The sequence below is a fragment of the Microtus oregoni genome, unplaced genomic scaffold, assembly GCF_018167655.1.
Source record: "Microtus oregoni isolate MIOR12 unplaced genomic scaffold, Mior012 000033F_ref0000390, whole genome shotgun sequence".
NCBI lineage: Eukaryota > Metazoa > Chordata > Mammalia > Rodentia > Cricetidae > Microtus > Microtus oregoni.
This window is the reverse complement of record NW_024543092.1, coordinates 13,253,211-13,497,003: the sequence shown is the minus strand read 5'-3', so window position 1 is coordinate 13,497,003 and position 243,793 is coordinate 13,253,211. Positions and strand designations below refer to the sequence as shown.

At 40.5% G+C, this 243,793-nt stretch overlaps 2 protein-coding genes and 1 long non-coding RNA gene across 6 annotated transcripts; 1 reads left to right on the top strand and 2 right to left on the bottom strand.

Annotated features, from left to right (window-relative positions):
* Window positions 1-3,073: 3,073 nt before the first annotated feature.
* LOC121466477 lies at window positions 3,074-31,436 on the bottom strand. The gene is made up of 3 exons (XR_005976774.1): window positions 31,343-31,436; window positions 31,117-31,205; window positions 3,074-3,271 (listed from the first exon to the last, which is right to left on the bottom strand). It is a non-coding gene; the product is annotated as an uncharacterized LOC121466477 (long non-coding RNA).
* Window positions 30,328-101,257, top strand: Ipcef1 (interaction protein for cytohesin exchange factors 1). Of its 3 annotated transcripts, none has more exons than XM_041680214.1 (9): window positions 30,328-30,455; window positions 31,138-31,307; window positions 54,358-54,431; window positions 55,678-55,749; window positions 57,666-57,724; window positions 58,988-59,076; window positions 70,887-71,253; window positions 89,331-89,524; window positions 96,420-101,257. In XM_041680214.1, exons 2-9 carry the CDS (start codon window positions 31,149-31,151, stop codon window positions 96,621-96,623), a joined length of 1,218 nt encoding a protein of 405 aa, XP_041536148.1. In that variant the 5' UTR covers window positions 30,328-30,455; window positions 31,138-31,148; the 3' UTR covers window positions 96,624-101,257. The 3 variants fall into 3 exon arrangements, with proteins under 3 accessions (XP_041536148.1, XP_041536146.1, XP_041536147.1); XM_041680212.1 differs by having other exon boundaries at window positions 58,988-59,088; XM_041680213.1 differs by lacking the exon at window positions 30,328-30,455 and adding an exon at window positions 30,796-30,921 and having other exon boundaries at window positions 58,988-59,088.
* Window positions 101,258-128,846: 27,589 nt separating this feature from the next.
* Oprm1 (opioid receptor mu 1) lies at window positions 128,847-191,117 on the bottom strand. Of its 2 annotated transcripts, none has more exons than XM_041680216.1 (4): window positions 190,696-191,117; window positions 157,425-157,777; window positions 156,101-156,621; window positions 128,847-136,130 (listed from the first exon to the last, which is right to left on the bottom strand). In XM_041680216.1, exons 1-4 carry the CDS (start codon window positions 190,977-190,979, stop codon window positions 136,092-136,094), a joined length of 1,197 nt encoding a protein of 398 aa, XP_041536150.1. In that variant the 5' UTR covers window positions 190,980-191,117; the 3' UTR covers window positions 128,847-136,091. The 2 variants fall into 2 exon arrangements, with proteins under 2 accessions (XP_041536150.1, XP_041536149.1); XM_041680215.1 differs by lacking the exon at window positions 128,847-136,130 and adding an exon at window positions 153,065-153,162.
* Window positions 191,118-243,793: the final 52,676 nt, after the last annotated feature.

Below are 243,793 nucleotides of genomic sequence, written 5' to 3'. Positions count from 1 at the left end.
AGTAAGAGGCTTTGCCTGTTGTGCGAGGCATCCTTAAGCCCCAAACATTGTGCTTGGCACATGGTTCATCGTATGATGACGAATGAACGAATGAGGGATGAGTTCCAACTTAAGCTCACTCTTGTGTCAGATTGACATAGGATTGACAGCGTCATGGAGATGGAAAGAGACACTTCTTGAAGTAAATGGAGCCGGTCTGAAAGGAAACTGGGTGTCCAAAACCAAGGTACTTCTAATGAGCATTAAGAGAGATAGGTTTGGGGTTGGAAGTGGAGAAAGGCTTCAGGCTCTGAAACCTGATTGATTTTCCTATTTGCTTGATGCTGAGTTTTAAACATACAATTTATGTACTTATCATACTTTTAAGTGCTGCACAATTATCCCTGGGAAGGTTACAGGGTCAAACATTTCTCCTGATTTTTGAATATTTTTTTTTAATTTCAATCAGAAGTTTGTCTTTTACTGACCAATAGATAGAAAAATAAGATTTGAAATACACACACACACACACACACACACGTTTCAGAATAGATTCTCAGATGGTAAATTTGTCAGTGTGTCTATAGTAGGTTAAACAGTACATATATTATTTGGTTTATCTTTGTTGTTTTTTTCAAGACAAGGTTTCTCGATGGCTTTGGTTCCTGTCCTGGAACTAGCTCTTGTAGACCAGGCTGGCCTCGAACTCACAGAGATCCACTTGCCTCTGCCTCCCGAGTGCTGGGATTAAAGGAATGCACCACTACCACCTGGTGGTTTATCTTTACATCTGACCCACATCCGAATACACTTTTTGCAGTTATGATTCTAGGTTGGCTAATTGTATGAGTTGTAACTGGAAAGTTTTTGTTTATATTTGATTTTTCCCTTTTTGTTTTGCTTGAGTTTTAGTTCATTACCTTTCCTCAGAACAACAGCTTTTGTTGTCATTAATTTTTCTCCATAGCTTTCTTTATTGTTTTCTGCCTTTATTATAGACATTTTTTTGACTTGGGTTTGATGTTTTGCTATTATTTTAATCTAATATACTGAATCGTATTTGCCTTATTCTTTCTAGAGTTTTCATTAGATACTTATGAAGCATAAATTGTCTACTAAAATATATTAATCATGTCTCAAATTTTTACATTTATTTCAGTGAAGATAAGTTCTAAATATTTCCCATTTCAGTTACTTTTCAGTCCAAATGACTAAAGATCAGTGAGACTGTTTCCAGGGACACAGGCACTCATACTGTCGGGCCCAAGGAGATGGTTCAGTTTGGGAGGTGCCTGCCATGCAAACATGAGGACCCAAGTTCTCTCCCCATATCTCATGTACAAGTCAGACATGGTGACATCCTGTAAACCCAGCCCTAGGGATGGAGATGATGCCGAGACAGGACAGCCATGGGGCTCTTCAGCCAATGTAGCCAGAAGCAGAGCTCCAGGTCCAATGAGACATCCTATCTCAGAAAAGGAGGCGAGGACAAACACATGCACAGGTATATGTCCTGGCATACATATATGTACACACATGCATATACTCCATATACCATACAAATTAAGATGTATAAAACTAAGCTTTCATTGTTATTTTATATAATTAATGGATTTTAGTCAGAGAAAATATTCTGAGGAACGTGTTTAAAAACTTACATCTATGCTGGACAGGAGTATGTATTCTGCTTTATAACTGTGAAATTCTATCTTAAGGGTCTGGATTCACTAACTGCCATACACATCACTGGTCCCTGTTGTCCTCTTAAGCTATTCATTTGAACAGTAGTTATGCTGTCAGTATTGAGTTCCTTGAAGCACAATCAATAAAAACTTAAAGAAATTTGGCTTCAACCTGAAGATCCAAAAAGCAAAGTAGCCAGCTCTTACCTTGGCCTCACTCTGAAATGGCGATCCTGCCTCCATGAATCTCAGAATGAGACTGAGTCTAAGAGATGTCTCCTCCCATTTTATAATCTTCTCTCGGCCTGGGAATAAAGGCATGCACCATCCACTTTCTATGGCAACTAGTCTGGCTACTGGATTAAAGGTGTGTGTTACCACTGTTTGGTCTATAAGGCTGACCAATGGGGCTGTTTTAATCTCTGATCTTCAGAAAAGCTTTATTTATTAAAATACAAATGAAATGCCACTACAGTTCTTTATATCTGTCTCCAGTTCTGAGTCATGACTGCTTAACAGACTTTATTTGTGTGTGTGTGCATGAGTACGGGAGGTGGAGGGCGGGATCTCACTGTGTAGCCCTGGCTTAAGTTGGGTAGGTTGCAACATATCAATCTATAAATGATATTGGGATAATTATTACTAACTTCAAACATGAAGTTTGACTCTTATTTGAAACTAAGTTTATAAATCAAGTGCTTTTTGATCATAGATATAATATGGAAGGGTAAACAAAAAGGGTTCTAGAAGACAAGATAGACATCCTGTTGACATCAGGGTAATAGGATGTTTGCAGTAGTTATTATTAATAGTCTCAGTTAATAGGTGGTCCTTTCATTTAGTTATGTATTCTTTAGTTGTTCCCAATGATGGTAGATAGAACAATAGATTTCGTTATAGAAATCTAATATATTTTCTCAGATATGTGTTTTCTTAGGTATTTTATTTTAATATTCCTTACATGAGGAACTGTTATTCAATTTAATATAATGGCCATGTATTTGGTAACTTTCTATGTTTGCATGTTAATTTTAATACTTCATGTATAGATTCTACATGTTAAATTCTATACTCTGAAAATATTTGAAGTCTTAATTTCTTTTTTAACCACCATATCTTTACTAACTCTTTTACCAGTGTCTCTGAAACTATGCCATTGGATGGTAGTAATAAACACCTTTGGCTTATTCCTAATATCAAAGGAAAAGGGCCTGATGTGGCTCCATCATCTGTGACAAAGGGGAAATAGCAATCCCCTTCCTGAAAATGGCCCGTGTTAAGAATCCTGGGAAGGCCTGCTTGACAGTTAACTTCCGATCTCTCTCTGTGGTTGAGTTTGGCTGGGCGACTGGATCTGGGAGGTTGACCAGAGATCATGACGTGAGATCACGTTTGCAGTTGTGTGCCTGAAGCCGGAGGTCCCTGGGCTTCTTCCCTGCAGGGTGTGTCCACTTCCCAGATCCATACCGAAGCTTGGGTCTGTTTGCAGAGCACTCCTAGAATATGTGGACTTTGAAGTGAAGCTCAGCTTTCATTAAAGGACACGGTCTCTTTCAGATGTGAAATCTGATGAGCGTCACGTGGAAGGGAGCTTAGTGGTAGGCTTGAACCTGAGATTCATACACACAAGCAAAGGGAGGAAGGAAACAAGAAAGGGAGAAGGAAAGAAAGAAAAAAAAAACAAGAGCAAGAAATTAAGTCTTTTGAGCCTAAAGGAGCTTAGCAGTGGCCTTTACCTATAGCTGACTTAGGAGAATTCCTTGAGGCTTTGAGTTCAAAACCAGTCTAAACAACATACAGAGACTCTCAAATACATAAAGTCAGTAAAATAAAAATCCCACTAGTTTGAGCCTATAAGATCACACAAATTGCAATTAAACAGCTATTTCATTTTAATCAATTAGTAATGTAAACTTTCGACAAAATCATACTTTAACGCTATGGTCATAGAGGAAAAAATAGACTTTTTAAAAAATACTTTATGATGATAGACTTTTAATTTTGAGACTAAATGAAATTAAGGAGGGCATGGAAAAAGAGCGAGCTGTTATGTTAAAGGGTGGGGGTGGGCACAGCGAGAAAGTGAGGGTGGGGGCCAGTGAGTGATAGAGCAGAGCCAGTGGGTGGACCACAGGAAGCTGCAGGGACCACAGGAAGCCAGGTGGAAAATAAGACCAGGCTTGGCTTTATCTAATTTTAAACCAGAATACAACAACCCATAGACAAATGGAAAATCTCACACACCAAGTCTGTGAAGAGGTAAAAACAAAAATCAGCACGCACGCATACAGGAAAGGGAGGGGAAGGCAGGTGTCCAGTTATTACCTGCTCTGTACTGTTGGCTTTGCAATGTCTCCATGACTCTGAGACTCAATAAGGTAGTCAAACTCAGAAGGTAAAGGAACACACACTTTCTTCAGAAATAGACACAGAATGCACTTTTGAAAGACATATTTTTTGGGTCTATGGTTCTAGTAGTTTGGAAGGTGCTGAACCCAAACGCATGTGGACTCACAAAACTCACGGGGAACTTCTCTTAGTTCAGTAATAAATTTAGTACTTACGAGTGTTTCCACTAGGTGTCTCTTTTCATACACCACACGACTGCAGAGAGAGAGCTGTTCCTGAAGGCTTAGCTTATGTGCACTGTAGTTTTTTAAGTACGAATTTTGAATTATGTGAAGAATGTCTTTAGTTTATTGGACTAGTTCATCTGGAAGAACAAAAATGGTCTCTAAACTCGTATTTTAGCACGTAGGAAGCACTAGCACACACTTGACAGCAAATACAAAAGTCAGGTCCCTGCACTCGTGATGGCGACAGAGTAGGGGAAGGGAAACATTAGACTTTGTAACCCAGCTTAGGAATTCAGCTAGGACTTAAGGTCCACTGCTCTTAAATGAAGCCCCTGAAAGGATATGTGATATCAGAATAATCCATGTTCTCTTGACCAAATCCCCTATTGTACCCTGTGATCCCACTTATAGCCCTCTGGATGTCTACATGATAACTGTGGGTCATGTTGGGCACCTAATCCTGTCTGCTTTTACATATTCCAAATCTGAGGTAAGGCCTATGTAAATGAACACATATTTATTCTCCTCCTGCTGTGTCTGGGCTGGCCCCGTGGTGAAGTCGCCTGTCTTGAAGAGTCTAAGATTTACTGTTCTCAGAGAACTCAAGCGAACTGTAAAGGAGAAAGAGCAGAGGCATCACAGCTGACAACTGATGGGCTCTGGGCTGGAGTCGGGAGACCAGAGTGTGAATTCTGGCTTTCTAACCTGTTAACTCTGAGAACTGGTTAGTGTACCATGTCCTCACTTCCACAGCATAGGGAATAACACTATACAGACTTGCTGTGAACTCTGGGCAAAGACTGTGAGAGCATGGTTGTCTGCCATCCTAAGGACCTCCCAGACAAATGGCCCCATTCTTGGCAAAGGCAGCTGTTTCTCTGAGTGTGCACAGGCGTTGCTCTTCATGGGCTCTTCCTTTCCCACTAACAGGCCTTGGGCGCTGGCTTTGCAAATCCACAGAGCTCATTAAGGTAAGAAAAGAGCCAGACAAAGGAGGAATTTTGGTTCCAACTCCAGAGCAATATGTGCAAGATACTAGTAGATTTTATGTTGGTTTTCTTTCTGTTGCTGATGCCCCAGCTACACAGGAAATACCTGTTCATGTGGTGAAAGACTGTAGAGTCAAAAGATAGTAAGCGAGACTGAGCTAAAGTGATTGGCTACCTCAGAGCATTGGCTACCTCACACACTGTCCAGATTTCATCACAAAGAAAAATGAACTCCTCTGTGGAGAGAAAATAGGATGATTACTCCTGTGGGGAGAGTGGGGAGGGTCTGTCAAGAGGTACAAAGAGAAAAGTCATTAGGCACTATGGCTCACCTTATGGTCTGTCATCTCTTCTTGTCCCCAAGGGCTCAGTGAATGGGAGTCTGTCGTGGGCCTAAGAACTGGTCACTTGTCTGTGGACTAGCAATGCCTTCTGTGAGCTCTGAACTCTATTTCTTATGTGATTCTGAGTATAGGCACAGTACTAACCTGTGAAGATACTCCTTGGGTTTCCAGCCCTTCATATTGAACTTAGGCACACAGCAAGTTTGGATCTTAGAGCAACAAGTTCTGAGTCCCTTGAATTTGGAACCAGAGTAAGAGAGAGAATGAAGTTACCTACAGGGTGTATGCATTGGTGAACAAGGGCTCCCTGTAGGGTATATTTGTGTGCACTGGAGTGTGTATGTGTGTGTGCTCTAGGAGTAGAATATGCATATACTTTGGAGGGATTCTATTCATGGAGCAAGTGTAGAATGGTTATGCTCATCAAGGTACTGGTCTGCAATGACTTCTTGAATTTTGCATGCAAATGGACGAAAATAGAAAACACTATCCTGAGTGAGGTAAGCCAGACCCAAAAAGAGGAACATGGGATGTACTCACTCATAATTGGTTTCTAGCCATAAAAAAAGGACATTGAGCCTATAATTCGTGATCCTAGAGAAGCTAAATAAGAAGGTGTACCCAAAGAAAAACATATAGTCATCCTCCTGGATATTAACCTTCATCAGGCGATGAAAGGAGACAGAGACAGAGTCCCACATTGGAGCACCGGACTGAAATCCCAAGGTCCAAATCAGGAGCAGAAGGAGAGAGAGCACGAGCAAGGAACTCAGGAACGCGAGGGGTACACCCACACACTGAGACAATGGGGATGTTCTATGGGAAACTCCCCAAGGCCAGCTGGACTGGGTCTGAAAAAACATGGGACAAAACCAGACTCACTGAACATAGCGGACAATGAGGACTACTGAGAAGTCAAGAACAATGGCACTGGGTTTTGATCCTACTGCATGTACTGGCTTTGTGGGAGCCTAGGCTGTTTGGATGCTCACCTTACTAGACCTGGAAAGAGGTGGGAGGTCCTTGGACTTCCCACAGGGCAGGGAACCCTGACTGCTCTTCAGGCTGAGGAGGGAGGGGGAGTTGATTGGGGGAGGAGGAGGGAAATGGGAGGTGGGGGCGGGGAGGAGGCAGAAATCTTTAATAAATAAATAAATTAATTAATTAAAAAAAAAGGTACTGGTCTGCCCCACGTACCATGAAGGGAGTGGTCAGGCTCCAGCTCTGGGGACTAGGAGAAGCTTCTTCTAAGGTGCAACCTGTGGTAGGTACCCTGTTGCTCCAGCCTAATGGTGTGCTGTGGGGATAGACTTTAACCTTTTGAGTTTAGAGTTCTGAAAGCCTGCAGAAGAACAAGGAACTCAAGAAGATGAGGAACTCAGAGAAGCCTCATACCTCTCAGAGCATGGCCACCATGCTGCTTGGTGGTCCCTTTCAGGGTACAATGGAGGAGGCTTTTATGGAATCCCTTGCAGCTACCTTGTTGTTACTCTGGTGATGTGGTTTGCAGAGAGCAAAATTTGACACTGAATGCAAGGAGGGTTTTCTCTTAGTCAGATCAGAGTATATGAGATCTGTGTGTTTGAGCCTTGATTGTCAGGGCTCATGATGCCTGTGAGAGTACATGGGGAAGGCTGTAAGGAGCCTGGCCATCTCCCCAGATGATGTTTCCAGGATTTTAATGGTGTTGAAAATAAAGTAATTTTAAACATCACAGTTTTCCTGTTTTTATAAAAAAAAACTTGTGATTCTTATAGCCATCTGTCAATTCCGCACCACAGCGGAGAAAGCAGAAAGATATTCTGCAACATGGGTGGAGAAAAGAAAGTCCCGAAGGAGAATTTCCTGAAGTAAAAAAAAAAAAAAATAGGGGGTTGAAGTCAGCATGATAGAACTGAAATTAAAAACCAAAACAGGGGAAATAGTTTGTATAAAACCCCTTTCCTTTCCATCAGTTTCCCAGAGAAATAACCCACCCTACAACCCACACCCCCTGTCACCATTCATACCCTAGTGCAGGCCACTACATGTTTGCTTTCTGCACACCTGCTCTGCTGTGTGACAGGAGAAACTTCACATTAATTGCTAAAACGAATGGATTATTTCCTGTCTCATGCTTTTACACAAGAGTCAAGATGAGTGTCCTCTTTGCTTTCTATGGTGCCAGTGTGATGGCCCATCAGCACCACATGCCTGCTGAACAAATGTTTCCAGTGTCAGTCAAGGGGGGGTGTTCTCTGTTCTATGTACTGCTTGGTTTTTATGACTGGGTCTTAGGCCGCGAGAAGGGTGCGTCACTGCCCTGTTTCCTTTGGTTCCCAGGTTAGCAAGGATGCCCAGTTTGCCCATGTTCCTGGGCTTTCTATAAGTCTCCTGGTTGCTCTTCTGATCCCTCATCAATGCTAGCCATTGATATCAGAGAGTAAATGGGTTACAGGTTACTTTCTGCTTTCAGAAGTTTAGTTTAGCATTTTAGTGTTTTTGCTTAAGGCCCAGGAAAAGGAGAATGAACCTAGCCTATACTGTATTTAAATTAGAAAATAATTTCTAAGTCACAGTTATGTTCCTTTTACAATTTATTTATTGTTAGTATTGTGTGTATGTGTATGTGCATATGTGGGCACGTGTGTGCGTGTGTGTGTATGCATATCGTATGTGTGTGTGCACCATGTGTGAGTATGGGCACTCAAGTGCAGCAGCAATCATGTGGAGATCAAAGAACAGCTTTTAGGTGTCTGTTCTCTGTTCCCACTGTGGGATATAATGGTTGAACTGTGTTACCAGGTTCATGCAGCAAATGATTTTTACCTGTTGAGCCATGTCACCAGCCTTGGTCTCCTCCTTAAGACACTTTAAAATTCTAGGCCTTTAATGTTAAACTTGATCATCATAAAGAGTATCGTGTCCAGAGGGTCCTAATCAAACAGCTGCTGCTAGGTCTCATGAGCCTACAAATGCATGTTGTTGTAATAGGAGCAGCGTGGCTGCATCCCCGCCATCCGGCTAGCTTTATACCCAAAATAATTACACGGAAACTGTATTCTTTTAAACACTGCCTGGCCCATTAGTTTTAGCCTCTTATTTGCTAGCTCTTACATATTGATCTAACCAATTTTTAATATTTTGTGTAGCACCATGAGCTGGCTTACCAGGAAAGATCTTAACCTGCCTCTGTCTGGAGTGGGAGAATCATGGCTACTCCTGACTCAGCTTCTTTTTTTCACTATTTTGTTCTGTTTACTCCACCCACCTAAGGGTTGGCCTATCAAATGGGCCTAGGCAGTTTTTTTTATTAATTAACCAATGAAACAACAGATAGAAAGATGACCCTCCTCCATCAGCATGTAGTGAAGCTTTCATCATTAGTTCTGAAAACATATTGTACATACCAGCCTTCTTTATTAATTGTTTGCTACACACTCATATTCTTGGTCTGGTTTCTGGTTTCAAAATGACACGGGACCAGAGTAGGCATTTCCAACTTAACTTGCCCAACAGTTTCTAAAGCAGCTAGAGTGTGCTTGGTATAAGGAGGATGCCTGTGTTTAACAGAGAATGGGAGGAGTCTTCATCCGTCCATGTCAGTAAAGCCTCTTCGTGACTCAAAGATTCATTTGACAGTGACCTGAGTTTTCTACTCTCCAGGTGCAGACCTGTCAGGAAGCAATGTGTTTCACATCTCAAACTTAAAAAAAAAAGATGTAGATGACATCATCCATTTGGCTATGCCACGTGTTGTTGGGTCTTAAGGTGTTCACTATTGAGATGACTGTCATGTGCAGAACTGAGAAAAGCGTACTCTGGAGATTGGAAATCAGGTTCCAATAGTGTTGTGGGGAGATCCCGCTGGGGGTTTTAATCAGCCTCGGAGTGTGAGAGCGGTTCTATTGGATGAAACCCATTATCACACCTGCCTAAACCTCCTAGGTGTGTGCTCATTCCAATTGGAAGAATGGTTTTGTATAATAAACCTATTTCTAGATAACTGCTCCCACCCACTGAGTAGTCACTGCACCTGAGTGCTTACATGAGCTGTTTCATTTGGTTTTCACAAACCCTATGAGCTGGTTGTTGTTATTTCTGTCTAACTGGTTAGGTGTCCTCTGATCAGATGACTTAAGTGACAAATTTGTGTCTGTAGAACGGGATGGAGTTGAGATTCAAACACAAATCTGTTTGCCTCTAATCCACATGCTTTAGTGGACTACGTTAAGATTTAGATACAGTTTTGCTTTTGCACCTATAAAATAGCCTGAAAGACTTGTGGATACTCTGACATCTTATAATTGTTGCACAAAGTTTATATCATATGATGTGGGAGTGTCATTTGTCTATCTGTTGCTTTCATTGGTTAATAAAGAAAACTGCTCGGCCTGATAGGGCAGAATTTAGGTAGGCAGAGTAGACAGAACAGAATGCTGGGAGAAAGAAGCCGAGTCAGGGAGTCGCCAAGATTCTCCCACCTGACACAGACGCAGGTTAAGATCTTCCCTGGATCATACATGTAAAAATGTGGTTTTTAGACCACTGTAATCTCTACAATTGTTTATAAATAATAAATAGCACAAAGATTTCATGAGTTCCATCATTAAAAAAATCTTCAGGACTTGTAAAATTTCATGTTTTTCTTTTCTCCTGAAACTTGAGTAGTTATTCTTTTAACTTCTGGAATTTTATCCTAGTACATAGTATGTTTAACTGTTGATTATCTGTTGGTAGTTCTCACATCTGTGCTACAGCCTAAAAGTTTAAATAAATAAAAATTAATCAACATTTTTAGTGGAATAATTATTTATACAAACTAATTTTGAGTGAGCTATTGTTCCAATTATTATAATATTATAACATATAACATAATATTAAAATTTTATTAATAATTCATACATAATTTAGCAAGCAACTTGAACATATTACATACCTGCTCAATAGGCATAAGTTCAATGGATAAATATCTTTGTTGAGTCTAAGCTACTGAAAGACATAGATGCAACTTTTCCTCTCTGACTGCAGAACACAACCTTGAATGAATGTTGAAAGAATTCAAAACTGATTATAACTTATTGTTGGTCTTCATCTATGTGAAAAGTAAAATTTTTTTTCACATAAATAAAATGCATTGGGTACTTTAAAAATATTGTATTAGCATATAATACTTATAATACTCAATTTCATTATGACATTTTCATATGTGTGTGATTGATCACATTCACCCATTACCTTCTCTGTCCTCTTCTCTCTGTCACTTTCACTTAACCTTTTGGTTTCATGTTGCACGAGGAGGGGTCCCTTTGTTTGTCCCAGCTGCCCAACTAGCTTACACCCGAAGTAATCACACAGAAATTGTATTCATTTAAACACTGCCTGGCCCATTAGCTCTAACTTCTTATTCGCTAACTCTTCTATATTAGTTTAACTTATCTCCATTAATGTGTATCGCCACGTGACTGTGGCTTCCCAGCAAGATTCTAACCAGCATCTGTCTCAGGCAGGAGAACCATGGCATCTGCCACTCTGCCCTTCTTTCCAGCATTCAGTTCTATTTATTCTGCCTACCTAATTTCTGCCCTATCAAAAGGCCAAGGCAGTTTCTTTATTCAATCAATAAAAGCCACACATAAACAGAAGGACCTCCTACACCAGTTCCACTTCTACTTGTGTATTTTTCTGGTTTGGAATTGGTAAACCACTGGTTAACTAGGGATATTTGCAGGAACATGGGTGAGAGTGATTATAGGAGGTTAGGCAACTTGCCAGTGCCTACACTGCTCAAGAAACTCTCCCAGCAACCATTAGTTGCCCATAGCTCTTCATGGAGAGGCGAAGGCTCTCTCTAGCAATTGGTAAATGGCTGCAAGACCTCAAAGAGAAGGTTGTCCTTGTGAACACCTTCCCTCTTCATGCTGGAAGATTGATGAGCCCAATCTTGTGCCTCTTTTGTGCTGGGAATCCCAGCTATGGAGCTCAACCCTGTCCTATCTAGAAGGCAACTCTCTGCAGCACTCTCTGCCTTCCTTGAGTGCTTACATTCTCGGAGCTTTCTCATAATAGGTTCTATTAATTACTTTTGAAACGTTGCCAGCATGTGCCAGCTATCATATGATGACTGGTCATGCTTACTTTTGATGGTCAGCACACTGCACAAGTAGAGTCTTTATTTATTTTTGTTGAACGAAAATAATTGAAAATATTTTAAAAAATTTATTCTTTTTAAGTTATGCTTTTTTGTGGGGGTGAATTATGTGTTTGTGTACAGGAGTTCAGGGATTTGCATAGGCCACATAAGAGTGTCAGATCCCTTGAAACTGTAGTTACCAATGGTCGTGAACTGATTGATCTGGGTGCTGGGAACTGAACTCCTCTGAAAGAGTAGTATGTGCTTTTAAACCCGGAGAGACATCTCTCTACCTTTAAAATACTATTACTACTACTGCTAAACCCACAAAAGTGTCTTGTGACATTTTAATTAGGGTCTTAATCATTTTTAAAATATTTCATAATGCAGGATTTATTTATCAAGGCATACCAAATAAATAGTGTTTCTTCTTTTAACTCTTTTATCAAATAGTTTGCTTAGACTGTGTCCTTCACTAGGGTGGGCAGCGGGGCACAGAGAAGACCGGGCCTTGGCCATTGAATTTAATAGTCTCTTGATCAACTCAGGGTACAGGTATACCCACAGAATGATGGTATAATACTGTGACCATTATGAGCAATGCTCTGTGGGGACACGGAGTGCCTGGGATAAGTGCAGGGCTTAGTGGTGCAAGCCTCAGCTACTTGGGAGGCTAAGGTAGAAGGATCAAGGCTAGCATGGAATATAGAGTGAGTTTTAGAAAAACCTAGTAACTTAGTGAAGTTCTGTGTGTTGGGGGGAGGGGAAGAAAGAAGAAGAAGAAGAAGAAGAAGAAGAAGAAGAAGAAGAAGAAGAAGAAGAAGAAGAAGAAGAAGAAGGAAGAGGAGGAAGAGGAAGAAGAAAGAGAGAGAGAGAGAGAGAGAGAGAGAGAGAGAGAGAGAGGAGACCTAGACTGACTGAATGAACAGGAAGTCTAGATACAAGTTCAGATACAACTTTTCTCATCAGCTGCCTAAATTTCCTCATCTAAGAAGGGAGTAATAATAGTACTTTTAAAATAAGAAACTCTGATAATTATATAGAATGATACAGAAAAATTCCAGTGAGTTTGACACTTAGCACATATTTAAGAAACAGAAAAAAGTAGGCTGTTGTATTATGATAAAGAAGAGGCCAATTAGCTTTCAGGATAAGTAAGGACAGCTTTCAAAGGGCTGTATTATATATTATTAAACAATTTACACAGTTGGCCATCAATTCATGCTTCCTTGAGTAATGAATATATTTTACAATGCAAGGGTTTATGAGATTTTATTATGCATTAGGTCATGTCTTCAGCCTTATGAAAACCTGTCATAATTTAATTTTCATCCAGCCCCAAGAAAGAAATATGAATTATGTAACTCCATCTCACAGATGGGTGTTCTGAGGCCTCAACCTCAAATCAGTTACTTACCCATGATTTCATACAGTCAGCAAGTTGCCAAACTACATTTACTTCTCTTTTAGCCTAGTTCAAAATATCCTCTTATTCTTCATTATTTTTGACTCTTTACCTAAAAGTGCTGCTGACTTCAAACTATCTTTAGCGTATGATGCAGTTTCTCAATCAATGGATGCTAAAAACGGATTGCCTTAATCAATAAAATATTCATAGGAGTCTCTTTCAGCATTATTATTTTACACATAAAAGCTTATTATAGAAAATAAATGAAGGTAATAAAAATAAATGATTGGCTATTCCAGTTCTCATGGATAATCTCTGCAGCCACATTTTTTTTTCTGGGAATATATTCAGACGACTACATTGATGTTTGGGTGGCTCTGCATAAAATCGTACACATTTATTTTTATTTATTTGTGTGTGGGGTGTTGGGTGGCCAATGTGTGTAGTTGATTGCAGAGGTCAGGGAGGGCTTCAGACTCCCTGGAGCTGGAGGTACAGGTGGTTGTGAATCCGCCCTATATGGGTGCTGGGAAATGAACTTGGGTCCTCTGAAAGAGCTGCAAGCATCCTAATCACTGATCCACCTCTTTAAGCTCTAAGGTTATATTTTTCTTAATAATTATCATATACACATATTGTAAAGACACAATCTGACTATGCAGCCCAGACTATCCTTTAAATTGTAGCCTTTTCATTTCAGCCCCCAGAGTGCTGGGTCTGCAGGTGTTCAAGTATTACTAGTGATAGATAATTCTGTATGTAGTTCAACCCAGTGAGTGGTGGGGCACACGACTTTAATCCCAGCACTCAGGAGGTTGAGGCTGAGGCAGGTGGATCTCTGTGAGTTGGAGGCCAGCTGGTCTATAAGGCAAGTGTCAGGACAGTCAAGGGTACACAAAAAAGCCCTTTCTGGAAAAACCAAAACCCAACCAAACAGAAACCCAAATTCGTTTCAACCCATCTTTTAATTAGCAATATATTTGCAAAATTCTTTTCCTACTAGGTGTTGTAGTGCTGAGGATACTTCATGTCATGTGTCAAAGGTTCAGTTGTTACACAATTACAATTATTACTGCTGGTCTCTCAAGTTGCTCTCCAGCACAGCTGCAATGGCAATCTTCTAGCCCTCTTCTTCCTCCAAAGCCGGCTTTCACTGCTTAATCTTAATGGAATCGTATTGTTTTGTTTTATACTTATTTTAGTTATTTGACTTTTCCTTCACTCTTGTTTGTTATTTTCCTATTAGAGCGTGGTAAATGCATTGCAAATTTCTCTAGTTTGTGGCTTTTGATGTGAATAAATAACAAATTAAGTGCTTAAAATGTCAGTCTTTCAATTGTGTTTCCTTTGTATTTTTATAAATAAATGTCTTATATGCATCTATGTAGATGTGACAGTTTTTATATTAAAAGTAATCAGGTATGTACTACGTGCATATCTAAGACGTGCATATCTGTGCCTAATTGTGGCTTTATTCACAGTAACTAAAAAATGAACCAGTTTAGATATCTATCAGCAGATAAATGGATAAGGAAAGCTCGATCAATATACACAATGGAATTTTATTCAATCATAAGGAAAATGAAACTATGGTATTTGTAGAAAATAATAAGTGCAGCTAGGCCTGGGGAGAGAAAATACTTGCCACAAAAATGTGATGACCCCAGTTCCATCCTCAGAATCTGTATGAATGTCCCAGGGGTGGTGGCATGTGCTTGTAATCCCTGTGCTGGAGAGGTAGAGACTGGGGGATCCCTGGGCCCAGGGAAAGCATTTAAAAAGCAAGCTATAATGGCATATTTGCATATATAATGACATATTTGCATAAACATACCCAAAAGAAATCTATTACCTTGTTACCAATAAATTAAAGAATTATAGGTACAAGTTGCAAAAAAAGTGGTGTCTTCAGATTTGGGGAACCCAAGTAGTAAGAGGTCAAGCCTATAGGAATGGGTGTGTATTGGTGTCATTGGGCAGGGTAGGAAGTGGTCTGCTTCCAGGCCTTTAGGTGGCTTCTGGGACTTCACAGGTCAGGTTCCCAGGTCCCTTTTTTTGCTTTTATTTGCTTTTCTTGAAGCCATGGCGTGTATTGTTTTTTAGGTAATCCACTACAAAGTAGGCAACATCCAAAAAAGTCTTCTCTTGGTATTGTAGCTGGGACTTTCGGAGTGGTTTGGTTGCATTTATGAGATATTATAACAGCAATAGTCAAATAATTCCATATCATCCACATGTCCATATTGATATTCACCAACAGCAAAATATTTTGCTATCTCAAAAAAACCCCAAACCCCCACATGCAACCAAGTGAGTAAGTCATGCATATCATGTTTGTTACCTTGTAAATACTGATGTTTAAATAAAATGGGTTTATTTTATGAATTCAATTTTAAGACATCGATGTACTGAATTTGAGATAAAATGAATTAATAAATTGTACTTATTATGAAATTTTTTCCATCATAATGTCAGTATCTTTGCCCTTTACATAAAAAGGGATATTTTTTTCACTTAACTGAAGCTATATTTCTTTGCCATATTTTTCTTTTCTAGCTTTTGTTTCTGGCAGTCTGAATCCAGTTATGGCTACGGAAGGCAATGTAAGTACCAGTATGAGTTCCCCTCTGAACACCCAGGCTTTAGCTATTTCCAGCTTGATGAATAAGTAAAACAATAGACAAGTTGATTTTAAGTCCCTGTTTGTCCTCCATTTCATTAGCTTCAATGGCATCAAATGACTCTATTGACAGGTTTCAAGTTTTATGGCCTCTAAGTATTTAAAACCTCTGGCTATTCAGAGATCAAGGAGTAGCAACAGGCCCTGAACAAATGATATTGTGAAACCTTTTATCAACTCTTATGGGACAATTTCTATTAAAAATTGCTTTGCAATTGTGGATTGTTTAAAAACATTAGAGCTGTGGGTTAGCCTGAAATGGATGAGTATATCGAGCAAGTGTATTATTGGTGTGGGTAAACTTACACACAGAAAAATGAGTAAGTTTATCATCGTGATATGGCAGTGTAATAGGAGAGGGTGTGGAGTGTACAGGAGGTTGTGCATCCTTTGATGCATCGAATGACCACTTCATAGATGCAGTAAGTGATTACAGGGACTGGATCCACAGTCCACTTGGTAAGGCACTTGCCTAGGTTCGAATCCAAATATCCTACAAACTGGGTATTGTGTATATCTATAACCTCAGCACTCATGAGGGGGGGGCAGTAGGATAAGAAACTTAAGTTAAATAGTGAATTCCAGGTAAGCCTGGACTATATGTAACTCTGCCTGAAAAAAAAAAAAAAGAATTATCAGAAGAAGGGAACATTGACTTGGTAACCAAATTGAGCATGTGAGTGTGCTTTTCTGATGCAAATTAGACAGCAGGTGTCAGGGCAAGTTGGCCCAATAGTGATGGAGACAGGAGTTCCCAGGACAGCTCTTAGAAGGTACATCTCCCTAAAAGGCAGGGCATCTGGTAAATCCTCTCTTTGGCTTTCTGAGCCCTTCATTTCCCAGGCATACAACAGTGAGCATACTTTAAATCTGATCTAATTCTAAATGATAGGAAAAGCTTCCCGGTCATAAGAAATAGCACAAACTTTAACAGACAGGGCAGAAAACCAAAAATGAAAACACAGAGTATAGTCAAGGTATGTACCATCAGGTTTGTAGAATCACCGTTGAAAATGAAGGCCAGAGAGAGTCAGTCACTTGGGTGTAAGAAGGGAGGTTTTTAATGTCAGAGATGTGAGTTGTCACAGTGGAGGTAACAAGAAAAGAAGGAAAATAAGTAGAGTACTATTGGGAGGGTTTCTGCTGGAAGCCGAGAGAGCATGAGACGTACAGGGTATTACCAAAAATGTTCTGCAGTCAAAGGGCAAAAAGAAATGAGTATCATAGGTGTGTGGAGGAAGAGTCAGGAGGTCAGTATGTGTGTGTGTGTGTGTGTGTGTGTGTGTGTGTGTTTATGTGCACATTTGAGTAGTTACACACACGCTGGTGGGTCAGAGGACAACTTGAGGACATCAGTTCTTACCTCTCATTTTGTGCATTCTGGGGATAGAATTCAGATCACCAGACTTTGTTGCAAATATATTTCCCGGCTGTTCCATCCATCAGCACTTAAATACTCTTCTAGTCTTGAATGTATTTATTCATTTGTGTGTGTGTGGGTGCACCCATGCACACTGGCACGCACCAAGGTGTGAGTATGGGAGCCAGAGGACAGCTTGTTTAAGTTCGTTCTCTCCTTTGACCATGTGGGTCCTGGAGATTAGTGGTCAGGCTTGCTGGAAACTGCCTGTGGTTGCCGAACCATCCTTCCATCCCTCGAAGTTCAAAAAAATAAAAAAGAAAATGTGTGTGCTTACAGGCATATGTGTATGTGTTATATGGACAGAGAAACAGAAAACAGAATGAAACAATAACGGTTTTGCTAGGTCCTTGAATAATAACATGACCCTTATATTACTTCAATTTTTGCACTGAAAGGATATAATTTTCCAACTGGGAGAAATTAATTTTACGTGTGGAGAGAAATGGAAAGCTAAGCTAATATAAACCCATCTAACACGGAAATATTCATGGAAGTCTAGAAAGAAGAAAAAATAAAGATTACATGTTCTCTCTCATACATGAGCTTGCCTATGAGGTTTGTATGTATTTGTGGGTGTAAGTGTCGAGTAGATATAGGCTCTGAGACCAGAAATGAAATGAAAAGTGAAAAGGTGTTGAAGTGGGGGAGGATGATAAGACACATGGGACATGAAAATAGAAAAGGAAGTTAGGTAGGAGGTGAGAGGAAGAGTTCAAAGTAGGGAGGGGATGGGGAAGAGAGAGTAGACAGGAATGGCAATAAGAAACAAGTTTTGTTTGAAAATGCCACAATGAAACTTAATCGTGACGAACAATGAGGGCTGATGAGACACCAAGGACAATGGCAGGGGGTTTTGATCCTACTTAATGTGCTGGCTTTGTGGGAGCCTAGCCAGTTTGGATGTTCACCTTCCTAGATATGGATGGAGGGGGGAGGACCTAGGACTTAACACAGGGCAGGGAACCCGGACTGCTCTGTGGACTGGAGAGGGAGGGGGAGAGGAGTGGGGGGAGGGGGAGAAGGGTGGGAGGAGGGGGAGAAGGATGGGAGGAGGGGAAGGGAAATGGGAGGCTGGAAGGAGGTGGAAACTTGTTTTTTGTTTATGTTTTTTTTTCTTCTTTTCGCAATAAAAAAAAAAGAGTAGTAGAAGCTGGATGGCATTGGAAAAAAAAATAAAAAAAAATAAAAATAAAAATATTCATTTAATATGCATCCAGAATCTATTATCTGTTGGTGTTTGTCTTAGATAAGAACTAGAAATAACTGACTTCAGATAATGCGACGGTTTGAATGAGAATGGACCCTATAGGTTTATAGAGAGCAGTATTAGTTGAAAGGATTAGGACATGTGGCCTTGCTGTACTGAAGTGGCCTTGTTGGAGGAAGTGTGTCTCTGGGGGTGGGCTTTGAGGTTTCAGAATCTCAAACCCAGGCCCAGTGGCTCTCTCTCTCTTTCTGCTGCCTGCCAACCCAGATTTAGAACTCTTGGCTCTTTCTCCAGCACTATGTCTGCCTGCACGCTGCCATGCTTCCTGCTGGGATGATAATGGACTAAACCTCTGAGCTGTCAGCCAGCTCCAATGAAATATTTTCCTTTATAGGAGTTGCCATGGTCATGGTGCCTCTCCACAGCAACTGAAACCCTACCTAAGACAGATCAATTAAGATGTTCACATCTTTAGAAAATAGGACTAGAAGAAAATGGCTGATGGGATTACCAGAGGTCTACTGGGTCATCATGCACCTAGAGCAATCATCACTATGGCATGTGTCCCACTTCCCTTGGTCCTGGACACCAGTGAATTCTGTTCTTTAGTGGAAACTGGCTATTTACTGAATTTCTCATTCTCTGAGCCCCACTGCGCTGCTGCCCACCTCGGCCCAGCTTCCTCTCTGGCTCTATTTTCCTCTCATTTCTCCCAGTGCCACAGGCACTGGGGAGCTCTATTAGCACTGCTCTTAAGCATTTTTCCCAGCAGCCTTGGCTTTTATCCTCCTCTATCCATTCAGAAAATTCGTTCAATTTTCTGCTATCATTTGTTCCTGAAGTCAGAGGTGACCTATTTTTGTCTCACTCATTTCACAAGGTTTATTTGATACATTTGACCTAATCAGATCCCGGATTACTCTTCATTTCCCCTAAACTAATGTTTGCTGAGCCTTCACGGGCTGAACACTCTGCCTGGGGCGGGAGTGCAAAGATGAACAGCTTACCATCTCCTGGAGAAAAAGAAGACAGGTGCCCCTAGCCAGACGGTTCATCACTGGGACTTGTACAATAAACGGTGTCCACAACTTAAAACTAGATTTAAGTGTTTGAAATTTAGTTATGTGTAAATGTTACTCACTTTGGCTAAACTGGGTTGTTTGTAACCTGACAGTATTCTGTTTTCTCTTCTGAACAAAAGAGTGGATTTTTTTTTTTTTTAAGCAAAAGCTGGGGTTAGAACCTGGAATAATCAACTCACCAAGTTCTAAGACTTCCCTCTTGGTAACGCTCCTTCTGTAGAGTGACCCTTGCCCTTCCCTCTTCTGATTGGGCTTTCCCAGTGGCCCCTCTTCCTCTCAGTCTACCAGGCACCTAAATACCAGAGTAGGTTTTCTTTTTTCTTTTTCTTCCCAATAATCTTTTTATTGATTGTTTGGTAGTTGCTTCCTGAACACATTCCCTTCCCAGTCTTTCCAGGTTCACCCCTCTTCCCTTGTGACCTCCACCAAAGAAAAACAGGAGAAAATAAAAATTAAAAGAAAATACAAAGGTCAATTTGTGTTGCCCATATACTCTCAAACACTGATCAAACTCTCAGTGGCCAGCCCCTGAAAGAAAAGTGAGTTCTTTCCCTAAAGAACTCACCCCTAAAGCCATCAACTACATAGAGCTACTCTCCAGAATTCCATCACAATTTTTATGAGTCCTCGTCAGTGACTTCCTGTCTAGACTGTTTCTTTTTGGGGAGATGTGGGTGGTAGTGGTGGTTTATGTTGTCACCTGAGTCCATACCTCTACTGTTATGACCTCTAGAGATCTAGAGTCTATGACCTCTATTGCTGCTAAGGGCCATGATGGTGTCCACGGTTCTTGCTGCAATCAAGGGCCATATTGATATCTTTGGTTTGTACTGCTACCAAAGACCATGCTGGGGTCCGTGGCTGATACCGGAGGCCATGTAGATGTCCGTGGTCCATACTGTCACCAGAAACTAAGTGGAAGTTCATGATCCATGCTGCTACTGACTGTAGAGGGGCAAGGGAGCTTCTTTGGCAGTGGTATTGATGACTTCAGACTCATCATGGAGAATGACAGACAGAGTGGATTATCTTAACTGCAGTTCTCATGGTGCTACGTACTAGCATACATTTGATTGGTGGCTACACATTGGACTTCCTGTAAGCCTGACAGTTTAGAAGACAATTTACAAGGCCCTGTGTGATATGGCTTTGCCACTCAAGGTGGTTGTCTGTCACTCTGGGTTGATGCTCACTGGATCAGCCACACCTACACTGTTGTTGTACATCCTCTTAGGCCTGGGTCTTTCTTTTTCCAAGCATTTGATGTGAGCTCACAGGCTGTCTTCCTTGATGGCATTCTTCTGGTGAATTCACCTCCATTAACTCAGTTCAAAGCTGTATGACTGTGTTTTCTAAAGGATTATTAACTGTCTTTCCTTCGCTGAAGACTGCCAGAAGACAAAATGTCAGGTACTGTCGTTGTGGTGTTCCTTTGTTCCAGCGGTCATTGTGTCTGACTCTGCGGTTGTGTTCCTTGATGCTGTCTGGACCGAGTGGTCTGGTGTGTGGGGAGTTCATCTCTTCTGCTACTTCCTGTGTTGACTTCATGGAAGGCTCTGTATTGGCCCGCTACGCATAAAGCATTTATTGCCTAGTTTTTACATGATTATGACAGTCACTGTCTTAGACCCCTGTCTTTAAGAAGCCTATGTTACCTTTCCTTTCTCTGGGCTGTGAAATGAGCCCAGGGATGTGGTCATAGTTACGGTGAAGTGAGAAACTTAGTTCTCATGTTAGATCATGTGAAAGGATGCGAAACCGAATTGGCAGTTTCGTGTTGTAGGTGACATCAGCATGAACCTAAGCTGAAGCGATGGAGCCAGCACTGCTCTCTACGAGTCTGATACACAGACCAGGCCCTGGAGACTGGGTTACACATCTACTCCCACAGGGAGGGCCTCAGTTAGGAAGACTCCATGGGCCACTAGAGATAGGTTAATGGGCAGGGTGGGAGGTGCTTGCTACTTACCATTAGAAAACATCTGTTCCTTTGGCATCTGTCACAGGAGACCATCTCGGGTCCCAAATTCTCAGTACTTAGATGGGACAGTTGAGATGTGCTGAAAAGGACATTGTGATTTTTGAGGAAAAAGAATGTTAGGTACAGCTGGAGGTGTGCCTAGAGCAAGCCCATTTTATATTCAAAAGAGAACTGAGGCCACTCTCTAGGTAGGCTGAAGTTCAGTGCCAGTTAATCTCAGAGGAGTTTTTACCTAAAAATGTACCAATTTCAGAGCAATAATTGCACTGGGGTAGCTTTTAGATTGCTGAGCATCACCAATCTCCTTTTCCAGTGGAAGTATTTTGCAGTTGAGAGAAATCCAGCAGCAGGAGCCCTTCCAGATGTTTGTCAGCTCACCCTTCTTACTACAACCATCACAGGAAGCAAAAATAGATATGCGGCATAATGTTTTGATTGCTTTGTGCCAGACGCTAGGCTAGGTACTAGACTTTGAGTGTAATATGTCTACAAGAACAGTGGTTCTGCCTTGAAGTCTTGGGCAGAGACTCAGCCTGACTGCGAGGAGCCAATTATGAGCTGACGTATTTTTAGTAGGGCCATCATGGTTTACTCAGGCTGTCCAAGGTCTACGCTGTAGGTGGTGAGGTTGAGTGTGATGTACTATTAGTTTCAGACAGAACAAAATGAGGCTTTGACAAAGGCAGCAGTAGTAGAATTGTATACGGATGGGAGGCTCACCAGAACCTGGGAGGCAACCTGGCCAGGGCAGTGAGTAGGCACATGTGTGGGCTGGAAGAAAGGCCGCAGAAGTGACTCACAGTTCTGGGTTGAATCTCGGGTGTGCAGACTTACTATAAAACACATCCTTGTGAGCCACACAGAGTGATAAACCTTTACATCATGTTTCCAATTTCAGAGGCCTCAGTAGCACATGCCGACAAGATTGGAGACTGAAGCAAAGTAGCACACAGATGAGCAAAAGACCTTGCCTGACCCACTAGTTCTAAGTGATCTGTAAGTTAGCCACAGAGGTGAGGTTCCTCATCTGTGAAACAGAGAGCAGAACAGGACATGCCAAAAAGGACCATTCCAATGACGACAAAGAAAGAACACTGAACGAAGTTAAGATACGTACAAGAGCTTATTAACTGCCTTCTGAAGCTAGAGAAGTCTTCACGTAGAAGTGGTGCTTGACAGGGTCTCAAAGGATTAGCTTAACCAGGAGAGGCAGTGGAAGGAAAGGCATTTCAGCATAACAAAGCTGAGTTGTTAAAGTGCTTAAGAGTCTTCAGGATATAGAAACAATTAGGGTTTTAAGACAGAAAGGAGGGATTTGGTGGTATAACTAGAAAAGTCAGTAGGTTGGCATTTCAATTGTAATTTAAAGATAGATTACTATAAATGAAATCTGTGACTTCCATACAAGCACGTGGCTCTGAGTTCTCACCCAGCAACACTCTAGTTTCCTTCAGACAAATATCAACGGTAGACAAGAGAAACAGAAAGACTAGGAGTTACCATTAGAACCAAAGACTGGTTAATCAGGTCTGAAAATCAAACTCGAAAAGTAGTAGGTATTACTGAAGCCAAGGGCCTGATGGGTACCTGGGTGGTGATCTAAAAGAAGCTTGTGTCTATGGCAAGTTCAGAAGGGGTGAAAAACAGCCAGTAAGTGTGGGGCAAGCGGGGTTCACTGACTGGTGACAGCGGCAAACAGAGGTTCCCTCTGTATGAACAGGGCTGTGGATGGAGGAAAAACAAAAAAGAGAGACTACATTTGGCCATCTTAGGAAGGAAGGAAATGCTCAAAACCAGGAACCAAAGAGGTTTGGATGAGGAGCTGGGTATGCAAGATTCCTAACCAGGATTTCAAGTGACTGTAGGGCTAGCTTTCATTAAGGAGAGGCAATCTGAAGTTACCTGGAAGGAAGGAGAGAGATGCGGACAGGAAGGAGGAGAAGGGGGAGGGGAATTTTACAAACGTACATTTTTTTTTTAATGGACAATATGTGTATATCCTCTCTCTGCCACATTTTCATGCCAAAGTCCCAATCTAGTTCAAGTTGGGATGCTGTTAAGAGATGTGTTGAAAGATTATAGGTCCTGAGACTGGTGCCCTCATGAATGACAGTTGTGCCCTTATTAGCCCTTATCTGAGAAAGATGAATTTCTTATTGGCCATGTGAGGATATATTAAGATCATGGCTGTCTGTAAGTCAGGGAGAGGTCATCACCATTGTTAACAACTCGACCTTACCTATCCCAGGTTCTAGAACTAAGATAACATTTTGTTTTATTTTTTTAAGTCAACCAGTCTGTGGTTTTCTGTTATAACAGTCCATGCTGAGTAAAGAAAAATTTCAAAACACATTTAAAATAATGCCAAGAAAGATAGGATCTGCAATAAAAATAGGAGATATAATTTTGAATTAAGAATCCTTTTTTTTTTTTTCCTTTTTTCCTTTTTGATTTCTGAGATAGGGTTTCTCTGTGTAGCCTTGGCTTTCTTGGAATTTACTCTGTAGACCAGGCTGGCCTCAAACTCAGAGATCTGCCTGCCTCTGCCTCCCAAGTGCTGGGGTTAAAGGTGTGTGCCACCACCACCCAGTGAGTTAGGAATTTTAAACTCTAATGAACAAATCAAGGATGGGGTACTAAGAGTATTTTTTAAAGTTTTGTAGTCTTTCAAAATGTTGATCCAAATGGAAAAGTAAATGGATCTTGAAATTATTTAGTAATATTAAAAAAGAAGATAGAATTCTTGAAATAGAAAGCTTAATATGTGAGATAAAATCAACAGTGAACTGTATGTGTGTATGTGTGTGTTTTGTGTGTGTGTGCGTGTGGAAGCCATCCTTGAACATTCGACCTTAGAAATTATTCAGAATCTCCCACTGGCCTGGAGCTTACCAAGTAGGCCTGCCTCATTATCAACAAGCCTCAGATACCTTTCTGTCTCCCTCTCCACAAGGCTGAGATTATAGGCACATGCTACCCTTGCCAGAGTTTTACATGGGTGGTGGGAATCAAGCTGAGAGTCCCATGCTTAGGAAGGAGACTTTTCATAGGCTGACTTCTCTCCTCAGCCAAGCATCAGACGCCACCAAACCCGACAATCAGAGTTTCACTCCTGGAACCCACGTGGTGAAGAAGAAAACTGACTCCTGCAAGTTGTCCTCGTTCACACACACACACACACACACACACACACACACTAAACATAATAAGAAGTTTAAAAAAATTGTACGTTTCACGAGGTATTATAAATGGGCACCGAAAGCACTTTGAAAATAGCTAAATACTTGAAGAGACACCTGTCCTGTCACCATGCGATTCCTGTTCAGATTGATACCAAGCCTAGAGTAACATGCATGTATACCAACAATGTTTATTTACACAGAATTGTTAACTGTCTATTTATAGCTGATAGCGCAAACTGTCAAAGCATAAACACTCATTATTAAGCAATTGGATAAAGAAATCACAGAACGTTTTTAATTGTTACACTGTAAATGAGCTATGGCTACATCCGTCAACATGGAAAAGGCATTAAAAGAGAAGTAAGGGGAAATGTCCACACCAGTGCTATTGTGTAACTATCACAGTCACTAATATGTAACATGAAAACATGCTCGTGTTAGAGTAATCTGCTGCGACTGAGAGAGAAATCCATTAGGGGAGGGACTTGGAGAGACTGCAGTATTTATATTTTATTTTCTTCAAAATGGTCCAAAATAAGAAAAGGATAAAGAATAATATGACATTCGATACTTCAGGATATGGTGTAGGCAAAGCACCTTGCACTGTCCTGCCAATCTGCTGTCGAGTGTGCATCGTTCCCCGAGCACAATGAGTTTAGCTAGAAAGTTTGGCTTGAGAGAAAGCAGGTAGCTTTATCCGTCACAGCCTTCAGCTCACCTGGTACTGTCCTGTCTCCTCTTTTCAGTAGTCATCAATGCTGTGTATCCTTCCTTGGTTCACACTCATCCCGGAACCTGCTGGAATGTGTCTTGTAGCTCTGAACAGTATTAGGACTATGTAGCCAATATTTCCATGCTGGTCTAAATCTGAAAAGTCCCACACAGACTTGTATGCTTGAACACATGGTCCCCATCTGGTCACAGTTTGGTGAGGTTGTAGAATTCTTGAGGCCCAAGACCTCCCCAGTCTCAGTAGGCCGCTAGGGGTTAACCCCGAGGGTGATGGGCTGCTTCCTGTCACAGATCTTTGTTTCCTGGCCTGCAGTGACAGCCTTCAGCTCCTGTTGCCTAAGACCTAACTGTTGTACTCTATGTTCTCCCTCATGATGTATTTCCTGAAACTGTGTGAGCCCAAATAACCCCTCCCGGTTAAGTTCCTCTTATCAGATAGTGTGTCACGGTGGCGAGAAAAATAATAACACAGAAAAGCTCCAACAAACCTTCCCCTTTAAAACAACACAATTTGGTGGCTTGGACCAACGTTTCTCTGGAGTTTCTCCCTCCTTTTCATGATACTCTTTTCTTGAGTTTGACCCTGGGTATTCCCATGGTATTTCTCTGGGTTCTTTTTTTTTTTTTTTTTTTTTTTTTTTTTTGGTTTTTTTGAGACAGGGTTTCCCTGTAGCTTTTGGAGCCTGTCCTGAACTAGCTCTTGTAGACCAGGCTGGCCTCAAACTCAAACAGATCCGCCTGCCTCTGTCTCCCGAGTACTGGGATTAAAGGCTTGCACCACTGCTGCCCAGCTTCTCTGAGTTCTTATCTAATGTTAAGTCTTTTGCCATTCTTTAGCTTTTCCAAGAAATCATACCCCAGCTAAAACAACCACTACCCATCTCCATTGTTCCCTACCAGAGAGAGCTTTTCATCCATGTTTTGCTATTGCATGATGTCTAAGTGGTTAGTGTTCTGAAAAAGCTAAGCACAGTTTTAAGTGTATTATCACAGGTTTTTGCTGATCAAGTGCCTTACAATTCCTTCTAAAAAGTTGAGTTTAGTTTTCCAACAATATAGAAAAATACTTGTGGAAATGTCAAGTATTTGTGCAGAACCCGAAACTCCAAGGTTTTGGTCACTTAGTTAGTAAGTAATGGTAGTTTATATTGTCAGGCAGGTAAGGAATATACCACCCAAACTGGCAGATGCTGAAAGCCAGTGTGCCTGCAAATGAAGAACCACATGTCTACTTCATTGCTTAGCTTTAACTGCCAACTTAATACAATCTGTAATTATCTGGGAAGAGAATCTCAATCAGGGATTGTCTACTTAGGGCTGGCCTGGAGCATGTATGTGGGGGATTGCCTTAAGTAAACTGATGTGGAAAAACCCAGCCCACCGTGGACAGCACCATTCTCTAGGCTGGGTTCCTGATCTGTAGAAGAGTGTGCTGAGCACAAGGAAGCAAGTGAGCATGTCTGCACTTATTTCTTTCTACTCTTGGCTGTAGATGTGATGCAACCAACTGCTTTATGCTCCTGCAACTGCGACCTCCTCCACGGTGATGGCTTACACTTGAATTACAAGTTCAAACACACCCCTCTCCCTGAAGCTCCTTTTGACCATGTTGTTTTTACCACAATAGCAGACATGAAACTAGAATATCAATGTATCACTATATAATTTTATATAATTCAGTGACCAGGATCACTGAACATGCATGTGTGTGTATGCATGTATATGTGCATAGATGTGTAGGTAGAGGTCAGAGGTCAACCTCAGGTAGTATTCCTCCGGAAGAATACATCTTGTTATTTGAGTCTTGCATTGGACTGAAACTCGCTGAGTAGTCTTAACCTGACTGCTTAGCAAGTTCCAGAGATCTGCCTGTTTCTGCCTCCCTATAGTTGACATTATAAATACACCACCATACCTGGTTAACCTGGTTTCTGGGCATCTAACTGAGGTCCTTATGCTTGTATGGCAAGCACTTTATTGATTGAGCCTTCTACTTGGCCCTCAAATGAAACATTTGAGCCATCTTCCCAAAGCCAAAGTACACTTTTCTTTAATAAAAATTATCTATGCATTTCCAATGAGAATCTCTCTGCCACCCTCCTCCCCAATTTTAGATCTATTTTAGGGAAAATTTAGAGTTTTAAAGTAAGTGGTCAGTTTTATCTGTAACATTCAAACAGGAAAAAAATAAGTTGGGAGGAATATCTAAGTTAACTCTAAATGTCCGTGACGGTCGGAATCGTCCCATAAAACACTCAAGCGGCTGTTCATGTTTTCACCTACTCAGTGAGAAAGCCACATGAAGGTCTTGAAACTGACTAGTTCATGGGTTCCACTTCCTGTTGTGAGGAGGAAAATGTGTCTTAGACTCAGTAATCTTTTCAGAGGTTGTTTTTATTCCTTCTTGTAGAGCAGTTGGGGTTTCAAACGCACATCTATCAAGTGAAACCGAAACCCTTGGTAATTTGTTATTTCTCTAATGTGCAGCCTGCTTCTGGCTAGGGGAAAACACTTGAACAGCCAGTTTGCTTTGTGGGAGGACTATCAGGGCAGGCTTGAATCACAAGGAGCTTGCTGGGAGGGATGGAACACTTTGCTGGGTGGAGGCTGTTTTGACCTGATATGGATTCCTAACTCTCAACCCATGCTAGGTGCAAGAATCCAGCTGGTGTTTGGAGAAATAAAGACACATTTTGACTTGGGGATTTATTTACCTGGAAGCCACTGTAGGCTTGATGGCTTGATGGCAGAGACGAAGAGCTAGCAGTGTGTGTGTGTGTGTGTGGGGGGGGACACAGATAACAACTTCCCAGTGGAGAGGCTCAGTTCCCTGTTCCATGATTGAGGAGCCACGGAATGGAAGTTGCTTCTGCTCTTCCCTTCTACAACTGCATAGCTGACCCCTAGGCATTGGTTCCCATTTTGTTGTTCTTTTTTAAGAGCTGTTGTTTGAAGTGATGCAGTTTCATCTTGTTTACCTGGGGCTCCAGCCTTCTAGGAATAAGCTTGGACACCTCTGCTTTCTTCCCTCCCTGGTCCTCAGTTACAGCATTGCTCTTTGGGACCCTAGATTTCCCAAACCTTACCATATAACCTTTACTCACTTTATCTTAACCCTAGCTCTCAATTTGACTGGCATTACATAGCCAGTAGGTGCTAATTGGGTTTACTGATCTCAGGATTTTGGCATACAAAGAAAAAAAAAAAGCCCAGAGACTAAAGAACAGCCTGGATCTTAGACCAAGGAGCTGGCAGTGTGGAAAATATTTGGGAAATGGAGGGAGATGAGCCCCTTAATATGATAATGTTGAGACTTAACTAGCGTGTCATGATTGACACATATTGAGTTTGCTTAAACATTATCCTGAAAGAGATCAATCAATGATCCAAGGATAGAAAAGTTGATCATAAAATAAAAAGCCAGGTCAGGATTTCACTGGTTTTGTATCCCTGAAGAAACACAATTTAACCTTAACTCTATCCTCTCCGCTGAGGGAAACACAAGTCATGCTTACTCTACAATGGGGAGTTTTCGTCATTGAATGTTTGCTTATCTTTTCATATTTCCAAGATGCACTGATATGTGATTATTCAAAGAAATATGATTTTCTCCCCAAATAAATCTTGGCAGCTCTCCTTGAGCCTTATGGAATTAGAATTCCATATATACACATATATATACATATACACACACACATATATGTATATATCCACATATGTGCACACATGCACACACACATATTGCTCTATAGTCCATTCTGCCCTTAGTCAAGCGAGAATCCTCCGGTCTCAGCCTCCTGAGGATTTTCTGTAAGTCTCTTGATTTTGCAAATGAAGAGGTAGGTCTAGAGTGACTTTTTTGGGTATATAGCTCCTTGTTAATTCTGGACCTGTGGCTTTAAAAATTCTATCCTACTGTAGATCGTATTCTCTGACCAAACATACGGCAGAATTACATATACATCAGTAGTTAGAGATGTGGACTACTAGCGGGCTGCATCTAGAGTACCATAGAATTCCTGAGATTACCTACCAGCTGTTAGGGCTACTTTCATTGCATGTTCAAATGTTAAAGTCTCTGCTTGCTAACAATAAATGAAAGTGATCTAAACCTTAGATGCTGTAGAGAAAAATAAAAATTTTTAAAGCTAAAGTTCTCTGTAATATTTGCAGCAGAGAGAGAGACAGGAGAAAGAGAGAGAGAGAGAGAGAGAGAGAGAGAGAGAGAAGAGAGAGGAGAGAAAACAGAGAGAGACATTTGTAAGCATATTTTTTCTTTGAGTTTTCCAGTTTTGTCTGGGAATCTGATTTTACATGACGGTGAAAATATGTTGTGGAAAATGTGTGTATTTTATATATATCATCATGTCTGATTTGAATATTTGAATATTTATTGTCTATAAAACATGAGAAATATTCAGAGATAAAGATAGAATGAGATATGGCTACAAATAAGAAATTCCCCATCAGGAGGCTTAGAATCCCTGAGGTCACACAAGAAGAGATAAGGAATTTCTTTTCCCAGGCTGTTTAATTTTCATGGTGTAGCTAGAACCCTCCATGAAATTAGTCTGATGTGAGCATTTAACAGCTTGAGATAGAAACAATTATTTAGAAATCAAGAGAGAAAAGAAATATTGTTTCTTCTTTCACAAAAATGTATAGGTAAAGTATTTCATGATTTTCTAAAACTTCATCAAGCACGGTGCGTGCCCTCACTAACCCAAGTAGTAGCGAGAATTGCTTGTGGGAGGAAACAGGAAGCTTGACAGATAAATGCCCTGTTACCTTTTTCCAGGTTCACTCAATGCACATCGATTCTAATTAGCACATTCTGTGCCTCAGCTCCTAGCTCCCCTTGAGCTCTGCTTGGAGAGTTTCTTTCTTTCTTTCTTTTCTTTTTCTTTTTTTTTTTTTTTTTTTTTTTTTTAGAATCCACCCAGCTCATAAACACTGCCACCCCCTCCCTCCTTCTCTCTTTACAAATGTTACAACACAATCAGAAATTGCCTCTGTTCTTTCCTTCCTGCATCTCCAGCAGGTTCCCTTGCGTCAGAAGCCGAGGAAGAAAACTCAAGGTAATTAGATCCCTTTTGTTCCTTTATCCCTTTCTCCTGCCTGTGAGTGTGAATTTTTTATTTTTTCTTCCTTTCTACTGGATGCCTTCTTCGGGGGGGGGGGGGGGAGTGATCAGAGTCTTGTCTGTCTGAATTTAATATCAGGAGATGGACGGCAGATTAAAATTTTTGGCTGCTTTGGGATTGATTTTAAGAAAGAATGACATGCTGTTCATTTGGACCGGTCCCTCGTGCTTTGTCCTCAGAGCTTAGAGAAACTGACAGAGCCAGGAAGTCCCTGGTGTCCTAAGTGGGTTTTAACCCTTCCGTGTCTGTTGCATAACTGCCGCTGTTACTATGGGAAGGACCCGTGTGTCTGCCACAATGTGCCAGCAAGCCCAGAGAGTCTCCCGTTTTCAACTTACTCTTTTTGACTAAGGTTTTCCGACCCATGCTTGCATAGAAGTCTCACTGCTTCTTTGCCTGGGTATTCTAGGCACTAAATGAATGTTTAAAAATAAAACAGATACATAGGAGTCTTTCCTTCTTTCTTTCTTCCTTCCTTCCTTCCTTCCTTTCTTCTTTTACACTTACTTTGCATGAATGTAAACATGCAACCATTGCCGTGCAAACAACTAACCATTGCCTTTTGTTTTGTCCCCTGAGCTCGGGTCACACTTACCTGTTCGTATCACCTTTGCAGGTTTTTTCACCATGAGTCGGAGGAGGATATCGTGTAAAGATCTGGGCCATGCTGACTGCCAGGGTTGGCTGTACAAGAAAAAGGAAAAGGGAACTTTTCTAAGCAACAAATGGAAAAAGTTCTGGGTGGTACTGAAGGGGTCGTCGCTGTACTGGTACAGCAACCAAATGGTGAGTGGTCCCTCCTCCTGCCCCAGCCTCTTTACCAGAGTGGCCTCTAGCGCACAGGGCAGGCGATCCTTCTGGGGAAGTTGATCCTGATCTCCGGGAGTTGGAGCAGAGCAAACCAGCAGATTTGATTGAGGGCTCATTTCTGCTCCAGGAGCTATGCAGGTTAGCGAGCTGAGCTGCTCGGAGAAGCAGCCATCTGGCTTTACTATTCTGATTGGAGAGGAAGAAAAGGGACCCCAATTATATCCTTGCTTAAGGAAGAAGCTGTTTGGGTTCTTCTGATGTCATTTGTTCTGTGAGATCCTAGTTGTTTCAGGATCTGTCTGGATAGTGATCGCTATGGGAATTTTGCCTAGCTAAGGTCCTATTAAAAGTTGCCCTCTACCGAGGGCCCAAATCCATCAGTTCAGAGACATGCTATTTATCCCTTCTCCCACTGCCTCCTCTCCTCCTGAACTTTGCCAGGTGGGTTGGTTTGGGATTGCTAACCCTGTATACCAGCCTCGTGTGGGACTGGTGACATTGGTCCATGATGACATTAAATAGACACTGTGAGGACAACACTCACTGAGGTAGTTGGTGATGTTGTCCTTTGATGGGCACACTCTGCTGTGGTCAGCTCCATGGTTTGACTGTGGAAAAAAGAGCTGGAAATTAAATTATCGTATTGTCTTTTGTGGCTGGAGATACTTTGAGAGGGACATCGGTGTTGTTGAAAATAATCTGTAGAGCTTTGCAGATAGAAGTCTGTTGCTAACTCTGGGGAAATGGAAATCCACTGCAGGTTTGGGGAGAACTGGGGTCCCTTTGTGCTGGAAAAAGGACCAATAGAGACGATTTGTTTAATCATTTAAAGGAATAGTACTAAATTAAGCCAACCTGGGGCTGGGTGGTTTCCCAAACAAACACAGCTTCCTTAAGGGGAGTTAATGCTGATTTAAGTACTTCGTGTTTTCTGTTATTTTATTTTTAATTATTGAATTACATTTATTTATCCATTGTATGTGTGTGTGTTTGGGTATATATGTGTCACCACTCATGTGTGGAAGTCAGAGTACAACTTACAAGAGGAATTGCTTCTTTTATTTCATCGTGTGGGTTCCTGTGTTCTAATTCAAGTGGTCAGCCATGGCAACAAGCACCTCATCAGCTGAGCCACCTCACCAGCTTCCATTTTTTATTGTTGTAGGCTATGGCATGTTGGCAGTTATCACTGGTAATTGTTACCTGTATCTTTCTTAAGTTGAGCTGGTCTGAGTTACCCTATAAACAGTCCTGAGGAATTTCTTGATCCTGTAGGATAGACTGGGTATTGTTGGACATGATACATCTACGGGATGCAACAGGGCTCACAATTAAGCAGTCACTCATCTCCTCATTTGGCCAGAAGGTGCTGTCCCTGTCTTGGTATAATGGGAAAGAAGTTCCTGGAGTCACACAATTGCCATTTGGCTCATTTGGCTTCTCCAGCTTCTCTTCCCCTTAGGAGAATGGATCCGGTTACTTTTAGGCATCAGATCTTCCTAGTTTTAGGCATCAGGAATCTCCCTCCTCTGGATGGAGCGGCCATGTTGACTTGGCCTAGAGAGAGGAAAGGGTGGAGTCTTAGATGCCTGTAGGCTCCCCATCCCTGTGTGCTTTCATCAGAGACAGACAGTTAGCTTCAGGATGCTGGTCGTGTATTTTAGAAGAGTAAATTAGTAGCATCAGTCTGAGAATAAGCTTGGTTGGGCAGGGAAGTAGAGGATAACTTTTGTCCACAAAAGGAAGAGTCTCCCACAGATGACTTCTCATGTCTTTTTCTTTGCTTTCTCTTTCCCACCCTCATTCCTGACATCCTAATTGTATGTTTGTTGTGGGTAGACCTCAAGGAAGATTTATTTAGCAGTCATATTCCTTCTATCTGTGTTAATACCAACTGCAAAGTAACAGTCAAACACGCCCTCACAGAAAAATATGCACTTACTGTCTCTACTTCAAGAATTTAGATTTAAGAGCTAAGGTGCCTAAGGGTTGACTGATTTCTTCTCCTTTCTCCATCCCTTGTTCTTCCTGATTTGTGTATAGCAAGATGGCCTATCTCATAGAACATAGAACATTTGTTGTATGCTAAGGAATGTTCTAGGTACTCTGCACACAGGTTCTTACCTATTCTTCAAAACAACCTCTAGCTGGGTATGTCGGCACAGGCTTATAGTCTTAGCCACTCAGGAGGCTGAGGCCGAAGATTGCAGTTTCAAAACCTTCCTGGGCTATAGAGTGAGTTCAAAGACAGTCTTGTCAACTTAGTGAATCACTGTCTCAAAAAGAAAAAGAAACATAAAAAGTTGGAGGGCATAGCTTGGTGGTAGAGTGCTTGCCTAGCATGTATGAGGTTCAGGATTCAATCTCTGGAGGGAGCTAGAGACAGAGACAGACAGAGACAATAGACAGAGACAGAGGGCCTCAGACCTTTGAAGCATGCTTTAAAAGCTGGAAAGATTGAGACTCACAGTAAGCCTCCCAAGTCATACATGAAGGACGAAAAGTGCTTCACACTCAGGCTGCTTTGATTCCTAAGTCCATACTGATTGACATGCCATCCTGAAACTTCCTGAGGATCAGATAAATGATACCATTGCATTCCATTGCTTCCAGAAGGAGACTGAGAGAACCTCTCCAGAAGGGGCAATTCCTCTGTGAATGTACTAGCTATCATCTTAGACCCCTTTGCTCATCCCTGTTGCCCTCAGTATTGCCTGAGGACTTTGCCATCCTCTCCTCTTTGCCTGCCTGTTGTTGATACCCGGTAAATGGCTCGCCTCATTTCTGCTCAAGTTGCTTCTCCCAGCACCACTACCGAGACTTCCTTAGGAAGTAATTTCTCACGTAGCATTTCCTTGGTTTGGAAGGTTCCAGCACAAGCAGCTTCATGCCGCTTCTTACAGGACCATACATAAGCCATGAAATCTCAGCAAGTGAAAAATCTGGACTAGGATACTACCCTCTCACTTTCCTGTGCCCTGTGGATAATGCTCAAACCCACCCCCTGGCACAGGGCATCATCTTCACTGGTACTCTCTCTTTCTTCTCACTACTCCCCATCTTAACCCAACCTAAGCTTGGTGATGGAGATTTGATTCCTATTGATGTGTTCCACCTCTCTGTGCACCTTTGTCTAGACAGATTCCCTGCTCAGAAAGGCTGTCCCTGTTCCCAGGAGTCTTTTCTCCTGCCCATTGCAGCAAGCCTCCCCCTCTTCGTAAGGTCACATTTGAATTTGATAGCACATTTTCTGATTTACCATATCCCCTGAGCTAAACTTACCTACTCAGTCTTCTTCCTTTTATATTATTTTATAGTAGTTTGATTGTCACACACATCCTTCTTTTTGAATGTATGTCAGACTCCTGTCTTTCATAATTATTTCATCATTATGTCTACATAGCAAGATCATAGGTTTTTTATTTTTAGTATTTTAATGTCTGGCGTTTAATAAGTGCTTGATTAATATTTGTTGATTTCTCAAGTGAATGAGAAGGATGAATCATTGATACTTGCTATGCTTAGGGGATTCTGAGAATTGAGATCTTATTCAAGTATTTCTCTTGACAGGAAATAATTTCTCAGGAATAGGATTTCCACTTCTATGCTAAAAAAATGCAATTAAATTTGGGGTTTTCTAGAAAGGATCCCTGTACTGTAATATATCCCACACAGCTGTTTCCAACCTTGCTTAACACCTTCTTTGACGCTTTTGGGAGTAGAAGATGGGGATTGGGTCAGCATCTGAGTCAGAGGTCAAATGTGAATGAAGGCTGGATAGTATGAGTGAGAGGAACCAGCATGGTACTGTAGAGATGATGTCTAATTTTCATATAACCACCCAACATTGATTTTATTCCTCCCATTCTTCAAATGAGTTTACTGAAAACCAAGAGCTGAAGGAACAGGCTCAGAGCCTCTGAAGAAGTAAATGGCAGAGCTGGGATTAACCCTGAGATAGTCCAACACCAGAACCAGGCTCTTTTCTGTAGACGGTGTGACTCCTCTGAGAGGTGGCCTGGGCCCAGTAAATAGGGAACTCAGACACACTGTTCACAAATGGGTAGGACTAGCAGACAGGAGGGGACTAAAGAAGAGTCTCAGGTTGGCAGGGAGATGGACATGTGATGATATGAACATAGCAGCGGTCAACTGTGAAGGAGTGTGTTGCGGAAGCCTGATTGAGAGATGGTCCGAGAACGCAAGGGTTCAGATGTGGCCCCTGGCAGTGAGAACACATCACACTGATGAAGAGGAGCAGCACACAGAGAGAATATGGGACATGGTAGTTGAGGCTAACGTGAGACTGACCTCCAAGTCTTAGTGCCTGGGTAAAGACCATGAAAACTGAGAAAGAATTTGTGGGTAAAATGTAGAGTTTTGTATCGATTCTTTGTCAGCTACGTATTTGGTTTATTTTTGTGTTATCCATTATTTGTCTAAAATTACTAGAGACTCGAGGGAGTTTGCTGCATAAATGAACCGATATTGATGCCATTTGTGTTGCTGCAGCAACAGCTCAGGAGAGCTGCGGGGCTGCTGGGTAAACCGTCTGACCTTGTTTCATGGAAATTTCAGGTCAGCTCATGCCTTCTGCAGGGCAGTGTCTGACTTAACGCGCACCTTGCAGAGTTCTCGGTCCTTTGAGGCTCCTCCTTATCTGTGCAAACGTGATTGTGCTTCCTTTCATTGTCAACACAGTTGCATGACAATGCCTCGTGGGAACTGTGTCACTTGTGAACAAAATGTGCCTCTCAGAGGAGCTTAAACGTGGACGGTGCTTTTCTTGGAAGCAGTTTGATGAGCATCTTTTCTATTTAAGCTTCAATCACTTGGTAGAACAGAATTGACCCTTCCAGAAAATCTTACTTGAAAGCCAGAATTTCTCTATTTATAAGAGAACTGTCTTGAGTGTTTTGGCAAAAATGGGGAGCCTTTCTTTCAGCTAAAGAAAAACGAGGAGGGGTTAGTTTCTCACCGGAAAGAAGACGACTTCCTGGTCTTGAGTCCTGCACCTTTCAGAGCAATCGCTCTAAACCTGAATTGTGAGAAAATAGCTTAGGGAATTTGCCATGGCTTGGGAATTTTTTTTTTTTTATTGACACACTCTTTACTTATGTGGATTGGTTTTTAAAAAATATTTTTATTTGTTATTGTGTGCATATGAATGTGTGTGTGTTTATATGTGTGTGTATGTGTGTGTGTGTAGTTTGGGTGCATGACACAGGGGACATGTGAAAGTTAGATGACAGTTATGTGGAATTGGTTCTCTGCTTTTTTCTAGGCTCCAGAGTTTGAACTCAAATTGCCAGGATTTTTTGGCAAGAACCTTTACTGGGTGAACCATCTTCTTTGTCCGTTTCTGTAATTTAAACTGTCTCGTTACACTCTGATATAAGATACAGAGTAGATATCAATATTTTTTTTTTGGTGGGGAGAAATCATTTAGTTTTAATTTTATGTCACTTATCAATGAGTCATAAATTTTTCTCACATCTTCACTGACAATATTTCATCTCAAGGAAAATTATATGTGTCTCATCTAGCAGAATGCTGTATATACTGTCTTAGCTGAAATCCCATTTCTGAGTTCATCTCAAAGAGAACTCCAGTGTATGGAAGAGTTTCTAAAGGAAAGTAAGCTAGTGACATGAACCTGGTGGATTGTAGGCCAGCCTAGAATTTGTGTTTGAGTAGAGAAGAGGTAATGTCGATGGTCCGTGAAGGTGACATAGGACATGGTAGTGACCAGGTGACCTTACAATAATATATATGTATATATATATCACTTATATATACACGCAGTATACATATTTATAAATATTAATGTATACTAATGTATGCATCAGATTTATCAGCAGGGAGATCATTGAAGTAACTCTATGTGCATCCATTTTTCTGTTAATAACACTATCTGTACTTTGAGCTAATTGGGATCTTTGAATGCAGATAAAAAGCACTGCACAGACACAAAAGGGGCACACACAAAGAATGACACTTTGTGCATTCCTTAGCAGAAATACACTTGCTTGGGGATGATGGGCATTGAAGAGGCTCCTCTGGAGTTCATTAGCCATTTGGGCAAGAAACTGCTCTTGCTTGGACTGCTTAATGGTATGCTGTATGAACTGCATGTAGGACTCACAGAAAAATGACTGCTAAACTTGCCTAAAGGTGAGATGGTCCTTCTTGGGGTTCCTAATTCATGAAAGAGTCTGGCAGACATTCTGCAGGACACAGAAAAGGGTAACTGACAAACTGCCAATATAGACAAAACTGTCTTTAAAATTTCCTGCTCATGAAAAAGTCTGCTGAATACTATGGGCCTGTAGGCTAAAGATGCCCCAATGTTACAAAAAAACTTTGGGTGACTGTCCAGGCAGCAAGGTGTCTCTGTCAATTCTAGAGGTTTCAAAGCTGGTTACAATGCACTTCCAGTTTACTTAGGTAATATTATATTATTCTGGAGTCTTTAATGGAGTTAAAAAATAGTTATAGGTTTCCTTAGTTATAACAAAAGATTAAGTAGGTATAAATATTGTAGCTGTAATTCTTGCTTATAACTTGTTTTGTTATATGTAATTTTACTATGTTAAAACCTTCCTTTTCATTTAGACAGAGAGGGGAAATAGTGTGGGGAATCCGTCTGTCTATGTGTTGCTTCTATTGGTTAATTAATAAAGCTTTTTCAGCCAGTGGCTTAGCAGACTATAGCAAGGCAGGAATTCGAAGCAGATAGAGAAGGAAAGAAGGCAGAGTCAGGGAGAAGCCATGTAGCCGCCACATGAGACTGGCGCACCAGAACCCTGCTGGTAAATCATGAGCCTCATGGTGATGCACACATTTATAGAAATGGGTTAATTTAAGATATAAGAGCACGCCAATAAAAAACTAGAGCTAATAGGCCAAGCAGCGATTTAATTAATACAGTTTCTGTGTGGTTAATTCAGGTTTGTCTGGCTGGGAATGAACGAACAGCCTCTGCCTACATAAAATAGTGGGTGTAAATCTTTAAAGTTATTGTTTTAAAAATATTGACTATACATATACCTATATACGTACAAACACAGCCATAAAAGTTTCTTGAGCATTTTAAAGGGTGCATTTCTGTGGCATTAAATATATTCCCATTATTGTACAGCCGTCCCCACTTTTCACCTCCCGATCTCTTTTCATCTTACCAAATTAAAACTCTCCCCACTACCTCACTCTGTGAATCCCTTCTCTGATTGTCCCTTGCAGCTACCAAAGATTTTCTGTGTGTGTGAATTTGACTACTGCATGTCTACCTACTAAGTATAATTATATTATATTTATTCTTCTGTGGCTGGCTTGTTTCACAGTGGACAACATCTTCAAGTTTCAATTTCCATTCTTCTTGGGGACATCCTAGTGTATTCACATGTTGCATTTGGTTATCCAGTTATGTCCATTGATGAACACTCATGCAATGTTCCTAGTATAAGGACCTGCAAAGATGTCTTTGATGGTCTGCTTTGAATTCTGGGTATAGGTGCAGAATTGCAATTACAGGGTAATCATAGTTTTAGTTATTTCAGGAATGGTTTCCTATAGCAACTGCTCTCTTCCCTTCCTCTTGATGGTGCACAGGGCTTACAGCTTTTCTAGAACTCTCTCAGGATTTGCTTTCTGGTTTATTTTTGGCACTCACCCTCTTAATGAGTGTGAGGTGATAAGCATCTCATTGTGGTTAAGTTCCATTTCCTTAATGCCCAGTGACTATGAGCACCCTTCCCTTGCACTTATTGGCCATTTGTGTATTGTCTTTAAAAAATGTTTATTCCACTTTCATTTAAAGCAGAGCTATTGTTCCTACTGCTTGGCCTCCAATAGCATCTTAATGATATCTTAATGATGTTCATTCATGGAGTTCCTGTAACAGTCTAGAGAAATTGGAAAGCTACTTGAAGACTTAATATACATTGGATTATGGCAGATTATGTGCTATCTCCTAACTGTGCTATCTCAAGGATTACCATTTATTATTATTACTTATTTTTTATTTCTGCTAAATCTCTAGTATTGATATACATCATTTAAATCTTATATGTTGTTCCCTTTCTTCTTCTGCTATTCTTTTTAATGTGAATATGAATTCATTTAGATTTTATCTTTAGGTAATATTTTAATTAATTATTTGAGAATTGCATATATGCAAATAATATATATTGACCACATTTGCTCTCATCCTCCTTCTAAATCCTTTCATCTCTCATGCTCCCTTTCCTAACTTTGTCTTAAATATATAATTTAATTGTACATATATTTATAATTTATAAATCTATAATGAATTAAATAAATTATAAATACATACATTATTAAATATATACACCAATCCCACCCAGTCCAATTTATATTAGCCACAGACTCACCCATCAGAGGCCACACCCTTAAAGAAAGCAGATTCTCCCTCCCCTAGAAGCCACCAACTGTCAATAACTCCTTATCTTGAAGTGAGGTCTTCTGACTTTCTCTCTTGCCCAAGCTGCCGTAGTGACTGGATTGCTCTCTGGTGGGCAACTATGTCTCTCTTCTTGCGTTAACTATGGATGGCACATCCAGTTTATTAGCTATCATGATATATTATCCATTCGATAATAATGAAAGTCAATCAGATTTTTCTAAGACTTCCCTTTCATCTTTATTTCTTTGCTTTTGTTGGGCTCTCCTGGTGAAGAAGTTGGGCAGCACTGCTGAAAAGGAAAAGCCTCCCTGGGCTTAGAGGCTTCCAAGAGAGCGTGTGAGGCTGACCAGGGGGTAACTCATTGCAGGACCCATGTGCTGAGGTTGTTTTCATTGTAGAGAACAGTCACCAAGCTTTTAAATAATGAAGGCTCCATCTTAACTGTTTTTGGAAATAATGCTTTAAAATGACTTTCTTTGTAACATACTTTCATGATTAAACTATTCCTTGGGCGAGAGAGAGCATGAGTCTAAGAGTAGCCAAGAAAGCTGATTTATAGACATAGGATAGTACACCAGATGCCTCATGGTCTCCTCTCCAAAAGGACCTACTGTGGCAGTGAAGTGTCTATATCCCTGGGTGTTTCTCAGGAGGTGATAATGAGGAAGGATTATAAGGATAATTGTGTTGTCACAATTGGTTACTATGAGCAGGAATTTTTTTTTTCTCTCTGGGTAAAGATAGATTGGCTTTTTCGGTCATAGTCCAGCTGGCCTTGGTGAGCTCCCCGTAGATCAGCTCCACTGTCTCAGTGGGTGGATGCACGCCTCGTGGTCCCGAATTCTTTGCTCATGTTCTCCCTCCTTCCGCTCCTCCTTGGGACCTTGGGAGCTCAGTCCAGTGCTCCTGTGTGGGTCTCTGTCTCCATCTCTATCCATCACCAGATGAAGATTTTATGATGATATGCAAGATATTCGTCAGTATTGCTCTAGGATAGGGTCATTTCAGGTTCCCAATCCTCAGCTGCCCAAGGAACCAACTGGGAACCTCATCTTGGGCACTAGGGAGCCCCTCTAGGGTCAAGTCTCTTGCCCACCCTAAACTGGCTCCCTTAACCAAGAATTGTGGTTCCGTGCTCCCCTATCCACCTTTCCTTTATCCCAATTCTCCTGTTTCCCAGGTCCCCCCTCCTTCCCTTCTACCTTTTCTCTCCCCATCTCCCTTTACCCCCATCCCACCCCATCCCCAAGATCCCATTTTCTCCCCGGAAATTTGGTCTACTTCCCTTAGCCAAGAGGACAACTATATGTTTTTCCTTGGGTTCACCTTCTTACTTAGCTTCTTTAGGTTCACCTCTTGTAGACTCCGTGGTCCTTCTTTATGGCTAGAAACCAATTATGAGTGAGTACATCCCATATTCATCTTTTTGGGTCTGGGACACCTCACTCAGGATAGTGTTTTCTATTTCCATCCATTTGCATGCAAAATTCGAGAAGTCATTGTTTTTTACCGCAGCGTAGTACTCTAGCGTGTATATATTCCATACTTTCTTCATCCATTCTTCCATTGAAGGGCATCTAGGTTGTTTCCAGGTTCTGGCTATTACAAATAATACTGCTATGAACATAGTTGAACAAATGCTTTTGTCATTTGATAAAGCATCTCTTGGGTATATTCCCAAGAGTGGTATTGCTGGGTCCAGGGGTAAGTTGATCCCGAATTTCCTGAGAAACCGAAACACTGACTTCCACAGTGGTTGCACAAGATTGCATTCCCACCAGCAATGGATGAGGGTACCCGTTCTTTCACAGCCTCTCCAGCAAAGGTTATCCTTGGTGTTTTTGACTTTAGCCATTCTGACAGGTGTAAGATGATATCTCAAAGTTGTTTTGATTTGCATTTCCCTGATTGCTAAGGAAGTTGAACACGATAAAACCGGACTCTCTGAACATGGCGAACAATGAGGGCTGATGAGACACCAAGGACAATGGCAGGGGGTTTTGATCCTACTTAATGTGCTGGCTTTGTGGGAGCCTGGCCAGTTTGGATGTTCACCTTCCTAGATATGGACGGAGGGGGGAGGACCTGGGACTTGCCACAGGGCAGGGAACCCGGACTCCTCTGTGGACTGGAGAGGGAGGGGGGGGAGAGGAGAGGGGGGAGGGGGAGAGGGGTGGGAGGAGGGGGAGAGGGGTGGGAGGAGGGGGAGAAGGGTGGGAGGAGGGGAGGGGAGGTGGGGAGCTGGGAGGAGGTGGAAACTTGTTTTTTTGTTTATGTTTTTTTTCTTCTTTTCGCAATAAAAAAAATGGGTATGGCTGTGAACAGTGTTCTCAAGAGAAGAAATAAACATGGTTATGAAATATCTTAAAAAAAAAAGATAGATTGGCTTAGGTTTCTCAAAAGGAGACTCCCAGAAGAAGATTTGTCTATGAGTGGTTTATTTGAGAAGGTGATCAGGTCCAGGACTCTCCATTTGAATGTAATCTATAGACACCTTCCTTTATTCCTTAAATCATCTCTGCTTTACTTACAATACCAAATACAATATGAACGTTAAGTATATTATTGCTACTGCATTGTCTTGAGAACGATGACATGAACATTTTGTGTTTGCTTGGTAGAGACACCTTTGTGTGCATTTATCATTGGTGCTCTGTTCAATCTGTGCATGCAGCCCTTCAGAACTAGAGCTGCAACTCTCTTGGAAAGATAATGACAGATGAGAAGGCAGAGAGAAGCCAAGGATAGCTGCAGGTAACCCAAGCTTAGGCAACCTGGGGAACTCAGTACTCTTGTAAAATACAAAATCCAGAGTGAGTATGCCAAGGGTCAACGGCTGGATTATTTATGTACCAAGCCCTCTCAGGTATGTGCAGGAGCCCATTCTAGGGGCTTGATTTGCGAATCTCTTGCAAGGCAGAAGTGTAGAATCAGGGCCCAGAAGACCTTCCCAGTGAAGAGATGCAGCTGCTGGCAGTAGGAAGGCTGGCTAGGGTTCCCTGCGTCACCAGCAGCACCAACTGCACGTTATCTGCCCACCCCAGAGCCCTTGATCCTCTCTCTTGTTGGGGCCTCAGCATCCCAGGACTATGGAGGCTTTCTGATACCACCTCAGTCCACATTTAAAATTATAATACATTGAGAATCTCTGGATTCTGTAAGAAATTGTGGCTTTTGTTTATTAGCCAAGACATCTACCAATTGTTTTCTGTATAGAATACATATTTCTAAACACCTGTAAAAAGAAGCCCTCTAGGGATCAAAATCTAATTATATTTATAAGACAATATCATATAAACTGAAATGCAATAATACTTTTAATAAAACACACCCCAAATAATATACAGACAGATTATTAAGCTTGCAACCATAATTATGCTCTCAGTAATTTAATTTTCTCTTCACAGCCACTAATCTGATGCAAAAATGACAAGGGGAAACTGGGACAGTCACAGCTGCTCCAGGTATCAGCAAAGGAGATGGAGTCGAGAAGCTTGCTTGACATCAGTGTTCTCCTTCCAAGTTATTCTTTCTCCTTTCTTATGGATGTATGACAACAATTTCTTAGCGCTCTATGTCCTGTACTGTCTTACTGTATTAGACATGCACATTGATCTTATTTCACTTGAAGACACTGGTTCTGTCTGCTTTTTCATTGGGAAACACTGGTTTCAGGGTACTCCTCTGCCTAAGATGAGCCAGTAAGTGGCTTGCAGGCAGGTGTCCTGTTCAAGTCGGGATTCTTTCTCCTGGGCCATGTGTTAACTAGAGTCTTCTCCTCTTTCTTTTAGCTCTCTTTGTAAGGCAAAGGAAAACCATCTGTCTCCTGTTAGAATGACTCGCTTCTGGGTCCTGTTCTTTGTTCTGGAAATTTATGAATGCTGTGCAATTTCTTCATGGGACAACAGCAACAGTTGGGTGGTGTGTGGGTTAAAAATCACCTGCCTCATCAGTTCTGATACTGAGAATAGGATTAATTTTACCCCAAAGGTAGAGAATGGTACCTTTCTTATGCTCAGTGCTCAGTCAATGATAGCCTTAGCTGCTTCTGTCAAGCACATTCTGAGGTATCCCAGCCACACCCCCTGTGAGAACTGCTTCTTATAACTAGAAGAACAAGGAGGGAGGATGGGGAAGAAAGGATAAAGGGGGAGGAGGTAGAAAGAAGGACGACCAAGCCAAACACACTTTTTCTTGCATCCTGAAGTGCTTGCTGTCCCCCATGACTGGTGGATGCAGCTCTCTGTTCACCGACCCAGGTGAAGCTTGCCGAATGGAAGGTGCTTGGTGTGTCCATTTCTGTGTTCCTTTCTGAAAGAGAGGAGAGGATGAGTTACTCATCAGAACCAAACACTGTCATCAATTTCATTGCAGGGAAAGAAGAGGGAGGCTATAGATTCTGTGCATTTGCAGGCATGGGTTCTATGTAAATACCTGAAATGTGACAGCCACATCATTGTGAAAAATGCTAGCAATGTCTCTTCTTCGACTAGGTTTCACTATCAATAAATAAACTTCTGTGTTACAGGTCTGGGGTTCCAACCTTGGGCTTAGGCTTAATGGGTGATGGAGTGGAGCAGGAGCCAAGAGATAAGCAAAAGGAAGCAATCCTGAAGGAAGCCTGGTCTGCTCATCATTGTCCCCCCTGTCTGCTTCTGCTTGTGGCCCCAAGAAGTCTTTCTGACTGTCATAGCTGGAGAGGATTAATGTAGGTCTCAGGATATGGTCACCCATCATGGAGAGTCCTCCTCATGGGAGAGGTGTGTATGCCAGGGGGCAGATCTTTCCCGTAAAGATCTACTGTTTCTGGTATCTGAAGTCCCTGAAACTTAGGTCAACTTTATCTCGGTGCCTTCAGCCTTGAAGGGGGATGAGATTAGGTTAGGTGGACACTCCTTCAGCGATGAATATTCCAACCTGAAGAGGTAAGCAAAATGAAGGTAGTGAAGGCAAGCTTTCAGTGCATTTCGGTTGTAGGCTTAAGTGAGGAGTCAGTGCTTTGTGGAAAAGAAGCTTCCAGGTGCCTGTTCCGTGTGTGTTCTTTAAAGTCACATGTGAATATAAATTGTGCCACATGTTATCATATGAAGCCTCAGAGATGCATGTAGGACAGGCCCCAGAATTAAGGTTTCTGGTGAGAGGACACACTTCTATAGTTCTGTTCTTTGGTCTGAATTTGATTTCCACTTTTGCATGAGAAGGCCTCTGCACAGTTTGAATGTGCCAGGGCATCTTGTCTCACCTCTCCTCCAATCTTCATATCCCTCTAGCTTATATTTTAGAAAAAGGGGTTCAGATTATAGTACTGGTCTCAAGTTAGTGTGCTCTTTGAGATTCAGCCTCCATGTGTGCAAGGAGAATTTAACCTCCATGTATGAGTGCTGTAGGAGAATCCAATCTCTGTGTGTGCTCTAGAATTTGGCCTCTGTGTGCTCTAGGAGAATCTGGCCTTCGGGTGTAGTCTAGGAGAATCAGCCTCCACGTGTGTACTCACATGTTCAGCTTATTTGAGATGTGTTTATTCTAACATAATACCACTTCATTTACATCCACTCACTGATGCAACCATTATAACAACCTGGCTTTAGGTCAGTTGTTTAGGACCAGAGTGACTCCTTGTGTCCATTTACCCTTAATTCTACATTCTCACCTCAAGCCTTGCTTTGCATTCTACCTTCATGAACTTGATAGAAATGGAGACATAGTGTAACATATTGTCTCTTGTATTGTCAGTAAGTGCGATGCTGCCAAGGCTTATGTACAGTTTAGCAGGAGGTGCTTGTTCCTTTCTAGTGATGATAGTGTTCTATCATGCGAGCATGAATACATTATGCTCTTTAGTTACCCGCCAATGGACATTTAGGTTGTTTCCTGCTTAAGATACTATGACTAATGTACCTATAAATATTTGCTTGCAACTCTTTTCATGGGTATGAGTTTTCCATGGCGGGGGTAGGTAGGTACCCAGGAGCGGAATTGCTGGGTTGTGCAGAAATTTCATGCTTGTGATTTTCAGAAAATGCTGAAATATTTTTCAAAATAGTTTCCACATCTTATTTTAATATTTTCTTTATTGTCAAAGGGAAAAAATGTTTCATCACTCAGTCATTCATAACACATGTATAGCTTTTCCACACAGAATGGACAATTGCCTTATAAATCAAAAATATATTAAATGAAACAGTTGCTTCCTTCAAAATACGCTGGTCTGTAGGAGAGTCAGACCAACAACCAGGACACACCACCATGAGAGGACTGTGAAGGTAGCCCATTTCTTGCTCTGAAGACAAACAGGAGGGAGCCTGTCCCAGACTTGTAGAAACAGATTGCACCCATCATGACTCTTGGAAACTCACATAAGAGGGCCACAGGGAGAGGGGTTTAGTGTCACCAGGGAGCTGCAGGCATCCTGCCCTGCTTGTATTCTCTAGCTCCATTATGGTGCTCTCTTACTCAGCCTCGAATTACATGTCCACAAGTCCACAAGATGCTGCCTAAGTCCTTGGGTCATATTGAGTTCATTGTCTCCTTTCTCTCAAGAGATGAGGTCTCCATGTCACTACGATATTCTCACACCTGGGACACAGTGAGGACTTGACTGAATGTATGGAAGCTTTTCATGAGAGAGAAAAGAGAGTTTAAGGGAGAGATGAACACAGCTGATTGACACGGGAGGAGCTTCACTCCTGTCCTTGATGTTTGAACTCTGCCAGTTTTGATATAAGTAAGACTTTGGTTCTACCTAATAGTAAGTTCTGCTGGGGGTGGGGGCAGGGAGTCAGAGGTGCCTGGGAAAGTGGGTGGGCTAACTTGAAAGGAGGTTTGGTTTGTAGTTACAGAACACCCTATGGCTGAGGGCCCAGTGCTGTGTGCTACTGCACGTAAGATTGATAAGTTTGTACAGTGGCTGGAGGATACTTTTAAAGATCATGTTAGAGATCTGGGGAAATTATCAAGTACATAACTGTCAAGTGACGTTTTAGAAAGTTAGGAATCCTTAAAGGGAAGGATACCATCTGAGTCAGTTATTTTAGTTAATGGATCAGGCAGGGGCAGATATGAAAAGGTAGGAGGAGGAGGAGAAGAAAACTGTCTTTCCATGAGAAGCTGCCCATTGTGATCGCCACTTCTGGGGCTTTTTTTTTTTTTTTTTTTGCTGGTTAAATAAGCAAGGGACATTTTTGACACAGCTGATGTGACTTTGAATACAGCTCAGATGTCTTTAGAATAATGACAAGAGCTGCTGTGTATGAGAAGGAGGGTTCCTAGGGAAACTTTATGCAATGGCTCCACTCAGGTTTCTTTGGATCTCTAGTTGAAAGAGCTTCAGCCTTTTCAGTTTTGTGGAAAGGAAACCAGTGTCTCCTGTGACTTTAACAGTGACTCCCACTTTTCCACCTTTGATGCTGGGGCTGGCATTGCTCTCAATGACAACTTTGTAAAGCTCATTTCCTGGTACGACAATGAATTCGGCTACAGCAACAGAGTGGTGGACCTCATGGCCTACATGGCCTCCAAGGAGTAAGAAGCCTGCCCTGGACCACCCATCCCAGCAAGGACACAGCAAGAGAGGGGTCCTCGACTGCTGAGCAGTCCCTGGCCTAACTAACCCTTAACACTGAGCATCTCCCTCAGTTTCCATCCCAGACCCCCAGAATAGCAGGAGGGGGCTTAGGGAGCCCTACTCTCTTGAATAACATCAATAAAGTTCATTGCACCCCTCAAAAAAAAATAAACCCAGTGAACCAAAGATATGTAATTTATCTTTCATTCGTTTAATAATCTGTATTGTTTATTGGGAGCATATCACAGTGTGCTTGTGGAGGTCAGAGGGCAAATTTTAGGCATCCATTCTTATCTTGCACCACATTTTTGATCCAGGGGATAGAGTTCAGTTTGTCAGCCTTGGTGGCAAGCACCTTTACCTCCTGAACCAGCTGACCAAATCAATATTTCTAAATGCATGCAAACACTGGTAAAAGCAACACTTGTATGTTCTGTTTTTGTGTGGTGGTGGTGGTGGTGTGCATGCACGCATGTGTGTGTGTGTGTGTGTGTGTGTGTGTGTGTGTGTGTACATGCCTATGGAAGCTAGAGGTCAATGCTGGGCATCCTCCTCAATTGCTCCTCATATTACTTTTTCTGACAGGGCCTCCCAATAAACCCGGAGTTCCCTGACCATGTTAGATATGCCGGTCTGCAAGGCCCAGGGATCCTCCTGTCTCTGCTTTCCCAGTGCTTGGGTTATAGGTGTGGATCATTTTGGTCAGCTCTTTTCATGGGTTCTTGGCATTGAACTTGAATCCCTATGCTTATGTGGCAAGATTTTTACCAACTGAACCATTTTCTCAGTCTGTATATGTTCCATTTTAAATTAATTTTTATGTTATTACCACATGAATGAGATTATGATATTGCATAGAGGTGTATGTCCATGACATGAATTGGGTGTCTTACTTAGCTCCAGAAGAACACAGCTTTCTTTGTTTTACAATTTTTTCAGTTTGTTTTTGGTTGAACAGAAGGCAGGGATACTGGAGAAGGTGAAATTGTGGAATTCATTAGGGCTCACCCATGAAGGGTGTTCTGCTGAGCAACTAAAGCTTCATCCAGTGAGCACCTGGGAACCATGCAGGGTGTCAATTAGAGGAGTGACATGAAACATGTTCCTGATGGACAGAACTGCTATGGGATGTCATTTGGATGCTATATTGGGTTAAAGGAGAGAATTAGAAAGAGGGGAACTGGCTTTGGGGGATTTGTCAGTAATTTAACAAAAAGCTAATGGTGATGGACAGGACATGACATGGTAGGATAGATGAATGAACCATTTGTTAAAGATGCAATCACAACACAACTTTGTGTTTACCTCATGAATTTTGGGAAGGGCTGTCTTAGTTCATTTTCTATAATAAAATACTGAAGGCTGGATGGCTCAAAAAGAAGGTGGATGCTTATTTAGTTCAAATTCTGAAGGCTGCTTCTGGGACCTGCTTAGCTTTTAGCAAGGACCACGTATGGCTTATATGATGGAGAAGCAGGAGGCAGAGTGACTGTGTGCAAAGGGATCCCAGTATGTGAGGTGCCTTTTTGCAACAACCTATTCTCTCAGCAGGCAAATCAGCCTCCAGAAAATAAGAATTCACTCTCATGAGAAAAACTTTAGATTCCCAGTGACCTATTTAACATATTCATTCAATTGTTCATCATGTGTTTGTGGTATGTGGAGTCCCATATGAGTGCATGGAGCCTGAAAGCATCATCTCTGCTGCCCTACTTAGTCATTCTCCAGCGTATTCTCCTGAGTCAGGGTCTCTTCCAGAACCTAGGGCTGGGCTGACTGCCAGATAGCCCCAGAGTACTAGTGTATAGGTATGCATGGCACTATGCTTAGCATTTTATGTGCGTGTTTGAGATTTGAAATTATGTGGTCATGTTTGCATAGCAAATGTTCTTATCTGTTAAACCATCTCTAACCACGACATACTTAGCATTTACTTAATTTTTTTAAAAAAAGATCTGATTTTCTTTGAGAATACCGTAAAATTTATTTTGATTATATTTACCTATACTCCTTCCCTATCTCCTCTAAGATACATCCCCTATTTCGCCATCCCCACACACTTCCTGTTCTTTTTTACTTATTCTTAATAACCCAATTTTTACAGTGCATATACCGGGGTGAGAGACAATTTACTGGGGGAGTGATTAACTGACTAGGGGACATACCCTTAAAGAAGACTGACTTTCCTTCCCAGAGAAGCCATCAGTAATAAAAACTTTCCCGGTTAGGGGTGGGGGCTCACATGGCCATCTCATCTCCATGCTATAGTGCTGACTGGCTTGATCTTGTACTGGTCTTGTGTAGGCAACCACAGCTCTGGGTTCATGAGTAAAGTTGATCTGTCATGTTTGGAAGACACTTTTGCTACAATCCATGACCTCTGACTCTTACAGTCTTTCTCTTCATTTTCTATGATGATCTCTGAGTCATCTGTGTATGTATGCATGTACGTGCATGTGTGTGTGTGTGTGTGTGCGTATGATATAGATGTTTCATTTGTGATGCTTATTCACTTACTCTAACTTGGTCAATTGTAAATTTCTATTACATGTAGAAGTTTCTCTGATGAGGTTTGAGGGCTGTATTAGCATGTGGGTATAGAGGTTGTCTTAGTTAGGGTGTCTATTACTGTAACAGCATGGCCAAAAACAACTTATAAAAATAGACATTTTATTGGGCTTCCAATTTTAGAATCTATTATGGTAGAGTATAGTGGCAAGAATAGCTGAGCACTCACATCTTGAGTGACAAGCAGAAGGCAGAGGGAGAGAGAAGCCTGGCACAGGGAATCCAGTCTTTTAAAACTGCAAAGCTCACCCCTAGTGACAAATCTACTCTAACAAAGCCACACATCCCAATCCCTCCAAATAGTTCCAGCAGTTGGAAATCAAGCATTCAAAACTGTGAGACTGTTTGGGCCATTTTCTTCCAGGCCACCCAGAGGTATTAATTTAGAGGTAGATTTGACACTGTTCATTTAGCAGAGCAATTCACTTAAGTTTTAAAGACTTCAGTCTTTCTCATCATGGACTAAGACTCAGCATGTATTTTTATGGTGACAGACAGTATCCACATAGGGATAGCTGGAACAGGAGAGCTAGAAATGTCTCTTTTGTTCATCTTTCTCTCTTTCTTTCTTCTTCTCTCTCTCCTTCTCTACCCTCCTTTTCTCTTATGAAGTCTTGATAGATGGTGTCATCTTATTCACTGAAGCAGAGAACACAGAAGAGGAGAAGGCATGGAGTAAGATGGTCTTGGTTTGGGCCATTCTCCAGGAGCTCATCATTTATCCATGTGAATAAAGATACTGGGCCATTATACATCTAGACGAGGAGCTCTCCAGGGATGAACCTCAATTCAAGTTGTGGATTTTGAATGTGTGTGTGTGTGTGTGTGTGTATGGTGATGATATGTGAATTCATGGAGATGTCACAAGTCAGTCAGCCATAATGCTGGAATGGAGAGAGTAAAGGTTTATGGATTGAACTCTGAGGTACCCTGATATCGAAGAGATAGCAGAAGACCTTGTGAAAACTTTAAAAGAGGAGGTAATTAGAAGGAAGGTGAGCAGCAGTGTTGCTAGGAGGCACAGGGGTGGATCGGATTGGGTTAATGTTCACTAGAGTCCAACTTAGGACATATGGAAGAGATGGATGGGACTTCGCATTGGAAGTGTTTAGGCTTCTTAGAATCTGGAACAGATGGCATTGAAGTGGCAACAAATGCTTGATATAATGAGAGTTTTCCTCAAAACTAGTTATGGGGATTTATATGAAAATGTCTTAATATAACAGTGATGTTACATATATATTACATATATGTTATATGGCATGATCAATATGGCCATATTACATAAGATCAACCATTTTGAAGTGAGTACTTGAGTAAAAATCTCGTACATTCACAAAGATGTACACCCATCTGTATCTAGTTTCAAAACATTTCCAAGACAAAACTTCACTTCCTTCAAGTAGTTATGCCCAATTTTTTCCCCAGGACCTGGAATATATATATAAATATCTGTGTTTTTTCTTTATGTATTTCTTATTCTGAATATTTCATATACATGTAACCAAATAATGCATGATATTTTGTGACTAAAATCTTTCATTTAGCATAATATTTGCAAGGTTTATCTATTTAGCATATGGCAATCTTTCATGCAGTTTGTGACTATACATAAAAATCTGTATGGATTTATCACAGTTTGTTTATTGATGATCAGTTTGTGTGTTGGTCTGTTTCTGGTTGTGAACAATGTGTACTGTTACCGTACATATACACCTGAACATCCGTATTTGCTTTGGGTAGGTTTTTAGCCATGGACCTAGGTTTTCCAAAATTACATTTCTGCATATAGTTGTAATTGAAAATCACAGGAAACATTGTGTGGTATATAAAATATCAACTCATGTTGTAGGAGGCTTCTTGTTCATTCCTGGCTGCCCAGACTCAAAATAACTACACAGAAACAGTATTGATTAAACCACTGCTTTGCCTATTAGTGCTAGCTTCTTATTGGCTAGCTCTTACATCTTAATTTAACCCATTTCTATTAATCTGTGTATCACCACATGGCTGTGGCTTACTGGCAAGGTTCCATCCAGTGTCTGTCTATAGCTGGGCTCCATGGCTTCTCCTTGACTCTGCCTTCTTTCCCCCAGCATTCAATCTAGTTTTCCCCACTTACCTCTATTCTGCCCTACCAGGACCAAGACAGATTCTTTATTAACCAACGGTATTTAGAGCATGCAGAAGAGAATCCCACATCAAACTCCTGTATTATACGTTCCTTGAATGTATACTTTATTTGTTTTTTTTTGTGTTTAAAGATGAGATTGATGAAGCCACTGTGTGGTAACTAAAAAGCCTATAAATAAATGAGGTATCTATGTGTGCACTCAGTGTATACGTGTGTGTGTGTGTGTGTGTGTGTGTGTGTGTGTGTGTGTGTATTTTAGAAGGAGAAGTTCTCACTAGAATTGAGTTTTAATTCTTCCAAGGGAGAGCATGCAGGCACATACTTGTATAAACAGAGATATCTAGGAGACAGAGGCTGGGAATGGAGTTGACTAATTTTTTTCTGAAGAAAAGGTGAGTTGCTCTCTCAATGATATGAAAAAGAGACAGAATAATGAAGTCAACTAAGATCATTCTGGCACAAATTTAACAGCTAGCTGATTTTAAAATTAAGATTGTGTTTTCAAAATCAAATTTTAATTAATCTTTTAATATCTGACAATTCATTTACATTTTTAAAAAATTGCATTTCTCTACTGAGGGACATTAGTGTGCCTGAAAGGAGATGTGAGCTCTGTTTATGACAAATGACCCAACTTCTCTGTAGATCATCTTAGCTTTTATTTATATGTTATAGATCAACTGGTTCATAGAGAGGGAGCTCCTTGATTCTATTTCTTGTGAAGCTTTTATTGATTTAAAGCAAAACTCATCCTATGCTATCCACAGCATCATTCTTTTTGGGGGACTTTCTTCTATAAGAGTCAACCATGGCAGTAGGATTTTGCAAGATATGACTCTGAGCAAACACTCCAAACACTTCCTACAGCCTCAGGAAAGAAGTGGTTCTTGCTGAATGTCTGTTAAAGGCTATGTTTATCTGGGCTCTCTCCAGTCCTAACAGACAGCAAGATATGTATCTGTGGGTTTGCCAACTTCAAGGCCTGGGCTCTGTCTACCATCTCTAGGCTGCTAATGAGGTTTGTCTCCTGTGCTTGTGGCTCGCCACAGTTGTTGGGGGAGAATGATGATGAGCATGCCTCTGGGTTCAGCAGGAAGCAGGACATAGATGGGTTAAGTCTGTGGGTTTCATGAGGACAGAAGGAGAACAGGGGCAGGCCCAGAGCCTGCTGTACTCTGATCATCCCTAAGCTGCATTATATCACATCTCTTTCTGTTGGGGGAAGGGTTCCTTGTTAGTTCCCAGCTACCTGGCTAGTTTAGACCCAAAATAATCACACAGAAACTGTATTAATTAAATTACTGTTTGACCCATTAGCTCTAGCTTCTTATTGGCTGACTCTTACATATTAATTTAACCCATTTCTATTAATCTGTGGCTTACTGATTAAAGACCCAGTGTCTGTCTCCAGCGGGGCTACATGGCATCTCTCTGAGTCTGCCTCCTTTCTTCCAGCATGCCATTTAGTTTTCCCTGCCTAGCTAAGCTCTGCCCTGCTGTCCAAATCAGTTTCTTTATTCATTAATAGTAATCACAGCATACAGAGGTAAATCCCATATCGCCTCCCCCTTTCTGTTTAAATAAAAATAATGATGTGGGAGGTCCCTCTGACTATTTGTTTATTGGTTAATGAATAAAGAAAACTGTCTTGGCCTATAGCATGAAAGGAGGAAGGTGGAGTTAGAGAGATACCATGGAACCCCTGCCAGAGTCAGACATGCCGAAATTTTGCAGGTAAGTCACTACCACATGGTGATACATAGATTGGTAGAAATGGGTTAAATTAATTTGTAAGAGATTAGCCAATAAGAAGCTAGAGCTAATGGGCCAAGCAGTGATTTAACTGGTATGGTTTCTATGTGATTATTTTGGGTCTAAACTAGCTGGGCAGCCAGGAACCAACAAGTGGCCCTTCTTCAACATCTTTCTTTCTTTTTCTTCCTTCCTTCCTTCCTTCCTTCCTTCCTTCCTTCCTTCCTTTTTTAAGAAGGGGTTTCTCTGTGTAGCCCAGGCTGTCCTGGAACTCACTATAGAGACCAGGCTGGCCTTGAACTCACAGAGGTTCTCCTGCCTCTGGCCCCCGAGAGCTGGGGTTAAAGGCATGAGCCACCACTGCCACTCTGTTCTCATGTCACTTCTTATGAAATGTTTTTGTTTCTACTTTTAAGAATACTAATATCTTTTAAAAACAGTGTATCTAAGTCCATGGCTAGTTAATGCTGCTTCATGGATATTCCTGTGGTTCCGCCTCATTTAACGAATGTCTTTTCTAGTTCATGTTGTCAGTGTGTCAAAGCCTGGCAGCAGAGCATTTATGACTATGTGTTTGTTTCAGGCAGAAAAAGCTGATGGATTTGTCAACCTGCCAGATTTCACAGTGGAAAGAGCCTCTGAATGCAAGAAAAAACAGTGAGTCCTTTTTTCATCCCCCAAATCCATTTTCAATGTTCACCTAGTGATGGGGTGATTTGGAAGTGGAGGAAGGTATGATTAAAATGTCTGGGAATTTTGAGTGTTATGAATTGTCACTGTACAAACATACACTCATAGGGAATGGACATAGAAACTTCTCATTTTCTGGCATGTCAACCCATGGGGTAGATGGGTATTAACTGCCCCCTTACCTGTGCCAAACATACACTAAGGCAAGGGAATCAATGTCAAGGTTTTGACCTTGTAAAGAATAAATAGCAAAGCAGGGGTCGCCACCCAGAGTTGTAGACCTAACAGCAAGACCAAGTCATCTTAGTTCATGGTATTATTAGTACTGGCCTTGCCATTCCATACTCTGATGCATTTCGGTTGGGACTGTATTCTGTCTGCTATAGAATAAGAATGAACAGTGATGGGGGTGAAGTAGGTTCTGCTAAGAAGGACAGAGCCTGGAGGGTCTGGGAACAGTCAAGAGCTCCCTAGAGAGCTGAGTATATACTTTGGTCACATGATCATTTCAAGAGAACACCCTACTATGACTTACTTTTATGTCATCTTTGTTCTTTTTCTTATTCTTTCTTCAACATCTTTTCCTTTATTTTTTGAAAGGAACATCTTTTTTTCATTGATAAGCAATGAATTGCTTTCTTGGGAACCAGTGTTAGCTTTTGTTCTTTGCTATACTAGTATAATAGCTGTGTCTTGTTCTGTATTGATGCTTGTGATTTTTGATTGGTTATTAAAAGATAACTCTGTCCTGTTCTGGTGTGATTGGTAAGTGGAAACATTTTACTTGCTATCACTGATGGGCAATAAACTTCCTTTAACTAATACCTAATTTGTTTTTTTTTCTTTACCAATACAGAGCCCCTTCTGAAGAGTTATGTGGTGTTGAAGTGGCATACCTGATTATTTTCATATAACTAAAACTCTACTGTATAGTTGACTGAATTTAAATAATACCTTTCTTTAATGAGTTGATCTGAATCCTGTAAAGTGACAACCCAGGGACTCTCAACTTGAATGTATTGTTTCTAAACCTTTAAATAGTTAGCAGGTGACAAAGGTACACCTTTAGATATTTAAATGGAAGCTAAGGAGTGGCTAAGATGCAGTTCTGACAGGATAAAATGACCCCTGCTAACTGGAATAGGGACCAGATAACAGGTGTTTAACCAAGTTACTTTAAAAACTCTAACACATGTGCTTTTCTCCTTTCTAGTGCATTTAAGATCAACCACCCAGAGATCAAAACCTTCTACTTTGCGGCAGAGAATTTACAGGAAATGAACATGTAAGTAGAGACGGCTGCATCCAGTCCGTAAGAGAATGAACTTATTTCAGTCAGGCATCAGAGTTTTACGCCAATGGTCATGTTTCTCATTGTCCTATTTATTTTTGTTACTTAAGTTTGTTCTGTTAATTCTTCTAGGCATTATAAAATCATCTTGCTTTCTTCTCTAGCATGTGTAGTCATTTGTGGACGTAAACTTGTCTTAATGACTGATTTAGGGAGTAGTTGTAAGATTCTCCTGAAGGAACCACTGAGAGGAGAGAGTAGACAGAAGATGTGACGTGATGAGAATTCACACCACAAGGAGAAAGACCATCGCTACTCAGGCTCTGCAGCCTCTAGTGTGTGCTGTGTGATTATCACAAAGGCTCACGGACTTATCGCCTGCTTCTCCTTGCATCACCCCGAACATTTACTTCTGGTTCACCTGACTTTAAAATATATGCTAGTTCTGTTTTCGGGTTGCTCTGTTAGGTCACTGCACTCAATTCCCACTTGGCTCCTGGTTTAGACAAAGATGCACAGCACTGGCTATAATTTGAATGAAGCGGTCTGTGAGGTGCTGCCTTGAGGCACCAGAAGACAGCCTATCAACTTAAAAAGACTATTCCTGTTGATTTAAGACCATCATATAATAATTTAATGTTTGTGGATCATGTATAGTATGCCCCATTGACAAATATGGTGGGTAGTAACAATCAAACCCTCCCACCCCACCCTGTAATTCTTCCATTCATAGAGTTTAACCTGAAATGCTGCTATCTATTGTACATGGTAAGCATTTCATTGCTTATCTTCCATACATAATCCATCTTTGCCTTCTTGTTTCAGAAAACTAAATAAAATAGATGCTATCTTCCCTCATACACTTCCACCCCCTTCAGGTCACCTCTTCTGCAGCACGGTCTAGCTAGGAGCCTTCTCATTTGTTATACATGCTTAGCCTACCCTCACCTCGCTCTCCAGATGAGGACAAATCACTCACAGGGAGTTGGGAAACCATGGGTTAGCTGTCAGAGAAGAAACTGACAACAGTGTCTTTCAAACATGTCTTTGATAGACAAAGAGAGTGTCTGCTTCACACACTTTCTCATTGTAGCTTTCGCCCCCTCCCTTGCCTTTCTCAAGCACCTGAAGGGGAAATATAGTACAGACACCTCAGAAGACAGGGCACATGCCCTTCAAAGGTCAAAACTTGTCTCTGTATGGCACTGGTGACACAATCCAGCCCATCTGCAGTCACATGTTCTGCAAGTGTTCAGAAGAAGGTAGTGTTCTTGCCTAGAGGTAGTTAGAACCCAGAGATGGTGACTGCCAGTCTGCTGCTGAGCCACCACTGAGGTCCACAGGGCTGCCTCTGGTCTGTAGTGGCAGGGAGGCAGGGCTGCCCAGCATCCCACTCTGATACCTTCTCCAGCAGCATCGCGGACATCACATGGTTTTGGCTTTATCCCTGTTACCGTCTTTCCCACCCATGTTGGGACTGATCTTTTCAAAATAGTTTTCATCTTGCCAACAAGGGTTTAGTGAAAGAAACAGTTCTCTTGAGGGCCATGTAACTTAGTGAGTGTCTCCTATGCAGAAAATCACATTTTCAGTCAAGAGGAGGTTAGACTTTTATGAAATTATTGGACTGGATGTGTGGATTAGAGTGCCAGAAGTACAATGGGGTCAGTTACTCTCAACTCAGCTCTCCATTATCTTTTTATTTCTTTGATATTTTACTTTTAGATCTTTTGGTTTGTAGGAAGGGAAGGGCCAGCATTATATACTTATAAAATCAGGTATAAACTGAAAACTATTAGTCTTTTTAAAGTGAACGATGACATAAATTTTATTTTATCTGATTTAGAAAAAAGTGAGTAGAAGAGGGCCCAGCTGTGTGGTCAGACATTGACTTTCTGTTTGGACCTTAGGTGGTTAAGCAAACTTGGATTTGCAGTAATCCACCAGGAGTCCACTACAAAGGACGAAGGTATGTTCTGCTTTCCGTTTCTGAAACTTTAGCAAGAGTCAGGAGGAAGAAAGAGACAATTCAGCTTCTATGTATAGGCTGATCCTGGGGAAACGTGGTTTGACATTTGAAGTGATCTAAAAGGTACAGACAGCCATCTTCACACAGCCTCACCACGGAGCCGAGCCTCCCTGCCAACTGAAGCGATTTCACACTTCTCCCACTCGTGAGCAGCTGCGGGCCCCACCGATACTCAAACAATTGCCAATGCAAATGTTTTAGTGCCCTCCTTACAGAGTTCTTACGGGCCTGAATGTGTCGCGATCTAGACAGATAACTTACATCCCACCATTTCCTCTGACTGTTTCATCTCTCTGCCAGGTGTGTGTTGGCATTCATTACCTTAAAATTGTTCTTGGAACCTAAAGATCGGGTTGGAGACACAGCGTGTTCAGGCCTCACAAAGTCATATTCATATCTTTATAATATTACTAGCCTTTAGAGTGGGGAGCAGAGAACTGAATCAGACTGGTGCTGCAATGCTTAGATTATAGGATGCTTGGGCACTGTAAGGAGTAAGTTTTAAAATCTTAAGGTTAGAAATGGAAAAGTGTCAAGTGTGAACCCACAAGGGAATTCATTACAATGCTATGAAGTCAGCATCTAGCTACCGCGCTGGTCCTCCTTTCTGTATGATAAGCATCCATTGGTTATACACTGGGGAAAAGAAACATTTGTAGACGGACTTATCCTGGTGTTTAAGACCTTTTGTGATATTGCTCCAAACTTCTAAAGCCGGTCTTCCAGGATCTCCCTTGGGGACCTCCAGTTTTGTGGCTTGGCTCATTTTTTCAGCCTGGTTCCCTTCTTGCTGTTTTGGGGTACCAGCCATGGCTGAGTTATCAGTCAGATGTAGCTCCCACAGCTCATTCTGATTCCATCTCCACTGCTGATGATGCCATAACTATCACAGGTTTTAAGGAATTCTTTTCTTTTCTTTTTTTTTTTTTTGCCCTGAGTCACAATAGCCTCATCTTGCATCTTGGATGCTCTCTGGCAGGAGAAACTGCCATGTGGGAAAGCTTGTTTCTCCCATTCTTGGGTCTCTTTTCATTAGGCAGTGCCATAGGTTTCTTGTTGTCTAATTCCCCCCCAACTTGGATGCTTCCTTTTTGAATGATACTGAAATCACAATGCGCAGATGGAGAAAAACCTTTGCTCACACATTATGGAATAACTGATGAGAGCCTGGAAACCTGAAGCATCTTTTTCTTCCGGTTACAGAATGTTACAGTGAGAGTGAGCAGGAAGATCCTGAAATAGCCTCGGAGACGCCACCCCCTCCGTATGCTTCCGCAACTTCCTCTCCTGTGGTACGTGTCGATGTGAGTAGTCTGTTGGTCACTAATCCTTTGTGAGTATGTCATTCCTTCTGATTATACATAGACTATCATGGCTAATACACTTTTAGAATTGACTGAGTTAAGGTGCTTCCCAAAGAGCAAGTGAAATTCTCAGGGTACTGACTCAGAATGCTGACTTTGAGCCTTCTCCATAGCAACCCACAGGGATGACACTCTTGATGTATTTGTTTATAACCCACAGATGGACTGTATCACGATCTGAGGTTGTATGGAGATGCAAAGGCCTTTTGAGTGGCAGGCCAATGTCTGCAGAGGCTCATTTTGCAGTGTGGCATCTTATGCCCTACTTATTTTCTGAAGCAATGTCAAGTGCCTTGCTTAGGTGCATGTGATACAGCAACACAAAATGAATTTAAAAACGATATAAGAAAGGGAGCATGAAAAGAGAGGCAGAGACAGCAGCTGGGGGTCATCCCATTAAGATTGCATATGGGCCAGCGTGGTGTGTTCCCAAGGAAGGGTCCAAGTTGCATGCTAAGCTTTGGAAGTCCAGGTCTTCATGGATGCCAAAACTTTGGAGAATTACTTCACGTTTGGATGTGGTCCCTAGGAAGGGTCACACTGAGGTCAGTGAGGACATAATTTTTTTAAAAAAATTAATAGATCATTATTATTATTTTTATTATTGTTTTGTGGTATGTGGTTTAAACTCAAGACCTCCTACATGCTAACACATGACCCACGCCACTATCCAGATTTACTTCTTTTATGTTTATCATGTTCCCAGGTGCTGTAAATGCATAATCAATCAATCTTCCAACAACCCTGAAAAACAGTAGTATTTTATTTGCCCTTTACTGATCACACAAGGCCAAGCCCCTTTCTATGGTTAGAGCCATTTGTATTTTCTCTTGTGTCTGTTGGATGTTTTTAGCCTCTGCCCCCATTCCTATTCCTCTTTCTCACTCTTTTTGACTGATGGGATGTCTCAGCTTGTTCCACTCTGTATTTGAAATAACATGTGTTTGTCGCGCGAGGCTGTCAGCTGTAAGTGAGCCATTCTCACTTATTATTTTTCTTAAACACTTTCATGGCTTCTTTTTTATAAATGTCTGCGAGTTTAATGGCTCAGATTTATCCATCACTTTTATTGAACTTAGTGTCCTTTAATTTTTCTGGTTTTAAAAAATCGCTTCCTCTCCCAAGGCCATGAGCACAGCTGAGCAGCTGATCCAGTCCTTAAATGTTTCTTAAGTAGTTGTAAATCAGGTGGCGGTGGTGGCGCACGCCTTTAATCCCAGTACTCTAGAGACAGAGGCAGGGGGATCTCTGAGTTCAAGGCTAGCCTGGTCTACAAAGCTAGTTCCAGAATAACAAGGGCTACATAGAGAAACACTATCCGGTAGAACAAAAACAAAACAAACAAACAAAAAAAGTTATAACTCACTTTTAACAGATATTTTCTAAAGTGATACAAGATAAAATTGTCAGATAAATGTCTTGTCAGTGTTTTGTCAATTTAAGACAAACTCCTCTGTGAAGAGGATCCTCAAATCAGGAAAATACATCATAGATTGTTTGAAGGCAATTTGGGGGGGACATTTTGTTGATTAATGGTTGATGTGGGAGGGCCCAGCCCACTGTGGGTGGTACCATCCCTAGGAAGGTAGTCTAGCTGGTATAAGAAAGCAGGCTGAGCAAGCCACAAGGAGAGCAAGCCAGTAAACAGTGCTCCTTTGTGGACTCTGCTTCAGTTTCCACTACGAGGTTCTTGCCTTGAGTTTCTGCCTTGGTTTCCCCTGATGATAGGCTCTGACCTGTAAAGCAAGCAATCCCCCCAACCAGTTGGGTTTGGTCATGGTGTTCATTACAGCAACAAAAGCAAACAAGGACAAATGTTGAATACTTAGATTTTTTTTTCTTTTAGTAATAGAGTATGCTCCTTCTGCTCACATATTTCCCAGGCAGATTTTGTTTTTGTTTTCTCTTGTTTCTGGAAAAAAAAAAAAGAAAAAAAAACAGACATGTAAGACACTTGGTTAAAATAGCATTAGGCTTACTATTTAAACAGATGAAATGAAAGAAAAAAAATCTGGGTAACTTTTATCCAGGGCATGAATCAAATTATTGTTTCACTCAATATGAGATAGCCTAGCCATGAATCATATATTCAAGCCTAGGGTGAAAATAAATTTTTTCCAATTTTTTTTCTTTAGTAGTTGGGGGATGACTTCATTTCATGAAGCTGAACCCAAAAGAATAACATATTGTTCTGGAAAATTGTCTCAAAAACTTTCAAGGTTTGGAATAACTAACTCAAAGCCTAGCCTTTTTTATTGCTGGAGAGTAGAGATAATCTCAGTTTTCATTGCTCGAGAGTTTGGACTTCTGCTTCTAGTGGGCTGAATTCCACAAGAGAATGTAGTGTCCTGTAGGGGTGAAGCCAAGTTCCTGGTTCTGGTCTTTCAAACTGCAAGACCTCATATGAAGGAAAGCGGGGGGACAGCCACTTTGAGTGCATATGTGTAGCACATGTCCATGTATATACTAAGGTCAACCCCAAATGTCATTCTTGAGGAGCCAGCCTCAAGATCCCTCATGAGAATCTAGGACCCTCTGATACCCTAGACTGGCTAACCAGGGAGCTTACCAGTCTCCCAGTGCTGGTGATATATGCGTTTGCTTGCCACTGTGCCCAGAATTTTATGTGGGTGCTAAATTTTGGATTCAGATCCTGGAGCTTGAATGGCAAGCACTTTGTTCATCAAACCATCTCAGCAGCCCCAACATGACCTGATTCTTAAAGAAACGGTAGAGAGTTTTGTTTTTCCCAGGCTTATTATAAAAGTTTAAAATAGATGAGGGTTCTGTCCTTTTCATTTTGAAAGATAATTTGTAGATCTCATTGTTCAGATTTCTTCAAAGAGTATAAAAGGAACCAACTTCTCAAGTCTCAGAATGTCCTGAGTTACTAAGTGTTTTTAAGAACTATTAATAGCTTTCGACACATATTTTCTACTTCCAAGTTTAATTTTAAAGGCACTGTCTGATAACCTGGTCTGTTATACTGATTCACTTAAATTATGAACCCTCTTCCTGTTTGAAGAGATGAATGCAGATGACCATCCTAGGCAGGAGGTCTACTATGGCAGAAGTAGAGAAGGATGGATGAGGAGACCAGAAGAGATGGGGACAGAGAGTAGGCTCTGGCAACAATAGGCATGGATGGTCAGAATGGTCCCGCACAGCTTAGATCTGAGCTTAGGTCTGTGGAGGCCCTATGAGTCAGCTGGGAGACCCACTGCAAAGGAATTTTTCACCAGAGAAAACAGAGTCAAGGTCTCATTGATGAGAAGTGATGCCAAAATGTCACTGGGAGCTCATGAACCTGAATGAGACAGGATGTAAAGCCAGGATACCAGTAGTCATCCTATACGGGGCTTGTGGGCCAGCCAAGGCTTTCGATGCTCCATTCTGAGTGATTTGGGGAGCACTTAGAAGATATGAGCGGAAGGATTGTGATGTCAATTTTGAATTTAGAAGGAGACCCAGCCTGGTATATGGAAGCAGTCCCATGCATCAGGGAGAAGCACATTTCCACAGAGGGCATCAAAGTGTGCATTGTTCTCTGGTGTGATGTAGTGGTGGGTCTTTCTGGACAGCTCTCAGGCCCTTCAGGAAGGGAGATGGCAGGGACTTGAGTGTGCTTGAGCAGAGACCACTAAGAGCTGGATCAGATAGGAGAAGGGGGATGAATATTTACAACCCCAGCTTCGTGCAGCTCAGCTCATCATTCAGAGTATTGTAACGAAAAGGTTCAGGCATCCTCACATCTCGATTCTTTTCGGGAGAACACTGCCTTTTTGTCTCTGAGAATGTTGAAAAAAGCCTTCTAAAGCAAACCAAAGCAGGAGGAAGTAAAAATAAACCCTGAAAAGAGGCCCACTGGCCGGGGATAGAGGAGGAATTCGGAAATTGAAGAAACAAGGATAATTTTAGAAATATAGATTCATTTTAATAGGCTATGTCTTTGAATAGCTGTCTCCCAAATGTCACTCGGTCATTCAATATCCATTCTACAAAGCGGTATGGATGCTTGCAAGTGGGTTATTGTAGGAAGACTTCCCAGTGAACTTAGCGCATGATTCTGAACCTAGAAAATATATACATGCAAGAAATAGAGATAAGGAAAACTGCCTTTCTACTCAGGATATAAGAAATAATAAGCGTTGTGTTTGGAAATTGAACTGATTTCCAAACTTTGCTATAACTTGGTGTTATGTATTTTTGTCTCTTGCTTTAACAGTTTCTTTCCACAGCCAGCTAGCATGGCGGCTGTCCCACCATCCCTTCCTGCCTTCTGCTTCCGCTGGCCAACTCCCACCCCCTCATTAGTTCCTGCCTGAGTCATTGGAACAACAGGCTCTTTCTTTCCCTGCTTCTAGTCTATCTTTCTTTTCAAAAGTCCCCCAAAAGGTGCTTTTAATAAGCCTGATTTACCTAGAACTCACCACACCAGGTTGGCCTTGAACTCACAGAGCTCTGCCTACCTCTGCCTCCCAAGTGCTAAAATTAAAGACAGGCACCACCATACCTGGCCCTACACTTTACCCTTTTATTTAAGGCCATTGAGATTTCACATTTGTTGCTACCTTCTTTTCACTAACCCCTCCTTTGTCATCAGCCCTGAAAAATGCCTGCTTTGCCCTGAGTCTTCCAAGCTCGCCTTCTGCATATGCAAGGAGAGTTTCTTAATCTGTAGGAAGCTCTAGTTAGGACACCACCCCAATTCTCCTTCATGGTGTCTTTTAGTCTGCTTCAAGCATAAATTCCTCTGCTGAAGCCATTCCCGGCCTTCTAAGCCAGGACAAATTTGTTCTTTTAGTTTTTTGTTTTTTCTATTAATCCCTTTAGTTGGCATTCATGTATTCATAGTAATGGGTTTCACTGTTCTATTTTCTTTCTTTTATTAATATTTTATTTTATTTTTTAAATTCATTTTACATATGAACCACAGTTTCCCCTCCTTCCCCTTTTCCTCTTTCTTTCCTCTTCCTTCAACCCAGCTCCATCCATTCCTCAGAAAGGGTAAGGCGTCCCATGGGGAGTCAACAAAGTCTGGCACATTCAGTTGAGGCAGGACCAAGCCCACACCCCCCCACACACACCATCAAGCCTGAACAATGCATTTCACCATATGGAATGGATTTCAAAGAGCCAGCTCATGCACTATGAATATAGATCCTGATCCCACTGCCAGAGTAGGCTATAAAACTGTCACCCACATGCTGAGGGCCTGGTTTGGTCCCATGCAGGATCCCCAGCTGTTGGTCTAGAATCCGTAAACTCTTCCAAGTTTGGGTCAACTTGTCTCTGAGTTTCCCTGTCATGATCTTGACTCCCCTTGCACATGTAATTTTTCCTCCTTCTCTTTGAGTGGATTCCCACAGCTTGGCCTCGTCTTGGATTTGAATCTCTGCATCTGCTTCCATCAGTTACTGGGTGAAGAAGGTTCTATGATGACACTTAGGGCAGTCACCAATCTGATTACAGGGGAAGGCCAGTTTAGGCGTCCTCTTCACTGTTGCTAGGTTCTTGGTTTGAATCATCCTTGTGGGTTTCTGGGAACTTTCCTCGTGTCAGGTTTCTCCCTAACCCCACAATGGCTCCCTTTATCAAGATATCTCTTTCTTTGCTGTCCCACCTCATCCCTCCCCCGACTTGATCCTGTTCCCTCATGTCCTCATCCCCATCCTTTCCCATTTACTGCCCCCACCATCAGTTTGCCCAGGAGATCTCATCTATTTCCCCTTCCCGGAGTGATCCTGTGTCCCTCTTAGGGTCCTCCTTGTTAATCTATTCTGGTCTGGTTATCCTTTGCTTTACATCTAGTATCCACTTATGAGTGAGTACATACTGTGTTTGTCTTTCTGGGTCTGGGTTACCTCACTCAGAATGATTTTTTTTCTAGTTCCATCCATTTGCCTGCAAATTTCATGATTTTTTCAATCTGAGTAATATTGCATTGTGTAAATGTACCACATTTTCTTTATCTATTCTTCAGGTGAGGGACATCTAGGTTTTTTCCAGGTTCTGTCTATTATGAATAATGCTGCTATGAACATAGCTTAGTAAGTGTTCTTGTGGTATAGTTGAGGATCCTTTGGGTATATGGGTATTGCTGGGTGTTGAGGTAGATTGATTCCCAATTTTCTGAGAAACTACCATACTGATTTCCAAAGTGGCTGAGTAAGTTTGCACTCCCACCAGCAGAGGAGGGGTGTTCCCTTTACTCCACATCCTCTCCAAAATGAGCTGTCATCATGTTTTTGATCTTAGCCATTCTGACAAGTGTAAGATGATATCTTAGGGTTGTTTTGATTTGCATATACTTGATGACTAAGAATGTTGAGAAATTCCTTAAAAATTGAGATTTAAGAAATTTGAGATTTCAGCCATTTGAGGCTCTTCTGTTGATAATTATCTGTTTAGATCTGTAACCACCCCCCATATTGGATTATTTGGTATTTCGATGTCTAGTTTCTTGAGTTCTTTATAAATTTTGGAGATCAACCCCATATCAGATGTAGGGTTACTGAAGACCTTTTCCCATTCTGTAGGCTGTTATTTCACCGTTTTTACTGTGTACTTTGCTTTACAGAAGCTATTCAGCTTCAGGAGGTCTCATTTATTAATTGTTGCTCTCAGTGTTTGTGCTGCTAGTGTTGATTTAGAAAGTTGTCTCCTATGCCTCATTGTGGGATTTTCATACATGTATATCATTCTACTTTGTTCTTCTTCTGAATTCTCTCTGCATTTCTGGAACACTTCTTAAAATGCCTTTTCATGCTGTTACTGTAATTGACCTTGTACTTGGAACTTTGTATGTCTGTGTTATTTATATAATTACAACATTCATTTAAAAGTACATTTAAAATTTTTATGTGTATGTGTGGTTTCCTGAGTATGTGTATGCATACACATACTGAAGTACCTTATAGAGGTCATATGGGTGCTGGCAACCAAACCTGGGCTCTCTGTAAGAGTTGTTTAAACTCTCAACCTCTGAGCCATCTCTCTAGACCCCAGTTACCAAATTATTTAAGTCAAAAGCCCCATTCAATGTGTTTTTTGTTTATTGCTGATGTTTATAAGTGTCAAACTCATGTTTTAGCTCGAGTGCATGGATAGATGGAAAAGTAGGTGGCTATTATGGCCTCATGAATACTCTCTGAGAATATTTCCTTAGGCACCCATTTAGAAAGTTATGGGCCAGGCATGGTGGCGCACACCTTTAATCCCAGTACTTAGGAGGCAGAGGCAAGTGGATCTCTATGAGTTCAAGCCCAGCCTGGTCTTCAGAGTGAGTTCCAGGACAGCCAGAGCTACATAATAAAGAGACCCATTACCAAGAAAAAAAATTTTAAAAAGAGATTTAGTTGTATTTTTAATTATGTGTAGGTGGGTTTGTACACATAAGTCTTGTAGACTGGAAGAGGTCATCTGATCTTTTGGAACTAGAGTTATAAGAGGTTGTGAGCCACCTGATCTGAGTGTTGGGAACCAAAGTCCATTCCTCTGCAAGACCAATGCCTTCTCTTTCCTGCTGAGTCACTTCTCCACCATGGGGAAGGATGTTTCCTCCAGCACATGGAATGATCTCCCTCGTGCACCATTCTACACATCCCTTAAGAAGGATAATTTCATCTGACTCCCAGAAAACCATTTTAGTTTCACAGACAAGGAAACCAGGTTCCAAAGAAGTAAACCTGACTATATTTTAGGTAGAAATGTTCAGATGTTTATATTTTACCAAGAATATTGTTTCAGTCTAAGCACGGTGTCTCATACCTGTAATCCCAGCTCTCAGGTACAGAGGCAAGAGGACTCCAAGATTGAGGCCAACCTAGGCTACACAGAGAGATCATATCTCAGAAAAAACGAATCAGCAGAAGGATATTCCGTCATGTTGTATGGTTTGCTCCCATTGATGCTCCTGCCAGTTGGGTGGCTGATGACATAATGTTGTGTACCTGCTACCTGCTAGGTCTTGTTGAGGACACTGTCCTGCTTCTTTGATCACCAGTGTTATCAAGTAGTTTAAGAGGGACAGCAAATCAATAATTCAAACAATTGTATTCAAGTAGTGATAAATATTGTGAAGAAGATAAAACTGTGATGTGACCAGGAAAGTTGATGAGATTGGGGTAGCTGGGCTTGGGTTCTGAACACATTCTCCCCCCCCCCCAAAGGACTGTAGTGGTATAGTGGTATTCTCTTTAAAGTTTCCAGCAATAAAAATATCCTACAAAGAAAATAAGAAAATCTATTTTAATATTTGAAATTAGCATTTAGTATTTGAATTCAGTCATGTCAGTTAATTAAAACTATAATCATGTGACCAGTGAAATATCTCAGTAGGTAAAGGTGCTTGTCACCAAGCTTGATAACTTGAGCTTAATCCCAAAGACTCATATGGGAGGAAGATGGAGTCATTTTCCCCTGAGTGCTGCTCTCTAACCTCTTCGTGTGTGTGTGTGTGTGTGTGTGTGTGTCCACTTAGTCCCACAGAGACACAAATAGGTATGTGTAATAAGCAAAAGCTACAATCATTAATATGATTTCAATTTTCTCATTGAAAATATTTCCAACTCAAACATCTAGAAATGACTTAAATCACCTGCGGTCAACAATTCTCTCACTAAAGGAAGCCATGTTGTTTGGGATTGTCCATGCTCCATGGGTCTATCCCTTCTCTAGTAATTCTTTTCTATCCTGAAGTTAGCAGTTCTAGCCAGCAAGTTGCTGGAGATCCGAGGAAGCTCCTCAATAAGAGACCAAACTACTGTGCTGAGATTTTCTTTCAGAGAGCTGGTTCTCTGCTCCATCCTTCCCAGGCAGTAATTTATTATCAACTCTCTTTTGGGCACAGATGCAAGAAAAAAATGGAAGTGTAAAAATGACTAAAAACAGCCTGTTCTCAAGTAGCTCACCAAAAAAGACTTAGCAGTCAATCAGCACTAGCAATATAAGTTGTCAAATAAAATGTTATTCATCTAGTATGGTAGAAGAAGGCATATCAGGTATTATACCCTCACAGCCTGATGCTACTGGGGAGACTTCACACAGTACCAAGCATGTGAACTGGCTTTAAAGGAGCGAGGCTTTAGTCAGACAGAACTGGGGAGGAGAGAAGGGGACCTATACCCTGCCACCTTCATTTCCTTTGCTGTTTTGTGAGTATATGATAAAGACAGTTCGCAGAAGGCTAGGATTTTATGCCTGGTGTTGGCTACTGGCAGCTACAGAATCTTAGAAATAATAAACCACGTTTCATTATTTGGCACTATGTCATTTACAAAAAATAGTCCCAGATGGAATCTTCTGAAATGAACCCCAGTTCAATTTGTTCCACATGACTCACTTTCTAGTTCATTGATCTCCAGCATCTAACACCCTTGCTTTTTTTTCCCTCCTCATTTTTTCCACTTTCCCTAATTATTTTTATTTATTTCCTTTCTGCTTCATTAGTCACTTCCATTTTATTTTTATTTTTAAAATAAAGTCCAGGGCAGGGGAGATGGCTCTGTTGGTAAAATGCTTGGTTTGTTTACATAAAGGCCTGAGTCTGATCCTCAGAATCCATTTAAAAATCCCAGTGTAGCCGTGGTGGCACGTGCCTTTAATCTCAACACTTGGGACGCAGACAGGCAGGTGTCTGTGAGTTCAAAGCCAGCCTAGTCTACAAATTGAGTTCCAGGACAGGCTCGAAAGCTAAGAAGAACCATGTTCTGAAAAACAAACAAACAAACAAACAAAAAACCCAACAAAATAAAACAAAACAAAAATAAAAATCCTGGTGTGGCAATGTGTTTATAATCCTGGCACTGGGAAGGCAGAGATGGGATTATCCGAGGGACTCCTGGGCAGCCAGTCTATCCTCATTAGCTAGCTATAGCTCCAGGACAATGGCAGATCTTGTCCCTAAAAACAAGGTGGTCTGTGTTTCGGGGAAAGATACTAGAGGTCATCAGCCAGTGCCCACCAACACACACACACACACACACACACACACACACACACACACACACACATTGAAGAGAAAAAGATACGCAAAAAATCAATTCTACAAATGTTATGTAGTGTCTTGAGAACATGGACTAAGAACATTTTTGCTAAATAAAAACCAACAAGAAAATACACTTCACAGATATGACCGGCGCTTAGTTAAGAAGCCCCTCCCAAGTCCTTTAAGAAGAGTTTGGAGGATCAATAAATACAGGAAGTATAGCTCCTACTAAGTATACAGTCTTTTTCTCAAATATTACATTTTCTCTAACCCAATTAAAGCCCATGGCAGGAGTGACAGAACTCAGGCTCCGTCTCTGTAACAAAGGCAAGTTTCACCAGAATAATTCACAATAGGAGACTGTGCTAGGATTGGAGCAGCATGCGTGTTTTTGTTAACAGTTATTTCATAGATACGTCTAATGAATAAAATATCCCCGCATTTATTTGGATACTGTGGAGCCTGTATATTCTTCTCCTGGAGAAGAACAACTTACAGATCTTGGATCTCTTAGTTGTTAATTGATCTAGGTGACTTAAAGTGTCAAGCTATTTGACAGTTTGCTGAATGAAGTGTTTTCATGCCTGGGGTCATTTCCTATCTTACTAGGCATGTTAGTGTCATGCTAATATTCAAAGTAGGTTTGTTTCTGGGCTGAAGAGATGGATCCATGGCTAATATGTTTGCCATGAAAGTATGAAGAGAAGAGTTTAGATCCCAGATCTCGAGTAAATGCTGGGTGGCCCTGGTGACTTGCTTGTAATTCCAGCTTTAGAAGGTGGAGACTCGTTATGTAATGGGGACTGACTGAGAGATCCTGTCCCAAAGATAAGGTGGAGGAGTGATTGAAGTAATTCCCAACATCACCCTTGGGCTTCCAGGAGGAGTACATGTGGAAACACACATTACATGCATACACAACACATACATATGAAAATGGGATTCAGTAAATTTATTAATAATTTCACAGCCTATATTCACTGAGCATCCAAGAGACACATGTTAGTTAATTTCAGGTTTTCCCATTAAAAGTTCAGAACACAGGCCTTTAAAATTCATAGTGATGTATTGAGTTTGCACATAGGTAAGCATTCTGACTTGGGTTGCCATGTTTCTGAGGTTTTGAAGAGAATTCAAATGTTTTCTTCAGTTTTCTATTTTTAATAATCTCCGTCATGCCACTTTCCTAATCAAAGGATTAATCAAAAGGATGATGACATGAAATTGAACCATAATCTCCCTTCTTAGTCTTACACCATGGGAGATACAGGCTAACCCAGAGAACAATAAGTCTACATATTGGGATTTTTTTGATGAGTCATGTTAAAAATGGAAGACATTGCTAGATCTTTAATTTGATGTGAACTGCATTCAAAATCTTAAACTCAATAAATTCAGTAAGAGATGACAAGGTATCATTGTGCCATAAGCATTCTAAAACAATTACTCTAAGAGAGTCTTTAAATGGTTGGAGAGGTTTAAGTTTTTGAGTCAAAATTTTTGATATGGAGATTTTTCAGATCTTATTTGGCAAATTCAAAATTACCCAAATCCATTCTAGAGAATGGTCCCTGGTGGCTGCCATACAATAATAAGTATCATACATTTGCCCTTTGACATTTTTTTATTCCTATTCACTTTTTCAAATAATTCTGGGAGAATTTTAATAAAGACAAAGTGAAGAGAATGATGATTTATTCATAATGTTTCCCCTCCTCCTCTTCCTCCTGATTTTATTTGTGGAATACAGGTTGCACGGCGGGCATCGTCTTCTTCACCTAAATTGAGAGGATCCTCATGCTCTTTCTCCTCTCTGGAGACTACAGGAAAGGTACCCAGCCGGGTTTCTTCCTCGGGATCTAAAGAAAGACAGTCCTGGCTCGACATAGTCAACAACGCGCCTGCTGCTGAAGATGCGGGGCATCCCCTGACACTCACTGTACAGGTCCACACATCTTCCGAGGCAAGCAATTGCCTGGCCTCAGAGAACAGCTCCGTCACTGCAGAAAGTGGTTTTTTGAACTCTTTATCTAGTGACGACACTTCTTCCTTGAGCAACAATCAAAACCATCTGACAGTTCCAGACAGAGCTGCTGGCTCAAGAATGGTGGACAGAGGTAAACCAGGAAACTGCTTGCCCTTCTTTACATGGTGAATATGATATAAATTTGTAACTAAAATGTTTAAACAAGTGAACGGCGATTTGATAATTAGTTACATGGAGCTTAGCCTCCAGCTCCTTCTGTAGAGTTTGCCTGTGGCAGCTCCTCTTGCTAGGTCATAATTACCTGCTATGAGGTCAGTAACCAAATGCTTTAGACCAGTGGTTCTCAACCTCCCTAATGTTCCTATCCTATAATACAGTTTCGGATGTTGTGGAGATCTTAACCATAAAGTTTTTCCCGTTGCGACTTCACAACTGTAATTTTTCTGCTGTTATGAATCATAATGGAAACATCTTTGTTTTCCAGTGTCTTAGGAGACCCCTGTGAAAGGGTCCTTTGACCCACAAAGGGGTCATGACCCATGGGTTGAGAACCATTGCTTTAGACTGTTAGGCAGGTAGGTATGTGACCATAATGCAACACTTCTCCATCAATTTGAGAATGACCTCCTCCTTTTTTGTTGGATCCGTAGTCTGTGCTCTGTGGGTTTGTGGTAATTAACCAGGGATCTGTGGGATGGATTTATACTGCTTGGATATTGTTAAATGGGTTTAGAGCAGTCATTGCAGAGGGCCAATGAGTTGTTTCCTAAGGGTATCTGTGTGGCTAATAGAAGGTGAAATCTTCACATGCGTTTTGGAGGGCAGCACCTTAATACAGAGGAGGCAGCAGCTTTTATTCCTGGATAGAAACTTTCTCTTAACAAAGGAAATGGCTGTGTGTAGAAATCAATAATGTTTCTTTAAATATTCTGTGATAATGCTCATATTTGATTCACGACATTCATGACAAGTCTTTTCTAATTATGCATCATTCATTTTGGTGTAAAACAAGCTTACCTGGTATGTCCTTGAATTAGTGGAGAATGATGGATTTGCACCATAAATTTTCAGTGTACTGCTGAAAGTTAGCTTGCTAAATTCCAGCATGAACTTGCAGGAGTTGCCCAATGATATGAACAACAGCTCTTTCTCCCCTACTCTAAGGAGGGGGATTGTCCTTAAGTTCTCAACTTTGGGGGCTGGAGCAATGGCTCAGTAGTTTAGAGCACTTGTTGTTCTTTTGGGACAAGAGTTCAGTTCCTACCACCTATATTTGGTGGCTCACAATCACCTGCACCTCCAGCCCAAGGGGTCTTATATCCTCCCCTGGCATTCCTGCACATGCATGCACACACACACACACACACACACACACACACACAGATGAATAGATAATAAAATCCATTCTTTAATGAAGTATCCATTTTTCAGATATACTCTACTAATTTAATTTTTCAAAGACAATAATTTAGGCCAGGGATCATAGCTGTAGTCCAGGGTATAAGTGTGTGTGTATGTGTGTGTGTGTGTATTGTTTGAATATATGTGAATTTGAACATCCAGGCTAGTAGCTCATTCTCAAAGTCACCCCAGTTGTCTTTGCTCTCTAGATCTTTTTCTGTGGGTGCTTTACATTAAATAATATTTTATATTGATAACTCCAATCTTGGCCAACTACTCACTTTTCATTAGAAAACCTTCACTGAAGAATGAACTGATTGGCAAGCCAAACAATTTCTAGAGGTGAAAGAGTAGGTAGGATGGGTAAGAGAGAGGAAGCATTACCATTGAAGAAGAAGGCGGAGATGAGGATTGTTCTCTGAGGGATGGAAGGAATGTACTCCATCTGGCCACAAATACACGATGGGATGGTGTGCAAACAAAGTATTGGGCTTGATGGCTTCTCCCCAAGCTTATACAACTGATGCCAGCAGTATAAGTAAATGGGAGGTGTAAACATGAGTTAAAACATATTTTTTTTGAAATTATGAGCTGTTCAAAGTTAAGGTGACTTGTACCTGTGTGTCCTCATCATGTGAAGATGGCCATTTTCATTGAGAGTAGAGTGTGTATTATGTAGTGATAGTATTTTTGTTCTTGTGACAACACAAGGAATTTCCAAGTGTTGATCTTAAGTGACCTTCGGTTTGGTGCTTACAAGGTGCAGATATGGCCTTGCACATAGCCAAGAATAAATGGGCAGCACAAATTAGATTAAAGGTTTATTTGTTTGTTTTTAAAGGACATGAAGTTGGGAGGGTAGGGATGAGGATGTGGAGCTTCATAGAGCTGTGGAAGAGGAAGTGAACATGATCAAAGCATGGTAAAAAGGTCTCATAAAAATAAACAAATGAAAATAACTATAAAAAAGAAGATACTGATGCTAAGAATGGGGAAACCAAGCCAATTATTGTTTCCCCTTTAAGAACTTTCTTACTTATTTGATTAGAAAAAGAAGTTTAAAAAAGGGGGGGGGTTGACAAGATGGCTCAGCAGGTAAAGCTATATAAGCCTAAGAACCCAAGTTTAAGCCCCTGGCCAAACATAAAGGTAGAAGAAGAGAGTTGACTCTAAAAAGTTGTTCTTTTAATCCGCGCATATATGTGGCATATATGTGCACACCCACACCTCCTACGTATGCAATAATAGTAAATAAATAAGTTTAAAAAGAGGTAGAAATAGCCCTCTCCTCTTTGTGACAATAAAGACTTCCAAAACATCAGAGATGCTAAAATTCCATTTATGTTCTTTCCCAAGAGATAACCCTACAGACTGAGTTTCCCTTTAGTATTAACAAACAGAGTCACGAGAAGATGCTTGTGTTTCTCTTCCCTGCCTTAGTGCCATCCTGGGAATTCATGTGCTGAGAAATCCAGCTGGGAGCCAACAGCTCTTTTAATCTAAGAATAAAGAGACCTGGTAGTAATCAGTTTTGAATCACACACAGAATTACCAACAAAATCTAGGTGATTTTTCAAACAGCTTGATGGAAAGGTATTTCTCCTGGTAGAGAGGAAGAGAAAATGAAGGTATTTTTCCTTACTAGTTTGATGGCAGTTGCCATATGTTAGAGAATTCTTGCTGCTGATTTTCTCATACTGCTAGGGATTTGGTTTCATTCCCAGAAGAGCTGAACCACATCAAGTCGTCTCCATGGAAACGGCAGCCCAATCTTCCCTTGTGATTGCTGTGACTTGATGTTGAGTAATCAAATTGGGTGTTGCGCATGTATGTGTTTGCCCCTTGGAGAAGAAGGTAGCTTTTTTGTGTGACTTCGAAAAATTGTTGTTTTAACTTTCCAATGTGGGGAGAAATCTCTGAAATTCCAGTGTCCAAAATGCTATGCGGAGTAAAACGGTTTTTGATCAGGCTTGAAGTTTCAGTGTCATCCATGAGAGGAGTTAAAGTGTTTCAAGACCAAGATCTAGTCTCGAGACACATTTTCTGGGAAAGAGGCTTTTATCCTAGAAAAGAATCTTAAAGGTTAATAACTGAGTTCTGAAAAGAGCAGACAGCGTGTATTATAGCCTTTCTTTTATCTAGACAATGGAAGAAATATTTTGCAGTTGGTATGCAATTAAAACTGTGGTTGCTAGAATTTTATTCTGAATTCAGATATCCTTTTAGACACGTCTCTCTGTAGTGTAAGCCATTAGGGACAGGGGAGGGGATGTTAATGGCATGGGCTTGCCTTTCTCTACTGCAGCTTTCAGACTGCAGCGACTCTAGGGATTCTTCATCAAGCCGTTCAACAAAGCGTAGCTGGAGAAGAGGTGGTGGGGTTAATGGCATGCTCATCTCATCTCTGTTTTCCTATAGGCTCTTCCTTTCTTTGGGGGGTGACTTTCTGACCATTGCTGTGAAATGTAAGATTTACAAGTCAATTAAAAAGAAACTAAGTCTGCTGCTGAACTCAACTGAATTTAGCATTGCCATTATGATTATGAAGATGATTCTGACATGTACTCACGTACCAGCACAACTCGAAAGTGGAAAGATGAGTGTGCTAAAACTCCTTCACATCTAGTGGGGGGGGGGAGTGGGAGGATAAGACATGATTAACAAAAGAAAGCCAGGCAGAAAAGTGTCACAGAGGAGATATACAAGGCTTTACCAAAGTAGGTACAGAGAATACCATCCCACCTAAGGGAGTCCTGGGCATGGAGGTAGAACATGGGAAAGAAAGGTAGGAAGAAAATTGGGTCAATATTGAATGATGGGCAAGGCATCTTTATTCAACAGATAATACATTTGTAACCTCAGTTGAGGTTATGATACATAGGGACCTGTGGTTTCAAACACTTCTTTAGTCTTAGTACACAGGCTTTCATAAAATAAAGGGAAACCGGAACTAAGGGGTTTAGGAAGGCTCTGGGGTACTCAGGGTAAAGAAAGAGATTGGAAACAAAGGAGAGATGGAGGAGCCTGTGTCCTGCCTCATCTCAGTCACTGTGTGCTCGGAATTTCATTTAGTTCAGAGAGTATTTCCCAGCGATCTTATTTTGGAGTAGAATGAGAAATGATTTTAACGTGGTGATAAATATTTACTAATAGGAACATCTTGTATATGTGACAGTGGACTGTCATGGCTTAGATATCAGACATGGATGGCTGACTCACTGTGTCTTTCATTGCTCCCCATTAAGCACCAAAGATCTCTCTCAATTACCATAAGATAAACTGACTAGGTTGTCTGCAAATCCGCCATACCCTATAACTAGGTCATTCACGGTACTTATATTTTGATCGCCTTTTTTAATCCCTTCTTAGTTTTATACTTTCTACTGGGACTGAGGAAGTAGGAGTGGGAAGCTGTGCCAACTCACTGGAGCAGGAGTTCTGGAGCTGGTGACAAGCGGAATCTAGATTCCAGAAGTAGGAATGGGTGACAGCTGGAAAGAAGTAGAAACCAGAGTTAGAGGTTGTAGCTCTTGGTGGAAGACAGGCGTGCACAGCAGAAAGCACGTATTTGGCGAAGGTGCAGGAGAATGCTCTGTGTTGAGAAGGGCATCTTCAGACAAAGGTTTTTATGTAAACACATTCATGAATTGAAAAAGTGCGTTGAGAGAAGTCTGCTCTGGGGACCAACTACACCAGATACACCCCTCCGCAAGGCTGTGACTCCTCAGATTAGAACACCCAGTTTGTTCTCGAGAGAAGAGAGGCCCCTGATGTGCATGTGTTGGAAACGCCTCTGAAGGCCCTGCTACCAGGATTGAGCTTTATCAACTAGTCTTGAGCATTTCCTGTTTTCTTTTATATGCATAGAGTTTAGAAGAACACATTGAAAGGAAAGTTAGGGGGCATTTTGCTATCTGATGGTAGAGTCATTTCTGTGTTCCCCGTTAGACTATCAATTATGCAGAAGTTCGTACTGGCTCATCGTGAGGTCTAGTGGGTGTGAGTGAATTTGAGAATCACCACAATGCTCTTCAGTCATTTCTGTTTCTTTCTTATAACTCCTTTCTGTTTATAGATACATGTTTGGTTTTTCTAGTTCTTTCCATGTCTGTCTGCACGTTTCGATCTTTAGTGTTTCTTTATGGAGGATAATTTGTTGGGGTGAAAAGCATCATTTGCATGGGCTAACATCACACGCAGACCCACCCACCCACCCACCCCCCTCCCCCACACACCCACACACACAGAGTAGCCAACATCCTAGCTTTCCTCTCCGTTGTTGCTGAAATTTGTTCCTTTCCATTGCTTTCTGGCACTCCATTGTTTGAAAACACCACGAGAAGCCTTATCTGTTGGTGAACACAGTTCTCACAGCTTTGGGCTACTGCGTGATATGTTGATGGAAGCAAACACTGCAAATTCACAGGCTTAGCTTTAAAACAAGGCTGGACTTGCAGAGAGCCTGAGCAGCAAGCACACTCTCCTCCCTGCCCCATTGTCTAACATTTTACATGCATGTGGTTCACTTCTCACAGCCCGAAACAGATATGGAGGTATTCCTTCTGTGGACCCTACACTCCATCTCAAATTCATGGCCTCTTCCCTTTTAGTTATTACTGTTGCACTTTATATATCCACACATATGTATATACACAGCATGTAAATACACACACACACACACACACACACACTTATATACAACCTACTGAGTCCCTGGAGAAAACAGATTCTTTCTACCTTAGCAGCTATTGACTGTCTTCATCTAGGTGTAGGGCCTGAAGTCATCCATGTTGTGTTGTCAATTGATGTCATCTGTGCAAATCTTGTTTGGGCAACCATGTTGTTAAGATCTCATAGATGCAGTTCCCTCCCCTATGTAAAGGACACTGTCTCGCCATAGACATCTTGGATCTCTCCTGCTTGCAATCTTTGTCTTCCTTTTCTGGAGTGTGCTTTGAGCCTCAGGCATGGGGGTTGCATTGTAGATGTATCAACTGGGACTGTGAACTCCACAGAAATACATATACGTTCTTATGAACTGAAGCCTGTAGTTGAGCATTCACTTTTTGCTGGGAAGCTTTGTGCATCTGATTATGTGATGTCGTGTTTCCCCACAACATTCTCACAGAAGTCTGCCATATTAGGCGTCCCCTATGCTTCTCTTCCTACTCCTCTCCAAGCATCAGACAACTACTAATCTTTTGGGGGTTGCTTTTAGTTTTACAGAAACAGTATCTCACTCTATAGCCCAGGCTTTTGTGAAACACACTAGGTGGTCCAGTCAGTCTCAAACTTGTGTGAATCCTTCTGTCTCAGCTTCCAAGAATGCTGGAATTACAGGCATGTGCCACAATTCCTGGCCAATCTTTTTACTATCTCTTTGGTGTTATCTTTTCTGATGTCATGCGTTTAAAGCCATAGAGACATAGCCTTTTCAGATGGACATTTTCTCCATCTGATATAGAAACAATATTTTGCCATGTCTTTCCTTGGCTCGATGCATTTATTTTATTTTATTTTTTGGTTTTTTGAGACAGGGTTTTCCTGTAGCTTTGGAACCTGTCCTGGAACTAGCTCTTAGACGAGGTTGGCCTCAAACTCACAGAGATCTACCTGCCTCTGCCTCCCGAGTGTTGGGATTAAAGGTGTGTGTCACCACCGCCCAGCACAATGCATAGTTTTTAAACAATTACTGAACAATATTAGATTGGCTAGATTGATCTCATTTTTGTCTGTTCAACTATGAATGAACCTCAGAGCTATTTCTATGTTTTTAGAATGAGAGTTAAGCCTTCAGGTGACCTCTGTATGCAGCTGTGTATAGCTGCAAGTTGCCAACTCTTCTGGGTAAACACTAAGGCGGGCCATTGCTGAGTTGTATAAGAATGCGTTTGACTGTAGGAAATGCTAGGCTATTTTGCAGCATCTCTGATGTTCTACACTCCCACTAGCAATGGATTTGAGTTCCCATTGCTCCTCAGGCTCAGTACTGTTTGCTGTTGTCAGGAGTCACGGTTTGGGATAATTTTTTTCTAGAAAACTATGTACTAAAACTTAGTCTCCAGCCTGTGACAATACTGTGAGGTGTGGAACCTTGGAGATGAGGGTAGCTGGTGGGAGGAAATTGCTTACTGGGGGCCTATAGCACCTTAAAGGGACTTTTGATTAATACCACTTTTACATCTTAAGTAAGAAACTCCTTCCCACACTGGTTTTATGTGTTGGTGATATTTGTATGTGGTTTTATTATTCTCTCTCTCTCTCTCTCTCTCTCTCTCATTTTTTTTTCTGTGTGCATGTGCACATGCACTCATGTGTGCACATGCATGAGGAAGCCAGAGTTTTACGTTCAGTTTCTCTTTTGAACTTTTGAAACAGAGCCCTTTGTTGAACCTGGATCTCTACTTTCCTAGGCTTCCCCCTGATCAATGATCTTCATTGATTCCCCCTCTCTCTACCCCATGCTGGGGTTACAGATGCTTGTCTTGCACTGCAGACCTAGCTTTTCATGTGGGTTCTGCCAGTCTACTCTCGGGTCCTCAGACTTGTTCACCTGGCACTTTACCTTCTGAACCGTCTCCACGGCTCCTGCACTGATCTTATGAGGCTATTGTTTCCTGTTGTATGAATAGTTTGAAATCACTTCTCCATGCGCCATCGACAAGATGCAATCATGCCTGGCTTTATCCACAAGTGTAACCCCTTCCCCCGCCCCATATCTTCTATTTTATTTTAAATTTATTTATTTATTAAAGATTTCTTCCTTTTCCCCACCACCGCCTCCCATTTCCCTCCCCCTCCCCCAATCAAGTCCCCCTCCCTCCTCAGCCCAAAGAGCAATCACGGTTCCCTGCCCTGTGGGAAGTCCAAGGAACCCCCACCTCCATCCAGGTCAAGTAAGTTGAGCATCCAAACTGCCTAGGCTCCTACAAAGCCAGTACGTGCAGTAGGATCCACTGCACTGCAATTGTTCTTGAGTTCTCAGTAGTCCTCATTGTCGGCTATGTTCAGAGAGTCCGGTTTCATCCCATGCTTTTTCAGACCCAGGCCAGCTGGCCTTGGTGAATTCCCAATAGAACATCCCCATTGTCTCAGTGTGTGGATGCACCCCTTGCGGTCCTGAGTTCCTTGCTCGTGCTCTCTCTCCTTCTGCTCCTGATTTGGACCTTGAGATTTATGTCCGGTGCTCCAATGTGGGTCTCTGTCTATTTTAAACACACTCTTTCTCCTAGATGCTCTCCTAAGTCCTCAGGGGCTTCTTATCAGTCTGTTTCTCTCATCAGTAGACATCCATCTAGTCAATAGTCTCTTGTTTTTCTTCCCTGCCTCACGCTACTCTTTTAGTTTTTATTGAAACCTTATTATCTAGGAAAGTATTTTTTTTTTTACCTTGTTCTTTTAAAAGGGTGTTTGGTATGCTGTTGATCATTTTAATATCCAGATACTTTCTATACTTGTTTGTGGTCTCCAACACACACACACAGATACATAAACACAATCTTGGGTTTGGATTTATCGTATCTTTAGAATCAACTGGAGGAAAGTATAAATAGTTATGATTTAATATTTTTTCAATTTATAAAATTATTCTTCTAATCTTTTACAGTTTATCTGTTTTTATTACATTTTGTAATAAAATTTTATGATTTCTAGTCTTCTTTATAGAAGATCTATTTTGTTAATTTCTGCAAGTTATATTTTAAATGCTATTTTAAGATGTATTTTTATTTTATTTGTAACATTTCATCACTGGTATATATATATATGTATATATATATAATTTCTCTTTATGAATGAAGAAAGCAGAATTTAAAATGATAGGATAAATTGCTTTAAATAGTAATGTAAGTATTTAAGGTGGGAATCCCCCCCCCCGGGGAATGTAGTTCTGCATATATATATATATATATATATATATATATATATATATGCAGAATCGAGCTTTTGGTTTCCCTTGCTCATGTGCTGTCCTGCTAGTGACTGAATGCAGAGTCTTTCATATTCTGACCAGGTGGCTGTCACTGAACCACACTCATTTGTGATTATGTAAGTGCATTTGAAATGAAGCATATTTGTAAAAATTTTAACTTTTTTCTTTAAAAACGTATATATATTAATATATATTTATGGCTATATATATTTATAAATATATATCACATATATTTATATCTTATATTAATTATATTTCATTATATTAATTAGTATATTTTATTATGTGACTATATAATATATATATAATAAAATATATATATATATATATTCATGCCTCAGTTTTTTTGATGACAGTTTTGTTTTTTTATCTCTAGACAGTATATGTCTTACTTATTTTTCATGTTTTGGAAGGCTATGCAGACCATATGTCTATGAATGGTATAACGGGCACTTTGTAGTATGGTTGGTATCATAAACAATGTTTCTCCATCACCACAAACTTAGAGAGAGATTTTTATTTTCACTTTCTCTTTATGAATGAAGAAAGCAGAATTTGAAATGATAGGATAAATTGCTTTAAATAGTAATGTAAGTATTTAAGGTGGGAATCCCCCCCCCCCCCGGGGAATGTGGTTCTGCTTCAGTCTTTTTCTGAGCTCTGGGGTGTCCCCAGCAGTGTTTAGACTGCATAGGACCCCAGGACCTTTGGAAGAAATGAAAGGTCACAAGCTACAGGATGAATAAAGAAAGGCGTTAGTGTGTCTAGCTAGACAGACAAAGGGTTAGGAAGAGGTGTAATAAGGAACTTGATTTTCTGTGTCTGTAAAAAGCACCTGAAATATTCTGGATCAAAATACCAAGCCAATCTGTAACAATTTTATGTCCATATTTATTGAGCCACATGACTCTACCCTGACCAGGCATTCAGTGCTTGGGGCTGAGTGGCACGGGGGATGTGCTGCAATCCAGACCTTCACGTTTGGGCCTGAAAATGCAAAGTGACCGTTGGGATTATTCTCAGACATTTGAAAGGGGCCTACACCTTCCTGTGTGGGAATAAGCACAGTGGGAATAAACACTAGAAACTTGAACATCCGTGTTACCATCCATCCCAGGACTGCACCTGCGGGAAGGCCTGAGCCACTGCCACCAGCTTCTGTTACCAGGAGAGCATGTACCCCCACGGCTCTCCTTTTCACATGGTCTCAGGACCGACCTCAGGTCCTCTCACTTGTGAGAAATCACTTGCTCAGCACTCTCATTCCTATTTCTAACCACTCACGCCTTTATTATATCCCTATCTCCTGCTCACACACACAGGCTGTGTACACAACTCTCCCGACGCTGAATGGAAGGGCTTCTGTTATCTGTCTAGTTCAGACTGAGTGGTCCTAGGTCTCTGGTCATTCTCTGAATTTCCCATCCTTTAAGCAGGAAACGTGGGCACCTCGGCACACAAAGCTCTGAGTAGACCCTTTGCAGGAGGAGTAGCAAAAGCAGGGATCTGAATAGTCAGCTAGTTGTTGCTGCTTCAGTATCTGCAGATTGTCGGGTTCAAGGGTCTCCATTGAGCTTTATGAAGATTGAACTACACCGCCCAGACTGTATTCACAGGATATCATAATACAAAACCCATGTTTGTACCATGCTGTGTTTGTAGGATGTCGTAGCATAGGGAATGATAGCCTTTGGTTTATAACCTGTTTTTCTCCTCATGCCTTTGTCAAGCTCTGTGATCTTTATTATGTTGACATTCTTTTCTTGAAGCCAGTGCTGCCGAAGCTCCCTTCCAGGGCTGTGAGAAGATACTGAGGGGATGTTGGTAGGTGCAGTGCCCGTCAGAGAAGGAAAACAGCGCGTGGCATCTGCTCTGCTTGCAGTGGCAGAGTCTGGAGACTTGTCCCTTGGCATGATGCTCTCCTTATGTGCTTGGTCAGAAGCACTTTTAGATTCAAATTAGCTGTCTAGATTTGTTCTTTTTTGAGGAATTGAAGTCTGCATAATTCAAGCCTTGCTGTGTTATTGGATTGCCTACTTACCACATAAAGAATGAGTATAAGAGCCTTTTGATCTCTAGGCATCAGGTGTTATTTATTAAATAATCAGGTGTCATTTATTATTTTTAGGATATTCAGTGTGTACATATCACCATCTTCTTGTTGGCCTTGTTGGTGACAGGTGTCTTCCGTGGCTTTTCTTTTCTTGAGCACTACAACATTGCATGTGAAACTTTAAGTGCTTTCCCCCCCTAGTACTTTCCAAATGTTTTAAATCTGAAGATTAAAATGATCTTCTTTAGGATATTATTTGGACTTTTTGACTCTCTAAGAGGTTTCTTTTTCAAACCCGGGTATAAAATCTGGTGCATGAATTTATCTCCCGTCTTCTAAAGCCAGCTTTTATGTTTTAAATAGAAAACAAACAGCCACATTCTAGAAAGCACAAGCAAGACCAAAAATAAGATAGTGGGGGAGGCAGAGTTGAAAATACAGCATTTCAAGAGATAATCTGCATACAGTGTTCTCGACAGGCAAATTCTGGGCCTCCGGGAGCTGTCCTGTCCTGCCAGGAGCAGACAATAGGATAGCACGTAGGAGGAGGAAGCCACACATTCATTGTGCACAGTCTTAGGAAGGAGAGAACTTCTAAGCATTAGTTAAAATGCTGGTATGTTTCCAATCTTGCTATAAGGGACCTATGTTGTAGTTACCTTTTCTTTAGATCTATATATTTCATTTCATATGTATGAGTGTTTTGCGTGCACATATGTGTGTGTGCCACATGTACCTGGTGCTGCAGAGATCAGAAGGTTTTCTGGTGCAGGAGAGCCTGTAAGTGGAGTTTCAGATGGCTGTGAGCCACCTTGTGGGTGCTGGGAATTGAATCTAGGTTCCCTCTAAAAGCAACAAGTGCTCTTAACCACTGAGCAAACCTCCAGCCCCAAAGACCTTGGAGATATGCATTCCATCCCTTTTTGATTCTAACTGGCTCAAATCTGGAGAAAGTTTACTAGTCTTTGACACATTCTGAGTTAGTCTAGCTGACATCTAGTAACAACAGTTATTTCAGGTTCCTTTCTATTCACCCTGTGGTGTAGTGGTGCTTACCAGCCCTGAGTTGAGGTGTACTTCATTTGAACGAAGCTGGATTGCTTTTCTATTCTCTTTGATTAGGATATGCCCCAGAGACAGCCAGTGAGGCTTTGTGACTAGTCTGTTTTCTAGTTGTCATCCAAGTCCTTTTGTTCTCCTGAGAATCCAGTCCGCTTAATTTTACCCATAGGGGGGTCCAACCCTGCTACTGAAAGTATAGTCAGTGGACCTATGAACTCGCCACAAATCTAGAAGGTCTAGAAGTGCTGGGGAAATAAGTGTACAAATACAAAGACCTGGACTTGATCCCTAGTGTCCATGTGAACATCCATTTGTAGTAGTTTGTTTGTAGTCCCGATGCTGAAGAGGTAGAGAGGTGTCCTGGAACTCACCAGCCATCCTAGGCTACCCCATGGGTCTCAGATCCCTATGAGAGACTTGGAATCCAAAACCAAAATGGATGTGGCCTAAGGAATGACAATCAAGATTGACACCTGGCCTCTATATGCAGGCATGCAAATGTGCATGTGCACCAGTTTATGCAGGAACATGTACATGTGCATGCACACACAATACACATATACACATGCATTCATCTACACACACGTGCACATCCACATCCACTCATTCATACACATACATAGGCACACACTCATGTGCATGCAGGTGTACATGCGTACACACACACACACACACACACACACACACACACACACTTAGATCAGCACCATCCCAGATGGACTGAAGCAGAACCTGCATTTTTCTAAGTTCCCTGGGAGACTGTTTCCCTGTTCAAATTTGTGAAGAATGGTCTCGAAACACATGGGCCTCCACATAATGGAGCTTTTATTTTTAGTGCCCACCACTAATTGGCAGCGGAGAGAAAAAAACCACTGACTGTTTTTCAAGACTCTCTACTTTCCTTGTCTATAAGATAAGGCTTCCAACCTTGACAAACACCAGAGAGATGAAGGGCAATAGACCATCAGGTGCTCATGTGTTAGTGGGAATTGAAGTCCTGTCCCACAGGGAAGATGCGATGCACGCATGAGAGGGGACACTTCACTGTCAGACAAAATTCACTTGTTTTGTCTCGGGAGATAAGGGAGGTGGGAATAACTCACATGGCTTCTGTTTCCAATGGGGGAGAGATGAGGGATCACTGCTGCCAACCCTCTCAATCTGGTAAGATGAGAAAGATAAATTCGTGCTTTCTATAATGAAAATATAATTCAGAAAAGAACTGCATGTATACAGAAAGGGATGTTAAATTTATTTCACTACAAGGCTAACCTAGAAAGGCAGAAAGATGCTTGGTGGTTCAGAGTACCCCTTGTTGCTTTTGAAGAGGACCTCGGTAGGCTTTCAGCGTCAACATGGGGGCTCACAACTGTCTGCAACTCCAGATCCAGAGGCTCTGATGCCTCTTCTAACCTCTGCTGGCACCAGGCATACATGCACATGGTGCATATACAGACGTGCAAGAAAAACACACACCCACAGAATAAAATAAATATTAGGAAGATATTGAAAGGCTAATTCAGAGAGGCTTACCTGGCAGGGCCTGAACTCCTATAGCAACGGTACAGCCATGCTTGGAGAGGGTGGCCCAGCAGCACTAGAGCAGATACACCATGCAGAGGACTCCTCTCTCCTCTATTTCATGGTCAGGGGCAAGCTGTATTGTCATACATGTGTAGCTTGGGATCCCCTTTATCCAATGTTTCCATTATCACCTGCTTTTGTTATTACTAGATGTTCATTTTATGGTCCTACAACGACCTGAGCACGAGCCACTAACAGCACGAGAAACAATACATATCCCTTGTCGTGGTGTGGACGTGGATGAGTCACAGACAGGTCCCCTGGGTGTCTGGTAACACGCCGCACCTCTCCTAGAACAGAACTCAGTAGAAAGTCACTGGAGCATTTTCTTTGCTCCTGACAGTACCGTCTGCTCATTCATTTTCTATGAGTTCGTGGAGCATTTGAGAATTGTATTATTAGAGTCTGACATTAGTCTTTCAGGTTCCGGTTTCTGCTGAGGGAGAAGAACCAGATGACTGATTTGTTTTTGTTTGTCAGTTGGTCTTTAACTGGACACACCCAGTCCTTACTGGGATGGGATCCTGCTCCTGGATGGGCTGAAGCAAAAGTCCTTATCTTTCAGGCATTGCAGATGGCTTACAGAGAACTGAGTATTATTTTTTACGCACACACACAAGCACACACATACATACACATGTATGCACGTACATGCACACATCTCTGCGCTTGTACACACATGTGCACACACACAGACATGTATGCACACACATGCACACTCACACACACGCACACAGACATGCATACACACATGCACACTCAATACAACGCTCACCCATGCACATGCATGCGCACACACTCACACATGTGCCCATTCTCACACACACACAAAACACGTGTGCACACACATGAACACAGACGTGCATGCACACACAAGCTAATTAATATCTTCATGACTAACAACCCAAAGTTTAAACTAGGTAAAGAGGAAACTCTGTGTATGTGTCAGTGAGGGAGTGTGCAGATATAGCTTCTGATATTTTTAACATAAACATTATTTATTTTACATCCGTATATTAAACATAATAAAAATTATCCAAAAGAAGAAATCCTATTTGTTTTTTTTAATTTGGAGAACATTCTCTGTGCATTCTCATCCCAAACCTCTAAGTTTATTTTTATCTTGACTGATTTATTATCTGTTGAGCCAGATGAATTATCTTGCTATAGTTTTTCCCTGGCATAATTATACATGTAATGTATTAGTGAAAAACAAATTACGCTTTTATCTCTGTCTTTAGTAACTACTGCTTGGTGCGCACGAGGCATCTCAGTGAAACAGTTCTTTATTTAGCTTTTTCATACATTTGCTTATTTCTTAAAACTTGTTCTGTGGATGTTACTTATGAAATAAATACAGTGAGGATTTTTTAGATACAGTGTTACATGGTTGACTGTGAAAAAGAGGGCATAGTCAGTTATGTGTCCATATGCTTGTGACAAGTTCTCAGTGCTAATGGTCTTTATGAACTGTTTGTCGTTGCCTCTGTTTCTGTGAAATAAGATCTTGTACAGAGCCCCAGCTGACCTTGAATTGGATAGCTTCCTCTCTCTACTTCCCAACTGCTAGGATCACAGGGTCTGGCTCCATTTGTTGTTGTTGCTTTTGAAAGACTTTATTCTAGGACTTGGGGTTTCTCTGTAAACATGGCACCTGCTATCATAATGCCTTCTAAGAGCCCACTTTAGCTTTTTCTGCTGTAGTGACATACTCCACACAGCCTCAGATTTATCGCTGGTGGGCTGTAGTTTGCTCACAGAGCTGGGCAACTATCACCACAGCATGACTCGAGAACATTCAGCCCCACAGAAAAAAGATCCTATGCATGGCAGGCGTTCCTCACTCCTGTCTGTGCCCTCGGCTTCCCGGGAGCTTTCTGTCTCCATGAGTTGACTTGTTCTGGATATTTCATATGATAGAACCTGTGGTCTTTTGTGAATGTCTTCTTTTTTAAATAATTAGGATCCCGAGTTGAATCCAGGTTGTAATGTGGTGGGTGATTTAACACTTCATTTTATTAAGTTGCTGGTGAGGGCTTTAGTGTGTGCACACCACATTCCCTTCATCCACTCAGGCACTGATAAAACTTTATGTTCATCTCCTTTTTTTTTCTTCTGAATTATGCTGTTATGAGTACCTATGTACAACTGATGTGAGAATGTGTTTCTCTTTCTCTTTTTAATATAAACGCAGAGTTGGAACTGCAGGGTGCTATTGTCATTGTAACATCTTGAGGACCATCAATCTGCTTTCTACAATGGTAGCTCGCTTTTCATTTCTACTGGTGGTAAAGGAGAGCCTCCATCTCTCCTCATCCTTGACTACTCTTAATGACTGTCTGTCTTCTTTATATTAGCCATCCAGACAAGTATGGCCCAGCATCCCTTAGGCTTTGGGTTTTCATTTCCCTAGTGATTAACAACGAGAATTTCTTTTCTTGAGTTGATTGTCATAAGTTGACTTTTGGTGGTTGCACAATGTACAAGGTCAAAGGTCTATTTTCAGATATATTTTTACACAGTTTCCTCCCTTTTTTGATACCATTGGATTAGGAGACAAAGTAGTTGCTCTGGGTCAGGAGTGGTGGTGCACACCTTTAATCTCAGTACTCAGGAGGTAGAAATAATCGGATCTCTGTGAGTTCTGGGACAGTCTGGTTGACATTGACATCGACAGTTCCAGCTTGCTGAGGCTACACAGTGAGACATTGTCTCAAACAAAAGAAAAAATGCTGTTCTGGCTAACACTTTAAGCCAGTTGTTAGAAAGATTTTGTTTTGTATTGAGGCAAGTATTGAGGATAACTCATAATGACTGCCTGAGGTGAATGAGCAGAAACTCATGCTTAAGGATTTCTAGTCACAGAAGAGTAACTATGATGTGAGCAGAGTCCCTGGGTTCTGGTACTCCTCTGCTGTCCTATGTATCTGTCTCAGACCCCGTTTTGTTCAGTGCCCCTGTGTGATCATACTGTCCATACGGCTCTCTCTGAATTTTCTTTCTCAGCACAGGAGGGGAGACCTAAACACTGAAAGCTTCGTGAGGGAAAGAAAACTCATTGTGTTTATTTATCAAGATACTTTTCAGGAAAAAAAGGAACAAGGAATTGAAATGCTCTATGAGAAACAGAAGTCACACAGAGTCAATATTTCCTTCAGGGCTGCTGCTGTCATTTAAGGTCCCCATGGTTACCTCTGATTGAAAGTCATACCCACTGTAGCCTCACAAGGGGAATACACTGGCTCCTTAGGTCTAGAGGCTCCTAGACACTGGATCCATTCTGATTCTTGGGACGACTCCTGGAAACTTTTAGCTCATATATTTACTTTTTTATTTTTTAAGTAGAAAGCATCCCTGACACCCCAAACAAATGTTCCAGGACTGAGTTTTTGTGGTGTCCACTGGCCTACCTGGGCCATGTGTCTACCCCTTAGTGGTCTTCAGAGGCACATTGCTCTCTAGACTCTGGTGGGCTGAGGCCAGATAGATGTAGTTAAAGGGGGGAAGGTAATATAGTATGGGGTGGGGTGGGAAATGCTGTCTTCTACCACCAGTGAATAGGAAGACTTCTTCCTCAGAAAACACTGGGAGGCACCAGGAAATAGGTGTTCAGACTTTGTGGTAAACATTAGCTTGCAGGGCTTGCCTGTCAGATAACTAACTTGAAGTATTACAGGTTCAGAAATGGAAAAGGATTTTGAACCCAGATGAATTATCTTCTAGCCTAACTCCTAGCCTGATTTGGATGTGAGATGGATCTTGGAGTTGCTATTGAAATGATTTAAGATTTTAGGAGGTATTGAAATGAGAAGTGTGGGATTTGTGTGAGAGAAAAATGTAAATTTTAACGGGCTAGAAGTGGATTGAAATGTCTCCCACAAAATCTTGTAAAATTGAAGTACTATACTGTACTCTCAAAGTCTCCAAGCAATAGGTCAGTATGTGGCCTTACGAGGACACGTTAACAGTTATGCATTAAGAGGTGGTTCGTGGTTTCCTGAGTATCAAAATAGCGTTGTATGAGTGGCCCGACAACAGAGCATCACTGCTTTGCATGTCTGGAGACCGGCAGTCCGAGAGGAAGGTCTGAACAGGACTGCTTGAGGAACACATTGTCTGATGTCCGTCCATGCTTTGGTTTTAACTGGATTTGTGGACACTGTTCTTTTTTAAACAGAAGAAACAAAAGTATCCGAAGATGATGAGATGGAGAAACTCTATAAATCGTTGGAGCAAGCAAGCCTATCTCCTCTCGGGGACCGAAGGCCTTCAACCAAGAAGGAACTGAGAAAGTCTTTTGTCAAGCGGTGCAAAAACCCATCCGTAAATGAGAAACTCCACAAGATCAGAACCTTGAATAGCACATTAAAGGTAAGGCAGTCTCGAACTGTGAAGCCTGGGGGTGGGGGGCAGGAGGGAAGGCAGGCAGAGAATGGCTGGCTGCAGAGAGATTCATAGCCAGCTCAGAGTGCTTCTGTGGGAGGAGGAAAGAGCAGAGTGGGTAGCATCCTCATAGTGGGATGACTCTGGCCTTTGAGAAGCTCTGGGTCGCTCACACAGCAGCATCTGTACATAACAGGCTTCAATTTTACATACAGTCTGTTCAGAGTTTGGATTCCCAAATCACAGATGGCAAGGACTGTGCGTAATTTGGTTCTGTAATTTTGTGTCTAGCACAATACTTGGCTCTAAAAACTTTTTATTGTTTGAGAATTTCATACATGTATGTAATATATCTTGATCAATATCCACCCCATTTTCTCCCTTCTTCCTTTCTCACCACTGCTTCCCCCACTCAACTTTGTGTGCTCTTTCTATTTCTTGTTTTAAAACCCAGCAAGTGTACTTAGTGCTGCCGGTATGTGCATGGGGCAGGACCATCAACTGGAGCACAGGCCCATATCCCTGAAGTAAACTTACTCTCCCTCCCCCTTCAGCAATTGGTCTTTTCAGCTAGGGATGGAACGTATGAGCCCCCTTCTGGGTCCATAATGGGATCTGGGCTGAGCTTGATCTTGTTTGGGTCTTATGCATACAGTTCAGTCACTGTTAGCTTATGTGTTCATGTCCAGAAAGTACTATCTCTCTGCAGACATCCACCATCACTGGCTCTTATGATCTTTTGCTGTTTAGCAACATAGAACATCCTTTGGCAAAAATACACAGTAATAGAGATAAGGATTTCCCCTGACTCCATGTGTGCTACTTGATCTTCTCCTTCTCCTTTTCCTTCTCTCTCTCTTCTCTTCTCTTCTCTTCTCTTCTCTTCTCTTCTCTTCACTTTCTCTTTTGTGACAGGTTTTCTCTGTGTAGCCCTGGATATCCTGGAACTTATTCTATAAGACCAGACTGCCTTGAACTCAGAGATTTGCCTGCCTCTGCCACCCCCCACCCAGTTCTTAGATTAAAGGCATGAGCTACTGTTGCTTGGCCATGGGACTATTTACTAATTGCCAGCTGTAGACACCACAGCCAAGAAGCATGGTGAGAACCAGGCAGTGGAAGGCACACATTCTGTGGTACTAAACCAACAGATGTTGTCACATGGGAATAGGGGACAGGCTGCAGGACTGCACTGAAGCTATTTCCAGAGCTTCCCCTAACAAAGGCTTGCTCACAATAGGAGCATCTTACTTTTACATTTAGACTAAATACCGGCAGGCAGAGGGCAGGGCACTCTGTAGTCATCTTAAATTATCAGAAGATTCATAGGCTCTGAAAAGCCTCACTGGAGCCTGCGATTTAATTCTGAAGTGTGCATGTCTTTTCATGTTAAAAATTTTGAGTTCCCTTTCCAGGAATAAATGTCACCAATCACGAGTATAATATCGAGATAGCTGAATGGGTTATTAGTAGTAAGATGTTCCAGTTATTCAAGAGAAAAACCAAGCACCACAAAAGGCTGCAAAACATGATGTTGGAAAGGACAAGGAGAAGAATGTTTTAGTTCTACGAAGGGACACCTCGCCTCGTTCAGAGCAATTCTCTAATAGTTAATGATGAAAAGCCTTCACTAGCACTCATTTTATGGTGTGTGCAGAGCTGACGAATGTGTTGGGTTCTTCAGTGCAATCTGCGAGAGAAAGTTGGGATTTTACCATCTTGTAGGATGAATGACTTCGTTATTGGAGAGTAATATTTCCTGCATGTTACTGTGTACCAGATACTAGCCTAGGTCACTGTGGCCATGGAGTGGGATGCTCAGGACAATGGAGACAATGGCTAAAATGCAGCACAGTAAGTAGTGTCGTGGGTACAAGCTTTGAAAGCCTTAATGGCCCAGAGGACTGAACTGACTGAGCGTCTAGGCTCATTATGTTTAGCAGGCAGCTGGTCAATCAGTAAGAAGTTTAGAATATGGGTAAAATGAGGGAAAGACCTTCAGGGAGGTGACCATCTACTGAGGGATGATCTGTTTGGTTCAGGTTGGGACCAGCAGGAAGCAGAAGCCAGTGGGGATGTGGGTAGCTCAGGACATGATGGAAGAATACTGCAACTCCAGATTTCATAGAGCAACAGACTGAAGATTCTAGACTTTGACAACACATTCTGTGCTCTAAAAAAAGGATCAAAGGCATTTACCAACCTCTCTGGTTTCCTATGAATTCTTGTTCTTCATAGTTAGGCCATGTGATGGATGACCTCAGTGACTTCTTTTCTCCCAGTAGATTAGGTCTCATGGTTAACGAATGGCCCTGGAGCTTGAGAGCTTCAAGCAAAAAGCATTTATTCTACTAGAATTTCTGTGGATCTATGGTCTGGGCATGGCTTGGGTATGGGATTCTGTAGTAGGAGTGGCGGGCCGCTTCCCGCCGCCCTGCTCCCCGCATGGCTAGCTTTACCTGGAATAATTACACGGAAACTGTATTCTTTTAAACACTGCTTGGCCCATTAGCTCTAGCCTCTTACTGGCTAACTCTCACATCTTGATTAACCCATATCAAATAATCTGTGTAGCACCACGATACCGGTAAGATCTTAACCAGCATCCATCTTGGAGAGGAGAGCTATGGCGACTGTGCCTCACTTCCCTTCTTCCCAGCATTCTCTTCTGCCTACTCTGCCTACCTAATTTTCTGTCCTATCAAAGGCCAAGCAGTTTTCTTTATTAATTAACCAATGAAAGCAACAGATAGACCTCCATCAGGATTCTATCATTAACTCTTGTGAAAGTGTGTTATCAAGGCTGGTCATTTCTCCACTGGGGGATGTCTGCTTCTCCGTCCCCATGTCAGAATTGGCAGCTTCCAGTTTCTTATAGCCTATGGCTCTGAGCACGTCTGATGCTGTATTTCTGATGAGTGGAGGCTGACCTCAGGTTCTTGTTAAGTAGACTTTGTGGGGCGGCTCACAGTCAAGAAGCTGACCTATCCCAGCAAGTGAGACTGTGAAGGGATGGTCACTGGGGACATGGAAGAGAGTGGAACCTGAGCTAGATAGAGGTGGGGTCAGAGAGGACTTACAAAGTAGAAGAAATAACATGGTGCATGAGCATCAGCGAGGATGCCCCAGTGGAGATGGGAGATTGCTGAGTCATAGGAGAGTGTCCTGAGTATGAGAGCAGAAGTCCTGGTCCCCAAGGGGAAAGGGCAGCCTGTGCCCAGAGCACAGATCTTTCATCTGTGCAAGCAGGAAGGAAGGCAGTGTGTGTTCTTGCTGGTGTGGGCAGTGGGTACGAGAAGTTTGGAAATGCTTTTCTGGTTGCTTTCATTTCTTCCAAAAGTACAGAACAAAGTTATCAGCAATGAGTGATGAGGAGGAGGTTTGAAATACAATGAGAAGAGCTTTCTTCTTTTCTAATTGTTGTGTGTGAGAACATGTTCGTGTGTTTGAGTGTGGGAGTGTGTGTTCAACAATGTCTAGGTAGAGGCCAGAGAACCTGTTTGAGACAGGTCTCTGCTCATTTTTGTCTCTTCTGGCTAGCTGGCCTGCTGGCTTCCGGGGACTCACTGTCGGAATACCAGTGTTATGGTTACATGCTCCCATGTATGGCTCTATATGGGCCTCAGGGTCCAAACTCAGGTCTTTATGCTTTTGTGACTAGCATAGGTTTCCTTACATGCTGAGCCTTCTTCCAGCTCAAGGGAGTTTTAAATATTCCTATAGAAAGTTGGAAAGAGAAAGAAGGTTGAGTGTGATTCCTGGTTGACTCTTGGTGACTGTCCTTTCAATCCTCTCTCCTTGGAGAATAGCAGTAGAGGCATGGAGGACCGCTTTATGATTATTAACACATATTAATTAACACCTCATGATTCTGTACTATGTTATATTCTTCACATCTACACACTATGCATTCACCATGGACGTCACCTTTCTGCTCTTGTTTCCTGATGGCCCTTCTGTTCCCAGTCCTTAGCAATTGCTCGTTTACTTTCATGTTGGTTTCTTAAAGGTTTTTCCATCTGAGGGAGATCATGGGATGGCTGTGTTTATTTGGTTTGTTTTCATTTAACCCAATGCCTTCTAGTCCCAGGCCTCAAATGATACTATCCCATTCTTCATTATGGCTGGACATAGTCAGGCATTCAATAAGTATTAGGAGAGTGTGTACTGTACGTCAGTCATTCTTTCATGCATGGGAGGTCAGTGGTCCTGTCAGACAAACATGCTGGTCCTCACGGGGCTTTCAGTTCAGAAGAGGAAGACAGAAGTGTGACCTCACTGACATTTTAGGATGAAAATGATGATTGGTGGTCTTGAACTTGAGATGAGAGCAGTGAGCATGACCGTGAGTGACATTTGAGCTGTGCATGTGCTTCCATGGGCGTGGGCAGAGATGGGTCCAATGGTGGAATGGAACTTACTGTCAACATGCCACTTGGCATTGTGTTATGAGCCAAGACTATAAGAAGGGAGGAAATGTATTTTTGGCCATCTTATTTAGGCTTCATTAGTGAATTAACCAATTGTGTGTGTGCATGGTTCATGTGGAGGCCAGAGGAAGAGGTGAGATGTTCCAACTTTTTGAGTCGAGGCCATTCGTTGAATCAGAAGGGACCTTTCTGTGAGACTGATTGTTCCAGGAGCCCTCTGGATCCTCCTGTCTCTGCCCCCACTGAAGTTCTGAAATTACAGGCACACGCAACTATCCTGGCCTTTTATGTGGGTGTAAGTGGTTCAAACTCTGAGTGTTCTAGTTAAGGCTACTATTGCTGTGATGAAACACTATGATATCAATTGGGGCTCCCTCCTTTTCTGATAACTCTACTTTGCACCAAATTGTCATAAAACTAGCTAATGCACAAACACTCAAGATTGCACAGCAAGGTGCCATTACCGATAGCGCCATCTCTCCAGTCTCTTTTAGGCTTTGGGGGCAGATGTCTAGGGGACAGTGAATGCTGAGCTCTGCATTGGATGGCAGGAGAGTATGAACATAAGACTGTGTGGTTCAAGCTGGGGGCTCCCAGTTTTCCACTGATCACGCTAGCTGGCACTAAGTCTAAGCTAAGGAATGTAGTAATAAGGGCGGCAGGGCTGCGTCCCCAGCACCCCGGCTGCCTGGCTAGCTTATGCCCGAAATAACAACACACAAACTGTATTCATTTAAACACTGCTTGGCTCTTTAGCCCTAGCCCTTACTGGCTAATTCTGATATCCCGATCAACCCATCTCTAATAATCTGTGAGTACTGGTCTTAGTGAGCACCGGTTTTACCGGGAAGATTCTAGCCTAAGTCCATCCTGAGTCGGAGCTTCATCACGTGCATCTTCCCTGGAGCGGGGAGCATGGCGTCTCTCTGAGGCGTCTGCTCCCGAGAGGAGAGCTGTGGAGTCTGAGCTCACTTCCTCTTCCTCCCAGCGTTCTGTTCTGTTTACTCCTCCCACCTCTCTTCTAACCAATGAGGGCCAAGCAGTTTCTTTTTATTTAATCAATGACCTTCCTCCATCAAAGGAAGGTGCTCCGGAGAGCTGAGCCTTCAGGAGGTATGAACCAGCATTGTGAGGGTGAGCAAATTCGGGGCAGGCACTGGGCCTGTGTGACTTATTGGACTGCACATGCCCAGTTAGCACCATGGTTGCAGAGATGGAAAAAAAAAAGCCATTTGGGATCAAATTATTCTAAGAATGCAGTGTTAGGCCCAATCCTCTGCTCAGGCTTCCTCTTGCAGATACCAACAGACACTCTACCCAGACATACCAACAGACACTCTACCCAGACATTGTAAGGCCCTGGCTAACAGACAGGATATCTTACCTGAGAAATGAATTAACATCGAAGCGGGCATTAACAATATTGGTATTGGTGCTATACACATGCTCTTTGTCACCCCCTCCCTGCCTTCTGTCTGGGATTTAGACCTGCAGCCTCCTGCTGAGAACTCCCCTGTCCTCCGGGAGCTATAAAAAGAGAATTACACTTCTCCCACATAGGCTCTGGTTCCTTTCAGTGAACCCTCCAAACTGTCTCTCTGATGGTGCCAGAATCCCTACCATGCAGTTGCTCCGTCTATCTGTCTGTCCATGGTATTGTAAATCTCCTAATAAACTCTGTAGTCCCTTGTAACCTGTCCCAGTGTCATCCCGAAACACCCAGACCCCGAGCAAACCTAACAATTGCCAGGGCTGAGTGATCCACCTCTTTATTGATCCTGATCATAATTTTACTCTGTTCTCTTACTTAAAATGTGAATGACTGATTGCCAGTGAAATGAGGACACAGCACTGATCTTTTATCTTGGCACACATACTGTTTTGGTGGAAGTTAGGCGTCTCATCTTTGAATAAAAAAGGAAACCATATTTTCATATATAAATAAGCATGTTAATAGAATATAACTTACTAAAATAATTTTAAAAATCTACAAAATTTAAAAACATATATTTTGTGACCTTATGCCTCAGGTCAACGGCTATGTTCCAGTTTTACTTAGTGAAATCAGGATGATCAGTGAAGAACCCGTGTGTACAACTAACTAAACTTCAGGGTATGCCAGCACCCGGTGACACACGCAGATAGAGTCACCTTAAGTGTGGAGTAATAGATGGGTCAGGGCGGACCAGCCTAGAAGACAGACTGTCTGGCTCTTTCACTAACTTGGGGGTGAATATATACAGCTTCTAGGTGGCTCCCATGTGCGAAGAGATATTGTGTCAGACCTCAGTCATGTTGCGAGATTAAGAATATTAATGGGCAAAACCACTCCAGTTGTGCTGCATCAGATAGGGCCATGTCTCTGGGAAAGGGCTGAGGAAGTTGACTCACCGAAGTTCAGATACACATGTCCTCATTGATGCCCCTTTCCTTCCTGTTTTCTTCTTGGCCAGTGCAAAGAACATGATCTGGCCATGATTAACCAACTGCTGGATGATCCGAAGCTGACAGCCAGGAAGTACAGGGAGTGGAAGGTCATGAACACACTGCTGATCCAGGACATCTATCAGCAGCAGCAGGTACCTCAGGACCCTGAAGACACCTCCCAGGAACTCAAGAACCCCAGCTCTTCTGACTGTGTTGAAAAGTCTCTTTGAGCAGAAGCCAGGACTGCTTCCTTTCTTGTTCCTGTGCTATTCTCCAAGACGCTGCCAGGGCAGACATTTTGCTTACAAGGAAACCCCAAACCCAGCTCCTGAGGCATCCTCCCTTTCTTCGGAGGATGCGACCAGGGTGAAGCCAGTTCTGATGCAGTGGGAGACCTGGCTTCCGTGTGTTGCATCCATCGATACTGGAGTTATGGAGTTCATCTGAGCAGGCGTATCTTCTGTGCTCCTTCTGGGAGCTGCTAGGAATGCTAGGCTCTAGGGGAGATGTGGAAGGGGTAACCCCTCTTTTGCTTTCAAGAGAATTGCAACCTAACATAGATAAGAGGCCCAATTTTACTATGGATAATAACTCATTGGGACATTCTGTTTACAAAGAAGCTTGGAGGACTGCCTTTGGTGGGCAGCAGAGTTTGAGTAGAGGGGTCTCTTCCACAGTAGCTGCTGGAACTGGACATGTGTTGGCATTTGTGGAACACAAGACTCTTCTTACCTTTGGTACAGAGAGCAGTGCCTTTTGGATTTGTTGAGTGCTTATTTGAAGAGTATGGCCTGGTGGGGTGGAGAGTGGGGAGCCCACGGAGGAGGCAAGCTTTCTGTTCCACTCAGAGGACAATTTCAAATGTTCATATGCTTTGCCTAGGGTGTGTGTGGGGGATCTGATTAAAGTGTCCCTTCCTTCCAAAGTCTAGGAGACAGACCATCACAAGACAGTTGGAGACCTTTGTCCTCCACCCCCAGATTCTCAGAACAGTGGTAGGAGATTGTAATACCCACTGCCAGGAATGTTATACTGTGTTCATACCAGGCTGTGGTATGAATTTCTATCCAGCTTTCCTGGGATCCAAATTCACAAGGTTATTTCTGAATTGTCCTGAACTTGGAAAAAAACCTAGACCCACAAAACAACAAGAAGACAGTTAAGCAGGATTGCTTTATTTTTGTAAGTTTGTGTGTCATATAGTGTGAGATGTGAATAGCTATCTATGTTTCTTATTTAAATATATTTATAGAAGTGCAAGTCATAGTGTTTTAAAAGACTACTATTATGTGTTGTTCAATATATATATATATATATATATTCTAGAAGCATATCATTTTTGCTTGAGAAAAATAGGCATACTAGTGACTTACTGAAGTTGTGTTGCACTATGATTCGTGAGGAATGCTCAGGAAATCTCATGAGAAAACTATGGGAGCATGTATTGATATTCATTTCTGAATAATGAATATCATTTTTCTGAATGCTTTCTTTCTATTATTGTCCCCCAGCCAGCTCCAGAGCTCTTAAATTTCAATGTTTCTTGCACATCATTTTCTTAACTTGCACCTTAGACTAGCTTGTCTCCTCATAAAGTTCAGGGTTTATGACATTTATGCCGTACATTGTAGACCCAAAGGAACATATCTCATGAAATCTTGACCCAAATGAAATATAAGCAATACAATTCCCAACTAAATATTAATCAAAATTAAGGTTTGTTGTTAAAGAAATCCCATGGAGAAACAATATATTAGTCACAATGACATCTTCTCTTCATAAAAATAACCATTATTTGAGTCCAGATATAAAATAAATAAATAAATTACATAACATAACCACAGTTCACTAAGAACCCTTCCTAGTCTCACCTGCCCTTTGCAAATTGTTGACTAACATATTCCTATCATAGCATCAAATATGGCTTGACAGATTCAAGTAGAAGTAGTCACCCAATCTATATCTACAAATTAAATGTAGAGAATCATTTCATATTTCCCTGTATATTATCAAGACTTTTTGTACACCAGAATGAAAAAATAATCCTTGCCTCAAGGAAGGAAAAGTTAATCAAGAAGCAAAGAAGAACTAGAAGATTCACTAAGTTGTGAGATAAAGTCTCAGGATGAGATGGAAAAGGACACCCTGGGTCTTCCACACGGATAATATACCGAGAGGCTAATGCCTCAACCTCAGGACATCACTGTTGATTCTTCCTGTGGCTAGCAGCTGTTAGGAGGGCAGTACTTTGGGACTCACAGTGTAAGGAATTATCGAAGAAAAGCGAATTAACAATGGAGCAAATGTTAACCTGGGAAAAGTATTCATCCACGTCTTCTATTCACAATATGAATCTACACACTTCCATCCACCCCTGACCCTCCCCTCAAGTTGAAGCTCCAAACACTTTTTATCAGGACTGATTGCTATTTTAAATGCTTTACTTTGGCTTCTCATTTAACTGACCTTTGCATGCAAATTCCTTTAATAACACTTAGATCTAAAGGCAAAATTAGTCCATGAAATCCCTTGACCAATCTGTAGGGTTATTTTTCAAAGTAACTTCAAAAAGGCCAAAGGAGAAATTTCTGCTTTGATAGTTGACCCTGACCTGTAGATTGTTCCCCAGTCACTCTCCCTTGTGCCCTGGGCTCCCAGACATGAATCAACCACTCTCTGTTTCTAATTTTGTAAATAAATACCTTTTCACTTTGTGCTGGGTTCAGTTAGGAAGTAGGGATATGTGCTCCTGTGGGTATGCAGTCTCAGCTGTGATCACTAGAGGAGGGTGAGGACGGGGGGGGGGGGGGAGTAGAAGAGCCATGAATGACGCTTCTAGAGCCCCCCAGTGCAGAAGAAACCATGATGAGCTCTCCCTTGGTCTCAAATCTCTTCTCTGGTTCAAGAGATTTGGGAAAAGCAGATCTCCTTTAGTTCATTGATGGGAAATGGATTATAGATAGTTAATGGGGCCCCAGAGGAGGCTGTTGGCCTGTGTCCGTGGAAGGTACCAGAACCACGGCTGCTCAGGACCCCAGTGATGGATCTTCGAGCACAAGTCTTTCCAAACCTGTGGCACTAGTTAGGGGTTAAGTTTCTCCAGAGGAGGAGGATTTTTCTCAGTCCTTTTCTGAAGATCCAGGCAAGAGGTTGTTAACATACATGGATCCCATATTTTTCCAGCGTTTGGAGGATGCCCGTAGTTCTTAGTTTGGCCAGTAGCTTTAATCTGAAACTGGAATCAGAGTCCCAGAAAGATTCCAGAGCAAACAATTGCTAGGATTCCGACGAGCTGGTTGAGAGAGAGGTCAGGTTCAGAGTCAGATTCAGTTTGAATTCAAGCCTTAAGTTTACATAGCATTTTGTGGTTTGTAAATTGTGTGATCCAGACCCCCTTCCCTGCATCCTACCAACCCATAGGCTCATCAGGATGACTGTGAACTGTGGGTAGAGTGAAATGCCTGGCTCAAAGCCTCAAGTGGTACAGCCAGACTCTGAGTTTGACTTCTGGCTCTGTCAGCCTTCACTGTTGAGGAAATCATTGTCAGAGCACAGCCTGCTGGGGAACAAGAGGTCTGATGAGGCTCCTGTGTCCTTCACAACAGGCTTGGCATACCTGGCTGTGATGGCAATGGCTTTTGCTGAATCCCTAGGGACTCTGCTGTGAGCACTCCCTCTCAAAAGGTCCTGTTGCCTTGCCTCTGTGTTCTCCAAGGATTGGGAGTGACCTGACGGTTGTGTTTCTTTTCTTCCCATCAACACTAGGTTACTACTGTGAGAACTTTAGAGCCGGAGGGAAGAGGAATCTTTAAAGAGATAAAAAGGGCTTGTTTTTAAAAATTTTTTATTTACCTTTTCCTTTTGAGCCCAATTGTGTCAGCTATCAAAGAGTTAGTGTTTAGGAGTGTGTCCCCTGTTTTCAGTTCTCACTTTCTCCTCAGCTCTTGTATTATAGGGAAGCTTGTTTCCTCAGGGAGTCTTCAGGTCATATTGTCACAGAGATGAAACAAATTAAAGGAAAAATATTTTTTAAGTCTTTTGAGGAGAGGCACTCTACCAGTGAAAGCCATAGTTAATTTTATGGACACAGACTTCTTTGTAAAAAAATAAAGAAAATATTTTGATATAGCAATACAAAAAATTTAGGCACAGAGGGTGGCTGTCCAAATGTCACATTATATTGAAGAGCTGCTGTGTCCAAATGCAGTTTTAGAATGTATTTTTATTTCCGGCTAACAGAATGGAATATATGAAGGAAATTTCCAATTTATTTCCCCTCAAACACTTCTGTATATTCACCCCCAAGAGAAATTCAGTCCTAGATATATGGACTGGCTACCTGCCTAAGGGTTTGTGACACATAACAGTAAAAGCCCCTTATACTAGATTTTTTTTTTTTTTAGTCTCTGTGAAATGGGTGGGGGAGGGAATTCACAGAAAGCCAGGCCACACAAGGTCATGTGGTAGAGCACATTAAAATGGATTTTGCATTTAAAAAAGATTTCCATATCTCTCATTGTGAAGATACATAATTGCTCTGTGCTGTTGTCTCTTTAGCTTTAGTCCAAAGGGAAGCATGCCCCGTGGAGACATTTAACATCCTCTAATAAAAACCATGGTTGAGGTTTCCACATATGTTCTGATGTTTGCATGGTGGGGATGGGGTTCAACAGTGCATGGTTCTGGGGCCAGATGTTGATGTGGGATTGCTATCTTAACTGTTATTGTGCTTTTGGTCCTTGTCGTCAATCTGTTTCGACTAAACTAAAAACACAGGCATGCCTCATTTCTCCTGTCCCCGGCTCCCGGGATAACTTGTAAGATAACGATAAAAGCAAACCGTCTAGTAAAATGGTATGGATCAAGACAAGCTGCACGACTGTTGTTGATTTTCTGCCGTGCATTATCGCCTCCTCTTTGAAAACTAAAAGAAAGTAAACAATCCCAAACCCAGCAGACACACTAACAGCAACCCAGAATGCTACCCTGAAGATGGGTTTTGCTCTTCAACAAAGGTAATTGCGCCCTCTGGTGACCATGATAAAGATAACAGATTCCGGAGTTGATGGGATTTTAAAATGAAAAGATAATTTTATGTTGGGGACTTATTTCTACATGAACTTTTGTGGTCTTTGTCAATGCCTTTCATTTTACAGGCCTATCAGTATAAATATTTAAAAAGGTGTCACTGCCCATGAAATTTGGCTTGTCTATTCGATAACATTATTGACCATCCACATTATTTAGAGAATTTTTAAAAACAGATTTACAAGACATACAAGCTTATTAAAATACGAACTAAGAACATATTAAAAATAGGACAGACTGAGTTCCACTTTTCCCCATCGACCCCAGGAAGCTGGCCTGCATTTCCACCTGTTTCACACATCTGGGGTTGCAGTGTCCACAGATGGTGCCGTTTCCCGTTTCTCTTCCCCTCCTGCAGCTCTTTCCTTTTCCAATTGAGTTCCATTCTTACTCAGCTTCATCCTAAGTATTTCTAAGCATTCTTCCCCCAGCCCCACACAACCAGAAACAGTAAAGTTATTTTAGCTCAGAAGGATCTCGACTGGGGATGTAGCTCACAAGTAGAGTGCTTGCCCGGCGAGTGTGAGGGCCTGGGTCTAATTCCCCTGCATAAAGTGGGCATGAGCGGGGACAACATGATGATGGGAGGCTCAGGAGTTCATTTGTTATCCTCTGCGTTGGAATAGAACCTGGATCACACGATACCCCGGCTCCACGAAAAGAAAAAAAAAGGTATTAACAAAAGGCATAGGAAAAAGATTAGCCAATGGCGTAGTTACACGGATGTTTCTAGAACAACCTCTGGGTTTCCGAGTGCTGCTGTAGCAGAGCATCAGCATTAACGGCTCACACATGCTCGTTCCCTTACAGTTCTGAGTTTGGGAAGCTACCACGGGGATTCCTGGCTAAAGTCAGGCTCTGGAAGGGTGACATGTTTTATGGAGGCTGGCAGATGTTATTCCCTACAGCTTTCAGAACAAACCCATGTCTGTTGCTTCTCTGTGTGCTTCTCCTGTCTTTAAAGTCAGCACTGTCCTATTTCTTTGTGTCTTTAAACCACATCTGCCTCAGCCTGACATTTCTCAGTTGCCTTGTGGTCCCAGTGGATCTTTTGGAATAACCCAGGACAGCCTGTCTACATTTTTAATCCTCATTTGTCTTCAGTTCCCCTGTATAGCTTGCTCACAGGTTCCAGATCATCACGCTTACCACAAATGTTCATTTCAAATATTCTGTGGAGTACCCGTACGTCATCAACATCTGCCAGAAAGTCTGGGGTTTCAAAGCTGTTAACAAGCTTGAAAGTCCTATGCTAGGACCTGAATTTGATTCCATCAGAATGTGTTCCTGGATGGGAATACCCATGGCTTTTACCATCACAGGTATACAGTACAAAGGCAAAACCCTGTTCAATAACCATATCAGGTGTTCACAGTGTCTGCCTGCAAGGACAGGAAGGTCAGCATGGCTGGCGTTTGACAGGTGTGAATGAGGAGTAGTGGCTGAGTGCCCCTGGGTACCACTGATGCACTGCAGAGAAAAACAGGCCTGAGTTTATTCACAGTTTACTGTGAAGCCTGAGAGTGAGGTTGTTTGGCAGTCTTCAAGGAAACAGAGGGCAGGAGGAGTTGAAAGCCAGGCTCAGGACTATTGGAAGCATGACAGAACGTCAAAAGAGACAAAAATCTTCCCAGAGAAAGAACAAGATCGCACAACTTGAGGTAAGGATGCCCAAGGTTTTCAAAAGCATAGGGCTCTGCAGGAAGTGCCTGCCCCCTTGGTGGTTGGTAGAAAGCCCCAGCCCTTTATAGCAAAGACTTTTCAGATTATTTTTTCACATGAGGCAGGTGCCACATAGGGCAATGTTTGTCCTTTCCAGGAAGGAGGTGGCAAGGGAATTGCTAGGCCCTTTGAAAAGCTGCTGGAGGTCAGAACTGTCCCCAGAGGTTGCCACAAAGCAAATGCACTGTTGAGTAGCAATGTCGATGATAGACCTCCAGAATAGTAGGGGAGGTCAGACGGCCATATTTAACAGTGTAAGCAATAAGTCAGAATTGCCGTAATGACAACCAGGTTGGAAATGGTGGCCAGGGTCAAGGTTGTCATCAATTGTGGTCTTGCGAAATTGCCAGTACAATAGAGGATTGTGGGACACAAGGGGCTCTAGCCATTAGGTTCAGAATTAGAGACTAAGATTAGGTACCTCACTTTAGAGAATGAGAATTAAGTGCTGTGAAAATTCAGGAGTCCATTAATTATGTGAGACATTTGAGTCCAGTGGGATGGGGCAAGTCAGGATCTATCACTCCAAGTAAGGGGCAAATTTTACTGCACCTTGCATTTCTGCTAGGAAGAATGAAGCATGATGCTTGGTGAAACCTGTCAAAGCTTTCACGGAAGCATTTTCCATGTTGGAGAGCTTTCTGACTTTGTTAGACAGTATGAAAAGATTCTACTTATGAACAGGAATGAGCTGTGTGGCAGGAGCAAGCCATGGATGTCTCAGATCATCTAGTAGGGTGGTGTGGGACAATTCTATATTCTGTCAATTATATTTTAAATAAATGCTGATTGGCTGATAGCCAGGTAAGAAGTATAGGTGGGAAAACCAGACAGGAAGTAGAGGTGGGACAATGAGAACAGGAGTATTCTGGGAAGAAGGCAGCTCTTTCCCCAGTCCTGCCCAGATCATGGAAGAAGCAAGATGTGACCTACCCTGCTGAAAAAGGTACTGAGTCATGTGGCTAACATAGATAAGAATAATGGGCTAATATACGTTATAAGAGTAAATAAGAAGCCTGAGCTAATGGGCCAATCAGTTTGTAACTTATGGAGACCTCTGTGTGATTTTCTTTGGGGCTAAACGGCTGCAGGAACTGGGCAGGACAGAAACCCCGACAAGCAGGCCCTCATGTTACAGTAGGGAGATGTACACAGCATAGGAGCCACAACACACATAGCAAAGGTTCTTGAGTGAGACATCATCCAGAAAGAAAGGGCAACTGCTAAAAAATATTTCTGACCTGTTACTTAGTCCTGGTACAGTGTCCAATCATGGGTGCCGGTTACGTTGCAGCCAGAAATCTCAAGCTCTAGGCGCTATTCAACAGCAATTTGAGGTAGCCCAGAAGCAATTCATTGCGAAGTGAAAATGGTCCATTCAGTATTGGGTTAGGTATCTAAGAGGGCACAAGGAAATTGAGTGAACATGTGGCCCAGGCATCTCTGTGACTCACGACTCCTGCACACTCACCTCTAACTCAGTTTATGTGTATGACCTCATAGGGCACTTCTCGGGAGTACTTTCTTGTCAGGACCGCCAGCATACAAATAATGACATGGAGTCTTTTTTATTAGTTTTGAAAACCTGGCATTTAACTTAGCCTTATTGCCAACTAGCTCTTATAACTTAATCAACCCTTGTTTATAAGTCTACATTCTGCCACGTGGCTTGGCTACCTCTCCTCATTATGGAACATCTGACTTGCTCTGTGTCTGCTGGCAAACAATCCCCACCCCATTCTGATGGAGGTGGGTCTTGTATCTTATCTGTTGCTTTCATTGGTTAACTAATAAAGAAAACTGCTTGGCGTGATAGGACAGAAAATTAGGTAGGCGGAGTAGACAGAACAGAATGCTGGGAAAAAGAAGCTGAGTCAGGCAGTCGCCATGATTCTCCCACCCAACACAGATGCAGGTTAAGATCTTCCCTGGTAAGCCACCTCGTGGACTACACAGATTATTAGAAATGGGTTAGATCAATATGTAAGGGCTAGCCAATAAGAGGCTGGAACTAATGAACCAGGCAGTGTTTAAAAGAATACAGTTTCCGTGTAGTTATTTCGGGTAAAGCTAGCCAGGTGGCGGGAAGCAGCCCACCACTCCTATTACTACACCATTCTTTCCCAGGGCTCTCTACCTCTCTCTCTCTGGAAATCCTCCCTATTCTCTCTGTCTAGCTATTGGCCATTCAGCTCTTTCTTAAACCAATCACAGCGACACATCTTCACACAGAGTAAACAAATATTCTGCGACATTTCTCAGTGTTTGGCAGATGAAGAAAATGCTAAAGCTTGATTCTCTAATGGCTGGCTTGCAGTATGATGGGTGAGTATTACCTTACAGACTTCTCTAGTGACTTGAAAGTCAGTGGTAGAAGAAAACCTTTCAGGGGGAATAGAGCCTTGAGTACCACATCTGACCATCCTTTCTGTGTGAAGAAAGAAGTGGGCCAAGGGACATTGGCATTCTAAGGGGAGAGACTTAAGCATGAACTGTGGCCATGGTACCATGTGTAAGGAACCGATCCATGTGCTTTGATTTTAATAAACAGCAGACAGTGTGCATTCCAGAAGTGCTCAGTAGTCAAGTGCTCAGAAGGAGTCAGCCTAGGAAGGTCTCTTAGCTTGAGTAAATGACCACCTCATGCCTGTGCATCATGCTCATGAACAGAGGGTCCTCAGCAGTAGAGATAGAGGCTCCCATGCATGCCCCAAGCATGCACATGCCAGCGGGGGCTGAAAAGTCCTGTAACTGCTGCAGCTCGTCTGCATGTAACAATTACAAAATGTCTGAGTTCCAGTAGTGTATTTTATTTGAGGGAAAAAAAATCTGCCATTTGCCCCAAGTTGATTAGAAAGGCACCTCTTATCAAAAAAAAAACCAAAAAACAAAAAACAAAAAAACAAAAAAGATGGGATTTTACTTGACAAGCAGAATCCCAACTTTGTGTACGTCCTTCCTTTGAGTAGTGTCTCGGTCAATACCACTGTTCAAAGGCTGACAGGACTTCTGGTTCACAAATGGAATTTCATGCAATGTCAGTTTAGACCAGCAGCCTAGAGTCGGATAAGAAAGTGAGGCCTAGAGCAAATGCCTGTCCGTGAGAACCAGGCACATTCTCTACTATCCTGGAACTGCTGGCCTGGAAGAGTCTGGCAAAGGTCTCTTAAGGTGCAGCTGAAGGATTTTCACTGGACAATCTTTAACGCTGATGGAGCTCCTTCCTTCAAGGAAGATTTTATTTTATTTTAAATTGCTATTTGCTTTTTACTTCTCTTCTCTTATGTGTATGGGAATGTCTGTTCAAGTGGTTTGGGCGTGCATGTGATTGTGGGAGCATATGCAAAAATGATTTTGTTGAGCTCAGAGGTCAGCCATGGATAGCTGTCTTCAGGCGCTGTCTGCTTTGTTTCTTTGAGAGTGTCTTTCATTGGCTCAGTACTCAGTGATTTGGCTAGGCTACCTGGCCAGCAAGCTCTGAAGATCCACCTGTTTCCTCCCCAGCTGTGGGATTACAGGCATGTGCCACACCTGTGTCCTGGGGATTGAACTCAGGTCCTTGGTCTTGCACAGAAAGTGGTTTATCGATTGAGCTGCCTCTTCAACCCCAAATAGAAGACTTTTAACAAGTGGCCACTATAGGCTATCCTGTTCACAAAGGTTGATTTGCACAGTTTAGGGAACTCAAAGGTGCACATAGGACTAGCTCAGTTTGCCAGTACTCCACAAAATCCACTTAGGGATTTATGACTTCTCTCCTCAAAAATTTAGGCCCTATGAACTTATAGATCCTGCTTCTACCACAGGATATGGTAAGAATCTTTATTAATCTAAAGTGAAGTCTACTATCTAGGCAGTTGGGTTCCTCAAACTAGGAGAACAGGAGATACCAAAAGAAGGTACCATATGAATGAGATTGATGCTAATGGTAGCAAGAAGGGAGGATGGCTGCTTCCTTGAAGAACGGTGGCCAGATTTACTGGGGGATCTCTTGGTGCTCTCAGGCCCTGTCATAACTACTTATCCAGTTAAAGAGAAGCACAGTCACCAGGCTTGTAAGTAATGATAATCAGGGGCTTAGTTGTGCCGGGTGAAGGTCTGAGACCCAAAGGGAAGCCAGCGTGTGTGGAAGTAGAGGGAGACAATGTGTCTTCAATGCCTTAAGATCAGTTAAACAGCAAGGGTGCCCTGTCATCCCTCACTTGCCCCTTGTGGTTGTTCAGAGGTTGTGATTATGGGCAAACAGCTTGCCCATATCTCACCTTGATATGAGAAGGTAAGAGGGCGTTAACAATATGTAAGGTAACTCCATTGGATGTGAGTGTTCTGTGTGGGTCTCTTTATTCAGGCAGATGTACCAAACGCCCAGCAAACGATGCCTACAAACAGCACACCCCCATTCCTTTAGTCTAGAGCTTTGCCTGTGGCTGAGGAACAGGTGCCTTTCTGGAAATGGCACCCATCATCTCTCCTTGCCTATCCCACCTCCAGCAATAAGTGACCGGAAATTGATTCCTGGAGGGTGTTTTCTTTGCCTTAGGATTGGACCAGTTCAGAGACTAAGTGCCCTACTTGAACTCCAGAGCTTCCTAGAGACTCATTTGAAGCTGGCTTCTATCTAGCTCGTCTTGCCCGTTGCCCGTTGCTCTCATCCTCTGCGTTATCCTGTTTATCCTCTGCCCATTCCTCAAACTCCCACATCAACAGAAGTCTGTGACTGACTCTATTTTAATGACACCTGACCTAGGACAGCTAAATGCCTTTGCATGGCTCTTCCATGCAGGGGATCCTTTCTGTCCCATGTTTTATGAACGTGCCTTGGGAATCACAGCACAATGAAGGTGATGTCACATTCCTTCTTGTTCCATAGTTTTTCAGCCCTGAAAATGAAACCATGGTGCAGAATCTCCCCTTTCCCAGCTTATCCTGTGAATGATCCTGTGAGTGAATTTCAGAATCTCTGCCCAGCAATTAGGTCTACACTGTAACATTTATTTTAGATATCATGTACAAAATGCTTGATTAAGCACTCAGAGACTTTTGTCAGAATTGAAGACGCTCAAGTTAAGCAAACACCTCTCCAAAGAGTCGCTGCGGTGCAGGAATGCTGCTTTTCATCGTTAACTCGACACAAGTAAGGGTTATCTGTGAAGAAGGAACCTTAATTGAGGGATTGCTTCCATCTGTTTGATCTGTAGGTGTGTCTGTGTGGTCATTTTCTTTATTAATGATTATGTGGGAGGTCCCAGGCCATGATGGGCGGTGCCACGCCAGGGAAGGTGGTCCTAGATGGTATGAGAAAACAGACCGAGCAGGCTGGGCAAGCCTCGTGGAGCCTGGCTGTAAGCAGTGTTTCTCAGCAGTCTCTACTTTGGCTCCTGACTTCTGACTTCCAGCAGTGATGGACTGGGATGCGCAACTCAAATGAACTTTTCCTTCCACTAATTGGTTTTGGTCAGAGCTTATTACAGCAACAGAGAAAGCAAACTAGGACCCCCGAGAAGAGGGAATTTCATGTGAGGAGAACAGTTGAGCAAGCCTGAGGAAGCGAGCCTTTCTCCATGCCCTCTGCTTCAGTTCCTGTCTTGGCCTCCGTCCATGATCGACTAGAACCAGTAAGATGAAAAAAGAAAAGCATCCTCCCTTCCCTCTAAGCTGCTTCTGGTCAATGTTTTGTAATGGTAACAGAGAAACAAGCTAGAACACCTGTCCTAACAGTGTCTTGGAATAGGTGAATTTATCAAGGGACGTGCAATGTTCCATATAAGGTGTGACGCTCCTGGCTATTACGAGTCATGGTTCTTGTTCTTATCACGTGAATGTCCAGTCACTCCAACGCCTTTGAGCCTTTGTCAAAAACAAGGCCGGCTTGCTGGTGAGTCTGTCTCTGGTTTTCTGTTCCAGTCATTTGATCCACAGTGCTATTTATTTGTTTGTCACTACCAGAATCTTTGATGGTTGAAGTTATTTAGATAAATAATTATCAAAATAAGTCAATTGCTTCCTCTCACTTTTTTCTTCCTTTTCAAAAGGCTTTAGCTATTTTACTCCCTTGTGTTTAAATGTAAAGTTTAGGAAAATCTCTTCAGTATCTATTTATAAAGCAGACCTTGCCGAGAGTTTGACAGGAACAACATAACAACTATTTTAGGGAGATCTGACATCTTCAATATAGTGGGTCTATAAACAAATATGTCTTTCAAGTTATTCAGGGCTCTTTGACTTTTGTCATCAATGATTTAATTTTTAAGCATATATGGTCTATGTATTTTTGATATATTAATGCTGAAACATATTTTTGAGCTGCTAAAAATAGAATTGTATATTTAACTTTGGTATCTACATGTCCATTGCAAATATCTAGAAATACAATCATCTGGGGAATATTTTATCTAGAGTCAGTCTTTGATTTTTTAAAAAAGTCTCTTATCAATGATAGGATACTATTTTTTTAATTATAAAAATTTTCTACACAGCTGTCTAATTTACAAATAGGGGAGTTAATTTTTTTCTTACCTAAGCTGAATGCCTTTTAGACCTGTCCACTTATTTTTGTCTTGCTGCATTGGCTATCATTTCCAACACCTTGTGTAGTCAGAGTGTTTAGAGTGGATTTCTGCTGCTCCTAGCCTTAGAAATAAAATGTTCAGCTTTTCACCAGTAAGTGAAAAGGCAAGGATGGACATTTGGTGGATATTTCTTATCAAGTTGAATAATTTTCTTCTCTTTTTTTCTTATTATTTTGAACATTCTAGTTATGAACAGATATTGAATTTGGTAAAATGAAATTTTAGTATCAAAAGGTATAGTCATAATTTTTCTTTGGCTGCTGATGTGATGGAATTTCTTTAGAATTTGGTTTTGAATATCATGTTACTTTGGTCTTGGTGTAATGATTGTGCTACGTATTGCTTATCTAATTGGCTGATATGTTGGTAAAAATTTTAACTTCTACATTCATAAGAGGTGTTGGTTGATGATTTTATTTTGCCTATGTTTGTCTGGTTTTGTCTTTGGTATAACAGTTACTTTAGCAAATTGAGGACTCTCCTCTCGGTTCTTGTAAAGACTGTGTAGAATTGATTTGATTCCTTAACTATGTGGTAGAATTCCATAGCAAAAAATCTGGTGTGATAATACCTGTTCTGGAGAAGATTTAAACAAGAAATCTTACTTATTTAGGATATTTGTATTATTTATTTCATATTTTCTAATTTGTGATATTTATGATTTTTTATAGTCAGTGATAGTTTTAATACAAAAACAAGAAAGCAAAGATTAATGACATACAATGAATAATATGAATGAAATCTGAATAAGTGCAAAACAATAAAATATGAGACCGTCATGACATTTTGTCAAATATTAACATGAATAAATATGTAGTACTCAGATCCTACCACTTCATTTTCTTCTGAGATATCAGAATTCAATTCAATAATCGAAAACATGACTGCATATTAAAATCAGAATAACTTTCACTTACAGATTAAAATGATTTTTCATTTGGAATAATTTAGGAGGATTTCTTTTTCTTGACAATTTCAAAGCTATTGGTACTTTTACATACCCAGCTGTCGTGAACCATTCCCAGATCCAGCCCGTGACCCTTGTCACCATGACAGTTAGTTTTGGTAACACGTAAATCAAGAAATTGAGAGACTTCAAAATGAGACCTAAATGTCATTGCACCCTGCCATCAACATATAGAAGCTTGCGAGCATATGTCCATCTATACAGCATAACCACAGGGAACGGATCTATCACCTTCTAAAGAGAGATTTTTCTCAGTGATAGCAATGGGGCAGGGGTTGAAATGGCAGCAGTACTTCACATTTCAGGTCTGACAAGCTTGTCTCTCAGAGAAGATGGCTCGGGAATCCATTCGGTCTGTGGATGAGCTTAAGCTGTAGTGTGCTGTGTTAATGAGGATGGCCCCGCAGGCACATGCATTTGAATGTGATACTTAATGATCTTTAAGGGGTTATCCCAGTTCACTGAAGTTGCCACATTTAATTTTGTTTTTTTATGTAATTATGATGTTTTTATGCCTGTGGGATCTGTAGTGGTAAACTTTGTTTAATCACAGATTTCAGGAATGTGTGTCTTTACTCTTCTTTTCAGTTTTGTTAGAGACCAGCAAATTACTGTTAACACTATAACCCTTTTATGTTCATTGATTTTATATATTGTGTTTGTTCTCAGCTTTTAGTTGCATTTTGTGGGAGAAGTAGGGAAAAGCAGTATATCTGTGCCATCTTCCCAGGAACAGAGTTTTCTGAGACTTTATTTTGCTGAAATAACTTTATTGTGCACAATTCTTCCTGCTCTCAAGGATCCTAAATTGTGGGGAGTAACTCTCTAGAAAGGAAACTTCTAATTAATTATGCTAAGTGTCATGTTTGGAAAAAGTATAGGATGCTTTTGGGGGAACATGAGGCAGGACCTCATATCTTGGAGTGGTGTCTAGAGGTGGTAATACCTCTACATATGTGAAAAAGACATTTGAGAGCAGGAAACACATGGCATGTAAGAAAAATAACCAGTAATTTTTGTGGCCGAAGCAAATAGTTTGTGTTGTAGGTAAGATGATAAGGAATGGGTTTGTGGCATTAATCAGGGACCAGACAATGAAAAACACCACAGGTCATGTGAAAGAGTCTGAATTCAAAGGCCAAAGTGGGAACCACCGAGCTTTTGAGCTGGAGAACAGCAGATTTAATGATCACAAGCCTTGAAGCAGGGAAACAGTTTAAAGGTCTTGGTAATGGTCTCATAAACATAGTGATGGGTGTGTGGAGGAGACGATGGGGTGGACAGTGCTGGAAGGATTTAAGTGTCTCAAAGTCATGGGAGCTGTACTGGGTGAGTTTGTGTGACAACTTGACACAAGCTAGAGTCATCAGAGGAAGGAGCCTCACCTGAGGAAATGCCTCCTTGAGATCCAGCCATATTGCATTTCCTCAATTAGTGATCAATGGCAGAGGGCCCAGCCCATGGTGGGTGGTGCCATCCCTGGGCTGGTGGTCCAGGTTCTATAAGAAGTTAGGTTAAGGAAACCGTGAAAAACAAGCCAGTAAGCAGCACTCCTCCATGGCCTTTGCATCAGATCCTGCTTCCAGGATCCTGTCCTGTTTGAGTTCCTGCCCTGACTTCCTTCAGTGATGAACAGCAATGCTGAAGTGTAAGCCAAATAAACACTTACCTCCACAACTTGCTTCTTGATCTTTGAGTTTCATCACAGCAAGAGAAGCCCTAACTAAGAAAGAAACCTTAGGATCTGGAGAGTATTATATACATGGAGGGGGGAGAAGTCAAGAGCTTTAAAATGGGTATTCTATACAACAGGGCATATGGAGTTGTCGATTATGAAAACAAACAGAGGAGGAAGTTTTAATCAGAGTTTGGTTTGGGAAAACATGCCCTGGGGAGAAGGTGTGTGTGTGTGTGTGTGTGTGTGTGTGTGTGTGTGATTATCTAGACCACAGGCTGTGAGTCAGCTTCCTGAGTCAGATTCTACTCTTCCATTTTAATGCTAGGTGATCTAAAAAAGTCATTTAACTTTGCTGTGTGTAAGATTCTTCATCAAAACGAGCATTGTGTATTTGGGGAAAATAAGTTGGCATCTACTTTCAGAGAGAAGGAGGAAGCAGGTGATTGCTCTAAGTGCTATTTTGACTGGTTTATAAATGACCTAGGTTGCCTTATCAAACAAATAAGATAAGGAGTAAAGATGATTTGTGAGATTATAAAGCCGATGTAAGATCTATTTAATCTAGAGACTATTTAGAGATTGTGTCAGAAATGTTTCCCTTAAAGCCACCCTGTGGCGAAGTAGAATAAAACCATGAATGCCCAACTTTTAATTATGATCCCATTATATTGATTTTACACCCAGACTATGTGCCCTGTGGCTGCATGGTAGAGTGAAGCTGTGACCCTAATTCTTTTCTCTACCATCGTGCAGTTGCTTCACTGTAAAAGGAATATGTTCAGCACCTTGGTATGGGTGTTGGCCATATGGCTTACGTCGATGTATGGCAAAGAAACCATGACTCATGTTCTTTCTTCCTCTGGCTAGTTAGTTAGCAGGTGCAAGTAGATTTGCCATGTAGCAGAGGTGATGGGTAGACCTGCAATAAGAAGCAGAACCAACCAGAGCACAGAATCCCAGTCTACCTGCACCTCTGCGAATGCACAAATAGAACTCTAGGCAACTGAGAGCCTTCGTATTTGTCGCGCAGCATTATGGTGGAACTAGCTGATACAAACATCTGATAGGGCATTGGTGTAGGCGGTCCTTCTGTTTATGCGTTGCTTTCATTGGTTGAATAAAGAAACTGCCTTGGTCTAGTTGATAGGACAGAACTTAGGTAGGAAAAGTAGACAGAACTGAATGCTGGAAAGAAGCAGAGAGTGGCAGAAGCCATGGATCTCCTGCCTAAGTTGGACACTCGTTTGAATCTTGCCAGTAAGGAACAGTCATGTGGTGATACACAGATTTAATAAAATAGGTTAAATTAATATGCAAGAATTAGCCAATAAGAAGTTAGAGCTAATGGGCCAGGCAGTGTTTAAATGAATACAGTGTCTGTGTGATTATTTCGGGTGTAAGCTATCCGGGTGGCCAGGACAAACTAAGGGCCCCCACTATCCCTGTAACAGGACATGTTTATTCTTAACAAACTTAATACCTTTCCAAGACACTCAGGATCTATTGATATTCTTGTAGGAGTGGGAAACCACTTACACACTTACACACACACACACACACACACACGTGCACACCTGCACACGTGCACACACATACACAAATAGCTCATTAGGCTAGATTCTCTTAGACTCAACTGTCAATCACCAATCTGTTTAAAAAGAAATTCTTATTATATTAGTCCACAGGGCTGCTACAACAGAAAAGCACAGAGTGGGCAATTTATAATAAATGGAAATTTATTGCCTCACTATTCTGGAGCATTAGAAGTCCAGGATCAGGATGCTAGATCTGGAGAAGTTCTAGAGATAAAATAAGGCCTGGACTTACTCCATCACAGGGGCGTTGATCCTACCCACAAGGCAGGAGTCCTCACGGCTCTGACATCTTCTAGGAGCCCCATTTCCCAGCACTGTTACAATACAGCTTAGACCTCAACTTGAGTATCGGAGGGAAGACAGTCAAACCATAGTACCCCACACTCTTCCTATTCTTCTTCCGCATAACTTATGTGGGAGCATGATTCATGCTCTTATGCGGCTATCTAGACTTTTATTACTCTTTCCTGATCATTTCTCATGTTGTGGAAAAGGCAAATTCATTTATCAAACTAAATCACCGACATCTGAAATATATACTGGTGAAGAAAACTGTGTGTTGGAGGGGGTAGTTAAGGAAGGCTTCACGGAAGAGAGGAGATCTAAGCTGGGCTTTGAGATGTTGATGGAGATATAGGAAGAAGGAGAAATGAATGATACAATGGAAAGAGAGGGGTCAACTCAGGAAAGTACAGGAGGGGCTTCTCCTTATGACTTCATTTCATCCTATGTGACCCCCCCATGTGGCTCCACCTTAGAGTATCACTGACATGGTACATAATATGGGGGATGAGATTTCTAATACATGAACTTTGGGGGGACATGCTAAAAGTATAGCGGCACAGAAGACTGGATTAAGAAAAAGAAAAATTCGTCAAGAGAAACATAAACAGGTTGACTTTGCATGGAAATGGATTGAAAGGATGTCAAGCATGTTTGACCGGCCATGTTTTGTACCCATGCTATTGTGTGCATATGTGTGTTTTTTCATGCATGAATTTAATTCTGATTTATGATGAGATGCTTTTAATTTGGCTCCAGTTCATCTACTCTGTGCTGAGAATATTCAAGGAATTCAAGCCAATATCAGACTCTAAAGAACCTAGGAAAACTGAAAGAAAGACCTGGTGCATGGTGGGAGTTCAGAGCTAGAAGAGTAACAGAGTGTGGGCTACGAGACCGGGAGTCTCTAGAGTGGGCTACAAATTGAAAAAGACAGATCACAGGGGCAAAACAACAGCAAGTAGGGAGAAACACTAGCATTTCCCCTGTGTTTTCAATGCCTGGATATGCTGCAAAGAAGAGAAGGTTAGTATTTCAGATGCCACAGTTTACATGGCTTCCTTCAAGGAAAAATAGGTCCTGGAGCAGGGCTGAGGGAAGGCAGCAAAGGGATCAGTGAGCTTGGAAAACCCTGTGATGCTCTGGACAGAGAGCAGATTGCAGGGCTGCCTGGCATGCCATTCTCACCGAGACCCGCCAAAAGGCAATAATTCGGGTGGGAATGAATAGAAAGGACTGGACTTTTGTGCACTAAGGGTCTGGGGACAGAACACTAAGACTTAATGGTTACGATATTTTACTACCAGCTGACAAAGAGCAGACTGAGCTCTTAACTTCTAACTCCTGTATGTGTTGCCCATGTATCATTATGTGCAAGGGACCACGCTTTCTGGACACAATCTCTATTTCACATGAGGTAGATTTTTTATGATTTTGTCAAATAAGAAAGCTGAACTAAGTCTCAGACTGAGTGTTTTTCTTCCATCAGCATTGAAGATAGATGTGGCTATGGTTACACTGTGCTGGATCATGACCTAATCAGGAGACTGGGAACTGCCTTGGGCTGCCTTCCTCCGTTTCTGGACAAACTGAAAGCCTGTGGCCGAAGAGAGCCAGGTCCATGGGCAGATGATCCATTCATTCTGGCTTCCATGAGTATCTGGTACTGGCTCATAACTAGCACCTGACAAGTAATCATCACGTTGGATTTGATCATACGGAAATGCAGTCTGCATAGCGAAGGAAGGAAGCTTGCTGAAAGGGCGCTGTGATGGCGAGCTTTTATGGACACAAACTAGAAGCATTTGGGAAGAGTACCCCAGTGAAGAATTGTTGACATCGGGTTGGCCTGTGAGCATATCTGAGGGGCATTCTCTAAATAATGTGTGATGGATGACTCCATCCACAGTGGGTGGCACCCTTCCTTAGTCAGGGGTTCTGAGCTGTATTGGGGGAGAAATCAAGCAAGGCAGTTGACAAGCAAGTATGCCTTCATGCATCAAATCCTTTTCTCTTGATTGTGGATATAGTGTGATGAACTGTTCAAAGTTCCCGCTTTGATTTTTCCCCAGTGATGGACTGCAACCCTTCCTCTTCTAGGCTACTTTTTCTCAGAGTATTTTTTTAAAGATTTATTTATTTAATATACCACAACAACAGAAATGAAACTATAACAGGTACCCTTCATAGGAGTGAGCCCATGGGAGTGGTGTAGCCTGGCGCCCTCTGTGGGCTGTTGACTCAGTGCCTCTATGTTCCCTAGTCTCTGCCAACACTCTGAGCTCCATGGGAATCTTGGGAGGTGCACCTGCAAGCAGCTCCTCAAATAGAAATGGCTGAACTTTATATTATTTTTAAGGTTGATGATGAAATAAATCATAGGTCTGGGAAGTGTGTGAGCCCGAAAGTTGAGGAGTTCTTAAAGTCTTCCTTCCTCGGAGAGGATAAAAGCTGTAGTTCTTTTGTGTGATAATGACAGACTGTCAGCTTCTGTCTGTTTGCCTGCCTCTCAGTCACTGAATAAATGCTGGTAATTGCTAATTGCCTGGAGAAGAAAACTGACTCACAGCCACAAAGTGCCTTGCATCTTGAGCTGGGTTTATGTCTAAATCAGGGCATAGCTTGCTGGAATCTGCCTCCTCAACTGTTTTGGGGTTAGATTAATTCAAGTTTGAATTTCTGTCAATGACACCTCACTGGGAACTTTGAGGAATTATATACCTGTATCTTTCCTTATAAATACAATAAGGAAGCGAAAGCATTTGATGAAATTTCTTGCAAGTTGTTTGCATGCTCGGTAGTGGTTGACTGAAGTGACTATTACTCACACTTGCCAGAGTCCTTTAAGTGTCTTGCATCTGATTGGTTCTCTGAAAATATATGAACTATCACGGATTTATGGCTGCATAAATAGTAGCCGCAACAATTCATTTTTACCTTAAAGATAATTTGAACATGATATGGAACCCTCAGGATTCACATATCAGAGGGTCACTTGAGTGAGGTTGGGAGTGTGATCAAGGTACCACTCAGTAGGCCACTGATATTGATTATTCAGTCCCTGTGAAATGGCTGTAGATTTTCTGGATATCAGTGTGTTCCAGGTTATAATAAAGTTTAAAAGAAAAGAGATTTTAAGGAGAGAATTCAGAGTTTGAGATGCAACACAGGGGGGAACCATTTTCAAATATCAAAAGGGAAAGAATGTAGCTCTCCTTGGGACCTCTCCAATATCTGCTAAATGTCTGACACCCTTTTGGTATTTTCTGTTGGGGTCATAAGCCAGCGATAAGAGTCTGGAGTCATTAATTCTGGGAGGCCCAGTGTGATTGTCCTCCTCCCTCCAAAGTTACTACATACTTCCACATTAAAACCAGAGGATATGAGGGGTCATCCAACAACCTTGATGATAAAGTCCTATCTCCAGGGGCTTAAATGATAATAGATATCTAGAGCAGGGCTTAGGCAATAGCACTTTGTATTTTCAAGTAATTTGGTGTTTTTAATAAGTAGCCGGGATGAGAATCCCTTCTATACAAAGGCTTCTATCATTAGCAAAATCCCTGTAAGCTCTTTTTGACTGAAAGATTTAATAGTAGTGCTTGATTCAAAGCACGTGTTGATTATTAGTGGTTTTGCAGTGGTAGAAATCTGCTCTGAAAAGTTCAAAATATCCTGGAAGAAAAAAAGGCTGAGTTCCAGGTGTCTTAGTTACTTTTCTATTGCTATACAATACACCATGACCAAAAGGTAAGTTGGGGAGGAAAGGGTTTATTTGGCCTACACTTACATATTGCTGTTCATCACTGAAAGAAGTCAGGGCAGGAATTCAAGCAGGGGCAGGATCCTGGAGACAGGAACTGATGCAGAGACCATGAAGGGGAGCTCCTTACTGGCTTCCTTTTCAAGGCTTGCTCAGCCACCTTCTTATTGAACATAGGACCAGCAGCCCCGGGATGGCAACACTCACCAATGGCTGGGCCCTCTCCCATTGATCACTAAATGAGAAAATGCCTTAGAGCTGGATCTCATGGAGATAGTTCCTCAACTAAGGCTCCTTCCTCTGATGACTCTAACTTGTTTCAAGTTGACACGCAAAACCAATCAGTATACAACTTAAAAAGAAAATATTAATTAGGCTCATGTAGTAGGAGGCTGCTTGTTTGTTTCCTAGCTGCCCAGACTCCCAAAATAACCACGCAGAAACTGTATTAATTAAATTACTACTTGGCCCATTAGCTCTAGCTTCTTATTGGCTAACTCTTCCATCTTAATTTAACCCATTTCTATGAAACTGTGTATTGCCACGTGGCTGTTGCCTACCAGGTAAAGTTCTGGCATCTGTTTCTGGCTGGGCTACATGGCCTCTCCTCACTCTCTTTTCCTTCTCCCAGAATTCAGTTTAGTTTTCCCCACCTAACTCAATTCTTTTGCCATATCACAGGCCAAGACAGTTTCTTTATTAATCAATGGTATTCACAGCATACAGAGGGGAATCCCACATCACCTCCCCTTTTCTGTTTAAATAAAAAAGGTTTTAACAGAAAAATTACATTTAGCAAAATAGTTATCAAGCAAGAATTATAGTTACAATATTTATATATACTTTATCATAACTAAGGACAACTATTACTATAGGCATCTATTCTTCAACTCCTTCAAGGACTCCAGAAGGATATACTATTACCTAAGTACACAGGAAGTACATTGTAAACAACTTACAAAACTCTAGAATTGACAGAGACTTCTTGTTGCCTGGACAGTTACCCAAAGTTCTTCTGTACTGCTGGGGCATCCATCTTCAACCTACAGGGCCATAGTATCCAGCAAACTTTTCCATGAAGCAGAAAATTTCAAAGACAGTTAGTTTCACTTATATTGGCAGTTTGTCAGTCACTTTTTTCTGTGTCCTGCAGAATGTCTTGCAGACTCTTGCATGTAGCAGGAACCCTAAAAGACCATCTCACCTTCTTTAGGCAACTTCAGCAGTCATTTTCCCATGGGTCCTGCATGTCCAGTTCACACAGCATACCATCAAGCAGTCCAGGCAAGAGCAGTTTCTTGCCCAAATGCCTAACCAACTCACCAACTCCATAAGGAGACTTTTCATTGCCTGCTGTCCTCTTGAAGAAGATTGGTACTGCCAGGAACAGATGTGTCTCATTGTTACAAAAAATACTAAGTTACTAAAAAATTTTAAATGCCATATTCTGTAGTCTTTGAAAGGTTTAAAAAATGCCTATCCATCTGAAATATCTATGTATATCTAGAAAATCTAACTAACATGACTACAAGCTTGATTATTATCTATTAACATATATTTTTAATTATACATTGCATTTTTAAATAATCTGCACAAACCCAATACTTTAATCAAGATTAGAAATATATAAAAAAGAAAACTGACCTAAAATTTGTATCAATAGACCAAGATATATACCAATGCAAACCTCTATATCATATTTCACTTTAAATGTAAACAAACATTTATAGACAATATTTGGAAATATGGGCATAGTTCTCTACAAACTGCTTCCTACTTTTTGTTGGATGAAGTATTTTTGGGGTGTTCATGGCATCCTTTCAGGGGGTCTTGGTCCATACATCACATCTATGGTTTCAAAGGGTTGAAGTCTATGATGGCTGAGCAAAGGTATGGCAGCAGGAACATCTGAGAGCTCATTCCTTGTTCCACAAATAGGAGGCAGAAAAGACTAAAACAAATGGCATGAGTCTTTTGAAGCCTTAAAGACTACCTACAGAGACATCTTTCTGCAAGACCACATGTCCCAATCCTTCCCAAACAGTTCTACCAACTGGGACCAAGTGCTCAAACATATGATCCTGTGGGACCCATTTTTATCTAAATCTCTACACTCTACTTCTAGGCCCCTATAGACTTGTGATCATACTATAATGCAAAATTCACTTAGTTCAACTTTAAAACTCCCTATATTCTTTCACAGTCTCAGTACCATGTTAAGGTTCAAAGTCCAAAATCTCTTCTGAGACTCAAAACAATCTTTCTTGTAATCACCTGTAGAATCAAAAAGTAATTACACACTTCCAACATAGACTGACACAGAATATCCATTATCATTTTTAAATAGAGAAGTTGGGGCATAGTGAGGAAATATTGGACCAAAGCAAGAAACTTGCCAGGGAAATCTCTAAATCTTGTAGTTCCCTGTCTAGTATCAGAGGGCTCAGATGGACCCATCCTTCCAGCTTTGGAAACTGCAATATACTTCTATCTCTTGGGTTAGCTCCACTTCCTGTGTGCAGCTCTCCTTGGTAGATATCCCATGGTTCTGGGCCATCTAATATCTTGGGTTCTCCAACATAATTTTGTTTTCATTTTTATAGCTTCATGCAATGGCCTTTCAGGGTCTACACACTCCTTGTCACAGTGTCTCTCCTTAAGCATAGAGGAAGATTCTACAGCCCCTTTATATGTATAGCCTTCATGACTAAAGCCTGGACTACATGGAGGGCATGGCCAAATTTGACTACCCACTTGTAGTGAACTCTGGAACCCTTGAATCACATTTGTAGCAGTTTTGATTTGTTGTTGCTTTTTGTGAGAAAAAAAAGTTCATCAGGTCTTTGCTTTTTACAGGTTGAAAGATTATTTAGGTAGGGTTGTAACTGGAGGCTGCACTTTTGTGTCCTGGCTGCCCAGTCCCAAGTAAGCACACAGAAACTTACATTAATTACAAACTGTTTAGCCAGTGGTTCAGGTGTATACCTAGCTAGCTCTTATATCTTAAATTAACACATTTCTATTAGTTTATATTTTACCACCAGGCTCATGCGCTTATGTCTTGTTATCTCACATATTTCTTCCCTGCAGTTGGTGGTGTTTCTCTTCAACCCAACCTTCATTCTCTATCTCTGCTTGAATTTCCCACTTAGCTATATTCTGCCTAGCTATTGGCCAATTCAGCTTCTTTATTAACCAATGATAATAAGACATATTGACAGCATACAGAAGAACATCCCATATAATATGATCTTTCACTGAGGGCACCCTTCCCTTTATCCCTTTGTGTAAATCAGGGTCCTTGATCCCTTTATCTTTTCAGCACAAACTTCGGCTCCAACATTAAGTTCCCTGGTGCTTTTTGTCTCTTAAAAATGTACATTTGTTTATTCAGTCCCAGTCCAGCTGGCCTTGGTGAGCTCCCAATAGATCAATTCCACTGTCACAGTGTGTGGGTGAGACCAGACTCTCTGAACATGGCGGACAATGAAGGCTGATGAGAAGCTAAGGACAATGGCATTAGGTTTCGATCCTAATGCATGAACTGGCTTTGTGGGAGCCTAGCCTGTTTGATGCTCACCTTCCTGGACCTGGATAGAAATGGAAGGATCTTGGACTTCCTGCAGGGCAGGGAATCTGGACTGCTCTTCAGTCTCGAGAGGGAGGAAGAATGGAGTGGGGGGAGGGGGAAGGGAGTGGAGGGAGGGGGCAATGTGTGGGAGGAGGGGGAGGGAAATGGAAAACAGGGAGGAGGTGGAAATTTTTTTCAACAACTAAAAAAATAAAATAAAAAAATGTACATTGTGTTTCTTTTTTCTACACTTATTCTCTTTTATTAGAGACCTGCATATGAATGGTTACTAACAACCATGTGATAGAGTCAATCTTAGGCTGTCTTGAAGTCTCCTCCACCAAAGAAATTCTTCTATTGCTTTAATATTTAGCTTCAGGCAAATTCTTAAGACAAGGGTAGAAGGCAGCCATATTTTTGCCAAAATATTACAAGAATAGTCTCTAGTATAGTTGCTAATATCATTTCCCTCTATAGTATCTTGATTTGGCTTCCATAATCTGTATAGTTCTTAGCACTACTATCTTCCAAGATCCTACTAAGATGGTCTGTTAAGTTCTGCTTACAGTATTCAAATGTGTTCCCAGCCCACAGTTCCAAGGTCTTCCACATTTTCCCACAAAACCACTGGGTCAGGCCTGTCACAACAATACCCTACTCTTGTTACCAACTTCTGTCTTAGTTACTTTCCTATTGTTGTGACAAAATACCATGACCAAAGCAATTTATTGAAGAAAAAATTTAATTGGACTTACATTTTCAGAGGGTTAGAGTCCATGATGGCTGAGCAAAGGCATGGCAGCAAGAACAGCTGAGAGATCATATCTTGGCCCACAAATAGAAGGCAGAGAAGACTAACTCAAAATAGCATGACAATTTTTAAAACTTGGGAGGGGGAGGGAAATGGGAAGTGGTGGTGGGGAAGAGACAGAAATCTTTAATAAATAGATAAATTAAAAAATAAAAAAACCAAATAGAACTATGATAATTAGTGCTGGATTAAAGCTTACATTACATAATTAAATCTTGTTAAAAACCTAAAAAAAAAAGTTCACCTTCAGTGACATACTTTCTTCAGTAAGGCCACATTTCCTAATCCTTTTCAAACAGTTCTATCAACTGGAGACCAAGCATTTAAACAAATGAACCTATGGGGGCCATTGTCATCCAAACCACCACACCAGGTCAGTGTGAGTACTCTTGTTAATCACCACTTCATGTTTGTGATTTTATGTTGGGCTCTGAGCTCCTTAAAGAAGAAGATCATGGTTTTTATAAACACTGTTTTTCATGCTTATCGTCATATGTCTAATGGAAGTGAATAAATACTGAACATTGATTGTGAATATAAGGAGCTCCTCCTCCATTAGCGAATTGGGTTTCAGTTAGAGTCCTGTATCTTCTATTTCTCTTGTTTCCAACTCAGGTAAGAGCTTCTCCCTCTTTGTCCTTCTTATTCTTATCCAATCAGCTCCACTTTTATTTACTTATTTCACTTGAGAATTTTTCTATATTAACTTTCACCATTATCATTCTTTGCTATCTTATGTTCATAAAGGATTATAATTATTATGTATACATACACACACATATATATATAATACACATACATATGTATTTTATATACATGTGTACTGAACTTGAATCGATCTCTATCATCTTTTTGTCTTAATTTAAGACCATTTTCAGGTGAATCTGAAATATTAACTTGGAGCAAAATTGGAAAATGATCAGAATCTTTGATTTTGAAATTTCTGTTTTGCCAGTATGGCTACCAGTATAATATTTACTATTAAATTTATGTTTAATTTATTGTGTCCAAAGTATAAATATTTATAGTTTAGGCTTGAAATTAGCATCAAAAGAATTTAGTATATAACTATTACATAATCCAATTTGAAAAACAGAAAGTTATTTATATTTTGTGATTTTTTTATACTCAGGGACAATTATGATGTATTATTTATTTTTCTGAAGCAGGAGAAAATAAAGATAATAATTAATAATTAAGAAAAATCATTTGTTGACCTTGTTTTAGGCATGAGTAGACAACAAGCAAAGTCAGAGAAATGGAGGAAGATATAAAACTTACCCTTTTGATTGTGTACTATACCACCAGCTGGCCTCTAGATTTATAGCTCCAATTATGTACTGCTGTTTATATTGTAGTGACATACCACCCTTTGTTATGTAGCAGCTTCCTCACAGACAAAACCTTCCACCATGGATAGAAGCTCATCAAGATGTAGGTTCTTACTGGAGGTAAAACATTCCATCTTTGCAAGGAAGCCTATTGAACTCAAGAAGTAAACACCAAACTGACTGGATTCACTGGGGGCTCTCCCTCCCCAAGTTTATATAAGTTGTAAGGACTGCTGAGAGCCACTCTCTGATCAGCCTAGTGGCTTGGAAGAGGCAGGGACAGAATGAAGGAGGACGCTTAAAAGAAATCCCACCTTAGCCCAGAATTGAGTATAATAGAGGGTTATTTATTTAGGGGTAGACTCACAGATCACAATCCTCTGCTGGAACAGGGAACAACTGAATCCTGCAGCTGGAAAAGAGGTTGGGCACGTGCTTTACATCAGCATAATAGTATAAGAGGCCACACCCAAGTGGGTGGGTAACTTAAAGGATACTGGTGGTAGGAATTCCTACAGCACCAGGCAAGCTGCCTGGAAGAGGCTCAGACAATGCATAAACTCAGTCACCTGGAAAATATCCCTTGCAACCTGTTGAACTGCCTGCAGGCTGTGCAGTGTGCTCCATGTTTACAACTTTTGTGAGATGTCACCCATGCTGGGGTGGGCTTTGTTGATGCAACTGTCTTTGAGTCATTTCAGCTCTCAAAACCCTCAGGCATGTTCTTGTAAGAAACCCCAATAAAACTCATTCTTTCACTATGTTGGACCTTGGTGTTATCCTTACTTTGGTCTGCGGTTGGTTCTGGGATGAGTAGACACTTTTCTTCCCACATCTCTCCTGAAATACTGTCACAACACTTCATATGCTTGGGAAATGATTTTATTAAAAGTGCTACCAATCTTAGCCTCGACCTCTTTGTCTGTAAAATGGGATTCTAATAGTATCACCTGACAAAGTTGTTGTGAAGATTGGATGAAATAATAACCATAAAGAACTTAGGGGTAGGCTTCAGATGGCTCACAATTGACACACGCTTACAGGATTAGTACTATTATTAAGTGGGCCATTAAGTGTGCTGTGAAGGTACTTTGTATTCTCAAATGGCAATAGGGGAGTTTTCTTACGGCAGGCAGTGAGCCTCTACTTACTTTTTGCTTGGTTCCCTCTTCTACCCTTCCATACAAGCAGCATGTTGGGAATCCTTTCTAATCAACAGCCCTACCCACACTTTATGATGCAGTATAGAAGGCTGCCTCAGATGCTACCTCTGAACAGTATGTTCATATTCATGGCTTTTTAGAACATTTAATATCATGTTCTTTTAATTTTCTTCCTCTGTCTTGAAGTGTTAGATGACTTGCTTAGAAAACTTGTACCTCTTTTCAATAAGAAACAGCTATAAATGCCAGGCTCCAATGGGGAAATTTTGAATGGTGTCCCCATCTGCTGACTTCATTTTTGGGGGCTCCAGGTCTCTGCAAGGGTTGGGAAATGGCTATACTTCAGGACCTCAGTGTTAAGTAGACCAGAGAGGCCAGCACTGAGGCTGCTCAGTTCTGGTTATGGATTCTGTAACTTGGGTGAAGATGAAAGTAATAACAGCTAATGTTTCTATGTATGTAGACAGAGATTAAGTGTATCGGTATTTGCAAGCATGGGTATCGAGCCTTACTAATAGGAGGAAACCTGTGGCTCTCATATACATTCTACTATTCTAACTTATTTTGTCTTTGCAAAAGACATCTCCAGTTAATTGTATGCAATAATAAAGGAATCAGTAAACAAAAGGTCTTATCAAGTCCAAGGTTTAGTTGACTACCAGCCGGCCCCTGGGAGTCCTATGACCCAATTAAAAGTGTCTGATAAATGAAAACTGAAGTTTTTCTCTTCCCAACATGAACTCTCATTTCAATAAGTCATTCCTGTCACCTATTTTTGATAACTGGGTTAGCTATTCTTCTCATTTTCACTTCTTGAATAGCATTTCTCTTTGACTCTACCCTGAAAATGCATATAAATTTTTAAATAAGCCTCTCAGCTGGCCAGTTTCTGGAAGGATGTTTCTGCAGGGTGACCTGATTACTCCTGTTATCTGGGTCAGCAGTTTGGGGAGGGAGCTTCTGAGCCATGGCTAACATCTAAAATGTTGCTGTCCTGAATGTAATTTGTCATTCCTGGTGTGGTGCTAGGTGTGTTACATTTCTCAGTGACTCCTTGAGGGAGCAGGAGGGTTCCAATGGCTGAGGGTAAGTTATTCAGGGACAGTGCATCTGCTGCCATTATTATACATACCTTAGAGATCTGATCTCTTTCCATCTGCATAGCACTCACACACGAAGTCTTGGGTTGAATGTTGGTGCCTTAGAAAGGGACACCATGTAGACAGTGTTGACTCTATTTTATGAGGCTGTTCCCCAATCCTTTGGATGAAACAACTCAGCTTCATGCTTCAAAGGGTAGCTCATTCCTAGTCTCTGGGTAACAACAGAACTCAATATTTTCAGTAGGTATCTGAGTAGAATTAAGTGATATATCCCAATTCTGCATCTACACATATGTATATATACAAGTGTGTATTTGTGTATATCTCCAGTGAAGGATTTGTATTCAGAAAACATAAAGAACTATAACTCAATTGAGTGTAATGTATAACCTAATAAAGAATAGATAGAATAAAGAATAATTTATACAGGCATATTATAAAAGGAAGTATCCAAATCTCTTTAAGGGAATGATAAGATACTTATCATAACTTCTTTACTGTATAAGTTATCATTACATATCACCAAAGACTAAAACTGCTAAAAACCTGGCTCTCTCAAATGCTGACTTGAATAAAGAGCACCAGGGCTCTTTCAGATTGCAGGAGGAAAGGGAACCCAGTGCAGTCACTTTAGAGAACCATTGGGAATTACATACCAAATTGCTCTGTACTGAGATATACACCTATGATCTCTGGGGAAAGTAGGGCATCCGACGCTATGTCTCTGAAATGCACTTCCCCATCCCTAAGGTTCTTGTCAAGTAAAGAACTATGAGAACAGACTGAGACTGGAAAATGCAGATAAAAGTCCACCTACTCCTTACACATACCAGGAATCAGGGCATCAGCTTCGTCTCCACAGGCGATACGCCTTCCTGCACCTATGCTTGGTCATCGGCTCCTTGGAAGCTGTGGCACAAGGTCAAAGTGAGCTAATGAGGCACTGCTCCCTAGGCATTCTAGCTTATGAAACCCCTTCCTCGATAGTAAGAAGTCCAGGACTGAGCATTATGGGGAGGAGAGTCGCTTTTTGTCTAGCTTGCCCCGACTGGTGAAGTTTCTGAGGTGTTCCATTGGCCACATACAGTCTTCATGGACCTAGTGAATAGCAGTACTGTTATCCCGTTGTAGTGGTCTTTCACTTATATTTTAAAAAATAAAGCTTGCCCGAAGATCAGAAAAGTAAGACAACCACACCGACCAGCCTTACAGACCAGGCAGCAATGGCACACACCTTTAATCTCAGTAGCCACACTAGCTTGCCACAGAAACCAGGTGGTAGTGGTACATGTCCTTAATCCCCAAACTAGAGAGGAATATAATATGGGAGAAGACAGTTCTCAGTCTCTGTCTCCTTCTGAGCTTTCCTGGAGGTAGGATCACCATTTTTGGACTGAGGCCAAGGTAAGAGCCAGTGGCTGGCTGCTTTGCTTTTCTGGAGAGGCAAGCTTTATTTACTAAAATACAAGTGAAATACCACTATAGCCCATGCATGTGCTTCATGGGTTCTCCTTGTTAGTAAACTTTCCTTGTTTCACACCAGGTCTTAGCATGCTGTTTTCAGAGTCTACAACCCTTCTGATTGTTCTATCACACTATGGACATAACACTACTCAGGGAAATGGTTGTATCATGTGAACCGGATCTGTACATATGGAAACTGCTTATGGTAATAAGATGAGGAACAGCCTATCTGCCGATTGTCATATATTTTCTATCAATATGAAGACCATTGGAGACAGGATTGGTCCTTAACTGTTCGTGAATGGAAGACCATTAAGGGATTGGACAGTAATGAATGCCTGTGTCAGGAAGTTGCATTTGGTGGTAGTCTATAGAATTCACACAGGAGCATTTAACAGTCTCTGTAATATAAAAAATACAAAGCTATCCAGATACTGAAGTAGGTTTTATTTCTCATTAAATGTATGAATGAAATGGTGAGATATTGTCCAACTCAAAATAATACCTAACCAGTAAATGTGCTCTGTATTTCACCTGTTGAAACCTTTTTTTTTCTTGAAAAGAATTTCATCGCTAAATGTCAATCAATAGTATGCTTATTTTTGGAAAGTTTGTTAGCAATAACTGGAGTGATTCATATTTTCAACTCTGTTGCTTGCAACAGTGAAATTTTGTTGCTGTTTTGCTGTTTGGCTTGACTGACCAGTTAAGCCAATAAAACTAAACTTGTTGAGGTTTGGGGTTAGTTTGATCCTAAAATTAGAAACTGGAAAGATAAAAGCCGCTTTCTTTCATTCCTATTGAATTACTACTTATTGAGTACTAGAGTTAATATTATTTTTATTTTTAGGTAGTTTATTAATTGGCATATGATTATTATAACCCTTTAGCTTACAACATTTATCTGGAGAATATATAATACATTATTTGTGTGTGTGTTGTGCGTGTGTGTGTGTATGTGTGTGTGTGTGCATGTTTGCCTGTATATAGGTACATGAGTATATGTAGATATGAATACGCATGGAGACCAGAAGTCAACTTGGTTATATTTCCTCAGATGGTATCTACCTTATTTTTTAAGACATGGTCTCTTACTAGGACCTAGGGCTTATGGATTAGGGTAGGATGACTGGCTAGTGATCTGTGGGGATCGGTCTGTCTTTACTTCCCTAACTGTGGGATTGCAAGTACATGCCACCGTATTTGATATCTATCTATCTATCTATTTATTTATTTTTATTTATTTTAACATGGGCGCTGGAGAAAGAACTCAGGTCCTCGTGAGACTAATAACTTCAAAAAGATGTACTACGTGACAATAGAAAAGCAAATTATATTTGCTTTACTAGTAGGTTTTCTTTATTAGTCATAGATACTCATACATCACATGCAAGAAAGTCACAATACAGCCCAAAATGTTTATGGATTCTGGCACAGCAACAGTAACACAATGCAAGAGTTTACATGTTGCTTTTTTACATACAATTTCCATGAAAGAGTCAAACAGAAATGCTGCAAAACGAATTCAGCAGGGTTCTTAATGCTTGGTATACTAGTCAATACTTTGATCTGTGTAAGAGGCATTATCATACAACAGGTAATTGTTGGAAAAGCTACAGTTGATCATCTTTTCCTACCTGGAAGTGTGCACAATATAGAATGATAGTTTAGTCTTTTCTGCAAGCGAGGGTGTTTGTTTTTGTAATAATAACATTATTGTAGGGTGAACATAATAAGTAAACAAATAACCAAACATTAAAGGAAGGACTCTCAGGAAAGAATGCTGTGTGCTTTGGACCATTCCTCTGTGAATCATCACAACAAGCCAGAAAAATATTTTTGAAAGGTGTGTGCATGCGCACACGCGTGTGTGTTTGTGTTAGGGAAGTTGTGAAAAACCTAGCTAGGCAGCATGCTGTGTTCATTGCTATGCCCATGGATTTTACACACAGTTTTGGAAGATATGTTTGTGGTTTTATTTACATGGGTATAAAAATCTGCAAAGCATGAACTATGTCACACTTCTTTTTATTCTTATTTTTTTATATGCTACTTACTGGCATTTCTCCATCAATTAAAATGTTCTACTGTCATAGAATCTGACCTAATATGCTGACAAGCGTGATTCCGGATTGACTTCACCCCTGAATTTTGAGGAAAGAGGTCAGTTCCAGTCTTCTCTCATAGCCCAGAATGCAAAGAAGTGATGTTTGGGTGGGAGGCTCAAAGCTCTACTTGGAGTAGACTCAGTGCTATGATCCAAAGAAGGACACTTCTGCCTCCTCTTCTGCAGCTGGAGAGAAACGCAGCTCCCAGGCAATGGTCCACTTAAAACACTTGAACTTAACTACGTGAGAATCTAACCAAATCATTACTAGAGTTTGACTTTTTTTTCTTTGCTGAAGGATTATGGGTTGTTTTTAAACACTGTCATTGGTTAACAGAATTTCAGATGCAATTAAAACTTTGGAGTACATCTTTTTTTTTTCCCTATTTTTCTAGCAGAACTTTTCTGGACATCAAGCGTGCATTGTTGGTGTTATGAAATATTCAGTGACAAGCAACACGCCTGATGCTTAGACTTATGCTTTTCCTTAAAAAGAAAACTTGTTTACTTTTTCCATTGGCTAAGTGTTGTTCAATGTATTTTAGAAAGCTCCATTTGCAAACACATTTGCTTACATTTCATGTAACATAATGAGATGAAAGCAAGACCACTGCACTTTTCAAACAATAACTATTAATTAGGTGAAAAGCTCAGGGAATGTCTTGCTAAGTGGAAACTGTCAGTTTATCTGGTTCTAATTAAATTAAAATATTATCTACCTGTTCATATATTTCTTTCATATTGGTAGATGTGTTTCTAAAGGCATATAGAATTACATATAATGGCACTGATAACATTATGATCTCTATATAATTGCCACGGAACAGGGATGTGTGCTAATGCTTTTAACAGTTCTGACTAGTTTTGTGGTTGATTTTCTCAAACTTTGTGTACTAAAATTCTAACTTTATTTCAATGTGTGGGCTCTCCAACATTACTTGATGCTGACATGAAGTTGCTTTGCTATAAAGTATTATAAAAGACGGAATAGGTCTAAGCCCCTATGCTCTTTTAACACGACAGTTTCAAACTGACTTTTTCATATAGAGCCAATCTACCATCATTTTCCTTATTCTCTCTACAAATACTGAGCAAATGAGAACCAGAATGATCACTTCTGATTGAAAATTTATATCCAAAAATAGCCCAGCCATTCTCTGGCAGTTCCCACTCACTGGATTTCTCTTTTTCTTTCCTTTGATTCTGTAGTTAGCTCTTTTCTTCATGGTGTCCGTGGTTGATGGCTTCCAGCTGTCTCCGAGAAGCCAGGCTAGTTAGAGAACAGCCAGCAGGATGCTTCCTCTGTCTTCCAAATCAATAAGAAAACAGTAACTGAATTGATCTCTCAATGGTTTAGTGACGCTTCAGCCTCACCGTTAGGAAATCAACGCTTGAAAATAGATACTCTGGGTTTATAAGCACAGCCATGCTATCTTTCCCTACAGATCACACAGTGGGTGGTCCCAGTGCCTGGATTTTGCTGGAATTTGTTGTATTGTACATTGTAGTGGATGGAGCATCTATGACTGCAAATTATCGTCTATAATTTAGTTTATAGATTATTTAAAATATTTGATTAATTATAAAGATGAGTAGGCATGCATCATTGGGATTAATGCCATTTCCTTTTGGTTCCTTCAATAAATGGATAGAGTTTATAAAAACAGTTGAAACAACCTGGTAGGGGAGCTCTTGACCGTGACCCTGGCATGAGACTGAGGCAAAAGGATTGACAAGGGTTCAAGGTTAGCCATGGATACAGAGAGAGTGTCAGAATAACCTGGAATACAGAGTGAGAACCTATCTCAAAAAACATACAGAACAAAACAGCACCACCACCAGCAGCAGCAGCAACAGCAGCAGCAACAATAGAACAAACAAAACCTCTCCAAAACAATGAACAAAACCCAACGAACGAAACCTAAAGCCCCTGACAGTTCTTCAGGCTAGCTTAGAATCTTCTTATTTTGCCCCAATCATGTCTACGTTGAGTGACAGAGGGGACTCTGAGAACACTTGGCAGGTTACTATCAGCAGGGCTGGGATTATAAATCCCTCAAATAACCTGTCACTTGAATCTAATTTGTATAGATTCGGTAGCTGGCATGGAGAGAACCAGCTGGGTAGGAGGCTGTTGAGTTTCTCTATTCCCTTGAGAAATAAAGGCCCAGAATTTCCATAGAGCAAATGCGTTGTGAGTTAATTCAGCCCGATCAGTAGCAGTGCCCCACTGAGTAGGAGTAGGGGTGAGACTGGGGGCAGAAGGGAACAAATTGTATCATAGCGAAAGAGAGTAACCAGGGGCCTTGTTATTTTCTGGTTTTCTGTACAGACCCCTGCGGAGGCAGGAGCAGGCAATGGGAATCAGGTTTGCCACCTGCAGAGATTCAGGAGAACAAGAACCAGCTGATTGTGTTTCTTGGGTTGGTAGGATGGGCATTGGACATTAAATGCTAAATGGCTCTGTATTTAAAATGATAGAGCACAGCAAGCCATTAATAGACATGGATGGTGAAGGGGAGTGGCCAGCCAAGAAGTCAGGCTGGGGGCTCAGGTCTGTCAGTAGGAAGTGCTGACAGGGGGGCATTACAAAGGGAAAGCCATCTAGGACAGAGGCAGAGGGGGAGATGGTGGGTGTTTTTCTATGGAGAATGCATCTGTGCATTTTTTGAGATTCTGTTCCTTTAAAAAAAAATCGAATCGCAAGGTGGGAAGAAGGACCTATGTCATAGACAGCCTTTAAACACTCTTTTCCTGAAAGATATTTTTGGCGGCTAACTATTCCTATTATGGTGTATGTGACAACGTTGACATGAAATGTGCCTCCTCTCACTGAAACGGCTTCTGCGCTCTCTCCAAAGTCGAGAAGGGAGCATGCGCGTTCTACGTAGGCGTTGCATATGTCGCCGAAAGCCTAATTGCTATTAGAGGAATTTTAAACAAATCTTAGATTTCTTGTGCTGTGAGAAGCAGACTCTATTTGTTCCAACTCTGGGTGGCAGCTGCTCATTGAGAAACAACGTTTTTTTTTTTTTGTTTTTGTTTTTGTTTTTTTTTTTTTGAGATGGAATTAATACTAATTTTCTTTTAAAACTACAGGTGTCATTTGATCATTATAAATACGTCCGTGTTTATGTTGAAACACACAGGATCGCTCTGGTTAATACTGGGTGATTTAGGTGAATGAGTGAGTGGCACTGGGTTTGCATTTTGTTTTCTTCTTCCAGGTGTGTGTGATGGTAACACCTGTAAACGCAGCCCATAGGCTGAAGTAGGAGGATCATGAGATCAAGGCAGCTGGGGTCATATTGTGAACTGGAGGATAATCTAGGTCTTGGGAAGAAGTGAGAAATAAGAAAGGAAAAGAAAGAGGGCGGGGTTGTGTTTGCTGACGCTGTAACCTGTAGGATAATATCCAATGAACACGGTATAACCCGGGAAACACTGAAGGAAACACACCTATCAGATATGAAAGTAAGATATGAAAGATGCTTCTAGACGCTGGGCCCAGTTTATGAGAAAGAGCCATTTTTCAGGATTCTTCTCATTTTACGCTTAATAATAGACTTTTCCAAATCATTCTGCCCTTCTTATAAGCTTGTACTGAGGACTTCAGCAAATCTGTACTTGTGGCTGCACAGAGGAAGGCAGGAGGGGTCCTGTTTTCTCCTGCTGTGTCTCCCACCCATGGCCCAGTGGCCCCACCCACTTTTTATATTTCTACTTCTAAGCCCCGGTCGTCTGCTGTTGGCAGTGTATAGTGTCTAAAACACAGCCATGCTAGTTACATTAAACAGGACCCCTCATCTGCTGACACTACGAGAGACCATGGACTCACTCCACGGTCGTCATCACACACTGTACACAAGAAGTTGTTGGCATCTGTGTCTCCTCAGTCCCTGAACAGTGGTCCATTCCATAGCTCCTGGCACTTTTTACGACAGCGGGGAACAAAGACTAGAGGGTGAAACTATTTCCAGTGAAATTCAATTATCTCCTGTATAGAGGTCACGAACTTGGGCTCCTGCCTTAAGCCTCAGTGCCAGAGGCCTTAGATACAGTGTGTACACCTGCTCTCTGAGTAGTCTCCAAGCAGGGAACAAAGATATGTTAGTGTTACCCCACAGGTGGCTATGTCCAGCAACGTCCCTGAGCTTCCCATAGTCACTGTTTTATTGGCTTCAGCACTGATAGTTTTCATTTACGATAGGAAACATTTAGTACAATGACAGGCCAAAATTATTTTTTTAAAAACATTGTATAATTTAATCCTAATCATTTCTTTTTGTTCATTTTCCTTATCTTTAGATTGCAATGGAAAATTAACTCTGCCAGACTGAGGGTTCTCATTTCTCTGTGTCCCTGAGCTGCAAGGTAGTTCTAGCTTGCAGACATTAAAACTTCTATCTTTCTATCAAAAAACACCGGTAATGCCTTTCTGGCTTTAGAATGTAATTTAAAATGAACCAATTCATCGTGTATTTTCTTTTGTAACAGATGATATGGAAGAGCCTTGTGCACACATGTATGACCCTTGCAGAAAAAAAAAAACAAAAACAAAAACAAAAAACCATGGGTCAAGTCCTAAATCAAGTCCGCTTTTCTCTCAGTCATATGCCAGGTAGTTCCCACCCAGAGTAGGTCATTGTTCAGAAACAGTGAGAACTGAAAAGGGGCGCTGTGTGTAGAAACAACACTGTGCTACCCCCAGAGAAAACGTGTGCCATACAGCATCCTGAAAGCAAGAATGTTCTTCCTCCGCACTTACATTCAGATACTTCACTCTCCCTAGTGAGTCTCATTTGCGTTATCCATTTTAAAACCCTGAATCTTTTTAAGATTTTGGTTTTAGTTACTTCTAACAGAAAATGTAAAAACTGCAATATAAAGCTCATCTATCCTGGGATGTAACATCTGAGAAATGGAGGTTATTAGAGGCATCATTGAAAGGAAACATTAAAACACTTATCTTGTTTTCTTTTCCTCCTCTAATGGATACATGGCCGGGTCCATGTAATTATAGCCAATCAGCTCCGAGACAGTAAATCCAGTTATTCTGATCCATGACAGCTGTCTTCCAGAAACTGTGAAGCATATTGGTGTCTTGTTGGACAGATAAAGGGATACACATTTTACAGTAGCATCTGCTGGCTGCATGCAGACTCTGGAACCCTTGTCAGGAGCAGGACCAAGGGTCTTGTTCTCTACTTCCATCTCCATAGAAGATGACAAAAGTTTAAAGTGGTGAACTTGGCTGTTACTCCAGATCTAAAATTGGGCGACTGCCAAATCCCAACAGCATGTCACATCCAAAAAAAAAAAATCTAGTCAAACAGGACTTTTCTTAGAAATGTTACATCAAAGATTGACATCTTATCAAGGAAATATTGATATTTAGTCAAGAACAAAAAAGACCAAGATAATGATTATGACATTACAAAAAATGCAAATCTTTAGGGAGAGAGGTTTGGATATTGTTAGTATTTCATATTCAAGTAACTACATAGGATTGAGAAACAGATCACATCTTTTTTTATATGGTTGTTTGAGTCTGTCTTGTAATTATGTTTATTGGCTTCGTATTTTAAAAAATGCTTAAACTTTCCTGTCACCTAACAAAACATCTCTTGTTTTATCATGCTGTTTTAGAAGGCATCAGAGAAAATAATCTAAAAGAAAGCATGCAGAATGGCAATGCTATGGAGAAACAAAGATAGCAAAACTTGTGGCTTCTGGCTTGGATGGCATGATGGGTAACTTCATAAACTTAACTTGGGAACCCTTGGAGGACAGCGAGGGAATTAGGGAGGCCATCCCCATATTGTAGCTCCCAGAAAGTCATTTCAGTGTGGGAATTAACCACTCTGCAGCTGACACCGTGTTTGGCATCCCCTTCATTTTCATTATGGAGCTAGGGAGAGAGATATGTTCCTTCAAACAATACAAAACCAAGAAATGGAGGTGGCCCTGATGTCTTAACTAGACAATGATTTCAAGGTGAACATTGTAGGTCAAACATAATATATCCCCTTACAAAAGACCAGAAAGGTGACTGGGTTAGAGGTCAGAGGTAGCGTTTACCTTAGGGTTTACTACAATGAACTCAACAATTGATAGTTTCTTTTTGATAAGGTCATATGTATTTTCTTGAAAATAGAAATTCTATGCACAGAGGGGTCATCTTCTGTGATGACCCCAGCTCACATACCATAGAGTATTGTGATCCACTAAGTATGTTTCTGGTGGTCCTGTATACTAGCTGGATTCAGTAGTATCATATAATATCTTCCTTCCCAGTGCTTGGTACAGTATGAATGTCTCTCATGTGCAGGATGAAGTAGCCAGAGAGGGCAGACTTTGAGTGATGCAGGACCAGGTGGTTACCTAGGAAACCAGAGCCTCCTACTCAGTCCAACAGCAACCAGATTCCAAGTAGATGGTGGCCTCTAAGCTCAGCAAGGCTCTGGATGGCATGGGAACCTAGTTAGGGCAATGGAGCAGTTTCTGCTTCCAGGTTTTCTAGCTGAAAGAAGAAAAAGAGCAAAGACAGTGAGTGCTTGGGGACTGGTCAGAGGGCACACTCATGTTTATCTTCTGGATTTTAGAACTGTCATGTGCATCTTTATCTGCAACCCATTTTGTTAAGTGCTCAGACAACGATCAATATTTTAGTTACGACAAATGTCTCGGGTCATTACAAATATTGTTTTACATGTACTTTCTTATAAAACAGTAATTGATAGTTTTCTTGAAAATTTTTATTTATGTTTCTTTAGCTAGAATTATACTAAGTAGCCTAGGCTGAGCTTAGATTAGAGATCCTCCTGCCTCAGTTTCTTGAGTGCAAGATTGTAGAAATGTGCCGCTTTAATAGGACTTAGAAAATACATCCTAAATAAAATTCCTTCTTGATGTGGAAGTGATTTCTTATTAACAAAGAAAACGCCTAGGCCCATTTGATAGGCCAACCCTTAGGTAGGCAGAGAAAACAGAACAGAATGCTAGGAGAAAGAAGCTGAGTCAGAGAGTCACCATGATTCTCCCACTCCAGACAGATGCAGGTTAAGATCTTCCCTGGTAAGGCACCTCGTGGGCTACACAGATATTAGAAATGGGTTAGATCAATATGTAAGAGCTAGCCAATAAGAGGCTGGAATGAATGGGCCAGGCAGTGTTTAAAAGAATACAGTTTCCGTGTAATTATTTCGGGTAAAGCTAGCTGTGTGACGGGAAGCAGCCCTGCTGCTCCTATTACAGCACCTTCTCTTTGTTTACATTTTCCTTTCCTTGACCTCATTAGTGACTGGAGCAAAATCCCCCAAAAAGAAATTGATTGACTTTGTTTTACAACTTATTTCTAGATGAAAACATTTTTTTTTAATTTTACAACCAATTCTTAAAATTTCTTTCTGTTTTCCTCTCAAGTTGTGGGTGTGGAAGACATGACATTCAACTCCCAGTGTGAAAGCGTGTCCATTGAACAGTAGCATGAATTCTGCCTGGGTGTGTGAGAATTTTGTGTGGAATTTTCAAGTAAGCTAAGAGAATTATGAGAATGGAATGTCTTGCAATGAAACAAGTTATTTCTCCTGTCATAACTGGTGAGCTATGAGGGTGTCTGCATGGCAAGTATAAAAAGTTGCAAGGGATTTTTTTTTAACAAAAATTAACTTATTTGAGTAAGTTTTGAACGTCAGGATAGGTGCAAAAGTTGAGTGGTACAAAAGGTGTTTGTTCACTGCTTACACAGATCCGTCTGCTAACAATTATCCCACAGACTTTCTCCCCTTTTGTCTCTTCTCATCTGTTTGCTTGTCTATGTGTGCACACACATTCACACATACATTTTTAACCCATTTAATGTCATGCCGATACGTATTTCCTAAGAACAAAGACTGGATCAGATTGATTTCATCGTTAGGCGGGACAGCTCGTCATGGACGGGAAGGCACTGAACAGTGTTGCTGCTTGTGCCCTGAGCTGACCGTTCCTGTAACCTGTCACGTAGGTAGCTGCGATGGCACAGATTAGCACAACCCTGAGCATTCTGCCAGTGCTTGTTCTTAAGGAAGCTTTGGTTGTTGCTCCCTCGGGGGCTGAGACTTTGTCTTTGGGTCTCTCCACTGTGACAGAAGCCACTGTGTGTGTAGCTGCCATCTGGTCTCTTTACATTACCCTGTGGGATTCATGGATAGAGGAAGTAGCACCAACACTCTCAAGGTCTGTTGTTTGCTGCACCGTAGTGAACTGAGTCTTATTATCTCCTCACTACAATCTGTGGAGTGGCTGCAGGGAAGCCACTGCCTGCTTGGTCATCTCCTTTGGAGTCTTGCTACCGTTTGCCATCTTCGAAGAAGTCGGGATCCAGTGCCAAAGTGGTATAAGATTCAGGATGTCAAGGTAGGCAAGGAACTTTTACAATAGAGAAAAGACAAACGTTCGTGGTCTGTTTTCAGGCACATTTGGAGAATTTTCTGTGGCTTGTAAAAATGTGTGCATGTGTGGGGTCAATGAATTGTCCACCTCTGTCCTACCTCTAGATAAAAATGAGTTGGGATAATCTGTGGAGGCTGATGAGAGAGGGGTAAAAGTTAACAAGTGTTTATAGTTGCTGCCGGTGGAGGGGTGCATACTACGAATCCTATCAGGGATTCCTAGACTTAAGTTGAAAGCAGAAACATCCAAAGGGCAGCATGTCCCCCAAGACAGGGTCACAGCAGAAACCAGTAGTGATAGGGAAAGGAATGGAGAACAGGAATTCTTTGATTAATAATTTATATGCTCTGAGCTGCTGGCTTCCCATCATTGTGAAGATGGCTGGCTCATAAGAGACCCTATATTTAAGGAGAGAAACTATCATCAATACAGACTCACGTCTCACAATGAGGATGACTATTGATGGCTATTCTGAATTTGTTTTAATCACTACCTATGACTGGCATGTAAAAATCTCTCTTCTTGATTCCATGGAGAAGCTATTCAAAATGTGAAAACTGGAAATTCTCTCTGTGCTGAATGGAAAGACCCTCCCTCCCTAGGAGTATAACTACTGGGTTTATAAAATCACCCTTTTCTCTGCAAAGTCAAATCCTTCACAAACCCATTCTTGCTAGATCTTACGCTGACAATGTGCTTTCTTAGGGTCATAAGCTGCCCAGGAGAAAGGCAGCATTCTAAGTAATGGGATACTCCTGAAATCCCAAAACAGAACCCACAATGGGAACATCCAACCCATTCCCAAAACACCCAAGACAAGATGGGTCTGCCCACGAGGACTGGGATACCCAAAGACAATTCAGTTTGGACAATCACTAGAGAAGTTCAATCCAAACATACACAATCACCCGCATTCTCTGACAAAAGGAATATGGTTGCCACAGGTTAAAGCCTTGCTTATATGGGACATAGTTCTCTTTTGGAGATTACTAGAAGAACAGTTACATGTGTGACTGTCTTAGAGCAATTGCTTCTTTTTTTCTTGCCTGACCTTGGTAGACCAGAGAACTCATCCCATAAAATGGAGATAGGCAAGAGGGGTTGCAGTGAATTTTAACTTCTATCTTTTTTTTTGAAATATGCCTTATTACTAAATATTGAGTTGTCTTGTAGGGCTAGGGTCATACATTTAACCAGACAAACTTTAAATAGTATGATAGGGCATGGAGTAATTGGGAACATGAGTGAGGCTGATTGGACCCCTTGCTAGGCACTACTGTCTCTATTTCTACTGGTAATTGACATGTTTGTCTTGTGAATTCTTGTGATTTTTAAGCAGGGAGATTTTCCCCTTCTGTAAGAACCATTTGCAGAGAGATGACCGTGGGAGACATGCAAGGAGGTCATAGTTCATCTTTTGGTTCTCTCCTATGTTTTAAAAGGAGTCAATTTAGTATTTCTAGGAAGAGACTAGGAAACCACAGCCTTGATGAAAGGATACTAAGCCAACAAGACTAATGAAAAATGGAACATCTCAATATAATCACCCTGTGTGGCCAGTGACAAAAGCTAATGGGATCCGGAGGCTTACAGTGGACAGTTGCCAACTGAATTGAGTTAACATGACAGCACTGGCTGTTCCAGTTTATAGCCTGCAATCCTGGGCACTGTGATTATAAATAAATCAACTAACAGTGATCGCACATGCTTCAGCATGTTGGACTTATATCTTAGTTACTTTTCTATTGCCATGAAGAGACCTATAAAAAAGCATTTATTGGGGATTTAGTTATAGTTTCAGAGGGTAAGTCCGTGACCATCATGACAGGAAGCATGGCAACAGGCAGGCAAGCATGGCAACAGAGAAGTAGCTGAGAGCTTACATCTGATCTACAAGCAGGAGGCAAAAAAAGGCAGAGAGAGAGGGAGACTGGGCTTTTGTAAACTCAAAGCCCACACCATGCCAGGGAGACACCTCCTCCAAGACAACACCTTATAATTCTTCCCCCAAAACAGTTCTACAAATGAGGGACCAAGCATTCAAATATATGAACCTATGGGGGCTTTTCTTATTCAGACCACCACAGTTTCCATACTTCATTTTTCTCAAGCCTATTGACTCTTTCCCTGACTCAGTACTCCAGATCATGTTATTGTGCAGCCAAAGCAGAAGAATTATGGACAATCATGAGTCACTCCATGTGTGTGCTGGGAACTGAATTGAGATCCTCTGCAGGAGCAGTAAGTACCTGGTCTTAGCAATTCAACCATCCCTTCAGCCCCTGAAGTACTGTTTGAATTCTCCTGCAGTTTGTCACTATATGGGAGAATCAAAACACAAGCCAACCCTGTTTTCTCAAACCTGAGCTGGCACCATTATGTTCATGGTTTTGTGTTCATAGGCTCCCAGTAAATGATCTTGGGAAGCTCATTAGGTCTGATAAGACACAATGATAAACCATTTATGTCAAAGCCCTTAGAGAAAAATATGGTCCAATCCTAGAGACATCAATGCAATCATTTCTACCCTTGGCTTACCACGATCAAAAAGGAAGTCTGGTACTGAATGGAACTGTTTAGATGTTATCTGTGCATCCATCCTGTTGAATTAAATGGGAGTTTCATCAAATTTGGCTGTGAACTTAAGCAGTAGGTGTGACATCGGAAACTATCCCAATAGATCAGACAGAAGCCCTTTTTGAATTGAAGGTCTCTGGGAATGGAGTCAGCCCCTAACCAGCATTACATAACCCTTGGGATTGCAAACCCATTATGTCCTGACACCTGACATTAGCCACTTTGTCAGTGGAAGAAATGCCTTAGACCCTGAAGATACAGGGAGGACATAATAACATTCCTGTTATCTCACAGCTTCAGTCTGGCCAAACAAACTCATGACTCACCAGAAATTAGCAGTGGCCTGCCAACTGTGCTATTGCTGCATTTACTGCCTCTGTCCACCTGCTGTGGGAGCAGAACTGCTGTTGGCAGGCTTGGCTCTCAATGATCCCACTGTGCCTGATGTTATTAGAGGCAACTCTAGACAACGAAACCCTCTTGCATGTGAACTCACAGAGAGTTACGTTAATTAAGCTCATGACCATGACCATTCTTGTGCTTCTCTTGACACCTAATGTTACGTAATATATAGTGCCTGGACTGCAGCCACTGGGCAACTGTGGCCATCTGGTTTAACCAAACCAATGCAATGACAATCCAAATCAAGTTTATCAGTGACTCCTGACAGGGGTTACCCACCCCATTTCGTTGTATGTTTATATGAAAGGCAGAGAATTCCATAGGGTTTTTTTCCAAAGGCAAGATTGCTCTTGGGCTCATTAATTTTTGTGTGTATATCCATGCATGTAGAAGGCAGATCAACATGGGTTAATGTTCTCTATTGTTCTCCAACTTATATTTAATACATGGACTCTCACTGAATCCTAAGTTCAATGATTCGATTGAGCTGGCCAGCTGTGAACTCGTCTGGTGTCTGCTCCCTACCCCGAGGATTGCAGATGCTCCCTGCCAGGTCTGGCTTTTAGACAAGTGCCAGAATCCAAACTTGTGTCCTCGTTTTGTCTAGCAAGCACTTTATACACTGAACCATCTGCCTAGACCCAAGCTCATTTTTAATGACCCACCACCAGGGATATTGGCATACCATGTAGATATTTTCTTTATTGAGACCCCAGGTAAAGAATACATGAATATATGATTTCCTTCTTCCATTCAGCATTGTGAGGACTGTCCCTGATATCAGAGTTCAGATTCTAGAGGTAGCTCAGGCATCTGTCTTTCACTCTACAGACAAAAACCAATGAGATGGAAAGAACCTCAGAAATGAGCAGCTGCATCAGAGCCAGCATTTTCTGATGATATCTGGGTCTCCGATCGGCCTTATCCCATTGTCTGGCTGAACAGAGTGGAGTTGATATGGCTTCCAAATGCTTTTGTTGATTTTGGATTAGTACCTACAATATGCTGACACAATGTATGCTAACTGTGAGTAAGGATGCTAAGGGGTTATCTAAAATTAGACCTATTAGTTTTCTCTGGGATGTAGTTGAATCTGCCTGGTGTGCTGTAGTACATGGTTAATCTCAATACTACATGTCAACCTCATCCTGTCAACGACATTCGGTTGACAGTAATTCTAATCAAGTGTTAATTAAAATAAATGGGGACAGATCTGGTCTGAGCATTTGCAAATAACCAATCTTTGCCAGTAAGCCACTGCCATGTGGCGATACACAAATTAATAGAAATGGATTAAATTAAGATGTAAGAGTTAGCCAATAAGAAGTTGGAGCTAATGAGCCAAGCAGTTATTTAATTAATACAATTTTTGTGTGGTTATTTTGGTTCTGGGCTGCTGGGACAAACAAGTAGGCCCTCCTCCTACAGATTGGAAATAATTCTAGAAATGATGTCCTTTCTCCCAACAAAGTTTGTCCTCAGGGTTAGGGACATCATTTAGGGGTTGATTATAATTGGTATAGGGTTGTGGGTTGGGGGATAAATTTTATAGACTCAGGGACCTCTTTGAGAAAAAAAGGGAAAATTGGATGGAATAATAGATTAGTATGAGTTTACTCACACTAATAATAATAGTGAGTAATAGAGTGAATACTTGTGAGTTATTATTTATAGACAATTAATTACATTGGTATAGATTCTTGTATATTGATACAAAGTTAAATTATATTGACTATTGTATGAATACATGCACCTTTGTTTATTGTATAATATTCTAATGTGAAGTTTTAGTCTTTAAGTTATACAAGTATTAAGAATTATAGATCAATAGTCATCTATGTTTGTAATACTTATAGTTAGACTAATTAGGTTCTTTAAATACATAGAGATTATATTCTGCATAAATAGGGAGTCTTCAATCACTTCAAAGAGCTGTAGAATATGGCATTTAAATAACTTAGGGTTCTGTTGAAGTGAGACATGATTGCTCCTGGCAGCACTGAGCTACTCCCAAGAGAATGTTGAGCACCGAAAACACTCCACTTGGAGCTTGTCTTCTTAGCAAAATTGGTCTTTGGGCAAAGAAATGCCCATGTCTCAACCACTGATAAGGTACATGGTATCTAGTAATGAATAAGCAGGACTGTCAAATCTTGCCAACACAGGGTAAGGTGGTTTTGAAAAATTTCCTGCCTTTGAAAATGGTCTGTCAGTTATTCTAGGCCTTAGCCAAAGTTGGTGGCTTCAATGTTGCAAATGAGACTTTGGGTGATTGCCAAGGTAGCCAGTTGTCTCTGCCATTTGTTGCACATTTTGGAAGTTGCTTTATTGCACTTCCTGCTTACTCAAGTAATATTATTTCCCTGCTCAGATCTTCAATGGGATTGAAGACTAGATAGTTGTAGTTACTTTCCTCTCATGACTTGGCCAAGTTATTTATTATACAAGACTTAAACTAGTTAGGATAGGATATTTATTGAATATATTTGTTCTTATTGTATATAATTTTGTGTTAGGCTTAGAATTCTCTTATTTAAACAAAAGGGGAAAGTGCTGTAGGAAGTCTTACAGGCAGTGGTTACCCGCTCACTGGGACGTGACCTCTTATACTATATATGCCGATGTCGAGCATATATCCAGCCTCTTTTCTGGCTGCACGATTCGGTTTCTGATCTCTGCTCAAGCAGAGGATTCTGATTTGTGAGTATACCCCTCAATAAATAACTATTTCTCAATTCTGAGCTAGTGTGGTATTTCTTTTAAGCATCCTTCTTCACCTTTTGCTCTGGGCTCCCAAGTTGTGGTGGATCTAACCATGTGTGCCAGTGTTCTGGTCTCACTGTGTAGTATGGTGAGGCACAGGGCAAGGGAACTTCACTGCCATGCTTCCACCTCTGCTGTCTTCTTGGATCCCCTGAGTCTATTCTTATTATCCTTGGATCTGTGGCAAGCTCTTGCTGCAATAGCAGCATCACAACTCTATAGAGGGCTTCTTTCTGACAAGAAGGACATTGCAGTCACACATGTCCATGGAGTTGGCAGCTGACATTATATACTACCCTTAGATCCAAACATTAGAAGCATAAATATAATTCTCTGTTAATTTTTTATTTTATATCAACCGTCTTTTAAACTGTAACTTTTCCAGGAAGTCAACTAGAAAATCCCCTTAAGCTCTGTTTTACTCTATTTAAAAAAAAAATAAAATGTTTGAAAAGCTTTTAGGCTTCAACGTGAAACTTATTGAAGGAATTTTAGTTCTTCTCCATATAAAGAATGAAGTATTTCCCGTAGTTTTAGGGCTGGAGAAAATGTAAGAGATTATGTTTTTCACCTTTTCAATCTACACAAGGGAAATATACCCTTGAAAAGTAAAGGGATATGCATTCATGCATTGGATGAAAACATTGATTTATTTAATATTTGATTTTGCAGCCCTCTTCCACTTTTTCTTCCCTATTTGCAAAGCCATCAAAAGTTGAAACTGAAGCCAGTAACTGAATCGGTTCCTTTGGAAGCTGATCAGTGTTTGCCCGTAATAGACTTCAAAAACCCCATTCATTAGAGAAATCATAAAACCAGAATCAAACAAAAACCATTTAGAGTCGATGACTCATAGGCAAAGATCTCAGTGTTCCTAAGTAACAGGCACTCGTCCTTTCTTCAAGGCTCATTGCCTGAGTCAGGCATAGTGGGATTTCAACTGATCCCTGATTATACAGTATAGGCCTCTTTCTGATGTGGGGACAAGATGCTTTATATAGTATTTCTAAAGCACACCGATGCAGATGGGTTGTGCACAGGACATTCTATTCCAGGAGAGAAGTTTATATACATGGTGCATCTTTCCTCTAAGGTTCCTAGATTCGCTTTCACTACCACTCATTCCCCATTAGGTCTAATGCAACTTGGGGCAAGAAAGTTGTTTAAGCACCCATGTCTGTCCATCTGTCTGTCTGTTTCTCCTTCTCTCTCTCTCTCTCTCTCTCTCTCTCTTACTCGCTCTCTCTCGCTCTCTCTCTCCTTGTGTAAGAACGTTTGCACTTGCCTGTGGAGCTCAGAGGGCAACTTTGGGTGTCATGCCTCAGGTGCTACCCACTGGTATTTGAGACAGAGTCTCTCAGTGACCCTCAGGTCAACCTATAAGATCAGAATGGATGGCTAGACATTCCCACAGACCCATCTGGCCACATTTCAGAATGTACACCACCATGTCTAGCCTTTTTGTGTGGGTTCTGGGGTCTGAACTCAGGTCTTCATGCTAGCAAAGTAAGCACATTACCAACTGAGTAGTTTTCCCAGTCCTTGTTATAAAAATTCTAATCATCCGTGATACAGACAGGCAAAATATGCAGCAACATTATTTACCAAATGTGGTCAATCAGTGGCGGAGAACCCTGTAGTTCAAAGGATCTTCGTGTGATATTCCGGATGCTTCCTCCTGCTTTTAATGTGGGATGAATTTTGTCCTTATACTACACCTTTTCTGCAGTAGAAGAAATCTTAAGTGATTATGTGTTTGGTTCACTGAGAGACACTGGCTCCAGAATCTGAATGATGTCATCAACTAAGTTCTAATTCTGGGGCAAATGAGGTCAATTAACTTCTGGTCATAAAGCAGTCCCTTCAACAGCCACCAGCATGGAATGTACTCGGTCTAAGAGTTGTCAGTGGGTTTGGTACCCGCTTCCCATGCTTGCATTTGCCATAAGGAGATATAGTATCTTTGGCATGCTTCTCCCAGCTCTGTGTATGTGCCTTTTCAAAACAAATCTATTTGCCGCAAAGATATTGTATCCAAAACAAAAAGAATGTGTCACTTATAAGGCTTACTCTTAGCAACATGCAATTTAATTAGACAAAAACATATCCTAAAGCTACACAGACTGTTTCCCTCATAATTACAGCCAGAGAGTGGTAAGCTTCAAAACAAAGCAAAACAAAAATAAAAACCCAAACAAAGAACAACCTGCTTGGCTTTCAGAGAAATAAAGTTTACGATTTTGCTTGTATACAGATGTATTCAGAACACTTATTAAAATGTTTTCACAATCAATTTTAGAATTCTGGTGACTGTCTGGAATTCTGAGACATTGCTATTTATTTTCATGAGACATTGAATGGCAGATTGATTCACAGCTTCAGGGCTGATGGTCTCTGGTGGGCTTGTCAAGTCTGATAGAGCAAGGTTCCTCTCTGACTATGGGACATGCACAATGTGTTACTTCTACATTGAAAATAAGTTACACGCTCTGACATTTGTCTGTTGAGCTTTGATTTTCCTTCTATTTGTTTTTATGCATGGTACTAACAGTTCACCATAATAGTGTTCCACAAGAAGCTGACAGATCAGAAAAACACACCATCTTAATTAGACCCTCATTCCCTTTGCTGCCCTAAATATGGAGTCTTAACATGCAGAGTCTATCACTGTCCCTTGAATGCAGGCATAATGCGCAACCTCCCACCATCAGAAACGTCTCAGAACAAGGATGTCAAGGAGTCACGAAACTTGGAAATGCCATTTTTTTATTCTAAACTCAACAAATTGTACATGCGAATCAGTTGCAATTTTTTGTCTCTCAATAACACTAAAATAAAAGTTTGTATTTTTAATTCTTTCTTTGCTTGTGTTGAAATAAATACCTCCCCTGTAACTTAATTCTTGGCTTTATTAGTGAGGTGATACTGGATAAGGCCAATTCACTGCTCACAATATGCTAAGTATATGGTAATTATCGGGTCCTTTGAAGCCATGTCTTTTCCTGGTTGGTGCATTCCAGGTAACATGAAGATATTTAAGGTAACTACATGAAGGTATTTTGACTCCCTCCATCATTTTGCTCGCTTATCTAATTTGCTTAATCCATTACTGAAGTGTGAGGTCTGCCTGTGTGATGCTAACATTTCTTTAGTCCCAGGTACTAGAATTGTCTTTCTGATCTAGTCACATGGTTTAGGTGCCTTGGTTCATGCTGCCTGTCATGGGGGAGGGTTGAAGGGGGTGAGGGAAGAGGGAGGGAGGGGAGCAGAGAAAAATGTAGAGCTCAATAAAAATCAATAAAAAAAAACATCTCTGAGGTCTTGAAATATCTACTCTCACACTCATTTTGTTTCCGTAATTCAATTTTTGGACTACACATTTTCTCTAGTAACCTCTATATTTCTTGTTTTGCATCCTAGTATCGTGGGAACCTTATCTAATCAGTTGGATTATTCATGCTATTTCTCTACTGACCGAGGCTCCTAAGAATACAATGAGATAAAATTTTATAAAGCTATGTCATGACATCATTAAGTTCAGATCAGAACTAAACACAGTATGAGGTTATAGATATTGGTAGAGGCCATTGAGTTCACCCAGCTGTGCCATCTGGCGGGTGATTTCATTCTCGGTAACTTTGCCATAAGCAATCTTTCTTCTCCAGGCACCTGCTTCTTTTCTCTGTGCCCTAGGTTCTGGGACAAGCGTACCGTGCTAGGTATTTGCTGAGTGCTCAGCTCTTTCCCATTAATCTTGGCACTCTATTTCCCCAATACGCCAGAGACTCTTCTCCTTGGGTTATGATTTATGTTTCATGAGTTGTATTTCATCAAATCCTTCAAGGCTTTGCTATCACCAGGAGGTTTGGCCGCATTCAGAAATTCCCAGTTTTAACAACACACCTTCTTGGCCCTTAATTCTTCCTGAATAATGGTTAAGGCTGTAGGTCATTTTCTCTGACAGAGAAACTCAAAGTAATATGAAGTTTATGGGATCTGAATGAGACTGTATTTAGTAATACTGAGGGAATTTTGAATATGCTGTCATTTTAGCTGAAATCATAATGAAGAAAGTGCAGTAAGAAAGGTATTCTTAGCTGTAAGTTGTAACAAGTTAAACAGATGATTCTTTGTCAAATGCAGAAAAGTCATATCCCATTCTGTATTTATCAGTTTTATAATTTATTAATTGGATTTGCTTATTATAAATTTTTTAAAAAGATTTTTTCTTAAGATATTATTTCTTAGCGTTTTCTTCCATAAACTCTGCTTGCCTGTCATCTCTCTTGAGGGCACCTATTTCAGCACAAAGACCAATTACCTGTTTCTTTCATTTTAAAGAAACGTACATATTCCAAAGTTCTTAAAACCCAGGAATATTTAAGTTTTTTTGAATCAAAAGAAGCAGATAATTTCTCCTTTATTTATAACCAGCTTCTTGATTATTATGAAAACTTGATGATGTGGGGAAAGGAGCCATAACCCAGGTGGTCAAGGCTGGATCCCATGCATATTATCATGAGATTTCTGGTATGTGCATGTAAAACAGAATGGTCAGAAGAAGTAGTAGTTTGAAACACAACATGGATGTACAGACTAACCATCCTTCTTTCTTCCATTTGTCCACTTATCTTCCCCCATTCATTTCTTCCCTCCCTTACTCCCTTTCCTCCTATAGACAAATAGTACAAATTTTTTTCTACAAATCCATTCTTGGACTCAATTATTTCAGACTGTGTTATCATGTCCAGCTTCTGTTCCATAGAGACCTGAAAATTACATATAGTGTTATCAGACATCTACTGGTAATGTCCTGTTATTTCAGTTCCAGGATGTCTGATGCCATCTTCTGGCCATGGTGGGCATAGTACTCACATACGGTAATGTTCACACACACACACACACACACACACACACACACACACACACACCTCAAAGAAACTTCAAAATAGTAAATTTCATAAATGAGAAATTTGTTTTCATCAAAGAAGGTTTCAAATTAAGTATTTACCTTAGTTTCAACTTTAGCCAAGTAAAACAATATCTAATTTAAAAGTAGTTTAAAAAGAGAAATAGTTGCTCTATTTTAAGAGTTATGTATAATAATGGGAAAGGAAGCACAAGGAAATTATATATTAATAAACTGTTCATCTAATCTTTAAAACTCTCCCTGTCAAAAATAAATACACATCAAAATTACCATAAAACAAAAACAAAATGGAGAGAGCCAGGAAGTTGATTGATTGATATCGAGCCACATCGATTGACAGCCTGGGTCATAAAATTAATTGTAATTTGACTTAAATCTCAGTCACTGCATTTTAACTATGACACTGGGTACATTCATCCATAAACACTCTTTTCTACAGTTATAGAGGTCATAATCCATACTGCATATGAATAAATAATATATACTTTCCTAGCTACAAACAAACCTATAAATGTTATTAAATCCAAGTATGCAAATAGACATATTTCTAATTAAACAATATTTTACCATTATTATACTTAAATGATGGAACATACTAATTGCTTCTGTTATCTGTAGTATACCTTCGTGTAAGCCTAGATAACTCTAGTTTCATCTATCTATCTATCTATCTATCTACTCATTTATAACACACACACATGATGATTGAATCATTTTCCTTTGAACCGAAGAGCTGAAAGAAAAGCCATTTTGGTTTCATTCACAAAGAATGCATTAATGTGGTCCAGTACTGTAATTTTGTGAGCTATTCTCATTTCGGGCTTTTGTCATGGAATTGAAATCATTTTCTTCCCAAATCAGCTCTCCACAGATGTCCTACAAAAAAAAATGAATCCAGTATTTGATAGTGATGTAGTTCCTTTTTAAGATCAGGCTTTTGCATTTTCTTCTCTGAGAAGACCATGGTTTTGTAGCTTATTCCAATGCAAGTCTCTCCTGATATTTGGCCTGCTTCTTGGAGTGAGAAGCTTGGGATGCTAGGAAAATGTCTTCAAAATGGCAATCAGAGGGTTTAGGTGGCCTTACCATACCAATGAGAAGAAATTAACATGATACTAACTTTAGTGCTGTTGCATGACTTAAGGCTCATTGCTAAAGATGACTGCTTGTCTTCAAAGGTAACTAAACTATTTTATAAATTTTTTTATTGATTTTTATTTTTCTCTGCTTCCTTCCCTGCCTTTTCCCTCCCCTTCAACCCTCCCCCAAGGTTCCCATGCTCCCAATTTACTCAGGAGATCTTGTCTTTTTCTACTTCCCATGTAGAATAGATCTATGTATGTCTCTCCTAGGGTTCTCATTGCTGTCTAGGTTTTCTGGGATTGTGATTTGTGGCTGGTTTTCTTTGCTTTATGATTAAAAACCACTTATGAGTCAGTACATGTGAAAGTTGTCTTTCTGGGTCTGGGTTACCTCACTCAAAATGATGTTTCCTAACTCCATTGATTTGCCTGCAGAATTTAAGATGTCAATATTTTTTTTTCTGCTGTGTAGTACTCCATTGTGTAAATGTACCACATTTTCCTTATCCATTCTTTGGTCAAGGTGCATTTAGGTTGTTTCCATGTTCTGGCTATGACAAACAATGCTGCTATGAGCATAGTTGAGCACATGTCTTTGTGGCAAGATTGAGCATCCTTTGGATATATACCCAAAAGTGATATTACTAGGTCTTATTTTACAAATCTTATGTTTTCCTTTGGTGAGAAAACATAACAATTGCTCATCAAATATGGTAGTAATTGAAGGAAAAGGTATAACTTTTTCTGTATGTGCATATATGTGTGTGTATATGTTCTATGAATGCATGGTCATGCTATATGGACATGTGTTTGTGTGCATGTTCACGTGTGTGTGTGTGTGTGTGTGTGTGTGTGTGTGTTTAGTCAGTGGTTGAAGTCAGAGGTCTTTCTCTATTTCTTTTCGGCTCATTTTTTTTTTTTTTTTGGATAGGACCTCTCCCTCTCACTAACTGGGAGCTTGCTGTTTCAGCTCCACTCTATGGATTTGCCTGCCTCTCTACCTCTAGTACTGAGATTACAGATGACATGTGTCACACAACCTGGAGATTACAGATCCGTGCCACATGACTTGGAGTTTTATGTGGGTGCTAAGGATACAGACTCAGGTCTTCATGTTTATACAGCAACCATTTTTCCCACTATTTAAATCAGAAATTTTGGTATAGTATTTTTATTTAAAATTCAGGTTATTGGCCCCACACAATGAGCCATGATTCCTTCAAGGATGTCTTACAGATTCTGTGTTGTCTGGAGTTCAGCATAAAGGCAGAGAATGTCTGGTTATTGTCATACCACACTCACAGAAAGAGGCATAATATTGGGGTGAAAGGGGCAGAAGAGAACAGTTCTCAATTATTCTTAAAAACCGTGGTTCTTGTCTAGAGCGCACATATTACTGATTATCGGGTGTTGTATTTAATGTCCACGAGCATTTGTCCTCTCCTTTTTTCTCTGTCAGAGGTGCTATGGCAAAGAGATGTGCTGGACCACACACGATCATCTTTTAATTTGTATGTTGGTATAGGAAAGTATCATAGCATTCTTCTATGGTTATAGTTGTTGTATTTAAATAATAGCCATGTTGACCTAACAGAGTCACCCCCTTGCCTTGTATGATGTTAAACATTTTCAAAATCACCCATGTATCAAGTATAAAGTGCCTTGAAGGGTGAGGTTGGGTAGAAATCAGGCAGGAAAAGCCCTGAGTGAATAGTGACATTTCAGGTCTGAACGAGACTCATGTTACTTGCAGTCCATAGTGGCAAGTGTTCTATCCAGTTCAGCAGGACAGCAGGATGCTACGTGGGTGGGGAAACTCAATTGTAACAGGAACAGATGGAACATAAATGCTTTCATTGGGCTCCACCTAATCAAGATAAAAAAGCCGTAAAGGCGACACACTGAACATAAAGCCACCATGGGTGCTGCAGAGGGACCAGGATGCTGAGCCTGGGATGAACAAAGTCCAGAGGAGAACATTACCCTCTCCCCATTCTCAGTGACAACAAGACTTCTTCAGGGCAGTGAGTCCAAGTCTTGGTCTTTTAAAGCATCTTGTTAAAAATTAATGTAGAAGACAAGTTGAAAAGTCTAACTTATGTTTAGAATACTGTGGGCTGAGGTGGAGAATGCCTACTGATCATTGTTTCTGAAGAGCAGACCCCAAATCTCAGTGTTATGGTATCATTTTGAGTTACAGTTGGTTATATAAGAAAGAGGTCTTCCAAATTCTTCTCTGTATAAAATACAACTCTCCCCTTATTCAGCCATTCTGTAGATATCTGTGGAGTGTTTTTTAATGTTTCAGGGACTGGGCTACATAGATTCCAGAGGTACAAGAAGAAGCAAGATGGATGTGTTCCTGCTGTCAGAAGCAATGGGGTGGCTGTTTACTATGGCCTGAACAACTGTGACCACAGTGACCTTCCCTCTTCCCTCTCTCCATCTTCTCACAAGATGACCAGACTTCCTGTCTTCAGGAGCTAGACCCTTTCCCTCCCACCCATCCAAATCTAGGTTGATAGAAAGCATGGATGTAACTTTATCATTTACTTTAAGAGTTATGTAAGTGTGGGTGGGTATGCATGCATGCAGAGGCCTGAGGTTGATTACTTTCTATATGATAATTGAGGTAGGCTCTCTTGATTGAGCCAAGAGCTCACTAACACAGCTGGTTTCTCTAGCCAGCTTTCTCTAGGGATATCCATCTCATGCTTTCTGAGGGTTGCAACCACAGGCAGGCTGTTGCCCCCTGCCCCTCAGTATTCATATGGCTTCTGAGTATCTAAACTCTGGTCCTCATGCCTGTGTAGCAAGTACTTTTGCCACTGAGTCATCTTCCCAGGACACTTTATTTCTGTCACCAGACCTGAAGAAGTCTGTTAGCTTTTCTCTTCCTCAGAACCTGTGGCCATGATGAATACAAGCTTAAGACAACATTCTAGAGGATGAGTCTATGGATCCAGCCACTCCTCTTGTGGCTGTCTTAGATGACAGGACTGATAGCCCCAACAGGGACTGGCTTGAGTGACAACAGCTAAAACTGACAAGCCTGGCCCAAAGTACTCATTTATGACACAATTGTAGTCTGTGTAGATGGCTGCTTTTAGACTCTAGGTTTGGGAATATTTTTCTGTACAAGAAAAACTTAATTAGATACCTTCAGCTAGAACATGCGACTCCAAATTTATGCCAGGCATAGAAATTTCTTGTATGGCTTATCAAATTACCTTGGTAACTGCCACATCGTCACTTCACTTTGTGCTGTGTGGACATGGCCTCAGTGATAGCTGTCAAAATACAGACACTCTCGGGAGGTTTGACATTGGATCTCTGGTCTGCAGAATGGGAAGTTGACTAATGTGCTTGACGTGTGACACGTGGAATATAATACACATTTTTTTGGAGAAAACACAAACAGACAGAACATAAACATTGATCACCATGACAAACTATTCATACTTCTAACTAAAAAGTTAACACCAATCCAGTTAGTCTTGTTTCCCAACAAGATAGCTATTTTAAACAAATGAACAAATAAACCCAAAACTCACAGTAACACTGATGTGGGATTCCCCTCTGTATGCTGGGAATACCATTGGCTAATAAAGAACTGCTTTGGACCTATAGCAGGGAAGAACTTAGTTAGCTATGCGGGAAAAACTAAACTGAATGCTGGGAAAAGAAAGGTGGAGAGAGAGAAGCCAGGTAGCCTTGCCAGAGACAGACACTGGGAATTTTACCTGGTAAGCCACAGCCATGTGGCGATACACAGGTCACTAGAAATGGGTTAAGATATAAGTGCTAGCCAATAAGATGATAGAGCCAATGAGCCAAGCAGTGTTTTAAATAGTTTCTGTGTGATTATTTTGGGTCTGAGCTGCCGGGTGGCTGGGAAACAAGCTAGCATCCTCCTCACAACAGATCTGATGAATACCTGTTCGTCCGATTTGGACTCTGTTTGAGCTAATCTAATGATTCATATAGTCAGACCTCCTTCAGATCTGATTGGAATGTCTGCCTGAAAATATCCACCATAGGATTTCCTATCATCCCAGACATCTTCGCATGACTGCCTTAACCCTAAAGAAAGACATACTGGGAGAGATGGATGAAAAAACAGCTTTGATTTCTGTTAATTTTCAAATACGTCAGAGCATCTTTTCTGCTCCTTGCAGCTTCTCTTCTTGGTCCAGCTCTCCCAGCTGGGCCTCTGGGAAGCAGCCCGTTCCAGGCTAATGTGCTTCCCTGTTATCTGATGCTGACGCCGCCCCACAGAGGCAGTAATAACGATAAGTGCTAATTGGATGTATTTCTAAGCAAACCTTTTAGTTACTTAGCACAGAACTCCTCCAATTAGCTTCCCTTCTACTCTCTGGCTGTGCAAGAACCACTCTGATGTGCAAACACTGGGTTTGGAAGGGAGTCAAAGGCAGTCTTGGAGAAGCTGAATGGCAGTCTTGTTTAAGTCAGGTAGGGGCTAAACTGGAAAGATTGGGGGCTATGCTTCCATTAGAGGAAGGACAGGGTAGATCAGGCAGGGTCCTACAGGAAGCTACCAATCAGCCACGCCCCTGTAAGATTGGGAGGAAAGACCCCACTTGGGGAAGGGAGGAAGAGCTCAAGCTTCCCTATTTCCATCCTTTTCTGTAATGAAAGTAAACTGTTTCAATGCAAAGGATTTGAATCCTAGCTTGGGACAGGTAGTTTCAAATTCTGTCCTCTAATAGGCTACCCATGGGTTGGAGAAAAAAAAATCATTTTAAATCCTTAACCCTTTTAAAGTGACCCACAAGAGTTTGAAAGCCATGAAACATGAAGGACTGCTTAGAAAAAGAAACAGGTTATATGTCAGTGTGGATAACAATGAGAGGGAGATGTGGGGAGGTGGGGAAGCAGAGCAGAAACCCATTTCTTTATGGCTTTGATTGTTGAGCTGGAAACAGGGAGATAAATTTGTTAATACTTGCTTTTGCAACGGGAATGAATCCGCCACCATTACCACATGCTCTCCAGGGGAACTGGCTCACATGTTTTATGTTAGCCATGTGTCTCATATAGGTATGAGGATTCCATGTCTCCTGAGGCAAATTCAACTAGGCTGTATTACATAACTATGACATTGTTAGAAAATGGAGCCTTGGCTAGGCTGGGTAGTCGCAGTTGGGGGTGAAAAGGGACATGGAGAGATGGGTATGAAGAAGAGACAGCAAGTGGGAACAACTACCACTGTGATGGTCAAGGCTTTCCTCTGGCTGCTCCTCTGCTGGACTCTGAAGTCGTTTGTATAAAGGTGCTGTCCTCATAGCCCTGCCCCTTGAGAAAATAAACTTGACCCAAAATTTTGACCCAAGCATTTATTTCACAGGAGTCTTGAACTCCAGTTCCGTGTTATAAAATTTTATATGCTGTGATTTTTTTTTCAGGTGCGGGAAGCATTTTGGAACACTTATTTATTTAAAATTTATTGATAATTAAGTCATACGTGTACTGACATTTTAGGTTAGATGTCAAATTATTGCAAAGTGGTGAGTTAGGAAGTTTTGAGAGTATTGGAGATGACTTCTTCATTTCTTGTATGGTTATAATATCATGGATAAATCTTGGATCTTCCTGGGACTCTCCTGGACATAGGAAGGAACACATGTCCAAACAGATAGTCACTCTTAAATAATTTCCAAATAGTATGGACAGTGTTTTAAATAGATTTTAACATAATAGTTAGCAATATTCTGGTATTTGCTCTAGTCAGACACCAGTTATTACAAACCAAACTCTTAACAAATACAGAGATGGGTATACTTTGGTTTGTTTTTCCCTTTTCTCCTTTTCCATGACATTGATTTTGGGGAATATCTTGTATTTATAACCACAGCAGACAAGGCTCTTTAACAACAGAATTGGAGTGTAGTTGACTTTTAAGTGGCAGAGATATTAGTGTGATATTGTTGGGATATAGAAAGTTTCTGCGTGAAACAAGTACTCTAAAGTAGAATTACATCTATGATGGACTACAGCCACTAATTTTGCAAAGACAAGGCTAGGAGGATAGTAACTTTTCGCAGCTTGATAGATGGTCGGTCATCATATTTTGATACCTAAATAAACATGTTCAAATATATCGAGCACATTTATATGACACATCTTTCTGACATCATGATGAGAACTTGGTCCTCCTCCCTCTCTTCTTGGGCCTGGCCTCAATTTCCCAGTAACTGATTTCCTAAAGGTTTTAAATATTGGATTTCTACCAGGTGATATATTTTTTTTAATAAGCTATACGTAATTCTAGAAAGCATGTACCTGATGGTTAGTTCGATCCACTGTGTTAGCTGTGGAGGGGTGGTCTCTAGTGTTCTGACGGACTCGAGTGGAGTTCTGCTGTTCGATCGTTGAGGAGGTTGGGATGCAGAATTCTCTAAAGCAGCGCTTGAAGTTTTCATCCAGGAACGCATAAAGAACAGGGTTCAGGCAGCTGTTTGTGTAACCCAGGGCGATGCAGAAGTGCCAGGAAACCGTCTGGAAGGTAGTCTCTGGAATCGTGATCAGGGCTTTGATGATGACGTAGATGTGGATGGGGGTCCAGCAGACGATGAACACAGCCACGACCACCAGCACCATCCTGGTGATCCTGCGCAGGTTCCTGTCCTTTTCCTTGGAGCCCGACAGCATGCGCACGCTCTTGAGCCGTAAGATCATCAGTCCGTAACACACGGTGATAATGAGGACCGGCATGATGAAGGCAAAGATGAAAACGCAGATTTTGAGCAGGTTCTCCCAGTACCAGGTGGGATGCGAGAACGTGAGGGTGCAATCTATGGACCCTGGAAGAAAAGAATTTTCAAGGAAAATTAGCAGCGACATTTAGTTATAGCATTAAGTACCGAAGCTGCTCCTTGGTCTACTAATAGCTTTGACCTGAGCTAAGTGAAGGTTGTTGCTTACACAGACGTGTGAGGAAAGAATGAAACGAAGAAGGAAATTCATTTATTGATTACAGAGAATTTACTTCCTTTTCTCCCCTTCCTACATTTCCCACTTTTCTGTCCACGTGTATCACATTAAGATTTTATGAAGCGAGAGTTATGCACATTTTGCGATGAATCAGACACTTGTGAGATTTATGCTGTTATAAAAGCTATAACCATCGTCCCAGGTTCCCGGGAGTTTCCTGCTAACGAATGTCTCCCCTCCACTTCAGAATGGCAGTTGCTGTTAAATCAGGACAGGTAAATTTGTCAGCTGCTTGAGAATTTAGAGCAAGCCTCAGTGAAATGTTCTCTGGACTTAAGCTTAAATTATGTTTGGAAAAGCTATGTTCCCATGTATTCAACATTTTGTTGAAGTAAGTTCAGAGAAATCAGCAATACGTAGACTTTGTTCTTATTAAAATACCTAGAAGGTCTGTAATTATAGAGAAATCTTCCTGTTTTAATATATTTAAAGGCATTTTATTATTTTTATTATTTTAGCTTTTCTTATAATTTTATTATTATAGTTAATTAATTAACCAATTTCTTAATTGAAAGTACAGTTCGGCAAAGACACTGTGCCGTAAATTCTACTTGGCTCAGGATATCACCAACACATCAGACTAGACTTGGCTCATGCCCATGTTCACCCTTACCCTGCCTGTATTTTGTGGTTGCCATGAACATGACAGGCAGACCAATGGCAGAAGAGAGGAGCCAGTTGCAGACATTGACAATTTTGGCATTTCGGGGGGTACGGAAATCCAGAGCCTTGACCGGGTGGCAGACAGCAATGTAGCGGTCCACGCTCATGGTGCAGAGGGTGAATATGCTGGTGAACATGTTGTAGTAATCTATTGAGATGACGATCTTGCAGAGGATGGTTCCGAAGGGCCACGTTCCCATCAGGTAGTTGACACTCTGAAAGGGCAGTGTACTGGTTGCCAAGGCATCTGCCAGAGCAAGGTTGAAGATGTAGATGTTGGTGGCAGTCTTCATCTTGGTGTATCTAGGAAACAGGAGAACAGTGGAGGGATTATGAAAGACACCACCTGAAAGACTGGTGTCATTCCCTTAAGAAAACATCAGTTGTTAATGGAAGACCCTAAGAGTAGACCCAGGACTATGTCAAAGTAACACTTGATTTTTTTTATCAATGAGTTCCCATGAGATAAATAGTTATTTCCCTAATTGCAACTTTTCTTTTCTATAAAATAGTTATTACAATAGAAAACATGACAATTTTAAGTGTTGTTTATTTACTTGAGACAGTCTCATGTACCCCAGACTGGCCTTGAATCTGCTAATACAGCATGGCTAGTTGAGCTCATTATCATGACCTCATGAACCTCCTACCTCTAACTTTCAGGTTCTGTGCACTGCTATACTTAGCCCATTTCCTTGTCTTCAATGTAGTAATTGCTGTGATTGGTGCTATTGGCAGGGGGAACCACAAGAGAGTGGATAATTATACTCTGCATATAAGAGAATATTTCAACTATATGAAGAGATTTAAAATTATTGAACACTATTGTGGTACAAGGACATGTGTACCTCTGCATGTGCATAGATACATATCATAGATACATCCCTGTACTGGCTGATATGGGGCATGGAAATGATCATTGGTAAATAGAGCAGGTGAGGGACAAGTAAGGTGGAAAGCATTCCAGAAGCCCATATTTTGTCTTTAAGTTCAAAGAAGAATGTGATGATAAAAGTAGACCATGCTAGAAGGAGAACAAGAACTCTACTCAAGGCATAGAGTTGAAATGGTTCAATGAATGTATTTGGCATTCTGAAGAGTAATATTCTACCAGGAAATGGCAGTGAGCATGAGGGGGAAATAATACAGAGGCCAGGAGGTAAGGAAAGTGTATGTGATGATGAATAAGCCCTCACCCAGTGGTGATTGAAATTTAAGACATTTTTGGCTTTATTTTTAAGATCTTTATTGAACTGTCATTGATATGTAAGAAATTATACATAGTGAATGCAATTGGGCAAGTTTTGACATATGTATATCTGTGAAATCACTGTCATCAAAATCAGTTTTTGGCTGTATGCATCAAAAGTCTTTTCCTTTATATTGCTAAGAAGTTTGTCATTGTGTGACTATACCCCAACTCCCTAATCCATTAATTTGTCAATAGGAAGTGACTGACATATAGTTTTTGGCTGTGGTATATTAATCTACTGTGAGCACTCAGTTAAAAATAGAATGCACTTCCTCTCTTGGCTAAATAGCTAGGAGTGTTGTTTGTCTTGCATGCAAACAGAGAGTTGAATGATGAGGTATGGATGATACGCAGAAGCATTTGTAATAATAAATTAGATTGATGATAGAATACATCCTGTACATAGATACCACTTATTGCTTTCCCCAGTTAATATTTATGCGCTCAAATTCTTTAATAGTATCCCCAGAATTATGCTAGAGAATGACTTCCTTCCCATTCTCTGTCTGTGAGCTGTGCCCTAGGCTCTGCTATTGGTTCAGGCCACAAAGATGTTAAGAGATGGAGATCGTAGGAAATAGATATGACTTCTGGCTTCAGTGGAGTCACTATGGTTTGACTTTTTTTACATGGTTCACATATTCACAATGTGAATATATTAATATTCACTTCGTTATTAATGAGGGGTCTTTTAAGAGACAAGAGTAGCAGGAGATCTTTAGGCAATTGATTCAGGATTTTGTCCTCAAAATGAATTGGCCTAGTCATTCCAACCCTGGTTGTTACTTGAGTGAAGAATGCTATAAAAGGGCAAGAATGAGCAATGCCCAGCAGCATTCTGAGCTTCCTCCAGACATTTCGTACCTTTTGCTAGCATGAATGCCTGTCATGACATCAGCCATGATATGAATGGTGTGATTCAAAGAAGGGCTCTCTCACCACAGCTGGCGCCATGTTGTTTGGAATTTTAGCTTCTAAAGTTGTGACTTATATAAACCTCTTCCGTTTTATACATTATCTGGTCTGAGTTATTTTTCCATAAACATTGGAAATGAGCTAATTAAAAAACTAGAGGTTTTTCGCTCGCGGGAGGATTTTTAAATAGGGCATCAAACCTGATGATTTTTATCGCCTATAGTTGTTGGGAAAACTCACTTGAAAATGGGGTTTCAAAGCCCCCTGCCTGAGGATTTTAAAGAGCACAAGGGACTGCAATACTTGAAGCAAGGGCTTCCCTGGACTTTTTATTTGCAGAAGATAGTACACTCTCCTTTAAAATTTCAGTTTGTGCTTAGAGGCTTTCAGCCAAGCATGGTTAAAAATCTAAGTCATTCAGCACCAACCAGCTCAATTCTGTGGGATTTGGTATTCTAGAGCCTCTGGTATAGGGCCTTAATTCAATGTTCCAAGGCTGTTTTGGTCTCCGTGAACAGCAGGGAGCTGAACCTTTATATTATTTCATGGGCATCACCAGGACCAACCAGCTGAGTCTGTTTCCTGAGTTCCACTTTGGACACTTGGCACATTCTGCGGAACTTGCAGAGCAATTGGTGCATTTCAGATGCAAGGTGCTGTGGGATAATGCTCTTGAACACTGTGAAGATTTGTCACTCACATTGGTTTAAAAAATGCTGATTGAATAGTATCCAGGTAGGAAGTATAGGCAGGGTAACCAGACTAGAATTCTGGGAAGAGGAAAGGAAAGATGCAGTCCAAGCCAGACGCAGAGGAAGCAAGATGAGAATACCTTACTGAGAGAAGGTACAAAGACATGTGGCTAAACATAGATTAGAATTATAGGTTAATTTAAGTTGTAAGACCTAGTTTATAATAAGCATGAGCAGAAAGCCAAACAGTTTGTAATTAATAAAGGCCTCTTGTGTGTATTTGGATCTGAACAACTGTGGGACTAGATGGGACAGAAACCTCCATCCTGAAGGCCACCCTGAGTTGTTTTAGAGCTATTACTTCCTTCAAGCACTTTAATATAGGAGGGTAGAGACAGCCAATTAGCTTGAGATAAGTCAATGGGATTCAGTAAAGACCATATACCTGACAAACTTAAAGCAGGTAGTTTCAAAAGAAGCAAATGCTATGGAAATCAAATTATAATAGCTTTTAAACTCATTTACATTAATGTTCAAGATATTGAAATAATTTTGATGTTGTGATAAATGGAAAGATTTCCACAAAAGCAGAAAATGATTTTTTAAAGGCATACCATGCCATTAGCCACACTCTGGAGAGAGTACCTTTAGGCAGCTTTCTGACCCATTCCACTCTTGGCATTTTCTTTAAACTTATTTGCTCACTTTGAATGCATAGTTTATTTCAGTTAAAAAAATTATTTCCTCCCCTGTAATGAGGTGCTTGTGCAATAAAATTTGAATAGTATTTATCATAAATGGAAAAGTGAGTGGAAGATATGCAAAAATTTCAATCCTGCAATGTACATGTTTATCACAGTATCATATGAGATTAACACAGGGTTAATACATGAAATATTACTTGTCAATTAAATAAAACAAAGCAAATATTATAAAGATTTTTCAATTGGCATTTTATGGAAGCACTGATATTAAATTTTTCTTATGAGGTCTATACACCCTTCCCCTGAAGTGAACTGGAATTTCAATGCCAATTACTCATGCTTTGAGTCATTTTAATAGCTTTCTAAATATATGAAAGAGAATGATAGGGCCTAGAGGTTTGCTGATGCCTTCGGTGTATTTCCACAGTCTTTCATCTGGAGAAATGGTTTGCTTGGGGAAGAGGTACTGCTACTCAGTAAAGGAGCCTTTCATTATGTTCTGCTCTGATGTGGTGGTCTGGATATCCTCTTAAGAAACTGAGATGAATTATCAGACACACTAGATTCTATAAGGAGTAAACAAGCCAGAATTAGCAAGCAGACAAAGATGTAAGATAAAGGAAGGATTGTCTTTGCCATTCTCTTTGCTTGAGAAAGTTTTGACAAAACCCATGAATATTAAATGCAATCCTTTCTCCATCCTTTAATTTCTCTACTTCTTACCATGCAAGGAGAATGGAAGTAAAATGAAAGAAATGAGCAGGTACACAAAGTGAATGAGCAAGGTGTATGGCTTGGCAGACTCTCTTCTGGACTCCCATGCCCTTCCTGGTGTTGGCTGCACTTTTTTCTACTAAGAAATGACCCAAATACTCGCTTTCTAGTTATCCTGTTAATAATTTCATAATAAATATTGAAAATACATGTATTCTAGATGAATGATTATGTTTTGTAAACTCAAAGGCGTAACTATGCAAAATCACTTCAAATATGTGTTCATCTTAGGACCATCAGTGTTTGACTACCTGGGTATGTGTACAACCCATGTCCTAGGCTGGGGTGAGGCTGTGCAAAGCCTCTTTCATTGGTCCCTCTCCCATGGCACATGCACACCTTTCACTTCTAAACATCTACCCTTTGCATGTGGTTACAAAGCAACTACTGTCTGTTGTTACACTTGTTCTTCTTGTCATTTTCCCAATTATGGTTACTTTCTAAAACCTCACTGAGTTTAGTTCACTAATGGTAAATGAAACTGCAGCAATCCAACAACCTGTGTGGATATCTACCAGCATCCTGGCCAGTCTTTCCTCTGCTTTGTTTCTGAGTTAGTTCTTTAAATGGTGATGACTTTTAGTTCAGAAACAAAACTGACAGAGGAAGTCTGACAACAGAAAGAATATATTTTCCAGTTTGGTTTGATGGCTTTCTATCAAATATATCATACATATTTTATATCCTATCTATCACATATCCTTCACCCTTTCCTCCATTAAACTATAGGTATTTGCAATGAGGCCAATTGGATTTGTAGAAAAAAAGTCTCCAGCCTTGGGCCCTTTCTAACTTTTCAGGATTTTACCAATTTGAGTGAGGAAGGAAGAGGTTTAATTCCACAAGGCTCAGTGAATTTCTTTTATAAATTTGGCACTGAATTGGAAACATATACTTGTTTTTTCATGACCTTTGTGTCTACATCTGCACACAGAAATCCATATTTGTAATGGAGGAGGAACACCCTTTTGAGCATTATCTTTTCAATCTCATGATGAACAAGGTAAATAAAATGAAATAAAGGTACTTGTCCTACATTGCAGGCAATTATGCACGTAAAGACATTGCCAACTGAATAGCTGTCTGAATTTCTCCATTATTATTCAGGTTGGAATATATGGGTGGACAGTGCAGAGGAGAAGCAGGAAATGAGGAATAGGGAGAGGGGAATTTTATAATAACAAGTCCCAACGGAAAACTATCATTGTCCATGAATACAGAAAGAGGCTATATGCTAGTTTTCTGTGTTCTATTACATTTTTTTACTACCTTCGTTAAGGAGGAAACAGGGATCTCTCTGTAAATTGCTTAAAGCAGTTCACCTGTGTTTCTTTCAAAGGTATGCTACATGGCCATTGACCCCATTCCCCATGAGCCAATTCTAGCAGAGAACAGTTGAATGACCTTAGAGTAAATCTTCTTCTATAGGTGAAAGGTGATTTATTTATCATTTTACCCAAGAGAAGACAGAAGTTTCCAAAAAAATTAAACAAAGGAGTATAGCCTTCCAGTGGTGAATTAGCAATTCTCATGTGTCCCTAGAATAAGGGACTACAGGAGCCCTTGACTGAGTTCATCCTTTTTTTACCCACATGTTCTCTGTTCCTGTTTTCTCTTTGTCTACTCTCCTTTTTTCAACCCCAATTCCCTCAGGGATGTCATGAGAAAAGAATCTTCCAGATAGAGTTACATAAAGTTTTACTTTCTTGGAGCATTGGTGAGCTTTATTCAAAGAAAAACTTAAAACGAATAACTGATATAACTTTACATCTGGGGCTAATAAAGGTCAAAGTAAATTGCAAATCTTCCATTGCTTGAAGTCTAATTGGGATGCAATTCTACTGTTCTAAGTTTCTTACCAACACTAGTCTTCATTTAATTTAATTTAACTTTATATTTGGCTATTTGCAATCTTCTGTTACTTTACTTAATATGTTTAATCTTTAAATCACGTGTATACCATGTATATTGACTACTTCCAATGCCCCCAACTCTTTACTACTTTTGTGTATATCTCCTCTTCCCCACAAATCTCCCTGCATATCTGTCCCTGTCTGTCTGTGTCTCATGTTCATGTTTCTTTATTTTGTTTTGTGACACACTAAGATTAACCAGGGTCATCAGTATGACTGTCACATCCTAAATTTACAAGAAAAAACATGGTTTACCTTTAAAAAATTTTTGATTCTGTGATAAATACATAGTTTAGAGAAATGTTACTTTGCTGCATTGTATGATACAATGCAGTTAGAATTGGATACAATTTTCTTTTTTTATTTTTAATTTATTTATTTATTAAAGATTTCTGCCTCCTTCCTGCCAATGCCTCCCATTTCCCTCCCCCTCCCCAGATCAAGTCCCCCTCCCTAATCAGCCCGAAGAGCAATCAGGGTTCCCTGACCTGTGGGAAGTCCAAGGACTGCCCACCTCCATCCAGGTATAGTAAGGTGAGCATCCAAACTGCCTAGGCTCCCACAAAGCCAGTACGTGCAGTAGGATCAAAAACCCATTGCCATTGTTCTTGAGTTCTCAGTAGTCCTCATTGTCCGCTATGTTCAGCAAGTCCAGTTTTACCCCATGCTTTTTCAGTCCCAGGCCAGCTGGCCTTGGTGAGTTCCCAATAGAACACCCCCATTGTCTCAGTGTGTGGGTGCGCCCCTCGCAGTCCTGAGCTTCTTGCTTGTGCTTTCTCTCCTTCTGCTCCTGATTTGGACCTTGAGATTTCAGTCCGGTGCTCCAATGTGGGTCTCTGTCTCTGTCTCCTTTCATTACCTGATGAAGGTTAATATTCAGGAGGATGCCTATATGTTTTTCTTTGGGTTCACCTTCTTGTTTAGCTTCTCTAGGATTGCGAATTATAGGCTCAATGTCCTTTATTTATGGCTAGAAGCCAAATATGAGTGAGTACATCCTATGTTCCTCTTTTGGGGTCTGGCTTACCTCACTCAGGATAGTGTTTTCTATTTCCATCCATTTGCATGCAAAATTTGAGAAGTCATTGTTTTTTACTGCTGAATAGTACTCTAATATGTATATATTCCATACTTTCCTCATCCATTCTTCCATTGAAGGGCATCTAGGTTGTTTCCAGGTTCTGGCTATTACAAACAATGCTGCTATGAACATAGTTGAGCATATACTTTTGTTGTATGATAGGGCCTCTCTTGGGTGTATTCCCAAGAGTGGTATTGCTGGGTCCAGGAGTAGGTTGATCCCGAATTTCCTGAGAAACCGCCACACTGCTTTCCAAAGTTTGCATTCCCACCAGTAATGGATGAGTGTACCCCTTTCTCCACATCCTCTCCAGCAAAGGCTATCATTGGTGGTTTTTTTTTTTTATTTTAGCCATTCTGACAGGTGTAAGATGGTATCTTAATGTTGCCTTGATTTGCATTTCCCTGATCGCTAAGGAAGTTGAGCATGACCTTAAGTGTCTTTTGCCCATTTGAACTTCTTCTGTTGAGAATTTTCTGTTCAGCTCAGTGTCCCATTTTATAATTGGGTTGATTAGCCTTTTATGGTCTAGTTTCTTGAGTTCTTTATATATTTTGGAGATCAGACCTTTGTCAGTTGCGGGGTTGGTGAAGATATTTTCCCAGTCAGTGGGTTGCCTTTTTGTCTTAGTGACAGTGTCCTTTGCTTTACAGAAGCTTCTCAGTCTCAGGAGGTCCCATTTATTCAATGAGGCCCTTAATGTCTGTGCTGCTGGGGTTATACGTAGGAAGTGGTCTCCTGTGCCCATGTGTTGTAGGGTACTTCCCACTTTCTCTTCTATCAGGTTCAGTGTGTTTCATCCCTCTGTTTATGCTTTTAACATATAATGTTAGCTTTTTGGTATCTACTCATGTCCACTTTCATGTGATTGTTTCTGTTTCATGGAAACATTGATTTTATTTATCTGAAAATATTAAGTATAATATTTTAAAGTCATTGTATGATTTCTTTTTGTGGCTTTTTTGGATTGTTGGGTACCCACTAGTCTCCTTCATTGTATAACACTGCCATGCATGAGCAGTAAGATGATGGAAGATTCAAGGGAGATCTTTGAAGTCAATAATCATCACAGCCTATCTGGAGTCATGGCTGGAATTATCCAGTTTTTTAATAAGTATAGTGGATGGTTGTATTAGTAGATGATATGCTCTTATCTCCTAATCTGGTTTTGAGTGCTTTCTAACCCCAGAGAATTGCTAGTCTCTCAGATGCAGCCTAGCATTTCTGCCCCAACCATTGCACCATTGCTTTTGTGTGGTTTGTGGACTGGAAGATGTACAGTGTGAACTGACACAGTTACTGCCACTGTGTGGGACACCTTTTCGTAATGTAATAGCATTGGTGTCCCTTTTGAATCCTAACTGCTCGTCCTGGCTTTCTGTTAGTCTGGCTAGCAGAACATTCTTCCTTCTAACTCCATGGCTCTAACGGTCTCTTATCTTCCCCCTTAAAAAGAAGAATAAAAACACCTATCTTACAGTAGAAGGCAAATAAAAATTATATGTGAATAGTTGTCCTTTATCTGCCTATCTGTGAGGTTTGGCTTCTGAATGGAAATTCACTTTATGTCCCACAGCTCTGTTTTGTAAATTTGAAATAACTATTCTCCTTGCAGAGAGGTCACCTGTTCAAGTTTGGGACAAGGTGGGCTGGTGTTTCAATCTGGATTAGAAACAGGAAGATAGCAGGATACAACTCAATCACATCTACCACAAATGTACTGATCAGAAACAAGGACAATGCTATTTCTTCTTCATATGCTAATTCATTTTATATTCCCACAATGGGTTAAAACATTATTAGGGAAAACAGTAACACTTAACTGAACTTATTAAACTGATATTTTACCATTTTCATAAATTTATGTGTGACTATCATTGATAAGTTATTTACTTATGTTCTTTCAAAAATAATTTCTAAGGTGTTCTGGATATGGTATCAGGCAATAGAGTTTTTTTGGTTACTCATAGTGGACCATATTGAAAATCCAAAAGATTGAGTTACTTTCAAACAGTATAGAAAACCAAATAAAGGCAAATCTTGTGTTCTTCATGGACTTGAGAATCCATTTCAAATTTCTTATGCTCATACTTGAAACCATAGTTCGAGTGAAGATGAATGATGTTCAACAGAATATTGGCTGCTCTGTCTATTTGTGCTAGACCCCAGAGCTGTATGGAGTCTATGATATCCTGACTATTCTGCTTTGGTCAACCTCAGCAATCTATGGGTTTTCCTGGCTCTGACGTTTACATGTACAGCTATCATCTATTAAGACAGTTTTGGTCATTGTATGGAGTCTTGAGAGACTCCATTCCTATGGGAATAAAATATACTTTCTATGTCACCTCAGTATTTCCATCTCAGTCCTCATGTGAAGTTCCCTCATTGCTGTGGGAGACATCATAATGAGATACAATAGTTGTGAAGTCGAGTAATAGTGAGAAAGATAAAAAGCCCCAGACACTGTTCAGAGAGTTAGTTTAGTTGTAATCAGGGTGTTCTCCTGCGTGAAGCAGAGCTCCTCTGGGTATCAAAATTATATGAAGATTCTCCATGATACAACAAACAAACTATCACCAACAAAAAAAATAACCAAAAATAAATTGACTTTATAATCTTGTTTATGAGAGAGATAAAATAGAATCTGCCCACAACCAGAAAAAAAGCAAAACATCTGATTAACATGACCACTGCTTTTCAGGCAGATGACCCCTTCCTTATTTCTTAACTATACTTCTCTATGTATAACGTTATTGATGCATTTTTATCGAGTTACCTTTGTGTGTTCATTCAGATGAACTCCTGTTTCTTCAAATTCTTTTGTGATAACCAACCACAGATTTTTGTGATGTTTCCTCTTTATTGGTATATCAACCTTATTGAATATAAAAAAAAAGTCACAGACATATCCCTGCTGTTTTGGGACTCACGTATATTGATTGTGGAGTGCACTTGGACATAGTTATGTAAATTAGTAGGGTGTGCCCTCACCAGGAGGCCAAAGAAAATCAGCCATGGAGAGAGGCCTTAGAAATTCTCCAGCTATGTGAACAGAGAACGGGCCATTTGGGGGACACTATAGCTATGACAGCTGCTGTACCACTAATGTTTTGGCATGTGCACTCAGCAGTGTTTGAGGAATAGGAAACATCCAGTCCAGCTGAAGCTAGGCAATTACGAAGGCAAGAATTTTGTACCATCTCACCATAATGTCAGCACTGGCTCCCTTTTTCAGATCCTTTGGCCATGCACTGTGCCTGTAGTACCACACTCTAGGCTAGCTCGACCTACAGATCTTCAAATCTCACGTCTTCAAATCCTAGCCAAAACAACCACCACTACTAACAAAACCCAAACCAGACTTTAATTCTAGTGAAGTGAAGAACTATTTATTATAGTCAATTGATTTATATTTATAGTAGGTTTTTCATATCTTCTAGGGACAGTTTATATTTTACAATGAATATGTAGTGTTCGCTGAGTTAAAAATCTTAGCTGTCAATGTCTTGGATACCTGAATAGCGGTCCTAAGAGCTATCCTAAACCCATTCAAGGACTATGAATCTTTAGACCAGGGAGTAAGAGAAACTTTTTTGATTATGTTAATTTTCTTTAATTTGCATTCTTTATCAAGTTAGAAATAACATTTAGGTATAGCCTGATAGGGACAATATGTTTAAAATTAGGACCCATAGGTGTGAGCACCTTATCTGTGACCTTAGTTATGTGACTGAACCCATTGATTCCCACATCATAAAGAGCTGATCCCATTACCAATAAAGATGACTGCTGAACCAAAGGAAAAGATAATGGAGCTACACACTGCTTCTGTGCATTGCCATGACAGCTAGTAGGTATGGCCTGCTCACTGTGTGCCTGGCATTATTCTAAGAAGGTTCCTTGGATTTTCCTCAATTTTCATAACAAACTGATGAGATGTTTACCATTATTTTTTGTAGATGAATACACTAGGATTCATGAACACTGACAACCTCACTTAGGAATAAGCGAGTCAAGGGATCTGAGCAGATGGCTGAGTAGGAAGCTCCAAGAGTCTGTCTTCCCCACTGAGCTATGATTGTACTGGCAGAATCTGTCTGATGTAAATATTTTGGAAGTTTGGAGTACATTGAAGATTTACAACTTCCAGAGGAACATTTGGGCAGTAAACTGCAGTTAAGCTCGGTCAGTTTTCACATAGTAAAACTGTGTAAAAGTGTGTAAACTCTAAGTAAGTTAGACAGCAAGAATTCTGTCCTACAAATACCATTGTGTGTGTTTGGGTCGCATCGGTGCAGACACAGAGGCATGGAGCATTGCAAAATCCCTTCAATGGCACAAATTCCCCCTCCTACAGCTGAAACAATGTTAGGGGCATCTAAAGGTTCTGGGATCTTCACTCTCACTTCCTTCATTGTTTTAAGAACCTCCTTTCTTTTGGAAGACAGACATGTAATATTAAGACAGCCAACAGAAAGTGTATATATAAGGAAAATGAGGAAGTAAATATTTATGGCCAGTGGAAAAAACAGGCTCAGAAAAGGAAAGACGATATATTTTCATCTCTGGCCAATGCTTGAAACAGGTGATGATCTACATGATTTAAAACAAAACCAAAAACAAATACCCACGGACTTCAGAGAGAGAATCTGGATGCCAGATTTCACAGGCTATTCTAGTCAAGGTAGATTTTTGCCATAAATACCTTAAGGCACAGACATAGGAAAATGCTGACTATTTAGAAGGAGCAGAATAAAGGTAGGGAGAAAAATAAAGCATAAGCTGAAAGAGAGAGGATGTCAGCCCAAGTAGAGAAAGCAACAACTTCAAAACAAGTCTTAATGATGGTCCACAAAGTAATGGACCATTGTGGAAAAATCAGGAAAAGAATGAGTGGGCAAGATAGAAATACTGGGCAGATGTGCAAAAGCTAAAGTAAACCAGAGGGAAACCCTAGATCTGGAGATAATGGTAACTAAAATGGAAATTAATGAGCAGAAGAATCATGGAGCTGAAGGTCATCCAAGTTGAAAGTATTCAAGCTGAAGAACAGAAAGAATGAAAAATAGAGCCTACGGGATGAGTGGGGAAATACAAAGTGAACTAAGACATAAAATAGAAAGAGAGAAAGAAGAGAGAGTGTTTGAAACAATGCCAGGCACTCCTTAAGTTGGATGGATGATGTGAACATGTAAGCATTTAAGGTGGTGACCCTAGGTAGGATGGAATCAGACACTTATTTTGAGATGCACAGTGAACCTGCCAAAGGACAAAGGGAAGCTTAAAAGCATCAAGCTTTTATCACGTGTAAGACCATGCCTTAGCAGCTTTCTCATCAGAAATGGAAGCTGGAAGGTGGTCAGAGGGTTAGCAGACTTAAAGTGACAAAAGCATCATGTAAGAATTTCTTCAGATGTGAGGGGGAAATTAGGGCATTTCTAGACAAGCAAAAATTGATGAAATTTGCTAAATTTTGCAATTCAAGACATCCTAAAGGGGGTCTTACAGGTTAAAATAGAAATACAGTTGACAGTAACTTGAAGCCATATGAAGATAAGATCTTACTAACAGAAAACTAATAAGCAATTATAAAAACTAGCATTCTTGTAAGGAGGCCACTAGTTAGTTCCCGGCTACTCAGCCCTGAAATAATCACACAGAAACTATATTATTTAAAACACTGCTTGGTCCATTAGCTCTAGCTTCTTATTGGCTAACTCTTACATCTTAATTTAACCCATTTCTATTAATCTGTGTATTGTCAAGTGGCTGTGGCTTACTGGATAAAGTTCCATCTGGCTCCTGTGGGGCTCCATGGCTTCTCCCTGACTCTGCCCTTCTCTCTCCCAGCATTCACTTTAGTTTTCCCCACCTAGCTCTGTTTCCCTATAGCTCTGCTATAGGCCCAAAGCAGTTCCTTTATTAACGAATGGTAATCATAGTATACAGATGTTATAAGGAGGGCGCTTGTTTTTCCCGGCCACCCGGCTAGCTTAGACCTGAAATAATCATGCAGAAACCGTATTAATTAAATCACTGCTTAGCCCATTAACTCTATCTTCTTATGCTAACTCTTACATCTTAATTTAACCCATTTCTATTAATCTGTGTATCACCATGAGGTCATGGCCTACCAGCAAAGTTGTAGCACATCTATCTCCAGCAGTGGCTCCATGGCTTCTCTCAGACTCCACCCTTCTTTCTCCCAGCAATCAGCTCAACTTTCCCTGCCTACCTAAGTTCTGCCCTGCTATAGTTCCAAAGCAGTTTCTCTATTCATTAACGGGAATCACAGCACACGGAGGGGAGAGGGAAATTCCACATCATAGCACTATTAAACTAGTGGTTTGTAGGTACACACTTCTGTCTTTTTCAGGAGTTACATACTGAGACAGTGAAAATGTAAGTCTAAAAGCTAGCATTTTACTAGGTATGGTGACACACGCCTTTAACTGCAGCCCTAGGAAGGCAGAGGCAGGTGGATCTCTGTGAGTTTGAGGCCAGCCTCATCTATTAAGAGCTTGTTGCCAAGCAACAGAGAAACCCTGTCTCGAAGAAACAAATCAAAACAAACAAAGAAACAAAAACCCAACCAAAACAAACAAAAAACCCCACCCAACCCCAAACAACCCAATATATATATATATATATATATATATATATATATATATATATAATAAAAGTCAAGAAAAAAAGCTAGTATTTCTTCAACCTTGTTTTGGAAGTTCACATTTTGTTTTCTATATAAGATACTAATGCCTTAAAAAAACACCACCAGGAAGCAGCAATTATGACTAGACTGATTAAACCATAAGAGATCAGGTTAATAATCATCAAACTCTTCTAATAAACAAAACCTTTGGATATCAGATTTCTAGACATACATACTACCAATCATCAAATATGTTTAAATTATTGAAGAAAAGACAGCAAACACTTTCCCCTCTTTTCTAGGAAGGATGGGGAAGCATTTGCACTGATTTGACATCAAGGTTCAAAAATTGCTACCAGCAAAGAAATCTACAATCAAGCTACAAATAAACTTATGAAAAACTGGTGCAAAAAGTTCTAAACAGAACACTGTCAATCACGATTTGCAGCATATTAGCATATTATAAGTCGTATAAGTCCAGGAGATCTGACACCCCCTTCTGGCATCTGTGTGCACATACATGCACACAAAAACAAGTAGTAAAACCAATCTATGAAAATAATTAAAATAGGGTTGACAAAATGGCTCAGTAGGTAAAGACTCTGGCTGGTCAAGCCTGAGGATCTGAGTTTGATCCCCAGGACCTAGGGTGGAGGGAGGGAGAGTGCTAAATCCAGAAAATTGTGCTCAGCACTGTGACACACCAGATACACACACATGTGCGTGCATACACACAAAACTTAAAAAAATAATTAAAATGATACATTTCTACACTGTGTCAGTGTTACTCTAAAGGAAAATGTGAATCAGAGTAAAAGGAGCAATGGGGGCAGAATTTACATCTGTAATCTGTTTGTTGTGACATACGGCCCTCTGAACTCTACACTTCACGGATACAATATACACACCCAAGCCGTGAACTACCTGCATGATAGTCAGTCTCACCGAGGTTATAAAGGTTCACAAACATCTCAACCCATGTTTGTGCAAATGGATGCTCACAAAATCCCTGGTAGTTGGTGAGACCCTGTATGTAAACACCACTGAGATTCCTCACAAATTTCAGGAAGGAAGCAAACACTGTAGTTAGGAATACCTTGATGCTCCTCGTTATGCCAATAGGAGCTGTGGCTAGTTAGTTTCATTTGTTATCTGGAGTATATAATTATGGAATTTGAATTTTTTGGAAGTATAGCAATATATAATGTTAAATAGTAGCATAAAACGTTAGCACTATATAGTAGGCTTCAGATTGAGAGGAATTAAATGTGGGGGAAAAAGCGATGGGGAGAGAAAAGGGAGAAGGAGAGAATGGGGGGAACTTGGGGAAAAAGAAGGATTGGGATAAAGGAAGGTTGGATAGGGGAGCACGGAAGCACAATTCTTAGTTAAGGGAACCACCTTAGGGTTGGCAAGAGACTTGAACCTAGAGTGGCTCCCAGATGCCCAAGCCGAGGTCCCCAGTTAGTTCCTTGGGCAGCTGAGGATAGGGAACCTGAAATGACCCTATCCTAGAGCAATACTGACGAATATCTTGCATATCATCATAGAACCTTCATCTGGTGATGGATGAAGACAGAGACAGAGACCCACACTGGAGCACTGGACTGAGCTCCCAAGGTCCCAATGAGGAGCAGAAGGAGGGAGAAGATGAGCAAAGAAGTCGGGACCACGAGGCGTGCACCCACCCACTGAGACAGTGGAGCTGATCTATTGGGAGGTCAGCAAGGCCAGCTGGACTCTGACTGAAAAAGCATGGGATAAAACCGGACTCTCTGAGCATGGCGAACAATGAGGGCTGATGAGAAGCCAAGGACAATGGCACGGGGTTTTGAACCTACGTAATGTGCTGGCTTTGTGGGAGCCTAGCCAGTTTGGATATTCACCTTCCTAGAAATGGACGGAGTGGGGAGGACCTAGGACTTACCACAGGGCAGGGAACCCTGACTGCTCTTTGGACTGGAGAGGGAGGGAGAGAAGAGTGGAGGGAGGGAGAGAAGGGTGGGAGGAGGGGGAGAAGGGTGGGAGGAGGGGGAGGGAAATGGGAGGCTGGGAGGAGGAGGAAACTTGTTTTTTTTTTTCTCCTTTTCTCAATAAAAAAAAAAGTTAAAAAAAATAAAAAAAAATTTTTAAAGGCAATTTGATTAATGCTTATGGCAATTTAACTTGAAATCCCATTTGTCAAAACTGCAACTGAGCATTCCTTTCTCACCCTTTCAGTGTGCCCAGGTACCTGCTGCTACCTAAGTAGCTTAGCATTTCATTAGTTCCTGCAATGCTAACGTTCAGGGCCAATTGAAAGAAAAATAAAGGCAATGAAATTTAGCTCCCTGGGATCCTAATTTACATAAAATTACATATTTATAACGACTGTTTTTCATCCAATAATTACATAATTTTCTTGAACTTAAATATCGTGCCTACTTGGACTTTTTTCTAAGAAACTAAAAGTAGCTTATTGAGGGTTTTTTTTTCTTCTTCTAAGTATGTTCAGGCAGAGATTTTTGGAACGTATTTCCCCTCCCCTGTGGAGAATTCAATAGCATTTGTTAGGGGAAAATATGATTCATGAATAAACCAGTGATTTGGCAAAGCAAGGAAGTACCATTAGTTTTCAAAGGCTGGAAGTTCAGTCTTACAGTGTGACGGGGTTATTAAACCTATGCAGGGTTGGCGCCCAACTTGGAATGGACTCCGTTGGCAGTAACAATGTTTCAGTAAGAAATAAGGAATACAAGTGTGGTTTTAATAGAACAGCTCCAAGCACAACGATGATTTATTCTTTCCTATGAAAGCTCTCTATGAAGGAAGTATTGTGCTGCTTTTGGAATCATCTACTATCTTTGAAACTTCTTTTAGTTTTATATTAGTAACTGTTTTTTTTCCTTTACTGTATGGTTTACTTAAAAAATCTAATAAGTCTGGAAATATGTATGTGTGTGTGAATATATATATATGTCTATATATGTGTGTGTATATAATATATATGCTACAATAAAAATCACTATCAATGTATATAGGCAACTCTGAGAACAGTTGGGTGTATTTAATATCCTTATTTTATGATCAAAATGATAAATTTCACAGTTTCTCCTAACTAAAAATAAAAATCTTATTAGGCTTTCTGTGCAAATTTTATGGGACTTTTTTTTTACAGTATCTTGACACCCACTTCTCTATTTTAAATTTTCAAAAAATACACATTTTTATGATTACTCTGTTCCCCCATCAAAATTCTCTTTAGTGGTTGACACTGTAGCATTCAATCACACAATGCATGCTCACATTCATTTTTAATAAGCGTGGTTTCCCACTGAGATACTTCTGACCTGCCTTGCAGTGACTTTCAAGAACCAAGTTGTTTTCAAGTTGAAAGGTAGATATGATGGCAAAGTGTGTGTGTGGGCTGTGCCAATATAATGAAGATCATGGTTTAGTACTTATGTGGTTACGATAGGGCAGTTTTTTAAAAGTGTGCTTGATTAGATGAAAATATCCAGATAATGATACATATACATCTGGGGTTATCTTCCTGGCTTTAGCTTGCCAAGCATTTTGTCTCTGATGGACAGGAAAACAATAGTTTAGGGTTAGCCCTAAATTGAACTATTTATTGTTGTTTTCCAGAAACAAATATCAGTCTAATTTCTATAACAGACTGTTATCATATTTTCTGAAATCAAACATAAACATTTGTTAAAAAACATTTGAATTCACAAATTTCATCACTCAGTTTTATAGATAGGGAAATTTTAGTAATTTTGTGGCCATTGCGTTTTCTGCTCTGTGAAGCAGCCCTTCCTCTACTGCCCTAAGTGTCTCACTCACATCAGGTATTTGTGAAGTGCTGGGTGTGCAGTAGAAGTCGGGACATCTGACGTCACCTCCCGGAAGCTCGTGCACAATGCATCTCCCATCCCAGTGTACAAGCCACAATCAGGCATTTCCTAGTGGTATCTTCCCACTTCTGTGGAAGAAGCTCTCTTCTGTTTACCTTTGCCACTTCAGCTTCTTTGTCCCAGTGAGGCAAATATGCATTGTTTTCAGGTCAACAATTCACAACTAAGAACTCTTCTCTCAGTGTTAGTTTGTAGTCTATCACCAACAAAGCAGAATTCCACTTGAAGATTTCTTGGGATACCTTCCCGCCCACCCCCAATCTGCTTCTAAGTAACAGTATGTGGAATGAAATGGAATGGGATATGCAAGGAATCCGTATGAGATATGAAGAGGTTCTGTTTTTATACTGTTCATGAATATCTCCATCAGCCATTGAAGAAGAAAGAGAAGAGGAAGAGAGTTGTAGGTAGAAGCAAGAGTGAAGTGGGAATATCTATTAGTCTTCTGCTTGCCACGCTCAGGCTGCCTGGACCCACACAGGCTTGTCTGTGACCTGGAGTTAGCAGTGAGGGCAGATAACCTGCCCAGAGTCTCAGCACTGCCATTTCAGTAGGGAGGCACAGACACAAAACATGATAAAAAGGTTTACCTTTCTATTTAATCAGGTAGACACTTTAGCAAAATTCTTGAGTGAACTTGTTACTATTCTTTCAAATGGATTTTTTTAAAGACATACTTGCAGATTTGATTCTTCCAGATTCAGCTTCCCTTAGTCACTCTCAGCTTCTACACACTCTCTCCATGGGTGTCCTTGGATCGTGAAGTGTGGTGATAAAAAGGCCAATCTTCCACAGATCAGCATCCCCCTTTCAATTTGAATGTTGAAAATATCTTTCCAAACCAAGCCATGACAACTTCTTTTATAAGAATTTTACTTTCAAAATATTTATTTAATTACTTTTCATTATGTGTGTGCATGCGTGTCTGTGTGTGGGTAGGTGCGTGTGAGTGTAGGAAGACCCACAGAGGCCAAATACATCAGATATTCTGGAACTGGAGATACTTTCACCTACCCAGCATGGGTACTGGGAACCCAACTAGGGTCCTCAGAGCAGCAAATGCTCCTAACCACTGAATCCTCTCTCCAGCCCCAAGAACTTTGCTTTGGAGAATTCCAGATTTTTAGTCATTAGCTGCTTAGGAGAAGCCCTCTAAACATTGCTCTGTTTTTTCATTTCTTTTTTTTTTTCTTGACAGTGCTAGGAATTGAACCCAAGGCCTCATAGTTGACTGCCAAGCTTCCTACCACGGAATTGTATCTTCAGCACAGCACTGTTATTTTCAGGAACCAGAAATAGGACACTGAAAAGCAAAGGATTAAAAAATTATTACAGCATTAACATAATAAAATCTGGTTAGTAATGTATATATATATACATACATATATATGTATATATAGTATACCTACACGTATATTCATTTATATATATTTATATAATTTATAAATGAATATACATGTAGATATACTATAACATGAATAAAAAAAGAACCAGAAAGATTAAATATTAAATATAAGCAGACACGGAAGAACTAAATGCAAGTAAGGGATCGAAGTTATGAAAGTGGAGATTAAGCTAATTGGTCCCCTAGTTCCAGTTTTGTTTTTTTTTTTTTTGGTCGGGGGATGGATAAGTGCACAAAATACATTTGATAGTAAACTGTAAAATCTAACATAAAGCTATACAGTTTCAATTTCAAGTATCAATTCTAACTATAGAAGTTACTTAATTATATAGACTTTTACAAATTTTTGTTTTAAAATAATAAACTTTATAAAATTAACTAAAACATTAAAATAAATCAGTGCATTGAAACAGTTCTTACACCCCTTGATCCGCTGGGTTTTAAATACAAGACTGGAAATGTAAGAAAGGCAGTCTCTGTCCTTCAGAAATTTGTTCTCACCAAGTAGGAAATTTCTGTGGTGTGTATGTATGTGTGTACATGCACACACACAGGCCTTAAATGTAAGTATGGAAAAAAGACATAGATCTTTGGTGTGGGAAGTCTTGTATATGTGTTGCTTTTATTGGTTAGTGAATAAAGAAACTGCATTTGCCTGTGATAGAGCAGAATAGAGCTAGACTGAGAAAACTAAACTGAATGCTGGGAGAAAGAAAGCGGAGTCAGAGAGATGCCATGTAGACACCAGAGGGAAAAGGCATGAGCTGCCAGCTGGAACCTGGCCAGAAGGCCACAAGCCACATGGTAAAATATAAAATAATGGAAATGGGTTAATTCTAGATGTAAGAACTAACTAGCAATACGCTCAAGCTATTGGCCAAGTGGTGATTTAAATAATATAGTTTCTGAGTGATTATTTCAGGAGTCTGGGCAGCTGGGAAATGAACAAGCAGCCTCTAACAACTGATCTTGCTGAATAATAGATCTACAAAGCTGAGCCCAGCACAGTGACTGTTTCCTCATTGTTTATTGACATGAGTATTAGCTTTGCTGTTCATAGATATGAAATGCTGGCAGCAGGAATGTATAGAAGTGTTCTCAGATCAAAGTTGAGCTTTGGCATCTAAAAGCCCACAAACAATTAATGGATTCTATTTTCCCAAGCTGAAAGGAAACTCAGACTCAGATAATTAGACCTAGTTAGCCTAAGATAAAAGGTTAAGTGACAATGTCACAGGGGGATGGAAAGAAGCCCTGCAGATGCAGACTTGTACGGGGTCAGATTGCCCACATCCTCCATTCCTGACTTCTGTGAAGCAGGGTCTACTAGGAACAGAACAGTCACCAATAAGTTGTTACTTAAGAAATATTCTGGGAAGACAGAAATGAAGAGAATACACCAGGCAGACATCCAAGTGAGCCCTCAACAGCTGGCTCGCACATCCGTCCTCAACACAGTAGAATGTAGCACTTTTAAAGATGGAAAAGTTAAGTGTCATATATAATTTTGCTCAAATATTAGTTCCATCAATGTTTTTTGCCAGACAGATTTGAACTTAATAAATTTGTCACCCGTGAAGATTGGGAAATGTTACTATTTTCCTTAAACTCTTGATATAAGTCTGGGACTGTTTAAAGCAGTAGAGTAATTTAGGATGGCTCGCAGAAATCTAGGGTATAGTAGTGTTCAGAAAATTCTAACAATGGAGGCAGTGATGATGATGATGATGATGGTGGTACCCAATGGATTTAGTTTCAATATTGTATATACTTTTCTGGAGGACAGATTTCTAGGGAACACATGCTTTCTCTTCTTCATTTTTATCTTTCTGGACTTGTATTTATGATTGCTTTATATTCACTAAAGCACTGCTTTTTATTGTCCTAACATGGCTTCTAGATGTTGTTCATGTGTACTAAAGATAACATGTATACTGATCCATGATTTCTCTAAAACCACAACTCTTTCCAAAGGGTTACTTTGAGCAACTATCCTTCTAAAATGTTTTAAGCCTTCGGTTCTATGATTTTGCCTATTCTAGCTAGAATGTTAATCAATACATTGTATTTTGTGTGTCAACCTAGCATCTAAATCTGTGTGGGGGTAAAAATGTGGCAGCTGCACTGGGGCACATTGGATTTGTCAATGTTCCAGAGTCAGAACATATATATATATATATATATATATATATATATATATATAAATATAAAAAATATATTTAATATATTTTTTGACAGGGTTTCTCTGTAGCTTTGGAGCTAGCTCTTGTATACCAGGCTGGCCTCAACTTACAGAGATCCACTTGCCTTTGCCTCTCAAGAGCTGGGATTAAAGGCATGCACCACCACCATCCAGCCAGAGCTTTTAATTTTAATATCTTAGAAGACATGTTCTTATGTCAAACACATTTTGAAGGTGTTTGAATGCAAAGGCATGCAAAGGGTATGTTAATTCTTTGCTTCATGTGCTTTGATTTGCTGAGAGAACAGTGCTGGTGAAATGGTTCATCTTCTTCCTAAGACTGCACTTTGGAGGAAAAAAAGGATGCCATCTAATTCGGCCACTCCGAGTTAAATCTGGTACATCAAAGAAAGTGCTTTGTTCATAGTTAGTGCTCAACAAACATAATGACTATGTTTAATCCTCTTTAACATCACTCTATGCGTTAGTTGCTTTTCTGTGGCTATAATAAAATTCCATAACCAAGGCAACTTATAGAAGGAAGAATTTACTGGGGGGGCTTATGGTTCCAGAGGGACAATTGTGGGAAGTAGCAGGCATAGAAGCTGGAGCACACTGCTGAGAGCTCATCAAACATGTACAAGGGAGGGAAAGAGAGAGACAGAGAGACAGACAGAGAATGGAATGGTTCAAAGAAACCCTCAGTGACATGGCTCCTTCAGTAAGACCGAACCTTCTAAACTTACTTGGAGAGTGCCATCAAGTAGGGACAAAGTATTCAAACATCTGAGCCTTTGGAGGTAATCTTGTTTAAACCACCACAGTCTGGTCAACAATTTCTACCTGGTGTGGCCTCATGCACTAGTAATGCCAGTACTGAGGAAGGGTAGCAGGAGGATCAGGAGTTCAAGGTCATCCTTGAATTACAAAGAGAATTTGAAGCCAGCCTTGGCTACAAACCCTTAGCCCAACACCATTTTCTTTCCTAATTATAGTTACATTATGTGAGAACTCCATTATTCAATATAATGAAGACTTTAAAGCCCTCACAATTTTAAGGTACCAACTTTAATCCTTAGATATATGTTTTATTTTACAAAGGGGTTAATTTTACCTTCTTTTTTCATTAGAAGAAAAAAATATCTTAGAAGGCTCTTCACTAGTGTCATCTGCTTTTAATAGTATTTATTTTAGCAACCGTAGCTCATCATAGGAAGCAAACTCTCATTTAGTTTCACTCAATCCATGTACTTTCCTTTTCAGAGCTGATGGGGGATGAATGAGAATGAAACGACGTCAGTAATAATTCTTCTTTATTCTTCTTGGCAAGCACAACCAGGTGCGGATGTTCAGGTTTTACTGCTGGCAACATTTTTCAATTAACATTTAATCTTCCCCCACAGAAAGTTCAACCGCACACTGGCATGGAACCCAGCATTTCAGTGGAAGAATGTTGAGAAACAAAGCCATCCCTTCCATTGCTCTGCTGTTCCTCACTGTCTTCATTCTGAGAGGGCACAGTGTGCCCTAAGGGCATTATTCCCTGCCACATTTAGTGCTTTCTTTATTTATAGGGGCTGCTGCCTTGATTTTGGCAGTTGATAGACACAATTTTCAAGTCTTGGAATAATCCATTATCCAGGCATTTGGAATAAACACACAGGCAGAGTCACAGAACCTCCACTACCTCAGAGAAACAAGTAGACAGATGTTTCTGTCCTGCCAGGTCCCACAGCCACTGAGTTCTAAAGAAATCACACAGAGGTCTACATTAATTATAAACTTATTGGCCTAGTATATCGGCTTCTTATTAACTCTTATAACTTATATTAGCCCATAATTCTTGTGTGTGTTAGCCACGTGGCTTGGTACCTTTTTCAGTGAGGCAGTCTCACCTTGCTTCCTCTGTATCTGGCTTTCTCTCTTTCCAAGTGACAACTGCAGACTGAAACTTCCCCTTTCCCAGAATTCTCATTGCCCTGCCTCTACTTCTTTTTGTTTTTTTGTCCAAGAAAAATAGGGGAAGTGCTGTGGGACAATGGTCTGTACCTTGCCACTTGTATTGTAAATAAATGCTGATTGGCCAGTAGCCAAGCAGGAAGTATGGGGGGGGGCAACCAGGCAGGAAGTAGAGGCAGGGCAAGGAGAATAGGAGAATTTTGGGAACAAGAAAGAGTCAGTCTGCAGTTGTCTCCCAGAAAGTGAGAAAGAAACAGAGCAAGCAAGATGTGACTGCCTTGCCAAAAAGGGTACCAAGCTACAGGCTAACACAGACAAGAATTATGGGCTAATATAAGTTATAAGAGTTAATAAGAAGCCTGAGATATTAGGCCAGTTAGTTTGTAATTAATGTAGACCTCTGTGTGAGGTTTCTGGGACTGAACAGTTGTGGGACCAAGCAGAACAGAAACCCCAGTCAACAGAAACACTCCATCTTTTGACATATTTGCCTTTGATTAGAGAATCAGACTCAACAAAAGTCAGGTGACTCTTCATTGGGATGAAGTTTAAAATGCCTAAATTTCCATGTGCAGAGTTATAGGTCTGAGTAATTTCTTTTGACTCAGATGAACAAGTCTTGGGAAAATAAGGGTTTCCTCTTATGTTGTTGTATGTGTAACTCAGTTTCCATCTGGAGTCATTTCTAACTTAAAAAAGTCATTTGAGTTCAACTTGCCTGCTCTTCTTTTTCTTATAACCTTGAAGGTTATTAGAGACTTCTGATTTAGCCTGTGAGAAAAGAACACTCTATCTAGTAGATAGTATACTGCTGACACAAACCTCAGAAACATCAAGATAGAAAGTAAGGCTGCTTTTGAGCAGCAAACACATGTTGGAGAGGAGGCTACTCACTCAAGGACAGGAATGATCTTGTAGTTGGATATTGACTGACAGTCTGTGTTGTGCTTTGTTCTGATTTTGTATATAAGCAAGTTCTGAAATAAACTCTGGGCTGTTTGGCTGCTTCGGCATAGACCAGATATACCTCCTGATTCTACCCTGTCTTCTGTTTCTTCTGACTTTTCTTTGGTCTTGAGGATCTCCTATCCAGGAACCCTAATTGACCTTGTAGGAGCGGGCTCCTGCATGTTGTCATGACTTATCTTTCAGTGCCATACAAACTGAAAAGTAAAATATTTAAATATCAAATTATCTAATCTTGGTTTGATATTTTTGGAGACAGTTTCTCAGTCAGGCCTGGAACTCATCATTCAGCCCAAGCTGGTATTAAATTCACGACAAATTTTGTCCACAAATTTGGTTTTTATTTCCCCACCCCCTCTGAATTGATTAGGGAATATGAAAGGATTCATCAACAGGGAACCAAATGCATAATCTACCTGCAGAATTTCTTCACTTCAGCAAGGTGGGTTTGGGGTGACCCAATGCCTTGAGGAAAAGTTAATAGGAAGGGCAAGAAGACTGATCATAGTGACACTCATGTAGTACTTTGCTTCGTTTCTATAGGCCAAAATGGAAATCTACAGATGAAAGCATTTTAATGAATAAAAAATGTGTTCTAGTGCAAGAAAAGGGCTCTGGATGCATGTCACTGTGCTAATCATGATGGCCTGTGTCCTGTGGGGTGGGCGTGTTAAGAAGTTCAGAAGCAATCAACAAGTCTTTTCACTCCTGCAGAGCGCTTCAGAGGAAGCAAAGATTTTAACTATAGAATCTAGTTTTGATCTGAAATTCATATGGGATTGAATATGGTTAGTATTCTTCACAAAACACTAATAGGATTCCAGTAGCTTGGGTAGGTAGCTGGTATAACCATTCAACAATGGGCAGAAGTTCAGGCACATCTTTTTGGTACAGGGTTAGCATTCCATCTACTACGTCTATTCTGAAGAGAACTGCTGGGTCTTATTTAAGGAAAAATTTACAACCTCTTGGGCTTTAACTCTCCTGGATTTAATTTACTAATTACATTATACACAGCCTCCTAGAGGTCCTTAAAATAGGACTCAATTTCTTATTCACAAGACCAGCAAGGTGGACCAGACTGGAGCAGTAGGAGCTTGGATGCACATTGGAAGCATGGAAGAGCATTAACATGCCAATTCCCAGACCAGTTCTCAGAGACTGTAAATTAATTAGCCCTCTATGGCAGTTCCTCTGCTCATCCTCCTCCCTACTTCTTCTCCCCTCTTTTCTCATTCTTCTTTTCCTCCTCTTCTAAGTTCTTTCAAAAAAGAGCTTCTTAGATAATGTTAACTTGTTTTGTACATTTTTAATTGATTTTTATTGAGCTTTACATTTTTCTCTGCTCCCTTCCCTGTCCCTCCCCTCCCCTTACACCCTTTCCCATGGTCCCCATGCTCCCAATTTACTCAGGAGATCTTGTCTTTTTTTTTACTTCCCATGTAGAGTAGACCCATGGATGTTTCTCTTATTGTCCCTAAAGGGTCCTCATTATTGTCTAGGTTCTCTGGGATTATGAACTGTAGGCTGGTTTTCTTTGCTATATGTTTAAAATCCACTTATGAGTGACTACATTTGATGTTTGTCGTTCTGGGTCTGAGTTACTTTACTCAATATGATGTTTTCTAGATCCATCCATTTGCCTGCAAATCTCAAGATGCCATTATTTTTTTCTACTGTGTAGTACTCCATTGTGTAAACACATGGGAGAAACTTTATAGCTCTTCCAGAACAATGGTTCTCACTCCTAGTAACAAATTAACAAAAAGTTTCTCCCATGTGCTTAAAGATGTCATAAGGCTTTGTGCAATGAGTATGATGTTCCGTGGTTAGTTAAAAAAAACAAAACATTTTTTAAAATTCTTTTTATGTAGACTGGATTCCTTGCCAGAACTTAGATCTAGTTAGAATATTTGAGAATTTGTTTTTCATGGACTCTATGTTGCCAGTTATAACTCTACTGAAACTTAGCTCTCTGTGCAGATTTTAGCCTGGTGGTCATCTGTTAAAGCTAAAGACCTGTGGTATCCATAAGAAGGTGTCCACTGGGAGCAGCTGATCCAAAGATCAATCATTTAGATGTGGATGGATGGAACTGTATCAAGTCATGGACTCAGGAAGAAAGAGGATTTCAAACAATGCACACAAAACCATGGACGGAAGTCAGGTATCTCCCCCAGCCTCAAAACACCCAGGCCTCCTCTAATCTCTCTTCACTAGCTGGACAGGCTGAAATAAAGGAGTGACAGTGTTCTGAACAACTCTTGAGAACTATAGTTATCAAAGTTTTAAAATACAACTGTGTTACATAAGTCAGAAAGACAATAAATCAGCTTTTGTGTTTCAGACGTCTTAAATATGTTGATAGACTCATGGACCTCACTCTTCCCCGAGCATCTAAAAGTAGTTATTGGTTTATGAGGGAGAGGGAGACATTTCCTTCATTGGCAGCCACTTAAACATTGCTAATGCTCGTGTAAGCAACATAAATGAAATCAATGCATCATTATAAAACAAACATGATAGTGGTGCTAGGTAGGAAGAAGGTGATCAGTAAGTGGGAGAAAAGAACAGAGGAGGGAAAGGGGCATATGATTGACATGCATTATGAAAAATGTCATATTGAAGTCCATTGTATGTATGAACAATATATATATATATATATATATAATTGTGGGGGAGCAGTGCTTAAATATTCATCTATCACGAAATAAATCAATTTAAAAAAACCTGAGTGACACCTAAAAGCTGTGAATCATCACCTGGATGTGTGTGGTGGGTTTAGCAAGGCTGCATTGCAGACATACATGTCATTGAGAATAAATTTCATATGTTGTAAGAAGTTAATATGAATTCACACATGACAATTTCAGTTATTCTCAAAAACCTCCAAGTGATTGGAGGTGAAAATGCTGTGCAAAAGCCTAGAAAATTTCCTGGAATCAAAAGAGCACAAAGGATATTTGAGAAAGGGAAACCTTTAGAAACCCTCTTAGCATTCACCCTTAATCACTAACCAAGGGTGGTCAGGGATTTTGGTAATCATTTGGACCAATGGAGAGATGAACGAGAGAACATCATGTGTGGCTACTACTAGAACCCAACATCAGCATCAATTCAGGAAAGGCAATGTTACCTTTCTGAACCATCTGTGGCAACTGTACTGTGTGTTGAGTTACCTATTACTATTGTCACTTTATGAGCTTGAAAAATATGTTATTTCAACAAAATCCTTTGTCTCTATTATGAATATGGCAACTGCATGAATATAAAATTTTATATCTCTTTACCAGCCTTTGACTAACAAAGTCTTATGGACCAAATTTATCCAACCACTTCTTTTTATGATTTACTAGCAAAGCATGATTTTGTGTTAAGTGGTTGAAAAAAAATCAAAAGAAAAATATTTTTATGCAGATATATTCTCCAATATGGAAGTCCAAACTTCAGTGTGCATATAAGTTTTATTGAGAGAGAATTGTTTCTGTTTATTTGCATGATGTCTATGGTTTCTTCTAAGCTATTATCACAGAGCTCAGTCATTAGAACAGGAATTATTTGCTCATAGAAACAAAGCATTTACTTTCTAGCTTTTTATAAGAAATGCTGGATAATGTGGCTATCTACTTTTCATCCTCGTGTGTGTATCTGAGTGCTCCAAAGTGAGGTGAACCATACTTGGAGTAGTTCAAATTCAAATTTTACTTTATATAATGACGCATTTAGGGAATTAAAATAACTTTCCAGATTGAATCTGTAACTGGTTATCCATTCCTACTATTTTCAGTGTTGGAGAGAACCGACAGATTTACAGACCTACAGTCATTAAATTGAAGCAGAACCCTGATAAATGAACCATTAAAAACTAGAATAAATATTTTGTTGCTTAAAATGACTTCTAAAATTTACTAAATGTAGATATCAAATCATTGTGATAGTGTAGCTATAGGCCAGCTACTATTTATTAGGTAATTGACCTCTTTATTTTAGAACTGCTTAGGAAATAAGGGGTAAGAATTCAGACAATTGAACTGAATCCTAAATTATGCTATCCAGACACTCTATGTTTCCATTACACAATTCTAATTTTACTGAACCCACTGTTTTTTATAAATATATGGAAACCCATTTAATTTTGACAGTTTTACTCTGATATACAAAATGAAAAATGCCACATCTGTTTTTGAGTGTGTGTGGTGCGCTTTGATGTCTGGTGATGAAGCGATGAGGGAACTGTGGATATGCACCTTGTTTCACACTATTCTGTTTGATGGCAATTGTACAGGCAAAGCATGGGACTCATCTGTGTGTGGTGAACTTCCTGCTGTGTGCAATGCACCGCTGAACTTCTTGGTTTTCTTATTTGAGTCAGAGCATCCTGCATCTGTAGACTTAAGCAACTGTCCTTCAAAAGTATTTGGGAGATTTTGTACTGTACCCAGCCTGCACAGGCTTCTTTTCTTGTTGTTATTTTCTGAAAAGGGCAGTATGCCCTCAATTTGCACAGCATTTCCATTATATTAAGTTTATAAGCAAGCAAGATATGATTTAAAAACTCAAAGTTGAAGGCAAATAATGGACCATTTAATATGAAGGCTTGGGCTTGGTATTTACAGGAGTCCTAGGGCCAAATCCCCTCTGGATGCCAAGTGTTGACACTATTTCCTCGAAAATTTTTATGTCTGCTGTCAATCCTTATTCCAGAAGGAAGCTATAGTGGATACCTAACTGACATTATTTGGCCTTACAAAATGTACTTGTGGGCTTTTGTATCCATTTGAAAGCTTGTGTGGGTTTGTAGAGAACTGTAGATTACTTGAAGAGCCCTGTTTGTAAATTCCCAGGTGACTCCAAGGGAAGTGTTGTTCTGCCTCTGGACTCTCCTACTGTGAGCCAGTGTCCCTTCTGAAGGCAAGGTTTTGCCTCATTTGTTTCTTTGTAGGTTTTGGTTATGATTCTGAAGTAGGCTAACTAGGAATAGGGAAAAGAGAGGCAAACTACATGGTGACTGGAAGCGGCAACCACAGCTGAGTGTGTTGCAATTGCATAAACCAAGACTCTCCAGACTGGGACCAACACAATTGGCCAAGACCCCCCACCTCCAACTGTTCTATCTCTTTTCAGTATGGTACCTTATTGCTAGTCTTCCAGAACAGGATGTTCCCATCATGCATCTGATGCAATGGCACAACTCGAGCTCCATTTAAGGAGAGAAAAGTGTATTAAACCTTATTCCAGGAAAACCCCACCTCTTTCCTGGAATTCCTCACCTTATTTTATGAATAACCCTCCTTTCTATAAATGTTTATCTATAAGGCCAAATGGTCCAAAATACCTGGTGCTGCTACATTCTCCTAAGAAGTCTTCACTTTCTCTTAGGGGCTTACTTTTGCTCTGTAAGGGGATTTTCTCCCTATATTAATTCCTCCCCCCTCCCCCGTGAATTACTTCTATGATCAGGAAGTGGGAAGCACTAGACAGAGGCACCACTTTGGTCTCTGAGACCTTCCTAGTCATCACTGGCTACAGAAACTTTGCTCTTTAAAAATGTCCTTGTGTACAGTGATAAAATGCTGTCTAGAACCCCAAACACAGAAAAACTGTTAAGTGCTGTATATAGAAAGTATATATGTTAGATTCTGTATAAACATAACTTCACACATGCACGATGGGCTGTGAGTTCAGTGGAAATCTATCTGTAATATGTATTAAAACAGGATATCCTTTAAGGGAAACACATGTGAAATAGGTTTATGTATTGATTTGTTGGATAACGTTTTTCAACCAGAGGCCTACAGCAACACTATGGTAGTCATGGGGACTTTGCAGAGCGTAGCATGATGAACGATGAGAGCCACTGTACTCATTTCTTTTTATTTTTTTATTCCCATGGTGAAAGTCGCATTCTGGTCTCAATTCAAAGCTGATGGAGCTGTTTATATTTATACATATATATGCACATCTCTGTGTGTATTTGAGCTGTGGATCTATCTACAATACTGATTTTGCTTTGGAGAAAATTGTGTGTGTGTGTGTGTGTGTGTGTGTGTGTGTGCATGCGTGTATGTGTGTTTGTATGAATAAAGCAGTTTCCCCCATTTTAAAATCCAAAGTCTTCCTAGGTGATGGTTATCTATGATATTTCTATGAAGTCATGTTTGTATTTCACATCTTTGATCTAGAACAGAGCCCTCTTTTATTTCTTACATTCCTTAGAACAGAACTTTCTGAGAATGCTACTTAAGGTTTGCTCATCTAAGGTGTTGTGGAAGTGATAGGAGGACGGTCCTGAGAAAAGAGAAATTAATCATGTCCTTGGGGCTACAATTATTTTCGTTTCTGTTTTTGTTATAGTTATTTACGATTCACCCAATAGCCTCAGCTATTCTCGAAGATGCTACATTCATCTCTCTGGCAGTTCTAGCTATTCGGCTACTCAGTCACATTTGTTGCTTCAAGCAGGTAGATGTTAGTGAGCTGCTCTCGTTTCTTCATGGTCTGTACTTTCCTTTTGTAACAGAATGACAGAGTCCCTGAGATTAGATGGGGCACTACAACCTCCAGACATCCAATTGAATATGCTCAGCTACCTAGGCACAGTCTCTTCAACCCACATATGCTTCTCTAGAACCTCATCTGTCACTGAACTACCTATTTTTCTATTTCACGTTCTTATTCTTGGAGGGTTATCTGCCAATGGAATTAAGCCCCTGTTCTGCCACAGGTGGGTGTTTGGGTTGACCTTTCAAATGGAACTGCTTTTGTCAGAACTTTCAGTACAGAGAAGAAAGCATAATGCCATGTTCTCAGTGAAAGACAGTGTCACCGTGTGTCTCCAAGTGAACGAGGGCAAGGTGAAGCCTTTGAAAGGAATCCACCCAGTCAGCAACCTCTTCAGCACTGGGAACAGACCAAACTGTCAGCCTCAAGTAGTTCCTGTGATATTAGCTCTCTTTATAGAAAATAGAAACCAGAGGGAATAAAAACGATGAAGACTCTGTGGGCTAATAAGGAGAAAGGACTCTTGAATGGTTTAGCAATTTTTTCACACTTTTAAAACCCAAGTGCCCACCCATAAATGGGGGGAATTTTGTTATTTCAGTATTATTACTGCAAACCAAGCTTTGTCTGTTGATCTAGCATCAGAATTAACTCAAATAATCAATTTCTATCCTGATAAACAGAAAATTTCATAAGCTAAGTGACATCCAAGGGTGTTGAACTAATTCATATCTTTTCTTGGGTAAACAATTGATTTACTTTGTATTGGTTCACTTGTCTTGCATAGATGACCCCAGCCCATTCAGCTCTTTCATTTTATGATTCTGTGATTCTTTTTTTTTTCCCTCTAGGAACAATGAGCACTATATTTTCCTTACTGAAAGTCATCTTTAAATTACAGCCTTAACTGTGGGATGAGACTGAGTTTTAATCTCTCTCATTCAAATCTCTGTTCTGAATTACAGAATGTAAATGTTTTAAAGCATAAATTCTCGTATCGATTTCCTTCCTGTATTTTTCCTTCTGCTATTAGCTTTCCTCTCAATAGATGGTGCTCTTTTCTCAGAGACATGTTTCTTACCCAAAGATCAGAGAAATCAGTTTTACTTTAAACAATCATTAATTAAAGAAATCAGACAAGCAATTTGCAGTACCTCGGGAACAGGAGCATAATGAGGGGATGATACTTCAATGACTTGAGCGCTCTGTTTAAGCCTGTGACATGTGTGTTGAAGAAGTGAAGCAAATGCTGTAACTAAACATGAAAAAGCCATGCTCATGATGCCACATAGGAAGGACTCACATCAGGAGCCATTTTAAAGTACTGGGATATTCATCTACTTTAGCAAAAGTGGATAGATAAGTATTCCACATTCACAGGCAGGATTCGTGCATGTAACTCAATGCCAACACACCCAACATCACTCTCAGTGCCGAGACCTTGCTCAGTCTTTGCCAAATCCATCTAGAACACCCCGAACAACAGAAAGCAGACCTCAAACTCTTTGAAAGTAAGATTGAGAGAGTTTCCTCTCAAGACCATCCTGAACAATTGCCAGTAGTTCATAATGTTGCTGCTTTTATTGTCACTAATTGACTCCCAGGTTTGCAAGTCCTGAAAAAATGGTTGTGCCCTGTAGATGCCCTGAGCTACCCAACAATTCCAAATGCCACTCAGGACTCCCTGAGCAGATCTGCAGGGAGAAAGTGCAAACTGGGCTAAAGATTACGACAGCATGCTTGCGATATCCAAGCCACCCTGCCCTGGAGAGCTGCAAGGAAAACTCCCTCCACCTGGGCTGGGGCAGCCTCAGGCTGGAAGAAGAGTAAGATAAGGACTCTCTGAACACCAGAGAATGGGTGGGGCTGTGGTCCAGCCTAAACCAGCAGGTCTAAGAAAGTTAGCAAGTTCCTACATCTCTTTTACCTACTGAGATACCTCTGCCTTTCACTTAGGGAAAGCTAACTAGATTGTTTTCCACAATTCACTGTTCTTGTAACTCATGCAGAGGGATGATTGATTCTAAGACATGCTTCAAAGACCCTCTTAGCTCAGAAGAAGATGGGGTTCTAAGATGAAGCACCCCCCCTCCCCCAGACAATATCTTAAAAGCTTTGCCCAAAGGAACTTCTTGGTTTTGGAATTTTGAACACTGCTTTATCAAGGGAGTGAGAAAAACCCAGAAAAGTAAAATTTCACACACAAACAGCAAGTGCTCTATTCAAGTCACCCCTTCTTGGCACCCTGTTTGCTTCTCTTCTGTCACTCACAGACTTTGTCTCCTTCCCCCCTGGTGGAGCTCAGGCTCAGGGCATTCCTTACCTGACAATCACATACATGACCAGGAAGTTTCCGAAGAGGCCCACTACGCACACGATAGAGTAGAGGGCCATGATGGTTATAGCTGTGACCATGGAAGGACTGCCAGGCGAAGAACACAGGCTGTCGCTCCCGCCAAGCCCGGTGCGGTTCAGACTACATGGATCGGACTGGTTGCCATCTACATGGGACAAATTGAGCCAGGAGGCAGGTGCTGGGGAGCAACTCCCTGGAGCCAAGGGGTCAGAACAGTCGCTGGTGTTCCCAGAGCCGACGCGGCTGTCCATGGTGCTGAAGGCCTGCTGCGGACTCGATGCGGGCAGTAACTGAGAGAACCAAGACTTTTTGGGTTTCACGATCCCCAGCCTTTTCCTCTCGCAGCTGCCTCAGCTCCGTCAGTTTCTTACACAGACCAGCCCTGGCGGAACCAGAGAAGAGCGTCAGCCAGAAGGGAACGGCTGAGCGTCTGAGATTCTCCTCTACTTGCGCCCCCCTCCCACCTCAGAAGTACAGGGAGCCCTGTCCTTAGCATCCCAAAGCACTGTTCACTGTGTGGAAGGGAGGGAGCGCGCTGTGAGGGATCCAGAGGCTGGAGAGGAGGGAGGAGAGAGAAGGGGTGGATTTTGCGCAAAGCAACTCTGAGATTCAGTCTCCCCTGTCTTCATGCGCTTCCGAGCAAAACCAGTGTAAAGTGGGGTAGGAAGGGGCAGAAACAGGGACGTCACAGAGAAGGGTAAGAAGAGAGGCAGTTAAGTTTCTTTGCAACGAGGATGCATAAGGTAGGGGATTCATATGCCTATTTTTCCAACATTTTCTTCTTTTCCTTTTCTAATCAGCCAGAAAAGTCACTGATCTGTTATAATCTCAACGGCCCCTAGACCCCAGTACTCTTCCCACTCAACTCCCTAATGCAATTATTTGGGGATGGAGACCAACTATTGCTGCTTTACTTAGATCCCCTTATCCGAAGCGAACATGTAACTCCAGTGTCTCACATTTTCAGCCCCACAAAGCTATTTAAAGCAACAATGGTCTCTTATTGATAAAGAGAAACTTGGTGAAGCAAGCCTGTTTCTTGTGCTCCTATACCCTCAATTTATTGTGGATCAGATGGCCCATTTGCAACTGAATTTCTTTCGATGAAGCAGAGACATAAGAACATGTTACAGAAATGAGGGAGGAGGGCCGGTACCCAGTAAAATCCACTCATGAGTACACTGCCTCTCCTAGCTCCACTGTCATGGATCTGCTTAGAAAGATTTATACTTTAACTTTACACTTCCTCCATAGTCACATTGCCTGCTTCCAGAGAAAAGGCTACTGAACCAAGAAGAAATTTTTACCATTTTATTCTTTCTATTGTAGAGATTTCAAAAACAGTCTTGTGGCTCCTTTGAGCAAACAAGACCCCAAAGGAATAAGGATTCACTTAAAGTTTTCAATCTTATGTCCAAGTTCACAGGTGCTTCTGAAAAAATAGAACACCTGATTAAATTGAACAGTAGTGTGTTTTCTTCTTTTCATCCCTGTGTACACATATGTTTGTGCATACGCATAGTTGTTAATTATCAACATTGAAATTTAATGGGTTTGATTGATTGTGGAAAGTTTAACTGTATTCTCATAGACTGTGGAGAGCAAGCTTAGAAGGAACATGTTATTCTAATTTTACTTTTTGACTTTCATCTTGAAAGCAGATAACTCACAACTAAACTATTAGTCATAGACTTTTGGACAATGTTCAGTATTATTTTTACACTTTTCCATTAAACGGTATAATTTCAGCAGTAATGTAGATAAGGTTTCACAGTGGATGCTCAAATACCTGTAAATACATTCTCCTAGGAATAAATGTGTAGATTCATGTGGTTGAGCTAAAATCTGTGTGGGACTCATTCACCAGTTTCCTGTGAATTCACAGAACCATCCTCACTCCCTTCATGGGAAAGATAGGTCAGCACATGGAGACTATTGCTGACTTTGCTGTCAGATGGTTTTCTAATATAGTCCTGCCTGTTATCTACAGTGGTGTTGAGTCTGAATATGTTGCTTTAACTTATTGAGTCATAATTTTCTTCTGAGAGTAAGAACCTGAACTTTATTCAATCATATGTTCTCATCTGAGATCAATATTTTCCTTCTATTTTTGATTCTCGTGCTTCACAGAGAGTAATTATCATCCTTCGATTACTACCAATGCCACATTTTATGAACACTATTTCATGTCTTCATCTATCTGTCTGTCTGACTGTCTGTTTTTCTATCTATCTGTCTATCTATCTTCCTATTTTCTGTATGTCTTATTCATTCAATATTTACTTTGAGAAAATGCAGACAAATTTTTTTAAATACAAATGTTAAATTAGCCTTGATAGGTTTATTGAAAAATTATATGGAAATAATAATTTCATACCACTAGACTATGAGAGAACCCCTAGTTCAACTTCTTTTATTAGTTTTCTCCATAATTGCTCATTTCCTTCCAGAATGAGCTGAAGGTCTTCAGGGAAGCTTAAATCTCCCATAAGCAGAGGCAGACTATACAAAAATGACTCAGCAACCTGATATCCTAAATATTTTATATTGCTGGATTGCCCATGAGATTTCCAAGAGCCATAGTATGTTGTCTGTGGGAATAGTTACCTTTCCACTGATGTTTCTTGCTGAATCTTAGTTTTCTATTTGAATCAAGAACAATTTATTACCTAGTGGTCTAGATTTAATTTAAACAATAAAACTCATATCAGTAAACACTTTTCATGAAATTGTCTGCTTCACTGAAATGCATCTTGTCACCATGTGGATAGATCCAGCAACGAGCTAAAAGTTGCTCCTCTTTCTTGGATTTCAGTGTCTATTGGCTTTAGGTATTCATATGATAGCCATCGATGCAAACTCATTTTCATAGTTGAGTCATGAGTATTTTTGAGAATGGTGACTAATAAAACACATTATTAACAGCTGTTAATGAAAGCCAGAATTATAAGTATGATATATGAACTATTTACAGTAGTTAGAAACTCAGAAAAGCAAAGGCTTCATCAGGAGAGTGTGTGATGTGTTTTGTAGCTGTACACAGCTAATAAGAAGGCAGTTGAGTCTGATACAATATTATTTTAGACTACTGGAATACTACATGATCCTTCAATAAAATGGAATAAGATTTCTTGATTTAGAGTTTACAAAATGAAAATTTAAATTAAAAATAAAAATTCTCCACCAATTTCCATGTGAGGATACCTGAAGTGGAGCCAGTAAAATCCTTGAACTTTAAATTTATAAAGTAACCCCCAAATCCAGACTCTACTGTCTATTTTCTTGAGACTTACATTCTTTATGCTTCCTGTTAATTGGTTCCTCTTGTGTAAAATAAAGAATGAGAATCAGCTACAAAGCAGTGTTCCAAGATTACATGTATTTAAAAGAGCATGCCCTTTGTCTTCAAGTTCATTGTCAAGAAGAATTCTTGGAGGTATTATATAATATTTAATGGCACAAACTTATCCTTACGAGTTTTATCTTTTTAAGAGCCAGAACGTTCTAATAACAGCTTGACTGTCAGCCTTTCAAATAATTATTATAAACAACTAGCTTAAATAATTAATTCATGCGTTTTCATGCCTTTCTTCGCATCTGGAAGCTCAGTTTTGAAAAGGACTTGGGTTTTAATTTTCAGTCTCTTATCACTTTATTCTTGACAGTAGTTAGTTACTCTTTATCAGTTTCACTTAAAAGTTATTGAGAACTCAGGAAGCTTCTGTTTTTGCAGGCGTTGTGGCTTGAATGTGAAATATACCACACCGGCTCGGGTGTTAGAACACTTGGTCCTCTGCTTTTGGTATTGTAGACCCTGTAGCAGGTGGAGCTTTGTGGAAGGAAATGCATCACTGAGGGGTTGTGGAGGGGTGCTCCCTGGGGTTTTGTAGCCCAGTTCCATTTCGCGTTTATGCACTAATGCTTTATTGTAGTTGCAATGTGAGCAACTGCTTCACTCCTGACTACCACACCTTCCCTGTATCCTCTCCCACTCTGAGTCAAAATAAACACCTTCCTTACAATTTGCATCGCACCAGGTACTTGGTTGCAGTAACACGTAAAGTACTTACGTGTAGTAGGTTGTCTTTATCATAATTCATCACTTTAGAAGTTGAAACCGAGAAATTTAGAAAACCACATTTCTTTACCAACTTATTAAAGTTAATGATACAAATATTACAAAGAAAAATAAGTAACTTTGTTTATTTTAAGGACTATCTTCCCCAATTTTCACTTAGGTCAGAAAAAAATTAAAATTAGTAGGAAGAGTGGCACATGGCTGAGCCATTCCTTCACTGTATGGTTTAGAAGTAGGTAGTAGGTAGGTTCTCCTACATGTATGATTCTGTCTCAATCAGGCACATCACGGGTGGTTGAAATTTACAAGGGAAACTGAAGAATGTTTGCATTTACTCAGGTATGTGATTGGAAAGAGGAGTAAAATTTAGCAATCTTTAGAATTGTGGCTTTTCTTCCTTTGGTACTAAACTCAGTTAGTACCATGCCTTCCTGTCTTAAAGGGAAGTTGGGTTATGGGAATTGAAGACACACCAATGATTCTTGGATCCCGTGGTACTTACGGATTCATCAGCTGCTCCCCTATTGTGAGTGAGTATTCTATTTAATCATGACTTTGTGATATTGCCCCAGGGTTATTTGGGACTATCAGTTCATGGCATCTTATCACTTCCTGAATGCCCATATCTATACATGCTATCTATATACACGCTTATTAATACCACTAAAGTCTGTGAAGGAGAAATTCTCAATATTATGATGCTGCCAAGCTCTCTCTCTTTCTTTTTAATTTCCAGTTTCCTCTTTGATAATCAATTCTTTCAGTAATACTGGAGCTGATAGGCTCACCTTCTCCATTTTAAATCGAATATTGACCAAGCATATGATTCTGAGTCAATGTAGACATCTATCTTTCAGTCATTCTTCAAATAAAAATAGTGTCCCAAGGCGAAAAAAAGTACATGGTTGCTCCTCCAGCTGTGACAACCACACAAGTATTTTTTCTAGTGAGTGGCAACCCTCTGTGGCTTGTGGTGGGTGAAGTGTTCTCTATATTTTTCCTGTTTCCTCACACCGATGTCAAAGGTGTGAGTTTGTGTGTCTGTAATGTATATACATTACATATATGTATGTAGTCTATGCATACATGATGTGAGTGTGAATATGCAGAGGCCAGAGGAGGATGTTGAATGTTCTCTTTGAGAGCTCTCTGCTTTATTCTCCTAAGATGGAGTTTTTCACTGACTCTGAAGCTATGCTGGAACTGGAAAGTCCCAGCAAACAGTGCTGGGTGGAGCTACTGTCCATTTTCCTGAGACTCACATTCTTTATGCTTCCTGTTAATTGGTTTCTCTTGTGTAAGATAAAAGAGTAAGAATCAACTACAAAGCAGTACTCCAACGACACTGCCCAGATGTTTATGTGGGTTCTAAGGATTTGAACTCAGGCCCTCATGCTTGTACGACAAGTGCTTCTACTTGCTCAGCCCTCTCTTCAGCCTCCAATGGTTGACATTCTATAAACTTAACTTTTATTCATTCCCAGTTACCATTTCCCTTGCAGTTCTTGGTGTGGAGGGATAAGCGACTCCCAGACAAGGCAAACTATTGTCCTCACTGTTGGTTGCCCACCAGAACTTGATGAAAAGACCCCCTTTGCAGAAGACACCACCCATTTTGGCTAAAGGACTTGGGAAAAATCAAGCAGATACTGTTCTGGTGCTTCCTTTCTTCTGGCCCGCTTTCACAGCACCAGAAGGAGCTGTGCAGGTCACCGTGGGGAGAAGAGTGACCACCAGTCTTTCCCAGTTGTGACTCCTGACATCTACACTACTGTCCAGTCTAACAGGATACGTAGCATGGATGTTAGAGAGATAAAAAGCACCTTTGGACTAGATTTAAGGTCCTATCCTCAGGAAGAAGGTCTTGCAAATCTGGCCAAGAACTCAGCTGTAGAGCTCATAGGCTCCAGGGGTGAACCTACTATTGTTAGTTTGTTAATAGATATAGTATCAAACTGCTTTCTAAAAATGTATCTCTATGCAGGACAGCTTCCAGACCTCCTCAGAGAAGAGGAGTGTGTGCAGTGGGGTGTGGTAAATATATAGGCTCACAACTTGTCCAAGTATAGAGATGTGATCTGTGAAATGAGGGTCCATAACTGTGGGGGGGGGAGGAGAGAGGGGTTTTTTTAAAAAAAAAATACCCAGTGAATGTGAATCACATTTCAGCGGTGAGTAAACGCACAGAGTAGAGTTCCAGGGCTGGCTGTTTGACCAACCATGCTTTCCATATCATCTCCAACTTAATCTAGTGAAAACCACATGCTTTTGTAGAATTGTTAAAATAATTTTTTATCTTGTTGATTTCATGACTCTTAGAGACCTCCAGAGTCCATAAACCACACCTTCATGCTTACTGATTTACACCATCATTTTAAAGTGCTCTGGCTTCTTTGTTTTTATTTCCTTTCTATTCACAGAACAGAGATCCATGGGTGCCCCTGCTAAGCAGCACCCAGGTTTCTCTTCCTGAGCACTAGCTCCTGTACCCACAGCCTTGGTCCCTCCCTCCCTCCCTCCCTCCCTCCTTCCCTTCCTTCCTTCCTTCCTTTCTTTTAGACAGTGTTTCTCTTTATAACACACCTGGCTGTCCTAGAACTAACTCTGTAGAGCAGACTGGCCTCGAACTCACAGAGATCAGCCTGTCTCTGCCCAAGTACCGGGATTAAAGGTGTCCACCACCACTGCCTGGCTTTAACCTGCAATCTTATGCCTCCATTTCTTAGGGTTCCCTTCTTGTCAATTCTTCCTCCCCCTTTCCTGGTGCTGAAGAATTATCTCTATTCTGTCAATCATGTATGTAAAATGCTGATTGGCCAGGCAGGAAGTATAGGTGGGTCAACCAGACAGGAAGTAGAGGTGGGGCAATGAGAACAGGAAAATTCTAGGAAGGAGGAAGCCCAGTCCTCACCACTCCTGCCCAGACAACTGAAGAAGCAGAATGTGATCTACCCCACTGAAAAAGGTACCGAGCCATGTGGCTAACATAGATTAGAATAATGGGTTAATATAAGTGATAAGAGCTAATAAGAAGCTGGAGCTAATGGGCCAATCAGTTTATAATCTTATGGAGATCTCTGTGTGATTTTCTCTGGGACTTTCTGACTGTGGGGTACCGGGCAGGACAGAAACCCCAACAAGCCGGCCCTTCATGTTACACTCTCCTCTCTCTAAACTTTTATGCTTTGCAGATTAAAAGGACATCAATGGTGACAGCATTTCCTCTAGCATTTAACTCTGCTTTCAAGGCATCACACAAGCTCCTATGCACAGAAGACCTTCTCACTTTGCCTTGGAAACCACAAGGCTGCCCACTTTTGAAAACAGGCTGTTTACTTGGGTTTCTGTTTTGAAGCCAAGTCCTGCCTATTGTCTCTCTGTTTTCTCACAACCCTATTTATTCTTCCACACTTTAATATCAAGACCTTTTTGTTTCAGAGGCCAATCAGGGACTTTAATAAAGCAAAACTTGCAGGTCTTTCAATCTTTAGCTCTCTTGTTCTTTCTCCCCCATCTTCTCCTTCTCCTCCTTCCTCTTCATTTATTATACTTACAATTTCACAACTCTGCTTTTGTTTACCCTAAGGTTTATTTTTCCCTTTGCTTGTATCACACGTGAGGCATTCTTGGCAACCCTTCCATTTCTCTTCTCAGTTTGCCCTTCATAGTGATTTCAAATCATGCTCGTTTATACTTCTGTGGATGTGGAGATGAACTCTATCTACATCTCCAGCTCTGTCTTTTACCTAAGAGAGTAAGATGCTTATGTGTATCAGATTGGTTGGACATGTTCACTGGAGATACAACGTGTCAACTATCCTCATCTTCTTGGCTCAGCATCATTCTCTTAATGGCACCACCATCCTTGTGTCCTTTCTCCATCTTTGGTACTTTGCAGCAGGTAAGGGCACACACTCTAAGTTTCTTTTCATGGTAAAAATATGTCTGAACCACGGATAAGTAGCATGGCCATAAAAAACTTACATACTTTGCTGATGACCTGTTGTTTTAAACATTCATAGAATTTACTTCCTAATATGTCTACCCCATAGACCTTTTATATAAATACTAAATGGTTTTGAATTAACAAACCACTTGTGAGAATTGCTAGCATATTTAAGCTTGACATAAATATTTACTAAGCAATACCATAGGCTATTCCCACTCCCTTTTCATTCCAAGATTTAATTACCAGATCATTGACTTAGATTTTATAAATGTACTATTGTTGTTGGTATCATTTTCCTACTTCAACCTTTTATGACATCAATCTATCTTTAGACACTCACTCTATATAATGTCACTGAAATGAGATTTAGGAAGCAGATAGATAACTATGTCGCTGCTGACCTTACTCCTTATGCCTCAATAACTTGGGGGGCAGAGCTGACATCCTGAGATCTTCAGGACCACCTCCAGAACTGCACCTCTACTGCTTACTGTTTGCACTTCAGTCTTTTGAGTGTTGTGGAAGTTAGTTTTCTATTGCTGTGATAAAAACACCATAGTCATGAGCAGCCTGGGGAGGAAAGAGAGTTTATCTAGCTTACAGTTGTCAGGTTATATACTCTATCACCAAGGGGAGGCGGGGCAGGAACTCAAGGCAGGAACTGAAATAAAGGCTGTAGAGAAATGGTGCTTGCTGTCTTGCTCCTCATGGCTTGCTCAACATGCTTTTTAAAAACTATATTTATATAACACAGGGCCACCTGCTAAGGGGTGGCATTATTTACAGAAGACTGGGCCTTCTCACATCTGTCTATCAAGAAAATACTCAGCAGATTTGTCTACAGGCCAATTTTATGGAGACATTTTTTTCTCACTTGAGAGTTCCTCCTCCTCTAGCTTGTGTCAAATTGACAAAACACCAACCGGGACAAATGTGAGAATCTAGCAGTTGGCTCACACAAATACTGAGGTGCTAACACACAGTTGGTGACTAATGTTTGCTATGCTCCCTCATTTCTTGGTGTTTTGCTCATTTTCTTTGCTGTCACATAATAGATATTTAAGAATCGGCTGTTGACTGTGGAGTACCATTTCTGCACAGTGTGGGCTAGCATGAGGGTGATATAGCAAATCCTTGGTGATCTCTGCAACTGCCACAGAAAGGGAGACAATCTCAAGGGGTGATCACTAGCATTATAGACACACACACACACACACACACACGCACACACACACAAAGAATCTTGAAGTTTGATGCTCCTGTGTCATTTTCCCTTTATAATAAAATTGGAAATTGCCTGACTGTCAATGATTTTTGTTAACATTAAGAGAGTTTATTTGAAATACTATTTAAAGAAATAAAAATTCCTACTGAAAACTTTTGATAGTATTAAAGTGTCATGGAAATTTTTACTACTTTTTTTGTTTTTTTGTGATGCAAAGACAGAACAAACTTGATGACCTTAGAATTAGTGGGCAGTTTCTCAGTGGTTAAGATACCTGCTTCTTACTGGGTGGGTCACATATTTTAGCTTTAGCTATAGTTATCTACAAGGAGAGAACTATTCTGATAATACTTGGTCTTACTGTCCATTTAGAGCCCTTCTAGGAACAATGAAAGCAGTAAATCTATTTTAATGCTATATTTTTATTCTGGATCATTCTTCTTCAGTTTCTTCTTCAGTGAAGACATTGCACAAACAAAACCCAACTCTCTATATTTTAGAAATCCTGGGAATAAAATATCCATGAGCTCTTTTTTCCTTGTTAGTTTTGTTTTGCTATAAATGAATTTGTTGGGGAGGGACTGACATTTATTTGGCTAATATTCTGTGTTCTCCTCTTTGAAAGAGTACGGTTACACATTGTCTTTCATACTAGGCAAACACTAAGACGTTGGATTGAAGGAACCCGACCAAACTTGTCCTAGATAATATTTGAATATCCTCAATTAAAATTCTTGGAAAGAGAGACACAGTTCTTTTTCAAATCTTTTATGTATTTTTTTTCTGAGCTTAACAAAACATGTTCTAAACCCCTATGTCCCCAGACAGCTTGACTTTTCTTTATTTCCTTCATCAACTTAAGTACCTTAAGAGCAAAGAGCAAGCTTACAATTCCTTGTAAATATGTTAAGATAACTTCTTCTTGGATGAAATTTATACAGAGGGCAGAGCATCAAAACTGGGAAAGTATGAACTGAATGCCAATTAAGTAGGGAATGGTATTTTGGTAGAATTTTAATTGTTTTGTATTTCCTAGCTTTCCAAAGAAACTTCTGGCCTTCAATTTCTGTTCAGTTTTCTCAGGTCAGTATTCTATCACACTTAAAAACAGAGATGTCCTTTTATTTTTTTATTTTATGAACTCTTTATATTTAAAGATATTACCACTTTAATGTTTTCTCAATCTGCCATACAAAATCATTTTATGTTATATGTTTATGTTCATTCTTTTCCACATTCTTACCTCCAAACATGATTACAGGAGGCAGATTTTCCTACCTTCAAATCACATTAGCCTTGCATTACTATAGCACAATACCTGATGACCTGATGTTATTAGCAGTCCCAATCTGATGAGAGAACACGTTGTGGGGGAAGGGAATCCGATTCACCTCACGTGGTGTTTAATACTGCTTGTCACTTCAGCAGGGTCTGCACTCACCTAGAAACAAGCCTCTAGACACGGTCGCTGGTCGCTGGGGATTTTCTAATTATGTCAATTGAGATGAATAGACCCACCCTGGTTTACGTCCTGGACCTCATATGAGGAAAACGAGTTGAACATCAGAAACCCCTTTCTGATTCATGACAGCGAGAGTCATGTCACCAACAGCCTCATGCTTCTGTGGTCCACATTTCCCCAACATGATGGTCTGTACCCAGGACTGTAAGCAAAAGAAATCCTTTCTCCCTTAAATTGCCGTGTTTGTTTACTTGTTTGTTTTTCCAGGCAGGGTTTCTCTGTGTAGCCCTGGCTGCCCTGGAACTCACTCTGCAGACCAGGCTTTCCTCGAATTCAGGATCCGTCTGCCTCTGCTGAGTCCTGGAATTAAAGGTACATGTCACCAATGTTCATCCTAAGTTGCTTTTGTTGGGGTATTTTAACACAACAACAGAAAAAAAACCTGATATACTCACTAACAGGGAAATAGAGGAGAGAGAGAGAGGGAGAGAGAGAGAGACAGAGAGAGAGAGAGAGACAGAGAGAGACAGAGAGAGAGACAGAGAGAGAGAGACAGAGAGAGAGAGAGAGAGAGAGAGAGAGAGAGAGAGAGAGAACAGAGGCAGAATGGGCAACAGTTGCTAATTTTTGAGAGGATATATGCCCAATTACTTAGGTGTGTCCCATAAGGCCCCACCACCTATTGAAAGCCTTCATCTTCCAATAGTACCCCCTGGTGACCATGCCTTTAATACACAGACATTTTGGGAACAATTACCACAAACAGCATAGATGACACAAGAAATTACCTATGCTAATTTTTAGTACCACAGCATGAACTGTTTAGAATAATCTTGATACTTTAGGAGGCTACTCTCCTGTCTGGTGAAAGCGGCACACGCAACTTTTATATTTTCCCTACTAGATCATCAAGTTGTTGCTATACCACTTACTAAGAACCTTGAGTTTCTACCCCTGAGATTTGGTAAATTATTGATATGGAATAAAATTGATTTCTGAATTTCCCATTTATTCTAGTAATCCATCTAGATTACTAGATGCAACAAATTCCACGTTATTGTGAGACTTTTCTCATATTTAATAACTGCGGAGACTACAAGGCACTTCCCCACCTTTTTCAATATTCGTGTTTCTTCAAGTGAACCAGTAAACTTTTCTAGTTTTAAAAAGAATGCTTAAAGCACTTAGTGTTATCTTATTAAATATGCACACTACCTCAGGGAAAACTATCTATTTATAATACTGGTTTTACTCACTACCTGATAAGCATTTCCATTCATTTAGGTTCAGTTAAGATTTTTTTTCTTCAAGTTTAGATATTCTTATTGGAAATTAGTTCAGGCACTTACTGTTCTGTCTATATTAATTATTGTGTTTATTAATTGTCAAGTTAACTTTCTTTTTTTGCCACATATTATATTATATCCAGTTATGTATATATACAATTATGACATTGCTTTTTATAAGTTAATATTACATAATTTGTGACTTTATCAATTTCTTATTTATGGAAGATATTTTTAATAATTGTATTTTTAAATTATATCATGTTTTATTATTTAAAACATTTAAAAATATATTTTGATCATGTTCTTCTTCTCCTCCAAGACATTCCAGATCCTCTCCCCCCTCTACCCACCCAACTTTAAGTTCTTTCTCAAAAATCAAATCCCAGTACAATCATAGCCCACCCAAACCAAGAAAACAAAACAAAACCACACCTATAAAGAAACATAACAAAACAAAAACCCATCAAATTTTAACCAAATAAAAGCACACACACACATACACACCAAAAAAAAAAAAAAACCTATGGAGTCCATTATATGTCGGTCAACTACTTCTGAACATAAGGGTATGACAGATGTTTTTGAGAGAATTTTAATCTCATTTTCTTTGGGGTTGCATAGATCATATTACAGGAAATATCTAATTATATCACTTTAAGATTATAAATGCCACACCATGCCTTAGAGAAGCATATAGACACAGCCGAATGAAGCTGTATGCAGTGTGCTTGGCACACACACACGTGGCAACAGCATACAGAGAAGTCTTAGCTTACGTTTTTTTGTTTGTTTGTTTGTTTGTTTTTCGCAGTCCAGACTAAACATGTTATATACCTCCCTACCTTGAACAATCATTGGGTTTATTTTAAGAAGGAAACAAGTATAGTTTATATGTAGTGAACATGTAATTTCATGTGTAGTTTCTTAGTTCCTCTTATTGACCGTAAGCTTGTATTTCTCTGCATATATCACTTCATTTTCTGTGCTCCCTACTAACCTACCAACAGTTTGTTCATGGTGAGAAGCCCCTTAAACACCCAGTAGTTACATTTCTCCCCATGACCCCTAAATGACTTCTTAAAGTAAAATAGAAATACTTCTAAAACCTTAAAAAACCCTGTAAGATTTGCACCCCTCCTCTTACCTGTCCATAGAGCTCTGGGATCCCATGTTCTGCTGTTTCCTCTCATTACCACCTATTACCTCATGGGCTTGGCACCCGGAGTAATTCTATCAGATGTTTTACCTCTTCTGATATGGACCAATTGGATCAAATTTCTCAATTGATCACCACTTTTTGAAGTAGCATCCATATGGTTCTTCAGGTCTCTCCCCAAGTGAATAGTATCTCCTGACTGTTCTTTTGCTTCTGGTATCAATAATAGCATTGTTATTGGTGAACGTGTTCTCCCACAGGCTCATGTGTTGGTCCCAAACTGGTGGTACTCCTTTGGAAGTTTCTGGAGAGTTTAGGAGGTAGGCATAGTTGGAGAAAGCAGGTCACCTGAGACATGCATTTCAAAGATACACCTATCACTCAGTGAGTCTTCCACTTTCTCTGACTCCTGCCTTCTATGATGTGAGGAGCTGAATGCCTTTCCCACATGCTCCTGCTGTCTTGACATTCTGCCCACCTCCCAGAGCCAAACAATGATGGTATGAAACCATGAGCCTGGATCGACCTTTCCTTTGGGCTCATTAGAGCACACACTTTGTCATAGTGGTGATGAAGTCAATATACATTTGCGTTCATTGGACAGTACAATGAATGGGATGCAGCAGTGTTCTGGATACAGTTGAGGGCTCAAGAGGCTTTGGCTGTTTCCACATGTTCTCCTAATTTTTTTCTAAGACCCTAAAGGTCAGGCAAGGTTGCATAAGATTGAGAAAGATGTCAGTCAAGCACAGGTGTCCCATTACCTAAGCTGAGATCAGCTTCCTTCTGCCAACCTTAGACAAAGTCTACACGGGACAGGTTACAGACACATGCATGATCAGCATCTATTGCTGAACGCATCAACTTTTGTGTGGACAATGAAAGACTCATCATTAGCATGTATTCTACACTTTATTTAATACGTATCACCATCTAACAAATTAAAACTTACTTTTGTGTGCACTGCTTTCTACCTCTTAACCTTTACCTCATGAAGGTAGGGAATTTTATCTGCTGTAAAATTGGTTTTCGATAAGCATTTTCTGGGTGAATGAAACCACAGATTGTTTCTGAGTTCTGCCAACCCTAGTTAATCATTCGGGACACCTAACTGACATTGCCTTGAGAACTTCACGATCTCTTCTCTCCCCTACAGATATCATCATATAAATGATCCAAATGAAAGTCTCCTTAGAATGTCACATGCCACAATTCTAAAGTTCCATAGTCACATCTTGTGGGTCCTGTTATATATCACTTCATTAGTACTGTTATCTCTTAATCATTGTCTGAATTAAAAAGCATTTCTGGGGCTCTCTGTTAACCTCGATTTGAAAAGTGTCTTTTGTGTTCAGGGTCTGTATCATCAAGGGCAGGGAGAGCTAGCTCATATGCTGTTGAGGCAATGTCTCCACTTACATGCTCCTTTATTAACACACTTTATTCTTTCACAATCTCATAACATATTAACTGTGTATTCGGGTCATTCTCCACCCACTTAACTCTCCCACTTTTATTAGCCCCAACCCCTTCCAAAACTCTTTCTCCTATTTCCTGGTTTTGTTTTTGTTCATCATCTCATGCAGCTTAGGGTCATCTGTGTGACACTGAGTTTGGAACTAATCAGGAAATTTTAGCTAGTTCATCATGACTTTACAGAATCTGTTCATTGACAATAGAGCATTAGTAAGTGGTAGGGCCCCTGTGAGTCCCATTCATATGTGAAACCTTTTACTTCATTGGGATATTATTATGAAGTGGGGCCTCCGGTAGAGAATTAGACTCTGAGCTTGTAATCTTCATGATTGGATTGTTACACCTGTAAGAAGGGAAGATCTCTCTCTCTCTCTCTCTCTCTCTCTCTCTCTCTCTCTCTCCTTCTATCTCAAGACGTGGAAGAAGAAAACCATCTACAGAGAACATGCACAGAGGACATACACAGACTCTGGTCTTGCTAACATCCGACAAGGCAACCCTATTGTGAGAAACAAGCCACTGTTATATAAGCAACTCAGTCCTAAGGGCCTACAATATTCTGTCATTGTGGCCCAAACTTCCCGAGATGCTTGCCTTCACTAATTTTTAGAGCACTTTTACTTACATTTATAACTATATAAGTAAATACTAGGGAAGTGCCGTTCCAACAAAATGTATCCCTAGCCTGGGGTGTTTTTAATTGACAGAAAATTCAATTTTTGTTTCTGAGACTCCAGGCTGGACCCCAGGGTTCTGGAACATTAGACAGTTTGCCACTAACCCTTTGGAGAGGTGATACCCTAAACAGCTCTAAAACATGTGGCAAACACTTCTTTCCCATCCGAGTCTTGTCTCACTCTCAAGAAGACTGAGGTACAGGACAGGGAGGAGTGAGAAAGATGGGGGACTTTCTGATCACAGGAACAGCAGTGAGGCTTTTAGTGCCTGAGTGGTCTTCAAAGGGGTTTGTGGAAGGCAGGTGAAGCCATGGACCTTTTATAGCTTTGTCTTTATAGCAAAAAAGAGAGTAATTCCAATTGCCTCTTAAATCGTGATTAAAATAAATAGTTGGGTCTAACTGGGGAGAGATGAAGAAGCCGTTGGCAGGCTCTCTTGGCTCTCTGTGTCAGCCTTGGAGAACAGCAGTCTTGTTCTGGAAGCCTTGTCAGGAAATGGCCCTGGCCAATGGGATGTTTCTGATCCTGTGCCCAGACCATGGTGACCCATTGAGCCTTCCCAGCTGGGGATTCTTCATCCCTGTATGACTCATTTTAGGTTCTGCCTCTCTTGGGTCCCTATCATCATGAAAGCCAGTGTTCTGCCCAAAGTGGGGACTGAAAATCTTTCTTTTTATTTTAAAATTTCCCAGTAGCTCTTCACACAAGAATATGGGTATGTCACTCACCATCCAGAATAAAGTTTATACATGTAATGACTGCCCCTTCCTGAGAACTAATATTTTTAAATTACTTTTATTACGTAACTTTGTAGCTTAAAAGCAATTAGAAAGATAATTATTTCTGTGACTTTACTTATTTGAGAATATTTTACATTTGTTAACTAAACCCTTCCGTTAAAATCTGAGATTGTAGGTGACTGCTATTGTTCTCAATTACCCACCAGATCTAGATGGTAAAATAAGGTTGCTGAGGACACTACACACTTTGACACTGAGCTAGAAGCATCCTCAAGGCACACTAACTTTCATAATGTTAAAAGGTGCTGGGGAGAAAGGTCATCAAAAGTTCTCATCCAGCTATGAACCCTGGTAACTACAATATCAACATGATAGCTAGGGTGTGTCTAGAGTATGGTATACCACAATAGTGGTATAATTGTTATGGGGTAACCGACCGCTTTCTGACTGCAGTTTAAGCAAGTTCCACATGAGAAATTGTATGGGGTACGTTAAACCTGGTTAAAGTTCATGCCCTAGAGGAATCTGTTATTGTTTTAGTAAATAGACACTATGTTAAACTGCCCTCTAAATATTTATGATTATACTCATGGATAAGAGCTGCTCTCAGCTTTGTCAGAGATGCATCTGTTTGTAGTAGACAGTGCTTATTGCAAAGACCCATAATTTGTTAGTATGCTGAGAACAAGTTGAGTGTTCAGCCCTAAAAGTGACATCTATCATACTCCCCCCCCCTCCCCGCTGCCACAGGGCGCACAGAATATTGAAGAAAAAGGGGGCAGAATGCATATCAGAGCTATTCCCAAAGGATGGGAAGGAGGTCTGGGGAAAACGGTCTTCTGAATACAAGGGTGTTGTGTCCATGAATCATAGCAGCAGTGCTACCTGCATGAGACCTGCATAAGAGTGGGCCCCTCAATATTCCATCATGGATAGGACAGGCCATGCCCTCCCATGAGGAGCTATAGGCAGCTAATGGTTGCTGAGGGAGTTGAGTCACATTTTTCAGTGCTGTGGCCACTGATAAGTTGCCCTTGCTGAAGTCAATATCCTCCCACCTAGGCTCATGTAGACAGACAATCCTAAATAAATATAGTGGGGCACACAGAAACACACACACTTGCAGAGTTAGGGTGGGGAGAAGACATGACAATAGGAGGGGAGAAGAGGATTCTTTTTGGAGGTAGAGAAGGATAAAAGATGTGTGGGGCTATGATACAAATACATTATATGTGAAATTATGAGAGAATAACAAAGTCAGACCAAAGGTATCCTAGATTGTCACATTTGATTATTTAGCCCATTCTCAGTCGTTGTTGAAGAAGATGTTGTAAATATTCAATTCTGCAATAACTGAATTGGTCTCAACCCATAAATACTAAAAAAATCCAATAATTCTCTCTTCACTTGTGTCCTTAAGACTAAGATTCCTTAGCCTGTGCAGTGGCAGCGAAAGTGGTATTGAAGATTTTAAATTGATAATTTGCAGTCCAATAATAATTGACTCACTTGATAGTAGTAGTGTTGTTTCAGTTTGAAAGGTTGAGTCATCCTGACCCTCTAGTATCACTCATTTTCATCAAATGAGAATTTCACCCATAGATATATTTAAATCCAATGTAAAATCCTCTCTGCTTTCCCTTCTGTAACATGATTTTAATAGTCCCATCTGTAACAGTAGTCCTCTTTTTTGGTCCCTGAATCCAATGGCTGACAAGTTGTTTGCCTTTAAATAGATGAAAATAGCCCAGTGAGTAAAATGGAAAACCCCAAAGATATTTAAATATTGTTATAGTGATATTTTCTTAAATCTTGCTCATTACATCTCTGCAATTGAGACCTATGTATTATTTCACTTGAAGTTACTTAGGCTTAAGTTTTTTGGCATGTGGACATTTATAAATGCACATATATGTGCATGCCGGTAAGCATACAGACAGTGATGAGATAGTTTATGTTGATAGTGAGACCAACATTTTATTCAACATTTTGATTTGTTAAAGCTTTTTTTTTTATCCCTTTCTTTCTGCTCTTGGCTGATTTTTCTAAATATTTAATTTCTAGAAACCAGGAGTCCTAGATTACTCTATGTGCTAGCCAAGCTTCTAAATGTATGGCAAAATTAAGAAGCATCCAGGCAGCCTATGAAATAATATGAAATGATTTACATAAAGTCAAAATTTGGCTTAACCATTCCTTATTCCAAAGCCACTTAGGGACACAGAAAGACAGATATACAGACACACACACCGTCACCAGCAGTATCACCATTTAACTCTTCCAATTATTAATTAACCATTTCTGTGTTTTCTGCTCATCTTTTTTTCTGATGTTACATCACAGAAACCAGAGACTTACAGCATTAAAGAAGTGAACATCCAATAGTCCTTCCAGCAAACTAGGAAAAAAGATTCCTATAACAAAAATATGTTGATCTTTTTTTTTCTGCCCCATTTCATTTATTCACCCTTCACCGCTCTTTCTGCTTCTATCCGAGATGGTTCCATACTCCACATAATAGCAACAGCTTTAATGGGATGCGGAGCCTGGCCCTTCTTACACAACAACATTTATTGGACGCGACAGTCACAAGAGGCTACAATTACATAAAAGCAAAGCCTTTTCCCATCATCTTAGCAACCCAGATCAGCTGAATTCAATTCACTAAATTCTCTTGTTAGCAGGCAAGAGAGGCAATTAGTTCAGACAAAGCCGTGGCTACACTCTGAAAAGAAGTCCACCTGAGGCAACTGTTCTTCTCTCACCATTTCCTCTTTCTCGTGAGCTTTTGGAATGCGGACCTAAAGGACTCTTACAGCATTGGGCCAGATCCCATGCCTTCCAGCTCTGTAGAATATTCTCTCTGAAATGAACCTGGAGGGCTCCCAGCTTTGGTGTTCTTGTTCACTCTCTTTTCAAGGATGACAACAAGAGTTATGGGAAGGGAGGGAGCCTGGATGATCACCAGTGCCAGGCAGTGACACGCCAGAGACAACCTTGCAATAAAATTTTTGTTTTCTTTGTTCAGATATAACATCAAAAGTGTCCTGTGGTGATTTGACTGAGGCATTTCTGCCCACCAGAGTTAGTGGCAAGAGCTTCCTTTCCCTTAAGACAAAATGCCTGAACGGGTGTTTCTGTAGGTAGTTTGGTTGTCAACAACACACACATGAAGAGGGTATCTCAGTTGAGGAGTTCACATCCATCAGAGTCTCCTGTGGACATGCCTGAGGGATATTTTCTTGATTAGTGATTGATGGGGAAAGGCCCATCACACAGCAGGCAGTACCATCCCTGGGAAGGTGGGCTGGGTTGTATAAGAATGCAAGCTGAGCCAGCCACGATGAGTAGTGAGCACACAGTGTTCCTCTCAGCTTCAGTTCCTGCTGTGGGATAATGTTCCTGTACACTGTGAAGATTTGTCACTCATATTGGGTTAGTAAAATGCTGATTGGCCAGTAGCTAGGCAGGAAGTATAGGCAAGACAACCAGACTAAGGGAATTGTGGGAAGAGGAAAGGCTCTCCAGCCAGATGCTGAGGAAACACCATGAGAATGCCTTACTGAGAAAAGCTACCAAGCCACATGACAAAAGATAGACAAAAATTATGGGTTAATTTAAATCATAAGAGCTAGTTAACAATAAATCTGAGGTAATAGGCCAAACAGTTTATAATTAATATAGGCCCCTGTGTTTTTCTTTGGGACTGAATTGCTGTGGAACCTCCAGGACAAAATCTTCTGTCTAAAAGTTCCTGTCTCTAGATTCCTTTCTTGAGTAACTCTGAAGATGGACAGTAAGCTATAAGTCAAATAAGCCGCTTTCTTCCCTAAGTTGCCTTGACTACTATCTTATCACAGTAACATAGATGCAAGCTAGGGCAGTTGTCATTTACTGAAGTCTATAGTTTCTAGTACTGTGGAAAATATTTAACCCTTATAAACTGCTGTGAACAACCCATTCAGCCATTAATAAACCCTCTACCCAAGTACACTAGGTGCTTTGTTTCCATCCTTATTGGTCCCTTTGCATTAGCCTCCAGGTTGGTAGTTTTACCTGTACTCTTCTTTAATTTTGGTTTGATTTTTGCTCCTTTAGGTACCTTTTTATTTCTGGGCCACTTTTATATTGGAGGGAAGTTACAAAGAAAATTTCCTGTTTCCATATGCAAGTCCCTAGTTGTTTAAACACAGCAACTTAGATAGACAAAGGGCTCAGGTATTTATCCTCATTTATTTCACTCTACATGGAACTAACCATATTCATCCCTTTCCCCTCAAGTTCTAAGCAAGTCTTTAACTTTCCCATTATATAGTATGAAACACACTTTTCAAAACTCTATTCAAATAAACTTTTATCTACAGAAAACTCATATAGCAGTTTTGAAATTGTGATGTACTATGCAATACAAAGTCACTAAAACTATATTTTAAATTCTCTCCCTAGAAGTAACAATTGTGTATCCTTATGCAGGTGATACAATGTTTTGATCAATGTATATTCTGTGGACTGAATCTGGTTCTCAACATGGGGCAAGAATTTCCACATTAAGCCTGAAAAAGCTTTTTTTTTTTTTTTTTTTTTTTTTTAATGGATTCTATACAGGCAAAAGATCAGAGTTGAGCACAGCTTCTTGGTAGCAGCATTTCTCAGGTGGGCTCTGTTTGCTGGCAACAAGCAGAGGCATGGCTCCTTTAAGAGAGGCTTCCTAACTCAGCTTTAGCAGCAAAAACTGTGTAGCTCTTTTAAGAGGCCCTGCCACCATGTAGGGGAAGCCCAGGCCAATGGGGGGCGTGTTTGCCTCAGGCTAATGTTTATGTATAAATCTGGCGGGCATGAGCCCCGCCAGTCCTTTTTGTATTTCCTGTCCATCACTGGATCCCTGGTGTTGTAAGCTATCCCTTAATTAAAATTTGCTGTTTTATATTAAGCTAGCCTGGTTATTACGCCGCATACACCACCAAACACTCAAACGGTGTTTATGAGCAGCCAGCAACATGGTTCTTTGTGGTGGCATGGACCTAGAAACTCCAGAGAGTTACGGTAAAAGACATTACTCCCTCCAGTACCTCCACCATGAAGCTAATCTCTCAGGAAGCCAAGGAATGGGGCGGATCCAGTCTCCAAAGCTGCAACTTTAATCCTAGCCATACTGCTTAGCAAATTAAAGACTCATGTAATCAGAGAAAGAGGGATATAGAGTAAAGAAAGATTCAGATAAAAAATCAACAACCTCTAAACAGTTTACAGTGTGTTTAAAAATATACGTAGGCTGGAGAGAGAAAAGTAAAAAGGATAGAGTAAGACCTTTAATAAAAAGAGAAAGAAATAGAGTAGTTGGGTATGGGGTCACATAACTTTAATCCCAACTCTTGGAAGGCCCAGGCATGGTGGCTCACACCTTTAATCCCAGCACTTGGGAGAGGCAAAGGCAGGTGTATCTCTGTGAGGGTCAGGCCAACCTGGTTTACAGAGTGAGTTACAGGACAGCCAAAGATACACCGGGAAGTCCTTTCTCAACAAACCAAAATTTAAAATGAAAATTAAAGAAATGGATTAAGAAAAACAATTAAAGCCATGTAAAGATGGAAAATATACAGAGAATCTGTATAATGTATGTTACTTTGGAGAAGAGATTTTGCTTTTATTTCTATAGGAAATGAGAGGCTGTGGATTTATTCTGGGTTAAGACAAGTAAGGTTTGTTCAGCAAGTCCGATTTTATCCCATGCTTTTTCAGACCCAGGCCAGCTGGCCTTGGTGAGTTCCCGATAGAACATCCCCATTGTCTCAGTGTGTGGTTGTACCCCTTGCGGTCCTGAGTTCCTTGCTCGTGCTCCCTCTCCTTCTGCTCTTGATTTGGACCTTGAGATTTCTGTCCGGTGCTCCAATGTGGGTCTCTGTCTCTGTCTCCTTGGGTGGGCGGTCCTTGGACTTCCCACAGGTCAGGGAACCCTGATTGCTCTTCGACCTGATAAGGGAGGGGGACTTCATTGGGGGAGGGGGAGGGAAATGGGAGGCAGTGGCGGGGAGGAGGCAGAAATCCTTAATAAATAAATAAATTAAAAAAAAAGAAAAGTAAGGTTTGATCAAGGAAGACCCCCTGAAAAATCTCCAATGGGAATGGGTGGCCTAGATGATCAAATGTTTCAGAGCACCTCTGTTGCAGTTTTCTCTGAGATCTACATGCAGAACAGCTTCAAGGCTACTGAGATGATCCAGCCTCACAGAAGACTCAAGTAAGAACTTGACTATAACCCGAAATTTTCTTTGGGTCCCCATAAGATTATCAGTGCCCCCAATCAGCAGTAAGTAGCTTAGAAAACTATGCACATATTCCCAAATAATGTGTTATGGATGTTAGTGTAGGTTACAAGTTGTTGATAATGGTCAGGAAAAAGTTAAAAAAAAAACAAGATTAAATTCAGAATTCTTGTTTTGAAAATAAAAAAAAAAAGGGGGAGTGCTGTGGGATATTGCTCTTGTCCCCTGTAAAGATTTGTCACTCATATTGGTTTAATAAAAGGCTGATGGCCAGTAGTCAGGCAGGAAGTATAGGCAGGGCAATCAGAATAGGAGAATTCTGGGAAGAGGAAAGACTCAGTCTATAGTCACTACCTAGAGGCAAAGGAAACAAGATGAAACTGCTGCACTGAGAAAAGGTACAACAGCCAAGTGGCTAAACATAGATAAGACATATGGGTTAATTTAAGTTGTAAGAGCTAGTTAATAATAAGGCTAAGCTAATAGGCCAAAAAGTTTATAATTAATTTAAGCTTCTGTGTGTTTCTTTGGGAAAGATTGGCTGTGGGACCTGGCTGGACAGAAACTTCCGTCTATACCATCTTGCTGATCAACTTAGATTTGATCCTCCAAACCCTTCTTTATTTTAATATAGTGCACCTGTGAATGCTAGTGAGGTTTTAGTGTGGGAGATAAGGTGGGGAACAGCAGGTATTTGGATGGGCAGATGCATGCATGGTGACCAGAGAACAATTTTGGGTGTCATGCCTCAGGTATATTTCATATATTTTTTTGACACAGAATCTCTATGGCCTGTAACTTTGCCATGTAGGTAGGTTAGCTAGTCTGTGAGCATTCAGGGAACTTACTGCTCAATCCAGTCAATTGCTGGAGTTTCAGGGGTTCTGGGGACCTGAACTCATCCTTGCATGGAAGGCAATTACTTTACTGGCAGAGTCTAGGCATCTCCACAGGCCCTGGAGTGGTCTCTTTAGAACTCAAGGACCATTCTACTGTTCTCGTGATTTAAACGCCTTTTGACCACTGCAGTCAGAGTGCTGGATGGTGGCTTTCACTGATCTTCCAAATTCATCCAGGTCTCATCTCCTGCTAGCCCAACTCCAGCTATGATGGCTTTACTTCATTTCTCAAACATATCGAGTTCTCCATTTTCTCAATACCACATTAACAAACATGTCCCCATATCCATTCTTCTTTGTGTTATCCCTGTGACTAGTTTTTTTGTATTCAGTGGGTTTCCCTATGTGTTAGTGTAGTAGATAGGGCTCACCTGCAGTAACAAAATCCATCGTCTTTTTATCACAGAGCATATCTCCTTGCAAATTTCCTCGACAGTACCTATCACAATTTATATTAACCACACTCATTTTGTCCACCCGTTTACCTTTTTTCTCATCAGTGTAAATTTAATAACTGAAGAGATTGTCCTTATTTCATGCACTGTGTGCTTAGTATCTCAGACAGTGACAGGATACAGTAAATACTCAATAAATATTTATTAAATGAACACATAAATGAAATAGGGTGAAAAAATTGTTTCTAGATATGCTCCATGCCAGCATTCCTTAGGGCAGAGAAAAATAAAGAACAATTACTCTTGGAGAGTTTGGGGTATTGTTTATGAGCTCCTGGGGTTTACATTTATTAAAACCTCCCTGAACTTCAATCTGAGTGCAATTTGAAGTTCATAAAGAAGTAGAGAAGGGCAACAACACCAAGCACTGTTCTTATTCTCCAAGTTCCCGAGTGATTTTGCTGTTCTCAAGGCAGAGAAAGACATTCATGGCACATAGGTGCTATCTAGCACTGCATTTGGGGAAACATTCTCCCTTTACTGCAGCTAATGGGAACATCATAGAGCAGAATGCTCAACTAAGACGTCTTTACCGAGAGAACTCTTTCTCTTCCCTTTCATGAAGAAGCAAGAAAGCACTGAAGAATTCTCAACCTTCTACAGTTCTTACTAACCACACAGCTTCCTTTCCTTCACCAAGAAGTATATGGGCAGAAGCAGAGATCTTTAGGTCACATAAAAATATTTTCTTACTTAGGACCAGCAGTGTGTGAACTTAGACTTCAATCCAGCAACTTCTGCTTCCAGGGGAGATGAAGTACTAAGTAGTGGTGTTGTCCCTTGCTTCATAGATGTAAAAGTATGTGAAAACTATTTTCAAGAATTTGGAAGTCAGACAACAAAAAGCAATGCTGACTAGGAGACCGGAACTATATAAGGTGGGCCTGGAGCAGTGCGCCGACTTCCTGTCTGGAATTTTGAGGTCGTAATAAAGGAAGCAAACCCCAGCTAGAATCTGGAAGTGTTTTTGAGTTGAAAAGAGAAATGTGAGAGATGAAACTGTTTCAAGTAAGCAAGAGAGCTCGCTAGCATTCAAGTAGGTTTTGAATATAGAGGGCCTTGGAGGTCTCCCTCAAGTCTCTCCTTGTAGTTTAGTAAACATCCAGCTGAGGGCATGGGGAAGCGCCTGAGAATACAGTCAATGGTTTTTGAATGAAGGCTGAGAATACAGCCTGATCCACAAGACTGAAAAACTAGCAACTCTCAGGACATCAAAGGAAGAATTGAGAAGCCACATCTGATTTGAACAAATACATCTACTCCACAGTAGACCAGATCATACACACCTCTAGAGTGTACATGAATGGCTGAATAAAATACATCACTTTCTGGAACACATCTTAAACTTGGGCTCATGACCCCAAATGGGGTCGTACAACCAAATGTGAAGTGAAAAGGGAACTGACAGCGGTAGAAGTTTCCTGAACATGCCATGAGCACAACCAACTCACAATCAAACAGGAAATGAACTTGAAGTGTTTGGACAACACCTCCTGTTGGTGTACAGCGCAACATCACTGTGGCTTTTTTTCTGAGCATACAACACCCACACTCCTGTTGGCAGTGCACAGCACAGCTTCACTGTGGCCTTCCTTCTGAGCACACAACACCCACACTCCTGTTGGCAGTGCACAGCACAGCTTCACTGTGGCCTTCCTTCTGAGCACACAACACCTACACTCCTGTGGGTGCACAGCACAGCTTCACCTTCCTTCTGAGCATACAACACCCACACTTTGTGCTGCATCTGCTCCCAGGCCACACAACACCCACAATACTATCCGACAAGCTTCGGCTGAGGTTTGAGATTTGTGTGCAATGGATTGCAGCATTTTTACTTTACACGTAGAGTTTCACACTCTTACAGAAGCATCGTGGTTTGATTATGGAGAGCTAAGATTTACAGTTTTCCTATTATCATTCTTTGCCATGTTAGAACCAGATTGGTTCATCATTGGCATGCACCATCAGAATGTCTGATTTTAAAAGCTGGTGTTTGAATTGCTGATTTGAGTTTAATAAAGAATGTGTTTAATTAATTTTGACTGCAGATTAAAATGGGATTTTGAACAATTTCTGAAATTCCCCCATCACATAGCTGCCATTTATAGCATGTATCTATGTAAAGCAGTGTTCTCAGTGTTTACAATTATAAAATCGACTTATTGATGAACTTGGAAAAGATTGAAAATGTTTTGCATCCTGCAGAATCAAATATTCAGTCAAGGCTTAATGACTTAATTGAAAATAACCACATCCATCTTATTTATATGCAAATTTATTTTTTATGTTTAGTGAATGGTAAAATTATATGGATGCTAAATGATTATTTTAAAAGATGTATTTTTAAATCATGTCTCTGTGTGTGTGTGTGTGTGTGTGTGTGTGTGTGTGTGTCCATAGAACCAGAGGCCCCCTGAAGACAGAGGTACAGGTAGTTCTGAGCAGCCTGACATGGGTGTTAGGAACTCAACTCATGTCCTCAGCAGGAGCAGAATGTGCTCTTAACAACTGAGCCATTTCAAATCATTATTAGTAGATTGCACTGATTTTTTTTACATACCTGGGTATCTGGGTTGCATAAAAAATTCTGGGACAAAAGGTATTCCAAAATTAACAAAAATGAAAACATGGGATTTAAAAATTTATTAAATGTGACTTGGAAGTTTGTACGCACTGATGTCCGGCAGCAGTGGATCTCTGTTTTCCCTGCTAAGTAGTAGACTAATAAGAGGAAGCTAACTGCCTGATAAGCAAAGGCAAGGGAACAAAAGAGATGAGAGAAGAAGTCAATGGCAGGGAGAACAGGAGAAAACAGAGAAACCCATGGGCAAAAAACAGATTAAACTACAGAGACGTCCTTCCTGTTCTGAACTCTGTGCCTTTGTGGGGTTGAACTGGGATGTAGGAGTTGGCCAATGGGAGGTTGGAGCTGATGGGCCAGGCAGTGATTTAATTAATCCAATTTCTGTGTGATTATTTCGGGTATAAACTAGCCGGGCAGCAGGGACAAATAAAGGCCCCCCTCTCTCAACACTTTACAAACAATCTTTACTTACCCATGGTCCCTCTGGGAAAAAGGGGAGCCCTATGTGTTCCTCCCTTATTCATGATGAAATGTTGACGGCCCAGTCTTGGGCAGGTAATATGTCTGCAGTGCATCCATGAATACAATGGTCATTCCTTCCTTCTCTTGGCGTTTGTATTTCTCTGTCTGAGTTTCCCCTCCCTGAGAAATTCCTTCTGAGGACTAAGGTAGTCAGTCATCTCTTTCCCACTACGTATAGATTTTTAAAATTAACCATCTAGTATCTTTAAGATTTCGTAAAATATGTTTATTTAAATTTTGTTTTATTACTTCAGATGAAATCACTTATTCCTTGTTACTCCATTTTAGTTAGATAAAAGAACATTAAGCTTATTTTAATATAAGTGCATTTCAATTAAGATGGCATATAATTCTGACTTCTCTCTTTGCACTTCTTTCTGCTTGCTCTTTCAGGTTGCTAGAAATTTATTTCATTTATTTTTGTGTGTGTATTTTGAGAATTTCATGCATGAATACTGTATTTACATTATCTCCCCCCCCACACACACTTTTTCCCCTCCAACTTCTTTGTCCATTTCTTTACTCTCTTTCAAATCCATAATTTAGTCTTTAATATTGTTTCACACACACATGCATTAGTCCATTTACTGTTGTTTGTATGTACATGTGTTCAAGGGTGACCTCTTGGGATGGAAGGACCTGTCAGGAAACTCATCTCTGGAGAAAATTAATTCTCTCAGCAGTCATGGATTGCGTGCAGCTTTTCATGTAGGGGAGGAACCTTGTGAAATTCCCCATCCATGTTGGTATGTCCACGGGTATGCTCATTATGCAGGTCTTGTTTAGGCGGCTATATTGCTGAAATTTTATGGGACTTTAATTTGAGTTTTTAATTACATTGTTTTCTGTATCAAATTGGACTTTAAACATGCATTTTTTTCTTATTATGCTTCACTAACAATGGCAGCAAAAAAAGATGTGTTTGGTCACTGGAGGATAGACTGTAGACTTACAATGACAGAAATACGTTTCCTCAGAGAAAAAAATATTGTGTGGATATTTGAGGAAACAATATACTATTTCTGACATTCCGTGATGAATTATAGCCATGACATATCAAAGTAAGTATTATAAATGTATTTAAAAGTCTTACAAATTTCTTATTTTTTGCTAGTATTCAAATGCTGAATACTCCCAGATTTGATTCAGAAACCACTCATAGAAGCTTATGGTACATACAGAAACATTGTCAGTGCACACCTGCCCTCATGACACATACAGGAACATTTTCAGTGTGCATCTCCCCTCGTGATACATACAAAAAATTGTCAGTGTGCACCTGCCCTCATGATACATACAGAAACATTGTCAGTGCACACATGTCCTCATGATACATACAGAAACATTGTCAGTGCACACATGTCCTCATGATATACACAGGAACATTTTCAGTGCACACCTGCCCTCATGATACATACAGAAACATTTTCAGTGCACATCTGCCCTCATGATACATAAAAAAAAAAACATTGTCAGTGCACATCTGCCCTCGTGGTACATATAGAAACGTTGTTGATGCATAACGTGGGGAACCATGAATCATCTCAGAAAGGAGAGGCATGCTTTTCTCTTATGATTTGAGTTTTTTGTCCACTGACACTTGAGAAGGTTAAAAAAGGCGCTACTCTCGTTTGGGAGCTTTCAGAAAGCAGGGTCCTCTTCACCTCAGTCAGTGGTATCCAGAGGAAGGCAGACTCAGCTGAGACTGAAATTACCCATTCCCATTGACCAGCACAGGATAATGCTAGTCAATGTTTTTTGTGCTTTGGACATCACTATTTTTAAGTGATTGAACATGATTTTGGAGTGGTTTTGTGTTTGTCTCTGTGTGCTTGTGCACCTGTATGTGCATGTACAATTGGAGGCCAGAGGTTGACAACAAGTGTTTTCCTCTACTATTTCTGCACTGATTTTCTTCACAGAATCCTTTACAGAGCCTGGCGTTCATTGATTTGGCTTCACTGGCTGGCCAGCAAGTCCTAAGGATCCTCCTGTTTCTCTTCGCAGCCCTGGGGCTCTGTCTGCATTTGGTATGTGGTGCTGAGGACCAAACTCAGGCTTGTATAGTACGAACTTCCTTAACTGAGCCCTCTTCCCAGCCCTGTCTATTTATCTTGATCCGTCACAATTGCAAAGGGTCCTAATTTGATATTGGATGTTTCTGAAGTTGTGCCATAGGAATGGATGCTGAGGTTTAGCTACAAGCTCCTGACCATCTTCTGGTTTCCAGAATCACATTTCATTTTCCCTCAGATAGATTAAAAGATTTAAGAATAGGCTAGTTTATTAATACAAAATGATTAATATAATATAAAATAAACACAACCCAAGGTTGTATGTAGAACCTGAGACATATCTCTATGCATATTTGTAAGCGTATATATGCATATATCAGTAATGTATTATGTATTTTCTAGAACATGCACCTAAATAGGCATTTTAATAGGGCTGATGTCTGGAGATTGAAACCCTACAGCTGAGCAGACATACCTTTTCTTGTTGGCCATCATAAAATAGACATGTTCATGGGTCCAAGCACAAGTCTACCTCCAAAGTGACAATCTATTAGCGTGCCATTTGGAAAAGGACATCGCCATATCCCTGTATTCTAGGCATGCTTAGACACATTACAACACTCATGGTTTAGCTTCTATAGCAGAGGCTGCTTCTGTTGTTTGCAAAGGGTCTGGAATTTCAGGAGCTTATAGTGAAAGTATTCATTTTGTTCTCTTTGACCTTTTGTGTGGAGCAAGTGAGCATGTCCATTTTCAGAATGACATATGCCTTGAAATTTATTTAATAATTAAGGTTTATTAGTGTTAGTCTGATGAAAACCATACACCAAAAATGGCTCAGAAATCCACAGAAGAATATATCTTACAGCCTCTCATTTATTAGTAGACAGTAATTGCTTTAATAACAATTGAGAGGTAGCTGTGCTTGGCTGAGATGTGTGGGAAGTCTCTTCCTGCATTCGTTAGTAATTCCAGGCTTCCGGACAAAAAGTAGTAAGCATTCCTTTTAAAAATTCACAGAGTCACCTGTACTTTTTAATTTTGCATTTGTGGGTGAGTTTTTTCCTTAATTCTTACATTACTATGTATATATTCTTGTTCCTCCTACTAACTTCCAACTCCTTTTAGGTTGAAGTTTTCTGCTTATTTTTAAATAGTAACCATTAGCCATGTGTGTTGCATAAAACTGAGGTATATAGCACTGAAAGAAATAATTAAAGGACAAATGAAGGAAGAAAAATATGAATGTATGTCGTAAGTGAGTTAACATCATACAAAAGAGAAGCACAATCCATCCTAGCAAACGTTGTAATGGATAGGTCTAAAACCAGGCATCCTGATGCTTACCTCAGATCCAACCACTCAAGAGGCTGAAGCAGGAGGATGACCACTTTTAGTCAAGCCTGAGCTTTATCACTACACTATGTCACAAATCATACTGAACTAAACTAAAACAAACCCACAAAAAAAAAATCCTACCCAAATGCCCATGAGTAACTGGTAATAAAAATTTTTCCCCAAAAGTTCAATTGAGAGGATAAGACAGCCAACTTTAGATGTAAAGCAATGGATCTTATTTATTGTTTTGCAATCGTCAGACAACCTTAGTTTTTTTCTATTTCCTATTTTCTTCTGGGGAGCAACAAGAAAACCAAGAGAGTAATTAGAAAAGCCAGTTTTCTGTGGATGCCACTGATGTTTACTTTTTTGGCATTCAACTACTCGCTATGGTTCAAGTATTTGTTTTTTAATCTAGAGAGAAGAAGAGTGATTCATAATCTTCCTGTTATTGCAGTGGCCTATGGATGTTATGGATGCTTGCAGAAAATAAGTCTGTGTAAGATAATGGGTATTCTGTTGTGACTGTCTCAGGCCTGGAGGAATAATGACATTTTCTTAACTACTCATTTAAAAACTCTGACTTCATGTAAATTTACATCTCCTGAATTCCACTTGAGATTGTAAATACCAGGTGAGCTAAACATGGAAGCAATTACCCAGATAATTTAGAGTTTTATCAGGCCATTGTGTAAAGTGTAGATTAGGCACTTCCAGTATAAAATGGCACAGAATGAACATTCCAGTTGGAGAGCTCTAGCTATGGACTGAATGCAATTTGCATTGTGAGATGAAAACCAGACTTTAAAGTTCACGGGTTTCATGGTGTGTTGTAGGTGTCAAATTGACAAGGATGGGATCTTAGTGGTTAATTTTTACTCTCACTTTGACTGGACTTAGAATTACCTTGGAGATGTATACAGATAGTAGTATGCTATGAATATGTTTTATTACCATTGGTTAATAAAGAAGCTGTTTTGTCCAATGGTTTAACAGAGTAAGGTCATGCTCAACCTCCTTAGCGATCAGGGAAATGCAAATCAAAACAACGTTGAGATATCATCTTACACCTGTCAGAATGGCTAAAATAAAAAACTCCAATGATAGCCTTTGCTGGAGAGGCTGTGGAGGAAGGGGTACCCTCATCCATTGCTGGTGGGAATGCAATCTTGTGCAACCACTTTGGAAATCAGTGTTTCGGTTTCTCAGGAAATTCGGGATCAACCTACCCCTGGACCCAGCAATACCACTCCTGGGAATATACCCAAGAGATGTCCTATCATATGACAAGAGCATTTGTTCAACTATGTTCATAGCAGTATTATTTGTAATAGCCAGAACCTGGAAACAACCTAGATGCCCCTCAATGGAAGAATGGATGAAGAAAGTGTGGAATATCTACACATTAGAGTACTACGCTGTGGTAAAAAACAATGACTTCTCGAATTTTGCATGCAAATGGATGGAAATAGAAAACACTATTCTGAGTGAGGTAACCCAGACCCAAAAAGACGAATATGGGATGTACTCACTCATAATTGGTTTCTAGCCATAAATAAGTTTCACGGAGTCTACAATTGGTGATCCTAAAGAAGCTAACTAAGAAGTTGAACCAAAGGAAAAACATATAGTTATCCTCTTGGCTATGGGAAGTAGACAAAATTGCCGGGGAGAAAATTGGGATCTTGGGGGTAGGGTGGGATGGGGGTAAGGGGAGATGGGGAGAGAAAAGGGAGAAGGGGAGGATGGGGGGAACTTGGGGAAAAAGGAAGATTGGGATAAAGGAAGGTAGGATGGGGAGCACGGAAGCACAATTCTTAGTTAAGGGAGCCACCTTAGGGTTGGCAAGAGACTTGAACCTAGAGTGGCTCCCAGGAGCCCAAGCCGAGGTCCCCAGTTAGTTCCTTGGGCAGCTGAGGATAGGGAACCGGAAATGACCCTAGCCTATAGCAATACTGACGAATATCTTGCATATCATCATAGAACCTTCATCTGGTGATGGATGGAGATAGAGACAGAGACCCACACTGGAGCACTGGACTGAGCTCCCAAGGTCCCAATGAGGAGCAGAAGGAGGGAGAACATGAGCAAAGAAGTCAGGACCACGAGGGGTGCACGAGGGAGACAGTGGAGCTGATCTACTGGGAGCTCACCAAGGCCAGCTGGACTGTGACTGAAAAAGCATGGGTTAAAACTGGACTCTCTGAACATGGTGAACGATGAGGGCTGATGAGAAGCCAAGGACAATGGCACAGGGTTTTGATCCTACTACATGTTCTGGCTTTGTGGGAGCCTAGCCAGTTTGGATGTTCACCTTCCTAGATATGGACAGAGGAGGGAGGACCTAGGACTTACCACAGGGCAGGGAACCTTGACTGCTCTTTGGACTGGAGCGGGAGGGGGAGAGGAGTGGGAGGAGGATGGGAGGAGGGGGAGGGAAATGGGAGGCTGGGAGGAGGTGGAAACTTGTATTTTCTTTTTCTTCCTTTTCTCAATAATAAAAAAATGGAAAAAAATAACTTAATACATAGATCTAATCTACATGGCAAGTAAAAAAAGACAAGATCTGCTGAGTAAATTGGGAGCATGGGGGCATTGAAAGAGGGTTGAAGGGGAGGGGAGAAGCAGGGAGGGGAGCAGAGAAATATGTAGAGCTCAATAAAAATCAATAAAAAACAATTTACAGAAGTTATACTGTCATCTTTGGAAGTCTAGTTTCCATGAATCTCCCAAGCAACTTCCTATTTCTTTAATCCACTGTTTTTGGATATGTTTAGAACTATGCTTTGTTATTCTACAAGAGAGACACAGAGAGAGAGAGAGAGAGAGAGAGAGAGAGAGAGAGAGAGAGAGAGAGAGATTCCACCTTCTCACGATCCCCGGTCATGGTCTAAGTTCTAACTCACTGCAACTTTGCTGAAGCCACCAAGTATACCTTTAGAATAATCAGTGAGTTTATCTCAGTCAACACGTAGAAGCGCACGCACGCACACACACACACACACACACACACACACACTTTCAAGTTTGTTACCTAGCAACAGAAGACTGAACATGAATGCAGAAAGAAGCAGAGGGACCAGTAAACAGCTTATTTATTTAATTGCTTATGAGATCTGGGTTGAGAATTCAGGAGATGAGAAGTTGAAGTCATTGATGGTCGGCTCTGTAAATAAACTAATGGGCTTGGAAGAGAAGAAAAGAATCGGGGGTTAACCTTGGTTTATTGGCCGGAGTATCTGAAATCACAATAATGGCACTTAGACTTGAGAAAAATTAAGGAAACTCACACTGAAGAAGATAAACAGTTTAGCTATAATAGTCTTCATATATGTTGCATAAGCTATACTAGCATATATCTTTATGCAAATTAATATATTGCTATTTATATAGTTGTGACAGTTATTGGATACATACTAAAGTCAGGGTGTAGTTAAATTGTGACCATGGGAGTCACTAATGAACAGCATGACAACAGCTGTGATCACCTAGAGATGAAGAGGAGTTAGGGAATAAATACAGTCCAAAGTGGCACCTTGGTAAATGCAAATAATGAAAAGTAAGGAAGATGTGCCAAGTGTAAAAATAGGAGACTGAGAAGAAATGATCAAGCTAGAGGGGTGGTGGGAATATCTCTATTTGAATGTAGAGAGTGTGAACTGTTGAATCAATGCTGTAGAAATGGCAGGTCACGTGAGACGAGGGTGTGACAACATGAATATCATTTTTAAACCAGAACATATCTGTTAGTGTCAGTGGACTGGTAGATGTAAAAGAGGGATTGGGTGATAAAAATGAAATCGAAGAAGTTAAAAATGGCTTCATTTCCTTTTACTACTTAGGAGAAATGTATTCAAAGTTGAAGGTGCTAAGTGTTTTAAGATAAGCTAGATGATGTCTGTCCTGGTGACTTGGATGAGGGTGATCCAGTGAACAGCAGAAATTTAGGTACATGTGGGCGAGTGGTCTTAGGGAACTTCAGAAGCGAGCCTTTGAAAAGATGAGTGTGTATGGAGTCCCGAGTTAAGGTGAAGAGTTGACCTTACCTGTGGCTGTTCATCATGACACAGAATGGATGCAGAGTCCACGAGGTAGGAGCTTAATTATTCCTGAGGCAGAAAGAATCCCTTTTGATTGTGTTCATGTTTGCCCTTGCAATGTTTGGGTTTTTTTTTTTCCAATGTGTTAGTCAATTAAAGAGAAATCCTCTGAGTATTGAGTGGGCTAGACATTTGGAGACACATCTGGAATTCCCAGTTTCTGTTCTGTTCATCCTCAGAAAAGTGATGTAGCCCAGGCCCTCTGTTCTGATACATCCTAGCTTCCTATTTGTTGTTCAGAAGCCATTGTTATGGTTGAGAGGTGGATTTAGTGTATTCTGCACACAGTGGCAGTCCAGAGCGCAGCATGTTCAGTAAGATCTAGTTGGAGACGATTAGGTGCTTTTGGATATTTCCCTGGAAAGAATTAAAATAATTCTCATGGAGACCTAGTTAGGTCACTTAGAGTTTGTTATAAAGAGTTAAGACTTGCTGTCCACACTCTGTCTTACTGCCTTAATATCTGATTATCTCCCTCTCACAGGTTCTTGCACATCAGAGCCTTCTGACATAATTCACATAGCCAAAGGGGTTCCTTAGAAGAGCCCAGCAGACAATAGCATCATGCTATATAGATCTCCAAAACTGTGAGTATATATTATTTCCTGTGTAGGGTAGTTGGCTTCTGGTATTCTGTGATAGCAGTGGAAAATAGACTACTGTGGTCATGAAATTGTTCAGAATTATTGTTATTGCAGAACTGATGGAGGTAGTCTATGTGAAGCATCTCCATCAATATCCTTTGGTCACAGATTTAGGATGTGCAACTGACTGAGTTATTGTCTGGAATACCTTATTAGACCCTGTCAAGGCAGGCTACTGGAGTCCCTTTGCCTACCATTGTGAAAGCTTTAATACTGACATATAGCAGAGTTACTGCAGAGATGTAATTCCACAAAAGGAAATGAAACTGCCCTGTACCTGCCAAGCTGTTTGTGCTGCTCAACCGTGTCTGGGTAGCTTCATGTTCTTTGGGGAATTTAAATGATTTCTTTATTAACATTTGGTCTTGCTTCTCCCGCATTCTTGCTAACATGCTTTCATCTGTCAAAATGAGAAAGGTGACTTTGTTTTTCTTTCTAGCTGGTTCTTTGTTTTAAGTGAGTTATATAAAAAAAGGAAGATAGGAAGGCCTTTATCTCATGAATTGTTGGGGTTTTAACTGGTGTCCAAAAAAACCCTTGAAGTATTATTGCATTGTATTCTTTGGAAACAAAAAAAAAACTTACCATCTATCTGTCTGTCTATCTTTCCATCTGTCTGTCTATCTATCTATCTATCTATCTATCTATCTATCTATCTATCTATCATCTATCTATTAATCATCTATCTATCTTTCTATCTATTTATCATCTATCTATCTATCTTTCTATCTATTAATCATCTATCTACCTACGGTTTTAATCATTTTTTTTGTGTTTCTGCTTCTGCTTCTATCAGTTATTGGGTGGAGTCTCTCGATGATGACTATGCTATTCTCCTGTCTATGAGTATAGTAGAATATCATTAGAAATGGTTTCTTTGACTGTTCTTTTTGCTAGTCATGTTTGGTTCTATCCTAAGTTTCCAGGCTATCCTTCCTCTAGTTCCTGGCTCTCCAGGCAATGTCAGGATTGGGCTCCCTCTTGGGGAGGTCTCAAGCTAGATTAATTATTGGTTGGTCACTCCCACAATTTTTACACTACCTTTACCCCAGGACATATTGCAGGAAGAATGAATTGGAGGTTGAAGGTTTTGTGGCTGGGTTGGTGTCCCAGTCCCTCCACTGGAACCCTTGCTTGTTTACGGGAGATGGTCTGTTCAGTGTCCTTATTACCCCATTGCTAGGAGTCTTATGATCACCCTCATAGATTCCTGGGAACTTCTGTTGCACTAGGTTTCTAGCTTCTCCGTGAAATGACCCCCAATTCCAGTTTGTCCCTCCTATTACTCTCTCTCCTACCTGATCTCTTCTGTTCCTATTCCCATCCATCCACCTACACCCAGTCTAGCTAAGGTATCTATTTTATTTCCTCTTGCCAGGAAGATTCATGCACCACTACCACAGCTAAACCTTCTTGTTACTTCGCCACTTTGGGTTTGTGGATCACAGCCCAATTATCCTTTAGTTTACAGCTGATAAGCACTGATAAGTGGGTACATACCATGTTTGTCTTTCTGGGTGTGGTCCATGTTACTCAGGATGATTTTTTTTCTAGTTCCATCCATTTTCCTGCAAAGTTCATGTTGATATTTTTTTTAACATTTGAGTAATGCCCCATTGTGTAAATATACCACATTTTCTTTAACCATTTTTTCAGTCAAGGGAGGGAGGACTGTCCCTAACTTTTGCCTTCTTTTGGGTTACCTCCTACTAAGTTGCCTCATCCAGCCTTAATATGAAGGGAGGTGCCTAATCTTATTGCAATTTGCTATATGTTTTTGGTTGATATCCCTGGGAGGCCTGCTCTGTTCTGAAGGGAAAGGGAGTGGAGTGGTGGATCATGGAAGGCAAGGGAAGTGGGGGGAAAGGAAAGGGGAAAGATGGGGGAAACCGAGGGTGGGATATAATATATTAGAGAAGAATAAGTAAGTAAAAGAAAAAAAGCTTCATACATAACCTGTACATCAGATCTTTGGAAGGAGTTTAATCCTTCTACACATTTCAAGTCCTCAGCCACAGTTGGATCCTTGGTGCAAGCCACTATGACCCCATAACTCTTGCATTTGGCATGGCTGAAAATCCAGCAGCATATGAATGAGGCTGACTTCAGCTAATTTGGGAAAGGGGTGGGCCTCATTTTGGCCCAGTTCCAGTGTTTGATGTAGGTGTTGCTTTCTATGTGTTGCTTTCATTGGTTAATTAATAAAGAAACTGCTTTGGCCTTTGATAGGCCAGCCCTTAGGTGGGTGGAGTAAACAGAACAGAATTCTGGGAGAAAGAATCAGTCACCATGATTCTCCTACCTGAGACAGATGCAGGTTAAGATCTTTCCTGGTAAGCCACACATTATTAGAAATAGGTTAATCAAGATGTGAGAATTAGCCAATAAGAGGCTAGAACTAATGGGCCAGGCAGTGTTTAAAAGAATACAATTTCCATGTAATTATTTTGGGTAGAGCTACCGGTGGCCGGGAGCCCCTCCTGGGTGGCAGGAGGTGGCCCACTGCTCCATCTACAAGTGTTTCTTACTTCCTAGATGTCTGATTCCAGGACAATATGTCAGTATCTAACCCCTTTACAGAAGAGCTTCCCAGGTGCTATGTCCTCGTCCTTTCAGGTTCTCTTTTTTGTCATGCACGTTCCTTTCAAATGAATGGATTTAAAATGAAATTATATTTTTATGTACCTGGAACCTTTAATGGGAGGACACACTCCAAGACACCTTTCTTACTGTTTCAGTGGGAAGTTCCTGGTTTCTTTTCAATGCTACTAATATCTTTAACACTATAGCTGCTTCAACTAAAATTACTGTTTATAGTCCTTGCTCACCAAACTGTAGAGAACCCTAAAAGTAAAATTCCTAATAGAGGTTATGACTTTGCAAACAACTGGAAATAAACTTTTGTATTTTCATCTTGAATCTACACAATAGCACAGCTTTCAAATCATTCTGTTCTGTTTTCTTTTAGTTCCCATTCAGAAATAACCATAGGCCATATGAATACTCTCTTGACATTTTCTCTGCTAAATAAATTAGTCCATTACTAATATATTTGACCTCAACCAAATTTTCATGTCACAAGGAGAATGTAGTCAGATGAGAATATAGTATGAATAACCACTAGATCAATTTCTGATGGTTTTCTTTCCTATTTAAAATTTTGTGAGCATAATCTTTATCATATACATTTCTGTCAGAAGTTGGTCTTCAAGTTTTCACTAGAATAACCCATTAAGTTCTGCTTATGTTACTATAAGACTTCTCGAACACACATCTCCAAACTCTTCTATTGTTCTGTAGACAAGTTTCAAAGACCTACAAACCACATGGCCTTGCTTATTATGACAATAACCATGTTCTTTGCCACCCATTTCTGGTATTATTTTATGGTATTGTGAGGAAATCGATTGCTGCCAAAAACAACTTAAAAGAAGAAAGGTTTCGCTATGTTCACAGTTTCAAAGAGGGGTGGCCTCAGTTCTTCATAGCATGGAGTGGACATTAGCAGGAGCTTATGGCAGAGGCTCCAGGAAGCTGAGAACACAGTCTGGAATTAGGGAGAGGGATAATCTTATACTTCCTGCCCCTTAATCTTTTGGTCAAACCCACAACCTAAAGGCTCCCCTGCCTTTAAAATACTAATACAGCAAAATGGGACTAAATTACCAAAACATGAGTCTCTGGGAGCATTTCAGATTCCAACACTAAGTCCATCTATCTATCTATCTATCTATCTATCTATCTATCTATCTATCTATCTATCTATCATCTATCTATCCATCTATTCATCTGTATCTATCTATCTATCTATCTATCTATCTATCTATCATCTATCTTCTAATCTATCTGAAGCATGAATAATAAAAACTCAGGGACAGATGTTAGGGTTCAACCTGAAGACCAGAACAGCAAAGCAGCCAACCATTGGCTCTTAGTTAGACCTCAGTCTGAAAATGGTGATCCTGCCTCCAGCAATTTCAGGATGAGACTGAACCTAAGAGCTGTCTCCTACCATTTTATAATCCTCTCTGGTTCTTGGATTAAAGGCACACACCATTACCACTTGTTTTTTATGGCATACCAGTTAAAAAGTGTGTGTTATTATTGCCTGGTCTGTAAGGCTGGCCAGTGTGACTGTTTTACTTTTTTGATCCTCATGCAAGTTTTATTTATTAAAATGCAAATAAAATGCCACTACATCTATCTATCTATCTATCTATCTATCTATCTATCTATCTATCATCTATCTATCTATCTATCTATCTATCATCTATCTATCTATCTATCTATCTATCATCTATCTATCTATCTATCTATCTATCTATCATCCATGGAAGTTTGAATGAGACTAGCTCTCACAGGCTCATACAGTTCGTTACCAGTTGGTAGAACTGTTTTAGAAGTATTAGGAGATGTGACTTTGTTATAGGACTCGTGTCACTGGGTGGGGCTTTGATGTTTCAAAATCCCACACCAGGCCCAGCCTTGCTCTCTGCCTCCTGACTGAAGATCAAGATGTAAATTCTTAGCTGCTGCTCTAGCACCATGGCTACCTTCTTGCCACCATGATCCCTGCCATGATGATCATGGACTCTCTGAAGATGTAAGCAAGCCCCAATTAAATGATTCCTATATAAGTTGCTTTGGTCCTGTTGTTTCATCATGGCAATAGAACAACAACTGAGACACCATCCATCTGTCTCTTAATCGATCTCTCCATATGCCCCATGAGCTTTTGTAGAATCACTCCCTTTCAGTATATAAGCATTCAGTTATTTGAGCAGTAAGTTAAAAAAAATAGCTGAAGCTCAAGAACTGGACTGTTCATTGTCCTTTTATGAAACAAATAGAAGTATTTAGTATAGGATATATATATATATATATATAGCCAGTGATAATACCTTAGGTAAATAGAGACACCAGCAACTTGCCTTTTTCTATGGTGAAAAGAAAAATTACAATTTTTAAAGTCTTTGATAAAACCATAATTATATCAAAATGGTCTTATTAGTCAGGGCAGCATCTTCTGATGTATCATGAAACATGCTGATGCAGAGAGTGTATTTATAAAAGATAAATTTTTGATGGTAGTTCAGAAATGCTGCAACTGTGCCGGTGTTAAACCATTTGGCCAGTTTCAGAATGTCATTTTCTGCTCTCACATATATTTGTCATTTTAGAACAAATGCAGGATGTTTCTCTTGTGGATAAAGACATCTGGCTTTGAGTCACTGAGTTGTCTAATGGAATAAGCAGCAGCAGCATCCAGAGTGATAATGGACAGGCAATTTGAGCATACTATTTAGCTTACTTAGGTCCTCTAGGGAGCAGATATTTCATCATGTGGAATAAGAATTAGCTTTAGAAGGGGCAGCGGTAACACCAGAATTTCCCAGCTCTTTTTTCTCTGGAGACACTACCTAATCCAAGTATTGAACCTCTGAAAATGGGACTACTGAGTACCCAGCATAGGCTAACATTTAAATTCAAATCAAAGCAAGGGATGTAATAAATTGCTATGTCCAGGCATAACTGAACATCAACTATCCTGAGGATACCGCCAGGATAGCTAAGACATTGGGTTCTACATATTACCCACAAAAGCCAACTGGATCTTAAGGATGCTGACCATTGTAAAGCTTCAATGAGAATGTAAAAGAGATATAATTTAAACTTGCAATATAAATTTAGGGGCATTATTATAATTACAATATAGTTAACAATATTAAAAACTTCTGGTTTTCATTTTATTACCTATGAAATGCAGCTAATGCAATGAATTTATACTTTTAAGTGTCTTGGAGTATTTAGCCGTTCCTCTAGCTTGCATATAGTACTGAAGTAATTTGGACTCTTTCTTTTAGGTCCATTGGTACTAGGTAGACATTTATGATGAGTTCAAGCATTTCACAGAACTAATGGGAAGTCTTTCACTGTTGAGAGAGAGCAGTTCTAGGTGTCTCAGGATCAGACTGGAGGGCAGAAAAGAAAGCTGTACAGAGAAGTAACTGCGAGGATAAATCATGGCCACACTTGTGACAAGGGAAGCATGGCTTTTCTCTTTCACATGTGTGTGCTTTATTTGGAGAACTTGGGGATCTGTTTTTAATTTCAACCTGTCTGTAATGGGCAGTAAAGATCTCCCAGTAAATAACTGACTAAAACAATTTTCTTTGAAAGCCATCATAAGGGTCACCGTTGTTAAGTTGCAGTTTTGACAGTTGTAGTGAGCTTGAACTGGGGAACTCAGAGATGTGAGATCTGAGAGGAAACAGTCAATGGCATCATTTTAACCCTGAGGTTCATGGTAAATATTTTAAGGCAAAAGCAAGCACACAAAATCCAATAGAAAATAACTTTCTTCTAGAATTTTTTTCTAGAATGGTATTTTTAGATGTTTGGGTAAGGCTCTCTAATATCCCATTTTCTTCCATAAATGATGACTAAATGCTTAAAAGGAAGAAAAAATAAAGTAGCATTTGACCCACAAGTAATTTGGGTTTTTTTTTTTTTTTTCAGAAGGACCTGTGTGATCCTTTGGATTGTTTCTTGTGATTCTGACGTGAGTTTGGAAAGCAGTCAAGAGTGCCTTTCCTCAGTTGAGTGTATAGGCTCCACCCCCTCTCTGAGCGCACAGAAGGGAAGAAGCAGATGACATGGACCAAATTCTCTTCTGTACTAGAAGGGTCAAGTTGACAGTTTTGAGAAGAGATGGGGGTTATAACTGTAGGAAGTACGCTTGTTTCTTGGTGTTGCTATGGACATGTCAACAAAGAAATGGTGCACATCACGAAAGAGGTCGCAACACCAGTGTGGATGGTTGACAGTGAGAGTGGACATTGGACATAATGGAATTTATTTTGTAAGCAGATTAAAAGTTCTGTGAGAAACAGCCTAGCTTTTAAGAAAAAATATAAATACCACAACTGAAAGATTCTTCTGGACTTAAAAAGAATAGTGATACTTTATTTGTGTTTTTAATAAATAAAGCTTACCTGAAGATCCGAGTGAGTGCAAAGCTAAGCCACAAGAGGTCAGGGAGTGGTGGCACACACATTTAATCCCAGGACTGAAGGCTACCCTGTGATACACAAGATTGAATCTGTCTAAAAGAGAAATAGAACTCACACAAAGGTGCTCTCAGCCCTTGGAGTCACATGCGTTTAATCCCAGAACTACGGTATTGGAGACAGGAGTGATATGGCTGGGCAGAGAGAGGTATATAAGGCAGGATGAGACAAGAGCCCATTGCACCCTGAGGAGAGCATTACAGTCTGCAGTCATGTTGAGGACAGGATCGCCCCTTTGTCTGAGACTTGGTATTGGTAAATCTCTCTAGTGACTTGGCTGCTTTGCTTTTCTGATCTTCAGCTTGAACCCCAATATCTGTCTCTGGATTTTAATTATTCATGCCACAAGAAAGCCCAGTTTCTCCAGTGACAAAGCTCAGCTGATAAATCCTAGGAATACATCACCATGAAGCTGACAACCATAGCAGTCAAAAAACACAAGCAATCTCAAATCTGTAATAAAGACACAGGGAAATTCATTACCAAATGGTGAGGGATCTGGCACGCAGTACCAGGAAATAAATGTGTGAATAATTAAAAAACGAAAGAGCAAATAACAAATACAGATTTCTTCTAAGTAATTTGGTAGTAAATCCTGACAGAAAAGTTGACTCCTGCATATGGTATACAGCCAAGCTATTATGGAAGTATTAGCAAAAATAAATGCAGACAGCTCTATGTGGGAAAGTATAGTGTTAACAATAAGAACAAATGAAAAGACAAAATAAGCACAGAGGGTTATTTTACTAAACGATATAATTGAAGCACATACTTATAAAGGCTGCACAAGTTAGCAGGGTACCATGGGACGCTTCAATGTGTGGATAGATCATATAATGATCAAGTCAGGTTAACTCTTCCCATTTCCTCTATAAGCTTCCACTTCTTTATGGTCAAAACATTATTTTTTCTAGCTCGTTGAAAACCACGTTGCATTGTTCTTATTAAATCCACCTTGATGCGTTAGAGCTCGTGGTGCCTCTTCCTCTGATGTAACTGTCATTGATGAAATGTTCTTCCTCCCCCATTGTTAAACAAATGAGCAATGAGCTGGGGAGATACATCAGCAGGTAAGAGCGCTCACTGTGCAGCTGTGGTGAGCTGGGCTCAAGTCCTCAGCACCAAGATGAGACAGTGAAAGATGACTGCATGAATGTGTAACCCCAGCACTGTCGGGGTTGGGGGCAGAGATGTCAGAATTTCTGGAACTTGTTGGCTTCAGCTTAGCTCCATGTTCAGAGAGCGAACCCTGTGTCAAGAGGATGAGACAGAAAGGATGGAGCAGAATACCCAGTGTCTTCTACTGGTTGTTTCACACCCACACAGCCACTCATATCCCTACATATATGTATGCATGTTTACAAATATTATATATACACCACACATAAAAATATTTTCAAAGCCTTTGCAAGTTAGTGGGGCATCATGGGATGTCTTTAATATGATGCAATGAAAATGAATAGACACTTGAAACTTAAAGAGAAAAAAATTTAAAAATTTTAAAAATAGAAAATTATTCAGACATAGAAATTTGAAATTGATTTTTTTTTAAATAGATAATTTGTGCTGCTTGGTTTTGTTAAATTGATACAAACCTAGATCTGGAAAGAGGGGATCTTAATTGATAAAATTCCTCCACAGGACTGGCCTATAGGCAAGTCTGTTGAGCATTGTCTTGATTAATGACTGGTGTGGAAGGCTACCCCTGGGCAGGCAGTCCTGGGGTGTTTAAGGGAACAGGCTAAGCAAGCCACAAGAAACAAGTCAGCAAGCAGCATTCCTCCAGGGCCTCTTTGTGAGGTTCTGCCTCTGTGTTCTGACCTTGAGTTCCTGCCCTGGCTTTTTTTCATGATGGACTGCAAGCAGTAAATTGAAATTTAAAAACAAACCCTTTCTTCCCCAAGCTGTCTGTAGTCATGTATTTTATTGCAGCAATTGAAACTCTAATGAAGTGTAAGTTTAATGTAAGGATATCAGGCAAAATAAAACATTTAGAAGACAAAATATAAATTGCCTGTTTAATTTAAAAAGAAATGGAAAACCGACAAAGCCTATAACCATTTACAAAATTGAATCTAGTTAAAATTTTTCTCCCGAGAGCAACATTTGAGTCAGATAACTGTACAGCTGACTTCAAAAAATTTTTTTTTAGTAAATGCCATATTGCAATGTTATGTAAATTCCTCCCAATAACAGATAGGGTAAAAAGACCCAAATGTAGGAAAGACAAATTGACAAATTTAGGCAGATATGAAGGACAGAATTGTTGTCAGGGAAAGCTTAATGTAAATGCTGTGAAAATGGCTAGAAATGACAAAATATTGATTTTGGATTTTGACCACCACATGTCAATATATAAATTACCTTTGGGGAGCCTAAAGCTTTAAATCTAGAATGGAAAAAAAAAAAGATGCAGTATAAACCGCCTTGGTGGGTCATTCAGTCTAGGGTTGTAACCCGCCTGGCAGGGTCAGTAATTCCAGGGTCCCGGAGAGGTGCTATCTGGAAGATATGGGCAGGTGAAAAGAAGGAGGCCAAGCAGGGTTCTTGTCAAAGCCTCCATTTATTAGAGCATGGTTACAGCTTATATAGGATGAGGAATTTGGTGGCGGGGGGGGGGGGGGGGGGGGGGCAGGAGCCTGGGCTCTTGCCGCATCGTCCAAGTAGGTCAGGAGGTTACGATAGGTCACGATTCCTCAGCCAAGAGTTCACAAGTTGACACACCTAGTTCTCTAGATAGTTTGGAATGTGGGGCAGGTTCCGCTAACAGATAATTGGGTGTGGGGTAGGCTCTGCCAATAAAACAATTCTCAATACAATTGGGAAGTGGGGTTCTCTGCAAATTCCTTAAGACAATGGTTCCTGCAATAATTTTGGGGGGCAATTGGCTCCTGACAATGCAGACATAAGTTTCATCTCCATGAAAGGGAATTAAAGAAAGGATTTATAAAATGATAGTGGTGATTAAAAAGCATTAGAATTCTCTAAATTTGGAGTTCTTCTCCATGAAAAATGGTACTAGAAAAAGTGAGAACACAAAATAGAGAGGAAGATGTCTATGACACATACTCAATGACAAGTGTTCAGTGTACTCGAAGAAAGCCTTAAAGCAGCACAAATGACCTCAAAGGGTAGGGGCATATCTTATAGACATTGCATATATTCAGTGCATATCAAGGATTGCATACGGATTCAAGAAGGGACTAGAAAAGATGGATACAAGTAAAAATAAACCAGTAAAAATAATTTATATGATTAAAGTTAGAAATAAATGATAGAGGATAAGGACAAAACACTATGAGGAAATCCAATCCAAACCAAATCCTGGTCATGCTCTCCCTCTTTCTCTCTCTTTCCTGTCTCTCCCTTTCTCATTCCCCCATAATAGGGCAGACAAAGGAAGTATGGACACACACTATATAGAGAAATGAGATATATAATCAGACACTTATCACAATAACTATAAAGGAATAAATATTATTTGCAATACATGACAAAGGTTTTTAAAGCTGATAAATCAATCTATGCTGAATGCATAATTGACTAATGAAAAGGACTTGCCAATCAATAAAATAGCAAACATGACTTTGTAAGTGTATGTGAGTGTATTGTGTGTAAATGTATATTTGTCTTTATAAGTATTTGTATTCTTTGTCCTATTTATTTTGCAATTGCACTTTTGTCATTAATTTGACTTTGTTGTTTCTCTGGTGTAACTTGACATTAATATTTGGGAGGGTAAATATAACAGGAAGGAGAAGAAGGGCTACAGAAAGATAAACAGATTTAAGCTGTGATTTAAGTAGAATATTGTATATTATAAATATGCTGATATTATATATTCATATCAATGTAATAAATTATAGTTAACACAATATGATGAGCCATATATAATTTTACATAGTCCAAATGGCAGGATGATTTGAGGCCAGTTTAAAAAAAGTCAAATATTTTTATTTATAGTTGATTCTGTCCCAATACAGAATAAATAAATCACTTTATTCAAAGTTTTCTCTCTTCCTTTCCACCTTCAATATTTTTACATTTCACAGAAGCACAGCCCATTGTCAAAGTGGGAATGCAAGAAGGGGTATAATTGAAAGCCTTCGCCCCATAATTGTACCCAGGCTTTCCACTTCTCGGCTCTGGGAACATCATGGAGGGGGGGGGGTGGGATGACTGTAAGAGCCGGAGTACCAAGTACTATGCTGTGAAATAGCTTCTTAAAGATTTCTGCATCAACAACACATGAACAATGACAACATCATCAGGTGTGTGTGAAAGGGGACAAATGAAAGGAGATCACCTCCCCCATGCAAGGAATGGCAGGCGACTGATGACTCCTGCAAGAGGGAGAATTAGTCTCTTCCAGGGATAGATCCCCAATTGGTCGTCCAGTATAAAATGATCAGCCCTAAAATCATGTACTCACAGATGGCAAAAATCAGACTTAGCCGGCTATATTTACATACTTGGTCACCTCTAACATGTATGTATAACAATAACTGGAGAAGAAGAGACTATCAGATAGAGAATGGAGGAGCTTGGGAAGAATGCAGGTAGGAGACTTTGGAGGGAATGATCAGAGAAAAGGCAAGGGGTGAGTGATGGAATTAATTTTAGTTAAAAATCCATTAAATAATAAATAAGTACGAACATGAAAATACTCCCTGAAGTCTAGGATAGAGGCTGCACTGGGTGAACAGCCTTTAATGCAGGGCCTATTCTCAGCATTTTCTATTCCTGCCTTCTGTTTATGAGGGAAGAGAAGTGATTGTAGGAAAAGAATCAACAGAAACACGAGGTACAGATGGCCAGCTCCAAGCAGGACTTCACTGCTCTTGAATAAGTGCCCAAGTCTGAGGTTTGCTGTTCTATTGCCCATACCCAGGTATGAAGGTTGAACCCTGGAATTTGGAGAAATGACAGAAAAAAATCTACTATTCATAAGATCAACAGGCACCCTCTTCTCTAACACATCTTACACTAAAGTCATTGAACATTCCATACTCTATCTGTAAGTCACACACAAAACGTACTGTGAGAACCCGCAAAAATTACTATGAGGTCAAACAAAAACACTATCAGGCTCCACAGAGACTGGAAAAAACAGGAAAGAACAAAAGAGGCATAGAGGAGGTCTTGGCCGGTACTCTACAACCACATATGAGCCAGCATGGAGAAATAGCTGTACGGTGTACTCCACACTCTGTAGTAACAAGCAGAATTAGGAAGAGAAGGAGGAAAGACAGAGAAGAAGGAAAGTGCACACAAACCTCTTCAAACAAATTACCTTCAACCAAGAGGTGCTGTGTTCTCATGAAAGTGAGACAACTATTAGCAAGATTCCAAAGATAACACAACTGAATCTGGCAATAGAATGGGTGATAAACAGAAAGATAGTCAGGCTTCCTGTTTTAACATGGAAAGCTGCTTTTCCGATGTTTTAAACTACCATCATACAAATAGTCAATAAACCAAGCAACACATATAAAAGCATAAACAAAGCCAAGAGGCAGGAAGAACAATCTGGAGATATTTGTAGGCTGAAGAGAGGAACCATGGAGAGCGACTAGCAGGGGCTGGGAGAATGCTCAGTGGTAAAATGCTTGCCTAGCATTCACAAGACCCTGAGTTCTGGATACAACACCAAGCCACCAGCAAAGCAGGCAACAAAAAGGTTTAAATCGGGAGTGGTCACTGAGGAGTGGGACTATATTACAAGACCTCCCCCAACAGCACAGATTTATTTATACACACAGGCATGCTTGATATAAAACAAAAAAGAAAGCAGAAAAACAAGAATTCAGACAGATAAGAATGCAAGTCATGTGATTCTGATTAACTTTCTTTGAATTCAGATTTTAAAAAACTTGAGCCAGTCAAGAGATACAAGGAGATCCAGGGAAAGGTTTAGAGTGAGCCACAGCTTAATTTAACAGTGAGTCAGAGACCAAAACAAATGAGAGAATGGGGTATAGATGTGATAGATATCAAAAGGTAGAGATTCTAAAATAAAAAATATGAAACAGAAAATTCAGAGGAGTGAAAAATAATAAAAGTACATCATTTTCATTGTAAACCTTATTGGTATAGTTCATGTTTTTAAAACTGATAAATCAAGTAGTCACATTTCTGGGAACTATGTTCCCCAAAACATGGTTAATAGAGAAACAAAAGAGAAAAAAGTATATAAAAGGAAATATCAGTTCTGCTATTGATCATACAACACATCAACTGTATTCTATATATAAAATATGGTATCACTTGTATAAAGACCTACATCCAAAGTGAAATAAAATAAGCCAGGCTCGCCGGGCGGTGGTGGCGCATGCCTTTAATCCCAGCACTTGGGAGGCAGAGGCAGGTGGATCTCTGTGAGTTCGAGACTAGCCTGGTCTACAAGAGCTAATTCCAGGACAGGCTCCTAAACCACAGAGAAACCCTGTCTCGAAAAAGCAAAAAAAAAAAAAAAAAAAAAAAAACAAACAAACAAATAAGCCAGGCTGGTCATACAGCACTAAAAGAAATAATGAGATTAAATTAACCAGAATGCATGGTATAGCAATCAATTTATTGTAAATTATAATTATCAAACTGTACTTGTAACTATCAAATTATAAATGTAAATGAACCCATAAGGGAAAAGCCAGTTCAGTTACAAAACAAAACCTGGGACTGGAGAGAAGTTCAGAACAGTTTCAGCTCTCAGAGGAACCAGTGCCAACATTGAGCCACTCACAACCACTTATACTATGAACCCAGGAGATCCAATGCACTCCTCTGGCTTCTCTGGGTACTGTACTCAACATGTACATACGCACACACACAACCATATAATTAAAAATAAAAAAAAATCTTAAAAAGCAAAACAGTAATACTCATTATTGAGTGAAATGCATGGTAAAAGAATTTAGAAAATTTAAAACAGAAAGAATATAAAAATATGTAGTGAGAAAATATCCAAACAAATCATTCTCTTAACTTCAGAATAAAACAAAATCAGTTAACATGGTTTAAATGGGATAAAATAGGACAGAATATAAATATCAAGACACCAAACAACATAGCATCCATATTCATTAGACATAAACTGCTACGATGTCAGGAGAAAAACACTAATGATTATCTTTAATGTGGTACTTTCATCCATCACATATCACACAAACAATGTAAGCAAGATGACAAGAGTCACAATTAAGTGGATCGGATCTATAAATTCTGGAAATGTATCTGTCATTTTCAGGGGATGAAGGAGAACCAGGGAAAGAGTTTGTGGTAAGCTATGACAGTGGAACAGAAACCAAGATAAATGACGTCATCCACGTCACAAGGCACAAGTGTGTGACCCAGAAGAGCAGAGTACTGGAGAATAATAGAAGTACATTATTTTCATTATCTTTTGTAAAGTGTAGGATGCTACAGACTACCCATTGGTGAAACCCCCAGAAGCCCATGAATTAAAAATATACATTTTAATAAGTTCAACCATATCTACTAGAAGATTGAAGCTATAGAGAAACAAAGAGATAAAAAAGTTTTGTAAAAGATTATTTAGTGAAAATGAAATCTGCACTAAATGATTAATAAACAGTAAAATAAATGCTCAACACAAGTATTTAGAAAAGTCATAGACAATCTAAAGAAAGCAAAGGAAAATAGATAAAAATCAAGGAGACAATAATAAATTAGGAACTAAAAATTATTAAAAAGAACGATTAAATCTCATGTGAGTTCTTTGGGGGGTGAAAATAGACCATAAAAATTTTAAATTGTTATAGAGAAGGAAGCAGAATGCTACTAAATAAAACATGAAAAATGTTAATGGGAAACAACAAAGACATGAAGGGAATTTTAAAAATGCAAAAGAGACAACTCTGCTCATATTGTGCAATTTAATTTGATGAAATACATTTTCTGAAAGAATGTAAATGGCTGAAATTGCCCCCCGAAGAGAGTGAATAGCGCCACTAGGGGCTGTTTAGTCTATGCTGGGCAGTGTTCCAAGGGCCTCGCATACCTCAGCTCTTCTATTGTTCACAACAGGCTCCTGAGGTGAGTAGTGTTTTATTTTATCCTTATTTTCAGATGAAGTATTGGAGGCACCAGCATATCACTATCCAAAGACCACACAGCCAGACAGGTTCAGATCATGGATGTAGTCATGGCTGTCTGACCAGGTCTGTGAGTCCAGCTGTGCTTCACCTGTGAGACAACCTGAGTAAACCAACTGGTAAAAAGTAGGGATGGCTGAAAAGGATGTACGTTTGTGCAAGCAGCGTCTGTCTCAAGGAAATGAAGATTCCTGCCTGGCTTGGTATGAGAGCTAATCAACGTTTTCTGACTAGTTCTAGGGAGAAGCAGAGACCCTCTCAAGGTCTTATTTTATGTAATAGAAACCCAGTTTTTATCATTGATTATCCCAAGATTAGAACACAAAATGTCAACAGATCTGGGAAGGGGGAGTCATTACATTCAGTTGGGTACCTACTTGTGAGTCCACCAGGATCCAGTGGATATTCTCGAACCTGTGGGCATCCGGGTGGCCCTGAGTCAATCGGTTGGGTCACAAAAACCACGAACAAGAACAAAAACAAAAAAGGAACCCCAAGCACTAAAAAGCATGAATGTAGGAAAGGAATTTGTAAAGAGGCAGAGGGATAAGAGGGTAGAAGGTGGTAAAATAGGGCGAGAGAGCAGTCAAAATTCATTTTATATGTGTATGAAATTGTCAAAAAAATAAATTTAATTAATAAAAATGTTAACAGTGGAAGCTTGCATATGAATAGTGACAGTTACTAAGTAAACAGAATTCTAGGCAAACAGTATTGAACAGCACAACGAAGTGTATTTTATTTTAAAAAGTATTTAGAAGTAAATCTGGTTTAAGATTCACCAATGAAATGTCTGCTGGAGGACAGGGTTTTATTCTGCAGCACATGGGAGGTTGTCCCATGCCCCAGTGGATGGTACTCTGCATGCATCCCATTATGGGAGTCATTAACTGGACTGACTCAGTAGGTTATAAAAGGAGGAGAGCTGGAAGAGGAGCAGGAGGAGCAGGAGGAGAAGTTGGAAGGGGGATGGTGAAGGGTTGTTCAAAATCAGCAGGTATAAGGACCTTAGAAAATAGTAAGATTTGGGTGGGAGGGCAGGGGATGAGAAATAGAGAAGATGAGAAATTAAGAATATAAAAGCAATATCTGGGACCAATGGGTCTTGCATAAGTTGATAACAAATAGAACAAAATATATACTATTTCCAGGAGGAAAACAAACCCAGGTCAGTAGAGAGCTAAGTCAGACAATGTTGGCAAAGAGAACACAGGGACTGCAGACGCAGCTGCCTAAGAGCTGATAACCACAGCCCAGGAGGATAAGTCAGACCTCCAGATGCTGCCTGCAGTCTTGATTCTTCCTTGAGGCACTGGCTCCAACCCCAGACCAGCCTTGCCAACTCTTCTCCTGGACAAGGACACAGAACTAAAGCTCCCTTTGTCCTTTGGTCAGGAAACCTGAGAAAGTCCAAGGTGAGTCCTGCTCTCCCCAGAGGGGTGTCCAGGAAAAGTGTGAGGTGTTGGGGTGGGGAGCATGTGATACGATCTAAAGACATCACATGCAGGCATGAAATTGCCAATGAATAAGTGAAAATTAAAAAAAAAAGATATAAGGATTTTGTATCTGCAGTGATGTGATATGGAAAACAAGGTTAATAAAAGTTAATTTCTATGTTAATTTATTGTTGGACAGCAGTTTCTTATCTTGGAGCAGGAAATTGCCCTGTGTGAGATGACGGCAATGATTGCCGCTGTGTGTGTGCCCCAGATTACAATTCTCAAACTAGTTGCCTAATAAAGAGCAGAGAAATAAACTTAAATATTGATTAAAAGTAGGCCCAATGTGCTTCTGCCCTACATGTAAGAGGATGGCTGTAATTAAAATGACCAAACTGTAGATTCTTGGCAAGGACATCATGCAACCGGAGCTGCTTCTATGAAGCTCTTAGGACATTTAATGGAACAAGCACTTTGGAAATGGTTTTGAATGTCGACTAATATCTCCTGACCCACAAGCAAATGTGCAAAGTCTTGTACATGTTTACTTATTACAAATGTTATATAAATATATACAAATGTGATAAAGGAAACTGGTGTTGTTGGCACGCACCTTTAATCCCAGCATTTCGGAGGCAGAGGTAGACCTAATTCAAGAACAGCCAAGGCTGTTCTCAAAAACTGTCTCAAAAAACTGTAAAAGAATTCATGCATCTGCCTGGAGATAAATGCACAAAATATTTGCAAAATTCTCTGTTCGGTCAGTCATAGCTTATTCATGACAGCGTCAAACTTCAAACAACCAAACTCCAGTGAACAGTAGGATACGCCAGAAAATGGTGCTGAGCTTGCTCAATGAGAAACTGCATAGCTACCAAAGACGCCTGCTGCTGCTTGAAGGAAGCATGCCACTGTCATAACAATTCATGGATAAAACTAGCCCCAAGAGGCTCCAATTCTGTGAGATTCCATTTATGAAGGTGAAGGATAAAATTTCAAGTCTCTCTACACTCTGGAAGCTGTGGGGTAAGAGGTGAGGCTTGGCTGGGAGAAGGCACGAGACCACCCTCTGGTGTGCTAGGAATGGTATATATTTTGTTCTCTGTGTTCCTTGCAATGGTTTAAATATGCATAACATTTATCAAAATGTACACTCTAAAACATCTGTACCAGAACTGGGGAGATAGCTCAAACTGCCCCTTGCTGTGCAAACCTGCCCACCTGAGTTCAGATCCCCCAAACTCAAATATGTATGTCAAATATCTGTTGTCTCCACAGGTCCCTTCTAGGAGACAGAGGTGGAGACAGGAATTGGTCAACTAGTCTGGTCTTTGCAGAGGTGAACGAAAGGGACTGCCTCATGTGGGAGATGAGGCTGTCTGTATTCCTGGCCACCCAGAACCAAAACAACCACACAGAAACTATATTAATTAAATCACTGCTTGGCCCATTAGCTCTAGCTGCTTATTGGCTAACTCTTATATTGATTTAACCCATTTCTATCCATCTGTATATTGCTATGTGGCAGTGGCTTGCCAGCAAATATTAGGCATGTCTGACTCTCCCC

Excerpts from the sequence above, each read along its gene's own strand:
- Ipcef1 (XM_041680212.1), top strand. The coding sequence starts at position 31,149 with ATGAGTCGGAGGAGGATATCGTGTAAAGATCTGGGCCATGCTGACTGC. Across the intron at positions 31,308-54,357 it reads ACTGGTACAGCAACCAAATG|GCAGAAAAAGCTGATGGATT; the intron begins GTGAGTGGTCCC and ends TGTTTGTTTCAG. Across the intron at positions 71,254-89,330 it reads CTCAAGAATGGTGGACAGAG|AAGAAACAAAAGTATCCGAA; the intron begins GTAAACCAGGAA and ends TTTTTTAAACAG.
- Oprm1 (XM_041680215.1), bottom strand. The coding sequence starts at position 190,979 with ATGGACAGCCGCGTCGGCTCTGGGAACACCAGCGACTGTTCTGACCCC. Across the intron at positions 157,778-190,695 it reads GTCATGTATGTGATTGTCAG|ATACACCAAGATGAAGACTG; the intron begins GTAAGGAATGCC and ends CCTGTTTCCTAG. Across the intron at positions 153,163-156,100 it reads TGGATCGAACTAACCATCAG|CACATTAGTCAACTTCCCAT; the intron begins GTACATGCTTTC and ends TCACACGTCAAG.